The sequence below is a fragment of the Muscardinus avellanarius genome (genome assembly GCF_963383645.1).
Source record: "Muscardinus avellanarius genome assembly, chromosome: 2".
Taxonomy (NCBI): Eukaryota; Metazoa; Chordata; class Mammalia; order Rodentia; family Gliridae; genus Muscardinus; species Muscardinus avellanarius.
Genome location: NC_137787.1, coordinates 37,627,370 through 37,879,237, shown reverse-complemented (window position 1 = coordinate 37,879,237; position 251,868 = coordinate 37,627,370). Strand labels below are relative to the sequence as shown.

The window sequence follows — 251,868 nt, the reverse complement described above, 5'->3', positions numbered from 1 at the left end:
CAAAATAAAAAGTAAAAAGGAAGGGCTGAAGGTATAGATCATAAGTAGAATGTCCCTGGATTCAAACCCTAGTACAAAAAAAAAAAAAAAAAAGAAAAGAAAAAAGGAAAAAAGGGGGCCAACGTATTCATTAACCCTTGGAAAGAGACCATTTATCTCTACAAGCTGTTCTCCTACCACTCTCCCCTGTCAGGTGGGTGCTTTAGAAGTACTAGAAGGCTGTTGATAAACACTGCATGAAATCAAAGAGACTAGGGGCTTCCAGTAATACTTGTTTCAAAGTACTCTCTGTGTTCACTCTGGAGCTATTTTATCAAGTTCAAGAGCTCGTTGTGTACTTGGGAAGAGAGGGGATCTTCAACAAAAAGGTTCTAAACAATTTTCTTAAAAATAATTGCCCCTCAAATCCTCCATGTGGTGCAGTTCTCCATGGCTCTGTTTGTCCTTGTCTCCTCCTTTTGAGGAGCTCATCTCTCTGCTCAGAGGATGTAAGACTGCAGCTCATGTATATACCTCCTCTGCAAGACATTCCAGGGAAAACCAGAGTAAATGGGGGCAGGGAAGAGAGACACGGCACTCCAGCTGTCTTCTGCCCAATTTCTTCTAGGTCTCATTTGATTTCATGGCTGTTTATGATGTAAGCAGTTGTCAAGAGATTGTCAATTTTTAAGGTATAAAGACATATAGGAGGAATTTATAGATAGTCCCGTTGCCAGAGAATTTGACTCATTGACTTTGTTTTTCAAATAAGACCTCAGATCGGGGGTGGAGCAAGCCCACGGGACCACTGGGAAAGAAGCACTGGCCTGATGCTTTATTGTAAATAAATCATGGGCTCAGTTGCTTCCAAAGTTTAATAACTACCTTCGCTGCTATATAATGCCTGTGATCTTTTTACCAACTGAAACTTAACTCTCTTTTCTCAGTCCCTTTCTCTCCCTTGCAATAAACTGATAACAGTTACTGTAAGTATTAATAATGAAAGTTTTTCTTCTTTGAAAATGAGAATAAAATCCTTCCATTTGCAACAACACAGATGAGCCTGAAGAACATTGTGCTACTTGAGTGAAATAAGCCAGACACAAAAAAAGAGCAAATACATTGTGATCCCACTTATATGAGGAGCCTAACATAGGCAGATGCAGACAAGCAGATCAGAGAATGGAAAAATGATGCATCATTGGTCAGGGTTACAAATTTGATATGCAAAGAGCTAAGTCCTAGAGAGACACTTCACAGTATAGCTGCTTAGTTATCAATTCTATATGGTATGCCTAAACATTTGCTGAGAGGACAGATATTTTTAGGTGTCCTGATCACTGAATGAATCAATTAATGAATCAATTAATGAATAAATGCATGTAAATAAGTAAATGGCAGGAGGAAACTTAGAAGTAATGGATATATTATGGCTTTGACTGTGGGAATGGCTTCATACCTCCAAACATGTTGAGTTGTATACATTATATGTATACACAGCTTTTTGTATGTTAATAATACCTCCATAAGGTTTTTTGTTTGTTTGTTTGTTTAAGTTAACCGTGGCTCCTGAATGTGATTTTAGAGCAAGTTTTGTATGAGATCACTGCCATTTGAGCACCTATCAGAAGCAGAGGTGGGCATAGAAACTGTTTATAGAGAGAAAGTACAATGACTGAGCTATTAAAATCTGCATCAAGAGTCTCAATGAAATACCCCAAGTTTCTGATGTAACAATTCGGCTTTGTAGGCTAAATGGACTGAAATGTCAGAGCTTCCTTCTGAGATGGGATCCTTCTTTCTATCATGTGTTTGGCAACCTCTGCTTCTGTCCACTCTGTCTATGCCACTAGATTAAGAGCTGGGTTTTTCTCCTTCAGGTAACCTGTGCCGTTGCACTGGATACAGGCCTATAATTGATGCATGTAAGACTTTCTGTAAGGTAAGTAGAAAGGAGCATGTGGCTGAGTAAACTTCTCCCCAGTGAAACAAAGCAGTAGGGATTGTGAGGTGCGATTAGGAGAACATCCATTGTTATTAATTCAGGGTTACTTCTTATCTCAGGGTCTATAGTTATCTTTTATTTGACTTGGGTAGAAGGCTTATCTTCACTCACTGAGCTTCCCTTGGTAGTCACATCCTGAGCACCTAAGCATTTTGACATTGGCTGCAGGGCATTGCTTATAAAAGGCTACTCCCGACCCATTTGTCTGGGTCAAGTACGCTGCCTGGACCTCCTGTATCCCTCTGTGCATAAACATGTCCAGCATAACTTTGATCACAATGTGGTGCCATTTCCTGGATGCTGTTCTCTCTTTTAATGAGTCTGTGGGCTGCTTGACAGCAGAGGCTGTACATCTCCAGGGCCAGTCTCCATGCCCTGAATAGCCTATTAACCAGTGTTTAGTGAATGAATAAATGAACAAACAACCTTGAAATGGCAGATGAAAGATCATGTTTTGGAAATGAAACTATGAGACTAGTACGTTGCAGATAAAAACAGAGTAAGGATAGCAGTAATTGTTAAGACTTATTGTTAATATTTATAATACTAAATGATAATACTAGTAATATTAATAAGTAATACCATTATGATATGTGCCATGCTTGGTTTTCTTTAGTTTAACTTATTTAATAATTGCGGCTCTTCAAAATGTCTTATAAGCTCAGTTTTATCAGTTACTTTGGGTATATTCAAGTGCAAATGATCCTCTTTCATGACATCTAACAACATTGATTCTGTGTTGTAGCATTTCAACTGGTATTCATTCACTTTATTTCATATTTAGTAGCATCAGTTTTGCCTTCCTACTGCTTTGTTTTTTCACCCATCAGACTTCTGGCTGCTGTCAAGGTAAAGAAAATGGGGTTTGCTGTTTGGATGGAGGGATAAATGAACTTCCAGAACTTGAGGCAGAAGATGAGGTTAGTGAAATGCAAAGTTGTTAAAAAGTTTTCTCTGAACATAAGCAGCGGAGCTACTCTTAGGAAGAATAAATTGCTCCCCAATTTTATGATGTTGAGCTAGGTTAATATGTTCCCTCGTATTGTCACTCCACTTACATTAAAAAAAAAAAAATCAAAGCCAAGCATGGTGATCCACACTTGTAATCCCAGTACTTGGGAGGCCGAGACAGGAGGAAAACAGGTTCACAGCCAGCCTCAGCTACTTAGAGAGGCCCTCCGCAAATAAGTGAGACCCTGTTTCAAAAAAAAAAAAGAAGAAAAAATAGGGTTGGGGATGTACCTCAGAGTTCAAATGTCCCTGGGTTCAATCCCCTGTACCATACACACACAAAATCAGACTAAGAAAGAGCAGGGGAGATGGAGAGAGGATGGTTAACAGGTAGAGCAGTGTGGTGGGATAGCAGGAATAACTTGGAACTGTCCTATAGCACAGTATGCCAACTGTGGTTGGCAACAATTAATTAAATGTTTCAAAATAGGTAGTAGAGAGAACTTTTAATATTTTCCTCACAAAAAAAGATAAATGTCGCCGGGCGTGGTGGCGCACGCTTGTAATCCCCGTGCTTGGGAGGCGGAGACAGGAGGATCGCGCAGGTTCGAAGCCAGCTTCACTGGCTTAGGAGACCCTGTTTCCAAAAAATAAAATAGGTCTGGGAGTGTAGCCCTGAGGTAGAAGGGCTTCCAGGAACCCCAGCACCACCAAAAAAAAAATAAATGTCTCAGGAGATAGATGTGCCAATTAGCCTGATTTGATCATTACACATTGTATATATGTATTAAAAAACACACTGTACCATAAGAATATGTACAATTACTGTGTGTCAATTAAAAATAACAATACTCTTAAAAGATCTACCCTACCACTTTGTCCTTCATTTCAGATATCAGTACCATTTAATATAACTATCTAAGCTGGGCGTGGTGGCGCATGCTTGTAATCCCAGCATTTGGGAGGCTGAGACGGGAGGATCGCAGTTCGCGGACAGCCTCAGCTACTTAGTGAAGCCCTCCGCAATTTAGTGAGACCCTGTTTAAAATAAAGAATTAAAAAATAGGACAGGGGATGTAGCTTGGAGGTCAAATGCCCCAGGCCTGCAAAAAATAAAAATAAATAAATAATATAACTATCTAGAAGAGAGGAGATGTGTTGATCCCTAGTGCCCTTTGGTTTATAAAAATCATTTTCAAGTCTTTGGGCTAAAAGCCAAGTGTAGAGGTCAGGAAAGAGAATAGGCAGATAAAGTAGTGACAGAGAGGTGGCAATTGAGAAACAGTCCTTGTTCTTGGTTCCATCTGGTGCTGTAGCCTGACTCCACTGACATGTATACAATGCTGTCTCTGGGCTCCAAAGAGAATGTTCAGGGAATCAAGGGTTTCAGAGGCCTGCTGACCTCTGCACAATGGATAGATCTATGTTGGAGCCCTGACGGGGAGCTCAGAGGTGGTAGCAAACCAGCTAAATATCTGGCTGTTTGCTGTATATCTGACCATATGTCTTTTTTCTTCCAGCTTCATTCCACAAGGATTTAAAGTAGTTAGAATTGCTGGGTGTGGTGGTGCATACCTGTAATCCCAGTACTTGTGAGGCAAATCAGGAGGCTCACAGGTTCGAGGCTACCCTCAGCAACTTAGCAAGATCATGTTTCAAAATAAAAAATAAATAGGGTTGGGGGTATAGTTCAGAGGTAGAATACTCCTGAGTTCAAACCTCAGTACTGTAATCAATCAATCAATCAACCAATCAACCAATGTAGTTACTGTTGTTTGATCACAATATAATAATCACCCCTTAGTCACAATTTTGTTCTTTGTGGTTTCATTTATTTAGTCAATTGAAAATAGTAAATGGAAAACTCCAGAAAAAAGCAATATATAAGTTTCAAACTGAAGGCCATTCTGAGGAGTGTGATGAAATCTGTCCCATCCAAAATATGATCATTTCTTTGTCCAGTGTATTCTCACTGTATATGCTACCCACCTATTTGTCACTTAGTAGCCGTCTAAGTTACCAGATCAACTGATATAGTACTATAGTGCTTGTGTTTAAGTAACCCTTATTTTACTTAATAGTGGCCCCAAAGCACAAGAGCAGTTATGCTGGAAGTTTGGATATGCCAAAGGGTAACTTGTAAGTGAAAAGGAGAATATTATCTACATAATAGTGAAAGAGAACTGTATTCTGAGTATGTTAAGATTTACAGTAAGAACAAATAGCAAAAAAACATAGTATATATAGGGTTCAGTTCAATCCACAGTTTCAGGCACCCATTGGGGTCTTGGGAATAAGAATAAGTGAAGTGGGGACCACTATAACCTCTGGTACTTTTCTTTTAAAGACAAGTCCAAAACTCTTCTCAGAAGAGTTGTTTCTGCCTTTGGATCCAACCCAGGAGCTGATATTTCCTCCAGAGCTAATGGTAAGGAGAATAACAGTGACACTGAGGATTCCTAGAGGAATTAATGATACGATGTCAGGAAGGGCATTTGCTTCTGGATTCTTTCAGAAGATGACTGGCAGATAAGTAACATCCATCTGCCATCCTTATCTCAAAGTCTAAAGAGTGTGGACCAGAGAAGAGATGGAGAGGTGAGGGTGGAACCAGCATCAGGGGCCAGTTGGCCAAAGGAGTTGGTGGTGTTTATAAGATGTCACACAGCCATTAGGTGCATAAATGTAGGCATGTTTTTCCACTTCTAGTTTCACTGAAGTTTATTCATAGCTTGACAAAACTATCTTAATATATTTTTAAACATTAAAATAAATTCCTTTAAGAAATGACAGCACCAAAAGTATCTACATGGAGCAGTTTCTAGAAGGAAAAAATATGGTCATATTTCATCCTGAATTCTGACTCATAAAGCTCTACTTCCAGGTCACATTCTAATTTTTAGAAGATCTGTACTTCCTTTCTCTATCCCTACAATGATAAAGCAGAAACTGGTGGACATGCCATAAGGTATCTTGAATCTCTGTTACCCTTTCAATAGATAATGGCTGAGAAACCACTCCAAAAGACCAGAGTGTTTGGTGGTGAAAGAATGATGTGGATTTCCCCAGTGACCCTGAAGGAACTTCTGGAAGCTAAATTCAAGTATCCCCAGGCTCCTGTGGTCATGGGAAACACCTCTGTAGGTATGTGGACCCTCAGAGGCTTCTTATGAGGAAGTCAAAGAAAAAGGAGAAAATAGCCTCATAGATGTATATCAGGAAAAGCAGTCAGAAATAACATCTTTTAAAAAAGTTTTTATTGGTGCACTGTAGTCCTACATCTTAATGGAAGACATAACATTTTTAATCCCTTGGACTTGATTTCTTCAGCATTTCTCCAGAGACTTTATATCATTAAATAAATAAACCCTGTGGCCTTCACTGGGGCAGTTGCACAGAGCTGCAAGGAAGGGCCTTGCTCCCCAGCAAAGAAACAGAGCCAATGACCGCTGTCCTGCCTTGCCCTGAGAGCTGATCTGGGCTTCATTGTGAAGCTGCTCTTTATTTTCTCTCCCATTGGTGTCACAATGAGTAGAAAATGTTTTATTAAAACTGCAGCTACTGGCACTTCCTGTTTTAGCCAGTGGAGGCTCAGCTTGACAGCCCACCTCTCTGAGGAGCTCCCAAGAGTCTCCTCAGAGAGAATTTTGAGTATATCATATGGCCAACCTTTTAGGGCTAACAATTTCAAAGCATTCTCCAAGTGTAAAGAAAATCCATCAGCCTTTTTCTGTGTGTGGTTTGTCAATAAAAAGGAAACAAATAGAAACACAATTTTTTATACAAAGACACCAGTTTAATAGTAATTTCAAAATTAAAAGGGCAGCCAAGCATGGTGGTGCATGCTTGTAATCCCTGTGCTTGGGAGGCTGAGACAGGAGGATGGCGCAAGTTCGAACCCAGCCTCAGCTACTTAGTGAGGCTCTCAGCAACTTAGTAAGATGCTGTTTTCAAATAAAATATAAAATAGGTCTGGGGGTGTAGCCTGGAGGTAGAAAGCCCCTTGGTTCCATCCCAAGTACCACAAAAAATTAACAGGGCATTTAAACCCAGTTTATCCTAATCTTCTGTTTTTGTGTGTGTTAATCTTTTAGGTCCTGCAATGAAATTTAAAGGTGTCTTCCACCCAGTTATAATTTCTCCTGATAAGATTAAAGAACTAAGTGTTATTAGCCATGAACTTAATGGTAAGTTCTTAATTTCCTTGTTCTTTTAGTTAAAATTCATTTCTCAATTTAGTTACTTTGTCTAGCATACAATCAGAAAGAGAATTATTCCTAGTGATATTATATGCAGAGATTCTCTCCTTTTAAGAATGATGAAATTCTGTAAAGTGGGGGGGTCCAGGAAGAATTCTCTGAAGTTATACAAGACAGTAATTGTTGGAGTGTCTGAATAGTTGTATTTTTTTTAACCAAAGAACTTTGTCTGTAATATCAGAGAAACGCAACAACTATTCAGTGGAGGTACCGTACTGAATGCTAGTCAGGAGATAAAGATGAATGGGGCACAGTCTCTGCTCTCCAGAAGCACAGCAGTAGGAGAAGCAAGTTTGTGTATTAAGCAGCTAACTCTCTGGCCTTTTCATTCCTGTAAAGGAAGTCGATTTAATGACAATGATTAGCAATATAAATTTGGGTTTGGAGTATGGCCTCTGGAATCTAATTGTTTACTGTGGCTATTAGTCTTATTGTTTTGTTAAGATTCATGGAGATTATCGAAAGCAGTCATCATAGTACTCAGAGCGAGTGCTCAAAGAATTTAGTCTTCATCATCTCCACCATCAACTCCACCAGTGCTACCACCACCACCACCATCCCCTACCTCAATTACCATGACCATCATCACCTCCATCCTCATCACTAACTTCATCACCACTGCCACTACCGCCTCCACCACTCCATCACACCCATCATCCCCCACCACCTCTATCACCTGATCACCCCCATCACTATCATCACCACCTCCATCACTATCACCACCTTCACCACCATCACCATCACTACTTCATCACCACCACAATCATTACCATCTCCATCACCATCACCACCTTCATCACTGTCACCACCACTACCTCCATCACTACACTACCTTCATCAGTATCACTACCTCTATCACCATCACCATTTCCCCACCTCCATCACCATCATCCCTTCACCTCTATCATCTCCACCACCTCTACTACCATAACTACTACTATCTCCATTATCATCACCATCATTACCACTACCTCCATCAGTGTCACTACCTCTATCACCATCACCACCTCCAATACCATCACCACCACCACCATTATCAGCATCATCATCACCACCACCACCACCATCACCACCACCACCACACTCACCATCACTATCACTACCTCCATCATCATCACCATCACTATCATCACCTTCCTTCACCACCATCACCATCACCATTACCACCTTCACCATCAACTCCTCCATCACCACCACCAACTCCAATACCATCACCATCACTACCACTACCTCCATCACCACCACCATCACCATCACCACTACCTCCAACATCATTACCATCACCACCTTCACCATCACTACCACTACCTCCATCACCATCACCACTATCACCTCCATCATCATCGCCATCAGCACCTAATCACCCCCACTACACCAACACTACCACTATCACCACCACCTTCACCACCATTACTATCATCACCCCTACCTCTACCATCATCATCACAACCACATCACCTCTACCACTTCTACCACCACAACCACCACTATATCCATCACCATTACCACTTCCTCCCCCATTGCTACCATCATCACCACCTCTACCACCATTACTACTACCATCTTCATCACCACCTCCATCATCACCCTCACCACCCTATCACCACCTCTACCTCCATTAGTACCACCACCTCATTACTACCACCATGTCCTACAGCATGTATCCAGTATTCCATGTCTGTAGCTTTGGTTTTCAGGTCAGCAGTGACTATACTGCATTCTTTACACATGACCTTATTTCAGGGCTAACCCTGGGTGCTGGCCTCAGTCTGGCTCAGGTGAAGGATGTCCTGTCTGATGTGGTTCAGAAGCTCCCAGAAGAGAAGACACAGACATACCGTGCTCTCCTGAGGCAGCTGAGGACCCTGGCTGGGTCCCAGATCAGAAACATGGCAGTATGTATACCTTGAGTGTACATTCCTTGGGTGACTGTCCCTGAGAAATCGTTTTTCTTCTTTTGAAACAGACAAAGAGAATAGTTTTCCAAAGTTTTCTTTGCTTAATCCTTTATTTTAGCATTAGTGTTTTTATAATTACATAACTAAAGTGAAAATATCTCATTATTTCAAAGTCTTTAGGGGGCCACATTATGAGCAGGCATCTAGATTCAGATCTGAATCCTCTCCTGGCTGTGAGCAACTGTACCCTCAACGTGCTATCAAGAGGTAAGTGCAACTTCCTACCTAGGGAGCCTACCCTTTTTTCTCGATGGGGGTAGCAATGGGGATAGAGCTGGTAATGATGGTGGTAGTTGGGAAGGCAAGAAACCTTCTTTGAAAATGATTCTTCCCTATAATATTAATACTTCTTTCTGCCTTTCTGTGTAGTCTGGTCTTAAAACAAGATGCTTCCAATTTCATCCTGTTTCTTTCTGAAACCTTGTGGTAGATATTTTCACATACCAGTCACCCTACATTGAATGCGCTTGTGCTGATTAATATCCAGATGTGATACAGCTATTGGAAAGAACTGTAAGCTGTTAAGAACCTTTGGGCCCTGGATGGAAATATTCTCCAGGCAGCAGACAAATATGTGGCACATCATGCTTCGGGCTCGTTCTTAATTTGTCCGTGATGGGTGTCCGTATGTCTTTTCTGGTTGAAACATGGCTATACCTTATTCTATATTTATTTGCTTGATATTTATTTTCAAAACTAATTGGGTGATGTGTGCATGTATGTCTCCACCATCTTGTATTCCATTAAGATATATGAATACAATGCACCAATAAAATAAAATAAAACTAAGCCCAGGAATTTTATTTCTCTTATTCCAACTTGCCTAACAACTATTAAGAAGTTCTAATCTAGGTGTATTGTCTCTTAAAATATAAACCAGCTTCTTATTATCCTCATTGCTAAATATTTACTTCTTCTATCATCTAAACTACTAACTACATTTTAAGGAGGAAGATTTAGTTTTCAAATTAAGAAATATTCCTTTAAAAGTCATACCATGAAAAATAGGCTTTATGATGGGAATGAAAACATCAAAAACAACTCAGTTTTATCCCTAGATCATGTTTTGTTATAGCTTTAAACTATCCCTCCTCTTAATGTATTGATTAAAGAACTCAATTTCTTTAAGTGCTGGGGATAAAAGTGTAAATAAACAAGATAACACCTCACTGGTTTACACATTAATTAAAGAAAATTTGTAATTTATTACTGTAGCCAGTAGAGTTTCCGGTTATAAACAATGTTGACTACTTGATGAAATATCAAGAGGGATGTTATGTCTATTTCCTCCTGATAAAGCTCTATGTGAACTGTGCTGTTCGGGAAGAGAACTGCTAAGTTCCTGTTCAATCTGAAACTCTGGGCTGCTCTGCTCAATGGTTTTATCTATAAGCAAGTAAAGTATGCATAAAAAGGTGGGGCCTGGACTGGAAGAAACAATGCAGGATGCCATCAGAGGGCAAAAGGTTTGTAAACATAGGAAGAGCACTTTCCCCCCAACAACCAAGTTTCTTCAGATTTTTAGCAGAATAATTTCTTGCCTTCTGTAAGTTTGTTTAATACACCATATTCCAGGGAAAGTGTCACTTCTTTCCACAGAAGGAAAACGACAGATTCCTTTAAATGATCAGTTTCTCAGCAAGAGCCCAAGCGCGGATCTCAGTCCTCAAGAAATCTTGATCTCAGTGTACGTCCCCTTCTCCAGGAAGGTGAGAATGTCCTTCTTTTAATTTCCTGGTTTTACTAGTGAGCACACAAATAAAGCAGCAAAGGGTGTGTTAAGAAAGTATTGAGTGTGACGGGGAAGATGAAACCTCAGCTGCAGAGAGTAGCCTGCAGCCAGTGTCCTGAGGACTCGGGCCAACTTCTTTTGGCCTGTGTTGTACACTCCCCCATTCGTTCCCCTCCTCCTCCCCAAAATCTAGAGTTACTTTCTAGCAGTTTTTTTTTTTTTTTTTTACAAAATCTTTTGTTCCATGAGGTTTTTTCCCTAAATGAAACTCAATAAATATACCTCCACCTGTATCTTGATGTTTGAAAGAGGCTTAAAAATGCATTTGTAATAAAACTTAGTGGAAAACAGCAAGGCTTTTGGAGTTAAACTCAGGTTTGAGACCTAGTTCCAAGATCTGAATTACCCAAAGCTTAGATTACTCATCTACAAAATAGGAGAGCCCACACATGCCTCAGAGGGTGCATTGGTTTTCTAGAGCTGCCATAACAAAGAACCTGAGTTCTTAAACAACTGAGTAGCTTAAACAACAAAGATTTGTTTTCTAGAAATGTCGGAGGCTGAAGTCTGATATCAGGGTGTTGGCAGGGTTGGCTTCTTCTGAGGCTCCCCTGAGCTGGGCTTGCGGAAGGAAGGCTGCCTCCTCTTTCTGTCTTTACATGGTCTTCACTCTTTCAGGCTCTTCCTTTAAGGGCACCAACCATTTTGGATTAGGGCCTTCCCAATGACATTGTTTTTGTTTTGCTTTGTAAAGATTCTGTGCCCAAATATGACATAATCTGAAGTCCTGGGGATTAAGGTACCAACATAGGATATTAGGGGAACATAATTCAACCCCTACAGAGGATGCGGCATGGATCAGCAGCAACATATACACATTTCCTGGTGTGTTGCTGTCCTTCAGTGTGTTTCTGCACGTGCCATTTAACTTCTTCTTTCAGTGGGAATTTGTGTCAGCCTTCCGACAAGCTCAGCGGCAACAGAATGCACTAGCGATAGTCAATTCAGGAATGAGAGTCTTTTTTGGAGAAGGGGATGGCCTCATTAGGGAACTATCCATCTCATATGGAGGTGTCGGTCCAACCACCATTTGTGCCAAGAATTCCTGCCAGAAACTCATTGGAAGGTAAGGTAGCTGTTCTGTGGGAAGAAGTAATTATTAGAAGAAAAATGCTCGGTACATATCTATTTAATGACAAGGAATTCCAATAAGATTTTATGATTATTTTTATGTATTGGTTTTAGTTAATTCTGAGGCCGGCACTATATATTAACACACATACATGCATAATACATGTATATATAATGTGTGTATATATTATATACATATAAATTTATTACATATACATGTATATGTAATGTGTATGTGCATGTATATATGTATAGTGTATGTATGTGTGTGTGTGTGAGAGAGAGAGAGTATATGTGAAAGACAAAAGAGAGAATACTCATCTCCCAATAGTAAAATAATTTATTCCCACATAAAATATTCCTACATAAATAAAAAATTATTATTATTTATAGTTAAATCATTGCTGCGTGTATTTGCCTACTTCTTATATCTATAGGTAATACTTATTTACAGGGAAATGGATGGAAATGGAGGAAATTATGCTAATTGAGATTAGTCAGTCAAAAAAAATAAGAAGTTGTATGCTTTCCCTAATATGTGAAAGCTAGGGAGAAATGGGTGACAGGAGGAACTCTAGATGAAGAAGGAGACTCTGTAGATGAGCAAATAAGGCGACCTAACTGAGGGGATGGGAGGGGGGAAGAGGGAAAGTCTCTAAAGCACATTATGTTCTTGAACCAATATTTCTTGAGCATTTACTAGGTAAACTAGCAGGGAACAGTGAATAAAGGCATGGGCCTTAAACTTGCCTGCTCCGATCCTCAGTTCAGACTCTATTGACTATATGCTCTTAGTCAGCTTACTTAATATTAGGATACCTCAGTTTCCTTATCTGTCAAAGACAGATAATCATTCCTACCTCATAGGAAAGTTGAGAGGGCTAAACAAGAGAGTACATATGCAGCACTTAAAGCAGACTCTAGATACTCAGTAAATGTCATTGTGATAAAGGGTCCATTATTCCTGGTCCAAGGATTCTGTGCAGATGAAAATGTGGTGACACCCAGGCCAGACATCTGGAGAGTGGAAGACTAATTTGAGCCAGCCAACCTTAGGTTGCACGCTTAGTTCCTGCCTTAAACTGTAGCTATTTGGCTTGCATATTGGCTGAGCCTGTGAGATAATGATTCTGTCAGGCTAGGAGTCTCCCTCCTCCTTTGCCTCTCACAGGCCCTGGAATGAAGAGATGCTGGATGCAGCTTGCAGGCTGGTTCTGGATGAAGTGTGCCTCCCAGGCTCAGCCCCAGGTGGGAAGGTAGAGTTCAAGAGGACCCTCATGGTTAGCTTTCTCTTCAAGTTCTACCTGGAAGTGTCACAGATTTTGAAGAGAATGGTAAGTGGAACTAGTCATATATTAGCTTTCCCAGAACCAGGGACTGGGATGATATCCAAAGTGGGGGCAGAATGTGAAAGATGAAATACTTGGAAGGCTGAGCCAGGAGGATGGGAGGTTCATGGCCAGCCTCAGTACTTAGTGAGGCTCTCCTCAACTTAGTGAGACTTTGTTTCAAAATTAAGAATAAAATTAGGGCTGAGGGTATAGCTTGGAGGTAGAATGGTTCTGGGTTAAAACCCTAGTTCTAAAAAAAAAAAAAAAGTTGATCCAAATTAGAAACATGTAGTCTTGTTAGGCTTCCTTTGGGCTGACTGTGGATGGGTGTGAGTTTTGAAAAGAATTGTAAACAAAGAGCAGGTATTATGAAGGATTTTGTTTAACACCACTCTTATTTTGCTCTGGGCCTGTTGTTTTTCTAGAAAATATGCTAATTTTTTTTGCTTCATTTCCTCCTGCTCATTGAGGTTCACCTTTATATGTTCGGCTTTCCTCCCTGGGCTCAGCTTCATTTATGTCACCCATAAGAGGATGATGGCTGCCACTGCGAGTGGTTATTATAAAATGGGTCACTGTAGGGAAAAGGCTTCATGTGGTTCCTGGTACTTCAGAGGGACTGTAGTAGTCTTAATGACAGTAGTGAAAGCTCAAGTATTTTCTTGCCTGGCCTCCCTTATGACAATTAGAGTTACGAGATTGTTGACTCTAAAGGGTGTGAGCGAACAAACAATCTCTCAATAAATGTGCTAGGTCCAAAGGAAGCTTGAACCTTATTGGCCTCGTTGACATCATGCTACAACCAACCAACCAAACTAGATAGAAGCCAGGACTCTCCATGTGTACAAAAGAAGCATGATAACAGAGCCCTCTCTTATGATTGCCTTTGAAGTACCTTTTCATTATAGATGGAAAAACTAACAACCACATGGTTGTATCAAATTTTTGAAAAGGGAAGCTTGAAATCATATGGAACATAATGTCACTAGGTTATCAAAAGTGAAAAATTATAGGCAATTATAGACTCATGCAATTAATAGCAAACTAATAAAACTTCTTGAATCAAAATATATGATTTAAAACTTCTTTATAGTTTTACATCTCCCATTCAACTTCCTCTCTTTAAAAATTATAGCTTTTATTATATTTAAATTCTATTAAAATTATTTAAGTTATAAAAATAACCATCAGGTATATTGTTTAATGTTTTTTATAAAAGACTCAAGTGGCCCATTTTCCTCCATCCTAAAGAGTGTTCTCTCTGGGGACTGGAGCACATCCTCCTGTGTAGCAGTGGCAGGGATGCTGTCTCTGTGTCCCTTTTCTGCCACTTGGCCAGGTGGTACTAAGAGTTTCATGCAATGGTGTGATTCGGCTTTGACTTTTCCTGGTATAAGTATTCTCCTCTTTCCTGTTTGGTTTATTTAGCTTCTCTCTTCCTGTTGTGTTGGTGTGTAAGTTCTCAAATCATTTAGAAAAGCATGTGAGGGAATCATCAGAAACAGAGAGATGGCAGAAGTCATTTCATTAGCTCTTCATACCAGGTGAGTGTGTGTGGACCTGTCCTTCAGGTCAGGAAGTTGCTTATTCTCCCAGGGTTCTGAATAGGGTGAGAACTTAATAAATGTTAGACTTCACAGTAGAGATGTTTGCTAAGGATAATGCTAGCCTCCTTTCCAAAGTCATGTTGGCACATTTGAAGTCATTCAAATATCTACCTTGGCTCTCCTTTTCAGGATCCAGGTCACTATCCTTGTCTGGCAAACAAATATGAGAGTGCTCTAGGAGATCTTCATTCCAGACATCACTGGAGCACGTTAAAGTACCAGGTTGGTGGCCTTTTACTTTTTCTTTTTAAAATTCAGAGCCTGGGCTGCCATGCCTTCCCCTGAACTTTCCCACTGCCTCTCAGTGACTCTCAGGCTTAACAAGTCCAAGCACTCGACTGGAGCGCTCACAGCCTCCTTTAGTGTTGATTAAAATCCCCAAACTTGCCTGGGAGGCAGCTCAGCAGCAGAGTGCTTGCCTAGTGTATGTGGGACCCAGCACCACAAAAAGGAAAAATAATTTAGAAGCTTATCAAGAAGAATCATAATTAAATATAAATCTAGCAATAGTAATTTTAAAGAAAAATGTTTGTTTTGATCTTAAAGGCCATGTGTTTTGTACTGTGGCCCGTGCTACCAGCGTGCCTGAGCTGGCCAACTCACTACATGTTTTCTGCCATTGGGTTTGTGATTGTCTACACACAACCAAAGCCCTGTTCTGTGTTAGGGTGGTGAGCAGTTCTGGTTTCATCCCAGAGGATCAGAAGACACGGGCCCTGGAGGCTGATAAAAATACAGTGATACTTTTTGGTTTGGGGTTTTTGTGTGTGTGTGTGTGTGGTACTGGGGTTCCTGAAGACCCTTCTACCTATGGGCTACACTCCCAGACCTATTTTTATACATTTTTATTTAGAAACAGGGTCTCTTAAGCCAGCACAGCTGGCTTCGAACCTGCCCAATCCTCCTGTCTCCGCCTCCCAAGTACGGGGATTACAAGCGTGCACCACCACGCCAGGCACAGTGATACTTTTTAACAGGACCTACTGATTTTTGTTTGTTTGTTTGTTTGTTTGTTTGTTTGTTTGTTTTGGTGGTACTGGGGTTCCTGGAAGCCCTTCTACCTCCAGGCTACACTCCTAGACCTATTTTTACATTTTTATTTGGAAACAGGGTCTCCTAAACCAGCGTGCGCGGCTGGCTTCGAACCTGCGCGATCCTCCTGTCTCTGCCTCCCAAGTGCAGGGATTACAAGCGTGCGCGGATTACAAGCGTGCGCCACCACGCCCAGCAACTGATTTGTTTTGTTCAACCATAAAGATAGCTCTACTTGCCAGGCCTTCCTATCTATGTGCCTTTTCTGTGAGTTATATTTTAGAGCTGAATCAAACATGAGTTCTAAGAGAAATTTTCAAGCTGTCCTGATGCTGGTTTGACTATTAGAGGGAACAGAACTGCTCACAGCTCTCAGATGGAATTTTCTGCCATAACATCATAATATTATCACCTGAAGTCATCCTGTTGGCACACTAGGATTTGATGTGTTTTTCCTTGAAATTGTTATCAAGAAACTCAACTTTGAGAGATTTATTAAGTCAAGAATAGGAAGCTAATTTTAAAAACGTCAGTTCATTGAATCCATTATTGGATTTAGTTATAAAAGCTTACAGTGGGTCACGATGAATGCTGAGCTGCTACATACCCCTTAAGGTTTTAGGTCCAATATGTTCAGAAATTCAATGGGTCACGATGAATGCTGAGCTGCTACATACCCCTTAAGGTTTTAGGTCCAATATGTTCAGAAATTCAAATATGCCAAACTGCATTGGAACTGAACATTTTGAAAGTGAAAAACAGCTGCCATGTTTCCTGGTATTCTAAAAAATACAACATTCAGAATTACTGACTTATAAATACCCTCACATTCTCCTGGCAATGGAAAACATTTCAGAAAGGAAGAACAACAGACCAGTGGTCATTCAGCCCATCTAAAGAAAACGGAAACCCTTCACAGAGTGGATGATCTTGAAGGGAGTGGTTATTGTGGATTGCAAGACAATAATTTGGATGCAGTGCATCACCCACAAAGATGAGTTTTGTTTTTGTTTTTTCTATTTTTTTATACACACATGAATATCCATGTTGTTGGAGTGGCTTCAGCCTTCACTGAGTCTTCACTGGGTCACCTGCAATATTTGAGAAATCATGCCTGATAAAGCCTTTATAATTTTTTCCTTTTGATCACCACCTCAATTCCCTTAAGGAGAAAGAGAAGAAATTTGCTGAGAGTTCTTGGTCACAGGGACAGGGCAATGAGCTATAAAATTTAAAAATACATGAATATTAGCAAAAGATTCCAAATTTATATTATCAGAAAGAAAGATTTCAGTTTATTTACTTATACAAATAGAATTTCCATTGGAGATGTTTGGGACCTATATTCAAACAAAAGGTGAAAAAATACATCGTGGCTACACATTCCATTTTACCTATTGAATTATTGTATTAAGCTTATTACCCTGATGCTATTATGAATAGTGACTTTTTTCATTCTCCAAAGTGTTCTGGTTTGGGTGCAAAATATATAGCTACCCTCTTGTGGGAGATGTGCATAACATGAGTTTTCCTACTTTCTCTATAGAAATATCAAAATTATATGTTGGTTATTTATTAAACAGAATGCAGACCCAAAGCAGCTTCCTCAAGACCCAATTGGCCGACCCATCATGCATCTGTCTGGTATTAAACATGCCACAGGGGAAGCCATCTACTGTGATGACATGCCTGCAGTGGACCAGGAGCTTTTTTTGACTTTTGTGACTAGTTCCAGAGCTCATGCTAAGATTATGTAAGTATTTCGTCTAACCCAGTCACATTAGTGAAAAGTAGTAGTCTGAAGAGGGAAAACTATTTGTTAGTGACATCCAGCACAGACTAGAGAAGAAATAGGACTGAAATGTAGGATTTGCTGTAATTTTTCTCCCCAAGTAATTAACTTCATTGTCCCAAAAATTTCTTCCCCATTTTCTGGAAGAGATTGGAGGAGTTCTTTAACATACCTTACCTATCTCATTTCCTGTTTTCCAACTAACCTGTTCTCAGTGGTCTTTGGATGTGTGTCTACTATGAGGAGACCTGTTCTCTGTTACCTCCTAGGTCTATGGATCTATCAGGAGCTCTGAGCCTGCCAGGCGTGGTGGACATTTTGACTGCAGAACATCTTCATGGTGTAAACTCCTTTTCCACAGAAACATTTCTGGCAGTGGACAAGGTACTATTGCATTTATTTGCTTTCTGTTTGAAAAATGACTTCCTCAGTTAATGGTACTTCATATTTTCTTAAAGATTGCATTTAGCCAGGCGTGGTGGCGCACGCTTGTAATCCCCGCACTTGAGAGGCGGAGACAGGAGGATCATGCAAGTTCGAAGTCAGCTGCGCTGGCTTAAGAGACCCTGTTTCCAAATTTGAAAAGTATAAAATAGGTCTGGGAGTATAGCCCAGAGATAGAAGGGTTTCCAGGAACCCCAGTACCACAAAAAAGATTGTATTTAATTTAGAATATCATAAATGATTCCAATATTCTTTAAATGCTTATTACCAAACACTGTATTCTAATAGATACTGAATGGATTCAGATATATTCACTTTTCCATATAAGTAAAAAACTTCACTAGCTATAAAAGATAACTTGGTGTTTTATATTTTAGTAATAACATAATATATAACTAAGAAATACGAAAGATTAAATGATCAGAGAATTATGACAAGGTTTTTTTTTTGTTTGTTTGTTTGTTTTTTTGTTTTTGGTGGTACTGGGGTTCCTGGAAGCCCTTCTACCTCCGGGCTACACTCCAGACCTATTTTATGCTTTTTTTATATTGACAAGTTTTATTTGCAAATCCCTTCACTGAGAATCCATTGCTTGTTATTATTCCAGTACTAGTGTATCCAAAGTTCAAGTTCAAATGGTATCACCACCATGAAGCCTTTCCCAACCCTTCAATCCAGAGGTTCTCTCTTCCTCTCTGAATTCATTCTGAATTATTCATTCATTCTGCCTTTTATTCAGTGGTCGTTTTATAATTATCTATTATGTCTCATCACCATATCTGAACAAGACATATGTGCCCCCTTCCCTCATAAAGTCTAAGTGAGGAAATAAAGACCTTTAATGTACTTTCTTCTTTGTATCATGCTTATTTATGTGCACTTTTTATATATTTCCCCAAGCTAATATAATTTCTTGAGTGAGGGCCCATGTTCGACTCATCTGCATATTCCATATACTTCTTCCCACATAACAAGATTAAAAAAAGTAGAGAAACAATGATAATGGTGTTGCATTTGAAAGTTTCAGATGTTTAACCTTAGCCACTGTGTCTCAAGTTATCAGAAATACAGCAAGGACAGTGTTTAGCACATTTTCGCACAACTAGGACTTCTCAGCTTAATGTTTACCTCCAAAGAGCTTCGTAATTGGAAACAGTCCTGCCTCTGGCTCTCACTAGATTTAGTTGATAAAAATGAAAGCTTGATGTTTGGAAGTCTGAACTCAAGGTCAAAACTCCCCTGAGGCAGGACTGTGGAGCATTGGCAGACGCGCGATAAGAATCATGGCCTTTGCACAAATGTTAACTAAACAAGCCAGACTTCTGGCTGCTCTCTCAAATATGCTCTATAGAGTATGTGTGGCTCAAGGGCCATGTCTGTGTGCTGGTCACAGGGGCAAGGACAGGTCTGCAGGGAGGAAAGAACAGCCCCGTTGTGAATGGCTGCCCATGTTGGTTTAATTACTTTTCCAACATTCATTTATAGCACTTGATGACTTTTAAAAAATCTTTTCATTGCAAAAAGTGTAAACATACACAAAATTAGAGAAGACTAGTACAACGAACCCCAGAGATTTACTTCCCAGCTTCAACAATTATCAACATGTTTTGTTTCTTTCTTCCTGTTGCTCCCAACATCCATGCCCAATGGCACACTCTTTGTATGCATGCTAGATTTGATGTTTTAAGTACTTCTCTCTCTTTCCCTCTCTCTCTTCCTGCCCGTGTATGTGTGTGTGTGTGTGTGTGTGTGTGTGTGTGTGTGTGTGTGTGTGTGTTGCTAGAGATGGGACCCAAGGCCTTGCACATGCTAGACAAATGCTCAATCACTGAGAAATTACATTCCCAGGCCCTGTGTAATTTTTTCCCAAAGATAAAGTTTCTCTATTGTCATTGTGGAAAAGACACAAGAGTCTGAAGTAGATTTTTTTAATGTGAATCATGAAATAAGGTGGGAAAGAAAACTCAACCACGTCAGTGACTTCATCCTTTCTGGTGCCTGCCCTGGTCCCTGTGTGAGCTCCTTAGTCCACCTACCCACCTGCTGGTGAAATGTTGTTGACGGTAGCCCCAGGGGCAGGGATACTCTAGGCTTAGTCATGCCATAGTTCTCTTCAAGAGAAGCCTGTGCTACAACATAGTTTGGGGACAGAGACTTGCTCACCAGCAGTGTGGTGTTATCCCATGGTAAGTCCCCTTCCAAGTCACTCCTTCTCTCTCGGGTTGAAATGAGCAGTGACTTCTTGGCCCTCCCTGCCCATGAAGGCAGAAATTGACTTTCTCCAAGTGGCCCTGATTGTGGTAGAGCAACCACAGGGCAAGCCAGGGAGCTGGCTCTTGTACACTAGCTGGCCTCAGGAAGCCCCATTGGTTTGGCCACAAGCATGGGTCTATTGTCCTCAGGGAAGCAGCGGCCCTGCCCCACAGTCACCCCTGCTAATGATACAACATAAGACGAACCTCCTCTGTGCCTTGGTGTCAGCAAGCTCTATAGCCACTGTCACGTGAAGGGATCATCTCCTGTGTGTATCTGGCCTTGTGCTAGGAGGGAGGAAGACACTAAATGAACACCTGCCCTCCTGGATGACAAAGGTCTTTCTGTGTCGTAGGTATTATGTGTGGGTCAACTGGTCTGTGCCGTGATTGCAGATTCTGAGATTCAAGCAAAACGAGCTGCTAAGGAAGTGAAGATTGTCTACCAAGACCTGATGCCATTGATCCTGACAATTGAGGTGATGGTGCCTGTTCAAGGGGCCAGAAGAGCAGTTCTCAGTGGTGTATCAGTTAAAATGCTTTTGCTATAGGAAAATCTGATTCAAAGTGACTTCTGGAACACAGGGACACTATTGGGCCCAATTATATCAGTGTTAGTGTTTTCCCTAAGGACCTGGTTCTTCCTGCATCTCCGCTCTGTTGCCCACTGTATATGCTTTATTCCCCCGGCTTATAGAGGGAAGCCAGGAAGCCTTGGATTCCTTGTTCATGTTCAGTGAGAGGAGCATCCCTATTGTCCCAGCGTTCCAAGCACACATCCTGGGATCCAGCCTGATTAGGCCACTGAGGTCACACGTCCATCTCTGAGTCAATGGCTGGCAAGAAGATTAGAGGAGCTGTTGGTTACTACTGGGACTGAGGATGGGGTCAGACCTATTTGAAGCGCATAGGTTGTGCACAGGGGTGGGGAAGACCTAAAGGGAAATCTGATCTCTGTTTGGAAAGGGAAGGGTAGGAAGGATGGGCAGCCAGCAATGTCCAAGATAGAGGACCCACCCTGTATCTTGGATTCACCTTCTCTCAGGCTCTGGCAGGCACACAGTGAGGACTGATGAGAGAGTCTATGAAGCAAATACTGGCAACACTACACATTGATTCCTTAATGCATGTACTAAATCCATATAGACATAGATCATATGATGCCTATGGGTATTTTGGCAATGTAAACAAAGTGGAGAATGACATTTTCTAACCTCCCGTTTTAGAGAATGGACATTTACAGAGGTTGTAAGACTCATCCTCATAAAGGGGGCTGCAGCCTGGTCCTTAGCTCAACTCACTAGGGTCATGGGACAGTGTCTGGGTTCCAGATTGTGTGGAGAAATTTTACCCAGGCGATGAAGATGTGTCCCGGGGCGTGGCTGCAGCACAGGGCCACATCTCTCTCTCAGGCTGCCTCACTTCTCTGTTATCTTTCTAGGAAGCCATACAACATGACTCCTTCTTTGAAACAGAAAGGAAGCTGGAATATGGAAATGTTGATGAAGCATTTAAAGAAGTTGATCAAATTCTTGAAGGTAAAACTATCTGGGGGAAAAAAAATGATAGAAGGGGAACAATCCAGGAAACCTTCCAGACATGTCTAGGTTCCTTTGCCTTCTAGAAATCATCGGACAGCCTCAGTGGGTGTTGCTCTTGGGAATGGGCATCTCCTTCACAGTCCTGTTTCCCTGTGCCTCTGGTATGGGTTTATGAGGGGTTTATGAGGGATCTAGGGGCCCCGAAACTGAGGTTGTTTTTCCCACCACTTGTCCTGCTGGGCCTGGTATAGATAGACACCTTCATATCTTAGTGACTTTCTGGACTCTACAGGCCTCTTATTAAAATGTAAATATGCCTGGAGGAACCACTCCTAACCCATAGTAGGATAAAATTATATCTCATGGATTAGTTGAGAAAATTGGTTTCCAACCCACAAAGTTAAGAAAAGCCACCCAGGGTGAAGGAGGGCACTGTGAATGGAGGCCACAGGGCAGGCGGTGCAATGTAACTGGGTATTAAAACCAGAGTGCTAAGCCTTTGCTGACTTTACAGGTTTAGGGGAAAAAATAGATCTATCTAACATTACTTCAGTTCTGTATATTTTAAATTAAGTGACTATTGGTTTCTTGGTCTTACTAACTTCGGCCCGTAGGAAGGTAGTACATTATATTGAACTATATGGTAGATGAAAGCATTCGCCTCACAGTAGCCAGGGAGCAAAGAGAAAAACAGGAAGGGGCCTTGGTCCCAAGAGTCTCTTCAAAGACATATCCTTTATTACTGAATTTTCTTCTGATAGATTCAACTTCCTAAAAGTTATACCACTTTCCAATATGGTTCCCAGTGCCATAGGCTGGGGACCAAACCTTCAATGCATGGGCTTCTGCGGAACATTCAAAATATAATCTGTGGCTCTCAGAATGACTTTTCAGGGTTATTCCACCCTTTTTATCTTAAGTGATTGTGGTAGTCAAGTATATTATGTAAAAATGCATATTGAGGTATAAAATGATAAATATTAATGAATATAAATTATTAATGCTACCTGCTTCTAAGTTTATAGTTATATATCCTAAGGAGAGCTATTTAAAATCTTAAAAAATTTAATTGCTTCACTCAGGATTTGAAATTATATTGAAAGAATAGTTGTATTTTTGACCTTTTTTTTTTAAGGCTACTGATTTTACCTTGGCTCTCTTTTAAGACTACAATCCCCAGTCTAAATGTATACCATTTTCAATATGTTCCACATATAAATAAAATAAAAAATAAAAATAAATAAAAATAAATTTGGGTATGCTGTATGACACAATACCTGAATCAGTACCTCATTTTCTTCAAAGTTCAAGATACTTTAATGTTTTGTATAACTAATTTATTATTTTACATTGTGAAAATAAAAGATTTGAGAATCAGTTAAAAAAAAGACTATAATCCCCCAAATCTAAGAATTTCTAATTTCTTATAAAAATTATAGCATATAATATCCAAATTAGAGATGGGAAATATTTTTAAATGAAGAGACTTGTAAATGGATGAAATGTGCCTATAAGTTACATTCATACTTTATACTGTATATGAAAGTTATGGGTTGCTTGCCTTTTATTTTAACTATGACTTGAATTAAGTATTAGAAGTACATCTATTTCATTTGTCTTAGAACTGGTGATCTCCTTGCCATAGGATTTTGACTGTACAAACTCATGCATCTTTCCATAGGGCCCTGTAGATTTGCAATATTGGCAGACACAACAGGTTTTCCTACAGAACTCTCCCTCAAGTCTTCAGGGTCATCTTACCTCTGAGCTACACATCCGGTGCTATTTTACTTTTTATTTTAAAACAGTCTCACTAAGTTGCTGCAGGTAGACTGAGAGCTAAATGTTGTATTTGTTACCCTTCATTATATGGCATGCTGGAGCACCATCTGTGGGATTTCTGCTTACTACCTGTCCTTTCTGACTGTTTCCTTGACTTCCAAATATTTTCCTATGACAGGTGAAATACATATGGGAGGTCAAGAACATTTTTATATGGAAACCCAAAGCATGCTTGCTATTCCCAAAGGAGAAGATCAAGAAATGGATGTCTATGTGTCCACACAGTTTCCCAGATATATACAGGTAACATGAGCCTATTGTGAAAGAATGGTTTCTGTCATCAAAATGTATGAACAATTAGAAACAAACGCCATTACTTCAGGAACTAAAGAAATATTGATCACTAATATTGATTTATATATTAATAACTATATAATTCCCAAAATTTCTAAGAGTTTTATTAAATTAGGAACCTTTTATTTGTGGATATGTAACTATATATTTATAAAGTAATACTCAGGATCAAACCCAGGGTCATCCTACCTCTGAGCTACACACTCAGTCCTATTTTACTTTTTATTTTAAAACAGAGTCTCACTAAGTTGCTGAGGGGCTTGCTAAGCTGCTGAGACTGGCCCAGAACCTGCAGTCCTTCTGTGTCAGCCTCCCAAGTACTGGGATTACAGAAATGCACCATGCACCACCATGCTCAGCTGAATCCAAAAATTTAAAACCAAGTATGCAATCAGCAAGTCTTTTCTGCTTTGCTCTTTGCATTGTTAAGACAAGAAAAAAGAGGAATCCCTGCCCTCCAAAGCTTATAGTTCCTAACCCACAAGAAGCAGATAGGAAGAAACATTAGAAAAAGTATAGCCAGGTGCTAAATCAGATAAGTCAAAATTTATATGCCTGGAAGAATTAAGAGAAAGGAAAGTTAGTTTTCTGGAGGCTAGAATTACCCAGGAATCTCCACTAAAAAAAGAAATCTTAAATTTGGACTTATAGTCAAAGTGAGTTTTGTGTAGATGGTAGGAGGAGAGAGGCCATGCCCAGTCAATTCTACAGCAAGACCAAATGCCAGTCATTCATCTCCTCTCTCATCTCTTCTGCAGACATTTGTTGTCCATGTCCTGTGTCCCCGGAAACTTCCAACCAAGCAAAGAGGACTGGCACAATGGCTGTCTGAGCTGGAACAGAGGGTGCAGTGGGGAGGCTAGGTGTACACATCTGGGTGCAAGAAACAGAACAAAGCTGGGATCTTGCTTCCGTGGGTAGTAAGGAACCAGCTCTTTTACCAAGGAATAGGATGTAAGGATGTAGGGAATGAGGCCTTGTAGAAAGTGGAATACTAAGAAGGTTGGCGGAGCTCTATTCCAGTCCTGTTCTGCTCCTCTCTCCCATGTGACTTCAGGCTTGTAGGTCTCAGTCTCCCTCTGTATAAAAATCAGTTGTTATGGCTAAATGACCTTTAAATATCAGGATGGCACAAAAAACAGGACCAACTGGTCAGTTTTCACAGGAACCTGAACAGGAGGTGAAAAGTGGTCATTCTCCAGTGGATAATGCAAATAGAGGCAGAAGATCAAACCTGGAGAGGCCTTGGAGGCCATGATATCTTCCTGCTTTGGGGAACATATCCCTAGGGATTAGTTTGAAAAGGATATTTGAGTGTAGTTAATGGGGAAAATGGAAACTTTACTGGCACAAAAAATATTTCATTGATATTGAAAGGACTTAATGTTAGTAACAGTTTTGGCAATGTCATTATTGTCAAAGATCTCCAAAATCAGAGGGGGAGGCATGACAAGATCATTGGGATTTTTCTGTTATTTAACATGGCCATATGATTTGTGTATCATGCACACCATATGGAATCAAAATGTGTAGTGGCTGTCCCCATCCTGCTTTAGGAGACCATTTCTTTTTGCTAAGGCTGTGGGTTATGAGTGGTGGTCACAATAAAGTCCTTGCTGAAAAATGGGTCAGATTAACGAAAACTGTTATCATTCACAGGAAGCAGTTGCCTCAGTCTTGAAGGTCCCAGCTAACAAGGTCATGTGTCATGTAAGACGCGTTGGTGGAGCATTTGGGGGGAAGGTGCTCAAAACTAGCACCATGGCCGCCATCACTGCATTTGCTGCCAACAAGTAAGCAAAAAAGAAAGAATGTCTGCTGAATATACTAAAACTAAAATGAAGTCACACTGAAAAGTCTCAATATTGGGATTGATGAGGGATAATCGGGGCCGAGATTACCTAAAATTGGGCATAATATACAAGCACATAAACTGCAGCTTATTACAATTTGTCTTACATTGTCAATCTATGTGCTATAGAAACCACAATGAGAATCTATCACTGAGAAGACTGAAAGTCACAGAAAAAACATAATGCCTGTGAAGTAGACAGAAACAGGTCCTGAACGCATGTAGCACTCATCCTTAGCACGTGTTAAATACATATATGTTCTCTTGATTTAAATGGAGACTTCGCTTTTGTTAGTCTCATAATTTATTGATATTGTTGTTTAGCAATGAGGATCTCAAGAAATTATTGTAAGAAACTGTCTTTGGAGCAGGCACACCTACACAGCTTAATTTCTTTGCTAAGTAAGATAGGTCAGTTCCTCTATCCTAGGAAGCCAAATGACTTTCTTTCTAGATCTGTCTATGGGGAGTGCTTGGCAGTCAGACCCTACCTGAGTTCCTCCATTGGTAACCAGTGTGAAGTATGGCTTTGGTTGCCTATAGCAGAGGTTGTTATCACTGAGGAAAATCCCATTGTAATACCCGGGGGCCTCTGGAACCCAAGAGCCTCACTCCAACAAGTAGCAAATGCCAGGCCTTATGCCCTTAGCAAAGGGAGGGGAGGCCACTGTGTATGCTGGAGGTCAACAGAGGCTGAGCACTGGGAGTAGTTCTGTGTCTGTGACACATGTGAACTCCACTCTCAGGCTCTTACTAAGAGCTATATAACCCCAGTATACCTACTTGGAAAACATTTGCCTCTCTTGCTTTTTTTCTATTTCAGACATGGTCGAGCAGTCCGCTGCATTCTAGAACGAGGAGAAGACATGCTAATAACAGGAGGCCGCCATCCTTACCTTGGAAAGTACAAAGTAAGTAGAATGAGTAGTGGGAAGGATTTATGCTGCAAACAGAATGTGTCATAAATGCAAAGGATGGCATTTGGCTCTTCTCTGATGAAGGATAATGGAACAAATAGACAAATGGTGCTTCTGTTTAACTTCTATTCCTTGTGCTGACTTTAATTACTAACTAGTTCAATGAAGCTTTTCTGATTTGCCCAAAGATGCCAGTTTGAGAAAAAGTTCTAGTTGGCAGTATCCATTACAGATTGAATAATTGTAAAACCTTTGAGTATATATGTCCATGAAAGTAGATCTGATAGCTATACTTATTCTCACATATAAAAGAGACAAAACTGGGGGTATATACCATAGCAATAGTGTTATGTGAAATTACACTAATTTGAAAATTGGCTCCTCATTTTTTAAACATATAAGAGTGTTTTTGTAAAACTATGCCCCAGAAATTCCTATGAAATTTTCCATAATAGAAAATAATTGACTTCCGGGAAGATGGTGACCGAGAAAAGCGGGGCTTAAGAGCCCCGCTAACAACCAATCTCCATTACCACAAAATCAGCGCCTTTCATAGCCAGAAAACACCATCACCAGTGAAACAAAAAAATCACCAGGCTCCAGAGAGAAAGCGGACTGAGAACAGAGCCACAGAGGAGATAATTGGCCTCACGCCTGAGGACGCGGCAGACGCGGCAGCAGCACCATACTGCCGGCGGCACCGGCGAATTCACGGGACGGCTACAGCAAGCCGAGGTAAGCCGCTGCGGAACAGCCAGGCGGGATTTCTCCGCGCAGAGAGCATCTAAAGCTCCCAGTGGCCGAGCTCAGCACATGCTGCAGGGATTCAGAGAGGAAATCAAAACCAAGAAGAAAAACACCAGTCCCACAGCCGAGGGCATAGCAGCGGCGCCATATTGCCACCGGCAGCAGCAGCACCGAATTCAGCGAGGCCAGTACAGCTACATCTGTGTACTCAAGAACAGTGAGTCAAATTGCGGGCCACAGAGGAGAAATCCCAGTACTGTACTCCCTGGGTCTTGACCCAGTGGGGGAGGGGCGGTGGCAGAGATATCACACCATAGGAGAACGTGCAACCTGGCACCCCCCCACAGTCTAAAGCAGCCTCTATTGACTCTCTGGGTCGGAGACTCTGTGATAAAACCCAGTAAAGGAGTAGTGGGGTCTGAGATACTACTGACTCGAGATCCAGAACACCTTAAGTGAAGTCATAGTGACCCAAGGGAAGAACCCAGAGAAGGCACAAACATCCGAAATCATGGGAAAGAGGAATAATACTGGAGCAATAAATGCCCACAACCCCACAACATCAGAACCCGATAAAACAGAAAATCAGAGATTTATAGAAGATCAAATCAGGAAAATAACTGTAGAAATAATAGAGGTGCTTCAAAAAGAACTCAGAGAGAGCCAAAAAGAGATAAAGGATGCAATTAATGAAGTAAAGGCCTCAATTCAAAGCACAAACAACCGATTAGAACACATGGAGAACAGAATCTCGCTCTTAGAAGATGAGCAATCCAAAAATGAACTCATAGTTTCTAATCTAGAAAAAAATATCCGATAGCAGGAATCTGATATTGAAGAAATATGGGCCCATTTTAAGAGAGCTAACCTAAGAATAATTGGAATAGAGGAGGGAAAAGAAAGTGAAACCAAAGGGATCAACAAATGAAACTGTTATGTGAGATTATCATTTTTAATTTTAGATAAATTGCCATAATACTAGATGTCAACTACTAAGCCAAGCATGGGAGGGAGGGATAGGGAGAAAATGGGGTGGGGATTGGGTGGGGGCTGACTGGGAAAAGTGTGCATATATGTCTACAAAAGTATGTATCCTACTATGATGTATGAATACAGTGCACCAATAAAAATAAATAAATTTTAAAAAAACTAAAAAAAAAAGAAAATAATTGTTGTTTTGCTTTATCAGAGATAATTTACTTGTTAAAGTAGGCTAACAAACAACTAAAAACTCTCAGGATCTTAAACCTTTATAATGTTATTATTTGGTCAGTCAACAGCCCCACGTAATGGGGGGGTGTTTTACCCCACAAAATCATTCAGGGACCGGATCTTTTTAATCTAGTGACACAACCATACCTTATACTGTCTAATATGGTAGCTATTAGGTACATATGGCTATTTACTTTTTACTTTTTTTTATGGTACTGGGGTTTCTGGAAACCCTTCTACCTCCAGGCTACACTCCCAGACACCTATATTTTGTCTCTTAAGCCAGCGAGGCCGGCTTCGAACCTGCGTGATCCTCCTGTCTCCACCTCCCAAGCACGAGGATTACAAGCGTGTGCCACCATGCCCAGCTACATATGGCTATTTAAATTAACTAAATTAAATAAAACTAAAATGCAGTAGGGTAGGAGTAAAGGGAGAGAAATGGAATGAAAGTACATTAGAAGAGAGTGCTTGCTAGAGGGTAGTGGAAATAAGGTAGGTTGGATTAGGTGATACCAGGTGGAGTGGGGCTTAGAGTCTCCAAATGGGGAGTTTATATTTGATCACACGGAGTAGATTCTGAATTGACAAAGTGCCATAATATAATCAAACCTAAGTGCTTGGAGGAGGATAATATGAAAACAGAAAATATTGGCCTGGGAATCTGAGAAGGAGGAGGGATGAGGCAGATGAACCTCCAAGAGGCAGCTGATGCATTCAGGCATGAAGCAGTTGATTTGATATTAAGATGTAAAAGACACAAGTCCAAACAAAATCAGAGTTGGTGGAAAACTTGGCAAAGTACAGTGGAGAAGTTGGGTGTGGTGGGGCACACTTATAATCCCAGCATTTAGGAGGCTGAGACAGGAGAATCACGGTTTGTGAACAGCCTCAGCTATGTAGTGAGACTTTTTGCAACTCAGTGAGAACCTGTTTCAAAGCAAAGAATAAAAATAGGGCTGGAGTGTAGCTCAGAGGTAGAATGCCCCTGGATTCCATCCCGGATACCACAGACACACACACAAAAAAACACAATAGAGAATAAAACCACAAACATGAGTTGGAGATTCTAGAAAAGACAAGCTGGAAGGAGGAACCAACCAATATGGAAGAACAGTGAGCTTTTGGTGTAAGCACTGGGAGGAAGTAACAATAGAACATTAAAGCAGGAATGTCTTGCCCCGGGAGGGAACTTTGTTAAAAGAACTCGATTATAGTTATAGAAGCCATCACCATAGTGGTGATTCAAGCTATTAGAAGATAGGATAGTGTTTTCTGATGGAGAGTAGTGTAAGCACAGGAGATGATATTAATAATATTTTCATAATATTAATAATTTATAGGCAGAACACGTGCTATGTGTCAGTCATGTGCTTATAATTCTTCATGCACTTTTTATCTCCATCTGACAGAAAGCCAGAGAAGTTACATAGCTTTCCTTAGATTACAGACCGAGATATAGGTCCGAGAAATCCTCTCTAAACCTAATATCACGGAGCTTTTTCTGTGTGTGGAGGGTTCACCGGTGACAAAGTAAACTTTAGAGAGTTGGCCCCTGATCATTTCTTTTCACCCAGGCTGGATTCATGAATGATGGCAGAATCTTGGCCCTGGAAGTGGAGCATTATAACAATGGGGGCAGCTCCCTGGATGAGTCATTATGGGTAAGTGTTTGAAAGAGGAAGTTCATACTCTTCAGAGAATATTACATCAAATGACTTAATTCAGGAAATCTTCAATCCTTAAGTGATATTTAATTATGAGAGCACAGAGGCCATCACTGCAGGGGTAGCCACAGGTTCTTACCAGTACCCACGGCGTAAGCCTGAGATCTTGGCTACGTCTTCATCTGCATGTAATTGCCGCGCTTCCCACATTTGGAGCATTTCCCAGAGGCAAGCATGAGACCAGGTGTTCCCAACTTTGGCCCAATTGACATTTTGGACTGAATACCTCTTCGCTGTAGGGTCTGTTCGTGCATTATAGGAGACTTAGCGGCATCCTTGGTCTCTGTCCAGTAGATGCCACTAGCGGCCATAACAAACAAAAATATCTCCATACTTTGCCAAATGTCCTGGGGAGGAGGAAGAAGGGATTTCCCATAATTGAAAACCAACGAATTAGAACAAATGCCCAACCTATTCCCTACCCTTGTTTTTTCTGTTTTCTAGAATATTGTATTCTATAGACCCAGTGCTTAGGGCCTATTCATGTTTTCAAGGCTTTAGGAAATATTTAAAACCTAAAAATGCATTTAATAAAATAATGACTTTAAATGAGAATTCATTCAAATCCTTTAAAATTTTAACAGCAAATGGGCATGTGCGCATGCTTGATGTGCTATGACGAACGAGGCTGTTTCCAGCCTGGTTTTGCTCTGAGATCTCAGGATAGTGAAGCAGGTACAGAAGGATGAGGCCCTTGTCACATCGACTGTGTATTTTTCCAGGTGATAGAAATGGGACTTCTGAAATTGGACAATGCTTACAAGTTTCCCAACCTTCGCTGCCGGGGCCGGGCATGTAAAACCAACCTGCCCTCCAACACAGCTTTGCGTGGGTTTGGCTTTCCTCAGGCGGGGCTGATCACCGAATCCTGTATCACAGAAGTTGCAGCCAGATGTGGTTTGTCCCCTGAAAGGGTAATATTACATTAGTCTTACATGTAAGAGAGTCACATATCTGAGAGTTTTCAGGGATCGTTCAGGTTGAGGAGTTTGAGATCCAGAGGGGTAAATGATTTGTCTGAGTTCTCCCATATAACAAGTCAGTATGGAGTCAGGACACCAAAGTTTAATGATGCTTATCTAACCCAGACTCCTTGAAAATTCTGGAAACAGTGACTATTGAGGAGTGAGCATTAGATTCTCACCTGTTTTTTTTTTTATTTATTTTTTTTTTGTGTGGTACTTGGGGTGGAAGCCAGGAGCTTTTCTACCTCTGGGCTATCCTCCCAGACCTATTTTTTATACTTTATTTGGAAACAGGGTCTCACTAAGTTGCTGAGAGCCTCATAAGTAGCTGAGGCAGGCTTCGAACCTGTGTGATCCTCTTGTCTCAGCCTCCCAAATGCTGGGATTACAAGCGTGCGCCACCACACCCGGCTCAGATTCTCACCTGTTTAAGAGCACGGTGCTGGCTTCTGCTGGGTTCTAGTGAGGACCTTATGGCAGATGGCCTCCTGGCAGATTGATGTGAAAAGGAGGTGATCAAAGAGGGAGACTGGAAACCAAAGAGATTTGGAGTCAGGCTCACTCTTCTCTAACTCACGCTCACTGGAACTAACCAGGATCCCATCAGAATTCTTCAGAAGGCAGCGTCCCAGTGATTAAGCCCTCCCAGTCGGCCTCACCTCTGAGGAGCTCCACCAGTTCACTGAGTACTGAGCCTCCAACACCTGAACCCTGGGTTTATAATGAATCACATCCAAATCATAGCAGGTGTATAACCACCGCCACCAAGTTCCACCAAACTCTTCTTTCCATATTCTCTCAGATTCCTCTTCCCTCATTTCCCCAGCATCTCAAGCAGCTGTCATGAAGCCAGTCATTTCAATGGCTGACCTGGTTTCCTTTCAGGTCGTTAAGTCCCAGTCCCAGTTAGCAAAGATGCTTCCCTCCCTGGTGCCTCTTCTACCACCAGATCCTAGGGGGAGGTGGTGCGCTCTCTCCCTCTCCTCCCTGTGACTTCCTGGGCAAGTGATGTGAGGAGGAAGGAGGAAAAGGAGGACCTAGGAAAACAAACTGCCTCTCCTGTGATTTCTCCCAGCGAGCTGTGTCTTCTCTTGGGCAGATCATCAGCCTCCCTCTGGTGCCCCGGCCTCCACTTCATCCCCTACTTTCTCTCCAACCTTAGACTCCATGGCCATAGGCAGCAGCCATCATCTTTATGTTTCTTGTGCCTATGGGTGTTCTTTTCCCTCCCTTCCCAGCCATCCCACCACAGCCTCTCCTGGTTTTCTGTCATAGTTGGTGACAGAGGAAGGACAATCATATGAAGACCTCACTCCCCCAACCCCCAGAGAACAGCTCCTTAAAAATACTGCTTTCCTGGAAATGGCACAGCACTTTCATTTCTGGTCTTCCTCTTAAAATAATCTAGCTGAGCTTGGTAGCGCATGCTTGTAATCCCAGTACCTGGGAGGCTGAGATAGGAGAATTGCATTTGAGGACAGCCTCAGCAAGTAGTGAGACTCTCATCAACCTAGTAAGACCCTGTTTCAAAAAAATAATAATAAATAAAATAGGGTTGGGGGTATATTTCAGAGGTAGAATGTTCCTGGGCTCAATCTCCAGTACCACCACTACCAGTAGCATGTGTGCGCGCACGCGCACGCACACACACACACACACACACACACACACACACACACACACATCTGAGAATTTTTTAGAGGTGTGGGGTATCTGAAGCATATGTCTTCAGGGGCCTCTGTTAGCATGGGAAGGGATCTGGCCACAACTGTGAGAGTTTTTTCAACTGACACTGTGAGGTACTTGGCATCTTTTATTTTCATCTAGAGAAGGGTGGGGGGCAGATCTTGGTTGCCAGTTCTGGGAATGCAAGAAGAATTCCACTCAGTGCTTCAGACATCTTGGGATAGAATCTTATTTGTTCTTCCTCTTAGATATCCATTATTTTTAAACTTTCCTGTTTGTTTTGAAAGTGAATCTTATATCACAACAGCATCTGAATTATGTAGTCTGGATGCCTTTTGGCAGATACCTAAAATTCATCTGGAAATTCAAAGTGTACTGGACCATGTTGAAGTAGAGAGGCATATCAGGGAAGGACTCCTTCCTTTGAACTTACACAAGAACAGCATAGAGACCTGTAAGTAAGCACCACCATAGCTGATAGAGGAGAACGTGATGGAGGACAATGCTTTGTGAAAGGCTGCCAGAGGGATTAGGTAGAACTCAGCTTGCACCTCGTGACATGGGCAGAAATGAATGGATTAGGAGGACAGCGGACACATGAGACCTGGGTATCACATCACTTTTAATCTCCTTTTCTGTCATAGGTTCGAGTGATAAATATGTACAAGGAAGTTGATGAAACACCCTACAAACAAGAGATCAATGCCAAGAACCTCAACCAGTGTTGGAGAGAATGTATGGCCAAGTCTTCCTACTCCATGAGGAAAACGGCCGTGGAAAAATTTAATGCGGAGAATTACTGGAAGAAGAAAGGGCTGGCTGTGGTCCCCCTCAAGTTTCCTGTCGGTCTTGGCTCGGCATTTGCCTTTGGTCAGGTTAGTTCTCCAAACACACACAGGACTGCCGCCTGGAAGCAGCCCAGATGAAACAAACAGTGTTGGAGAAAATTTCCGTCATGTTGGATCAGCCATAGGATTGCCATGTCTGGTTGCTAAATTTAACTAAAGTTGTGTTTTGTTAAACTGGCTTTCCTCCAAAGGAGAAGGGACTCTTCAGCTACACTACACTCCCACAGGGGGTGGAAAACATTCTTGCTGGGGAACTAGGGAACCTGAGGTTTACTCCTGGCCCTGGCAGTAAGCAGCTGAGACGACTCTGAGCCCCCGATGGCTCATGAGTCAATTAAGAGGGTGGGATGATGACTTCAAGACTCCTCTCCCAGCTGCTGTGATGCTGTGTCTCTGGACAGGAAATAGAAAGGGAAGGCAGGGTTGGGTGTAGTGGCACACATTTGTAATCCCAGCATTTGGGAGGCTGAGACTGGAGGATCAGTTTGCGGACAGCCCAGCCAAGTACTTAGTAAGGCCCTTTGCAACTCAGTGAGACCCTGTTTCAAAATAAAGAATAAAAAATAGGGCTGTAGGTATAGCTCGGAGGTAAAATGCCCTTGGCTTTCATCTTCAGTACTGCAAAATAAATAAATAAAAATAAATAAATAAAGGCAGCAAGGTGTTTGGCTGCCCTACCCTCTTGGATTGGGGTAAACTAAACCTAGAAAATCATTTAAGTAACCATTTAGACACAATTTTATCAGTTTGTTCATCTTGTAGCTGTTTATAGTATAAAAGGGAAGACAGGAACTTGCTCTGAGAGTTTCTTTAACTGACTTAAGTAAATCACCTTGCTTGGTTGCTAAGTCCCACTTGTTATTTCCACCTCAATGTTCTTGAATGAAACTTACTCCTAACAGCTGATGAAAAGCTACTGTATTCTAATTCCTTGTGCAGCACTGTGGGGACTCTTGTTTTCTATTCCTGCATACACCTGTCTAGATAGATACACACAAGTAGATTCCCCAAAGCCCTCACAGAGTTCGGTTGCCCCTCCTCTTTGCAGAATTCACTCCTGCTGAGCCCCCAAGGCATTGTGTTCAGTGAGGACAGCATAGGTGGCTGGGGCTGCAACAGGAGAATTAGTGTGTATGTTGTATGTTGAGGAAGCAGGAAGGCAGGAATACTGGGTAAGAAGGTCCTTCCTCCATTCCTAGACCCATACATACGTCTAACTGACCTAGCTGAGCTCCAGTGCAACCCTAGGACTGTTTGCAAGCAGCTTTGAGTGTAGACAGATGGCAGCCCAGAGGAGTGTTCTCAGTGGTCATCATACAGTAGCCTTCTCATTTTTTGCCTATTTGTGATGACAAAAATTAACAGGGAGCCATTTAGCCACCTGCACATAATTTACTCAGATGAGGGAGATAGTCAAGAAGCTATGATTATGGTTGAGGAACAAAGGCAAAAACATGGCTATTATAAAGGAAGGGCCTGGTGTGGTGGTGCACACCTATAATCCCAGTACTTGGAAGGCTGAAACGAGGATGGCTGGTTGCAAGCCAGTCCCAGCAACTGTTTTATTTTTACTTATTTATTTTCTTTGTGGTACTGGGGTTCCTGGAAGCCCTTCTACCTCTGGGATACAGTCCCAGACCTATTTTATACTTTTTATTTGGAAACACGGTCTCTTAAGCCAGTGCAGCTGGCTTCAAACCTGTGCTCCTGTCTCTGCCTCCCAAGCAAGGGGATTACAAGCGTGCGACACCACGCCCAGCCAGCAACTGTTTTAAATTAAAAAAACAAAAGAGGGATGGGATGTAGCTTGGAGGTAGAATGCCTCTGGGTTCAAGTCCCAGTATTTTTTTTTTTTTTTTTTTTTTTTTTTGCCGTACTGGGGATGGAACACAGGGACATTCTATCTCCAAGTGTCACCCCCAGCCTTGTGTTTATTCTTTATTTTGAAACAGGGTCTCACTGAGTTGCATAGGAACTTACTAAGTAGTAGCTGAGGCTGTCCTTGAATCGCAATCCTCCTGTCTCAGCCTCCCAAATGCTGGGATTATAAGTGTGTGCCACCAGCCTGGTGGAAAAGTGCTTCTGAAAAGCAAATCTTGGTATACAATTCTGGGATCAGCTTATTAGCTGGCAGCTGGCAATGAAGTCGGTCAGGGCTATCTGTCCTTAAGCAAACTGGATAAGATCCCCAGGGAAGGCAATCTCCGTTTCTCCAGATCCTCTGGAGATCCTGAGTGTTAGGCTATGGGTAAGCATGGCAGGCTGATTCTGGCTAATGGCTGACATTACTTAATGTCTACCTTCCACCTTAGTCCAGATGTGTTCCATTTCCCTCATCAGAAATTTCTCAAAAAGCCAAGCATGGTGGCGCACGCTTGTAATCCCAGCATTCAGGAGGTTGAGACAGAGGACTGGTTTGAGGACAGTCTCAGTTACTTAGTGAGGCCCTTTGAGACTCAGTGAGACCCTGTTTCAAAATAAAGAATAAAAAAATAGGGCTGGGGGTGTAGCTCAGAGGTAGAATGCCCTTGGGTTTCATCCCTAGTACACACAAAAAGAAGAAATTTCTCAAAAAGTAGATTTAGAAAATTATTATTAGCCAAGTATGGTGGCACACATCTGTAACCCCAATATTTGGGAGGTTGAGCTAGGAGGATCACAGCTTCAAGGCCAGCCTCAGCAACTTGGCAAGACTCTGTTTAAAAATAAAAATAAAGAGCTGGGAGTGTAATTAAGAGATAGACTGGCCCTGATTTCAATCCCAGTACTATAACAAATTATTATTGAATATTTACTATGTTCTAAGTCCTTTAATATTTTATCTCATTCAGCCCCCAGGGCAACCCATAAGTTCTGTATCCTCATTTTAGTGATAAGAAACTTAAGGCTCAGAGAGATTAAATATCTGCCCAAAGTCCCGCAGCTGGTAGAAGCTGGGCCAAGACTAAAACTCAAGTCTGGGCAGCTCCTGAGCTGTCTGCCTAAATCAGCTTTTGATAGGAACTGAGATGGGATTCAGCTTAGCTGAGAAGAAACTAGCCAAGAGTCAAAAGTACAAATTCATTCTCAGAGGCTCCTGGGAAGCCTCTGCCAAGACCTGCTGTGCTTAAAAGCTTTGCTTAGGACCGAATCAAAGAGAATGAGATCAGTCACAAGTTGCTTCCTGAAAGGCATATCCTGAAATGATTCTATTCTGAACCAAATCAAATAAAGAAGGAAACTAGAAATATTTGAGTTTCTCCTCAGTGGTAGGCCCCTGGGTTTATACTTTCCCACTTAATTAGCCTGGTCGCACCGCTAGTTGATAATGCATGATACTCTTTTATAGAAGGGGAGATGGAAGCCCATATAGACTTGTTTTCTTGCCCAAGGACATCCAGCTAGTGAACAGCAAAGCAAACAAGATTGGACTCTGAGCTTGTGGCCGCAGGTCCCATGTCTTCATCATCCTAGCTGTCTCCCTGGGTAATAGCTAAGGGGTTAAATGTCTCTCACCTACAGTAGCCTTGCTTTCTGGACTGTGAACACTGCAGGGCACAGACAGTATCTAATTAACTCCTGCATTGCCAGGGCCTTGCTGGAGCATATGGCACAGAGGAGGAATTCACACATTGAATGGCTGAGGCATTTGGTGATCTGTAGTATTAGAGCCAACTTCTCACAAATACAAGCAGTTGTTTCTTGAAGATTTAAATTTCACTGACTAAGTCCTCTCTTTAGAATGAAAATCCATCTGTTCCAATCCCCCATTTGTGCCAATTTTATAGCTGGAGCTTCATGGAATTATCTTTTGTGGCGATAACAATGAACCATCCAGTGGTGCCACTTAACTGAACCAAATTTGACATATTTAATGGCCTGAAAAAATTGCAGCCCCACATGGAACAAATTACTCAGCGGCCTCCAGTAGAAATGCTGTCCTAGACCTGCAGGTACAGCACTGTCACCAGCAGGGCCACACAATGGAGGACACGTACTACACACTCTCATTGTAGCTCAGTTACACGTGCAATTCCAACTACAGGTCACACCCGTGCTTGGAAGTGCCAAGGAGGCCAAGTATAGTTGACAAACTTCAGAACAGATCAAATCACTGTGCTCTTGCAAATTCATCTATCAAACATTTCTTGAGCACTGGCTACATGCTAGACATTAGGTTGTATTGCAAGGGATACCCTGGGGTGTGTCCCTCTCTCTCAGGGACCCACAGGCTAGCAGCGTACAGTGAGTGTTATAGAGGAGCCCAGAAGGGACTGTTATACTGGCATCACCTGGCATCAGATGTACAACCCCCAGGACAATCTGGAGAGGATGCCACTCCTTATCATTATTATATTGAGAATGAATGGCCAGGAGTACAACACTGTGTTTCCAGGAGTCACATGCCAGTCAAGAGTTTAAAAAAAAAACAACTGCTCTGCTACATTTTACTAAGGTCCTTGGGCATGATTATTATGGCAGAGATTCTAAGATTTCCTATTGGACTGTGAATTTGTCTTTGTCCTCAGAGAAGGTGTGCTCTAATGTCACCATTTTGCCAACACATCCCTAGTTTACATCTGCTGACTTGGTAAATAGAGTCCATTTTCACTATCAAGTATCATATTTAGAATGATAGAGGTTTCTGATTGTAATTCACAGTGATAATGTGAACTTTTGGATACCAATAAAGAAGCATTTCTCCAAGCATGGTCCACAACCTATCAGTAGCTGCAAACATCCTTCTGGTGTGCAGAGACTTGATCTAGGAATACAGTCCTTGGCTTAGAGTTACCTGGGTATTGACATGCAATTCCTTCAACTTATGACCTTTACTTATGACCAAGATAGTTTAAAAGTTATCTAAGTAAGTAAAGCTTAATAAAAATTTGAGGTTCATTAAGTAGAAATTGGCTTGTTACCAGAATTTTCTGAAAACCTGCCTTTATAGACCCTAAATTATTGTGCCACTCTGTAGAGAAACTTAAATGTTTTGAAACCTAGCTGATAAAAAATTAGTGACCCCTGGCCAATCCCCACTGCATCCATGAAGATGGTGCTTCCAGGCTGAACATCTTCATAGGTCACTTCGCAGGCCTTCGTGGGCCACAGTGTAACCAGGAAGAAGCATTTTCTGTAGGACCACAGGCTGTTGATGTTGGTCTTACATGGGAGACTCTCAGTGAAGAACTCCTCCTTGTTTTCTGAAATCCCCTGGATGTTTACACACTCTAGCACAGGCAGTCTTAAAAGAAAGCACACTCTTGTTACTGGTAAAACATGTTTAGCTTACAGTCTGGGTGTTTCTCGTTAGAGAAGCCATTAATTTTGTTAGCAGTTTGGTTGCTTCTGAGTCTTTGCAGGGAATTACACCGTTATAGAATGCTTCCAAGTTCTTGTCCAACTCCAAGGCTTGGTAATTCTGTGCCAAGATGATTTAGGGTAGAGTTAGCTCATTTTACAGCAGAAAAAAAAAATGTGTGTCTGTTCATCTTATTTGAGGTTTCATTTTCACTTCTCTGTAATACACCAATATCTATGGGAATACATGTACACAGGCAATTATTCTCTCGCTCAATTTATGTATATTTAACTTTGCATTTTAAAATGGAGGCCCTCCATATACAAAGAACCTGGAATGTTCCTCTACCCTGAGGCAGAGAGAGGGAGAGACCCTGGAGATACAGTGTGCTCAAGGATCCTAATTAGGAACCAGTAACTTTCTAGTTACTAGTAATTTTTAGTCCTGACACAGACACAAAACCACTGGGACATGTGTCCCCCAACCCCCATGTGTCCCAGCCTTCCACGGGCTCTGATCTGGTTGAATTTGTTTTTGACAGGGGTTGGGGATGGATGAGAAAAGATCATTTATGAGGCAAATGTTTTAGCTGATACTGTATGTGATAACACCAGCCAACAAGACTCCTTCTGTTTTATCTCCTTTGCTCAGGCTGCTGCCCTGGTTCACATTTATCTAGACGGCTCTGCGCTGGTCACTCATGGTGGGATTGAAATGGGACAGGGGGTCCACACTAAAATGATTCAGGTAAGAATGCAAATCACTGGACTCTATTGGTGTGTCCTTGCAGGTGTGCTCATGAGAGACACTAAGAATGTATGTTTTCTGTTCCAAAATAAAACATAGGAGACTGGTTATGATTGCATAAACTATTAAGCAAAAAGAAACTTAGAAAACAAGCTAGTTTATTACCAAACCCCCCAAAAGAACATGACAAAGAGTCTTGGGTTGTTTTATTCTAAATAAGGCTGTGTGTTTATTTTCTGACTTCCTTTGGATATACTGACAACTGAATTGTCTTCCTTTGAATCTTTGCTGGACAATAAAAAATGGGGGGTGAATTAGTGAAGGAAATACTTCCACTGATGTTATATACATATGTGACTTTACCAGTGTCAATCTCAATATCAAATATGGGGAAGGAGAGAGAGAGGGAGGGAGCTGGGGGAAAACCCACCAAGCGCCGTGTGCATGCATGTCACTATCACGCTGAACTACATCGTGATGTGAGACTACAGTGCACCAATAAAAGTATATTTTTAAAAAGAAATGATCACAGGCCGGGCGTGGTGGCGCACGCTTGTAATCCCCATGCTTGGGAGGCAGAGACAGGAGGATCACGCTGATTCAGAGCCAGTCTTGCTGGCTTAAGAGACCCTGTTTCCAATATATATATATATATATATATATATATATATATATATATATATATATATTAGGTCTGGGAGTATAGCCCAGAGGTAGAAGGGCTACCAGGAACCCCAGTACCACCAAAAAAAAAAAAATGATCACATTTGAGGAGATGAAAATGCTAATTACCCTGATTTGGTTTTTTAAAAAGAAAGATATGTAAATTATGATGTATTCCATTACTTCTTGCCCTTTTTATATTGGGCACTGAACAATCAATATAAATCACATTTGGCATTTCTAGCCAAACCTTGCTAATTTTCTTTTGGCTCACTTATTTAAAGTAATTTTAAGCTATTGTTTCTATTTTGCTAATCATGGTAGTGATATTATAGGTAATAAAACATGTTGAAAAGGCCAAAAATTGAAAAAAAAGACCCTACACAATTTTGTCACTTAGCAATACTATTTTAGGGTTGTTGTCTTTTGACAAAAATCTAAGATAACATTTATATAATTTTATATCCTGTTTCATTCACCTATTCTTAACAAAGACCACTTCCTCCTATCACTAAGTATTCTTTAACAATCATGTCTGTATGTTAGATGTATGTGTAATTTATTTAACTATCCCAAATTGTTTACTACTTCAGTGAATATTTTGGTACATTAACCTATGATCCTATCAGTAATAGTGTTCTTAAAATAGTTTACCAGAAGCAGAATTACTGGGTAGGAGGTTATAAGCATTTTAAATCACTCAACACATATTATCAAATTGTTTTTCAGAAAACATCCATCTTTTTATATGCCTAGTTGATGCTAAATGTGATGGATTGTTGAAAAATTTTAGACATTTTGCTAGGTAAACAGAAATGTCTCATCGTTGCTTTAATTTACATCTTTCTGATTATAGAGATGTTGAATATATATTTTATTTCATGTTATCAACCACTTGAGAATTGTTCGGTCATACTTTTCTCTACTTTGGGGTGAGATCTCAGTGTTTCCCTTAATAGGTCACTAGAGACCTTTTGTTAAAGCCCATGCACCCTCCACGATGCTCTTCTGAGAGCTAAGCACTGCAGAAGGTCTCTGTGACTGTGCTCTTGGAAGAGAACAAACTAAAATGCTAGCAGTAAAGAGAAGAATTTTGAATCAACTAACATTGGCAACAAGATCTCCTCCAGCACTAAAGCTCAAAAATAAAGCAGCCTGCAAACTCTCGTGTTGGCACTAGCCCCAGCTCTGTCTTGTTTTCTGTGATACATAGGTGTACACTATTGCTTTTCTAAGACCATTTTCCTAGAGCATCTCCAGTAATGTGCAGTGAAGATAAACATCTAATATTGATAACATTGGCTTTGCTTAAATTTTGCAGAGTGTGGTGGTATGAGCAGCTGCAAAGGTCATGATTATAAAGATACAAATGAAATATTTCTTCTTTCCTTGGCCTGGGATCTCACCAGCTCTTCCTGATGCTATTACACCTGAGAAAGTCAAAGAATAAGAAAGTGTGTTCAGAACTTGGGGTCCAGACTAACTACAGGGTTTTTAGAAGAGAGGAACTTTTTGTGCCTAGAAGAATTTGTGGTTTTTTCTTCCATGTTGGAGCCTGTTCTGTGTACAAGGGCTTAACACACATGCTCTTCTACCTGGGCACATGCATGGATGTATAGCTAATCAAAATATTTGAAAAGAACTCTTTTCTAAAATCCAGGTGGCCAGCCGTGAATTAAAGATGCCAATGTCAAACATCCACCTGCGTGGAACAAGCACAGAAACTGTTCCCAACGCAAATGTGTCTGGAGGGTCCATGGTGGCAGACATCAATGGGTTGGCAGTAAAGGTAAAGGTTGCTGTGATGACATCAAAGTCATTAGCCCCTCAAGACCAAATGCATGAGTGGAGCTCAGAAGATGTTGGGAGTTCATCACTCACATATGTTCTTCCCTGAGTCTAGAGCTCCGTCACTGGTACACCACCCAGAAAGTCTCCTGTGCTGGAAATGCTACCTCTTTTTCTCCCTCAATCTTGACATTTCAGTGGACAGCAAGTCCTTTTAATTCTACCCCAAACCATCTCTCTGTTATTCCTCCTCCATGTTACATTGATGTTGCTTTGAGCCAGGCTCCCGCCTACTGCCAGGGCCACTGCAATCCCTCTGCCTCCCCATTCCTTCCAGATTGGGTGCCTTTCACTCTGGCTCCATGCCATCCAAGTGAACTTTCTCACAAGTAAAATCTGACCGTGTTTGAAAACAGTGGTCAGTGGTTTTCCAGCAGTTCTTTTGCTAAGACTGCCTTCTGAGAGTGACTCACAAGGCCTCTGTCTCGAAGACCTGACAGGCATGTATGCATGCATTTAAAGGAATCTGTTCACACCATCCTCTTACAGGGCAGGTCTCTTACTCCTGCTTACCTCTTAGATAAGCCTATGAAGCGGAGTGTCATGTTGCTTTAAATTGAAGTTTGCATAAAATTGTGATCATAATTTTAACTTAATAATTCCTAGGAGGCTTGTCAAACTCTTCTAAAACGCCTTGAACCCATCATCAGCAAGAATCCTCAAGGAACTTGGAAGGACTGGGTGAGAATCACTGGTTCTGTGTGTTTTATGTTAGAAAAAAAGGAGGGAAAAAGTGAGAGGGATATGTGTGAATTAAATATCTGCAGAAAGGGTGGTTCAAAATATCCTACCATGGCATAATGATAAATAAGAGGTCTTTCAGCTCTCAGAATGCAGAGGTCCTGGTTTTTTTTTTTGTTTTTTTTTTTTTGTTTTTTTTTTTTTTTTTACAGTGAAGGAACTCTTACCTCTGGAAAATTTTTCTGTCAGAGAAAAATATGCTTTTTGTTTCTGCCAAAACTTCTGTTTTACAGAACTAATTAATGTTTCATCTTACAGAACCTAGATATTTTCTGAATAATATATGTAAATCAATGTGTTCTCCTTCTTTGTTTCAGCATTCCTAAAATAGAGAAGCAATATTGTAATTATTCTATAAAAGTAAAAATCATATAGGCACCCATTTAGAAGTAGAAAACCAAACCACTGGCTACGTGCTCAGCCCGTAGTGGGCTCTCCCTGGGGGAACTATCTAGCCGTTTCCGTTGATGCGCTTACAGTCCAGCTGGGAGCAGAGTTGCACATTCTAAAGCCAACTTGTAGCTGGGTATAGTGGCTCATGCCTTTTTCAACTCTCAGCAACCTAGTGAGATATTGTTTCAAAGCAAAATAAATTTTAAAAGAGCTGGGAATGCACCTCTGAGGTAGAATATCTAGCCCATGGATTCAACCCCAAGTACCACAAAAAAAATAAAAAAATAAAAATAAGCTTGCAAACTTTTCAAATAGGATATAAAATACCAGATAGTATAGAACAGATATCCATAAACACTTGAAGCATGTGTCATGCCGATGTCTAAAATATCACTTTTGCAACATTAACAAAGAGATTTGGTGAGGTATTATTTTAAAGAGTTCCACTTAGAAATAATCCCAGGTATGTAGCTCAGTGGTAGAGCACATATTTCGCATGCTCAAGGTGTTGGGTTCAGTCCCCAGCATCTTCCACCAAGAGACATTATTGCTTCCAATAGAGTAAGGACTCATTCTGTAATTCAATCTATGGAAGTGTTTGATCTTTCTGGGCATATTTATTTCTGTACTCTGCTTTGTGCTTCTGAGCCCAGCAAGGCTGAAAGTGTCTGGCTGGAGAAAGTTTCAGAGAGATGCAGTGCAAAAGAGCAGCAGAATAAATACATTATTATTATTATTGATTATTATTATTATTTTACTTATGTCTTACCACCACCCATGGCAAAATGCTGCCTGCCAGCCCACTTTCTCCTATAATGGATACACTCTCCCTTCCTCTCTTAGGCTTGGGGATGTGGACTTAACCCTCATTTTTATGTACAGTAATCTACTGTGTGTACTTGCAGATTTAGGAGATCTTTTGTTATAAATGGTACAATTTAACAAAATTATTTTCCTCAACTGAAATGGTTAAGAATACATGCCATTAAAATTAGACATCCAACCAATTATTGTTTCCTAAAAATACCATGTTAATAGGCTGTCTTTCCAGATGACTGAATGACTTTCTTCACAAGTTTCTGAACCTTGTAGCACAGTCCTTAAATGTAGCATACCATGGAATTCATTTATCACAATCATATGCATTGAACAACCACAGGAAGTGAACCACTTGTAGAAATGGTAAATACTGAAAGGAATAAGTTAATCTTGGTCCTTCCTAGTTATTGCTGTGGACCGCTTTATTATCATTTTTGTGGGTCTGGGGATGGAACCAAGGGGCATTTGACCTCCAAACTACACCCCTGCCCTATTTTATATTTTTATTTTGAAACAGGGTCTCATTAAGTTGCAGAGGGCCTCACTAAGTAGCTGAGGCTGTCCATGAACCACGATCCTCCAGTGTCAGCCTCCCGAGTGCTGGGATTACAAGTGTGCACCACCACCCATGGCTTGGATCACTTTATTTAATGCATAGTAACATTAGAATCAGTCTTGAGGGCATCTTTCTTTAGGTATCCTATTGCATCATGTATTGCTCTTCCTTCATAGGCACAGGCTGCTTTTGACCAAAGCATCAGTCTCTCAGTCATCGGATACTTCAGGTAAACAGTCCTTTCAGTCATGTGTTATGGAAAATAACAGCAGTATCTTGAGGAAGAGTTTTGGTAGTTCTTTTAGTAATTTTGGCAATAATTGATTTGTACCTTCAGTTAACCTGCTGTTATAAAGAATATTTAGTTGCTAGTTGATCCCAGTGTACAGAAGGACTTTTGCTGGAAACAAGAGGCACACAATGAAATTCAACTGAACTATAATTCAGGTCTCATTGGGTGGTATGATAAGGCTCTCTGGGAAATTGTGCTTGAAACCCACAGCCATGGCTAACTTGTTGTTGAGAACAGAATCTGTTCCCTAAATAAAGAAACAATAAAACCATAACGTGATAGCCACAACTTGTTGTTGAGAACAGAATCTGTTCCCTAAATAAAGAAACAATAAAACCATAATGTGATAGCCACCAATTATGCCATTTGGGCCCGATAGATTGGCAAAAAAGAAATGTGACAGAACCTGTATGGTGTCAAGATGTGAAACAATGAGAATTAGCATACTCTGGGAAACAATCTATCAAATTAATGGAGAGTGAATGTCATGAGAAGAGGATGGTATAGAGAGTCTCAGTTGACTTTTGTCACCTTGTCAGTTGTCATGGAAGTCCTGGGGCACCAGATGGATATCAGTAGTGGGTGTTGGAAGAAATTTTAATGGTCAACTCCAGGCTGGGGAGTGGAGGAGAGGGTCAGAGAACTAGCCAGCTACTGACCTCTTCTTCCACTGGCATTCACTGGGTGTCCTTAAAGAAAGAAAAGCTGGGAACAGCACAGGCCATGGAGCCTGATAGTAGAGGCAAAGAATAACAGCCAAGGGGCCTGATCTCCTAAACAGAAAGTGAAATCCTGGAGCCAGAGAGATAGACAAAGCCGGCAGGGGCACATCTTTGAAACAGTGGTGTAAAATGCAGGTTGAAGTCCCCAAATCAGATCCACCATCCAATATTAGTTATATGGCAATAGGATAAATAATCATAGAGTTAGCAGTTAATCTACAAAATTATGTATTCACTGGTCAGGAATAATTGGATTTTTTCAATCACACAGTGAGAGTTAAATAAGAAAGAAATGAATATTTATTTATCCAGCACACTTATTGAACATGCATTATATGCTGGCATATCACTGTACAAGTATGCTCCTCTGATTTGCACAGCTCCTTATGGGTCTGTTTAATCATCATGGTATGTGATTACAGGACTTGATCACTTAGCAATGCTCCTTAAGAATTCTCTTTCCTTCAGGGGTTATGAGTCAGATATGAACTGGGAGAAAGGTGAAGGCCATCCCTTCGAATACTTTGTTTATGGAGCCGCCTGTTCGGAAGTTGAAATAGACTGCCTGACGGGGGAGCATAAGGTCAGTATCAGCCGGAAAGGGCTTCAAATTGTAATTGTAATGCACCTAGATTCCACTATGCCATCTACTGGAGGAGAGTTGGTTGTGTAGTAGTAACATCATGTATTTGGCCTAGGGGTGTCTTTTCTGTACTACCAGAAGAAAATAGATCGGCCTTGGTGGTGTGATTGCGTCTATGGAAAACAACTGGTGGCCCCTCTTTATAGTTTCTTCAGCCCTTCTAAATGGAATCAGGAACACACTTCATGGAAGAAATGCTAGCCAGGCATGGTGGCACACACCTGTAATCCCAGTACTTGGGAGACAGAGACAGAAGGATCATAGGTTTGAGACCAGCCTCAGATACTAAGTGAGGCCCGCTGCAACTTACTGAGACCTTGTTTCAAAATAAAGGCTAGAAAAATAGGGCTGGGCGTGTGGCTCAGGGATAGAATACCCTTGGCTTCAATACCAGTACCACAAAAATGGAAGGAAAGAAGGCAGGCAGGCAGGCAGGCAGGCTGCCTAAAGAGGGCTTCCTTGCTGATCTTGCATAACCCGTGATCCTGATCTCTTATGAGAAGCGCCATCATGTGATACTCTTGAAGGATTTTACAAGCATCCTTAATGGCTAATGAGCACAAAGAGCCAGCAGTGGCCAGTTTCAAAATTTTTTTACTAAGCTAGGTACTTCTTCTTAGATAATTCAAGAGCATTCTTGTACTTTTAAAGGATGCTGTGAGGAGACACACATATACATGTACACATACACACACATACACTCAAACAAGCTTCAAAGACTCAGTTTCTCTTTGGAGGTAGAAGAAGCCATTACTGGTCACTGTCAATAATAATAAATCATTATCAATATATAAAATGGTTGTTTAACTCTCACAAATGTCATCAGCCAAGCTACTAGTTATGATAATCTGTCCTGAAGCCTACCCAGAAGCTATTTTTAGTTCTTAATACTACATGCTTGGATTATGATCAGATTTGTTTTCATTTAATATGTCCCAACATTTGTTTTCTTAACTATAGTCAGCCTGATCTTTGAAATTATATATACAGCCTTGACCCTGCTTGTCTTGATCCTAACTCAGATTGGCTCTCTTCAGGGAACTTTGGATTGGGACAATACAATGATCGTCCTAAGCATGGCTTCCATGTTAGTGTTCTCATGCTGATTTCTAAATCCCTTTAGAAATTTTGAGTAAAATTTTTTAGAAATTTTACTCAAAGAGAAAATTGGCTAAAACTTAATTTTTTAGATTTTCTTACATATCATATTTATGTTGGTCTTATTAATATCTAAGAACAAGGTAATAATTAGTCTTTGTATGAACTTTTAAGATAGGTTCTTATATTTTATTTGAACAATCTTAAGAGATGTGCTAAATTGTCTAATTTAGACTATTTATAGCTAGATTTATAGCTCAGGAGAGGTATTACCTCTAGGCAAAAGGCTATCATATGACATTCTAGCAGAGCCTTCCCAGAAGGCCTGATTCTCAGCCATTTTCCTTATGTTGATAGAATTGCCCTTATTTCTGCAAAATTTTCATCCCTTTGAACCTGTATATATATAGTTAGTTGTTTATTGCTGTGTAACAAATTACTTCCAAACTTGGCAACTGAAAACAATAAATATGTATTATCTTATACTACTTCAGAGGGTCATGCATCTGGAAGTGGCTCCTCCAGGCGATTTGTCTCAGGATTTCTCATAAGGTGAGGTTGAGCTTTCAGAGGAGTCTGCAGTCATTTCAAGGCACAGTGGGGATGGGAAAATCTGCTTCTCAGTGCCATCACATTGTTATTGGTAGAAGGCCTCAGTTTCTCCCTGGCCACTGGCCAGGTACCTCTGTTCCTTGCATGGAACCATCTGAAGGCTGTCTGAGTCTCCTCAGGACGTAACAGCTGGCTTCCCTCAGAGCTACTGGTCCAAAAGAGAGAGTGTGAGTAATTGAGAGGGCAACTAAGACAGAAACCATAGCCATCATAACCTAATCTAAGAGCGGGGCACTATCACTCCTGCTGTATCCTATTGGTCACAAAAACTGGTCCCATAGAGTATATTGAGGAGGGGATGACATAGGATGTGAACACCAGTTGGTGGGTATCACCTTGTGGAGGTGGGCTACTCCAGCCTAGACCAGATTATAACACAATGGCAGATAGCAGTAACTTCACAGCTATGAAAGCAGAGCCTTTACTTCTATTAGACTGTAGAACATCTCTCCTCGTCTTCAGTTGGGGCCAGTTGTCTTCTGGAAGAGCAGTCTTACTAACTGATATCAAAGAGAATGTTCCATTTCATTGTGTCTTATAATAAGAGAAGTGAGTGCCTGATATTTTACTGCAGTTAGACATTCTGGATCATTATCTACTTTTCTTAAGAAAAATATTAGATGAAAGTCTCAGAACAAATAAGAAAACTCATAGTTCTTTTGTTCCATTAATAATATTAAGTAGAATACATTTGTCATGGCAGAAACCACCATGTCACATCAAAGAAGGCAGAGACTCCCTGGGGAGCGAGGGTGCTCCCGACACTGGCTGTGCCTCTCCTCTCCTCGTTTTTAGGTTTAGCAGAGAACAGGCTGGAATGTCAGATTCACTCTCTTCTCCACTCCAAAAATGAAAACCCTAGAAGAGCAGATGACAGTTCAAAACTATTTTTTGATGCTGTATCCTGAACTCTATGATCAGTGCACTTCACTGAGCCAGCTGGTCTCTGGATGTGGGTTGTGTGGTAGCCATAAGGTTTTGCAATAGGGATTGTGATTGCCATTAGACATTTTCTTTGGTTGTGTCAGGTTATGTTTGTTGTAGAGGGTTAAACTCTGTTGCATCACCCATATTGAATCATAATAAAGTAAATATTTTTCTCTCCTTTTGTTTCTAAGAAAAAAAAAAATAACAGTGCTTAAGCTGACCAAGAGTATTATATAACCTTAACATTTTACATTTAACATTGTCACATAATAAAACTTTTGTTGCTTTTTTTCTCCTGAATAACATGGTCCAAATAAAGGTTTTTATCTCAATTTTCTGCCAGCCTGAAAATTAAGTAGAATATATTTGTCATTATTTTTATATTTTTATACATTTAAATAAATAGCTGAAGCTGGATATGGTGGTACACACCTATAATCCCAATACTTGGGAGGCTGAGACCAGACTGGAGGATCTCAGGTTCAAGATCAGCCTCATCAACTTAGCAAGGCCCTTAGCAACTTAGCAAGATTCTGTTTTATTTTTATTTTATTTTATTTTATTTTATTTTATTTTATTTTATTTTATTTTTTGGTGGTACTGGGGTTCCTGAAAGCCCTTCTACCTTTGGGCTACACCCCCCAGACCTATTTTTTATACTTTTTATTTTGGAAACAGGATCTCTTAAGCCAGCGCGACTGGCTTTGAACCTGCGCCATCCTCCTGTCTCCGCCTCCCAAGCGTAGGGATTACAAGCGTGCACCACCACACCCGGCCAAGATTATGTTTTAAAATAAAGAATAAAGCCGGGCATAGTGGCGCACGCTTGTAATCCCCGCTTCGGAGGCGGGGACAGGAGGATCACGCTGGTTCAGAGCCAGCCTCACTGGCTTAAGAGACCCTGTTTCCAAATAAAAATATAAAATGGGTCTGGGAGTGTAGCCCGGAGATAGAAGGGTTTTCAGGAACCCCAGTACCACAAGAAAGAAAGAAAGAAAGAAAGAAAGAAAGAAAGAAAGAAAGAAAGAAAGAAAGAAAGAGAAAAAAGAAAGAAGGAAAAAAATAAAGAATAAAATAGGGCTGGGGGTGAGCTCAAATGTAGAATGCCCTGTGTTCATGCCCTAGTACCACAACAAATAAATAAATAAATAAATAAATAAATAAACAAACAGTTGAACTCTTTTTATTACTAGAATATCAGAACAGACATCGTCATGGATATTGGCTACAGTATAAATCCAGCCCTGGACATAGGCCAGGTATGTGTAACTAACTTGCCTTGCTTCCTGTTTGTAAAGGTCAAAGCTGCTGTGAAGTTTACAGGGAAAACATTTCATCCAGCTTATTAATCATCTTATTCTTCCACTCCTTTACTGAAAATTGTTCTAGTCATTCAACCACCTAACTCAATTTTCTTACCATTTAAAAAGAAAAAAGAAACAAGGTGTTTTAGGTATTTTAAAGAAAAGTTTATTCTATTATTGAGGAGATTTAGTTAAGTAATACCAAGCCTGGAGGTGACAGTGGGGCCCAAGTCCTTGGGATATAAGTAGTCTAGTTAGTCCTACAATGCTGAGCTTTGGGCATGTGATGGGCTCTAGCTTCAATGAGTTTAAAGTTGAGTTGAAATAATAAACTTCAAATAATTGCAGCACTAGCTATGGATAGGCAGCCTGTGGGCTGATTTCTACCCGTGAATATTTTTTAATTTTAATTAGAAATAATCGACAAGACCTAAAAGTCACAAATGTCTAGCTGCTCTTGAAAACAGAAAATTTGTCAACACTGGACCTACATCTTCATGAGGCAGAAGTTGGTTGGTTGAGTCTTTGAAGAGTCATATGAGAGTAGATGACAAAGGACCCACCTGGAGTCTTCACACACTTACTTGTTTCACCTGTCTTGAATCTGGGCAATTCTTCCCACTTCCTCCAAGTTAGAGCCTAATGTAACATCTCTCCAGCGATGACATCACGTCATTGGAGAATGGGAAGAATCTATGGAGTGGAGAGGTCAAACCAGGTTGTCAGGGAAAAAGCAAGAAAAGACCTTCCAGGTGGAAGGAGAGTGGAGGCAGCCAACCTGAAGAAAGACACGAAATTCAGCACACACTGTGTTCCCTTCTGTTGTAAGCCTGGCACGGAGGACAGTGGCCTCCATGTGGGAGGAGCTGGCCACAAGGATGGGGCTGGAAGATGAGAGGGGCCCTGGTTAGTGGAGGGTCTCTGAAGACAGACACTTAGCTTAATGGATGGAGGTGATATGACCTGGGGAAAGGCCCGGAAGGGCTACCAACATCATGCATGGTAGATCCCTGCCTATAGGGATAGAAATGGGAGATGAGAAGAGCTGATCAAAAAGGAAGAAAATGGCCAGGAGTGGTGGCACATGCTTGTAATCCCTGCGCTTGGGAGGCAGAGACAGGAGGATCGCGCAGGTTCGAAGCCAGCTGTGTGCGCTGGCTTAGGAGATCCTGTTTCCAAATAAAAATGTAAAAATAGGTCTGGGAGTGTAGCCCGGAGGTAGAAGGGCTTCCAGGAACCCCAGTACCACCAAAGAGAGAGAGAGAGAGAGAGAGAGAGAGAGAGAGAGAGAGAGAGAGAGAGAGAGAGAGAGAGATCCAGAAATGAGGAAAAAAGCCAAGGCGGGGTACTTTTTGCTCAATGCTATGAACTTGAGCATTTTTAAGTTGTAAAGAAAGCTAGTAAGCACATGGTTCAAACCCTTCATATTACAGGAAAGGAGACAGTCCAGAGGTGTGAGGCTGTGGGTTGAGCTGATGGGGTCTGGGAGCCCCGAGAGCCATTTACTAGTATGTGGACCTGTCAGCCAGAGAGGCTTTCATTGGCAGGAAAATGAGGATGTTGGGGCAGTGGGTTCCATGAGGACTCTCCTAGAGCTTTGATTTTAAAGACCGAATAGAGATTAGAGCCCGAGTCCTTCGGCTTTGAACTTAGTACTGCATGAGATGTATAGACACACTTTGAGGTAGACTTTCAGAGACCAGCTCCAAGGAACCCTGAAAATCCTCTTAAAGTGTAATTTAAAAATTCAAACACTCAGCATGAACTTGAAATGCTGCTTATTGTTGGCTGAATTTCTCATATGTGGATCTTTTATTTTTTGCTTCAGGTCGAAGGTGCCTTTATTCAAGGCATGGGACTTTATACAATAGAGGAACTGAATTATTCTCCTCAGGGCATTCTGTACACTCGTGGTCCAGACCAGTATAAAATTCCTGCCATCTGTGACATCCCTACAGAGCTGCACATTTCTTTTCTGCCTCCATCTGAAAACTCAAATACCCTATACTCCTCTAAAGTAAGATATGCTCTATGAACAAATGCATGTTTATATGATATTTTCAGGGCAAAGGGTGGGCTACATTCATCTCTGAGTTTAGTGTTTTTATCAGGATTGCAGAAGAAAGTTCCTATTAAACACTTTAATTATAAAGTAAGTTAATAACATGATAAGAAGTGTTCTATATATTTCATATGTTCTGTATGTTCTCTCTATATATTGGGGCCTACCATGAACTACCATTACTGTCAATTTGCATCCAGTTTTCCATTTTGCAATAATTGGCTCTTTTCTTTGGAATAGTTTCCTTAGGCTAGGATTCTAAGAGTGAGACTATTAGGATAAAAGATTAAATTACTTTTTAAATTAAAAATTACATTTAAAAATTTTTTATTGGTGCATTGTAGTCATACATCTTAATGGGATAAAAGACCTATGGTGACACAGATGCACACGTCATCCAATTAGCCCTTACACAATCCCTACCCCATTCCCTCCCCTCCCTCCTTCCCATGCTTGGCTTAGTGACTGACTTTGATATGTTTAAGTACATCATGTGCCTTAGAGATTCCCCCCTCCCATCCCTTCAATTAGGTCGCCTTATTTGCTCCTCTATAGAATCTCCTTCTTCATCTAGAGTTCCTCCTGTTACCCATTTCTCCCTAGCTTTCGCATATTAGGGAAAACATGCGATTTCTTTGTTTTTGTGACTGACTAATCTCACTTAGCATAATGTCCTCCAGTTCCATCCATTTCCCTGTAAATGATGTAATTGTGTTTTCCTTTATGGCTGAGTAAAATTTCACTGTGTACATATCCCACAGTTTTGTAATCCATTCGATGGACATCTTGGCTGGTTCCATAGTTTGGCAATGTTATATTGTGCAGCTATGAACATAGATACACATGCATTAGTTTGGTAGTTTGGTTTCCTTTCTTTTGGGTAGATACCCAGAAGTGGTATTTCTGGATCAAATAGTAAGTTCGTTCCCATTCTTCTGAGGATCCTCCATACTGTTTTCCAAAGTGGTTGCACTAATTTGCAATCCCACCAACAATGTTTTAGAGTTCCCACTTCTCTACATCCTTGCCAGCATTTATTGTTGTGTTTTAAATGATTGCCATTCTAGTTGGAGTTGGGTGAAATCTCAGGGTAGTTTTGATTTGCATCTCTCTGACTGCCAATGATGTTGAGCATTTTTTCATGCATTTATTGGCCATTTGAATTTCTTCTTTTGTGAAGTTTCTATTTAATTCAATTGCCCATTTTCTGATTGGGTTATTTCCTTCTTAGTGCTACGTATTTTGAGTTCTCTGTATATTCTAGATATTAGTCCTCTATCAAAGGAGTAGGTGGCAAAAATCTTCTCCTATTCTGTTGGCTCTCGATTAAGGTTCTTGACGGTTTCCTTTGCTGAACAGAAGCTCTTCAGTTTTATGCAATCTCACATATTGAAAGTGGGATTTGAGACTTCCGGGAAGATGGCGACCAAGAAAAGCGGGGCTTAAGAGTCCCGCTAACAACCAATCTCCATTACCACAAAAAGAGCGCCTTTCATAGCCAGAAAACACCATCACCAGAAAAACAAAAAAAACCACCAGGCTCCAGAGAGAAAGCGGACTGAGAACAGAGCTCAGGGCCACAGAGGAGACACACGCGCCCGAGGACGCGGCAGCAGCGCCATACTGCCGGCGGCAGCGGCGAACTCAACAGACGGCTACAGCAAGCCAGGTGAGCCGCTGCGGAACAGCCAGGCGGGATCTTTCGGCGCAGACAGCATTTAAAGCTCCCAGTGGCTGAGCTCAGCACACGCTGCAGGGATTCAGAGTGGAAAACGAAACCAGAGAAGAAAAAATACGCCAGCCTCATGGCCAAGGGCGTGGCAGAGGCGCCATATTGCCACCGGCGGCGGCAGCAGCAGTGAATTCACCGAGTCCAGTACAGCTACATCTGCGTACTCAAGAACAGTGAGTCAAATTGCGGGCCACAGAGGAGAAATCGCAGTATTGTGCCTCCTGGGACTTGACCCAGTGAGGGAGTGGTGGTGGCAGAGATATCACACCATAGGAGAACGTGCAACCTGGCACCCCCCATAGTTTAAAGCAGCCTCTATCGACTCCCTGGGTCGGAGACTCTGTGATACAACACAGTAAAGAAGTAGTGGGGTCTGAGATAATACAGACTCGAGATCCAGAGCACCTTAAGTGAAGCCATAGTGACCCAAGGGAAGAACCCAGAGAAGGCACAAATCTCCGAAATCATGGGAAAGAGGAATAACACTGGAGTAATGAATGTGCACAACCCCACAACATCAGAACCTGATAAAACAGAAAATCAGAGATTTCTAGAAGATCAAATCAGGAAAATAACTGTAGAAATAATAGAGGTGCTTCGAAAAGAACTCAGAGAGAGCCAAAAAGAGATAAAGGATGCAATTAATGAAGTAAAGGCCTCAATTCAAAGCACAAACAACCGATTAGACCACATGGAGAACAGAATCTCGCTCTTAGAAGATGAGCAATCCAAAAATGAATGCATAGTTTCTAATCTAGAAAAAAATTTCCAACAGCAGGAATCTGACATTGAAGAAATATGGGCCCATCTTAAGAGAGCTAACCTAAGAATAATTGGAATAGAGGAGGGAAAAGAAAGTGATACCAAAGGGATCAACAATCTCTTCAAGGAAGTAATAGCAGAAAATTTTCCAAATATAGAGCAAGAGGTTGATACACAGATCCAGGAAACTTATAGAACTCCCTTTAGACAGGATCGGAGAAGAGGATCCCCACGCCATATAATTGTCAAAATGACCAATGTGGGAGCCAAGCAGAGAATCTTAAAGGCAACAAAAACAAAGGGCCAAGTGACATTCAGAGGCAAACCAATTAGAATCACTCCAGACTTCCCAAACCAAGTCATGAGAGCCAGAAGGGCTTGGAGTAACATATTCCAAACTCTGAAAGAAAACAACTTCCAGCCAAAAATTTCCTATCCAGCAAAACTTTCTATCAAATTAGATGGAGAAATAAGAAGCTTCCATGACAAACAGAAACTGAAGGAATTTATGTCTACAAAACCAGCGCTAGAGAAAATACTCAAAGAGATTAACTACAAAGAAGAAATAGGTAACACTCACCAGAACCAGAGAAACAAGAATTTCCATCCAACAGACAACTAAGATTGGTTATCTGTGGAGATTCATTATTTATGTTAGTCTTTTACCTATCTCTAAGTTGTATTGTTTGCCTTTATTGTTGTTAATTTTTAGGATTTCTAGTTGGAATATTAATATACCTTCAGATACAGCAATTGGAAATATTTTATCCCATTCTATTAGTAACTTTTAACTCTGTTTACATTGTCTTTGGATATACAATATTTTTTTTTATTTATTTTTTAGGGAGTTTGTATATTCTTCTGTTGCCTGTGCCATTGAAATCATATCCAAGAAATCACTGCCAATTTCAATGTTGTGACGTTTTATGACCCGGATTTTCTCCTAAAAGTTTATAGTCTTAAGATTTATATTTAGGTCTTTTATCTATTTTGAGTTAATACTTGTATGTGGGATTAGGTAAAGGTCCAATTTTATTCTTTTCCATGTAATTATTATTTTTCAACAATATTTAGTTAAAAGATTATTATTTCCACCACCAAATGTTCGTGGAAACCTTGTCAAAAATAACTTGATAATATAGGGAAGAATTTAGCTCTAGGCTTGTATTTAACTCTAATGGTCTATATATCTGCCTTTAGAACAGTACTACACTGTTTCAATTATTGTAGCTTTATATGGTTTGAAATCAGAAAATATATATCTGCTAGCTTTGTTCTTTTTCAAGATCGTTTTGGGTATCTAGAATTCATACTCCATATTAGGATAGATTTTTTTCTGAAAAATAAATATATAAATATATGATAGTTTCACCTAAAAAAGAAACAGAAAAAAATATGCTCTAGTAAGAAAGAAAGCAAAAAGAAATATTGAAATGCTATCTTTAAATCATCAAACGCTTGGTATCAGACAAATGAAACTGTTATGTGAGATTATCATTTTTAATTTTGGATAAATTGCTATAATACTAGATGTCAACCACTAAGCCAAGCATGGGAAGGAGGGATGGGGAGAGAATGGGGTGGGGATCGGGTGGGGGCTGACTGGGCGATATGTGCATGTATGTCTACAAAAGTTTGTATCCCACTATGATGTATGAATACAGTGCACCAATAAAATAAAATTAAAAAAAAAAATCAAAAAAAAAAAAAAAAAAAAAAAAAAAAAAAAGAAAGTGGGATTTATTTCCATTTTTCTGCATATGGTTAACCAGTTTTGCCAACACCATTTGTTGAACAGGCTTTTTTCCAGTGTATGTTTTTGGCCCCTTTGTTAAATATCAATTGGCTGTAAGTGTATGGATTTGTTTCTGAGTCTTCTATTCTGCTCCACTGATTTATGTACCTGTTTTTGTGCCAGTACCGTGCTGTTTTTATTACAATGGCTTTGTAGTATAGTTTAAAGTCAGGTATTGTGATTCCTCCTGCATGGTTTTTGTTGCTGAGAACTACTTTGGCTATTCTGGGTTTTTTGTTATTCCAAATTAACTTAAGGACTGCTTTTACTATGTCTGTGAGGAATAATCTTTGTAATTTAATGGGGATTGTGTTGACTCTGTAGATCACTTTTGGAAGTATGGCCATTTTGATGATATTTATTCTGCCTATCCATGAACATAGAAGATCTTTCCATCCTCTAAGATCTTCTTCGATTTCTTTTTTCACTGTTTTATAATTTTCTTTGTAGAGGTCTTTTACCTCTTTGGTTAAGTTTATTCCTAAGTATTTTATTTTTTGTGGGAAATCCTGAGTGGAAGTGTTTTCTGAATTTCTTTTTCAGTGTATTTATGGTTGGTGTACAGAAAAGCTTCTCAGATTTAAGATTGATTTTGTATCCAGACACTTTGCTTAATTTGTTGATCAGTTCTATAAGCCTTTTGGTTGAGTGTGTTGGGTCTTCTAATTATAGTATCATGTCATCTGCATATAGTTAAAGTTTGAGTTCTTCTTTTCCTATTTGTACTCCTTGGATTTCCTTTTCTTCCCTTATTGCTCTGGCTAGAGTCTCAAGTACTGTATTGAAGAAAAGTGGTGATAATGGACCTCCTTGTCTTGTTTCTGTTTTTAGGGGAAATTCTCAAAGTTTTTCCTCATTTAATATAATGTTAGCTGTGGGCTTATTGTAGGTTGCCTTTATGATATTGAGGTATATTTCTTCTATTCTGACTCTCTGCAGTGCTTTTATCATAAATGGATGTTGGATTTTATCAAATGCTTTTTCAGAGTCTATTGAAATTATCATGTGATTTTTGTCTTTGGTTCTGTTTATATGACAAATTACATGGATTGATTTTCATATTTTTAACCAGCCTTGCATCCCTGGGATGAACCCTACCTGGTCATGGTGTATGATTCTCTTGATGTGGTTTTAAATGCGTGTTGTTAGTATTTTCTTTAGCAGTTTTGCAGTTAAGTTAATCAAAGATATAGGCCTGTAATTTCCTTCCTTGGACTGTCTTTATTTGGTTTTGGTATTAATGTGATGTTGGCTTCATAGAATGTATTTGGAAGAGTTCCTTTTTTCAATTTCACAAAATAGATTGAGGAGTATTGGGATTAGCTCTTCTATAAAGGTTTTATAAAATTCACTTGGGAAACCATATGATCCTTGGCTTTTCTTTGATGGTAGGCTCTTTATTGCTCTTTCAATCTCTTTGATTGCTATTGGTTGGTTTAAATTTTCTATATCTTCTTGACTCAGTTTAGTCAGGTTGTATTTATGTAGAAAGTTGTCAATTTCCTCCAGATTTTCCATTTTGTTGGAGTATAGTTTTTCAAAGTAATTTCTGATAATCTTCTGGATTTCTACACTGTCAGTAGTAATATCTTCTTTTTTATCTCTTTGTAATTTGGGTTGATTCACTCTTTTTTTAGCTAGGTTGGATAGTGGTTTATCTATCTTGTTGATTTTTTCAAGAAACCATCTTTTGTTTTTGTTGATTTTCTGCATTTTTTATTCTCTACTTTGTTAATTTCTGCTCTAATTTTAATAATTTCCTGTCTTCTACTGGCTTTGTGGTTAGATTGTTCCTGTTTTACAAGGGTTTTGAGGTGTGTCATTAGTTTTTTATTTGATGATTTTCTGTTTTTCTTATGTAAGCACTCAGTGCTATAAATTTTCCTCTTAATATTGTGTCCCAGAGGTTTTGATAAGTTGTATCTCTATTTTCTAAAAATTACATATATTATAAATGTTTTATAGATGTAAAATATAGATACATATATATGTGTGTATACATACACACACGTACACACACATATATATACACATACATGAGAAACAGAGAATAAAAACCTAACTGGCTTGTTTCTCTCAAGGGTCTGGGGGAGTCTGGTGTGTTCCTGGGGTGTTCTGTGTTCTTTGCCATCCATGATGCAGTGTGTGCAGCCCGGCAGGAGAGAGGCCTGTCTGGACTGCCAAAGCTGAGTAGTCCACTTACTCCAGAAAAGATCAGAATGGCCTGTGAGGACAAGTTCACAAAGATGGTATGTTCTGCTCAGTAGGGGGGGGGACTATAAATTTATGAGTTGGGTCCCCAAAGTTTGTGGTCCAGTTTCTTTAACCCACTACTGTGAGTTTCCATGAAAGAAAAGTAACTGGAATCCTGTGGGGATTTAAGCAATTGAAGAGCAGATGGGCGTTGAACTTTGCCCCTGGGGTTTAAGAAGATTCATCCCTTAGTTTTGCATTCCTCTCTTGTCTCCCTCCCTTCCCAGGATATCAGTGCCAGGAATAGGAGTTCAGGAGATGATCCCTGAACCTGGGACACCCAGGCCAAGAGTATGGGACACTCCGCCAGTCTATCTCTACTCTTTTCCATCTAGGCAGGCTCTGGGACAAGTATGGTTGTGGGAATCCCTCCCCTACAACATCCCTGTGAGCAAGCATCCCGGCTCTTCTTGGCTATAATCAGTGGCTGGAGTTTTAATTAGGGAGGGAAGTCATGCAATGCATTTATCCTCTTGACTATAAGCCCTTCCTATATTGAGGGAAAGCCCTCCTACCACTGGCTCTGTGTGGCCTATGGCTTTCCTAAGCCCCCACAAATTGCCTCTTCTATACTGGAGAAGCAGACTGACTCCTCTTTCCATTTCATCCCTCAAGTGTAGGATGATAGCTTGCAGGTCTCCATCACAAAATCCTCTCCTGGGTCCCTCCACCTTCCACATGCTGCTGTTCCCTGGCCTCTGGTTGTCTTGGTTGTCAAACTTCCTCCCTCCCACCACGGTTGGTACCTTAATTTACATTCTGCTATTTTACCCAAGTCACAAACATCCAAATGTATTCTTTTATTCTAGATTCCAAGAGATGAGCCTGGATCCTACGTTCCTTGGAATGTGCGCATATGAGTCAAATGCGACTTCTGGAGAAAATGGGATGACTGTTCCCACAGTGCTCTATCCACACTCTCTCCTCTAAGATGCTACATCTGCAAGACAGATCTGCAAAGCTCAGAAATCATTTCAACGAGTGTTGCTTTCATCTGAAACATATTTGAAATCTTCCAGTCAGGTTTTGATAGTTATGTTGAAGCAATTTATAAATCATATTTTAAATGGTATAAATAATAACTGTTTTCCTCTAGGGTGATATTCTTCATTACTCTGTTCCTTGGATCCATCCAGCTAAATGGAAGAGTTGCTTGTATCCACCAATAGAAATTACACTATCTAGTTAAAGGCAAATTTCTAAATAAATTTACTATTAGTGTGAACTGCAAATTGTTGTTTTTTTCCATTTGCCCCTATGCCATCACCCCCTTTTCTTATTGGAATGGATAGACAATATGTCTAAGGAGTTTATGGGATCAAATAAAAAACAGATAAATTGAACTTCATCAAAATTTAAAAAGTTTGTGTTTCAAAAGACACTATCAAGAAATTGAGAACCCACAAAACAAAAGAAAATATTTACAAATCACATAGCTGATAAAGGCCTAATATCCAGAATGTATATAGAACTCTTACAATTCAACAAAAAGAAGACAATAACCTAGTATGAATAGATATTTCTTTAGAGAAGATATATAAATGGCCAATATGCACATAAAAAGATGCTCAAATTCACTAGTTGCTAAGAAAATGCATATCAAAACCACAATGTGACACTATTTCACACATACTAGGATGGTAATAATCAAAATGATTGACAATAGTGAGGGTCATCAAGGATATGGAGAAGCTGAAACCCTCATCCACTGCTGGAGGGAATTAAAAAGGGATTAGATAGTGTAAAAAATAGGTCAGCAGTTCCTCAAAAAGTTAAACATAGGATTACCATATGAGTACTCATGAGTCTACACTGAAGAGACTGAAAACATATGTTCACACAATAACTCGTACATAAATGTTCATCACATTATTGTAGAAACAATCCAATTTCCATCCACTGATAAAATCTGATAAGCAAAATACGATACGTCCGTGTAAAGGATTTTTATTCAACTATACAAAGGAATGGAGTACTGACACATGAGATAATACACATGAACTTTGAAAACATTATCCATAGTAAAGAAAAAAAGATGCAAAATGCTATGTATTGTGTAATCCCATCTATATAAAATGTCCATGCCAGGCGTGGTGGTGCACGCTTGTAATCCCCGTGCTTGGAAGGCGGAGACAGGAGAATCACGCAGGTTCAAAGTCAGCCGCGCTGGCTTAAGAGACCTTGTTTCCAAAAATAAAAAAAGTATAAAATAGGTCTAGGAGTGTACCCTGGAGGTAGAAGGGTTTCCAGGAACCCCAGTACCACCAAAAATAAATAAATAAATAAATAAATAAATAAATAAATAAATAAACAAATAAATAAAATGTTCATGACAGCTGGGCATGGTGGCGCACACTTGTAATCCCAGCATTTGGGATTCTGAGACTGGATCCTCAGCTACTTAGTGAAGCTCTCTGCAACTCAATGAGATCCTGTTTCAAAATAAAGAATAAAAAATTGGGCAGGGTATGTAGCTTGGAGGTCAAATGCTCTGGGTTCCATCCCAAGACACGCAAAAAAATAAAAATAAAATAAAATAAAATAAAATGCCCATGGCAGGAAAGTTAAGAAACAAAACAAAATAAAACAAAACAGATTAGTGGTTGCCAGGTGTTTAGGGGTGAGAGAAGATGGAGGCTGTTAATTGGAATAAGATTTCTTTTCAGGGTGATAAAAATATTCTGGAATTAGTAGTGGTATTTGTAAAACATGTGAATCTACTAAAACCCACTGGACTGTACACTTTAAAAAGGTGAGTTTTATGGTACAGAAAATCTAACTTAACTTTTTAAAAATGCATCTGTGAGGAGAAGATTGGGAAAGGTTAGGAAGTTGTGAGACTCGTGAGAAATCTATCCCACTGGACTTCTGAGGCATGGGGGCCTCTAAGGGAGGCTAGCAGCAAGGCAGGATGCACTAATAACAGCTGGGGGAAGAATCTTCTCTGAGCTGCAGAGTGATTTCTCCTCTCACACCCTCAACCGCAGGCCCATGTCCCAGGGCCAAGCTGGTAGTGCAGTGGCTCTTCAGTGGCCTCATTCAAATGAGCAAGGTCACTCTTCTTAGGCTTCCATTGGTGTCTTAAGTGTCTCCCTCTAAAGAGCAGATTTTCTCACTCATACTACAACTATTTATGAAGCATCAACTCTGTGTCAGGCTCTGTTCTAGGCACTTGGGTCATGTCAGTAAAAGAACCAGACAATTATCCCTGTCCTTGAAAACATTATATTCTGGTCAGAGGAGACATAATAAATAATAGAAGATCCATAGTAAGTAAATCACTGTGATTGATGCTGATGAGCACTAGGGACAAAGTAGAAGTAGAGCAGGTTAAGGTGGGGGGCGGAGCAGGCTGCACTGGGATTGCTCAGAGGAAGCCTTGCTGAGGAAATGAAGGCGGTGAAGGTGGGAGCCAAGCAGGGACCCAGAGGAAGGGCCTTCCAAGGAGAGAGGGGACAAGAGCAAAGTCCCCAATGGGGAAGCGTGCCTGCCCTGCTTGTGCACAGCAGGTGTGCGACTGGCGCACATCGAGAAGGGACGGTCAAGGAGAACGTTGAGGTGTCATCATAAGGACATGGGCTGTTAACCGAGTGGATACAGAGCAGAGAAGTGGCATGAGCCACTTTTAAAGGGTCACCTGGATGGTGTGTTGACACAGACAGTAGGAGGAAGTTACATTCCTCTTCTGCTTCTTCCCCTCTCTTTGGCAGGTGCCTTCTTTCTGTCTCTGTATCAATCCCTCTCCCTCTGTAAATGTCAGAGTTTCCCAAGGGCCACAGGCCCTCATTTCTCTATGCCTCACACCCTCTTCCTATTGGGTGGCCTTTACTCTGTCTCTAGGGATGACTCTCTTGCTCAGGTTCTGACTCTCTCCAGCCAATTCATTTTTTAAAAAATTTTTAATTTTAATTTTTTTATTGGTGCATTGTAATCATATATCACATTGGAATACAAAACTTGAGAGGATATACAAGCACACATCATCCAATTAGCCCTCATCCAGTCCCCATCCCATTCCCTCCCCCTCCCTGGATCCCATGCTTGTTTGGTGATTAACTTTGATACATTTGTTTATGTACCTCCTGAGTTTTAAAGAGGCTCCATCCTTCCCTATTCCATACCCTCTCATTGGTCATCTTAGTTGCTTCACTATAGGACCCTTTCTATAGCTCGACCTCTTCCTGTTGCCCCTTTCCTCCTAGTTATTGCTGATTAGGGGAAGCATCTGGTTTGTATTTTCTACGATATTTCTCTGTGCATGCCACGTTGCAAATACCGATCCCACTCTTGACGGCCCCAGTTGTGGCCTGGCTACCCAGTGGACTGATCCAGACCTCACTGGCTCAAGCAGCGCCTTTGCCTCATGGGAGGCCCCGATTCTGGTCTTGCTGGCCCCGACACCAGCCTAACTCCTCAGCCGGCTCCAATCCCAGCCTCGGAGGCCCCAGTAGTGGCCTTGCCTCACGGCTGGCTCCTATGCCGGCCATTGGCCCCTGCACCGGCCTAACCCCTCGGCAGGCTCTGATCCCGGCCTCGGAGGCCCCAGCACCAGCCTTGCCTCACGGCAGGCTCCGATTCTGGCCGCTGGCCCTGGCATTGGCCTAACCCCTTGGCAGGCTCCGATCCCAGCCTCGGAGGCCCCAGTACTGGCCTTGCCTCACGGCAGGCTCCGATGCCGGCCATTGGCCCCGGCACCGGCCTAACCCCTTGGCAGGTTCTTATCCTGGCCTCAGAAGCCCCAGCACCGGCCTTGCCTCACAGCAGGCTCCGATGCTGGCCTTGCTGGCCCCAGCACCGTCAAGCCAATTCTTGCCTCCTATTGCCACTGAGATATCTCAGAGCCACCAGACTGAATGTGTCCCAAACTGATCTCCATCAGTACAGCCATCCATGGGTTGCTCAGCCAGAGACAGGGGAATGGTCACTCTGTTCTCCTGGTGGGCATGTCTATTCATCCTGCCAACACTATTCCTGAATCTGTCACTCGCCTTTTTCATTTCCATGGCCACTACATTATTCCAATCGGCATTTATGTTTCCCTTGACTATTGCTTTAGTCTCTTTCTGAATTTCTTGCATTCATTTTGCTGTTCCACCCCGATTCCATTCTCCACATGGAAATCAAAGTTTCATATGGATTTAAGGACAAATGTGTGTGATTATATTATGCCCTTGCCTGGAACCCTTCCGTGGCTTCTTTTCACTCTGCCAGGATGATGACTCAGTTCCCTAAGGAGTCACGTGTGTCCCACGTGGTCTAGCCTCTGCCTGTCTCTCCAGCTTTGTCTCAGGACCCCTTTCTTTCACCATCAGGATTTCCCAGTCTATTTATCCCTCTGGAGTCTTTGCCTTGGTCCTCTGGCCGGAGGGTGTTATCACTTCCACCCCTCTGTCTGACTGCTGACATGTAGTGGCTCTGTGTAGTTACATGCACAAGAGGATCTTGTTAAAATGCAAGTCATAAACTCTTGAAGCCCTAAATGAGTAAGGTCAAATGGAAGAGTAGCGTAAAGAATAAAGAATGGTCCTGGATAGAACGAACAAGCCAAAGGCATGAGCTGGTGCCCTGATCCCAGCCATCCACCGCCGTCACATCAACTCACACCTAGAGCCACAGGGCAGAGTAGTGTCCCTATGGGTTGGCTCCAGTGTGAGCACAAGCCAGACATGCATGGCTTGCACTAGCAGCCCTCTAAGACATGGTAAAGGATGATTCTCCCAAGGAGCAGAGCTTTGAGGAGCACACCTGGTTATCCACCTTGGTGGATAACAAAAGTGGCCAAGCTTGAAATACCCATGGAGTAACACATGGTTTGGCCAGCTGATCAGGGGCCTGGGAGGGGAAGATTGGGAGGCTGGGAACAAAAGCCACCTGCATAGGCATATGAGAGTGAGCCCAGTGTATGAGGACTTGTGTATTATAACACCCAGAAGAAAGCTCCTGTGGTAAAAGAGTTGCAAACAGCCAAGTAGACAAAGTGACATGGCCACCTGACAGCCTCTGTCCTCAGGAGTCCCAGTGCCGACGGCTCCTGCTTACCTTGCAGCTCCTGCTGCTGCGGGAAGCCCAGGCTGCCCCAACACAGAGCCAAGTAGGCCTGTATGACAGATAACTGTTTAACAAATTACGGTTGTAATAAAAGTAGGTGAATTTCCTGAGAGTTGTCCTGTGCCCAGCACTGTTCTCAACACTTTACACATATTAGTGGATTCCATCCTCACGCAACCCTGAAAGAGATACCACTATTTTGTCCATTTCACAGGTAAGGCTACTGAGGCCCTGACAGCCCAAGTAACCAGAAGAAAAAGCAAATGTTGGGATAGTACAAATAGTTCAATTTCATTTTTGAGAAACTAACAAAAATGATGCATGTATGCATCTATGTAGGTGTAAGTACATGGGGAAACCATGAATACACAGGAAACTGGTAATGGAAAAGCAAACACTGTCACCTTTTACATTTGTATGTAGGATTCTTACTTTTTGTTTTATATGCTTTTGTGCTGTTTGATCCTTAGAAAACAAGTATTCTTTTTGTAATATAAAGACAACCTGGCAAACTAATGCATTTAACACCAAGAAACTCGCCTGAATGCAGTGTGTTTGCATGATTCAGTTCCACTTCACTGACTACAGTCGGTTCTGGGAAGTTTGTTCCAGTGGGTTCCCCCGGGGCAAGCAGAAGTGTGTATTGTGTAAGAAGAGATCAAAGCTTCAGAGTGGCTTAAGGAAGGGTAAAGTGGGAGTAGCAGAGGAAGGTGGGGAAACAAGGTCGGGGCAGAGACAGACAGAACGCACTGCAGAAGCTGATCCAGAAAGCAGCCACTATCACCCGCTTCCAGCTCTTCACCCTCTTGCGGAGCCCTCAGCAAGACTAACACAGGGCAAGGTGGCAGGTGTTTGGACAGGACTTCAGGAAACTCAGCCGACTTTCTCGTGGCACCATGTCTCACTCTAAGGAGTCCGATGAACTTGTTTTCTTTGTGAATGGAAGAAAAGTAAGTTTTCTACATTCTTCTTATTAAACTATATAGAAAAAGAAACTTCGGTAGACACAATCTTTTATTAATGTTGCCAACGAAAGTATTGGGCTCAGGTGAGCAGCTAATTTGCTATGTGGCTATGACAAATCTATACCCATTCATATCCGTAGTTGTTGGGAGAGAGGGGAAGAAGGGAGAGAGGGAGCCAAGCAGGGAGGGAAAGATGGAGAGAAGAGGGAGAAAGAGGCAAAGACAGATAGGGACAGTGTCTGAAGAACCCTATGGAGTGTATTAGGACCTCCTGAGGAAAAGCACCCGATTATTGTAGTCTTCAGACTATGGCTGGCGATTGTGTTTGTATTCATCAACGTGTTAGGTACCTACTTCTCTTTATTAGGATACTGTCTCTCTCCCTCCCCACCCCAAACCCCCAGCTCTGCCTCAAGCTTCTGAGCCCCCTCCACCGCCGCTGCCATATGCAAGCATGCCCAGATTAGGAGTCTAAAGTCTTCAGACCACCTGCAAATAATTATAAAACTTTTGACCTGTAAGGATGAAAAGAAGTCATACCAGAAAGCCAGAAATCAACTTCACAGGTTACACTTTAGCCCTGCTCCTTTAGCCAGGAATTCTTAAATAACTGAAGTGAATAAGCCAAATAATTCTCCGATCCCACTTTGTTTTGACTTCTTGAGATTTAGCCAAGGTGTAAGCCAGGACTGGAATGTGCTCTCTGCTGTCCACTGGCCTTGACGTTAAGTACGATATGTGACCCAATGTCCCTATTTTCAGCACTATTGGCAAATAAGAAGAGGCAGTCAAAGTTTAACCCAAGCTGAATGAGACTACGTGCTGCCCCAGCCAAATACAGGAAAAGAAAGGAAGGCGCAGGGTGGTTACGTAACGTGCCCACAATCACTCAGCTAACAAAGAGTGGGGACCTACCTTTCATCTGTCTGCTCTCAGAGTTTGTGTCCTTCCTGCTCCAAATTCTCTCCTGTCCTGCGGAGACTGAGACGGCCATTCTTCCAGAACCCTCCACCGGAGGGAGGTGTTAGTGGGCTGGGTGAATGTTTTCCTGGGGTGTTGGAAGGATGCTATTTGTCTACTGCTGCCAAGGTCGTGTTTACTTGTCAAAGCTGAGGGAAGAATAGAGAACAAGAGTATGCTTTGCAGGTGGTGACAAGAATTAAAACCCTCCATTCAGCCCTCCACTCCTTGTACTTAACTGCATGAATGCAAGACTTTTAAAAGTGTATAACTCTTTGGTATGTTGTAACTTTTTGTTGTTTTCCTGAAACCAATGTTGCTTTAGAATGCAAATGCTTACTGGTTATCCTCTGAAACAAAACCAAACACTTCTGCCAAAACAAAGCCAAATAAAATACAGTGTTATGTTATCTTAAAATTGCAAAGAGTGTTGTTTGATCAAGTCAGATGAAGAACAAAAAACACATTCTAAATGAGTCTCACTATTCAGAAATAATAACAGGCCACAGAAAAACTGCCTCGATCTGGAAAATCCTTTCTCCTACACAGGTCATTGAGAGGAATGCGGACCCTGAAGTGAATTTATTGTTCTATCTGAGAAAAACCCGTATCCTTTTGTTTGGGAAGGCAAAACAATTAAAAGAATCATGGAAACTATGATTTCTCTGCACTTATAGAAATTTTGCTTTTTCTTATGCCTCATTTCAAACATCTTGATTGTGTACAACAATGGGGTAAAAACGAGATGCTTTTAGCTTTTGTTTTTGTATGGAGGGTTGAATCCAGGGGCATTCTACCTCTGAGCTACAATGCAGCCCTTTTTTCATTTTTTATTTTGAAATAGGGTCTCCCTAAGTTGCTGAGGGTCTCACTAAATTGCAGGAGCTGGCTTTGAACCTATGACCTTTCTGTCTCAGCTTCCCAAGTATACCAAACTTCAAGGGGCTTATTCTACAGACAGACCTGTATATGACAATGGTTACCAGTATAAACAAGGATAATTATCACCTGAGGGTATTGTTTAAAATGTGGATTTTTGCTGTGCATGGTGGTGCATGCTTGTAATCCCAGTACTTGGGAGGCTGAGATAGAAGTTTCTCAGGTTCTCTCAGACAGCCTCAGCTACTTTGGTAAGGCCCTCTGTGACTTAGTGAGATCCTGTTTCCAAATAAAACAATTTAGCTGAGCATGGTGACATACACTTGTAATCCCAGCATTTGGGAGGCTGAGACAAGAGGATCACAGTTTGCAGACAGCCTCAGCTACTTAGTGATGCCCTCTACAACTTAGCAACACCCTGTTTCAAAATTAAAAATATAGGGCAGGGGGTATATCTTGGAGGTTGAATGCCCCTGGGTTCCATCTCCAGACACCCCCCCCCCCAATTTTTAAAATAGGGCTGGGTGTGTAACTTGGAGATAGAATGCCCCTGGGTTCAATCTCCAGTTCCACTAAATTAAATAAATAAATAAATAAATAAATAAATAAATAAATAAATAAAATGTGGGTTTTTCCGGCCCTGCTTCCAAGGACCCTAAGTCACTTTGACAAATGTTAGTTCTTAGAGACTGCTGGGTTCTTGGTCAGCATGACATTCAGCAGAGGCTCTCACTCTGTCTCCAGGAGCCTTTCCTGAGCTGCCCTGCCATGGAACTGAGGGTCAACAGAAGCTCTGTGGAGTCGGAATCAGCCCAAGCTTCCCAAAGTTGAGCCCCAAGATGTGTCTGGTATGAAGGAGGCTTCGACTATAGTGGAAATTATTTATTCTCGATAATTTGCATGCCTTTTGCATGCCGTCATTTCCATCCAATTGTTTAAATTAAAAGAGATAGCACTAAACTGGGTTTGTTGGCATGCACCTGTAATCCCGGTACTTGGTAGGCTGAGTACTTGGGAGACAGGCAGATCATAGGTTCGAGGCCAGTCTCAGCAAATTAGCAAGACCCTCAATAACTTAGTGAGACCCTGTTTGATCAGGACTTCAAATTGGTAGGTGGTCTCCATTCTTGACCTGGATTTGGTTGAAGCATTCCCACAGGAGGCTGCCATCCACAGGTTATGAGGTTAATAGGGTGGTTTCTTATGAGACCTCATTCCTACTGATTTATACTTGAGCATCAATGGTTTGTAGGGCAAGCAAGATAGTTCAAAGGCAGTCCTGTCCTGAAGTCATTCTTCCCTGGGTACAGATTTACATATAAGGACTGAGGTAGGTCAAGTTTCTCTTTTTTCCTTGACAACAACCCTGGCAGTCCGACTCACAGGGACCAAGTATGGCTGTGGAGGAGGAGCCTGTGGTGCCTGCACAGTGATGATCTCAAGATGTGACCCCGTCTCCAAGAAGATCCGGTAGCCTTCCTCCCAGCTAGGCTGTGTGACTGACTCCATGTTGATTTCGCACAGGACTTTATGCCTGCACACTTTGGCTTAGGTCCTTTCCAAAAAAGGAAGCTGAGCCACCTCCTCAGTTTTTATGAGCTGGAACAAGATAAATAATTTTATATCTATTATATATATAGTTTACATACTTTTTATATATTTAATTTCATAAATTTTATAAACAATTTTATATAAAGAATGTTGACAGTTGGAGAAAAGAGGAACAAGGCTGTGCTTAATCCTCCTATCAATCTGATGGTAGATCTTACTATCCTCATTTTACAAGTGAGAAAAATAGGTTCTAAGAGAGTCTGTACATTCTCCAAGGCATAGAACTAGTGAATGTTAGAGTATGAGCCCCAAGACCACCAGACTGTAAAACACCAATACTTCTCATACAAGATTTCCCCCAAGAGAGGTTTAAAAGCCTGTTGCTCACCCCTCCTGAAGACACATGACCAAGTTCAGGGCCAGACTCAACTTCTCTCATTCTCCCCTTGAGAGGCCCAGTGGATCTCATATGCATTGAGCCCCCTGAGCATTTGGTGAAATCCAGAGGCCTCGATTATTCATTCAACCAGTATCTACTGAGCTACACCTGCCCTTAGCGCTGAATAGCAAAGGCACCTGTACTCCTGGAGCTCACAGCAGGTGAAGTTGGGGAAGGACTTGCCTTACGGTGGTCTCATTTAACTTTCCCCGTGCCTCCACATTTTTTGAAGAGTAAGGAGCCAATTATTTGCCCAGCCATCCATCCCAACTAACAAGCCGAAGTGGGCACAGGAATAAGTAGAAACCAGTTCAAATCCAACACATTTTTTAGCAAGATAGTTTGGAGGGGAAAAAATGGATTTCTTAATACCAAATAATAGAGGATTAACTTTTAGGCAGCCATATTTAAATTCAAAAACATTTATGTGATGACTCCGCTTTAATAAGCACTAAATTATGTTCCTGTCAAAATAATTACAATTATAATCATCTAAATGTATATTACCTGTTTTTCTTCCTCCCATCCTCATATCCCCACTACCACCACTGTCTCTGTGCCAATTCTTTGGGGCTTCACCGTGTAAACACTGCAGTCACTTCTCCGTCACTGCCTGCCTGGTGCCCATCTGCTCTCTCTATGGGGCCGCTGTTACCACCGTAGAAGGCATAGGAAGCACCAAAACCAGGGTTCATCCTGTTCAGGTAAGAGCATACTTTAACAAGCTTAGGACGACCATGGGTTGGGTGACTTCTGTGGTTATCTGGACCTTAGCTTACAGTTTCAAAGGACAAAGATGTCAGCAAAGAAGAAAATTACCCTTTCCTTACTCCCTCTGTCTTCCTGCAGCGTTCACTTGTTTATTTGAAGTATTATGGCTCCATAAAAGTGTGGAAGAGGTGGTGAAGAGAAAGTGGCTCCAGGCAGGGTCTCTTCAGACAACCACCACACCATCTTAGGGAGGAATCCTCCTCCCAGGAATGCTCCTGGCCCTACCACAAAGACACAGAAAGGGGAAATTCACATTTATCTTGGTTTCTGGAATCAACTGAGAAAAACAAGGACGCATATTCTATGGTTGGTCTGTGTAAACAGCTAGGTTGCTAATTCTAGCCAGAAAAAAATAATTTTGTGACCTCAATATTTTAATTTGGCATTTGTTGCTATGTAATAGTCTTTTATCAAGACTATATATGATGAATATCCCCAAATTTAAGTTAAAAACTCTTGGGGGGGGGCAGGGATCATGTCTTGTTCTAAAAATACCTTCTCAAAGCACAAGGAATTGGTGTTCCGTAAAGGTTTTTGGCAGACCCCTGAGTCATAGGCCAGAGTGGAGGAACAATGCCAGCCTGTGTGCTTGTCCTTCTGTTCTGAAGAAGGCCCTCACAATCTCAGAGGCACACGGCTGGGTGCGTTAGACTCAGAGCCAAGTTTTTAGAGTGTTTTAAAGCTTATCTATTAAAGACTTATTAGTGAAAATGTCCAAACATGAATAAAATTCCAGGTACCTGCCAAGGTTAAAACAGAAAGGAAGAAGCAGGAAAGGTGGCTTCATGTAAAAATAATTACAATTATACAGAGACATGTCTTTATGGAGACAGGCCTTGCTACAAATTTACAATTGAAATTCTTTTTTTGTGGGTAAGGGTGGAGGACTGTCCAAGTGGTATCAGAATGAGGAGAGGAAAATATAAAAATCTGGTGACCTCTTTTTCTGTGGTCTTGGCTAACTCCAAACTGTGCCCTACAAGCAATGCCCTAGGGTGAGCCTGAGGACTCCCTTTACAACCTCCTCAGTGGACTCTTCTCAGGAAGCTCCCTTGGCATTGTAAATGTGAACAACCACAGCACTTCCCATCACTAGCTGGTAGGCCCTGTGCCGACCCAGGCCTCTGTCTCATTTCTTTTCCTTCTTTTTTTTTTGTGCGCGTATGTGATATTGGGAATTGAACCTCCAAGCTATACCCCCAACCCTGTCTTTTTTTAATTATTTACTTTGAAACAGAGTCTCACTAAGTTGTCGAGGGTCTCACTAAGTAGCTGAGCTGGCCTGGAACCTGCAATCCACCTGTCTCAGCCTCCCAAGTCCTGAGATTTCAAGTGTGCGCCACCACACCCGGCCCTCTGTCTCATTTCCGAGAGCTTTACCCCTAAACTTTCACCCTCGAGCTGTGTTCTTTGCTTTCAGGAAAGGCTTGCTAAAGGCCACGGGACCCAGTGTGGATTCTGCACGCCAGGAATGGTGATGAGCATCTACACTCTCCTGAGGAACCACCCGGAGCCCTCCACAGAGCAGCTAGTGGAAACCCTGGGTGGTAAAGTCACAACTCGTTAATCATAAGATGGCTGTTATCCTTCACAAGAGTGGTAGTGATGCTGGAGCCACTTCATCCAAGGAAACTGGCCAAAACCCTTGGCAAAGATGCTATTTATTGGTCTTTATGATCTATACTTCTTTTTTAGTGTATTAGGCCCAATTTAATAATTAAATAAGCAGTCAAAATTATTGGGCTGCCTTAACCCAATTTTTATCTGCAGTATTTTTTGGCTATTTAGTTTTTCTTTTAATTTTTTTTAATGGTGCATTGTAGTCATACATTTTAATGGAGTACAAGAGGATAGAGGCATACATGCATTTGATCTGTACTTAAGTAGTGCTGACAAGTGTTATCCATCCCTATTTAGCAGGAGGAGAAACTAAGGCAGCCAACCAGAAAGTAAAATGAGCTCTCAATATGACTATTATATTCTTGGCACCATATCCATTGTTTCTAGTCACGTTAGTGTAATATATATTTGGGTAGCATATGCTTATTGAGACAGTCTCCGCGTGGGTGTCGATGCAATTGCAATGTTATTGAAATGGTGTTTGGAAATATTAGGACTTTCAAATCTTTTGATTATGTACTTAGAGCTAGCCAAAATAAGCAGTGACCTTGCAGTGGTTTGTTTTTATTTGTTGTCAGGGCTGTTGCTGCTGTGGTTGTTGCTGAAGTATAATTAATGCTTATGAAATCCTAGACTCTCAGGAATTAAAGGGGAGAGAACCACTTATGACTCACAAGCTTGCATTCAGTTGAAATGACTTGAGACTTTAGAAATTTTATTTCTCCTTCTCTGTCTTTTAAAATTTTATACATGCATTCTACCCTGTCAAAAGACTTTCTAATTTCTATTCTCTTATATGCAAATCTGATAAACATTGTCTTCTGTCTATATGTAAGTTGTGGAAATATTGAACAGGATAAGCCAAGTGGCAGTTTATGAGAAAATTAATCAACACATTGACATTGTACTATTGTTCAATGAAGTATCATGCATTTAGCATTCATCCAGCCTTATCCACAGGGGAGCATAGATGTGTCAGATGCCTTGTGAAATCCCTGTGCACTGGTCAAGAATTCTTATCCCAAAAGAGAGAAAAGAGCTTTTTTGAGTACCCAATCTCCTCTTAGTAACCACTCTTCCTAGACCCTGTCATCAATAATCCATTCCAGAATAGATCCAGAGAACTGATCAAGAAAAAAATCAACCTCATCTAATACCAATCTTTTTTAAAAACCAGAGTTAGTGGTTACCTGTCTCCACTGTTCTAGTACTGCCTTGGTATAGCATGATGTCTCAAAAATATTCTTAATCCTGGTTCCACAATCTCACCTACAAATTATTTCAAGGTCATGGGAAATCACTAACCTTGATTTATCTGGTCTCCTAGACAAATTTAAAGCAGCCAAGTGCTGCTGGACATGGTTGCACACACCTATAATCCTAGCACCTGGACATGGTTGCACACACCTGTAATCCTAGCACCTAGGAGGCTGAGACAGGAGGATAATAGGTTGAAAGCCAGCCTCAACAACTTAGTGAGGCCCTCAGTAACTTGGTGAGACACCGTTTCAAAATAAAAAATAAAATGGAGGTGGGGAAGTAACTTGAAGAAAAAATGCCCCTGTGTTCAGTCCCCAGGACCACGGTGGGAGATGGGGGCAGGCTAAGCGCTCTCAAAATCTGCACATATCTTGGGCTTCAAGTCTTTTATTTTTTTTAACTGTGCTTATCTGATGCTTTTATCTCATCAAGAATTTCTTTTTTATTTTGTTTTTTTAATTTTTGTTTCTCATCAAGAATTTCTTTGGTGAGAAATATGAAAGCAAAAATAGGAATGAGATAGTTCTACCTTTTCTCTGACATCTGTTAACATTACCTTCATTGAGCAGTATATTTACTTTCTCTTTGATGTATTTTGTTGACCATGATATTTTCCACAAAATCTACCTCCATCTGGTGCTTAGTTAACCTGACATTGCTCTGTGCCATACTTTTCCTTCATCTTCAGTATTGCCCCGTGGCTTGCATCATTCCTTCATCTCCTTTCTGCTAGATTTCCATCCAGGTGTACCTTTGTGATCACACGGCCCCTGCCTCCTCTGCTAGCTTTCTTTTCTTCATATTGCCAGCTTCTGTTATTGCATCTCACTGCTCTAGGTTTTGGTGGCACCTATTGGACATCAATAGCCTCACTGCACCAAAAATTGCAGACTTTTCTTTTTACCCCCTATAGTCTGTGCCTAAATATCCAGACACCACATCACAGCAGACTTTTTCTGAGTACTTTCTATGCATGACAGTATTCTACGCTAAGTCCTAAATAACAATTGTATAGACGAATAAACTAATGTAGAGAATGGTGAGGTTACTGCCCAGGATCATATCACTAGCAAGAGTAGAGCCAGAATTTAAACCCTGGTGATCTGGTTGTAGAATCCACATTTTTATCAACCTCATCTGCATCTATTTATTTTCCCCAAGACCCTCCTTTTTTTGTTACTTTCTCTAGAGAACTGTCAGGAGCGCCTTTATTATCACCACCTCCCTCCCAATATAACTTGTTTCTTCTTTGGTGTCATGTTCTGGAGTATCATATATGTATGCTTTACTCTTTCCGCTTACTTCTTTTTCTCAGTTTAGTCATATATCCTTCTATAAGCATTGATGACCACCTACTGTGTAAGCTACAGTACACTTGTGGTTTTTAACCTTAGTGAGAATTGGTCCTGAACAAAGATCCTAATTCAGGGTCAATTGATGTTTTCTTTTTTTGTTTTGTGTAGTGCTAGGCATTGAACCCAGAGGCATTCTACCTCTGAGCTATATTTTATTTTTTTATTCTGAAAGAGAGTCTCACTAAATTGCTAAAGCTGGCCTCAAATTGAGATCTTTTTATTTCAGCTTCCCAAGTACTGGGACTGCCAATGTGTACAACCACGCCTAGCTTAATTAATGCTTTTAAGAGTTCTGTGAACTCACAAATTTTGCGCAAAATATCACGTCCCTATTCACAGAACGAAAATGTCACCAGATCCTCAAAGACTCTATGGCCCCTTCCAATAAAGATGAGAGCCAGTGTTCTAAAAAGACACAGAAACGATGACAGTAGTGACATCCTGATTGGATCTAGGTGCCACCCCCCACATGCTTTCCCAATTCTTATAAGAGGCAGTCCCTGCTGGGTCAAGGTCAGTCCTTCTGATGTTATATGTTAACATAACACCATCTAGTAACTTGCCAAGAACTGCAAATTTTACCCTTTCTACAAGCCAATAAGTCAGCCTGTCAGTTTGATAGATGCTGACAGAAGACTCCTGGGTCAGAGACAAACAACTTTACTACTCACAGTATCAGTAATAAAGAGAGTAGTATCATTTGCACCAGCTCCCACAAGGCAATGTGAAGAGGACCAGCTGATGACCAGGTGTGTGTAAGAAGTAGACTTATATTTATTTCACCAGAAGTAAGCCTTCCCACTCATTGCTGTGCAGGGAGAAGTTGTCTTTATCTTTCAAGGATCTTCACTATGCAAACTTCCTTGAAAAAATAGTCTGGACCAAACGCAGTCAGTGTCTCTGCTCAGAAGACATTCCCATCCCTGGGATGGGACATGTGTCCTTTCTAAGGGTTTTCTCTGTCCTTTCACTGATCTTCTGTTCTGCACCCTTCCCAAGAGTGCACCCCAGGATGTATCCTAAGTAACTTCTGAGCCAGGTGTGGTAGCCCACACCTGTAATCCAGTACTTGCGAGGCTGAGATAGGAGGATAGCAGGTTCAAGGACAGTTTCAGCAAGTAGTGACACTCTCATTGACCTAGCAAGGCTCTGTTTCTAAATAAGAAATAAAGTTGCCTGGCGGTGTAGCTCAAAGGTAGAATGCCTCTAAGTTCAATCCCCAGTACCACACAAAAAGAAATACTCAGTGACTTCTGATAACACTAGCTCAATCTAGAAAAAATACTAAAATATTTATTATTGGGGAATAAGAGTGAAGGGAGACCTATATATAAATAAGGGAAACATCAAGCCGCAAGAAATGGCCTTCGGGTTGAAATGCCGTGTGTTTCTTTCTACCCAGGTAATTTATGTCGCTGTACTGGATACAGACCCATCGTGGAGAGTGGGAAAAGCTTCAGTCCTGTAAGTATGAGAGGGCTGGTATCTGCAGAGCAGGCAGTCCTGGGTTATAGCAAAGCATCGTTCCCTCCCCTCTCCTCCCCACCTCTCACAGCTATGGGATTGGATTTCATAGAAAGCTCAACATTGAGCCAAGCATGGTGGCGCATGCTTATAATCCTTGTACTCGGGAGGCTGAGACAGGAGGATCACAGGTTTGCAGACAACCTCAACTACTTAGTGAGGCTCTCTGCAACTTAGCAAGAACTTATTTCGAAATTAAAAAAAAAAAAAAAGAATAAGGCTGGGAGTGTAGCTTGGACGTAGAATGTCCCTGTGTTCCATCCCCAGTACCAGAAAAAAAGAAAGGAAGGAAGGAAGGAAGGAAGGAAGGAAGGAAGGAAGGAAGGCTCAACATTGTATATTAGGAAAAAAAGGTTTGCCATTTTACCTATCTCAGTAAAGATACTTTGTTTTCAAAAATGCCAACGGGTAGCACCCTAATAGCTTTTTTAAAGGTGAAATTTATTAAATAGCATATTCTAAGTGAAAACAGATCAGGCCATCCTCCTAACCTCTTGCTTTGTGGTAGGGGAAAACAGAGGAGTTTATTTCTCCTACTGTCATTCCAGCAGCACTTTTGTTGAGTCAGAGCTAAAAGGAAACCTTTTCATTAGATAAATGCTTATGTCCTCTCTGAATATAATTTCATCTTTGATTGATATTGATGATCGATGGGGAAGAGAGAGAAGCCATTTTCATCTTTTATATTGTGCGCCATCAAGCAACCTGTGCCGTCCACACAGCATGAGCTTCAGAGCCTCCTCTGCCCCCTCCCTCCATGATCCCCTCTCTGAGGAAGACCCACACGCTCTCCACCCCCACATGGGACACATCTGACACCAGGGGCGCGGGTTCCTCCACACAAAGCAATTCTCCAGCTCTTCAGACACCAACCGGGTTTCCTACCATTTAGCTCAATATGACACTGTCTACCTGCGGCCCACAAGTGACGAGTCAGTCTCACAATTGCTCCCCATTACACCTGCTAATTGCAAGTCTGCACCTCTAGTATCTCTCATCTACCAGTTGTAAATCGGGAGTTCTTATGCTCCCTCTTCAAGTTGGATAATTTGCTAGAATGACCCCTAGAATACAAGAGAACATTTTACTTTTGCTTACTGGTTTATTATAAAGAACTTATAACATATACAGATGAACAGCAGATGAAGAGGGGCTCAGGGTGAGGTCCTGCAGGGTCTTGAGTCTCCAAGGAGTTGAGGGACACTACTTTTCCTGGCACATGGATGCACTCAGCAGCCCAGAACTCCTAATCTCCTTGTTCAAGGGTTTATAGCCCAGTCTCCAGCTGCCTTCTCTCTCCAGATGTAGACAGGCAGGACTGAAAGTTCTAACTGCTAATCACTTGATATTTTTCTTGATCAACCAAGACTATGTAAGATGCCCACAGGAAGTCCCCTCATAAGCATAAACTCAAGAATGACCAAAAAGGGTGCTGTATGAATAACTAAAGACATTTATATCATTTATGGAATTCCAAGGTTTTTAGGAGCTCTATGCTAGGAACCAGGGACAAAGACAAAATACTTTTTATTTTACTATCTGCCCCCCCCCAAAAGCATTGTAGTAAATAGCTAGGAAAGGCTATGTGGAATCATCCTGTTAAATATGCATTTGTTCTTCCAAATGATTGCCTCATTAACTGCAAAAGGTGTATATCCAGAGATGCTTGAATTCATTTATTGTTTTTAAAAACATTAAAAGGGCCGGGTGTGGTGGCGCACACTTGTAATCCCTGCGCTTCGGAGGCAAAGACAGGAGGATCGTGCAGGTTCGAAGCCAGCCACGCTGGCTTAAGAGATCCTGTTTCCAAATTTTAAAAATATATAAAAAATAGGTCTGGGAGTGTAGCCCGGAGATAGAAGGGCCTCCAGGAACCCCAGTACCAAAAAAAAAGAAAAGAAAGAAAGAAAGAAAATTAAAAGGAAACCAGAAAGCCAAGCGTGCTGGCACATGCTTGTAATCGCAGCATTTGGGAGGCTGAGATTGGAGGATCACAGATCGCAGACAGCTTCAGCTACTTAGTGAGACCCTCTGCAACTCGGTGAGACCCTGTTTCAAAAAATCTAAAGACTAAAAAGTAGACCCGGGGGTGTAGCTCAGAGGTAGAATGACCTTGGGTTCTATCCCCAGACCTGTAAAAAAAAAAAAAAAAAAAAAAGAGGAAACCAGATGAAGTTGCACATGCCTGCAATTCCAATACTTGGGAGACTGAGGATCACAGGTTTAGGATCACAGGTTTGAGGCCAGCAAACAGTAACTTAGTGAGACCCTGTTTCAAAATAAAAAATAGAAAGGGCTGGGGAATACAGCTTGGGTTCAATCCCCAGTATCACCAAAAAAAAGTGGAAAAGTGAGAGTTAAGATGATGAGAAAAGGGGACGTGCAAAGAGTATGTCTAAAGGAAAGATGAGAGGATGGAGACCAGAGAGCTAAGGAAGCACAATCGACACGAGCAATCCAAGTAAAACATGCCTTACGATGCGGAGCAGTTATAAATGTTACTGTCTACGTAAGCTGGAGAGGATAAAGCACAATAAGGTTTTTTATCATTCATTTTTCAATTTAATGCATCCGCCTATTTGAAATTCTATGTTACAGACACTAGGTGCCTTTCATTGTCACCTGAATTTCACTTTCAGTTTCTTCATGGATTTGAAGATTATTTGAATTAAATTAGCTAGGTCATTGGCGCAGAGAAGTACAGAGAAAAGACCTGTGCCTGACTCCCAGGCTGAAACAGGTAGAGCGGTCAGAGATGGGCAGAAGGATGAAGCCTGCGTGAAGCCTGAGCTCTGAATCTTGATGGCAACTCAGAGGACATTGTTTTACCTGCAGAGGCTCCAGGGACTCCATGCCTTTCTCTCCTCCTTTGGGCAAACTGTTCCCTGCTCCCTTCTCTGGAAGGGTTTTCAAGGATTAAAAGCTTTAGTGCATGGGGAGTACTGAACACAATACCAGACTGTAGTGGACAATCTAGAAATTGTACTTACTATTAATAATTAGAGTAAGAATAAATTTGTGTTGCACAGCATAAAATAACTCCATTATCAACAGTATGATGTCAAATTCTGAATACACTGTTCTCTAAATTGTCGCTATATAATTTGGTAAATTATGAAACAAACCTCCTAGGGCTTTGTTTATTTATCTGTAAAATGGGATTATGATCACAGGAATTAAACTGTGACATGTCCACAAAGCAAAAACATTGCCAGACATAGTGGTACATGCTCGTAATCCCAGCATTTGGTAGGCTGAGACAGGAGGATCACGGTTCATGGACAGCCTCAGCTACTTAGTGAGGCCCTTTGCAACTCAGTGAGACCCTGTTTCAAAATAAAGAGTAAAAAATAGGGCTGGGGTGTAGCTTGGAGGTAGAATTCCGCTGGGTTCCATCCCCAGTACTGCAAAAAATAATAATAATAATTTAGAAAGCAAAAACATCATGCCAAGCACATATTGAGTGCTCAACAAAACTTAGAATATATGGTTACCACTGCCACCATCACTGTGTCTTAGTCCATGTTGCGCTGCTATAACAGAGTACTTCAGGCTGGGAGATTTATAATGAACAGAAACTTACTGGCTGACAGTTCTGGAAAAAGGATCACAAGGGTGGAAGGGCTTTTGCCATTATGAGAGAGGCAAAAGGGGTCTGAACTCATTCTTTGATAGGAGCCCACTCCTACTATCATCATTAGTCCCTTTGTGCTTCTTAAAGGTTCCAATACCATCACAATGGCAATTAAATTTCAACATGAATTTTGCAGGGACAAATATTGAAACATAGCATACCACCACCACCACCACCATCATATTGCCATCATCATCATCATCATCATCATCATCATCATCATCATCATCATCATCTCTGTGGTATTTTTACATCTCTACAATTCTCTAATTTTGCCATCCTTATTTTTTTTTTACAGAGTTCATCTTGCTGTAAAATGAATGGGGAAGTGAAATGTTGTTTGGATCAAGAAGAAAACAAACCTGAGAACAAATCCAATGTAAGCCTTCCTTTCTCTCTCCTCTTTTTCCTGAAGCTTTACATATTTGGTCTCAGCACATCCTATTGATCTGACTAACAGAGGTTGGGGAAGGAGGCTTGGGGAATTCTAAAAGCCATGTCTGTATCTCAGTCCTATATATTTCCTTCCATTGGCCCTCATTCACCACCAAGCCAAGTCCTCCTGGGTGAAAAAGATCCCCTGAACTGGGCCTACAGAAAAGAGTAATTTAATGTTCAAAGATGACTCCAGTAATGTAATGTTCCCTTTACAAAGATAGGTGAGATGCTTATTATATACAGAGATATTTTTCACAATGTTATTTGTAATAACAAAAACTCATAGATAGATAACCTAAATGTCCAGTAGGGGGTCCCTTAAATACATCATGGCAGCCTGGCATGGTGATGCATACCTATAATCCCAGTGCTTGGGAGGCTGAGACAAGAGGCCAGACTCAGCAATTTAGAAAGGCTCTCAGCAACTTACAGAAACCCAGGGTATCTCGGAGGTAGAATGTCCTTGGATTCTTTCCCTAGCAACACACACACACACACACACACACACACACACACACCCCATAGCATGACTCTATAATCTATGACTGGAACTTAAACCATCTCTCTTTTAAACTTGAAAATAGAAGTGATTTGTTTGAAGTAAAAAAAAAGTTTAAACACTGAGCACTCTGACACCAAATTTCTAGGAAAAATATTACTTATATATACAGTTAATGCATACATATACAGAACAAGAAAAAAGAATGGAAAGAAATACACTTAACAGTAATGGTGGTTATCTCTGAACAGTCGGTTAAGTAATTATATTTTCTTCTGTAGACTTTTCAGTAATTCTACATGATTTTTCTATATGAGCCTGCATTAATTTTGTAATTGCACATATGCAAAAAAAGTTTAAACAAAAAGAAATTCCAATGGATGGTGTAGGAATTGTAGCTAAACCACATTTCCTGTTAAAAGTCCATGTTTGCCTGATTCCTAATTTTCTGTGGAAGGGAGAGGAGGAACCTCTAAAGACTGGTACAGGCCACTGACCTAGTGGTCACCAAATTTCACTGCCTGAAGTGACAGGAAAAGTCAAGCCCAGCCCTGACATTTGCAGGCCCCGAGCAAGAATACAAGTGGGAGATGCGGTTTTCTTCTCACCTCACCCCGGCCCTGTATCATGCTGCTGGCATCACAGCCTGGACATCAGCTCACATGTCCAGGCTCCATCCACTCCCCAGCCAGCTGCCCATTGGCAGTGACTCAGGCATCTGTCGTCTCTGGGAGAAGGTACTGGAGCAGAGGCAACATGAGCTCAGAAAGCGACTTCATGAGCTCAGAAAGCGGCTTGGGGCCTTGAGGGCAAGGAATATTAAAGTTGCAGATGCCACAGCCAATAGCTGGAAGAGGTAATGCAGGCTGTAAGTGGGGTATTCCTTAACCTTGCTGTCTCCCTGCCCCAGGAGAGGGGCATGAGAGGGTCCCGGAGCAGGGACCCAGTGATCTGGGCCTACGGACAAGGGAAAGGGCTCCTGGAAGCCACAGTTCATGCCACTGACACCAACAGAAATATAAATAAGAATGTACTCATGTACTCCAGGGTGGCAGAGTACATTTCTTATTTCTTATTACTCAGATGCAGAAAAAAATAACGTTACATAAAATCTAATGGAGTGTTTAATCGAATCCTTCAAACTATTATTACTACACAACTAATCTTTAGCTGTGGTTTCCCTATCCCTCGAGTGCTCCCCAGAACAGTACGTTCCTGGCTGGCAGCCCCCCTGGAGCTGCCCTGGCTGACAGCCAGACCAGGAGTCAGTGGTCCCGGGCTCATCCCCATTACACTATGTCTCAGGGTGAGCTGAGAGCTGCTGTCCTGGAACTTCCACATGTGGGGTAGCGCAGGGCAAATCTGTCCCCATCCATGAGACAGCCCTTTGCTTACACGCAGCCACGCTCATCCCCTCCATGCTCTCTGCCTCCGCATCACCCTCCTGCCTCTTCCCAGCTACTGCACCTCACATCCTGCCCCTTCCTGAGATGCCAGGTAACATCTTCACAAATGACTCCACGTCCATTTCTGCTTTGTTCTCTCTGACCTCTCCCCACAGTCTCAATCTTGAGATTATCTGACCCATCACTCCGCTAAAGCCTTCTCTGCTGACTTCCACGTTTATGCCAATGGTTCCATCACTCTTTTTGCTGCCTCAGAGCCAAGGCCTGGGGGTTCTCACAGCCACGGGGCCTCAAGCTCCTCTATCCCTTCTTCCCACACATGCCATCTTCATCCACACTTAGATGATTGTAACACAGTCTCAATAGAATCACAAGTGGGAGATAGAGTCACAAGTGGGAGATAACAAAAAATCATAGATAGATAACCTAAATGTCCAGTAGGGGCCTCAAGCTCCTCTATCCCTTCTCCCTACACATGCCATCTTCATCCACACTTAGATGATTGTAACAGTCTCAACAGAGTCACCTCCCTTCCAACACCTCCCATACGGCCCAACTTGGGCAGGGCTCCCAATTTGGGAATTGCTTGCAAAGCTTTTTATTATTTATTTATTTATTTATTTATTTATTTATTTATTTATTTTTGGTGGTACTGGGGTTCCTGGAAGCCCTTCTACCTCCGAGCTACACTCCCAGACCTATTTTATATTTTTGAAACAGGGTCTCTTACGCTAGCGCGGCTGGCTTCGAACCTGTGCAATCCTCCTGTCTCTGCCTCCAAAGCGCGGGGATTACAAGCGTGCGCCACCACGCCCAGCCGTTGCAAAGCTTTTTAAAAATGCATGAGATTTCCCATCATTTTACCAGAGTCGACCCTCCCATGGTATGGCCTAGGAAGAGTTCTCAACGCTTACAAACCTCCTCAGCAGATAGTTTCAGCTGGTCTGGAATTGGGAGCCCCTGCAAATCACAATCCAAGTGGTCTTCCAGAAATACAGGCTTAGAAACACTTGGGGCTCCTGCTGGCCTCAGAATATGGTCTTGGATATGAAACCTGTTGGCACACTTCCTGCGGTCCCATCTGACCCTCCCACCCCACCTCCCACTTACTAACCTCTCCCCTGGACCCCAGAGGATCCACTGCCTCTTTTCTTTTGCTTTTTTGGTACTAGGGATTGAATGAACCCAGGGGCATTCTACCTCCGAGCTTCATCCCCAGCCCTTTTATGTTTTATTTTGAAATGGGATCTTGCAAAGTTCCTCAGGGTCTTGCTAAATCTCTCTCTTGTTAACCTCCAACCAGCCTCCCAAGTACTGGGATTACAGGCATGCACCGCCATGCCCAACTTCATCCCCTTGACTCTCTGTACCCTGCAAATGGCTTCCCACCTGAATCTGTGCCAGCTCCTCTCCCCTTCTCCCATCCTGTGCCATCTACAGACACCTAGTTCCTGCTGCCTGGCTGAGCAGTTAGCTGCCTCCAGCACTTAACAGCTGCCGGTTCCCTTCTTCCCCGCCCAGCCCTCTCCAGCCATAATAGAATGGAAGGCTGGCCCGTCTCACTGCCTTGTGTCCCAGTCCCCAGTCCAGGCCTTTCAACCCCAAGGCACTTGATGTGTGGCTGCCAAGGACTATGACGCACACCAAACCTTAGCTTTGTTTTTGCCACAAAGACTAAAACGTTACTTTTTTTTTTCTCCATTAAGGTTTGCACCAAATTGTATGAAAAAGAAGAATTTCAACCCTTAGACCCAACCCAGGAACTGATATTTCCACCTGAACTAATGGTGTGTTCTTGTTCTTCTGGTTGGTTTGTTATTATGACTCTTGTTGGGGAATAGACAGTTCTGCATCTCATCCCCTGTGTGTCTCTGCCACCATTTATCCCCGGGTAATTTTGTATTAATGCCATCTCCAGGGACCTGTGAATGCTTTTTCTCTCCTGACTTTGCTCCTGGGTAGACCCAGTTTGCTCCTGATCCTCTGTGTAGGATAATTCCATCCCCTGTGCATCCCGGGCAGGATATCACATAATCTATTCTGGTTCACAGCATCTTTATTAAGACTCAAGGAAAATTCAGGATACAAACTACAAGTAGGTAAGGTAACAAGCTCCCTGTTTTGTTTTAGCTTAAAGCTCAGCACAGGTTTATCACGTGTGTGTTACTGGAAATAGAACCCAGGAGCATTCTACCTCTGAGCTACACCCCCAGTCTTATTTATTATTTTGAAACAGGATCTTGCTAAATTGCTGAGGCGGTCCTCTAACCTAAGATCTTCCTAGCTCATTCTCCCAAGTATTGGAATTACAGGTGTGCCCTACTGCACTTGGCTTTTTGACATTTTTTAAAAATTGTTCTTCTAGTCCTCCCTTGGACTCACCTATATTGGTTTCATAAACTCCTATTAGGAGATTCCCACATGCCCAGAACTGAGCTGGGCACTTGGGATACAAAAAGACAAACTACCTGCCCGGAGGCAGTGCACAGTCCCTCCGTATTTGAGGCGGAGGCCCTTGTGCTCCCACAGCGCTCTGTCCTTCCCCCATGGGGCATTTGCATGCCAGCTCCGCATTGCCTGTTTGCTGGGTAGCATGTGGACTGGCGTCCACCAATGAGGGAAGGGCTGTTTTCTGTTCCCCGTCATGTCACCGTTGACTCGCACAGTGATTCTACAGGATAGTTTGGTCTTAGAGCAACTTATACAGTTACAGGATATTTTGGTCTCAGAGCAACTTACATCCTTAAATATTATTAATAACCCTTAAGAGATCTTATTTACATGGGTTCTATCTATTGACATTTGTAGTCTTTAAAATGGAAAACATTTTAAATACCCATTCATTCATGCATGTAACAAGTAAATCCATCAGCATAAATAACATTGCTCATGAATAATAACTATATTTTTCCAAAGAAAATTCAGTAAGAAGAGTGACGTTGTTTTCCATCTCTGTAAATCTCTTTAATGCTGACTTCTAGAAGGCAACTGGTTTTGCATATCCACTTCTGCATTCAGCCAGCTATGATACCACACACCATGCAGCCTTTGTCAAACTCCACAGTAAACTCATGAGAGAATGAGAAGGAAAGAGGCAGGTAAATCTTATCTTATAAAATAGTTTTGACCTTAAAACCCCTGAGAGGCAGCCAGGCATGGTGGTGCACGCTTGTAATCCCTGCGCTTGGGAAGCTGAGACAGGAGGATCGCGCAGGTTCCGAAGCCAGCCACAGCTGGCTTAAGAGATCCTGTTTCTAAATAAAATAGAAAAAAAAAATAGGTCTGGGAGTGGGAGTGTAGCCCGGAGGTAGAAGGCCCCTGGGTTCCATCCCCAGTACCACCAAAAAAAAAAAAAAAAAAAAAAACCAACCCTGAGAGGCTTTCAGGAGCCCCAGGAATCCTTGGACGAGGAGTGCCAGTCTTCCCTAGTGAGAACATACACATTATTCCACTAATCAGAGTTTGTCCATCTCTGGGGACCCTCATCTCTCTGTCATCCTTTCCAAAAAATGTATACCTTAATGCAACAATTACAAGATCTTCATGGTAAGGAATTTTTCTTTAGCCAATCTGCTTTTAATTACTTATTTCTAGCTGCTGTCACTGTGATTTTTGTGCAATGTTTAAATTATTCAGAGTGAAATGATCTATGAAAACATGGAAATTCCAGACCCCAAAGATCTGCCCTTTAGATGCTCCCTGAAGAACAAAATCGTTTTTCATAGAGTATTTTTGCAAGGGTCTCATCGAAGTTCATTTCAAACAAATTAAACAATTCAGTTTCTGTTAGGGAAATGGTTCCCTTGTTTATTATTAACTGGCACTCATTTAAAGCATGTTCCTTCCAGATGCATGGAATGGTTTCAGTTCCAGAGAGCTCTGGGAAAGGAGCCCAGTGTCCCCGGGTTCATGGCCCGGTTCCCTTTAACCATCTCTGTCACCTTGACCAGGTTGACCCCCTCTTTGGGCCTCATTGCTTGCTTTCTTCTGTAAAACTAGACCCGTGGTTCCCAGACTGACTCAAGTGAAGAAGTTGGAAGTTAAAGGCTTTTCTTTGAATGCCATCTTCTTTGCTGAACACTCTGAAAGAGGGGCAAATGCCATTAGGCTTGCTATTCTCAGAATAAGAACAATTTTAAACATAAAGAATATGAACATATTTAAATGGTTCCTGTATCAAACAAAAAATGAGAACGCATAAGTCCATTGACAAAGGAAAGAGAAAAGGCTGCTAGATGAAGCATGGTCAGTATTTGCAAATTAGCCTTATAAATATTTATGGCACATTTATTTCTTTTATCGTCACAGCCACTGGTTTTAGAAAAATTGATGGGAGGAAAACATAAAGAAATCCTGCCCATGTTCCACTCCTGCTAATTGAGAAAAGTCCAATTTTTCGAATGTAGCTGTGAAATTCTTCAGTTTTGCTAAGGAAATAATGGTAGTCTGTGAGAAGAAAGTCCCTTCTGGTTTAAATAAGTTTGACATTCTATGTTTTTACTAAATTTCTGCTGTTCCACCAAAACAACAAACAAACAAAAAACCAGCCTTACCCCATACTTGAATGACCTCTGAAAACCAAAAAGACTTTTCTATATTATCTAGTCAAATCCCTAATTTTCATTTAAAGCAAGAGAGAAGCCTCCAGAGAGGCTCCAGGGTTTTCCCAGTTACCTGGCTGCTTAATGTTTAGGCTGGGATTCCAACCTGGGCCTTGGGACTCGGGGTGTATTCAGCATGTTTCTATTCTGCTCGCTTGCCTGGAGATATACAGCACACAGCCTCAGCCCACAATAGCTAAGTCTTTGTTGATGTTCTGCATCATTCGTAACTTAGTCAGTAATTATTTCTTCAGCTGGGAATTCTGCTTTACAAATATTATCCCTGGTACATAGGATTCTTATTTGTTTATAAGTTAAGATTTAATTAAAATCCACTTAGTTTTTTTTAAGCTATAAGAGATGGGAAAATAAGTATACAAAGCATTGGGTTTAATTACAAATTGATGAGGCCTCCATAATATCTGTCTTTGTTTTGTTATCCATGGTGGGTACTGTTCAACTGTTCAGTCTTGTTCCCTCTGTGGGCTGTAATGAAGTCTATATGTTTTCTCATTGACATCAGCATTGTCTGAATTTAAATACTACAGAGGATGGTGGAGGATCCACTAAAGAAAGTTTTGACTTTCCATGGGGAGAGGACTACCTGGATTGCCCCGGGAACCCTGAAAGACCTCCTGGAACTGAAAATGAAGCACCCCAATGCGCCTCTTGTGGTGGGGAATACATCTCTTGGTGGGTAGCAAAGAGAATGCAGCTCCCCCCCTCCTGTACTGAAAATCCACAAATTTGTGGAAGGAAGTGAAAGTTATAGTGTCTACTTGCAAATCAAAATACATACCTGGTGATTCAGCTCTGCCCCTTTGCCCAGCTAATGTTCAACTTGTTGTATAACTAATTTCTCTGGCTCCTAAAAGTAAATTAGTCTCTCATTCCAACTCTAGAATATGATTAGATTTTTCTAGGGTAAAAGTTTCCATTTCCCCCCTCCAAGTATCTGTCAGTAGCAAAAGATGTTTTTCTTACTGAGTTCTAGAAGGTGAAATCCATAGTTGGTGTACTGCTTGAGCCAGACTCAGCTCAAATGTGGAGAAATGTGGACAAGGAAAACAAACCTCCTTTGTTATAATTTTATTACATTTTATTTATTAGGCCTTTAGTAATCACTTCTAAGTCGCACAGTTATTAGCAAAAAGAAATTTAATTGGCCTTTTCCCCAATAATGATAATTCTTTTTCTTTTTAGGGCCTGATATGAAGTTCAAAGAAAATTTCTATCCAATTATCATCTCTCCTGCAAGGATCGTGGAATTATTCACAGTGACTAACACAAACGTAGGTAAGTTCCCACTTATTATAACAAGGTCTTTATGGTGCTGCCGAAGGCCAGTTCAGTCCAATCGGGGCGTGAGTCCACTCGCGATTGAGAATGTCAGCAAAGATGGGGAAGGATAGAGTGAAATACTGCAGCCTCTTATCTGCAGTGATTCTTTCCCTTTTAGGGACTAAATTTCTTTAAATCCCTAATGACGGCGCTCTTGGGAAGAATCTGATATGGACAAGAGCCTTTTGAGCTAATGACACTTTATTACAAGAACCCCGAAAAATTTATACCCTTCACCAGTAAAGTTAATAATAAGAGAAAAGGAAGTGAATGCAATCACTGTGAAACAATAGTGAACGACATGTAAACAAAGGTAAAAAAAAACTAGTCCGGCTTTCAGCTGGCTTTTGGCTTTCAAGAGATTAACTCCAGATCTTCTCCCAGGTCTTGCAGACAAGCAGTTCCAAAGGGCAATCTTCCAGACGAAACGGGCACGCCCAAGGCTTAGAGGCTTTTTGGGGAATCTTCTTTAACTTTCTTGGAACTTTCCATCTTTTGGGCTCAGTCCGTATAGCAAGTGTGGGGGGATGTGGCTATTCAGGTGGATGTGATAAAAAGTTCTTCCAGGTGTTGCCACCTTGCCCTCTAAAATCTGAAATCTTAAGCAAACTCACAACACAGTTTGGCAGACAAACACCAGAAATACCATGTAGTATTTAGATTTAGTTGTCAGATATACTTCCTTAGCTGTGAAACACTTTTCCCCAAACGATAGGCTTATTAGAAACCTATTCATCTTATAAATAATCCATATTCCTGTCCCAGACCCTTTGCAATATCCTTTCCTGGGCCACGTGGCGCCCCTCCCATTTCGGGCAGGGCTCATACTGGGTGTAAAGGTCAAGAATCTTCCTAGCCTTCAGCTCCATTGTATTGGGCAGTATTAGTTGCTCATAAACTGGGTTGCTTTGATGTTACACCCAACGTTTGTCTTCCCGTATCTGGGCAGGATCACAAAGAGAGGCAAATGGAGGCATCGGGTCGCCTCCCCCTCTAGGTTAGTTATTGATTAGGTTGAGGGTCAGAGATTGAGAGGAAATCTGCGTTTGTCATTACTGACATGCTACCATTGCATCTAATGTTTAACTAAGTTCTTTTCTGAACAAAGCCAAAGGCATTTAGAGGTTTGGACAAGTTACTAGAAATTTTATTCTCCACGGACTCAGTTTCTCTCACAGTCCTGATCTTACACCACCGGAGCAATTCATGTGGGGAGTTAAAAGAATACTAGAAGAATAATAGTTATGAAAGAATATCTAAAAGTGGAGAGTACTTTTGGCCAGCGACCACACCTTCTCTCGGGGCTGTTTCTCACTTTGAGATTCTGCCTATGGACTGCATGAATAATAATAATGCAGATGCCGAGAGGGCGTGGCTTTTGCTGGTATCTGCGTGGTGCTGACAGTTCAACTGAAGAAAGTGAAGGCTGATGGGCACTCACCAAAGCACAAGGCCATGTGGCTGGAGAAAATCAGATTCTGTACCATGATGCTGAACTGGTCTTTTGAAAAGAGTATCTCCTAAATTCAGAAACTCCTGGTAAAGATTACACATCCTTTCTTGAAACTCAGCTTTCTACACAAAGCTCAGACTCAACAAATGTTTGTTGATTCATCCAGAAACTCATTCAGGTAGCTCCAACACTTCTATTTCTCTAGGTGTGCTCAGCCTATTTCTTTTCTCCAGTGGCTTAGAACAGCCACCATATTCTCTGTTAAGCAGCCCCAGCATTTTCACAGGCTGAGCCACTCACCAGGCCGCCCCTCAGCTCCCCATCTCCAGTTCAACAGATCCTGTTTCAGTGGCCGCTCCAAGGCTACCCAACAAGGAAAGGCATAATTCCCCACCCCATTTAAAACTCATTTCTTTAGATCAACATTATTCTCTGAAAAATACAGATGGAATTAAACCTTTCTAAACATTTATTTGTTAATGAGTTTTATAGTTACTAAGATTTAAGGAAGGAAACACAAAAATAAGTTCCTACCTAAAATGCTGCATACGTTGATTTTAAAGTCAGATACAAAGTTGCAAGCACTAAGTGAAATACCTGCATTTTTCATGTTCTTCTCAATACTTGTTCCTATATTTTTTATTAACAAATCTGTTTGACTTTGATAATAAGAAAGAAAAGAGCATTTGCTAAATGTTGCTTTGTATTTTGTAGAAATGACTAGTATACTAGTGCCTGCTGCTAGGGAAATTTTTACTTGAAATGTCCTTTTGTGTCACTTCAAAGTCCTTTGAGTAACTGGAAAATTGTGGTTACACACGTGTGCACACACATGCACACACACACGCACACAGAATCTGTTAGTGTTGCTAATTTCACCTGTGGTTTCAACATTGCTGAGTCATCTTCATGGTTCAGACTCTATCTGAGAACTTAACTCATTCTCTCAGTCTTTGCTTATTTTGTCTTTAATCTTGGACCATTTTGTAGAAAACATCCTTTGAAGTCTAAATAAATATCTGTTTTGAAATCTCAAAGGTCAGAGATCTCTATTTGGTTAATAACAAATCACAACCTCGTTAAGACAGGCCAAAAAGTTTATGACCCAGGTACACACTGCAATATTAAAAGCCATGGACAGCTGGACAAATGAACGGCTATCTTTTTTTCTAGATGAACCTTTAGACTTCCAAGCTAGAAGACCTGTTCTAACTTAACCTGTTAACTTAGAACCTCATTGAAGAAAATGTTGCCCTTAAGTGAATTCACCAGTCACATCTACTTATACCAATGAAAATCAAGCCTTCCTTAATCACGTGGTCCCAGCTCCAAGTATAGCATACAAACCTTATTTAAATCAACAATGCGTCTTCAGGTTCTTTACAGGAGAGCCCTTTCTGTCCAGCTTCCCAAAATTAAAGCGTGGGCTCCCTCTGCTGAGTAAGTTGATGTATGTCGATGAAACCATCTAAAACATTTGCCTGTTGCCTGTCTGTTAAGTTCTCAGAAACATAAACAGTTATGAAATAGAATTTTTCTCTTTTTTTTTAAGAACTCATGACTATGATGCAGAGTGAAGTAGAAAGGTAAAGAAATGTACAGAGGTAAAGAAATGTAGAGATTCATTAGCCAAGCCTCTTCAGTTTCCTGATGAGAGCTCCCAAGATGACCACCGGCATGACCTTGCTTTATAATCACCGTGATGAATTGCCGGGAGGTGTTTACAAGCTCCTGTCCTCGTACCTAACCTATTACCTGGCTCTAGTTCTTCATAGTGTTTATACTAATTGATATTACAATATTTATTCATTTGCTAGAAATGACTCTTTTCCCCTGCCAAACATTGCCTTCCTGATAGACCTTGGCCTTTAGAATAGTGCATACAGAAGGTGCTCAAAACATTTGTTTAATGGGTGGAGGGAGAGGGGCAGGTCAACATTTACTCATATTGGCAAGTAGGGTTAGGTTCAGTGCCAGTCACATGGAACCAGATACAAAGTGAGTAGGAAATACACAAAGTAGATAACTAAGGAAGAGGTAGTGAAAGATGCGTGGAATTGAGGCTCAACCTTCAGCTAGGGAAGGTTTGAAGTTAGATGAGAAAACACGCCTGAGGCTAAACCACGGGGATACAGTGGTGTAAAGAAAAAGGCCTGGACCTGACCCTCATGAAGCTTATAATGTGCTAGTGAAGATAGATGTCATACAAGTAAAATAAAAATTTGCAATTGTGATCCATGCTGTATGCGAGAGGTCCACGATGCTAGAGGAGCAGGTAGCAGTATGATTCACCCTCTGGGAATCAGGGAAGGCTTCTTCTGGCTGAGATCCAAGGGTCAGTGGGAATAATAGGGTAGCGGAGGTGGGGGCAGTATGTGCAAAGGGCCAGAGGCAGAAATCAGGGCCTGTTGCTGGGGCAGAGAGTGAGGAGAGAAGGTGGGAGCCGGGCCACACAGCACCTGGTGAAGGAGCCTCCACTCCTGCTCCAGAGAACAGAGAACAGAGAACAGTTCTAATGGCCGTGGTTGCTTCTCAGGGATCTTTGGTTATTTGCACTCTCGTTTCCCCACTTTTCTGTACTTGCAAGGTGGTCTACAATAAGTAGGTGTCAGCTTAGTAACCAGAGAAGTAGAGCCTTTATGAGAGGGAGGAGGCATCATCTGCCGACCACGGCCTGCTTTCCTCCCTTGCCTTCCTCTTTCCAGGATTAAAGAATGTTAATGAAGCTGTCTTGCTTTCAGGGCTGACCCTGGGTGCTGGCCTCAGCCTGGCGCAGGTGAAGGACATCCTGGCTGATGTGATCCCGCAGCTCCCCAAGGAGAAGACACAGATATACCGTGCCCTTTCAAAGCATCTGAGAACCCTGGCTGGACAACAGATCAGGAACATGGCAGTAGGTTCCCTGCACCCCCATCTGGGCGTGGGAACCTGAGGAAGGAGAAGTTGCCTCAGTCACTGTTTGTGACTATACATTTCCTCCGCATCTGTGTTCTTCATAGATCTAATTTCAGACCTTTGTTGCATAAGCCCTTCAAGCAGCCAGGTTTGTTGGGGGTAAGGGGCGATGCCTTCCTTGTCCACCACCCATGCCTTGAATCTTGTCTGCAGTGAACTCCTGAGGATCCGTCCTGTTCAGAAAGGTCTATAGTTACATGCTGACAAATATGAATGAGAAGCACACAATTTACTCAATGCTTTAGTGCAATTCTATATCAGGACAACTTTTGTTTTAATATATAAGCTGGGAATAGTGGCACATACCTATAATCCCAGTACTTGGGAAATGAAGACAAAAGGATTGAAGGTTCAAGGCCAGCCTTGGCAACTTAGTGAGACCCTCAGCCACTTAGAAAGACTCTGTTTCAAAAATAAAAATAAAAATAAAATAAAAAGGGACCGGGTGTGGTGGTGCACTCCTGTAATCCCAGTACTTGGGAGACTGAGACAGGGGAAGGATCATAGGTTCAAGGACAGCCTTACAATTCAGTGAGACGATGAGCAACTTAGCAAGACCCTGTTTCAAAATAGAAAGGGCTGGGATGTAGCTCAGAGGCAGAATGTCCCTGAGTTCAATCCTCAGTACCCAAAAATTACTTTTATATATATGTATATATGAATGTGTACATAGAGAGAGCTATAAAATATTAATAATAAACATGATATACATGTAAATAGCCATGAATTGTAATCATATCTGGCAGCATTATCCTTGTTAACCTCAATCCCTCTGCATGAAAATGCAGGATTGTCTCTGAGGTCCAGCCCAAATCCTCTTCTTTGATTACTGTGGCTTTACGTCTCTGCTGGCCTTTTTTGGATCCTGTGATGTCCACATTTCAGGACACTCAAGTGGAATGACTGTACAGTCTTTATAAGAGGTCCTCTAGCCACTAAAGATAGTCATTCTACCCGCTCTTCTTTGTCGGAGGTAAATTCTTCACTGATGGAACTATCAGCCATTACCATCCCCAGAATGCCACTTCCCCAAACCAAAGACTGTTAGAGGCCATCTGTCTTTTGACCCATTTCACACCAAAATCATTACACTGCGGGCTCATGCTCCTTGGATCTGCACTGCAGCTGTGAGAAAGATTTCAACAGACCCAACTAGGAGGATATCGACTTTCCCATCCTGCAGACCTCCCTGTCGCACGAATGCTGCCTGGTCCCCGCTATCAAACACTCTCTGCCTCACCCTACACAACCCTCACTCTTTTTTATCCCCATACAAACTCTAATACCCCCTTCAAGCTGCTAGCACCTGAGATTACTCTGCTTAACCATTTTTTGTCTGTTATCATTCAAGCTACATGTGTATAGTTTCGGAATAAATTCTTCATTAAGAATAATAATTTTAGTCTCTTCCATAGCTGGACATGGTGATGCACACTTGTAATCCCAGCATTCGGGAGGCTGAGACTGGAGGATTGTGGTTCGTGGACAGCCTCAGCTACTTAGCGAGGCCATTCGCAACTCAGTGAGACCCTATTTCAAAAATAAAAAGACTGGAAAGTAGGGCTGGGGATGTAGCTCGGAAGTACAATGGCCTTGGGTTCCATCCCTAGTACCGCAAAAAAAAAAAAAATGATAATGATTTTAGTCTCTTCCAAATCATAATTTAGAAGTGGGTGGCTGTAGCCAAGCATTGTGGTGTAAATGTGTAATCCCCATTCTTGGGAGGCTGGGACAGGAGGATTGTAGGTTGGAGACTAGCCTCAGCAACTTAGTGAGGCTCTCTACAATCTAGAAAGAACTTGTTTAAAAATAAAACACAAAAAGGGGTAAGGGTATAGCTTGGAGGTAGAATGCTCCTGGGTTTAGTCCCCAGTACCCTAGAACTGCTCCCCTACACACACACACACACACACACACACACACACACACACACACGGATGACTGTTAGTCAGCTTTGCATTACTATGGCAAAATTCCTGAAACTTAAAAGGAAGAAAGGTTTAGTTGAACTCATGGTTTCAGTCCATTGTCAGCAGCCTGTTATTTCAGATCTGTGGTAGCATAGTACACATGGCAGAGGAGGACAGTTCACTTTATAATGGCCAGAAAGAAAAAGAGCAATAGGAAGGGGCCAGGGTCTGAATATTCCCTTCAAGGACACATTCCCAGTGGCTTAACTTCTTTCAACTAGACCCAACCTCCTAAAGGATATACCATCTCCCAGCAGTGCCCAGACTGGGGACTGAGATACATAGGTCTTTGGGTGACATTTCACACTCAAACTACAGCATTAGCAATGAAGTGATTTTCACTATTTGTCTTCATGGTTTCTGTTTTATAGATAGTAAATAGTGATCTTGTAAAACATTTCAGGGTTTGCAAGAAAATCTCTCATCTATTCTGGCACTTTTTATTCTAATTGCTGAGTTCGGTTGTAAAGAAATGTCATTTTCTCTTTAATTCAGCACTCACAGTAGAAGCCCTGAGGTTGCTTATTCATCTTTCTTTTAGTCCTTAGGTGGCCATATTATGAGCAGACTGCCAACCTCTGACCTCAACCCCATCTTGGGGGTAGGCAAGTGCATCCTCAATGTTGCTTCAAAAGGTAAGCTACCCAGTTCCATCGTAAGCACCCATGTCAGCCTTATAAACATATGGAACATAAGATTGTTAGATAATGTGAGCTCCTCTTTTACACCAATGGATGCAGTGCTAGCTTTTCATTTTGCGGTAGAAAGACCTGAAAGCACACATGGCCCAGGACAGTTGGATGAAATGGCGCTTCAGGCAATCAGGAAGCTCCAGAAAAAACACTCCAACCTGTCTTCTTGTGTATTCGTTATTTAAAGTAGAACCCTGAGGCTGGATGTGGCTCAGTGGCAGAGCGCTCGCCTAGCATGGACACGCCCCTGGATTTGACCCCCAGTACTGTACAACACTACTAATCCACTGTTAATGTAAAATCATGCAATTGGTTTGGGTTATGTAAGAGAGTATAAGCTTTATTTTGTGGCAATTTTCTTTTAATAGCTTTATGACTTGCATTTTGTCTTACCCTCATGTTACTACTGTTTGTTTGTTTTTACTTTCTCTCCCACACCACTCAAAACACACTACTGGCACCAGATGTGGGGCCAAGCAATTCTCCAGCTGACATTAACTGAATTTAACCCTGTTCTGACTCTGTCTACCTGGAGAGAGCATCGGATCCCACATGTGGAGGGCTCGGTCCATGAGACTGCCCATCGCAGATGCCAATACAAGTCCAGGCTCTGGAACATGGGGTGGGGGTGGGGCATATGAACAGAGTTTCCCAGGACCTGTCCCTTGAGTCCCATCAATTTGCTAGAATTGCTCACAATCAGGCAAACACTTGTGTTTATTAATTTATCATAAAGAATATTACAATGGATACTGATGAACACCAAGTGGAAGAGATAGATAGGGCATCCATGTCCTCTCCCAGCCTGCCATCCTCCAGGGACCACACACATTCAGCTATCGGGAAGCTCATCCAAGCTTAGTCCTTTAGTTTTTATGGAAGCTTTGTTATGTAGGCATGATTGAGGACATCATTTGGTCTTAGCTGAAAGTAGGAGTCCTCTAATCACATGTTAGTTTCCCTGGCAATCAGCCCCCAGCCCGAGATTGTCCAGGTACCCACCAAATGTCACTAGTTAGTGTGAAAGAGGCTTCTATCAATCAGGAAATTACCAGGAATTTAGGACCTGGGTCAGATGCTCCTAACACTCGTGAAATTACAAAGGTCTTATCAACAAAAAGGTCTGCATCAACAACCAGAATATAAGACCAAAGTACTAAGCGGGCGTGGTGGCGCACTCTTGTAATCCCCGCGCTTGGGAGGCTGAGACAGAAGGATCACGCAGGTTAAAGCCAGCCTCAGCTGGCTTAAGAGACCCTGTTTCCAAATAAAATATAAAATAGGTCTGGGCGCATAGCCCGGAGGTAGAAGGCCCCTGGGTTCCATCCTAGTACCACCAAAAAAAAAAAAAAAAGACCAAGTATGAGAGCAAGAGATTCTATTTGTAGTCCTGACTATACAAGAGTTTTAGGAGCTTCGTGTCAGGAACGAGGGGCAGAGACCAGTATATGTATTTCTTATTATTTTGCAATATCACAGGCACCTTTTGTGAGAAAATTTATAACTATAGTGAAATCCACAAAAGAAGATTTATGAGGATCACAAGACACCTTTTATGGTATCAAGGGTCAACTGACTAGAAGACATCTAGTTTTATACCGATCTTGTCAAGTAAACTTATTTGAAAGAAAATTTCCAGCAGAACCAGCCCAGGGAAGTAGCCCCTGTTTGGTGAAAACAAAAAGACAAAACAAAGAATTATTTCTGGTTTACAAACTATGCAAGAAAAATCAGTCTGTTTTCACTTGACTTTTGACAGAAAAGTGTATTAGACAATTTGACCTACCACCTGATTCATCAAGCTGACTTCTGGATGTCTTTGACCTCTTACCACAAATCAAACCCACCTTCAAAGTATAAGGATTTATTACCACCAAAGAAGGCTCTGAACGACTGTGCTGCACCCCCTCAAAGAGTTCCCAACTGTCAGGAGAGGACAGTACTATTGAGATAAATGTGTCACCTCTCCTAAGGTGGCTATTTCAAGGACAGTAACATTCATTTGTGTGTGTTTTAAGAGTGTGTGTGTAGGGGGGGGGGGGTTACTGGGGATTGAACCCAGGGGCATTCTATCTCCAAGCTGCACCTATAGCCCTATTTTTATTATTTATTTTGAAACAGGGTCTCACTAATGGCCTCATTAAGTAGCCGAAGCTGGCCACAAATCTGTGATCCTCCTGTCTCAACCTCCCAAGTACTGGGATTACAAGTGTGTGCCACCATGCCAGGCAGGATTGGGGGTTGCTAATCATATGCATTCAAGATTGTTTCATGTGCCAGGTATGCATGCTTGTAATCCCAGTACTTGGGAGGCTGAGACAGCAGGATCACAGGTTCAAGGCCAGCCTCAGAAACTTAATGAAACCCTGTTTCAAAATAAAGACATAAAAAAATAGGGTTGGGGGTATAACTCAGAGGTAGAATGATCCTGGGTTCAATACCTAGTACCAAAAGAGAGAGAGAGAGAGAGAGAGAGAGAGAGAGAGAGAGAGAGAGAGAGAGAGAAAGAAAGTTTTATGTATTGACACTGTTGCTATCATTTGTATTTTCTTTCTTGATGTCACTGTTCTCATGAGCAATATGCTGACTGCAAGCCCTCTCGAGATGCTCCACCTCTTCCAACTCACCCAGCACTCTCTCCCACAGCACACCCATCCATCTGCCATCACCGCATTTACCCACTGCTTCCACCCACTCGGCCTTGTAAGTCGTACATTGAAACCTTGGCAGAATGTTTCCCACACACTGGAGGCGCTCTGCTCTGTTGGCCCAGGTGGAAGTCTGTCTTTCCAAGGCAGAGTCTCCAGATACATCTGTATACAACCAGATCAGGGCCTAGGCACAATATGATGTGCGGCCATTTTTAATTTAAGTTTTAGTATGCATTTTTAGGATAGGAGTATGACTGGATTTAATAAAAGATAAAGTAGTTTCGATAATATAGACCTTTGAATAAAGTACCCCTTTTCCTGTCACAGAAGGAATACAGCAAATTCCTTTAAATGATCATTTTCTTTCTGGAGCAACAAATGCGAGCCTGAAGCCGGAACAAGTCCTAGTTTCTGTTTTCATTCCTGTCTCTAGAAAGGTATGATAATGAAGTCTATAATATCTGTTTTTATCTGTTTGGTTGCTTTATTTTTACTTCCAATTAAACTCAGCATAATAAAATATAGAATGTGTAGCAAATATTTTATACATTAATAGAAGTCTTCTCTCCCCCACGGGTTACAGATTGAAGTTTTAGCTAAAATTCAGAGATATGGAAGAATAAAATTAAAGATTTGTCATTGCTAACTTGTCATCATCAGCAGAACCCAGATGTGGCATCTCTGCTGGCTAGTTGTTAGGATGCTAGGGCTTCAGGAAAGTTTTGCCAAGTGAGAAGAGAGGCGATGCTAGGAGAATGGAGCCTAGTGAGTTTCCATGAAGGTATCTGTCACCATGGTGGAGCGATTGTGAAGTAAAGCAGCATCTCCTGTATCATACTGCCCACGCAGTGTTCTTACCACCCCTAAAGTTGAAAATGCCAGTGTCATGAAAGGCAAAAAAAAAAAAAAAATAGTGGAGGACTCTTCTAGAATAAAGGAGTTAACGAAGCTATGAAGATGATACCTTTGTGGCCTTTATAGAGGAGAGCATAAAGTTCCTACTGTCTATTTAGAGAAATCTAAGTATGAACTGTATGTTAAGTAGTGATATCATTACTGTCGGGAATCCAGCCCGACAGCTGGCGGGGCTTGCCGAGATGATGAGTACTGACGACTCGAACACAAACCCACGAGCCAGGAGTCAAGTCAAGCAAGATCTCATTTATTTCTCTCCAAGCAGTTCTTTATATAGCACCAAGCCACGAGGGGAATTTCCATGAGAAATAGCCTAGCCTATCCAGGATAAAGATCACTAGCACGTAGTTTACAGCCAATCCCAGGCCAGTACATGAGCCATTCATGTGTGCAGGAAGCTCCTTTAAAGGTAGAAAGGGGGCCGGGCGTGGTGGCGCTTGTAATCCCCGCACTTGGGAGGCAGAGACAGGAGGATCGCGCAGGTTCGAAGCCAGCCACGCGCGCTGGTTTAGGAGACCCTGTTTCCAAATAAAAATGTAAAAATAGGTCTGGGAGTGTAGCCCGGAGGTAGAAGGGCTTCCAGGAACCCCAGTACCACCAAAAAAATAAATAAATAAAAAATAAAGGTAGAAAGGGAAAAAATGCTCAGTCTCCCCACCCATAATGAATGGGGAAACCACGCCTTCCTAGCTTCCTCCAGGCACCATCTTTGCCCCTTTTTTGCTGAATCACTTTACTTAAAGTTTTGCCTTAGGCCATAGGCCGCATCTCCTTAGGCGCTGTATAGACACACCCCATCATCATTACTATTATCATTAATACTATTACTATTTATCATTACTCATTGGTAAGGCTCATTATCATGTCAAGTGGAATTGACCAATGGATATATAGGAGAAAACCCTTTTATTTTAGGAGTTATGCATGGAAATGTTTAGAGATGAATTGTTGTGACGTCCTGACTAACAGATGTTTCAGCTGAGTGTGTGTGTGTGTGTGTGTGTGTGTGTGTGTGTGTGTGCGTGCACATGTAGCTAGATTGAGAGTGAGCATATATAATATTATGTTAACCACTGGTGATTCTGCAAATCCAAGGGAAGGGTGTATAGGTATTTATTGTACTGCTCTTGAGACTTCAGTACATTTGAAATTTTTAAAAATAAAAGCATATTCTTGTTTTCCAGAGGGAGTTTGTGTCAGCTTTCAGACAGGCCCCATGTCAGCAAAATGCCCTTGCGATTGTGAATGCTGGGATGAGTGTCCTTTTCAAAGATGACACAGACACCATCACGGACTTGAGCATCATATATGGAGGAGTTGGCCCTACCACAGTCAGCGCAAGCAAATCCTGCCAGAAGCTTATTGGAAGGTGATGTGTCAACTTATATGGTGTACCAAAGAAAGTCTGTTGCTTCTTGAGTAAGAATAGTAGACATGGTTATCAAAGGAGATCTGTGTCTCTCCTCTATAGCATCATAACATTTTAAATAAAAGAGTGTGTACAACGGCCCAAGTGTGTATTATGGTATTCCTATATGGGTGAGAAGGTAGATTTTAAGTAATCTTCATTTACACTTTTAGTTAATTTTCTTGTAAATATTACACACCTGTTTCTTCCTTACTGTATTAAGTTGGTTGAGGTTTTCCTTCCTCTTTTATTTTATTTATTTAATTTTATATCTAGATGTTGGGATGAAGAAACGTTGAAAGAAGCTTGCAGGCTGGTTCTAGATGAGATCACCCTTCCGGGGTCCGCCCCTGGAGGAATGGTGGAATACCGGAGAACTCTCATGATCAGTTTCCTCTTCAAATTCTACCTGGATGTTTTGCAGCAGCTGAAAAAGAGGGTAAAGACGAGTTTGTCTTCAGGATGCCCTGGAGAAAACCGTTTGTTCCAGGTGCTTCCGGCCTCTCTCAGGCAGAGAAGCTTAACAGCATAGTGTTTTGACCTACCCTCTGTTTCTATGTTATGCTTGTGAGGTCCTTTAAAGAAGGAAATCCAAAGAGTTCCTGTGATTCACATAAACTGCCCCAAAGCAATGAAAACAAAGACTGAACACTGTTTAGCAATGTAGATTTTTAAAATATTTTTCATTGATCAACTAGATTTTCACAGTTAATACTTTCCATTTAAAAATAACAAGTATATCTTCGTGTTTAGGATCCCTGTGGATATCCTGACATCTCCAAGAAATTTCAAGCAACCAGTGTCCTGGGAGACTTCCCTCTAACCCTACCCCGAGGGGTACAGTCATTTGAGGTCAGTACATTGTCTGAATGAACAAAATATCCAGGTAGGGCTGCAATTGGCTTTCCTCTTGAAATTTAGTTTGCTACTGTTAGCTCAGCTTTTAGGAAAGAATCAGCTCTAGAAAGCTGTACACAAGGAATAATCACAACGTGCTATGGTGTAACAGTTCCCACTGATGATAGTAAACAAAAATATTAATTTTTAGGAATAAAATTCATGGGAAATGTTCAAGGCCTACATAAAGAGGACTTTTCAACTAGTAATGAGGCCAGGCATGGTGGTGCATACCTGAATCTCAGTACCTGGGAAGCTGAAACAGGAGGATCACCAGTTCAAGACCAGCCTCAGCACTTAGCGAAACTTGCAGCAAAATAGTGAGACCCTGTTTCAAAACAAAAATAAAAAAGGGCTGGAGGGGATAGCTCAGAGGTAAGAGGTCCCTGGATTCAATCCCCAGCACAATAAATAAATGGATAATAAATACACAAGTGGTGAACTTTAGAAAATTAACTGAATAAAGAGAAATATGTAGCCCTTACCTAGGAAGATATAAAATTTAATTTTTTGCTCTTTTTTTTTTTACCTTTACTGGTGCACTATAGTCTCACATCATAATCTCACTATAGTCTCACAGTTGTGGTGACATCCAGGCACACAGACTTGGCAGGCTCTCCTCCCTCCTCATCTCCCCTCCCCCATCCAGGGTATTGGATTGACATTGGTGTTCTCACTTATGTATATTGTGTCGATGGAAGCAATTCCTTCACTGATCCCTTCTCTCTCCCCTCCGTTCCCCTAGACTGCCTCCACTGAAGTTTCCCCTCCATTATCTGAAATCCCGATTACTTCTGAGCTTCTGTGACTGGCTAATCTCACTAACCATAATGTTCTCCAAGTCCATTCATTTTCCTGCAAATTACATAATTTTGTTCTTCTTTATTGCTGAATAGAATTCCATTGCATATATATCTCATAATTTTGGAACCTAGGTTATTATGGAACCTAGGTTGGTTTCATAACTTGGCTGTTGTGAATTGTGAACACAGAGATGCATATAATTACTGTAATTCTATGATTCCAGTCCCTTTGGAAAGATATCCAGAAGTGGTGGTACAACTGGATCATATAATAGATCTATTTCCAATTTTCTAAGGAATCATCACACTGATCTCCATAACATCTGAACTAATTTGCAATCCCACTAACAATGTAGAAGACTTCCTATTTCCCCACATCCTCACCAGCATTTACCGTTGTTTGACTTCTTGATGATTGCCATTCTATTACTGTTAGACTGAATCTCAGTGTAGGTTTGATTTGCCTAAGTAATTTATACACTAAAAACATTCCCAATCAAAATCCCAACAGAATCTCTTGGAAACTTGATTTTAAGTTTTTTTAGAAATATAAAAGTAGGTATTTATGAAAGATGATAATAGTAATGAGGGGGAACTAATTTTATATAATACTGTAGTATGTATCTCTAGTAGTTAAACATTATAATAAGTACAGGAAAAGACTAAAAGACAAAGGGCCAATAGGACTGCATAGAATCCAGAAATTGACCAGAAAATGGGCCCTCTTAAAAATAAAAATGCATTTCAAATAAGCAATAAAATGGAGTATTCAAGAAAAGAGTAGTAAGCCATTTTAAAAGAAAAGAAACATGAAACTATACTTCTATTTCTCACCTTACAATAAAAATAAATTCCAAATTGGTTAAAGTTTTAAACATTAAAAACTAAAGGCATAAAATTACTAGGTAAAAAGATGTATACCTTTTTTTTTTTTTTTTTTTTGCTGTACTGGAGATTGAGCTTAGGGTCATTCTACCTCCAAGCTACACCCCTTTCCCTATTTTTTATTTTTATTTTGAAACAGGGTCTCACTAAGTAGCTGTGGCTGGCCGCAAACCTGAGATCCTTCTTGTCTCAGCCTCCCAAGTACTGGGATTACAAGCGTGCACCACCACAACCAGCTCAAGTGTGATTTTTTTTAAGTCCATAGCCTTAGAAATCTTCTCTAAGTATAACATGAAACCCAGAAACACACAGAGGAAAAGGCTGACAAATTTGACTATATAAGATAAAAAGTACAAAAACTAAAAAAGAAATATTTTCGACAAAAAGTTTTATAAGTCAATAAGAAATAAAATAAAAATAAAGTGTACCTATTGGCAGATCACTGAGGAGATAAATACAAAAACATAAAACCATATAGAGACATGCTATCTACCCAAAAGAATGGAAACCCAACCATCAAACTAATGCATGCATATCCATGTTCATAGCCACACAATGCACCATTGCCAAACTATGGAAACAGCCAAGACGTCCATCAATAGATAAGTGGATTACAAAGCTATAGGTTATGTACACAAGGAAATTTTAGTCAGCCATAAAGAACAAAATTACATTATTGTGGGGAAATAGATGGAACTGGAGAACATTATACCAAGTGAAATTAGTCAGTCACAAAAAGTAAAGAATCAGATGCTCTCCCTTAATGTGTGAAGCGAGGGAGAAAAAGGGTTACAGGAGGAACTCTAGATGAAGAAGGAGAAACCATAGATGAGCAAATAAAACAACCTAACTGAGGGGGATCATGTACATTCCCTAATGTACATGATGTACTTTCACAAACATATCAAAGTCATCACTAAGCCAGACATGGGGAGGGAGGGAGAGAGAATGGGTGGGAATTGGGAAAGGGCTAAATGAGTGATGTTGCATGTCTGCCTCTACCATCTTATACTTCATTAAGATGTATGATTACAATGCACCAATAAAAAAAGAAATATTGATAAAAATACATTAAAAGAATTTATAAAATGCATTTTAAAACAGAAACAAGACATAATTTTCATATATAATACTGAAAACAATTTAAAATCTTGATAGTACCCAGGACTGATTAAATTTGAATTTTTTTCTACAAGCACACCACTCTCATATAATAAAATTACTGAGTATTCCTGAGGATGGCTGGGTTACCAGGACTCAACGACAGGGGGCAGCAGAGACCTCTGCGTCTTCACGGTTCAGGGGCCAGTTAGAGTTGACACTTTGCCTGACATGGTTACTGGGGTGACAGTGCAGCAAGAAGGGAGACTATTCTCGGTTCTTGTCATCCTTTGGTGATAATGAGCGATCAGGTGACAGCTGGCTAGATGCACCCTAAAGCCTTCCCGCTAGACCAGGCCATGCATGGGCCACATGTGCCAGTGCCAGGAGTCTGGGGAACCCCCAACAGAGCAAGCCGGTAACTGCTCCTGGCTCACTGCTGAGTGAAACAAGAAGCTGGCCTTTAAAGAGTGGGCGGTGGTATCTAGATTTTTCACTGAGTCCTTTCCAGGGTGAAAAGGAGAACAATGAAACCAGCAAGGACACTGCCACTGCAGGAGGTTTCCATTTGCATTTTCAAGCAAACACCAACAACTATAGGCATGTTACCTGCAAGGCTTGGGGGCTGGAAATGAGGGGAGGTCAGGAAGGAGAAACTCAGAAGATAAGTGCAAAAGAGTAGGCTGCTCACTGCCTTGGGCCTCAATGGCCCCCTCTGCCATCTGTCCCATTGGGCCCTCTCCCATCTCCCATGCAGCAGGCCCATTTCCTCCTGTGGTCTGATCTGCCCTTCCTGGCTGTTAATCTCAGACCCTCCCAAGTTCCCTTCCATGGAACTCAGAGTCCAGTTCCCAGCAACAAAGAAGCTGCTGATTCAGACCCCCGTCCTCAGCTCCCACTGAAGAAGCCGGCCCTGTACCCAGCTCAGCCACCTGTGCTAATGGACCCACTGCACTCATCCAGCAGTGAAGATGAGGTTTCAGGGAGTGTGTCAGCCAGCCTCCCATCACTGTGACAAAATACTTGAGAAAACTGGCTTTATTGGGGCCCAAGGTTTTAGCCCATGAGTGGCTGGCCCCATTGTTTTTGAGCCCGTGCCAAGGCAGTTAATCCTGGTAGACAGTACATGGTGGAGCAAAGCTGCTCGCCTCTTGGTGGCCAGGAAGTAAAAAGAGAAAGAGAGAGAAAAGAGCCGGGATTCTCAAAATCCCCTCCAAGGCACACCCTAGTGACCTAACTCCAGGCCCGGCCTCCTAAAGGTTCTGCACCTCCCAGTAGCACCACAGGCTGGTCCTTCAACACATGGGTCCATGGGGGAGGCTTCTGATCCAGACTATAGGAGGGAGCATGTTAAAATTTTTTCTATATAGTAGTCAAGGTCTATCCTGTCAGCTGCAGAGCCACCTTCAGAAGTCCTGGGGGAGGTGTATCCTTCACTGGATATAGGGCCAGGGAAAGCACGGACCAAAAAATCAATATAGAATGCATGAATGCACATATATGCATGCACGTTTCCCCTCCTCTTCTTCTTTCTCCTCCTCCTCTTCCTTCTGCTCTAGACAATGAACCCAGAGGCATCTTCCTCTGAGCTACACCTCCAGCCCTATTTTATTTTTTTATTTTGAAGCAGGGTTTCACTAGATTGCTGAGGCTGGCTGTCTTCAAACCTGTGTTCCTCCTGTCTCAGACTCCCAAGTACTGGGATTACAGGCGGGTGCCACCATGTACAGCTGCACCTTCTTATTATAGAAGTAAAGCCTGTCTGTTAATGAACATTTGACAAATATAAAAGAATATAAGGAAGAAAATCAACGTATCCTGGAAACCTTACACACACACACACACACACACACACACACACACACACACACACACACAGCCACTGTCAAGGTATTTAAAAATATTAAAAACTTGATTTGGCCAGGCATGATAGCACACTCTTATAATCCCAGCCCAGCATTTGGGAGGCTGAGATCAGAGGATTGCGGTTCGCAGACAGCCTCAGCTACTTAGCGAGGCCTTTTGCAACTCAGTGAGACCTTGTTTCAAAATAAAAAATAGGGCACAGGGGATAGCTAGGAGGTAGAATGTCCCTGGGTTCCATCCTCAGTACCCCCGCCAAAAGACTGGGTAGTATATTAGAGGGAATAAAACTCTTTGAGGTTGTCTTTTCTAAGGAAAGAAAATAATTTGATTCTCTAGTGAAAAAAACTCTGCATGTTACCATGTAACTTCACGGGCCTCGGCCCTAATAAGCAGTACATATGTTAAGCAAAGAACATTTTTCTAGGGAGTAGTATAACCATGGAATAGGTTTACTAAATTGTGTTCCAGTGTGACATGGAAAGCATGGGCAATTGTTATTTTCTCCTTTTTCTAAGTTTTGGATAGCATTTAATATACTATGATAATTTTAATAATTTTTCTTACCTCTTAAGAGTTATTAATGTATAAATATATGAATAAATAAAGCACATAGTTTTATAAAATGAGGATCATACTGTATTATAATACTATATTTCTCTTTTAAAACTTAATAGTGTATCATGAACTTTTTCCCATGTCACTAAATATTTTTCAAAACAAGATTCTTAATGGATATGTAATATTTTGGGGGGGTGGTACTGGGGATGGAACCCTTCTACTTCTGGGCTACACTCCCAGACCTATTTTATATTTTTTTTATTTGTAAACAGGGTCTCTTAAGCCAGCAAGGCTGGCTCCAAACCTGCGCGATCCTCCTGTCTCTGCCTCCCAAGCGCGGGGATTACAAGCGTGCGCCACCACACCCAGCATGGATATGTGATTTTTTATTTAAATAGATGTGCTATAATTTATTTAGCTAGTCCTCATTGTTGGGAACACATAATATTCTAGTCTATAAATCTGTTCACATTTCAATTATACCCTTAAAACTGATTTCTAGAAATAGAATTTATGCTTTTTAGGCTCTTAAATTTGTAACCTGTAGAAAATTGTTTCAATTTTTACTGTTAGTTTCCCATATCATCATACCCTTACCAACACTGGGGATTGCATATTCTAATCTTTGACAGTTTTTTTCAAAAATTTTTATCTTGTTATTTTGATTAGTGTTGTATTAATTATTGAAAAAAGTACATATTTTTCTCAGATGTTCATTGGCTATTTATAGCTCTGTTATGTTTTTATGCTGATGAAATTTCATAAAGATAAGCTGGAAGGACAAAAATATAACAAAAGGGTGGTTGGATGCCTGAGGGAAATGTGAGAAAAGGATTTTTCAGCTGACCACTGCGGCTGGAAGGTTATGGTCATATGTACTTTTGATGTACGATCACATGCAGATGACCCTTATCACCCCAGGCTAACCCACAGCTGAGTACCTAAAACAAACCATCAGGGGTTAGAAGATAGAAGAGTGTTTCAAATATTCAAATTTGGAAAACAGTGGTGAGGACTTCCGGGAAGATGGCGACCGAGAAAAGCGGGGCTTAAGAGCCCCGCTAACAACCAATCTCCATTACCACAAAATCAGCGCCTTTCATAGCCAGAAAACACCATCACCAGAAACAAAAAAAAATCACCAGGCTCCAGAGAGAAAGTGGACTGAGAACAGAGCTCAGAGCCACAGAGGAGATAACCGGCCTCACGCCCGAGAACGCGGCAGCAGCTCCATACTGCCGGCGGCAGCGGCAAATTCACCGGACAGCTACAGCAAGCGGAGGTGAGCTGCTACAGAAGAGCCAGGCGGGATTTCTTGCTGCAGGTAAAATCTAAAGCTCCCAGTGGCTGAGCTCAGCACACACTGCAGGGATTCAGAGTGGAAATCAAAACCAAGAAGAAATAAGCCAGCCTCACGGCCGAGGGCGTGGCAGCGGCGCCATATCGCCACCGGCGGCAGCAGCAGAGAATTCACCGAATCCAGTACAGCTACATCTGCGTACTCAAGAACAATGAGTCAAATTGCGGGCCACAGAGGAGAAATCCTAGTACTGTACTCCCTGGGACTTGACCCAGTGGGGGAGGGGCGGTGGCAGAGATATCACACCATAGGAGAACGTGCAACCTGGCACCCCCCACAGTCTAAAGCAGCCTCTATCGACTCTCTGGGTCGGAGACTCTGTGATAAAACCCAGTAAAGGAGTAGTGGGGTCAGAGATACTACTGACTCGAGATCCAGAACACCTTAAGTGAAGTCATAGTGACCCAAGGGAAGAACCCAGAGAAGGCACAAACTTCCGAAATCATGGGAAAGAGGAATAATACTGGAGCAATAAATGCCCACAACACCACAACATCAGAACCCGATAAAACAGAAAACCAGAGATTTCTAGAAGATCAAATCAGGAAAATAACTGTAGAAATAATAGAGGTGCTTCTAAAAGAACTCAGAGAGAGCCAAAAAGAGATAAAGGATGCAATTAATGAAGTAAAGGCCTCAATTCAAAGCACAAACAACCGATTAGACCACATGGAGAACAGAATCTCGCTCTTAGAAGATGATCATTCCAAAAATGAACGCATAGTTTCTAATCTAGGAAAAAATATCCGACAGCAGGAATCTGATATTGAAGAAATATGGGCCCATCTTAAGAGAGCTAACCTAAGAATAATTGGAATAGAGGAGGGAAAAGAAAGTGATACCAAAGGGATCAACAATCTCTTCAAGGAAGTAATAGCAGAAAATTTTCCAAACATAGAGCAAGAGGTTGATACACAGGTCCAGGAAACTTATAGAACTCCCTTTAGACAGGATCGGAGAAGAGGATCCCCACGCCACATAATTGTCAAAATGACCAATGTGGAAGCCAAGCAGAGAATCTTAAAGGCAACAAAAACAAAGGGCCAAGTGACATTCAGAGGCAAGCCAATTAGAATCACTCCAGACTTCCCAAACCAAGTCATGAGAGCCAGAAGGGCTTGGAGTAACATATTCCAAACTCTGAAAGAAAACAACTTCCAGCCAAAAATTTCCTACCCAGCAAAACTTTCTATCAAATTAGATGGAGAAATAAGAAGCTTCCATGACAAACAGAAACTGAAGGAATTTTTGTCTTCAAAACCAGCACTAGAGAAAATACTCAAAGAGATTAACTACAAAGAAGAAATAGGTAGCACACACCAGAACCAGAGAAACAAGAGTTTCCATCCAACAGTCAACTAAGATTGGTTATCTGTGGAGATTCATTACTTATGTTAGTCTTTTACCTATCTCTAAATGGTATTGTTTGCCTTTATTGTTGTTAATTTTTTAGGATTTCTAGTTGGAATATTAATATACCTTCAGATATAGCATTTGGAAATATTTTATCCCATTCTATTAGTAACTGTTAACTCTGTTTACATTGTCTTTGGATATACAATATTTTTTTTTATTTTTTAGGGAGTTTGTATACTCTTCTGTTGCCTGTGCCATTGAAATCATATCCAAGAAATCACTGCCAATTTCAGTGTTGTGAGGTTTTATGACCCAGATTTTCTCCTAAAAGTTTATAGTCTTAAAATTTATATTTAGGTCTTTTATCTATTTTGAGTTAATATTTGTATATGGGATTAGGTAAGGGTCCAACTTTATTCTTTTCCATGTAATTATTATGTTTCAACAATATTTAGTTAAAAGATTATTATTTCTACCACCAAATGTTAGTGGAAACCTTGTCAAAAATAACTTGACAATATAGGGAAGAATTTATCTCTAGGCTTGTATGTAACTCCAATGGTTTATATATCTGCCTTTAGAACAGTACTACACTGTTTCAATTATTGTAGCTTTATATGGTTTTAAATCAGAAAGTATATATCTTCTAGCTTTGTTCTTTTTCAAGATCGTTTTGGGTATCTAGAGTCCATATTCCATATTAGGATAGAGTTTTTTTCTGAAAAATAAATATATAAATATATGATAGTTTCACCTAAAAAAAAATAGAAAAAAATATTCTCTGGTAAGAAAGAAAGTAAAAAGAAATATTGAAATGTTATCTTTAAGTCATCAAAAGCTTGGTATCAGACAAATGAAACTGTTATGTGAGATTATCATTTTTAATTTTGGATAAATTGCTATAATACTAGATGTCAACCACTAAGCCAAGCATGGGAGGGAGGGATGGGAAGAGAATGGGGTGGGGATCGGGTGGGGGCTGACTGGGCTATGTGTGCATGTATGTCTACAAAAGTTTGTATCCCACTATGATGTATGAATACAGTGCACCAATAAAAAAAAAAATGTGGTATGTAAAAAAAAAAAAAAAAATTCAAATTTGTTTCCCAAACTGAAGAGCCTGACTTGCCCATTGGTATCAACTGCTCTAACATGGCTAGGTTGCCTCTTGGTCCAAGTAGGTTTATCAGATGGCAGAAAAGAACCTGCTATTTGGAAAATTGCCTAGTCTTCATCTCCAGGATCACCGAGAGCTGGCTCCAAGGGACAGGAGTACACATTGGGTAACTTTGGTTACACACAATCATAAGAGCTGACATCACTTAAATATCTTTGCTTATGTGTTGTGAAATTTGCCTTTATGGAGGGAGATAAAACTTTATCCTCATTCCACTTCCAAATTCATAGTCCCAAATTAGAGTTTTGTTTGTTTGTTTTGCGGTACTGGGGATGGAACCCCAGGGGTATTTTACCTCCAAGCTATACTCCTAGCCCTATCTTTTTTATTTTTTATTTTGAAACAGGATCTCACTGAGTTGCAAAGGGCCTCACTAAGTAGCTGAGGCTGTCCACAAACCGTAGTCCTCCTGTCTCTGCCTTCCAAATGCTGGGATTACAAGGATGTACCACCAAACCCAGCTCCCAAATTAGTTTAAAAAAAACAAAAGAAAAAAAAGAAAGAAGAAAAATAATTCTCTAAATTTACGAGTTGAGAATTATGTTTGAGCTGAAAAGCATGGATCTAATCCTACTCCTTCATTTTACAGGTTCAAAAACTGAAGCCCAAAGAATTAGTTCAAAGCAAACAAACAGAAGTTCCCGCCCAGAGTTACTCACTATAGTTGGGAGACCTGACGCGTGTCTCCCAGTTCTCACCTAAGGCTCATTTGGTCAGCACTGCCTCCCTGCCTGAAGGGAAACCTGCCTTGGCTGGCTGCAGAGCTCCCTGTGTCTAAGCAACCTACCCAGAGTACATGGACAAGCTCAAAATGGAAAGTTTTACAAGTGGGCTCTCACTCAGATCTGCTGTATAACATAGATTTTTCTCAGAAAAGCAGTTTCCCAAGCCGGGCATGGTGGTGCACGCTTGTAATCCCAGCATTCAAGAAACTGAGATCAGAGGATCACAGTTCATGGACAGCCTCAGCTACTTAGTGAGGCCCTCTGCAACTCAGTGAGACCCTGTTTCAAAATAAAAATACAAAATAGGGCTGGTGGTGTTGCTCGGAGGTTGAATGCCCCTGATTTCCATCCCCATACCCACAAGGAAAAGAAAAGAAAAGAAAAAAGAAAAGAAAAGAAAAAAAGAAAAGTAGTTTTCCCAAATGCTAGCTGTCTCAAGGTCAATCCTTCACCCATGGCCGAGTCCCCACCTTGCCTCATCTTCCCCACAGGCATATACATGTAGATAGATACTCAGTGGAGAGAAGAAACTCCGGTTCTAGCTGAAAGCAGGCCAGTTTGGAAAGGTTTGTCTCGCCTAGAGTAGGGAGAGATGTTCCCGTTTCTTCATGGATGCTCTGACTCATAGACAATCCTGCTTCATCAATTGCTTTGTACTTTGCTTTGCTTTTTAAACACAGCGTGTGGATCCCCAGCAGACCCCGCAAGACCCAGTCGGACGCCCCATCATGCATCACTCAGGCATTAAACACGCCACAGGGGAGGCCGAGTTTTGTGATGACATGCCCCTTTTGACAGACGAACTCTTCCTGGCTGTGGTAACCAGCACCAGGCCCCACGCTAGGATCATGTAAGTAGGAAGGGCTGCGGTGGAAGGCCAGTAGCGCCTAGCAGGCACTTAGGGCAGCTGGCCAGCTATTGCATTTGACTCGACTCAGTACCCCGTAATATGTCACTAAAAAGCAATCACAGCTTATACCTTGGTAAAATAAAAAGAAAACTGGAGGTCTGGGATGCATAAAATAGTAAGTTTCTGTCAAGTGAGGGATCTGGTATTTGAAGGAGTGGGTGTTGTTATCTGAGAATGTAAAGGGGTTGAGAATAATGTCCTCCGCTCATGAGAACCCAAACAGCCATGCTTCTCTCTCCCTGTTCTGAATGTCTGTTGTCAGAAGAGCCTGGACTCCTAAAAGTGGCACAGGCTGAGCACTTGTTTATGCCAACTCAAGGGTACACCTTCCCTGGAATGGGGAGAATTAAAAAAATGTTCAAAAGAGGATTCCTTTATTAGCTTATTCATTCCTTCCTTCATTCATTCATTCATGTTTCTTCTGCATCTGGTAAAATCAGTGTCCTGTCCCCACAGTGTCAGCATGGGATCGACACACTTCACATGTGGACTTGCCTGGTCCACGTGAAATACAGTTCTTGGGATTTGCTTGTTCATACAGACAGGGCACATTGTCCTGAGACACATCAGGCTTTTGTTTCCTCCCCAGTTCCATTGATGCCTCTGAGGCCCTGGCATTGCCCGGTGTAGTTGATGTGGTAACAGCTCAGGATGTTCCTGGCGACAATGGCAGTGAAGAGGAAAGACTGTACGCACAGGAGGAGGTAGTATGACGATGGTGCCCAAGCTTCTCAGAGCATGCTAACAACCGTGGTGGCTGCTGTTTCCTGGTACTGATTATTTTCCAGGTGACTTTGCACATATGGCCACAGTCCTGCCAGCCACCTTAGATGACTTTTGTACTGAGCCTTGTTCTTGGATGGATTTAAGGCTGCTAAGAACCTGTTGAGTTAGCACAGTGAACGCTTGTAATCCTAGTACTTGGTAGGCTGAGATAGGAGGATCATAGGTTCAAGGCTAGCCTTAGCTATTTAGTGAGGGCTTCTGCAACTTAGTGAGTCCCTGTTTCAAAACAAAGAATATAAAATAGGGCTGGGGGTATAACTTGGAGGTAGAATGCCTCAGGGTTTCATTCCCAGTACCAAAAAAAAAAAAAAAAAGGTTAAGACATTGATACTAAGATAGTTTTAGTAAGTCATCTGAGACCATATAACCAGTAGTGGCCCATGCCCTGTGCTATGTATGAGTCACCCCACATATCTCCCAGGCGTGTCCCTTTCCCTCCCCGGGGTGACAAGGGCCTGGTTGGTGCCCATTTCCATTCCCTTCTGGCATGTTCTTTGGTCTGTTTCCTCCACAGGTGATTTGTGTGGGTCAGATTGTCTGTGCTGTGGCTGCCGATTCATATACCCATGCCAAGCAGGCCACAGAGAAGGTGAAGATAGTGTACCAAGACATAAAGCCTGTGATTGTGAGCATCCAGGTAACCTCAGCTTCTACTCAGTCTTTTGGCCATCAGGCAGGAAGTCCAGAAACCTCCATAGGATATCATTACCATGATACTTGCAAAAATCCTTAATTTAAAAAATTTTTTCATGCACTATGGAGATTACACAGACTAGAAAGTATATTTTCTCTGAAAATGTTCAGTCTCCCTTCCTCTTACCACCAGATACTTCTAGCTGGAAATACATGTGTCCTCTTGGCCCACAATAGATTCCAATTGTGCCTAACATCCCTACTTATACCTAAAATACTTCTGGTTTTCCCAAAGAAAAAGTCTCAAATTCTGAACTTGAAATTTGTTTTTGTTTTGTTTTGTTTTATTTTGTGGTACTGAGGATAGAACCCAGGGGCTTTCTACCTCCGGGCTATACTCCCAGACCTATTTATATTTTATTTGGAAACAGGGTCTCACTAAGTTGCTGAGAGCCTCACTAAGTAGCTGAGGCTGGCTTTGAACCTGCGCAATCCTCTTGTCTCCGCCTCCCAAGCGCGAGGATTACAAGCGTGCGCCACCACGCCCGGCTTGAACTTGAAATTTGGATCCTAGAAAATCCAAAGTTTTGCCTTTTAGATAGATTTTAACATTTGAAATTTTGAAATTTGTTTCTCTTAGCTGCTGCCCCATGCTCTTCGTTGCCCTTAAGTTTTTTCTTGCCCCACGTGGACCTGGCTCAACACTTAGTGAATGTAGAGAGGCTCCTTTTTTTTTTTTTTTTGGTCTGGGCTTTTATTCATTTCTTATCAAGTTCCAAAGTAAAGCTGCAGTGATTTGTTTGTTTGTTTGTTGTTTACCTTTTTAATTGCCAAGATATACTTGGTTTTTATTTATTATTATTATTTATACTTTTCTTGGTGCATTATATTCTCCTATCATAATGCAGTTCATAGTGATGGTGCCATCCGTGCACACAGCACTTGGTGGGCTTTCTCCCGGCTCCCTCCCCACTTCCCCTTCCCTACGCAGGACACTGAGATTGACATTGGTATTCCCACGCCTGTCTATAATGTCGATGGAAGTGATTCCTTCCTTGATTCTCTCACTCCCCCACCTTCCCCTAGACCACCTCCCTGGCTCCATTGGAGTTTCTCCTCCATTGTCTCACGTCCCTCTGGTATGCTGGTTACTCCTTAGCTTCTGCATATGAGAGAAAACATATGACCCTTCACTTTCTATGACTGGTTAATCTCACTACTAACATGATGTTCTCCAGGTCCGTCTGTTTCCCTGCAAATGACATAATTTTGTTCTTGATTGCTGAGTGGGATTCTATTGTGCATGTATCCCACAATTTTGTGATCCATTTCTGTTGATGGACACCTTAGTTGGTTCCATAACTTGGCTAATGTGAATTATGCTGCTATGAACATGCATATGAATATATTACTCCAATATTCTGATTTTAGTCCTTTTGGAAAGATACCCAGGAGTGGTATAGCTGGATCATATGGTGGATCCATTCACAATTTTCTGCGGTATCTCCACGCTAATCTCCATAGCACCTGAACTAATTTGAAATCCCACAAATAGTATAGAAGAGCTCCATTTTCCCCGTATCCTCGCCAACATTTATTGTTGTTTGACTTCATGATGATTGCCATTTTTATTGAGGTCAGATGGAATCTCAGTGTAGTTTGATTTACATCTCCCTGATTGCTATGATGTTGGACATTTTTTATGCTTTTATTGGTCATTTGTGTCTCTTGTGAAGTATCTATTTAGTTCTTTTTTTTTTCTTTTTTTTTTTTTTTTTTGGTGGTACTGCGGATGGAACCCTTCTCCAGGCTACACTCCCAGACCTATTTTATACTTATTTTGGAAGCAGGGTCCCTTAGGCCAGTGAGGCTGGATTCCAACCTGCACGATCCTCCTGTTTCTGCCTCCCAAGTGTGCACCACCATGCCCGGCTGAAGTGTCTATTTAGTTCTTGTGTTATCTCTTTAATGTTAAGTCTCTTAAGTTCTTTGTATATTATAGATATTAGTCCTTTATCAGAGGAATAGCTGGTAAAGATCTTCTCCCACTCTATAGGCTCTCTCTTTAGACTCTTGATAGTTTCCTTTTATAAGCAGAAGCTTTATAGTTTAATGCCATCCCGTTTATTAGTTCTTGTTTTAATTTATGATCTTTGGGGGGGGGTCTCACTGAGAAAGTTTCTACCTATGCCTTTATGTAGAAGTGTTGGACCTATGCCCTCTTTTAATAATTTCAAAGTCTCTGGTCTAATTTTCAGATCTTTGATCCATCTTGAGTTTACTCTTGTGCAGAATGAGAGATAGGGATTTAATTTCATTTTTCTACAAATGGATAATTAGTTTTCCAACACCATTTGAAGAAAGGCCTGTCTTTTTTCCAGCATATGTGTTTAGCACCTTTGTCAAAAATCAATTGACTATAAGTATATGGATTGGTTTCTGCATCTTCCATTCTGTTCCATTGGTCTATGTGTCTGTTTTTGTTCCTAAACCATGTTATTTTTATTACTAGAGTTCTGTAGTATAATTTGAAGTCAGAAATTATGATGCCTCCTGCATGGTTCTTATTGCTGAAAATTGCTTTGGTTATTCTGTGTTTTTTGTTTCTCTATATAAAATTTAGAATCAGACTTATTTTTCTAGGTTAGTCCTCTTAGATAAGCAGGATAAATATTATCAAAATGGCCATTCTGCCAAAAGTAATCTACAGAGTCAATGCCATCCCTATAAAAATACCAATGTCATTCTTTGCAGTGATTTATTTTGTGCATTTTGTAATAGCTCCACTAAAGAGGAAAATAGCACTATTGCCTCCTGGAGGGACAGTAATGGGAATCATTGGCCCAAAAGGCAGCGCAGTGAACAAACACCCTTTGCTCCTTTGCCTAAGGATAGAAACCGAAGATTGTCCACAAATAAATGCTGTGGAAATGTATCTCACTTGAGGTCAGATTCAAAGTGAAAATAAGGAATTACCAGAATTAACCTCAGTCTATTACCTCCCTACACAAAGACAAAGCAAAATGTGAAGGATTACAAGTTAAAAGGTCAAAAATGAAATAAAAAAGGAGAGAAGAAATCATGGTGACTATGAATAATATACTAAATTCCATAAGAGAAAAGGTTAATAAATTCACCTATATAAGGTAGCACACTTCAGAAAGAGAAAAATAAATTAGAATATAAATATCAACTGGAAAAATATTTGCAGCCATACTATACAATAATTTTATAATTATTACAAATTTCCTAGCTTTATGATTTCCTAGAAATGAAAAAGGAAGGGAATAGAAAAATGAGCAAAGAATGCAAGCAGACAGATCCCGGAACACAGCTATGATGACCCGTATACATAAGAAATGACACTTGGTGTGACTAATAACAGGAGAAAGTTAAGTGAAAAACTACAGTGAAATGCCATTTTAAACCTATCAGATTAGCAAAAATGTAAGCCTGACAACTCATTCAGTTGGCAAGCTGTGGGAAAACAGGTACTTTCTTATCTTATTGACAGTCATATAAACTAGAGCAACAACCTCTAGGAAGAAAAGTCTAGCAGTATCTATCAAAGTACCAAATAACCACTTAAGTACCAAAGTACCACTTAACCAGCAACCCTACTCTGGGAATTCATCCTGCAGCTTAGCTTGTACATTTACAAAATAATTTGTTTTCAAAGTTATTTTTTGACCATTGTTTGTAATAGTAAAATTCTGGGAACAACTCAAGTATTCATCTGTCTATATATAAAATATATATATATATATATATATATATATATTGGGTCTGGGATGGAACTCAGGTGCATCCTACCTCTGAGCTACACACCTGTCCTATTTTTTATTCTTTATTTTAGAACAGGGTCTCCTAAGTTGCAAAGGCCCTCACTAAGTAGCTGAGGCTATCCGCAAATCATGATTCTCTGGTTTCAGCCTCCTGAATGCTGGGATTACAAGTGTGTGCCACCGCGCCCAGTGTGTGTGTGTGTGTGTGTGTGTGTGTGTGTATTTTTTTTTTCAGTTCTGGGGGTGGAACCCAGGGGCATTCAACCTCCGAGCTATACCTCCTGCCCTATTTTTTATTCTTTATTTTGAAACAAGGTCTCACTGAGTTGCAGAGGGCCTCACTAAGTAGCTGAGGCTGTCTGAAAACTGCGATCCTCTGGTCTCAGCCTCCCGAATGCAGAGATTACAAGCGTGCACCACCACGCCCAGCTATATGTATGTTTTTTTAAGGACATTCTAACACATGCATATTTTAGGACATTATACACCGGTAGAGAAGGTTCTCCAAGTCATCCTAAGTAAAAGGCAAAAATTTAGAAAAATGTACAAAGTGGGGAGTGTAGTAATATAGATTTGTATTTGCTTGCATTTGCATAGAGAAAATGTGGAAGAATATATTAGAAACTAATGATGCTGGCCGCTTCTGTAGGGAGGTGGAAACCACGTAGAGAGACTGGTAGGAGCAGTGTTATTTAAGTTTGAAAAAGAAGTTTTAAATGAAACTTTCAAAAGCTCCTTAAATAATTTATAAAGTTCAGCTAGGGATATAGCTCAGTGGTAGAGAGCTCACCTAACTTGCTTGAGGCTCTGGGTTTCAATCCCCAGCACCACGAAAACAATCATAAGGTTTAGAACATAAACAGTCTAAAGTTTGAGAACAGCTCGATTAAGGTAAGGAACAAAGGTTATGTTTCTGCTCAAGTTTGGTTATTGAAACCATTCTTCTGAAACACATTCATCAAATTCCTATCTAGGAAGGGGAAATGGGCAGAGAATTCTATAGTTTGCCTACAGGGTTTAGACTAATCTAATATTAAGCTTCCATTAAAGTTTTGTTGTTGTAAGAATTAAAGAAACTCGAGGGGCCTCCATTTCAGCAAAGGGTGAAGTTCATAAGTTAGATATGCATAAGATGGACTCTGTTGTTCAGTGATCATATTTCTGAAGTGTGCCAACTCAAATGTAGAGTTGCACTTTCAGAAGTGTAGCTGTACCCTCTGAGGCCCTAGGAAGTCACGTTTGAAATCTGAGTTGTCCTAGGGAATTCTGGGAGTGATAATTAATATCACATGTGAGGGTCGTGGAGGTGACCAAAGCCAGAAATCTTTTTTTTTTTTTGTGTGTGTGTGTGTGTGTGTGTGTGTTACTGGGGATTAAACTCATAGCAATCTACCTCCAAGCCATACCCCCAGCCCTTTTTATGTTTTGTTTTGAAACAGGGTCTAACTTGGTTGCTGAGAGTCTCACTATACTGCTGAAACTGTCCTTGAACCTGTGATCCTCCTTTCTCAGCCTCCCAAGTACTGAGATTCCAGGCATGTGCCATCTAATTTTTCTGAGTTCTTCATATGTCGTGGATATTTACCCTCTGTCAGATCAATAGTTTGCACATACTTTCTCCCATTCTGTAGAAAGTCTCTTCACTCTGTTGTTTTCTCGCCCATGCAAAAGCTCTTGTTTGATGTAATCTCATTTCACTTTTGTTTTCAGTGTTTTTTTTTCTTTTTTTTAATTGGTGCACTGTATTCATACATCATAGTGGGATACAAACTTTTGTAGACATACATGCACACATCGCCCAGTCAGCCCCCACCCGATCCCCACCCCGTTCTCTCCCCATCCCTCCTTCCCATGCTTGGCTTAGTGGTTGACATCTAGTATTATAGCAATTTATCCAAAATTAAAAATGATAATCTCACATAACAGTTTCATTTGTCTGATACCAAGCTTTTGATGACTTAAAGATAACATTTCAATATTTCTTTTTGCTTTCTTTCTTACCAGAGAATATTTTTTTCTATTTTTTAGGTGAAACTATCATATATTTATATATTTATTTTTCAGGAAAAAAATCTATCCTAATATGGAATATGGACTCTAGATACCCAAAATGATCTCGAAAAAGAACAAAGCTAAAAGATATATATTTTCTGATTTCAAACCATATAAAGCTACAATAATTGAAACAGTATAGTACTGTTCTAAAGGCAGATATATAAACCATTGGAGTTAAATAAAAGCCTAGAGCTAAATTCTTCCCTATATTGTCAAGTTATTTTTGACAAGGTTTCCACGAACATTTGGTGGTGAAAATGATAATCTTTTAACTAAATATTGTTGAAAAATAATACTTACATGGAAAAGAATAAAATTGGACCCTTACCTAATCCCATATACAAATATTAACTCAAAATAGATAAAAGACCTAAATATAAATCTTAAGACTATAAACTTTTAGAAGAAAATCTGGGTCATAAAACCTCACAACATTGAAATTGGCAGTGATTTCTTGGATATGATTTCAATGGCACAGGCAACAGAAGAGTATATAAACTCCCTAAAAAATAAAAAAAATATTGTATATCCAAAGCCAATGTAAACAGAGTTAACAGTTACTAATAGAATGGGATAAAATATTTCCAAATGCTATATCTGAAGGTATATTAATATTCCAACTAGACATCCTAAAAATTAACAACAATAAAGGCAAACAATACAATTTAGAGATAGGTAAAAGACTAACATAAATAATGAATCTCCACAGATAACCAATCTTAGTTGTCTGTTGGATGGAAAATCTTGTTTCTCTGGTTCTGGTGTTTGTTACCTATTTCTTCTTTGTAGTTAATCTCTTTGAGTATTTTCTCTAGCGCTGGTTTTGAAGACATAAATTCCTTCAGTTTCTGTTTGTCATGAAAGCTTCTTATTTCTCCATCTAATTTGATAGAAAGTTTTGCTGGGTAGGAAATTTTTGGCTGGAAGTTGTTTTCTTTCAGAGTTTGGAATATGTTACTCCAAGCCCTTCTGGCTCTCATGACTTGGTTTGGGAAGTCTGGAGTGATTCTAATTGGTTTGCCTCTGAATGTCACTTGGCCCTTTATTTTTGTTGCCTTTAAGATTCTCTGCTTGGCTTCCACATTGGCCATTTTGACAATTATGTGGCGTGGGGATCCTCTTCTCCGATCCTGTCTAAAGGGAGTTCTATAAGTTTCCTGGACCTGTGTATCGACCTCTTACTCTATGTTTGGAAAATTTTCTGCTATTACTTCCTTGAAGAGATTGTTGATCCCTTTGGTTTCACTTTCTTTTCCCTCCTCCATTCCAATTATTCTTAGGTTAGCTCTCTTAAAATGGGCCCATATTTCTTCAATATCAGATTCCTGCTGTCGGATATTTTTTCCTAGATTAGAAACTATGCGTTCATTTTTGGATTGCTCATCTTCTAAGAGCGAGATTCTGTTCTCCATGTGGTCTAATCGGTTGTTCATGCTTTGAATTGAGGCCTTTACTTCATTAATTGCATCCTTTATCTCTTTTTGGCTCTCTCTGAGTTCTTTTCAAAGCACCTCTATTATTTCTACAGTTATTTTCCTGATTTGATCTTCTAGAAATCTCTGGTTTTCTGTTTTATCGGGTTCTGATGTTGTGGAGTTGTGGGCATTCATTGCTCCAGTGTTATTCCTCTTTCCCATGATTTCGGAAGTTTGTGCCTTCTCTGGGTTCTTCCCTTGGGTCACTATGATTTCACTTAAGGTGCTCTGGATCTCGAGTCTGTGGTATCTCAGACCCCACTACTCCTTTACTGGGTTGTATTACAGAGTCTCCGACCCAGGGAGTCGATAGAGGCTGCTTTAGGCTATGGGGGGTGCCAGGTTGCACGTTCTCCTATGGTGTGATATCTCTGCCACTGCCACTCCCCCTCTGGGTCAAGTCCCAGGGAGTACAGTACTGGGATTTCTCCTCTGTGGTCTGCAATTTGACTCACTGTTCTTGAGTACACAGATGTAGCTGTACTGGACTCAGTGAATTCACTGCTGCTGCCGCCGGTGGCAATATGGCGCCGCTGCAACACCCTCGGCCGTGAGGCTGGCGTATTTTTTCTTCTCTGATTTTGAGTTCCACTCTGAGTCCCTGCAGCGTATGCTGAGCTCAGCCACTGGGAGCTTTAGATGCTCCCTGTGCTGAAAGATCCCGCCTGGCAGTTCCGCAGCGGCTCACCTCGGCTTGCTGTGGCCGTCCAGTGAATTCGCCGCTGCCGCTGGCAGTATGCCAGAAATCTTGAATTCAGCAACATTAGTAGTAACTTTTATTTGTTACCTTCCACAGGATGCTATACAACACAAATCATTTATTGGACCTGAAAAGAAACTAGAACAAGGAAACATTGAGGACGCATTTCAACGTGTCGATCAAGTCATTGAAGGTGAGTTCCTAGCTTTTTATCAGGGCAGCTATTAATATATTGGTGCTGCTTTAACTGATGATGTTGTTTCATAGAAGTTGGATGAAACTGATGGATCTTAATTCTTCTCATGGAAATTTATTTTTCTCATGGAAATTAATGAAGAGAGGGACATTCCAGAACATCAGACTCAGACAGGAGGGGGAATTTTATGAAGGAATTTGATTCCTTAGCCAAAGAATTTATATTGGTTCCCTGGACTATAGAAAAAAACATTTGGGTATTTGAGTAGAAAGATGATAGGATTAAAGCTGCCCTGATATGCACCTGCAAATTCAGTTTGGGTTAAAATGGGAAGAGGGAGTCAGATGTGGTGACACACACTTGTAATTCCAGTACTTGGGAGGCTGAGACAGGAGGATCGGAGGTTTGCCTCCTCAATTTAGTGAAATTCTCTGCAACTTAGTGAGACCCTGTTTCAAAATAAAAGAACAAAAGTGAACTGGGGGTATAGCTCAGAGGTTGAATGCCCCTGGGTTGAAGTGTCCACAAGTGATGGATCAAAGGTTACCCCAAGGAGAGTTAAGGGTACAGTACAGTAAGGAGGAGAATGTAGGTGTGATAGATATTTAGATACTGACCAAATGTGATGAGCAAAAGAGAATCCAGGAGGATGCTGATATTAGAAATGTGTTGACGAGGGGAAAGGTAATATCATTAATGGCATGGGGACATTCTGTCATGTCTGAAGGCAGGCAGAAGATGAGAGATCCGGGGAGCCAGCAGGCACTCATGGGCACTGTCCACAGGCAGTTAGGAAGAAATCTCCAGTGCTTTGAGAAATTCTGGGGCTAGAGGTGCTGGAGATGTGGGTGTGGGAGAAGCCATGAAAGTGAATGAAGTTACCAAAAAGAGAATAATATAAAAAAAAACCATCTTAAAAGTATATATGGTGGTGCACGCTTGTAATCCCAGCATTCAGGAGGTGGAGACTGGAGGATCGCGGTTTGTGGACAGCCTCAGCTACTTAGTGAGGCCCTTTGCAACTCAGTGAAACCCTGTTTCAAAAAATAAAAAGAATTAAAAATAGGACCGGGAGTGTAGCTCAGAGGTAGAATGCCTCTGGGTTCCATTCCCAGTACCACACACACACAAAAAAAGACTTGAACTTTAAGACCAAACTCTGATGTCAAGAAGAAGAAAAGAGGAATTATTATGGTTAAAAGAAAAACTTGAGATGAATTAAATTTAACAGGTTTAGTTGAGCAAAGAATGACTCCTCAATTGGGCAGCCCTCAGAACCAGAAGAGGCTCAGAGAGCTCTGCTCTGCAATGTGGGCAGAGATCTACAGAGAGAAAACAGAAACAAGGTCCAGAAACAGCCTGAAGAGCTACAGCCCAGGCTGGCCTTATTCAGACATGGCCTGGCCAGCTGGCAGCCTGTGATTGGCTAAAGTTCAGTTACTGTGATTGGCTGAGACTTGGCTGTTATTAAAAATAATAATAAACACTCCTAAGTTAGGGTTTTAGTTTGTTTATGAACTAAGTTGGATTGCAGTTTTTCTACTAGGAACTCATGTTATAGAGGCATCCTTGGGCCAGATTCAGTTTAATTTAGTGCTGTGATTGATTAATGAAAATTATAGCCACCAAATACATGGGAGGAGAAGGGATAAGGAGAGAGACAGAAACAGAGAATGAGAAAAATAGCCTGAAGACAGAATCTGTAGTGATGCACTCAGCTGGAGTTATTATTGAAGTCTTCTGGACACTCAAGGGGTATGAATTGAAGGGCTGCATATATACACATATATATGGCATATATACATATACATACATATGTGCAAATATATGTGTATGTGTATTTGATACTGGGGATTGAATCCAGAGGCATTCTACCTCTGAGCTACAATACCAGCCCTTTTACATTTTTATTTTGAAACAGGTTCTCGCTAGGTTGTCAAGGGTCTTGCTAAGTTTCTGAAGCTATCCTCAAACCTGTGATCCTCCTATCTCATCCTCTCAAGTACTGATATTACAGTTGTGCTATTACGAATACTGGGATCACATACCCGACTTGCCATATAGATCTTTGATACCAGATCATTTTTGTTTGTTTGTTTGTTTGTTTGTTTGTCGTGGTACTGGGGTTCCTGGAAACCCTTCTACCTCGGGGCTACACTCCCAGACACCTATTTTTTATATTTTTATTTGGAAACAAGGTCTCTTAAAGCCAGTGAGACTGGCTTCAAACCTGCGTGATCCTCCCGTCTCTGCCTCCTAAGTGCGGGGATTACAAGCGTGCGCCACCACGCCCGGCATCCAGATCATTTTTAAATGTATATTTATGGATTGATCACTAATGCTTCCCCAAGTCTTTTCAGTTGCCCCAGCACTTTTCCACACCACCTCCACCTTCTTGACTGCAGACACAGTTTATTTTCAATACCCGTGATTAATATAGGTTTCTGGAGCTTTTACTTCCTGTTTAAGTGAATTTGGGGGGAAAATAGAGATTTTTACCCTCTATTCCTTCCTTCCTCCTTCCCCCTCACTTACACCCATTGATTCTTCATATCTGATGTCCCTGTGGGGCTGTTTGGTTTGTGGCCCTGGATGAACCCAGGGCCCACACTTGCCAGGCAAGCTCTCTACCTCTGAACTACCTCCAGCCCCACTGTGGGTTTTAATGAAGTTCTTTCAACTCAGTGGATGCTGAGTTGTGGTTTGAATTTTAATCTTTCTAGCAAATAGATGGAAAATGATATGGCTGAGTGTCACTGTTGAGGTAGGAGTTTCCATTTATTATGTAAAGTCGGCTCTGCCCCCAGGCGATGGCATTACAGAAATGGATTTACCCGTGGGGGAAGAACATCTCATTATTTATTCTTACAAGAGTTATGCATCAAATCAGTAACTAGTTTCTAGTTTTGAGATCACTCCTACATGGAGGGGAAGAGAAAGGAAGTCAAGTGTGTGGGAGATTTTGAAATTGTATAAAATTGCTCAATTATAATAAATACACAAAAATAATGTATATAAATGTGATTGTATGTATTAATGTAATGTATATAAAATATGTATGTATCATAGCTGCATAGGGCAACTGGACCAAATTATAATGATTCTTTGAAATCAAGAAAGGAAGCCAAATCTTATCCCCAAAATAATATTAATATTTAGTAAAATATACCAAATTCTGGCCTGAGTAGACCTAAGTCAAGCACCTTATCTTCTTGCTCTGTCCAAAAGGGGAAGTGCACTTTGGTGGACAGGAGCATTTTTATATGGAAACGCAAAGTGTACGTGTGGTACCAAAGGCAGAGGACAAAGAAATGGACATATACGTGTCAAGCCAGGATGCGGCATTCACACAGGTGGGCTCCTCTCTGATCACCATGGCTTATGCCACAGTTGTGGAACTGCTAAGTGAGGCATTGTCATTCTGATTTGTAGCTTGAAACCAAGGTAATGAGGTGAAGCTTAACATTAAGGTTGAACATCAAGACAGAAGCAAAATCCTAGCCCTAATCCTTAACCAGTTTCCTATAGTCTTCTACAAAATTCCCACTCTTTCATCTCAGATAATGACTGTCTCTTACTTCATTAGAAAAAAAAAAATCAAGGCCATCAGGAATGAACGGCCCGAGTCCCCTTGTCCCCTCCCCACCCCATCACATGCACAGTGTCTAGGATGAGAGGTCCTCCATCCTCTCCAGGGCCAATCTTTACACCTGCACCTTTGGTCACACTCACCCCCACAATTCTATCTTCCATGTTCTATGCCTTTAACTTGGCAATTCTTCAATACTTGATTCTGATTGGTCCGTAAACTCAGGTCTGCCTCATTCTTAATAGAACCCTCCCTGGCTACCCCCGGTAGCTATTGTTCTCTCTCTCCAAGTTTTTCAGACAGTTGCCCGCGCTCCCTGCTCCCTTACTCCCCATGGGCCCCTCCAGTTGCCACTTCAGCCAAAGTTCCCAGTCGTCTGCTGCTCTTCTGTCCTCTCTGGATGTCCCTGCTGCCTTCCACACTGACCCATCCAGTCATCCACACTCTCAAAGCACCTGACTTGCAGATGCTGATAAGTTTCTACTTATGCTTAATGATTGAGCTCTTTCCACTGACCTATCCAGTCGTCCACACTCTCAAAACACCTGACTTGCCAGATGCTGATGAGTTTCTACTTATGCTTAATGATTGAGCTCTTTCAAAATAAAAATCTAAGTAGTAAAACAAAAAGAAATAACATACACTACACATACATGTAGGTCTATACAACACATATGTTGGTGAACATTAACTCCTATATGGATCACTTTCAAATAGTCCCACTTGGCTGGCTGATATCATTGGTTTTATATTTGGTTTTGGAGTGTTTTTTTTTTTTTTTGTGTGTGTGTGTGTGTGTGTAGTACTGGGGGTAGAACCCAGGGGCTTTTCTACCTCCGGGCTATCCTCCCAGACATATTTTATAATTTATTTGGAAACAGGGTCTCACTAAGTTGCTGAGAGCCTCACTCAGTAGCTGAGGCTGGCTTTGAACCTGTGCGATCCTCCTGTCTCAGCCTCCCAAGTGCTGGGATTACAAGCGTGCGCCACCACACCCGGCCCTGGAGTGTTTTTTTGTTTTTTGTTTTTCCTTCTGATGTAGCATCAAACCCAGGATTTTTCATTGCTTTTCTCTTTAATCTCATTGAAGCCAGGTGTGGTGGCTCACACTTGTAATCCCAGCATTTGGGAGGCTGAAACAGGAGGATAGCGATTCGAGGACAGCCTCAGCTACTACTTAGTGAGGCCCTTTGTAACTAGTGAGACCCTGTTTCAAAAAATAAAGAATAAAAAATAGGTCTGGGAGTGGAGCTCAGAGGTAGAATGCCCCTGGGTTTTATGCCCAGTACCATACACACACACACACACACACACACACACACACACACACACACATACACATCTCACTGAATGCTTTCCCTAATATGTGAAAGCTAAGGGGAAGTGGGTTATAGGAGGAATTCTCGATGAAAAAGGAGAGCCTATAGAGGAGCAAATAAGGCAACCTAACTGAGGGGATGGGAGGGGGAAGAAGGAAACTCTCTAAAGCACATGATGTACTTAAACATATCCATGTCAATCACTAAGCCAAGCATGGGAAGGAGGGATGGGAGGGAATGAGGTGAGGATCGGGTAAGGGCTAATTGGATGATGTGTGCCTGTATGTCTGCATGTTTTTTAATCCCATTATGATGTATGACTACAACGCACCAATAAAATTTTCTTTAAATCTCACTGAATCCAAAACAATTATCAAGGCTATTTTTTCTTTCATGACATAGATATTTTTGGGGAGATTTGGTCAGCAAGATATCCCTTAGTTTATTCCTGATGTTTGTCCCCTCCTAATTAGACTCAGGATACCAATTGGGGGCATAAGCATTCAGGACTGCCTTTGAGCTCACCACACGGGAGGCGCGTGACGTTGCTGGCCCCACACTATTTCTGGTGTCTGGTCACTGGTGATGGTACAGCAGGCTTGTCCTGTGTAAAGATGCCTTTCCTACTTGGTCATGTAAGCTGCCTGTGGACCGCTTGTTTGCGACTGAGTGAACATTTGTTCCCCAGTAGTTTTAGTGTCACTGATAATTCTTGCCTGGTAATTTCTTCGGACTCCATTATACATTCTACCTTTATTACTGAGCACTCTTCTGAAAAGAGCATTAAACAGGTTTTTTTGCATCACTATGGACTTACATGTGTTTTTTTTTTTTTAAAAAAAAAAAACACATTAATATGTCCACAGACATTCCAGCCATTATGGTTTTTGGTGGTCAAATTGCCCAATTTGAGTCAATAGAAGCACCTTGAAGCTGGATTCTTCAGTATTTTGATATAGATCCATCTGCTTTTCAGAATTTTCTTACTTTTTGGATCAACATATGTTTCAGGCTTATGTTGACCTTTTCTTGCCCCAAACCTGGAATTGGCCTTCACTTCAATAAGCCCTGGTTGCACTGAATGGAGAATAGTATTTAGAAGCCAAATCAGGTGCTAAGTGTGTTCAGTGCTCCTGGGGTAGCATTGCTCTTGGGCTCTTTCAATGTACAGAGATTAAAAAGATAGGATCATACTGGTAGCAAATAATTCCAGTCCAATTACTGGACGAGGTTTTTTCTCCCTTTCCAGCATTCCATATTTACAGCTCTCTTCGGCCATAGTGAGATCCCTGGCTCCCTAAGCTCTACTGTCCATACATTTATTCATTTGTTCAATCCTATAATACATACAAAGTAGTTTCAGAATCGCTACATTAAATATTACTAGCAGCAAAATTACCAAGTCATGATTATGCTTGTAATCCCCGCACTTGGGAGGCTGAGACAGGAGGATCGCACAGGTTTGAAGCCAGCCTCAGCTACTGAGTGAGGCTCTCAGCAACTTAGTGAGACCCTGTTTCCAAATAAAGTATAAAATAGGTCTGGAAGAATAGCCCAGAGGTAGAAAAGCCCCCGGGTTCCACCCCCAGTACCACCAAAAAAAAAAAAAAAACAAGTCACATGTAAGCTTTTTTTTTTATCCTTACAAACTTTTCCAGTAATAGTGTTTAGCCTGAGCACTGAGTTCAAAGCTTACGTGGATTTGTTTTGTGGCAATATCATTTCACAAATAGCTGTGTTCATTTGTTTCGGTTTATATTCTATTTCAGAAGATTTTTTCCATTGAAACTAAATGTTTGATGATATATAAAAATTTCCATAAATATTAATGGCTGGATATAATGCTTCAGTTATTGGTATTTCACTATCAAAGTATTTCCACTTACCTTCTGACTTCATGAGAATTTCTCTATGGGTCCCAGAACTTTTACATATTTGACTAATAATTTGTTCTTCTTGGTGCCCTGGCACACCAGAGAGTGTGATGTAGCCTCTCTTGCCCAGCTCTCTGACACAGACTATCTAGGTATGACCCCTGTAATAGGAGCCGCAAGCCTGGACTCAGGGTGTTTATCCTCATCTCTATTCCCCTTAGCTCCAGCCATGGTATTTTTGGCGTTCCCGGGACTCACATCATCCCCAGGCAGAAATGACTCAGCTAATATGGCTCTCTGGGCAGCATTCTTAATCCCTGATGCACATTGCAATTGCCTAGGAGTACTTTGAATGCTTGCTGATGCTTGCTCTCCTTTCCAGGATCAATTAGATCAAAATCCTTGGGCACAGGCCCCAATCACATTTGTTTGTTTTTAATTCCTGTTTTAGGGGGAAGCTACTTAGCAGATTTGCAAACTCTGGGCACAAGACTCTCAGCATGCCACCCATTTTCCATAACTATTGATAACAATCTATGAAAACTCTTTTTTTTTCTTGGAAATATATAATAATCAATTATGCATTCAGAAACTCTTAGAAATAATTTAAAATTTTATATAACTTTAATTATGGAGAATAAAATAGAAATTACATTTGTGATGTATTTATATTAATTTCCATTTACTTCTCCAAGAGTTGGTGAGTCTTCAGCCAGTGATAGCTAAAGACTGCTCTATCTTCTTTCTTGATTCCAACTCAGTGATGTTTCTGTTTCTAGTATCTTCCCTACTCCTACCCAGCTCCATAGACATCATTTCTTTTATTTTAGGCCCTTCTCAAACTACACCGATTATTCTCAGTGTCCACACACAGAATCTACTTACCATCACGTTTCCACAGAGGTGCCCCCTGTCGCTCACTGCCACAGAGGCCTCCGCTACACCATGGCCTTAATTCCAGCCACCTTGCAGCCCTACAGTTCACAGCATGTGTGAACTGTTGGTGGTACTCTGTGTGGTGGCTAGGAGACAGGAGGAATTTTTCCTGATTGATGCCTGAATTTCAAAACATGCATCCTCTACTGAGCAGAAGCATCGATTATATGAAGAGTGGAGGTGCCGTTCTGTAGATGTCCTCTCCTTCCTTACCATCACCACACATGCCTCAGTTGCTCAGCTCCCCTCCAGCCCACCGCTTCACCCCCTGGCCTGGGTCAGTGGCAGGCCCACATTTATCTTCACACTGCATGGATTGCTGATCAGCTCTGCTTGGCTGACTCAGGATCATCTTTATTATTTCTCTGTGGGTGGAATGTAGCTCCCTCTGAGTTCTTTTCTGCCAGCTCATTTATATAAGGTTTTAATGCTAATCTCTAAGGGAAAATAGTCTGGGGGACCCTTTTCAGGACTCTAAGGGCTGCAGAGCAGAGAATGAGGAGCCCGGTGTGAGCACTTCGTAATGTGATCTATCACTAATAAATTTTGAGAAGCAATAGCAGTTTGTTCTTTAACTAGGATTTTGTGGGCTTCTATAGCATTTTCTAAAATCACTCCCCCCAAATAGATAAAGAAATATATTTTATAATTGGTCGGTACATTTTTATTCTGGGCAGTGGGAAAATGATAGGAAATTTCTTTTTCTCTGAATGAAACTCTTACTCATGTGTGTTTTATATAACTTTCTGGGTGCCTGTAACCTACCCTGACTCACAGGAAATGGTGGCTTATGCCTTGGGAATTCCAAAGAACAGGATCAACTGCCATGTGAAAAGGGTTGGTGGAGCCTTCGGAGGAAAATCGAGCAAGCCTGGGCTCCTGGCGGCGGTGGCGGCTGTGGCTGCAAACAAGTGAGTGTATCTGTGAGCCCCACTCACAGGGGCTCGGGGCTCCCTGTACTCCAGTTCTCAGGCTCCGTTATAATAAATCCAAGAGGTTTCTCAAAGTTTCTCAAAGGATAAAGGCCAAGGGACTGCCAGCCCCATCCAGGCTTGATTAACGAGCCGCAGAAGTATGGCGGAGTTGGACACACTTGCCTCTGTGCTTTTCAGCTGAGTCCGCAATGCTGTGGATTCTGACCTAATACTTGTTCTGTATTTCTTGCTACAGTCCTTCCTATCTCTCTACAGCAAAGGAGATAAGAGTAAGTAAAACAGATAACTGGATTTATCAATAGTACTTATTGAGACATGGGCAAAACTTCATAGAAAAGAACCTTAAGACCTTGCCCTTGGGTGGCTTACTATTTCTTAAGGAAGATGATACCTGATAGCACATTAAAAATTGAATGCATTTAGAAGACCTGTCAAGAAACTGCTGACAGTCACGCTTCCTGGAAAAGTTAGGTGACAACATAGGAGCAGAAGGGTCCCTTTTCATTGAGCAATCTTTTGAACTTTTTGAATTGTGCAACATGTGCCTGCATTGCCTGTTCAGAAATAAATTATTTATAACCATGATCGCTGTACACAGCTAGCCAAGAATGATGATAGAGTACTGGGAGCAGCAGATTACAAATTCTGCCTCTCTAAGGCAGACCAGACCTGTTCTCAGGTAACTAAGCATCTAGGGCAGCACCCAGGGGTCGTGAGCACACATGCACACAACATTCCAAAAAAGAACACAATGCAAAAGCAGAAGACATATTTTAAATTTTAATAGACTTAGTTGAATGTAGGTAGAGCCTCATAAATGAAATAATCTTAAGTGAAATAGAAAGGAAAGGTTGGGTCAGTATGCCAAAGAGACTATATATGGGAGTCATGGTCAAAGTGATGTCTTCTTAGAGGTGTTTCTGCTGCCTTGTGGGGTAGAGTGAAGGTAGAAATGGCCAGAGATGACTCTGGAATTCCAGCAACTGTGGTTAGCTGACTGTAAAGAAAACGAGGCTCAAATGCGTGTGGCTATTTAAAAAGAAGAATTGAACCCTAGAACTGCTGCGGGAGAAGAAATGAATGGCAGGAGCTGAACATGAATTGGTACTTGAAAGGAGAATGGGAGAAACTAAAATTGAAAAGTGAACTTCCAACTCAGCTAGTCATTGATACCACTAATATAAATTAAGAGTCTGGCCACTAAAGTTAATAATAAAGGAATCACAAGCTGGTGCATGGCACAGTCCTGTAATTCCAGTACTTGGGAAGCTGAGACAGGAGGATCAGCAGGTTTGAGGCCAGTGCTCAGTAACTTAGCAAGTCCTTGTTTCAAAATTCAAAATATAAAAGGCTGGGAGCATAGCTCAGAAGTAGAGTGTTCCTGGGTTCAATCACCAGTAACACACACACACACACACTCACACTCACACACACACACACATAAAGGAATCACAGAAACATCAAACTTTAGAGGATTTTTAAATTCCCAAATTACTTTGAGGGAGAAATCCAATGAATCCAATGAATAGCTGTTGACTACTCTTAAAAAAAAAAAAAAAAAAAAAAAAAAACAAGAGAGTTAGGCCCAAAAAAATTCCAAAAAAGAAAAATTTTCTGTCATGACTCTTAAGAAAGATCAATGGAAAAGAAACTTCTTAAGCATACAGACAGCTCCTTGGCTGCCTCATCTATCAGAAAGAAGTAAGAGACTCTCCCTTCCTCCTCTTCCCTGGGAGAAGCTCTGGCCTGACTCTTATATGGTCAACGGGGGAGGGTGGTTCCTGGAACATTCTACAAACCTGAGCTCAAAATCTCAGCTCACTTTAAGTCATGATTCTACTTCTTTCTCCCTAGGACTGGCTGCCCAATCCGGTTTATTCTAGAGCGCGAGGATGACATGTTGATAACCGGAGGCCGCCACCCACTCCTGGGGACATATAAGGTCAGTGGATGGAAAGTGACTGCACACGACACAGAAGTCGGTGATCTGCCGACCTGTAGCTTCATGTACCCACAGAGCCCCGAGCTCAGCCACACACTGCGATGGCTGAGCCCTTTTCCAAACCTTGGCGCTGCATGATAAGACAGCTGAGTCACTGCACCTGAAACGAGAGAATCCTAACGTAGGGATGGGAGAATGGCCGAGAGCAGAAATGTGAGTGGAAATGTGCTATGTGCAGGTCTCCCCATTTCTGAGGACCTCTGGAACACAGGTGTGTTAGGACTGGAGGTGACACTTGTCCAAGCTTAATCCATCCTGTGCACTTGTTAAGCTTGTTATAGAAATGCTTACACCTGGCTGGAGGATAGTATTCGGGCAACTTGAGCCTCATGGAAGATAGCCTTGTATCAGGAAGGGAGCAGAAAACACTGAAATACAAGGAATAATAGGTCCAAGAAATAAGCAGTAAAACAGCAGTAAAATAGGTATCATGAGGCTCCAACTCTAAACCCCAGGGATTTCAGCCCATAAAGATCTTCAGTTCTCACACGGAATTGTGTCATGTCTAACTTGAATCGAGAGTAGTTGTTTATTCCACCATGGATGAGAAGCAGAGCTCTGCTCAGATGTCACCTCCTTGAGGGGCCTCTCCAACTAAGCCCGATCCCTGCAGAGCTAGTCCCTCTGCACACACACTGCCGAGCACTTTTCTGTGCCCAGTGCAGTCCTGCTCACTCCCTCCTGGGCATCCAGAGAACCTGGCACAGGTCTCTAGCCTTCAACATCTCATTTTGAATCAAATGGCCAGTAACACGCCTGTCTCCCTGCCAGACCACTCTCCGGTTCCTGTCTTTACGTTTCTATTTTCCTATCATCTAGAATATAAATATATGCTGAAACTCAGCATGTGACACCCAACACTTCAAATAGGTGTGTGTGTCACTGCAGCACATTTCACAATAGCTGAATTATAGAACCAGCCTCGGTGTTCGTTAACAGACGAATAGATTACTGAAGTGTGGTATATACACACAATGACATTTCATTTAGCCATAAAAAAGAATAACATTATACCATTTGCAGGAAAATGGATGGAACCAGAGAATATTGTGCTGAGATCAGCCAGTCCCAGAAAAGTGAAGGGTCTTTCTCATAGATGCAGAAACCAAAGAGAAAATAGAAAACAAAAGAAACTTTAGATAAACGAGGAGAAAGACCAGGAGAGTCGTGGAAGGGGACTCGGAAGGGGGAGAAAGTAGGCTTGACAAAAGAAACAGTTCAAATAGTGTTATGTTCATATATTAAGTTAGCAGTGCTAATTGCAATAATGTGTATGGGGAGGGGAGGAAGCGGGGTGGGATTCAGAGGGAAACGCAGCAAGTGCCGTGTGCGTGTATCCGAGCCACAGTATGCTGTGTAATTGTAATGCATCAACAAAAGTATATTTTGATAAAAGGAATTGGAGGTCAGGCAGGAAAAGGATTCAATAAGCCTGCTTTCCTTTGCATGATCATTTACTCAACAGATAAATACCCCGTTCAAACGCCTTTCAATCGAACCTACCAGAGAGTGGCAATGGTGTCGGCCAGAACAGTGTGGGATGGAGAGCTCTGTCATTAACAATAATGAAAGAAATTCAGAATGTGTAGTCTCTTCTGAAGAAGGGAAGAGCTGCTGCAAGGGCGAGCCCTTCTCCAGAGACCAGAAGTATCCCCAGGAGGGAAGGCGCACATGTGGGTGCCTAGGAAAAGCACATCACTGGCCAACCTAGGACAGGATCCCCTCCCTTCCAGTCCCCTCATTGTGATCTGTAAGCTGGGGCTCAACAGATGTTGGACACACACACACACACACACACACACACACACACACACACACCAGAGCTCCAGGACACTGTCCCTGGCTGCTGTGCCCTCTTCAAGCTTCCTGAGGCCTCAGACAGCCCAGCCCTAGCCCAGCCCACCAGGGTACTACTGCCCCTTCTCAAAAGAGCTGTGGAGGGAGGGAGTAGAGCCATTTAATGCTCTGAAGAAAAACATAGCCAGAAAAGTGGGGACAAGAGGAAGGCAGATTCCCAGGCCCATGAGAGGGGCTGGCTTCGAACAGCTGCCCCCTGGTGCTGCTCCCGCCAGCCAGCTGGAAGGGACGCTGTGGGCCAGCTGTCAGCTGTTTTATCATGACAGACAGAGAGACAGAGACAGAGACAAAGAGGCAGACAGAGAGAATCATGCACTACTGCTACAAGCGACACACTGATACCTTCTCATCTTTCTCTTTGTCTGCCTCTCTTCTCCTCACCCCTTTCTTCCTCTCCTTTCCTCCCGTCCCCTACTCTTCTGTTTATTCTTTTAAATATTCTATACTGACGGATCTCATTACTTACTAATAAGCCCACTGAGCAGTCTGGAGAGCACTGTACAAGATGACATTTCTGCCAAGGTGGCCAAAGAGCGCCTGAGTCAGAGCCTCAGAAATGCTGTGAATGCAGGCTCCGAGCCTCCCCAGGCCTCCCGCGTCTAGAATTCTGGGGTCTGTTGGGGATGCGGGTTCATCTCCAGAAGGTTGAAGGAAACCTGCCCTGGAAGAGTTCCTTCTAATTCCAAACACTGGGTTGTTTTGTTTGTTTGTTTGTTTGTTTTGGTGTTATTGGGGTTCCTGGAAGCCCTTCTATCTCTGGGCTACATGCCCAGACCTATTTTATATATATTTTTATTTGGAAACAGGGTCTCTTACGCCAACGAGGCTGGCTTCAAACCAGTGTGATCCTCCTGTCTCCGCCTCCCAAGCCCGGCATCACTGTTTTTTTTTTTTGTTTTTTTTTTTTTAAAGCTCTGCTGTCTATAAGGCATTGTGCTGAGAGTTATGGAAAACACAAAGAAATCTCACACATGGCACCTGTCTACTGGAGAGACAGCGCATGCACATGAGGGAATCAAAAATGCTTTTAAGAGCCAGGGAGGGGCCAGGCATGGGACTCCTAAGTCAGGGAATACTTGGCAACCAAAAGATCCAGTTACCCACTGGCCAGGAAGGGCGAAGTTCTGAGGCATCACCATGCTTTTCCACTAGGAACCATGGCAGCAACAACTGTAACAATAGTAAACAGCTAACACTGATTTAGTTGCTTTCAACATGTGGCTTCATGTGAAATCTCTCTTGATGCTGAAGGCAGTCCCATGGGCCAGGCACTGATAATCACAGTGTGGTGTCTGGGCCGGCAGCATCAGCATCACCTGGGGAGTAGTTAGAAATGCCAATTCTGAGGCCCAGACTTGCTGAATCTGAAGCCTGGGGTGGGGCCCAGTCATTGTTGTTTCACCAGGCCATCTAGGTGACTGATGCCTATGGCGCCACTGGGTTAGGCGACAGTTTTGTCCCTGCACAAGAGCTTATCAAGGCAAACAGAGGTATGATGGGCTCAGCTACTAATGGGAGACCCAGAGTTTGACTGCAGACCAGCTCACTCCTTCCAGGACTGCATGGTTCAAATGCCCAGGACTCAGAACATACATCTCACAAACTCAGAATCAGATGTTGTTTACCACTTGCAGATTGGCTTTATGAACAATGGGAAAATAGAGGCAGCAGACATTGAATATCACATCAACGGTGGCTGCACGCCAGATGACTCCGAGCTGGTATGTGACTTGCAAAAACCACTGGGGTTCCAGTTCATTGTGAAGATAGCTCTTGTTTAAGCCCGGTTTCTTAGAGTTTAAGTTCAGTTTCTTAGAGTGTTGGCTTAGAAGGTCGGCCATATCACCCTGCCCATTCCCACTCGGCATGGAGTGTGAATTGTGAAAGAGGCTGAGTCAAGTAGCCTCCGGGTCTCCTCTGCCCTCTGTGGGCAGCCAGAGAGCTGCGGCCCACCCCCAGCTCTGTGCCCCCAGTCAAGAGCGCCCGGCTCACTTCCCAGCTCTAAACAGGCAGGGTGTGTCTCTTTGATGAAGACCTTGGGTTGTCCCCCAAGAAAACTTCCACAGTGCATATCCCAATCCTCTCTTCCTCTCCTCTTGCCCAAGATCTTGCCCCTAGGCAAGCCCAGGCTGGTCAGGGAAGGTTGCCCTTGGCTTCTGGAAGGAGGAGAGCTTTGGGCCTGTCCCAGACAAATCTCTCTTCTGCTTATGCCAAGGAAACCCTCTAACCTACACACTTCACAGCATCTCCTCTCCTGTGCAGAGTCTGGACTTGTTAAGCCCTTGTCCAGGCTCAGCTACCTAGGTGTTTCCTGTTCCAAAATCACATGGAGTCCCTCCCATGGCCCTTTACTCAATCTAATCCCTGGACAATGGCTATGAGGACATCACTGGCCTGTTTTACTAATCTCATTCAGTGCTTTTGCCTATTCTAGAAGCATCAGAACTTGTCCTTTCTCTCCTCTCTCCTCTCAGCAGATGGAAGCCCCACCCACCCATTGCCTTTGATCCCAAGGGTAGAAATCCTCAGCCTGCTCCACTTACAGAGAGAATTTGCATGACCCATTCATCAATGAATTTATGAGACAAAGTTATTATTTTAATTCTTAAATGTATTCCTTTTTTTTTTTTTTTTGTAGTACTGGAATGGAACCCAAAGGCATTCTACCTCCGAGCTACACCCCAGCCCTATTTTTTATTCTTTATTTTGAAATAGCATCTCAGTGAGTTGCAAAGGGCCTCACTAAGTAGCTGAGGCTGGTCATGGACCCAGATCCTCCTGCCTCAGCCTCCCAGATGCTGGGATTACAGTGTGCCACCATGCCCGGTTTAAATGTATTCGGATTTAATACAAATATTGCAATAGTGCCTTGGATGAGAGGCACTGTCCTGAGATCCAGCAAACAGATATTCATCCCAGCTCCTCAGAAAGCTGGGAACACTTGCACCCACCTGGCAGAGCTGTTCCTTTCTTTCTTTTTCCCACTTGGAGTCAGATTCAGTAATTCCAGAGAGTTGCTCTGTACCATCAATACTGGAATATACTTGTTCCTTGGTATCCATAAGGGACTGATTTCCCTGTGGTTACCAAAATCCACAGATGGTCTAGTTTCTTATATAAAATGGTATAGCACAAGATGTGGTGGCATACACCTGTAATCCCAGTATTTGGGAGGCTGAGACCAGAGGACTGTGATTTCAAGGACATCCTCAGCAACTTAGTGAGACTTCAGTAACTTAGCAAGACTCTATTTCAAAATAAAAGCAAAAGGGGCTAGGGGTATAGCTCAGAGGTAGAATGCCCCTGGGCTCAATCCTCAGTACCAAAAAAATTAAATAAATAAAAAAGTAAACAGTAAAATAAAATGACATGATTTGCTTCCTACCTACACGTATCCATATACTTCAAATTATCTCTATATTATTAATAATACTTAAGACAATATAAATGGTATATAAGTAGTTACACTATATTGTATACTATATATTTTTATAAGAAAAAAAGTCCATACATGTTCCTAGAGACATAGTTTTTTTTCTGAGTATTTTTCATCTGAGGTTGGTTGAATTCTCAAGATGTAGAACCCAAGGATAAGGAGGGCCAGATGTACTTTGTTGGGTCATTATTGGAAACTTGGGGCTTTGCTAAGAGTTCATGTTTCAAGGATGAAGAAAATAATGGAACACACCCCAGGAAGTATTAAAGAAGCTGAATTCTCCAGCCTAAGAGGGGAAACTCGATGATTCACACTAATATTTTTGGGTGTCAGAACATTTTTTAAAAACTAATGTTATTTTATTTCTACCAAACAAAGAACATAAGTTATAAAAATACCTTTTTTTCTTCTTTTGGTGTCAGGGATTGGACTCAGGACCTTCTCCATTGTAACCACACACTGCTTCTGAATTCCATTTAAATATATATATATAGTGTCATTACATATATAATATATAATATATTATATATATATATGTGTGTGTGTGTGTGTGTGTGTGTGTGTGTGTGTGTGTGTGTGTGTGTGTGTAAAGTTCACTTAATTTACAATTAAGCCCATGGTCACTCAAGTGGGTGGCCTGGGGACTTGTGAGATTCCTCTCTATGGGAGTACTGAGGATGGAGTAGAGAAACACATCTCTGAAAAGCTGGCCTTTCTCCTGCCTGGACAAGGAATTTGATTAGTGCTTACTTAAGAGGATACTAACCCAAATTTCATTATGTTAACCTACTTTTCACCTCGGAACACTTTCCAGGTAATAGAATATGCTTTGCTCAAGCTGGAAAATGCTTATAAAATCCCCAATTTGCGTGTCCGAGGCCGAGCCTGCAGAACCAATTTGCCATCCAATACAGCCTTCCGGGGGTTTGGTTTTCCCCAGGGAGCATTCGTAACAGAGACCTGGATGACAGCTGTGGCAGCCAAATGCCACTTGCCACCAGAGAAGGTAAGAGAAACTGATCATCAAACAAGGCCTCTTAGCCAGGCGTGGTGGTGCACGCTTGTAATCCCAGCGCTTGGGAGGCTGAGACAGGAGAATTGCACTGGTTCAAAGCCAGCCTTAGCTACTGAGTGAGGCTCTCAGCATCTTAGTGAGACCCTGTTTCCAAATAAAATATAAAATAGGTCTGAGAGTGTAGCCCGGAGGTAGAAAAGGCCCTGGTTTTCACCCCCAGTACAACCAAAACAAACAAAAAAGGCCCCCTTTTTTGGTGGTGGAATATGCCTGTAATCCCAGTACTTGGAAGGCTAAGACAGAAGGATTGTGGGCTCATGGCCAGCCTCAGCAATTTAGCAAGACCCTGTATCAAAATGAAAGAAAAAAAAATAGAGCTAGGTGTAGCTTGGAGGTAGAATGCTTGTGGGTTCAATCCCAGTAGTCAGTCTCTCTCTAGTCAGTCTCTCTCTCTCTCTCTCTCTCTCTCTCTCTCTCTCTCTCTCTCTCTCTCTCTTCTCTCTCTCTCTCTCTCTCTCTCTCTCTCTCTCTCACACACACACACACACACACACACAGTCTATTTCTTTCTTTATTTCTTTCTTTCTTTCTCTCTCTCTCTCTCTCTCTCTCTCTCTCTCTCTCTCACACACACACACACACACACACAGAGTCTCTTTCTTTCTTTCCTTCTTTCTTTTTTTCTTTCTTTCTTTTTGTGTTTGTGGTACTGGGTATTGAACCCAGAGACATTCTACCTCTAAGTTACATCCCCAGCCCTATATTTTATTTTTTTTCTTTGAAACAGGCTCTCACTAAGTTGTGGAGCCTCTTGTTGCTAAGGCTTGCAATCCTGCAATCCTCCTGTCTCAACCTCCCAAGTACTAGGATTATAGGCGTGCACCACCTTGCCCAACTGCAGTCTTTCAGTTCTCAAAATCGCATTGTCTTTTAAATGCTTAATTTGTTTTCAACATATTCTTGCATGCTGATTTCATGGTATTCTACATATAATATCTATTAGGAACTCACTCTCTATGAATTTGATTGTGAAGTTTGGCATTTTCATCCACCAGGTTAGAGAGTTAAACATGTTCAAAACAATTGATAGGACAATTCACAAGCAAGAATTTGATCCAAAGAACTTGATAAGATGCTGGGAGAAATGTATGGAAGATTCTTCATACTATAGCAGGAAAAAAGCTACAGAGGAATTTAACCAACAGAGTTATTGGAAGAAGAGAGGAATTGCCATTATCCCCATGAAATTCTCAGTCGGATATCCAAAGACATGTTATTATCAGGTAATTTTCAGGACTGTTCGTAAGTCTAAATTTTTCAAGGGCTTATAATAAATATTGATACTAATTTTTAGAAATAACTTAGCAACTCCAGAAGTTTCAGTACAAGTTTGGAAAATTTTTTTCTTTTCCCCTAGACCTAAAGTGCTATTGGTTCATGAATAACTGATAACAAAGATCTGCAAGGAAAATACCACAGTTGTGATTTATAGATGATTTGAGAACTACTTAAAATTCAATCTCATTCAACATCTGTTGTCATAAGCATTTCTTCTGGAAGGCACCTCTGACCTGAAATACCAGCCCTGCATCACCTACTTTTGATTCTTTTTTAAAATTTTCATTGATACAATGTAATTATACATGATAGTGAGATTCATAAAGACACATCCATGTATGCACCTAACTTGGTTTGCTCTTCACAGAGCTCCCTTTCTCACCTCTTCTCCCCCACATTCCCCTCTACTACTCCCCTGGTCTCTCTCCTAATTTTCACGAGGTCCCTTTTCTTCACCGTTTTCTCTCTAGCTTCCTTATATGAGAGAAAACATAGGCCCCTCGATTTTCTAAGACCGTCTGATTTTACTTAGCATGATGTTCTCTAGTTCCATCCATCGTCCTACAAATTACATAATTTTGTTCTTTATGGCTGAGTAGAACTCCAATTGTGTGTATCTACCACATCTTCCTTATCCATTCATTTGTTGGTGGGCACCTAGGTTGGTTCCATAACTTGGCCATTGTGGATTGTGTTGCTATAAACATGGGCACATGGGTATGCATGGATCGCTACAGTCTTCTGACTTAGGTTCTTTTAGAAATATACCAAGGAGTGGTATAGTTGGGTCATATGGCCATTCCATCCCTACTCTTTGGAGGAACCTCCAAACTAATCCCCATACTCACTTTGATTTTTAACTCTCACAGTCACACTATTGCAAAATTATTAATTTCCCTTATGACTCCGCACTCCACAGTATAAGATCAGATCTCGTCCTAGTCCTCTGTTTATTCTTCTGCCTACCATACAGCATACATGTCTAGATAGGAGGATTAATAGATAAATGGTGAGATAGTGGGTTGGATGGATCATAGATGAGTGAATGCATTGTTATGTGAATGAGAAAGTGAAAGCATTTTTGTGAGTATTGAGTCTTCCTTTGTAATTTCTCTACAAATTCTAGGAAAATAGCCTGGGGCTATATGGTCCTTCCTTCAAAGTCACCAGGGAATCCTTGAATAATACAGAGAAAACACTGACACTTCTGCCAGTCATTATTAGCACTACCCATGAATTTCCCAAAGAACATATTTTACCTTGGGAGTGTAGAAATAGCCAAAGCTAACAATGAATCTCTTTAAATCAGTGTCGTTAAAATCAGACAAATGAGCCAAGCATGGTGGCCAGTGCTTGTAATCTCAGTACTCAGGAGGCTGAGACAGGAGGATCACAGGTTTGAGAACAGCCTCAGCAAGTAATAAGACTCTCATCAAGCTAGTGGGATCCTGTTTCAAAATAAAAATAAAAATAGGGCTGGGGATATAGGTCAGAGGTAGAATGCTCCTAGGTTCAATCCCCAGTACCATACACACACACAAACACACACACACACACACACAAACACACACACACACACACACACAAAAGATAAAATCAGTAGATAGATCTCTAGAAGTTATTGTTAATGGGATTTTAGAAAAGATTTTAACAAGAATTGAGTTTTGAAGGATTGCATTAGAAGAAATAACAGATGAAAATATCTAAATTCCTACACTGAATATCCATGGCCTTTTGTCTGGGAGGTGAGATTCTATTGGTTACTCCTCAGGCTTCTAGCAAGGGTGGGCCTGGGAGAGGGAGCAGTGCCAAGGCTAAGTTGCCTGCAACTGTGTCATCTGTCTACTTCAGAGCAATTCCACAGCTCTGTTTACATTTTGCCAATGGATAATTTGGAAACATGACTTTGTAAATAGGATTCTTTCAGATGTTTAATCAACCACACCAAAAACTGTACTTGAAAGCAACCATGGAAAACAATGACTAAATGACTAATCTTTTAAAATTAAAAAAATATTTAGCCGGGCATGGTGGTGCACCTTGTAATCCCCGGCTTGGGAGGCTGAGACAGGAGGATCGCGCAGGTTTGAAGCCAGCCTCCACTGGCTTAAGAGACCCTGTTTCCAAATAAAACATATAAAATAGGTCTGGAAGTGTAGCCCGGAGGTAAAAGGCCCTGGGTTCCATCCCCAGTACCACCAAAAACATACATATATGTATATGTATATGTATATGTATATGTATATGCATATGTATATGTATATGTATATATATTTGTCCTGCATATAGAAGCCAGGGGCATTCTATCTGCAGGGTGCCTCCAGTTACACACCCAGAACCTCTTATTTTTCTTACTTTTTATTTATTTTGAAACAGGATCTTACTAAGTTGCTGGGGCTATGATCCTCCTGTCTCAGCCTCCAAAGTACTGGGATTATAGGCATGCACAACCACACCTGACATTTTTTTTTATTTTTTTACATGCCTGAAATTGTTAAACTATGATCTGCCCTGTCTCCCCATATATTCCTATCAACTCCTCTCAAAATTGATCTGACCGGGATTCTACTTATTCAAACATTCTCTGATCTCTTCCTGGAGGAAGATAACCTGAGATCACACATTGTATGCACCTCATGCAATCTGTATATATTGAGGGATTTCTAGAAATGGTGCCTAAAACTCTGTTTTCATCATTTTGGAATCTTGGGTATCACTGGAAGACCCCCCCCCATAGGACAAGAGAACTCTAAGCATGATGTACACCCAGCTACCAGATGGCTGCTTAGTATATTTACATTAAAAAAGATGGCATGCATGTGCATGTGTGCGTGCATGTGTGTATGTGTGTATGTGTCTGTGTGTTTTGATGGGGATTGAACCCAGGAGCATTCTACCTCCAAGCTATACCTCCATCCTTATATTATTTTTTATTTGAAAATGGTTTTACTAAGTTGCTGAGACTATAGCCACGTTGCTGAGTCTGACCTCGAGCCCTCCTCCTGTCTCAGCCAAGTACTGGGATTACACCTGACATTAAAATACATTTTTAGAGCCAGGCATGGTGGCTCACGCTTGTAATCCTAGCACTTTGGAGGCTGAGACAGGAGGTTCACACGGGTTCGAAGCCAGCCTCAACTACTGAGTGAGGCTCTCAGCAACTTAGTGAGACCCTGTTTCCAAATAAAATATAAAGTAAGTCTATGAGTATATTCCAGATAAATAAATAAATAAATAAAGTGAACACTTGAATGGTTTGTCTACTCATGAACTTGTGAAACCATCACCACAACATAATTTTTATACTTTTATCGGTGTATAACCTAATTTTAGGACATTTAATCTCCTCTCTATCCCAAAAAACATTCATGCCCACTATCAGTGCTAGAAATTTACCTGATAGTCATTTTCAAAAAAATTATTTGCAGAAATATACATGCAAAGATATTAAATGTTGGAAGATATTCACACAAGAGTATAAACAAACAAAAAAACTTGCACAAAGTATTCCTTATTTGAAAACTTCTTAAATTATGGTGTGTGTGTGTGTGTGCTTGCGTGTGTATGTATGCTGGGATATTGTTCTGATATTAAACAAATGAAGTAGATCTACTTAAGCTGATATAGAAAAACTGCCAAGACAGATTACTAGTAAGGAAAACAAATCAGAATGGTGCTCATTTACTTTACTTTTACCTAAAAAGAGCAAGATGGTGTTTATTTTATTATACTTTAAGAAAATCATGTCACAATGTGATAGCATATTTATAAAAAGTTCTGAAAGAAATTACAAGGAACTGATAATTGGTTTTCTTTAAAAACAGAAACTGGGTTGACGAGTAGGCAGGGGAGCATTCACTCTTTACCTGGTACCTTTCTGAAATCTTTGAGTTTTAACTAGGCATCTGTACATGTTTTATTAGCCCTTCTATAAAATCCTTGAAGCCAGATGTAAGATCATGAAAAATAAAAACCCTTGAAGTCAGATATAAGATCATGATCAATATACCATTTATCACACAAAATCTTCAACAGAGTCTGGGGAACATACTGTGGTCAAGCCTGGTAATAAATCTACAGTGAAGTGTATGATCATTCACACTAAAATGAGAATTTTTAAAAGACTCTGAATCTTACCTCGCTAGATAAGATTAGGTCATATTTCTCCATCAAATCGATTTTCAGGGGTTTTAGAATTCAGAATTGCAGGTAAAGACTCATATTAGCATTTATGGTTTTCTTCATATAATAACACCGTGTGTGAGCAAGGAGCTTGTGAACAAATGCGCTTTTGTATTTTTATTCTTTGCTGTATTTTACTCTGTGATTCTCTGCACACTTTTTACTCCCCCAAAGCAATTGAGGATAACATACTCAGAGAAGCAAAGAAACAAGTCTTCACTGAATAGAATTTCAATCCCCAAATGACAACTAAGGTCCAAGAAAGTCGATAATAAAGCAAATATAAAGGAGCTCTAGGCTCTGGTGGTTAACAGTTTGGGTCAATTTGTTAATACCTTGCAGAGTGAGCAGCTCTCCTTGTTGAATGCAACTTTCAAAAAAGAGAACAAATGCCAAGCAGGCATGCAAAGTATAAGTAGTAGGTGCTGCTGAAAATGACAAGAGGACCATGTGACACCACACATTTTGAATATATATTTCACTTCTCTTTACTTTGCAGTTTTTACAGAATGGTACCTTTCTGTCCCTGGGTGGCAGTCCCTATTAATGAAGCCAGTACCAATGAAACTGTAGCTTTATCTCAGTGACTTTGGATACATCATTTGTGACTGTTGCACTGTTTAAGGTTCAAGTACAGATGACAGGGAGAACAGATTTCTAATTCTATTTTCAGGCTGCTGCTCTGGTTCATATCTACACAGATGGATCTGTACTGGTTGCTCACGGTGGAGTTGAGCTGGGACAAGGTATTAACACCAAAATGATACAGGTGAGAGAGGTTGTTTCAATTTTGCCATCAACCAAAATTAGACTTTATAAAATATTCCCAGACTCTGTATTACATCAGCTTTGGGCTTTGTGATGCAGCGACTACATGCCCACAACCGCTACTAGGAGTTCATTCTGGGCTACCTGGAAATGAACCCAGTGAGACAAAGAAAGAGGTCTTTATCTTCCTTCTCTAGTTGGAGGAGCTTCACTAATACTGTTTCCCAAGGGATCAGTGGCTTCCAACCCTTGACTGCATAGCTGTAAGTTCTCATGAGCTCCACAGCTTGGGTGCTGGGCAGCCAGCATTCCCAGACAACTCCAGTATATAATTAGCACATCAAATTCAGACTTCCTGGTGCCAGACAACGTGTTCATTCTCCCATCAATGGGTCCACTTTCTCAGGCTTATTCTATAAAAAGCAAATACAGGGAAATGGACCCTGGCTACATGTCCAGCAGGCCTCTCTAAACATGATGAAAGGATCCCCCCTTGCCCCAGTGAAGCCTGCTTTAAACCCCACCATGTACAACTGGAGGATTTTTCCTGACCACTCCCTGGCATTTGACAGGTTTAGGGTAGAGCAAAAGTATTTACCGTATTAAAGAGTTTTAAAATTCTTGACAAGTTTCCATTTGTATCTGTCTACCCAAACCATAGACTACAAAATCCCTTGTTGCTTCTTCAGACAGGAGAAAACAACTCTCTAGTCCCAGTGTTACCCTGGAGTGGTACATTCTGTTTTTTCCTGGGCAGGTGGCCAGCCGTGAATTAAAGATCCCGATGTCTTATATACACCTTGGTGAGATGAACACCGCAACGGTGCCCAATACCATCGCCACTGCGGCCTCCACTGGTGCAGATGTTAATGGAAGAGCTGTGCAGGTGATGATTTCACTGACTCCCAGCCTCCTTCTGCATCCCAAAGCCCTTTTCCAGAGGTGCCTTCTTCTCTAGTCTGCTGGAGTCTGGAAAGTTTATCCTGATGTGTTTTCACATGAGACCCCAAGAGAAGAGAGCAAAGCACCATCTCTGACCACCCAAAATAGTGGACACCAGAGTGTTGCTTAGCAGCATAGATTCTGTTCTTCCTTCATATATTTTAAAGACACCCTAATAATAACTTCACAAAGGCAGGCAACATTGCCTCTTTTCCTGAAACAGTATGTGAAATATAAAATGTAATAGAACCAGTTCTTCCCAGCCTGGCATGGCCACCCACAGAAAGCAGGGCTCAGGAAGAATTCTCAGATGAGATATGTATCTTCAGCTTTATATTAAAGAGCAAGGAGGTTATCTCTGTGAAGGCTTCAAATGTACGTTGGTACCACTCCTATGCCCTTGCCATTTCACACCCTGTGTCCAGGCAAGAGCCCCTACGCAGAAGACATGAGATGTGAGAACACAGAGGTAGGCAGACTGCCCTCTTTGTAGTACAGGGAGCAGAAGTCTTGCTGATCCAGGGCTCCTGGTATCTAGAAAAGGGCAGGTGAGATGTCCTCCTTTGAAAAGTAACAGAATGCCCTGGTCTGATCAGCTGAACTTAACATCAATGCCAAGAGTGACATACTCAACTCTGCTAACCCTAAAGCCACTTGGGCTCTAGGCTCTTCTTCCAAACAGCTGTAATGAGTGATTCTAGAATAAAGGAACTGAGGCTGGGCGTGGTGGGACACGCTTGTAATCCCCGCGCTTGGGAGGCAGAGACAGGAGGATCGCGCAGGTTCGAAGCCAGCCGTGTGCGCTGACTTAGGAGACCCTGTTTCCAAATAAAAATATAAAAATAGGTTTGGGAGTGTAGCCCGGAGGTAGAAGGGCTTCCAGGAACCCCAGTACCACCAAAAATAAAAAAAGAAGAAGAAGAAGAAGAATAAAGGAACTGAGATAACAGTGAGATAACCACGCTGTGTTTACCCAGTCTTAGTTAATATTTAAAACAACTTTTCATGATGGATATTAAGGTGATGCTATAATTCAAACCAAGATACTATGAAGAACAAAAGGAGCTATGATATTAATGTAAAGACAACAGCTGTAAATGGGGTTGGCCTGGACAAAACAGGTATGTGAGCACCTCTTGCAGGTATTTTCAAGTCACCGATGAGGTCCCCAATGCATGGAGAGTAAATGCCACTCAAATTCTAGCTTAACTGGATGTCGTGGCACATGCCTTTAATTCCAGAACCTGGGAGGATGAGACAGGAGGACTAGAAGTTCAAGGCCAGCCTCAGCAACTTAGTGAGACCCTCCACAACTTAGCAAAACCCTGTTTTAAAATAAAAAGAGCTGATGGTATAATTCAGAGATAGAATGCCTCTGTGTTCAGTCCCCAGAGACAAAAAAAAATCACTCAAATGCTGAGAAGCAGAACTATTTAATTCCAGGCCTGTCCATCCCCAAAACCCACATTTCTCTGCTCTCCATGCTGCCTTTCCCTGTGGCTGATCTGGGAACGGCTCTTGCTTTTGCTTTCCTCGGCAGTGGTGTTCATAGGTTAACTAAATATTTAGCAAATCTTAAGTAAAATGTTGATACATGAAACAAACAAAAAAAAGCAAAACCATTTTGGCTGAACTGGAAAAACAGGGTTTGTATTCTGTCTGGCCTCTTCTCTGACTTCTTAGGGTGATACCCAAAGGCCCATCTCAGCAGCACATCTACAGGAGATGCCAGGGCCTGACCCTTGTCCAGATGTGTAGGAAAACCACATGAGAGTCGGCACGGGAGTCAGGGGTCACAGTGGTCAGCATGGGTGAGAAACAGTCCTATTTGGAAGTCTTCACCTTTCCATGCTTAGCTGCTCTTCTTTCCTACCTGTAGAATGCCTGCCAGACCCTCATGGAACGCCTGAAACCCATCATCAGCCAGAGCCCCAATGGCACCTGGGAAGATTGGGTGAGTACCGGTGTGGCTGAAGCCTACAGAGCCCCGGGGTGCTTGGCGGAAGCACGAGTTACACTGCGCTGCATTCCACAGGTTTCCTTCTGCCCAGAGCAGTGCAGGGCAGCGCTTCCTGGGCATCAAGGGGCAGACAGGACACCTGGCATCTTGTTTAAATGCAGATTTTGATTCATCGGGTTCTGAGTAAGCCTCAGAGTCTACATGTCCATCAAGCTGCTAGGTAATGCCTATGCTACTGAACTACACTTTAATTTAGCAAGGGAGTGAAGATCAAATATACATCAATAATACACCTTGCAACCAGATCTTATTGGACAGAAATCTCTGATTCACCTGGAGAAGTATCTCAGGAGTGTTAAATGCAATTTTTATTTAAGTACAAATTTATATATAGCTGTTTTCTAGCTAAGGAAGGCAGAGCCTACGCCATGTAGTTCACTTTTAGAAATCTTCAGGAAAGCCGGGCGTGGTGGCACACGCTTGTAATCCCCGCACTTGGGAGGCAGAGACAGGAGGATCACACAGGTTCGAAGCCAGCTGTGCTGCCTTAAGAGACCCTGTTTCCAAATTAAAAAATATAAAATAGGTCTGGGAGTGTAGCCCGAATATAAGAGGGCTTCCAGGAACCCCAGTACCACACACACACAAAAAGAAATCTTCAGGAAAATATAAGCAATATGTTTGAGCAGAGCTCTTGTAGGAGAAGCTGTTATGTTGGATCAGTTTTTGAAAAGCATGTTCAGTGGAGGCTACAAATGCTTGCTACTTGCTGCCCCGCATTTCAAGCGTTGCTGCGGAAACCTGGGTAGTTGTTCTCTGGGTAGTGCTTCCTGTTCTTCTTTCAAATTAAGGTTTCATATTGGAACCTGAGGCAGCAGGTTAGTAGTTGAGGCAGCAGAGGTTCTTTCTGCAGGGCCTCATGAGTGCTTAATAAATGCTGTTGGAAAGTGACTTTGACATTTCCTGAGGAAACCCTCAGAGAACAGCGATGAAGAAGACAGGCTTGAGTGACCTGATCATTCATCCTGAGTGACTGGTCAAGTTACCTCTTATTGTTTTACTTGGTTCCTTTGAAATATATGTATGTACACACACACACACACACACACACACACACACACACCATGGCTATAGCTATTGGAACAGGAGTTCCTTTTTCAGATTTTCCTTGGGGACCTTGATTCTAACTTCCTCCACAAACATTTCCCACCATTGCATTTCCATTCTTTCTTTAATTGGCTCCACCAAAACAGTGACTTAGTTTCCTTAGGGAAGTCAGACAAGCCAACCATACCTCCTGAGCATGAGTCAGAACCCTCTTGGGTAGCATTTTTTATTCATTCAACAAAATAATATTTTCAATAATAGGGAAGAGTAAGGCAGCTCAAAAATGCCTATTTTCCTATGTTTCACGTCTCCTGTTCCGTTATATATTTCTCCTTTGACACTATTCCCCTTTTGCAGGTCAATGAAGCTTTTGCTCAAAGCATTAGTCTCTCGGCCACTGGATATTTCAGGTAAGAGATACTGGTGCTATCCTAATGTTATTTCCTTTTAGAATAGAAAAGAATCATTGGAAATGGATGCTCAGTTGGTCACATTTTAATATTAAATCTAATATGATAGCCAGGCATGGTGGTGAACACTTGTAATCCTAGTACTAGAGAGGCTGATAAACAGGAGGTTTGAGGTCCTATGATGGATGATTCCAGGACAATCTCAGCAAGTAGTGAGACTTCTATTGACCTAGCAAGACCCTGTTTCAAAATTAAAAATAAAATAGGCTGGGGGTATTGCTCAGGTAGAATGCCTCTGGATTCAATCCCTGGTGCTACAAAAAAAATCTTTGATTATTTATTATTTTATTTCATTTTTATTGAAAGGTTTTTTATTAGGAAAAGAAATACAATGTTATCATGCCATGAAAAGTAGATAATTTTAAGAGGAATCCCTAATTTCTTACATGTAGAGCCTCATTACACAATACCTAACCATAGGCTGACAAGTTTCATGTTAATGGTCCGGAGCACAGTGTGGACAGCTAAAGACAGAGGGATTTCTGCAAATCTTTTAGTGCCATCCAGCATGGTTTCAGCATTTATGCCCTTCAGCCCTAATATTTAATAAGATGCCGCATTTGATACTTCCTAACATTTCTTGCTCTCCAAAAATCCTGCCTTATATCCTGCCCCTTATGGCCCTCTTCTCTAGGCTTGATTATGGAAGCTGTGAGTCAAGCCTGAGATGCCCAAAACAGCTCCATGCAAATAGCATGGGCAATTGAGCCAAGTCCCACACCAGTCAGGGGGGTTTGTTCAAACAGACAACAGAGACGCTTCACTGGAAAAAAAAAAAAACTAACCCTGTCACAGAACTGTACACTTAAAAGTGGTTAAAATTGTAATTTTTAGGTATATACATAATCCATTTTTAAAGTTGGCTTAAATTATTTAGGTTCTTTCCTGCAAGTTGTGATTGTAAATACTTTGACCTCAAATAGAAAAAGACTGCTACAGAGACAATGATATCTGAGAGTTGGATGGAGAGCGTTGACCACAGGAGCGTTGTGTCTGTTGTGAAAGACAGAGCAGTAGCAGCAGTCAAGTCCTTCACTGAAGAACACTCTCTCCACGCATCTGGATAACACTGCACTGAAATTCCCACCAAACCCCCCTGATAACACAGCTCTGTGGCAGGATTGTGGACCTTTTAGCTCTGTGGATGTGAATGTAGCTTGTAAAGCAGTGCACAGTTTATGTCATAAATGTGTGTGAATCGGGGTTCATACAGTGTCACAGCAGTGAGTGAAGGTGGGGAGGGGGATGTCACCATCTATGTGCTGGATCTGATAAACTGTCCTCTGAACCCATCGCAAACTCACTTCCTAAAAGGAACACACTCAAATGCCACAGCAGCTTGCCACCAAAACCAAGATAGTTTCAAAAAGAAAATGATCTTGAATTTTCTTTCTTTTTCCAACTGCAACCATTTAAAATGCTTTTGGATATTTTTTAATGTAAATATATCATGGAATAGACTCTTAAAGGACTTTACACTTTCTTAAAGTTGAGGTAGTGCCTACTTTGTTGAAATCTCACAAAGCGCGTGGGTCATATTCCTCGTGTGGGGTCCTGCCCCTTCTCTCTCCTGCTCTAGGTAACTGGTAAGACCCTGGAAAGGATTGCATTTTGAATTTGCAGCATCGTTGAACTCTGGAGTCAATCTGATTTCTCTTGTTTCCATATTCTTAGAGAATGCCTCATTTCCATTCCCATGAGCTGACCTCAGACTGTTTCTTATCTTGTCAGGGGCTATGAAGTTCACATGGACTGGGAAAAGGGAGAAGGTGATATTTATCCTTACTTTGTTTTCGGAGCTGCCTGTTCTGAGGTTGAAATTGACTGTCTGACAGGAGCTCACAAGGTAAGTACCAAACACCATGTCACCACCATGGTAAATTTCAAATAAAAATGCTGAGCACCCCCTCCTTTTTTGCCTATCACATAGCAATTACTTTTTTGTGTGTGTGGTACTGGAGGTGGAAACTAGGGGCATTCTACCTCCAAAGCTGTACCCCCATCCCTAGTTTTTATTCTTTATTTTGAAACAAGGTCTCACTGAGTTGCAAAGGGCCTTACTAAGTAGCTGAAGCTGTTCTCAAACTGCAATCCTCTTGTCTCAGTCTCCCAAGCGCTGGGATTACAAGGGTGAGCCACCACACCTGGTTTCACATAGCAATATTTAATAAATTTGTGGGGGGGATACTGGGGGTTGAACCCAGAGGCATTCTACCTTCGAACCACACTCCCAATTTTATTTCTTATTTGGAAACAGGGTCTCACTAGATTGCTAAGAGTCTCACGACTTGCTTAGGCTGTCCTTGACCCTGCGATCCTCCTGTCTCACTCAGCCTCCCAAGTACTGGGATTACAGCCCGTATGCTACCACACCCAGCCAATAAATGTTAATTGTGGCGCCAACAAGTATAGAGAAATAAATGCCCTCATCCAATGTTGGCCCTGATTTATTCGAGTGACATAACTTTTCTTGAAAGATCTCTACTTTGTATAAACAATTAAGAGTGGAATACCACTATGGTCATGGAAAACTTGCAGATAACGTGACCTAGTAGATAAGTCCTACAGGCAGAAGAGGTGACATATGGGAGTTTTTACACAGAGGAAACTGTCTGGGGAACATGAATGGTACTGCTCAGAAGGGCAAAACAAGGAATTCTGGGAGAGGAAGCTGGAAGCTAGCCAGAGATCAGGACCATGGGCCAACCCACTGACCCACTTGGTCTGTATCTTTCAGGAGTCAGGAGGCATTGAAGGGTTTTGGCAGAGGAAAATCGTGGTTGGACCTGTGATTAGACAGGGCAGTCTGTTGGCTGTGTAGAGCAGGAATTTGAGGAAAAGTCAGAACCAACAGGGGACAGCAGAGAACCAGAAGGCTGGGCCCCCTTGGGAGGCTACTGCAATAATCTAAGACGGGATGAGGGCCTGAGCCAGGAACAGTAATTGGGATGAAAAGGAGGAAATAAATTGAAGACATATTTCAGATGGATGATGAATGGTGCTTGGTGATGGAATGCTAAAAGGTGAAAAGGGCAAAGCTTATTCCTACCTTGGCAGGTGTGTCCTTGTTTCACACAATTTTATTTCTTTCGGTGGCTAGCCCAGGACCTGCCACATAACAGGTGCTCAATAAATGGACATTAGATTAGTAAATTTTAAGCTTTATCTGCATCATCATTATATTATTATAGTATTTCCTATTGCAAGCTTGCTTTTGCATATCACTAGCATTTGTATACCTTGTTGTTATTAGTGAAATCCTTTCTAGTTGAATTTATTAATTAATTTCTATTCCAACTCGGTGAGCTAGGTCTTCTCATTGATATTCCCATTTTATAGATGGGAATGCTGAGGCTCTTATTGATTGTCCCATTTTATAGGTTTGTATACTGAGGCTCAGAGAGATTTAGTGCCCTGATCAAAGTTACAGTCACTACATGATGTTGCAAAGACTCAAAATCAGCTTCTAACTCTACATGTCATACTCTTTTCTATATACCACATTAGTGGTAGGTTTTGAAAATGAAAAATAAACAATCCCAAAATGTCAAATCATGTTTTAATTTATCCACAATATACTAATGTACAATAAGAATGTAACCAAAGGGCAGGCTATAATGGTTCTCCATATGTGGCAGAATATCCTTATCATTCTGTGCTTGCTTGAGATGAAGCCACAACATTTTATTCTCATTTCTTCTGGCAGCAGACTCAGAGACTTAGAAACCTGCAAGAAAGCACTGAAACTGTGCCTCACAATAAAAGCATGAAAGTCTGGACTTGAGGGAAAGGAGCCTGCTTGCCAGTCGCGCGCGCGCGCGCGTGTGTGTGTGTGTGTGTGTGTGTGTGTGTGTGTGTGTTTTCCTGGCGATTGAACCCAGAGGCATTCTACCTCTCAGCTACACACCCAGCCTTATTTCATTTTTATTTTGAAACAGGGCCTCACTAGGTTGATGAGAATCTCACTATTTGCTGAGGCTGTCCTTGCACCTGTGATCCTCCTGTCTCAATCTCCCAAGTACTGAGAACACAAGCATATTCCACCATGCCCCTCTGCCAGTCAGTGTCTTAATGGAAATATGGACCTGACCCCAAGTCCTACCAGTTCACATCATTATAGCATCCGTGTTCTGAGCACAGGTACTTTAAGGTGCTATGTACTCGCAGAGTGACCCTGGTGTCGTGACGTGTACTCTCTAAGGCTACGTCCCCTCACCTGTGGAGTAGGAGTTCGTGGATACGGGGGACCAAGGACCTGGGTCCATCAGACTCCAGGATGGAACACAGACAGAAGCAGTCAGGAATTCAACTCTTTCCATGAAATGGAAACTGAAATCTGCCCTCACCACAGTGGGAGAACAGAACTCTGTTCACCGTGAAAATTAAGGGCTGAGGTAGAGCTTCCTGACCATTCCTGAGTCCTGGGGAAACTGTCATTGCTTCCTGGAAAGTGGGAAATGGTCCAACTGGGAGCACTGTCCCTATGAGCAAAGAGCCCAGAGCTGCTAACAAAAGACCTGGTGCTAAACCAAGAAACTGGGTGACATCAATCCCAAGGCCAGAGCTGAATGGTGGGGAAGAGAAATAAAAGAACACTAGGATGAGCTTGTGGGCTAAAAATAAGAGGTTTATTGCACAGTGAAGAAGAAAGAAGAAAAAAAAAACCACACTGGAGAGGGAGGCGGTGGAGTGCTCCAAAGAGAGATACTGCCGCCCCCAGATCAGATCAGGAGAGCCGGCAGCCAGAGCTGGCTGGGCCAGTCACAGCAGGGTATATTTTTATCAATAACTGGGTGAGGGAATCCATGGAGTTTCTCAATCTCCCTTTAATTCCCAGTGTCTGTCACAGTGTTTCCTTTTGGCTTATTTTTGTTGGTATGCCAACAGCCTGCCTGAAGCAGTACAGGAATCATCTACCCATGACTGGCTCAAATGCTGTGAAATACAAATGGGATAATTTATCACCATGGGATCAATACAACAAATTGAAATGGCTTAAGTATGTTTAAGATCTTTAAAGACGTAATCTCAGTACTTGGGAGGCTAAGACGGAAGGATCACAGGTTGGCAGCCAACCTCAGCTATTTAGTGAGACCCTGTTTCAAAATAAAGAATAAAAAATAGGACTGTGAGTGTAGCTCGGAGGTAGAATGCCCCTGGGTTCCATCCCTAGTTCTGCCAAAAGAATCACTTTTTTCTTTTTTCATATGAAAAATGTTGATGACTATGAATTAAGAATAAGTACATCTAAAAAGAACAAATAAAACATCTTGATAATAAAAAAATAGCCATTGAACACAGAAAACCTGAGACCAGATCTAGTCAAAAAGAAAATTGATGAATTGAGAAATCATATTGCAGAATTCACCAAGAATATAGCTTATAAAAAGAAAAAGAAATAGAAGACATGAAGGACAAACTGAAATGCCTTAACATCATCATAAGAGGAGTTAGAATATAAAGTATAAAATACAGGAAATGGTAAGAGATCAGTAGCTGAGAATTTTCTAGAATAGAAACTGATACAATAAAATTCTCAGCTACCTATTTCTTACCACTTCCTGTAATTTATACTTTATACTCTAACTCCTATTAGAACTATGTTAAGGAATTTCAGTTTGTTCTTCATGTGTTCTGTTTCTTTTTTTTCTTTGCATTTTTCTGAGCCATATTCTTGGCTCAATATGATTTTTTGGTTTACTAATTCTCTTTTTTAGTAGATCTGGTCTCAAGTTTTCTGAGTTCAGTTCAAACCTCATATTAAGTATTGAGAGGGATAGTTAAAAAGAAATTCACATCTAGACACATTATAGTAATAGATAAAAAGATGACGAAAATATTTAAAAGCCATAAGAGTAAAAAGAAAGATTGTAAGACATTGATTTCAAATTTCTTTTCAGCAGTTCAAACTAAAAAAAAAAAAAGAAATATCTTCAAAAGACAAGGAGAGATAATTGTCAACCTAGATATCTATAGCTTTTTCCAATAGAAGCTTAAAGAGTTTGTCAATCACCAATCCTCATGGAAAGAAATCAAAAGGAAGGAATGAGATTAAAGAAACAAAGCTCTGGAAGGGAAAAAATGTATTTAAACCAATGTGGTTATTTGTGTGAATCTGATGTACTACTATCTATTATGTGAGCATATATCTTATACAAATAAAGTAATAAGTGGTGCCTATTCATTAATCCTGCCACATATTTTCACTTTAAAAGCTTTATCTTCTAAAACTCTTCCACAATATGATTACTTTAAAATAGCATACTGGGTATTTTGACATATTTACTGCCAATATTTTTCTATATAATTACATATACATTCTCATCAATTTTATAATTTTATAGCATAGTTTTTTCACTTGATAGGCTATTATATTCATTTGCCACAATATTATATTATCTTTATAACTTATTTTAAATGACATATGATAAAAATTTGCAACATCAATCCTATAAGAAGATGAACTAGTATGAAGTATTTGTAAACTTTTTAAAGTCTAGATTTTACATCAATATTCTCTAATCATTCCTTAGCCAATAACCTCTGATTTTTATTTATTCCAAGAAACATGTTTAACAGGCAATATTTGGTATTTTTTATATTCTTTATCAAGAGTAAAACTTTGCTGTGCCCTTTTATTAACACCTTCTAACCCTCAATAAAAGACAATATTTTTAATGTTTATTAACTGAAATATGCATTATAACCATCTTTTTTATTCTTTATAGAATATTAGGACTGACATCGTTATGGATGCTTCTTTCAGTATCAATCCTGCTGTGGATATAGGACAGGTACACAGTTTGTCCTAAGTTATTCATGAGTTAATATCTGAACTTTTTATACACTAATCCTATAATAATTTATCTGTTCTATATACAGGTTGAAGGAAGAAAATCTCTTCTGCCTTCTGAGTATCACTAAATAATTTATTCTATTAGCTAAAATTATTTCTTAGTCATTATTTTTTTAACATTTAATGATGTGGGAGGAGAATTCTTGATACCACTTATTCATTCAACAAATGTCTATGAATTGCATGATGTAGGCCTTGCGAGACCCAATGAATCAAATGGGGCCTAGGAATCTGTTTTCATCAAATTTTCCCAAGAGTAATGGATAATGGAACCACTGACTAATACCTGAAAAGAAGTTAGGAGTTCACTGCAGTCAGGGGAAGAGGAAAAGGAAGAGGAGGAAGAGAAGAAGAAGGAGGAGGAGGAAGAGAAGGAGGAGGAGAAGACAAGGTTTTAGCACGTAGATGCAATGTTGATAGTAGTCACAGGGACCACAAATGCACACTTACAAGAAAAAAGTGTGAATGCTACTTGTTTTTGTTGATTCCAAGTTGCCTGTGAGAAATCCCAGTAGAAATGTCTAGAAGAAAGTGGGTTATCCAAATACAAACCTCAGGGCTTAAATTAGATCATATTTAAGAGTGATACACATAGAAGCTATAGTTGAAACCACATGAGAATCAGGATCATGACAGGAGGGCGAGAGGGAGAGAGAGAATATGAGCTTGAGGGGTTTAGCTCCACAGGGAAGAATCACACAATTGTGCTCATTGGCATTTTAATGTAACAAAACATTTTATACGTATACTTCTATTGGTGCAATATAATTGTACATCATAATGAGATTCAAAGTTATACAAACATACATGCTCACATCACTTGATGTATTCCTTCCTTATACCCACCCCATACATGTTAGTTAGATTGGTAGCGAAACCTTTATGGGTGTAACCTTATTTGAACGGTTCTAAAATTTTAGTGCATTACAAATACTAACAAAGAAAATGTTTACGTTTCTTTCAATATAGCATTTATAGTTTCTACCATAGATTTTTCTTTAATTTTTGTAGGGATAAATTCTTTTTAAACAGCTAATGAATTGAACATACAATCAGATGACATTAGAATTTAGCCCTTGGAATGAAGGGACAAAGGAAATAATTACTGGAACATGAGCACACTGCTAAGAAAGTTTCTGGGACATTCTTTCCTGAGAAAGAAGAGATCCCAGACTGTGGTCACCACCCTCAGACTTTGAAAGGACACTCTGGATATTAGAAAAGTGGTTGAAGCATTGTCCTCCTATTGGTCAAATGACTTGAGGGTGAAAAGACCTGTCTCAGAGATTGGACTACAGGAGAACAAGGCATCTGTTTCTAAAATCACTGCTGTGCAAATCATTTACAGAACCATTGAAAACAAGGGTTTTTTTTTACAATCAAATCCAAACATTTTTTAAAAATCTACCAAGCAATTTCAGAAGTCATTGGTTAAATCTACAAGTAGAATATTTAAAGCCATAGAGACCTGGATTCCATAGGGAATCAGTCACATAAAAGAATGACATCTTTAGATGGCATTTGGAAATTCTTAGCATATCATGAAAAACTAAGGTGTGTTTCTTTCTGTGTCTCAGATTGAAGGAGCATTTACTCAGGGTCTTGGACTTTATACCCTAGAGGAGCTGAAGTACTCTCCTGACGGAGTCCTACACACCCGCGATCCAAAGCAGTACAAAATCCCTTCCGTTACTGACATCCCTGAGGAACTCCACGTGTCCCTGCTGACAACGACACAGAATCCAAAAGCCATCTACTCCTCCAAGGTAAGTATCGACAGTCAGTCTTCATTTAACTTGCCATCTGTAAATTATTTTAACAAATTAATGGATGGATTAATTAACCAAAGTTATATATCTATCATGATTTTTTTAATCACATTGAGTAATTCATCAAGAATACAGCCCAGAGAGTTGTAGAAATAACAACAACGTGAGCAAGAACGTGACCGCGATTGCATTAAGATGGTGCCAGCGTGTGAAGGGTGCTCTGCAGCTGCTCACTGCAATAATTAAGCCTCAGAGGGATTGCTGGCACCCATTTCAGAGTTTAGAAGCCCTTAGGGGTCTTTGGATAAAACATAGAACCTGTATTGACCTGAATTCCTTTGCATAATTTTTGGGGGGGCTCTTTCTGCCCATCAGTAGCAGATTAGATGGCCATGCTGTCTTCAAGCCTGGATCGGAGGGCTGCCAAGGCGTAAATGAAACAGAAACATAAACGTGATTCATATCATTGCCTCAATGAAGGCATCCCCCTGTTCCCAAGAGGAGCCAGGAGCAGCAGAGGCCAGGGAGGGGGCTGCCAGTGCCGCCTGCGTCTCACTTGCTCTCGTTTTATGGCCAGTGAGCCCACCCATAAGAACCAGCATGTGGTCATGGCCACCCTTGGCCAAGTTCATTGATGCTATGCACATCTTCACCCAGTCCACTATATGATCAACCTTTCAGTGGGTGGATGGTTTGAGTTGTCCCTTTATCTGGCTTTCCAGGACCCTGCTCCATTCCTTCTTATCTAAGGCTAACTATAATCCTATTTCTCACGAAACTTTGTAGGAAAAACTTGTGTACAATTTTTTTCCTGTTAAAAGCAGCTGTGAGTTTTAAGTTGTCACTTAAATGTCGGAGGCTCACTTCATTTTAATAAGTGTAGAAAACGTTTTAAAGTCCCTGAAGAACCTACTTTTCCACCTGATTTTTCTTTTTCTTAAGTTTTAATCATTGGCCAGTTTTGAAGATCTGGATCCCAAATATGATTCTAAATGTGTTGGTAAAACAAGCTGGATTTAATATCTTTTTGATAACAATTCTATTAAATAATAACACACTTTTGATCTACAGGATTAGTCATTGCTCAATAAGGCAATGAAATGGCACAGTTTTGACCAATGCGCAGAGCTGAGATGTTGAAATTAAGAGTAATAATAAGGCCAAGGTTAGGCTCTCTAGGCCGTTGTCAATTTCAGACTGTTGCCTCTACACAGAATTCCATGTAAACCTGCTCACTTCTTACTCTGTGATCTGCCCTCGGCTCTCACCATGCCGCTAAAGCAACTGCCCCCAAAGTCCCCAGTGACCTCAGTGCTGGTCGATACAGTGGCCCTCCTGACCTCACTAAGTAGCTGAGGCTGGCCACAAACTCAGATCCTTCTATCTCAGCCTCTCAAGTACTGGGATTGAACCACCATGCCCAGCTTGTTTCTTTTTTTTTTTTTTAATTCAAAGTTAAGAAGTTGGACATGGGCCCAACAAGGAGTGTCAGCCCAAAAGCAAAACATTTCTTTAGCTTCCTCATCCTTTAATAGCTGGGTTGGCACTGCAGATCCCAGCTTCACCAGCCACACCTGCCTGGTCCCCCCAACACCAGCAAGAGCATGCCAGGCCTCACTCGGCCATTCTCACCATTTGTCAGGCGTTGCCAGCTTTAAATTAGCACTTGGGCCTCCAGAACAGAGCTTTCTGGGGCCCAGCCAGTACCCTATACAAACAGAAACCCTGTCCTTGAACTGGTCCTTGAAAAAGAAATGAGGCCAGGCCGGCGCCAATTGGAAGGAGCAGGAGGCGGCCACTCAGGGGCACATTTGTTCAGCCCACATTCACTGCTCCCTGAATGCAAGGTCAGGTCTTGGGCAGAGCCGCCCCACAGAGGTGATGAGGTCCGAGCTCCTGCTCTGTCCTGCCCCGCAGCCTCCAGCTGCAGCAACGGGGAGAGGAGGACCCTCCGAGTGCTCTTCTAAATTAGCCTGGGTCAGTGGCCAGTGGCTCGCCATGGGCCCGACGTCCTAGGGTCAGTTTATTAAAAGTTCTCTTTTTATCTTGTCTCTGCCACCCCCAGGGCCTAGGCGAGTCTGGAATGTTTCTGGGATCTTCTGTGTTCTTTGCAATAACCGACGCGGTGGCCGCAGCTCGCAGGGAGAGGGGCTTGGCCCCAATTTTGGCGATGGACAGCCCAGCCACGCCAGAGAGGATTCGGATGGCCTGTGCGGACCAGTTTACAGACCTGGTATGGGATCCTCCTCTCTCTCTGCGAATCTCTGCAACCCTTCAGGGCTTGTCTGTGCATTTGACATGTCTATTTAAAAGTAAATCCACAGTCCCAAAGAGGATAATGTTTTCATTTGGAAAACAGACATTACCCATTTTGAATATTTAAATAGGTAGCTCTAGGATTTTTATATTTGTCAAAGGGAATGTGGCTGTTTTATTTTGTTTGTGGTACTAGGAAATTGAACCTAGGGGCATTCTGCCTTCAAACTGCATCCCCAGCTCTTTTATTTATTTATTTATTTATTTATTTATTTATTTATTTTGTGGTACTGGGGTTCCTGGAAGCCCTTCTACCTCTGGGCTACACTCCCAGACCTATTTTTACATTTTTATTTGGAAACAGGGTCTCCTAAGCCAGCACGCGCAGCTGGCTTCGAACCTGCGTGATCCTCCTGTCTCTGCCTCCCAAGCAAGGGGATTACAAGCATGGGCCCCCACGCCCGGCTTTTTTTTATTATTTTGAAACAAGGTCTTACTAGGTTGCCGGAATCTCGCTACCTTGCTGAGGCTGTCCTCAAACCTGCGATCATCCTATCTCAGCCTCCCAAGTACTGGGATTACAGGTGTGCACCGCCACATCTGGCTGGGAATACGGGTTCTGAAGGGTTAAGAAGTGTTCTTTCCCATCGGGGCACTGAAAGGGTGGCCAGTGATCTTTTGGCTGATCAGCAACCTCCAGCCATATCACTGCCTCTGTTTACCCCATCTGCGCCACACAATATTATCTTTTCCTACAGGTGGTTGGCTTAAAAAAGGCTGGGAGACCCCGGCACTGGCTCCAGGCCTGTGCTGCCCAGTGCCGTAGCCACGTGTCACAGGTGCCACTGAGACCTGGAAATGGGCCTAGTCCACAGTCAGAGGTGCCTTAAGTGCAAAATACACACTGTGTTTTGAAGAAGTGTTGCTGAAAACAAAGAATGTAAAATACTTGATTTGTGATTTTACACTGATAAGCAGGTGAAATGATAATATTTTGATATGCTGCTGGGAAGTCAACTCATTATTAAAATTTATTTAACATGTGTATTAGCTTTTCATCACTATGAAGAAGTGCCTGAAATAGACTAACTTGATAAAGAATAGAGATTTATTTGGCTCATAGTTTTGGAGGCTAAAAGTCCAAACAGCATAGTGGCAGCTCTGGCAAGGGTCCCCTGACAAATGGCAGAAAGCATGCAAGGAAAAGGGGACATCCAGAAATGGGAAGCCAGAGAGAAAACGCAGGCTTTATTTATTTATTTATTTATTTATTTATTTATTTATTTATTTTGGTCTGGATACTGAGGATTGAGCCCAGGGCACTGAACTACACACCCAGCCCTTTTTATTTTCATTTTGAGATAACATCTCACTAAGTTTTCCAGACTGGCCTTAAGTTTGCAATCCTCCTTCCTCAGCCTCCTAAGTAATAGGATTACAGGTGTGCACCACTGTGCCTGCACCTGGCTGGGGCTTTTCTGACAACTCCAGAAGAAGGCAGTGTTCCCTACAGAAGGCAGCTCTCCCAATGACTTGGGACTTTAAACTGAACCCCACCTCTTAAGCGTCCCACACCATCTCCCAGCTCCACACCGGGGAACACGCTTCCAACACATGAAACTGTGGGGCTCGAACAACATCTAAACCATAGCAACATACTTTTTCATTTATGATTGTTTGTTGTTGCTGTGGTCCAGGAGATTGAACCCAGAGGCATTCTACCTCCAAGCCACACCCCTAGCCCTTTTTCTTTTTCTTTTTTTTTTTTTGTTGTTGTTGTTCTTTTGTTTGTTTTTGTTTTGAAATAGAACCTCACTAGGTTTCTGAGAGTTTTGCTAAGTTTCTAAGGCTGACCTCAAATCTGAATTCTCCCATCTCAGCCTCCCAAGTACTGGGATTCTACGTGTGCACAACCGCACCTGGCTCATACTTTACTTTCTTAATGTGGCTACCAGAAAAGTTAGAACTTATGCATGGCTTCCATCTGCGACTTACATTACGTATCCGCTAGACTCTCGGTGCTGTGGGGGCAATCCATTCTGTATCTTGACCTGAAGGGGAAAAGACAAGACTTAAAGGCATTGGCACTTGGAAGGACTGTGAGCTATGAGAAGCCAGGGAGGTCATCAGTCCTCACGCTGCTTAAAAAATAAACGCTCCCAAACTCCAGAATTAAAAAGTATATCCAAAGAGAGTGGAAAGGAGAGGAGGGAAGAGGAAAGCCTTTTAAACTCTATTCATCCCTCAAGCCTCCCTCCCTGCACCCTTACAATGACCCCAGTCCAACGAGCACCCCACATCTGTTCTGCTATTATCATATTTGTTCCCCCCATTTATCAGCTCAAGTAGGTTCTTGGCAGCTGCTATGTAGGCAACAGGCATCCAGTCTCCTGGAGACAGAAGTAGATGCAAGTGGTTCCTGTGGAAACACCCGCAGGGGCTGCCTGCTGGGGCAGCACAAAGAACTAAGAGGCCTTGACATCCACTTGGTTGCCTGACTCGATGCACAGGCTTTGCCATTAGAAGGCTGGGTTCAAATCCCAGCACTACCACTTAGAGCTGTGTGACCCTGGGCAAGCTTTGACCTACTCTTTTATATCTTTAAAACAGAGAAAATCGCCTGCCTAGTTATCCTTATGAGTATTAAATGCCAGTTGTATCATAGTAAGTATTAAATGCCAGTACTGTTACACAGTGTGTACTGGCATATATTAACAGCTGACTAAATGTTAGTGATGACTATTAGGATGACAATTATTATTATACCTGAACAAGGCCTTGGGTTTCCAGCCTATGTTTTCTGATTTCCTTAGCCTGCAATACCATGATAGTGAATGGATCAAAGAACAAGTTTTGACCAAGTCCTGGTGGCAGGAAAAGACAGCTGTCTGGGGCTTGACAGGGATGCTATAAACTCTGACCCATTATCCCAACTTAGTTTCAGCTAAAATTTCTCTGAGCTACCAGACCTGTGTATTCCTGACTTGATTAAATAATGATGCGTTCTAATAATAATGCATGTGAATACATTTAGTTCCATTCTATACTAAGGCTGCATAAGGTATGTGGCAGCCAATCTATAACCTTATTTATGGGTGTGTGTGTGTGTGTGTCTGAAACTATTAAATGCATTCCTTTTCGGGAGCCAAGGCAAAAGAGAAAGTAAAACACAGGCTGAGATGAAAAATTATTCACTTATTTATTCAACAAATTTTCATGGACAGGCACTTAAGAAAAAGTTAGAAAAAAGAAAAGAAAAAGCTGAGTGTGCTGGCTCACACCCATAATCACAGCATCTGCGAGGCTGAGACAGGAGGATCACAGGTTTGAAGCCAGCCTCAGCAACTTAGTGACTCCTCCACAACTTAACAAGACCCTGTTTCAAAATATAAAATAAAATAGGGCTAGTGGCATAGCTCCGAGGTAGAATTCCTGAGTTCAATGCCCAGTACCACAAAATAAAAAAAAGAAAGAATGGTAAAAAATAAATAAACAAATAAATAAATAAATAAATAGAACAAAGACCCCACCTCATGGAGCTTATAGCTTGGTTAATTACATGTGGTCTTAAAGTAAAAGCAACAGCACTAGGAAGCATTATACCAGCACTATATCCAGACACAACAGGAACGCAGTCCTACCGAAAGTGTGTGGGAGGTGCATGCAGGCAGCAGTCAAGATCTAGACGAGGGGACGTACGGAGCGGGGATGGCGGGTAGAGGAGAAAGCGAATGCACAGCATTCAGTGTATCTCAAAACACAGACGATAGGGTTTGGCTGAAGAGTAGTCTACAAAGGATTAAACTGGAAATTAAGCTGGAAAACTTGCCAGAACACAGATGTCTTAAATATAAGTTAAAGTCTTCATGGTTTTTTCTGCAGAACGAGCAGGCCTTTGAAGGTAATTTGGCCACACTAATGACTTAATTGGGGTGATGACTCTGGCAGGTTGTTATAATTAAAATTAGTTTGGGAAAGATCAGTGGAGAAGCTGACTTGACAGCCAAGAGGCAACACCTTGAGCAAGACCATGCACGCCGGTGGCCATGGAGGCGTAAAGGAATCCAAGCAATAGCACCTGCTACCTGGTTAGATGGGGTGAGCCGAGGTGAAGGCATCTAAGTTACACTCAGGTTATGCCCAGGCTGTGTGGGAAGATGGTGGTGCTGGAGTAGAAACCAGTTAGTGAAGAGACAGAGGTGCTTCAAAGGGAAGGAGGTGAATTCCCTTTTAGGTTAACAGTCTCATCATCAGCCAAGGGATTTATCCAACATGCACTTCATTCCAGATTGTAAAGAGGTCTGCATTGCACACATTATTAATAATGAGTGCAAATTAGTCATTAGAGTCATGAAACTGGATAAAAGTCATTCAAGTGTCCCATTGCAGAGAGGGGGAAGAGAAAAATGTAGAAGTGGAGGAAAAGAAGGGAAAGAGAAGAAAGAAAAATGAAAGAAGAAAGAGGAAGGGGCCAGCCAGGGGCTGGCTACAAGGGAACACCCAACTGGAAGGCAGGTCTAAGAGAGGCACAGGAGGCCTGGGGGGCAGGCTCTGTGCACACCCAGCACCTTCAGAGCCAACCGCCTGCATGGAGAGGGATACCTCTGGACAGCAAAATTTTAAAAGCCTTGAAAAATCCACTCCTGGGCCTCTACACACCTACTTAAACAAAACTGAACTACCAGCCTGACAACCATACCATCATAGCCCCAATGTGGATGGACGAAGGCCCTCCATGCACTAAGAGGGCTGGTGCCAGGCCCCCAAATCCAGCAGCGCCCAGCGGTTGGCTGGCGTGTGGCAGTAATGGGAGGGGCCTTGGTGGACTGTTACAGGAAGGGGTGGGTGGGCCACAGGGCATGAGTCCTGAAGGACTCAAATTATTTACCTGGCGTGGCAGGAATTCCGCTGTGAGAGAACCTGGAGAACCACACTAGCTCAGCGTTGTGAAGCACCTGGCTGTTCAGGCCCAGCTCCTCCCGTGCACACACTGGCCCTCCATCCGGCCCACACGTGCTTCCGAGCTCAGATGGGAATGCTTTGCTTTCTCAACGTCAGGGAAGTGTGGCTTCCCCTGCTGCCACGCTCCACCCCAAACAAAGCTCCGGGAGACACCCCTGGGCTGAGGGGGAAGCAGGTGCAGTGTCCGCACCTGGTGGCCCTGCTGCAAGTGATGGTCCTTCATCAAGCTTCTGTATATATAAAGAAAAGATTTAAAGAAAAAGAATCTCTTTTAAACTAATTATGCTATGAAGATATCATCTTGTGCCTTTAGTTTACCATGAACAGACAAGTCCTGAAAAGATTTGGGAAATTCTAATTTGTGCGATAAGTATCAAATTACTTCTTAGATTAATTGTGAGTATCAGTGAGTTCCGATTATTCGTTTGTAAATTTTCTCTTAGATGAAATATCGTTAAAGAAAAAATTGATAGTTTAAAATATATTTGGGGTTTTTATCACATATTTAATCCTTTTTCAGTTTCCATATCCCAGTGGGTGCTTATTTTCAAAGATTACATATATCTTTGGAATATTTGAAACTGAAATGATGACCTTTTTAACCTAACAGAACTTTATGCTAATTTAGCTATTTTTAGCTTTCCTTAACAGCAAAATCTTATGAAAACTAAAAACTCAATTTTAAGTTTTCAGGAAAAAAAAAACCTCACATGGAAAATAATCTCTGGGTTTTCTAAGCTAATCTTTTGTTTTATATGCCAGTTTTCAAACAGGTTCTATGATTTTCAAACAATCGCTATGTATAAATAGGATGCACCTAACGAATCTTCTCTACACTCCATGCTGTCTGTTTCAGTTTTGGTAGAAATTTCCTTCCCATGTAAACTCAAGAATGTTTGCGTCTGAGTTACTAATGCTCAGTTTACTAATGCTGATAAAAAAAAACTTATAGAAAATGTTACTAATGTATAAAAATTTAAAATAGAAGATTAAACATATAAAACATTTTCAAATCAGTATAGTTTTCATGATTTAAACATGTTGATTCTCTGTTTCATGTTCTATTGAAAAAATCTACCTCTTTCATTTCTTTTCTGCTACAGTAATTATTGTGAACAGTTAGTCTCTGTTTTAGTTTATCAAAGAATTAGAAATACTTTTACTTGTCTAAAAATAATTCATTGGAAAAGAGAGAAAATAAGTTATACAAGTTAAATAAGTTTTAAAGAAGAGCTAGCTTAAATGGTTTTCTTAAAAAGAAACTATATTGCTGCTAATTATGTGGATAGTTTTAAATTTCTCTATATCTTTTGATTCTTTTCTAATTTTTTTTTTTTTTTAGGTTCCGCAAATTGATTCTAAATGCTGTAAACCTTGGTCCATTCCTGTTGCCTAATGTTTGGGCTCAAGAACAGAATTTGATTTTCTGATGGATTTAAATGCTTGTTATACTAGTATAAACAACTTTACCTGAAATATGTAGAAAATTAGAGGCAATTCTTAAATTTCCATATTTCATATTTACAAAATACTTTGTAATTCCTTGTTTTACATATAAGCAATGATGTTTCTGGAACATCAACAAAATACGATATTGAATTCAATATAATCAACATAGCATTAATCAATTTGTGCAGTACTTCTATGCTGACTTTATAGAGAAAATGAATGTGTAGACCATATGTTCCTATTCTAAAGAAAACAAAAGATTTTTGTGGTTCTTTATTTGCAGTTTGTGAAGTGTCTTACTTAAAATAGTATGCCTAAAAATTATTTTTCTTCAGCTTTTATCACTAGTTGGTATGGAAATACTAACTCCAATAAAGAAATGTTTAATCTAATTCTATTTATTGACTTTTCCCCTCTATGTCTGTGTTCAAAATAAAGGTCAATTGTATCTAATTATCCAAAATAAATTTGTATTAAGGTGAAAATAACTGCAGTTGATATGCCTATAGATTAGATTCAAAAGACATAAACATTCAATATTTTCATTATTCAAAACATATTCTAAAGTTGTCCAGTCTAGAATATTATAACACAAATGTTCTAATACTGGAACCGGGTGTGGTGGCGCACGCTTGTAATCCTTGCACTTGGGAGGCTGAGACAGGAGGATCGTGTAGGTTCTAAGCCAGCCTCAGCTGGTTTAAGAGACCCTGTTTACAAATAAAATATAAAATAGGTCTGGGAGTGTAGCCTGGAGGTAGAAGGCCTCTGGGATCCATCCCCAGTACCACACACACACAAAAAAAAAAAAACCCTAAACTAAACAAATGTTCTAATACTGAACAACACAGAACACCAGACTTCTTTTTGTCCAATTTTTATATATACAAACATGTGGGGGGGGGGGTTTTCCTGGAAACCCTTCTACCTCCAGGCTACACTCCCAGACCTATTTTTATACTTTTTTTTTTTTTTTGAAACAGGGTCTCTTAAGCCAATGCGGCTGGCTTTGAACCTCTGCGATCCTCCTGTCTCCGCCTCCCAAGTGAGGGGATTACAAGCGTGTGACACCATGCCCAGCTCTATATACAAACTTTTTAAGGGCCACGATTTTCAATAAGTCGATTTTGCATATGGCATCACGGTAAGTTGACTCAACCAGTAAGGCGTTTTTGGATTCCCATGTGTTCTCTCTTGCCTTTCCCTCTGGGGTGTCCCTCTCTCCCTTTTCCACCTATTGCTTTAAAGTGTAGGAGTAGCTTGTGTGAGGGTCGAGTGAAGAGAATAAAAAGGGGGCATGCTGAACAAGGATAGGAAATTAGGATGACAATTTGTGTACTGTAGAGATTCTCAGCTGGTCAGCTGGGCGTGGTGGCGCATGCTTGTAATCCCAGCGCTTGGGAGGCTGAGACAGGAGGATCGCACAGGTTCGAAGCCAGCCTCAGCTACTTAGGCTCTCGGCAACTTAGTGAGGCCCTGTTTCCAAATAAAATATAATATAGGTGTGGGAGTATAGCCCGGAGGTAGAAAAGCCCCTGGGTTCCACCCCCAGTACCACCCCCCCAAAAAAAAATGATTCTCAACAGTTGTTGTTTTTTTTAACTACAGTAGTAAAAATAACAACACAATAATAGCCAATACGTGTGTGTCACTCTCCAGTTCACAAAAAGTGTGTGCCCAACCTCCACGCCCTCCGGCCTCACGGAGGCCCTGCAGCTTTGCGAGAGTGAGCCGCATCTTCGTGATTTTTATCAGATCATTAAGGGAATTCTCTGGTTTCTTGAAGGCAGGAGATGTCTCTTATAGTCCATGAACATGCACACAACAAGCACATAAGCAAAAGCTGAGACTGTCTGTGATGAGCACGAGGACCCCTGAACCAGTGGGGTTCAGAGCAGAGACCTGTAACATACTCTAACTCATGTGGTAACCCTCCCAGAAGAAGGTCCAGGAGGAGCAGAGATTGTCGTCTCAGTCACACTTAGGTTTATTATCAAAGAACAGAAAAGGCATAGCAGAACATTCTAAAATCCTTAGCATAAATGATAGTATTATGGAATGGTTCAGCCTTTTTTTTTTTTTTTTTTTTTTTTGGTAGTACTGGGTTTCCTGGAAACCCTGCCGCCTCTGGGTTACACTCCCAGACCTATTTTATATTTTATTTGGAAACAGGGTCTCTTAAACCAGCAAGGCTGGCTTCAATCCTGCTCAATCCTCCTGTCTCTGCCTCCCAAGCTCAGGGATTACAAGCGTGTGCCACCACGCCCCACTGTGGTTCAGTCATTCTTTTAAAAAATCTCTGTCTTAGCCGGGCATGGTGGCACATGCTTGTAATCCCAGCATTCGGGAAGCTGAGACTGGAGGATGGAGGTTCTCAGCCAGCCTCAGCTACTTAGTGAGGCCCTTTGCAACTTAATGGGACCCTATTTCAAAAATAAAGAATAAAAAAAAATTGGGCTGGGGTCTAGATTGGAGGTAGAATGCCCCTGAGTTCCATCCCACCAGTTCCACACACACACAAAAAAAACCCAACTTTGTCTTTAATTTATTATGAAGTCATAAGTAAAGAACGCATTATTGCTTTGGACATTGGAGACACATGGTGAGCCAGATATACACAGACCCAGCCCCAACAGGCTGATACACAAGCAGTCACACAAATGTCATGGCTCTGTTAACTTTGCTAAGCTTTGTTAACTGCTGAAAACAAAAACAAATGGGTCAGTGAATATAATGTTCCCATGGTTATTAATAATAATCTATGGAGGATTCTTTTTCCCCTCTAAAAATTAAATGTGCATTCATGAGCCATTATAAATCACTTAAAGCAGGTATGATGGCTCATACCTATAATCCCAGTACTTGGGAGGCTGAGACAGGAGGATCGCAGGTTTGCAGCCAGCCTCAGCTACTTAATGAGGCCCTGTTTCAAAATTTAAAAAAGAAAAAAAAATTTAAGAGTTAAGGGTGTATTTAGGTCAGAGGTAGAATGCCCCTGGGTAAAATCCCCAATACGAAAAAAAAAAAAAAAAAAAAAACCCTCATGTTTTATCTATTAGTTTAGCTTTAACCCCAAGCCATGGAGGAAACCATTCTTAGACTTCAAGGGAGACACACAGAGGCTCTACCTTACTTAATTCACTTATGGGAAAAAAGGAAGCAGGGCAGTGCCTGGAGCTGTGTGGGTGTCTGTGAGCCAGGCGGAGCCCTGGTTGGTCCAGGCAGCAGTGACTATAAATCACTCCTTCACTCTGTGCCGCTGGCTTGAGCTTCCCTAGAGCACGTGGGAGACCAACCTACTGCTCTAACGTAGCTGCTTGAAACAAAGTCTCTCTCCTGGAACACTTTTTGGCTATTTTGGCACGATGACGTCCCTTGCCGATTCTGATGAGCTGATTTTTTTTGTGAATGGAAGAAAGGTAAGTTATGACATGATTGGTATGGATTTTCACCCACTCGGGATAAAAGCCAAGCTTCCCACGCACGCTCAGTGTGATGCTGTTTCTTATATCTTTAACGTCTCTCATCTGTCTTTTTCACGTCATAGATAGTGGTATCAAATTGATCATGGGGCAGGAGTTCAAGTTTTGGTGCCAAATTGTTAAAGCTAGAGGCTTCCGCTTGCTTTTCTTTTCCATCTGCTCTCCCTTGCATTTGGCACCTCCACTTCACCGGGAGGCACGGTGACTCACAGTCGAGGCGAGGACGCAGCCCCCCTAATTTTAGAAATCTCTGGCTAACCTTTACTATGACTGCCTGTGATCCTGAGTTATCATGGATCAGTTTGGGAATCTATGTAACTTTTCTCTATGTGGGTCCTTTCCAGGTAAGTTCAGGGTGAGCAATTGTTGTATATGTTGGAAAATTCAGATATCAAAATAGTGTCACTATTTTTTCAAAATTCTGGTTCCAAACTAGAGAATATTATGCTAAGTGAGATCAGCCAGTCCAGAGAGTCAAGGATTGAGTTTTTTTCTTTTCTTTTATGTAAAAACTAGAGAGAAAATAGAAAACAAAAAGGACTTCACATAAATGAAAAGGGACCAGTAAGATAGTAGAAGGGGATGGGGAGGGAGGAAGAGAAGGATGGAGGAGACAAGAAGGCTTGAGATGGAAGCAGTTCAACTAATGTGATGTTCACACAAGAAGGTATCACTACCAACCTCACTACCATGTAGGGGACAGTCGGAGGAGGAGTGGAGAGGATGCGGAGGAAAATACATCAAGTGATGTGTGTATGTATGTTTGTATCATTTTGAACCTCACCATGATGAATAGTTACAATGCACATGTAAAAGTATTTTAAGATTTTCTGAGCCAGGTGTGGTGGTACACACTTGTAATCCCACTTGGAGGGCCAAGACAGGAGGATCACAGGTTCAAGGTCAGCCTCAGGAACTTAGCAAGGCTCTCTGCAACTTTGTGAGACCCTGTTCCAAAAGAAAACAAATAAAAATAGGGCTAGGTGTGTAGCTTGGAGATAGAATGCCCTTGAGTTCAATCCCCAGTAATGCAAAAAGAAGATGAAAGAGAAGGAGAAGGAGAAGAAAGAAGAGGAGGAGGAGGAGGAGGAGGAGGAGGAGGAGGAGGATTATTCTAGTTCCAAGTGTTACTAGAAGAATTCTTTGTTGTCTTTTATCTGTAAGGCTGCCCACATCAAAAACACATTCTCAGAGCAATAGGTAGAATTTCTGTAACACATTGATGATATCTTTCTAAAATCGCTTCTCTTGTTCCACAATGCAGGTGATAGAGAAGAATGCTGATCCTGAAGTAAATCTACTGTTTTACGTGAGGACAGTTTGTATCCTTTGTTTTCCTATAATCAGTCTGACTTGGGTGGTGAAATGTGAACGTGCTAAGAATTATCAAGAAAGTCACCTGTATTTGCTATGCATAAGTGACTTTGTGTCCCATTCGTAATCTAGTTGGAGTCCAGAGAATGCATCTATCAATTCCTGCTTTATTTGGTCCTTTTTTTTTTAACCCAAGCAAAACCAAAAGAACCACCAGTAAATCACGAGGATGCTCACTCTGGAAATAACCCGATGACACTGGAGCCCAGTGGTCACCCTGGTGCCCATTCCATGTTCAGAAGTATTAATGCAAACGTGTCTAGCCAAACTCTTGTTCAGCCCAATGTTCAGCCCAATGTCACTGATAATAGTGTCCCACAGACATTTTTCTGATTCGTCCCATTTCCTTGTATAATCCTAATCAGAGAAAACAAAGTTTATTAACATGTTTCAAAATTCCAAAATATATAGCGACTGCACTTCCAGTCCCCACCTCTGGTTTTGGCTTACCATTCCAAGACCTTCAGGAGATCATTGCTGAAAAGAGTTATCCAAGAAAAATCTGTTGAGTTTGGGTGCAACTATCAAGGGCTGCTCTAAAGGAGTGGTTTTGGCAGTGGTAACACAAATCTATATATGATCTAACATTGCATTAGACTAAACACGTATGCATTCGAGAGCTTGCGTAAGAGGTGAGTTCTGTATGAGTTCTGTACTCTAGCTATCAGAACTGGAGCAACGCCAAGGTCCTGGTTTTGATGTTGTATCCCGGCTGTATTGATGTTGCCAATTGAGGGAAGCTGGGTGACACGCACACAGGACTGTCTATAATATTTTTCAACTTTCTGTGAGACTATGATTATTTAAAACAACAAGTTAGCCGGGCGTGGTGGCACACGTTTATAATCCCCACGCTTGGGAGGCGGAGACAGGAGGACCACGCAGGTTTGAAGCCAGCCTCGCTGGCTTAAGAGACCTTTAAAAATTAAGAGACCTTTAATATTTTCAAAAAAATATTAAAAAGTAGGTCTGGGAGTATAGCCCGGAGGTAGAAGGGTTCCATTCCCAGTACCACCAAAAAAAAAGAAAAAGAAAAAGTTAAAAAAGATATACTCATCAAGCACCTACAAAGTGCAAGGTACTGTGTTAGGCTCCAAGGATCCAGTGATAAATGGGACAAAATTATTCCTTTGCTTTCTCTGTCCTTTGGCTTTCCAACATATACTTACTTGGGGGGAGAGGGAACTGGAGATTGAACCCAGGGGCATTTTACCTCTGAGATATACCCCAGCCCTTTTTATTTTTTATTTTGAAACATGACCTTACTAAGTTGCTGGGGTTGTCTTCAAACCTGCAACCTGTGACCCTCCTGTCCCTGCCTCCCAGGTATGGGGATTACAGGCCAGCACCACAGCCCACCTGCCTCCCAACACTGCATCTAAAAACAGAACTTCACTAGCCCTGTTTTTATGTCTACAAATTTACCTGTCTGCACATGATACCTTGTTTTCTCTCTAGGCTCTCTCTCTCTCTCTCTCTCTCTCTCTCTCTCTCTCTCTCTCTCTCTCTCTCTCTCTCTCTCTCTCTCTCCCCTTGTAATCTGGTTTTCTACCCCATCATTTTACCACTCTGACCAGCACTGCTTCCTAAACCCCTATTAAACCCCTATTCCACTCATTTCAGATGGGTCAATCCACCTCCCTGGTCCTGCCATCTCCCATTTACTTACCAAACAAATCTTGCCTTTTGTATGATTGTGCCCCACTCTGGGATGACACCTAAACCGGTGCTTAAGTGATAAAATCATAAATATAAACACAGGTACCGGGCTTTGGGAGGGGCCGCAGGAGTCCCTCAGAAGTGCGGTAGGGAGTTCTGACTCCAGGAAAACCTGTGATTCTCCACAAGAGCACATCCCTCGCCTGAGCCATTCAGTAGGACCATGCCCCATTCAATACAGCTCCCCCAACCCCGGTCTGGAGCTGAGGACCCTAATCAAAAGCTGGGGTCTGGTGGTGTCACTGGAGTCTTACTTACCTAGAACTGCTTATTTTTATTAGGTACCAGCAAAATCTGAACAGCAAGGGGTGTTACTTCAGACTCTCTCACCGTTCATCAGCAAATCCTATCACTCCCCTCTTACACCCTTTCTCAGTCCCCTACACACTTCACCATGCTTTCTCTAGACATCCTGACGTGAAGGAAGCCATCTCTATTAGGAGCAAGCGGAAAATTTATAGACCCCCAAGTACACACAATGAGACCAAGCCTTAGGCAAAAATCACCCCCAGCCTCCCATTTGCCCCTCTATTCATTCCTTTCTGGTACCTAACATAAATTAGCAGCTCTGGGTAAATAAGACTTGATCCCCAGTTTATTGCTGATGTAAGCCCTGGCTTAGGTGTCATTCCCAGAATCAAATGATCAGACTTTGCTTGGTGGCAACCCTCTCCCTCCCACATCCAGACCTCCATCCCTATCACTTCCTCCTCAACACCTCCCAGCCTGCTTTTAAGCCATCTGACCAACAGAACCAGATAACACCATAAAGACTGAATACCAGCAGCTACCAGGGTGAGGAGTGTCCAGCACTAAGCGCTGCTTCATCTCTATGAAGTCCTGGCTCTGGGATGAAACTGAGGACTTGGGAGGTCTCAGAGCACCCCAAACAATTGTCCTTCAAATACCGAAGCCTTGATATTGCTGGCAATTCTCAAAACAATTCTTACTTCATTCAGCTAACAATATTTATCAAGTACCAGGTGTTCAGAAACAAGTGCAACAGAGGTGACCTCTGCCCTCGGTCTACTGAAGGAGACAGGGTGACACGCACACAGAGGGAGTATGTCCAGCGCTGTGGGCACAGGGAAGGCGCTGGACTTGGGGAGGGAAGGAAGAAACCAGGGTCCGGTGGAAGTTCTAAGAGCAAACCAAAGCCTCGGGGTCAAAGGTGTTCCAATCAGCAGCAAGAAAACACAGTGCTTCTGCTGGGCATGGCGGCACACACTTGTAATCCCAGTACTAGGGATGCTGAGACAGGAAGATCACAGGTTCAAGGCTAGCCTCAGCAACTTAGCAAGACTCTCAGCAACCTAGTGAGACCCTGTTTCAATCCAAAAAATAAAAAAATAGAAAGGGCTGGAGGTATAGCTTGAAGGTAAAATGTACCTGGGTTCAATCCCCACCATTACAAAGAGAGAGAGAGAGAGAGAGAGAGAGAGAGAGAGAGAGAGGAGAAAGAATATATATATATAGTTTTTATATATTGTTTATATATATATTGTTTTATATATATATATACATATACATATATATATTGTTTCTGAGGAGCTGAAAGAAGTTTATCCTAATGGATGAAAAAAATTGGAGGTGAGGATGGGAGGGTGTGACAGAAACTGAAGGCGACCTAAGCAATGAGACCCTTGAAGCAGAGAACCAGGTATGACTCTGAGGTCACATTCTTTGCACACATCTAAAAGACAAAAAAAAAAAAATACCCTCAAATGTATTGTTTTTATTTGCCCTGAGTAAGGATGCTGTATTTAGCATGTAAATATACAGTGCACCCAGTTAAATTTTAATTTGAATGCATAAGACATACTAAAATATTAGCCATCGTCCATCTGAAACTCAAATTTAACTGAGTGCCTTGCATTTTATCCGGCAGCCCTACCAAATTATGAGAGTCGGGTACGTCTAGGGAATATGGAAAGGGCTGAGTCGGGGCTTCTAGTGAGGGTGGAGGGAGGGTCCATCTAGCTAGTGCGTGTCCAGAGGACAGAGCTGCTCCTGGCTCCAGTTTTTGCGCTATGCACTCAGGGCAACTTTAAATGCACATCACAGAACTGTTTAAATTCTGACAGTGTGAAAAGTGACCCTCATCTGTGAGCCAGACAGCAGTTGGCCTTTTATTTGAAAAATTCAGGACCCCTAAAGTAGAAACAGAGGACTCCTTACCTTTTATGCCCTATTCAAAGGAGCCCTATAACTGAGGTAGGGGCCACGTTGCTTTTGAGCCCCGAGCCTGCTGTGGAAAACCTGACTTGCCAGGGCCTCCATGAGCCCCGAGATGGCTTCGCTGGCCAGACAGAGGGCGTGTGAGAACGCCAGCTCCTGACCCCAGCAGCCAGGAGTCCAGGCCCTGCATTATCTCTCCTGGGCAGCAGTTTCCAGGATGAAAGTGAGTCTTATCCTCTGCCCAAGCCAATTATGAGTTCCACCCCTGAAATCCTTCTTAAACTTCTCCCAAGCAAATTCCAGTAGATTCCTGTATGCAATTCCAGAAGAACCTAAAGCAGGGGATTTGCATCTATTATTTTTTCTCCTTTTGTGAAAATATGCTGATGTCTTAACAGGAAAAAGGTATACAATGTCTGTTGACATTCCTGGCTCAAGAGTTATGGTTATTATATTATCTAATCCCATAAGAAGGTCAAAGTATTACATTGCTGAGTCAGAGAAAGTTAAGCTTCTCGGAGGATTTTTCTGTTCCCCACACAAACCCCTCCCACCACCTCCAAGGCAATAATACCAATGAGTTCCAAATCCCTTCATAGATCCATGTTTTGGTGAAAGCTGATGGCTTTTTCACAACTTGTTTGGATACAAAGCCCACCCAACTGGCCTGAAGCTCAAACAGTCTCTGTGTATTCTAACAGTGTGACATCCGTACGGCTCACTGCAGGAATATTTGTGTGTTTGATTACAAGATGTCACCCTGGCCCAACTGGGAATGGTGCATTATTACCTTTCTAAAAATCTTATATTCAGAAATGCATCTGGACTGGAGATTTTGGGAAAAGGCTGTGTGGGTGTCCAAGGATTTCTCAGCAGAACAGTCTCTAAGCAAGAAACTATGGCCAACCTGGTACAAGACTCAAGAAAATGTGTTGCTTGGTATCAGAAGTCAAGGGAGAGAAATCGAAACACCAAAGCCTGGACCCCCTTTTCCTTGACTCTCTTCCATCAGCTCGTCTCACAGGCACTAAATATGGCTGTGGAGGAGGAGGCTGTGGGGCCTGCACAGTGATGCTGTCGAGATACAACCCCAAGACCAAGAAGATCCAGTATCCTTTGTGCACAGCCTGGAAGGGCGTGGAGCTCCCGCCCCCCACCCACCTCCCCGCAGGTGTCCCACATGCTCACGCTGCCTCCGGGCCTTTCCCACAGATGTTCTTCCCAGAAGAACATATTGGCCTATGTGCCAAATTCTCAGGGCTGGGCTCCCTACCTGCTTTTGAACAGGAAATTCCAGGGCAAGTGTCAGGAAAGAATAGCTGATTGCAAAGCAGTGATAGTCTTGGCGAGAGATCGAGGTTTTTGACCTCGGCTAAGAAGAGTTGTCTGCCTAGAGGTGCTGCTTCATGCTGTGTGACTGAACCAGCATCACTGACCTAGAATACAGACCTGCTCAGAGGGCAGGGTCAGCAGACAGTTGGGGCTGGGAGGCCAGCTCCCCTCGGCAGAGGAGTGACCAGAAGGCAAAAATTGTGGACAAACTCCAAAGAAACTTGACCAAAAAAAAAAAAAAAACAAAAACAAAAAAACTGTGGACCAATGCTGTAGAGGGGTGTGGGGTTTGGAGTTGTGTTTTATCGCATGGAGATGGAACCCAGGGGCGTTCAACCTCTGAGCTACACCCCCTGCCTTATTTTTTATTCTTTATTTTTTGAAACAGGGTCTCACTAAGTTGCCAAGGGCCTAAGTAGCTGAGGTTGTCCGTGAACCGTGATCCTACAGTCTCAGCCTCTCGAATGCTGGGATTACAAGTGTGTGCCACCACGCCCGGCTCTTGACTCTATTTCTAAGTGCAAAAGAATTTAAGGACTTGAGGCCCTAGAAAGGAGGTGGATGATAAGACAGCTGATGATGAAAGTCCACGTGGAGACAAGAGCTGATGGTATCCTGAGCACGGGGGTGGGGGGTGTGGAGGAAGGGTTCTTCACCCTGAGCCTTGAAGGGAGCTGTGGCTGATGCAGAGACAGAGGAGCAGCCCCGGGCTGGGAGGAGCCCGCACCTTGACTTTCTGGATGCAGCCTGAGGGTCAGAATAAGGAGAACTATGAGCGCTGGAGTGTCACAGAGAGAAAAGAGAGAGGGAGAGAAGACCAAGAGGAAGCAAACCAGCAGAGCATGGTGGCACATGCCTGGAATCCCAATACTTGGGAGGCTGAGACGGGAGGGTCACAGGCTAGCCTCAGCAACTCAGCAAAACCCTGTTTCCAAGTAAAATATCAAACTAGAGAAATTGGAGAGCATAGAAAACAAAAATGTGCCTGGTGTCCAGTGCGCCTGGAGTCCACCCTAGCCCTCCACACCAGGCATTCTCCTGGGTCCCTCGCTAGGCAGCGCAGTGGCTTCCAAGCAGCTGTGATGGCTCATGGGGATGAGAAACCAAGAGAAACACTCCATCTTTGGTTCAGAGGAGCAGTGTACCTCGGCCGGGGTAGGGATGGTATTCCTGGGAAAGGGCCAGTTTTCCACACTGGAAAAGGCAGTGGGACTTCGTCTGCCTATGTGGGAATAAACAAGCTAGATTTTATGAAGTCGGGGTCCCATCCTCAGCCAAGGAGATGAGACGCTGGTGCTCACTGAGTCTGTTGCCCCGTTAAACAGACGCTACCACGGAGATGGTGGAGACACAGCCACGAAACGGTGTCTTTCAAATGTGGCCACACATTGACATCATCCGAGGAGCTTCAAAAGTGACTAACTGATCCCAGCCCGCAGACTCTGCTGTAACTGGGCGGAGATACAAGAATATCTGCATTTTTTAAGACGCTTCCCGAGACTGAGAATCACTAGGCTAAATGACCCCGTGGTGTTTTAATCCTCTGGCTTCCCTTCCCAGAGTGAGAAAAAAAATAAAATAAAAATGAAGAATGCAGGGCTGTTAGAGGCTTTACATCTTTATTACTATTCATTGTTATCATTTCAATGTTGTTTTTCCCTACCTTTCTGCACCAGCTATATGTAAATTCTTTCTTGGGTGCATCTAAAGTTAGGGACTTTCTAGCTGGTCAGCTCTGTGTTCTCAGGAGAGAGAGCCTTATGACTCTACTGGTCTGAAATAACCCTCCAAACTATGTTCCCGGCTCCTTATGATTCCAGTGTGTTCTCTTTACATAGTTCTGTTGCAGCCATTACCCTGTGACAGCGTGCCTGGTGCCCATCTGCTCCCTGCATGGGGCCGCAGTCACCACGGTTGAAGGCGTAGGAAGCATCAAAACCAGGATTCACCCCGTGCAGGTGAGAGCCCGACGTGACGAGGACCCCATGTCTGATGGACTCCTGTGTGGTCACCACCTTTGAAACGCTTTGGGATTTAAAAATCTTGTTTTGGGTCGAGTGTCCCCGTTCACAACTGCAATTCTAGTACTTGGGAAGCTGAGACAGAAGGATCCCAGGTTTGCAGCCAGCCTCAGCCACCTAGGGAGAACATAGAGACACCTTGCTCCAAAATAAAATAAAAAAGGGCTGGAAGTGTAGCCCAGAGGTGAAATGCCTCTGGGTTCAATCCCCAGTACACACACACACACACACACACACACACACACACACACAATCTTATTTTGTATGATTCCGTACTTTGTACTTCCTGGCTAGGAATATTTTTCTGAGATTATTTTCAAGATTCTTTCATTGATTTTAATTTATTTTGGCCCAAGAGAACTTCTCAGCCCCATTCTTGCCCTAAACCAAAAGAAGAAACAGCCAATCTAACAAGAGAAGAGAACAAGATAGAAAGTCAGAGGTTTATAGAAGATGCTAACTCACCCCCCACATTTCCAAAATCCTGAACTCCTGTGGAGAGGCCAGTTGTGTGTAGTAATACTCTGCAAGAGCTTTCCAGTGTCTGACAAACAGCGGGACACTATGCTGCGGCAACAAAATGCCTCTGCGGTAACAAGGTGCTAACTAAAGCAAAGAAATGGCAATGATATTTTTATGCACTACAATAGGAACTTCAGTTGGGATGAGTTTTAAATGCACTGTGTAGGGGGGGAACCACTATGAATAGTCTTCTAAGATCCCTCCTTTGGCGCTTGGCACCTGGAGGCTCCGCTGACAGCCCTTGCGGTTGATGGACACTTGTTAACCGTGTATGTTTTTCAGCCATAACTTAATAACTTTGTGATCTGTTGAGGATCTTGTGTAATGCTTGGCTCATGCTCTGAATTACACAAGCACTTCCTGGTGCATTTGTTGGATTTCTTTCTCGCAACTCTTGAGAGTACAGAAGCTGGGATTGTTCAGCCATGCCCTGGAGCAGACTTGTACTGGTTTATAAGAGTCCATTGTTAGATGTGCCGAAATCTCATAAGCCAGTCGTAAAACACTCCCATTATCAAAATTAAGCTATACAAACTTAAGCAATTAACTATTTTATAAAATAGCTGGGCATGGTGCTAGCTTGTAATCCCAATACTTGGGAGGCTGAGACAGGACGATCACAGGTTTGCGGCCAGCCTCAGATACTTAGTGAGGCTCTCTGCAACTCAGTGAGACCCTGTTTCAAAATAAAGGATAAAAAATAGGGTTGGGGGTGTATCTCAGAGGTAGCATGACCCTGGGTTCAATTCCCAGTACTGCAAAATTAATTAATTAATTAATGAAATAACATCAGCCATGGCAGTGAAAGTAGTTATACTATGAGAATTGGCAGAAGATACAACCCAGGGCTTGCCCGCACCTGCAGTCATTACATACTCACCAGTACCTGTGTGGCCAGGTGTCTATATACCATGTCTGAAGTAACCACCATCTAGTGACACAGCCACACTGTCCTCCTGCATCAGAAAACTGTCTATTCTTTCACTTCAGCCACAGACAAAGTATGTGGTTCTCATTTTAACAGCCAAGCCGCTTGAAAAAATGTTGATTGGAAAACATGTGAGTCACTGTCAAGCCAGCCCGTTGAGCAGCCTGTGAGAGCACACAGGACCCATAGGCAGGTCTCCCATCTGCACCTCCAGAGCATGGTGGGGGGGGTTTTGGAATAGAGCAAAGTAAACGGTTGTTCCCCGCTCTTTTTTCATTGTTTTGTGTGTTTCATTGCTGTATTTGATTGTAAGAAGTGGAACATGTGTTAATTAAATATGCAAATAGCACAATGCTAATAAACAGCACTTTACTATTTTCAAAACATTAATATAAATTATAGCCGGGCGTAGTGGTGCATGCTTTTAATCCCAGCATTCGGGAGGCTGAGACAGGAGGATCACAGTTCATGAGACAGCCTCAGCTTCTTAGTGAGGCCCTTTGCAACTCAGTGAGACCCTGTTTCAAAATAAAGAATAAAATATATAAAAAATAGGGTTGGGGTGTAACTCAGAGGTAGAATGCCCTTGAGTTCCATTCCTAGTACTGAAAAAAAAAAATCAATAAATCAAACAATAAATAAATAAATAAATAAATAAATTCTATTATTTAACTCATCAAAAACTCTCTAATATAAATGGAAAAGAAAGAGAGGGAAATGATTGGCCAGAGTCTGTGCTAAATGATTTGCATACATTCATTCACTTGTAACTATTACATAGATACCATTATTATCTTAATTTTAAAGATGGAGAAAAGTCAAATAAATCACTCAAAGACACGTAATAAATGAGCTGCAGAAAGGACCAAAACTCAATGGCAACCACTCCAAACCCTTGTACTTGTTTCTCTGAACCATGCTTCCTACGTCTCAGGTAAAGAAATGAAGATCTAGGTGGTAAAAGGTCTTACCTAATACCTGCCACTAGACCTTTCTTGAGGGCAAAAGTGAAATGCATCTAATTTCAAGAAATATTTTTTCCAGGGGATAGCTTTTGCCCTATACTTGTTTCTAGAAAGATGAATCTATAGGCTTGGCTGCTGGCCGGGGCGCAAGGCAGGAAACAAGGGGTTTAAGCATCAGTGGTGTTTCCTTGTCTTCCAGGAAAGACTCGCCAAGTGTCACGGCACGCAGTGCGGGTTCTGCAGCCCAGGGATGGTGATGTCCATCTACACACTGCTCAGGAATCACCCGGAGCCAACGCCCGAGCAGATAACGGAGGCCCTCGGGGGTGAGCCTTCCCGGCCCTGAGTGGGCAGGGCCCAGGGTGGAAAGTGCAGGAGGCAGCCATGGAAAGACGTTGTGGCACAGCTGTGCCCAGGCTCCTGGCCTCCTTGGTACCTGTCTTGTCCCAAGTCCTTTCCTGAAAGGGCCGACTTTGTCTTGCCAGCAGAGATGCTAGGAATAGGAGCAACATTGGTTTTTATCACAAACCTTTCCTCTTAGCAAAGCCCTCTGTCAGTCTGCAGAGGCACTTAAATGGTCTGTTCTTAACGCTATTAGCACAATCTTTTCTACATGTGGAAATCTGGGGGAATTGGGGAAAAAAAGCTTTTAAACTTTGTTTTTTTTTTAACTAATCCGTCCAAATCATTCATGAGCATTACTTATTAAAATTAATCTTTCCAAAAAGAAAAGACTTCAACATACTCTACATCTTTGTGCCCCTGTTGGCTCATTCTAATAAGATCAAGGAGATCATAAACAATTCTCAAAAACACACTTAGTGGATAATTCAGTCTCCTATGATAAAATAGCTATCAAAACCTGAAAAACTCATGTTAACTAGTGGAGTTTTCTGGAACAAACCCACCTAGTTTCAAGGTGGGTTTAAAAGTAAAACCCACCATTCTTAAAAGTAAGCCATTCAATTCCAACCTCTGAATGTTTCAGGAAAACTCCTTGTCTTTTCCAATGAACAGACCTGGACAGAAACTCAGTTTTATGAGGAAAAGACGCATCTAAGACTAAGTAAAAATTCAACTTTAAATGTTATTGGAGTTAGTATATAGTTGTTCCCTGATATTTTCCTGTATCACTCAACAACTCCTCCACTCAAATTTTTTCAGTTTCTGGTGAAATACTATTGAAATTTGGCCTGTGGATTCAATGATAATTTTAACAAAACCTGAATAAATGAACAATTGATAATCCTTGCTCCATGGAGTAATGAGTAGTGAGGTGTCAAGAGCTTTGAAAGGGCAGGTATCTTGTGATCCGCCCTTTTCACTGGTGGCAGACAGTCTTAGAGAATATTTTCTCGCAGATTTAATGCCTGTAATTCATAAAACCACCAGGAAAGAAATGGTGTCATCAGTATTGGCTAACTGGGTGAGATAGATAACCTGATTCTAAGTGCAGATAATTTGAAGAGTATATTTGAGTTTACAACCATTTATTTGTGTCCTTTCTGGAATTATAAATGTTAACCACACTGATAACTATCACATTCACATTTTAAGAAAAACAATAATATAAAATAAAATTCAAAACTATAATTGTAGGTGTATAACTTCTAAAATGGGCAACCAGCATAAATCATGGTTTGATTTAATTTAGTGTTTCCCCTTCAAGTCTAAGGTAATACAATTTTTAAACTTTTCCCCTTTAGATTCAGAAGAAATACTGTCATAGGTGCAATTATCTTTTCTTTGATGGGCTGTTAGTAGAACTTATAGACTTAGCACTAATTACATGGCCAAGAACAAGAACAAAACAAAAAGCCCTGATAGTGGTTCACTCTGACCCTTAATGCTTAATTACAGTTTGTCAGAGAGAAGGTATTCTATCTTATGCCATCTAGTTATGTTCTAGAGATTCCAGCTCCTTCCTTCAACTCTAAAGAGGAATTCTAACTTCATTTCCTTTTGTAATTTTGTCTTAGCAAAAAGAAGGATAGATAATGGAGTGTGCAGCCATTCTTGTGTATGCCATTTCTTTCTAAACTATTTTCACTCTAATAAAAAGAAAGGAGGGCCCCACAACCCAGGCTTCCTCGTGACTCACCAGCATTGCACTTCCAGACAGCACTTTTCTCCTAGGCGTTTAAACTTGTCCAGTCCACACATACACAATTTCCTCTGAAATTATTAAACCATAATTTAGCCGGGTGTGGTGGTGCATTTGGGAGGCTGAGATAGAAAGATCATGGTTCAAAGACAGGCTCAGCTACTTAGTGAGGCCCTTTGCAACTCAGTGAGACCCTGTTTCAAAGTAAAGAATAAAAAATAGGGCTGGGGGTGTAGCTCGGAAGTAGAATGCCCCTGGGTTCCATCCTAAGTAACACAAAAAAATAATAAATCATAATTGAATATAGTGATTTTAAATATGATTTTTAGCATAAAAATAGCACATCCTATTATAAATATGCCCCCCAAATTAAAAGAAAACTTCATTCATAATTCTGCTACCAACAAACAACCACTGTCAATTGCTTGTGTGTTCCTTCCATCCTTTTTATGCATAGGTTTTTTTGCTTGTTTTAAATACTTCAGATATCATATATACAATTTTTATTGTATGTACGGTTTTAACATTTCCCTCATATTATTAAGACCTTTTTATAAATATCATTCATACTGGTTGAAATTTTTTAATATACTTCTTTTAAAAGGTAGTGGTTTCCCTTCATATTTTCCTCCATACTTTAGAACCTTTGATCAACACAGTACCAAGTGTTTGCTGAACACTGACTGTGTGGTTCTGGGAGGTTCAAGAATATCCAAGTCAGTCCTTCCCCAGGAGCATACATGTATGACCCCAGCAGCACAGATGTAATTGTCTGCAGCAGGATCCAGACAGGAAGTGGAGCAGCTCTGCCTGGGGTACCAGAGCAGACCACAGGAGAACAGGGACCGGGACCTTTAAGAATGGTGCCTGTGTTAGTCAGCATTCTATTACTGTCACAAATTATCTGAGATAATTGACTTATCAAGACAAAAGGTTTATTTTGGGCTCCCAGTTTTGGTGGTTCCAGTTCAAGATCAATAGGCCCATTGCATTGGACCTGTGGTAAGGCAGCACAGTATAGCCGGACAGAACAAAACTGCTCACCTGACTTCTGGGAAGATGGCGACCGAGAAAAGCGGGGCTTAAGAGCCCCGCTAACAACCAATCTCCATTAACACAAAATCAGCGCCTTTCATAGCCAGAAAACACCATCACCAGAGAAACAAAAAAATCACCAGGCTCCAGAGAGAAAGCAGAATGAGAACAGAGCTCAGAGCCACAGAGGAGATACACCGGCCTCACGCCCGAGGACGCAGCAGCAGCGCTTTACTGCCGGCAGCAGCGGCAAGTTCACCGGACGGTTACAGCAAGCCGAGGTGAGCCACTGCGGAACAGCCGGGAGGGATTTCTCGGCGCAGGGAGCATCTAAAGCTCCCAGTGGCCGAGCTCAGCACACGCTTCAGGGATTCAGAGTGGAACTCAAAACTAAGAAGAAATACGCCAGCCTCACGGCCGAGGGCGTAGCAGCGGCACCATATTGCCACCAGCGGCAGCAGCAGCGAATTCACCGAGTCCAGTACAGCTACATCTGTGTACTCAAGAACAGTGAGTCAAATTGCGGGCCACAGAGGAGAAATCCCAGTACTGTACTCCCTGGGACTTGAACCAGTGGGGGAGGGGCGGTGGCAGAGATATCACATCATAGGAGAACGTGCAACCTGGCAACCCCATAGTTTAAAGCAGCCTCTATTGACTCTCTGGGTCGGAGACTCTGATACAACCCAGTAAAGAAGTAGTGGGAACTGAGATACTACTGACTCGAGATCCAGAACACCTTAAGTGAAGTCATAGTGACCCAAGGGAAGAACCCAGAGAAGGCACAAACTTCCGAAATCATGGGAAAGAGGAATAATACTGGAGCAAGGAATGTCCACAACCCCACAACATCAGAACCCGATAAAACAGAAAATCAGAGATTTCTAGAAGATCAAATCAGGAAAATAACTGTAGAAATAATAGAGGTGCTTCTAAAAGAACTCAGAGAGAGCCAAAAAGAGATAAAGGATGCAATTAATGAAGTAAAGGCCTCAATTCAAAGCACAAACAACTGATTAGACCACATGGGGAACAGAATCTCGCTCTTAGAAGATGATCATTCCAAAAATGAACTCATAGTTTCTAATCTAGGAAAAAAATATCCGACAGCAGGAATCTGACATTGAAGAAATATGGGCCCATTTTAAGAGAGCTAACCTAAGAATAATTGGAATAGAGGAGGGAAAAGAAAGTGAAACCAAAGGGATCAACAATCTCTTCAAGGAAGTAATAGCAGAAAATTTTCCAAACATAGAGCAAGAGGTTGATACACAGGTCCAGGAAACTTATAGAACTCCCTTTAGACAGGATCAGAGAAGAGGATCCCCACGCCACATAATTGTCAAAATGACCAATGTGGAAGCCAAGCAGAGAATCTTAAAGGCAACAAAAACAAAGGGCCAAGTGACATTCAGAGGCAAGCCAATTAGAATCACTCCAGACTTCCCAAACCAAGTCATGAGAGCCAGAAGGGCTTGGAGTAACATATTCCAAACTCTGAAAGAAAACAACTTTCAGCCAAAAATTTCCTACCCAGCAAAACTTTCTATCAAATTAGATGGAGAAATAAGAAGCTTCCATGACAAACAGAAACTGAAGGAATTTATGTCTTCAAAACCAGCACTAGAGAAAATACTCAAAGAGATTAACTACAAAGAAGAAACAGGTAACACACATCAGAACTAGAGAAACATGACTTTCCATCCAACAGACAACTAAGATTGGTTATCTGTGGAGATTCATATTTATGTTAGTCTTTTACCTATCTCTAAATGGTATTGTTTGCCTTTATTGTTGTTAATTTTTAGGATGTCTAGTTGGAATATTAATATACCTTCAGATATAGCATTTGGAAATATTTTATCCCATTCTATTAGTAACTGTTAACTCTGTTTACATTGTCTTTGGATATACAATATTTTATTTTTTTAGGGAGTTTGTATACCCTTTTGTTGCCTGTGCCATTGAAATCATATCCAAGAAATCACTGCCAATTTCAATGTTGTTAGGTTTAATGACCCAGATTTTCTTCTAAAAGTTTAGAGTATTAAGATTTATATTTAGGTCTTTTATCTATTTTGAGTTAATATTTGTATATGGGATTAGGTAAGGGTCCAATTTTATTCTTTTCCATGTAATTATTATTTTTTAACAATATTTAGTTAAAATTATTATTTCCACCACCAAATGTTCATGGAAACCTTGTCAAAAATAACTTGACAATATAGGGAAGAATTTAGCTCTAGGCTTTTATTTAACTCCAATGTTTTATATATCTGCCTTTAGAATAGTACTACACTGTTTCAATTATTGTAGCTTTATATGGTTTGAAATCAGAAAATATATATCTTCTAGCTTTGTTCTTTTTCAAGATTGTTTTGGGTATCTAGAGTCCATATTCCATATTAGGATAGATTTTTTTTCTGAAAAATAAATATATAAATATATGATAGTTTCACCTAAAAAAATAGAAAAAAATATTCTCTGGTAAGAAAGAAAGTAAAAAGAAATATTGAAATGTTATCTTTAAGTCATCAAAAGCTTGGTATCAGACAAATGAAACTGTTATGTGAGATTATCATTTTTAATTTTGGATAAATTGCTATAATACTAGATGTCAACCACTAAGCCAAGCATGGGAGGGAGGGATGGGGAGAGAATGGGGTGGGGATCAGGTGGGGGCTGACTGGGCGATGTGTGCATGTATGTCTACAAAAGTTTGTATCCAGCCGGGCGTGGTGGCGCACGCTTGTAATCCCCGCGCTTGGGAGGCAGAGACAGGAGGATCGCGCAGGTTCGAAGCCAGCCGCGCGCGCTGGCTTATGAGACCCTGTTTCCAAATAAAAAAGTATAAAAAATAGGTCTGGGAGTGTAGTCCGGAAGTAGAAGGGCTTCCAGGAACCCCAGTACCACCAAAAAAAAAAAAAAAGTTTGTATCCCACTATGATGTATGAATACAGTGCACCAATAAAAAATTTTAAAAAAGGAAAAAAAAAACTGCTCTACTTGTGGCTATAGAAAAAAGAAAGAGACCAGAGTCCCACAGTCGCCTTCGATTCCTAAGGGCCTCCCACTAGGCCTGCCTCCTGAAGGTTCTGCCACCTACCAACAGGGCCACCTAGACCCCAAGCCTTCCACACATGGACTTCTGGGGGGCACTAGCCAAGTCATAGCAGTCCCGTTTCTCTTTCTCTAAGAAACAGAATGAGAAAGACTTGATGAAATGGACACAGAGATGATATGGGGGTGGCAGGTACACAGTATAGGAGAACAGGAAATAAGGCAGAAGGGAAAAAAGATCTTGGTGGTATTTCAGGAAGGAAATATAATCACAAGATCTATTTTTGAAGAACATCTCCAAGGGAAATTTTTTTTCAAAGAATCTTGCTGGTTTTAGGGAACAAATAAAGGATATAATTACTAGTATAATTAGTATTATACTATAATTATACTATGTATTAATTATATATTAAGGTTATCTTCCTCACTACTAACCCAATTACTACTGTAGCTATTCCATAAAATACAGATTTGCAGTACATTTCTATATTATTCTCTAAAACATTATCCTCCTCTATTAATCAGGTAATTTGTGCCGGTGTACTGGATACCGTCCAATTGTAGAAAGTGTGAAAACTTTCTGTGTGGTAAGTTAAAAAAAAAAAGAATATGTAAGAATATGTATTATGTTGACTTAATATGTGAATTAACTTTCACATAAAAGTATCTGTTGCATTCAATAAACTCTAAAATAAGCCCAAATCACTTTTTCTAACCATTGAAAATTGTTAAATGCCTATTATTTGCATTTTTAAATAAGCCCTTAGCATCTTTCTTGTTTATATCACTAAATTTCTCACTTTCATGAGAAATATAGAATTTAATCCATGACTTCAATAGATTAATAAGCTATTAAAGGTAGTAAAGTATAGAAACAATGAGAGCACAACTAAAAAGCAAGATATTAAAAGCTCAATATATCCAAATTACATGCATAAAATTTTTGAGAAAACATGAACTAAAGAAATTAACGAGTGGGAAGAGATAAGACAGGGGTAGTTTATTAGAGAAGGAGTTTCAAGCTGGGTCCTAAAGGAAATTATAGAAATGGGTGTCAAAAGAGAGGTCAGTAGAAAATTCCAAGTTAAAATATACATGGAGCCGGGCGTGGTGGCGCACGCTTGTAATCCCAGCATTTGGGAGGCTGAGACAGGAGGATCGCCGTTTGCGGACAGCCTCATCTGGCTGACTGCATCCCTCACCTCCCGTGTCTTCCCCTGAGACTGGAATGACCCTGATTATACATCTCTATGGTGAGCATGTTTGTACACTTGCTCCTTGTTATTTTCTCTAATTGTTCAGTAAAGGGATAGCTTGATACATAACCTGCCAGGTACTCAGATGGCTGTTCAAAGAAAAAACCAATGAATTTAACTGAAACTGCATTACTTCCAAAGGACTCAAATGTTTGTCAGCTGAAAGGGTCAGGGAAATGCTGCATGGATCAAGAGGAGAGGTCTTTTGTGAATAGACAGGAAAAAGTAAGTATCTGGCTTTTCTACTTCGATTGGGATCAGCTGAGAAATACCCACATAAGTACAAATGTGTTTGAGGGTTCAAATTCTTGTTAAGTAATGTAAAGAAAAGGTCAGGTCATAAAAACTCCAAAAATAAAGATGCCTATGATTCCCAAAAGGCTGGTCACACAGCCTATTTCCCTTTGGAAGCATTATGGCTTTTTGTGCCTCCCCCCACCCCAAACACCAAGTGGAACTGAACATGGTACCTTCATGCTCATGCCAGAAAAATATCCGCCAATGATCCCTGGGACCCAACACACATGTCTAAAACCCCAATGCCTGATGCCAAAGGAGGAAAACCAGAGTCTGGTAAATGTGCTGGGATCATCACCTCCGTGGTCCTGCAAGGGTGGCAGGAATTCACTGAGGGACACCTTGTGGTTCTGGCACCTCATTCTCTATCAGGGATGTCAGAGGAGGCAGCTCTGGCTCTGAAGTCTCACACTTAAAGACACCTATACCTCTCCCTAAAGTGGAATTTGTGTTTCATTTTGTTTTGTTGAGATGTGTACCAAACTGTATAATGAAGATGAATTCCAGCCCTTGGATCCATCCCAGGAGCCTATATTCCCACCTGAACTGATAGTAAGTTACTTTGCTGTGGTTGTTTTATAGCGTCATGTGGCATATGCCTTTTTCTATTAAATTAATCTGAGCTTTAGACATTAAAAGTGAGAAGTGTGAAGTCAGGTGTGGTGGCGCACACTTGTAATCCCAGTACTTGGGAGGCTGAGACAGGAGGATCCAGGTTTGCAGCCAACCTTGGCTACTTAGTGAAGCTCTCTGCAATTTAGTGAGACCTTGTTTCAAAATAAAGGATAAAAATAGGGCTGGGGGTGTATCTCAGAGGTAGAATGCACCTGGGTTCAATCCTCAGCACCATACACACACAAAAAAAGAAGTTAAAAGTGTGTCCACCACCATAATGGAGCAATGACCTGTTTTCAGAGACTTGTTCAGCTCTACTATTGATAGTTGAAGCAGACAGCTTGGAAGAATGGTGCTGCTGGGACCTCAGAGGCCCCTTAGTTGAATCCCATCCACTGAAGACGCTGAGGTCAGCGTACAGGTGACTCGGCCAAGGCCACAGCTACACTGGGAGATAGCGTAAGGGCAACTTGCAAAACCAGTAAAAGAAGAATTAAATGATTCTTAGGATGATGGAACACAATTATTCTTACAGTTGATTTATATTATTTCAACTTTCTTAGGAGAAAGACAGGGAAAATAATATAAAGTAGTATAGTATGCCCACCTCCTGGAGAAGAGAAGAGAAATGATTCCTGTGGCTTCCCAGAAGGTTTCAGTACCCACATACCCCACAGAGGATGAAAACTTGGACCCATGACTATGATTTTAGTATTTAAGAATAATGTGAGCCGGGCATGGTGGCACACGGTTGTAAACCCCGCACTTGGGAGGCGGAGACAGGAGGACCGCGCAGGTTCGAAGCCAGCTGCACTGGCTTAAAAGATCCTGTTTCCAAATTTAAAAAAGTATAAAAATAGGTCTGGGAGTGTAGCCCGGAGGTAGAAGGGTTTCCAGGAACCCCAGTACCACCAAAAAATTTTTTAAAAAATTTTAAGTATAAAATAGGTCTGGGAGTATAGCCCAGATGTAGAAGGGCTTCCAGGAACCCCAGTACTACTACTACTACTACTACTACTACTACTACTACTACTACTACTAATGTGTATAAATATAGATATATTTACATACATGTCAATATAAATATAGGCTATTATTTTTAAAAACCATTTATACTATGCCTGCAGACTAAATTAATAGATTTTTAAGGACAATTATGCCTATAAGCAATGCTTGTCCAGCAAAAAATCAAATCCCCAAAGAGGAGTCTCCTCTGAGTCACTACAGGGCAGAACTTGGATGGGAGCCTGGGCTGTCCCTCCAGGCCAGGACCTCCCTCTTCCACGCTGTGTGCTCCTCACACACTCGCCCCACAAACGCAAATGGAGTTTACACTACTCTGTATCCAGTCATTGGTAGACACTGTCAGGATGTTTATTCAGTGGTGCCCGCACAGATCTAACCAATCTGATCGTTTCTAACAGACCACTCTTTCCTGATCCCTAGAAATAGAAATTAGATCTCCAAAGAAAGCTAAAATGCAGACTATAGGGACACCCAGGGCAGTGGAGACACTTCAAGAGCCTCACTGGAAAGTGTATGGCTTTGCTTCTCCTCAGAGAATGGCAGAAGACCCACATAAGAGGAGGCTGGTGTTTCGAGGGGAGAGGACTATCTGGTACGCCCCTGTGACCCTGAACGACCTTCTGGAGCTGAAAGCCAATTTTCCAAAAGCCCCAATCATCATGGGGAATACTGCCGTGGGTACGTGGTTGGTGAGCCTGCTCTTTAGAGCGGCAAACCCAAACATCAGTGTCTCTTCTTAAAATCCTTTTAAATGTAATTTGTTTGTGGGGGGAGGAGTACAGGGCATTGAACCCAGGACCATTCTACCTCTGAGCCACACTCCAGCCCTATTTTCAGAAACACGGTCTCTGAAGCTCACTAAGTTGCTGAGACTGGCTGCAAACCTGCAATCCCCCTGTCTCAGCCTTCCAGGTACTGGGATCGCAGGTGTGAGCCACTGTGCTCAGCTTGCGATTTGTTTTCATTAATGCTATACTTGTGGTCCTTTAAAATGCTTTGTTAGTTTATTTTTCAAACAAGAATTGTAAGTCACAGTTTCCACTCAACTTCTCAGTAAGTGACAAGTACTAGCATTCATTGTCTCCTTTTTCTCATTACTTTAAATGCTTTTTCCTGTAAGGACCAAGCATTAAATTTACCGATGAATTCCATCCAGTTTTCATATCTCCACTTGGGCTTCCAGAACTACATTTTGTGACCACCGTGGACGATGGTAAGCACCTTCTTTTTCAGGTAAGATGTAACCATTGGCCACTGGGAGGCTGCTAGTAGTCAGCGATAGGCACTGGACGACTTTGAGCACTTCCCAGAATCTCTGACCTCATCGAATTCATTTAAAGATATTTGCTGAGCACCTACTATGTGTCCTCGGTGAGCATTTTCAAACTGCCCTGCTCAGCTAATGTCATTGAAGCATCATGGTGAGAAAAGGCCACATAGTTTGGCCAGGTTTGGAGGGATTGAATGAATAAAATATATAAGACATTTCCTGGCCAGTAGAAAAGGTTCTTGCCACCTATTACTCCTTGATTCACAAATTTTCTCAAGGCTCATCACACACACACACACACACACACACACACACACACACACACCATGGCCACAAAATTTAAAATGTAACTGGGAACAACAATTTTGCTTATTTTTTACACACTTTGACAATTTACCAAGCACATTCACGTATCTGCTCCCTTGATCCTCATGACAACCCTGCGAGAGAGATGGAGCAGGTGGCCTTGGTGTCTCTATTATCCTACAGAAGGTATGAAGCAGAAGAGCCTAGGTAACTTCCCCAGCTCTACACTGCCAACATAGGGCCAATCAGGCTTGATCCTAAGTCTTCCTACTCCACACGATACACCAAGGAAGGCTATTTGAAAGATATATATCCAACATCCACTTGCCCAAACTAAGCATTTGCATTAAAAAACAAGAGAAGTTAAAAAAAAAAAACATAAAACAGGGTTCTTACCAATGAGTAAGCAGAAATCGTATGGATCGTTGCTTGCTATGCCCTCTGACCTGCCAGTATTTAGTCAGTCTTCCCACTCAATTTTTTACCTGTTGGAAAATCTCTGTTGATGGAGTCTCAGGAAGAGATGGAGCCAGGGAGGCCGGCCAGGTACAGGAGAGGGTTGGGGGCAGGTGCGGGAGGTATTTGGTTAGGGTGCAGTGCAGGTGTAGGGACAGGAGGTAGAGCCTGGCCACCCACGTCAGCATTTCTCAATGTTTTCTTCATTTTTGCCCCTCTGTGAATCAATAGGCACTGTGTCCTTAGTTATCCCTCCATGGAATCTTAGGAAATTGAACCCAGGTCAATTTCTAAATACATATCATACATAAAGTGTATAATGTTTATGTACGATTTGTGCATTGGTGCTTTATACATAAACAGAGTGAGAGTTTTTCACTCCCTTTGGAACAATATTGCCCCCATTGAGAACTAGTTAAATGCATCACTACTTCTAATAGATTTTGTTTGCGGTACACTTGCAAACAAAATTGACCTAAGATACAGGCAGGCATCTATTCCTACCACCTTTTTCATAAGAGAGCAATTGGAAGAGAGTGCTGGGGGAAAAAAAAAAGGGAAAGGAGGCAGCTTGATCTTTTGCAGGTCCAGTCCAACTTAGATTTACTGATCTTTAAAATACATATGTTTCTTAGAAGACTATGGCTAACGTTTCCATACTTGATCAATTTATTCAGGAAAAGTAAATGACATACTAAATTTCAGGTATCTGTGGTTGACAGGTGCAATCTATGACATACATGTCTGTACATGACTGAGAAGAGGGATTGGTACTTAATATGTGAGAGTTAAGCAAATTGCCAGAAATGTCTTTAATTATATTTGGTGGTTGGCATTGTAAGTAAACATGGAAAGAAAAGGTATATTTAAAAGATTGTTTCCACAAAACCTTATCTTGTTAAAATTCACTTTAAGCTTATAGAGCTCTCTCTTGTTTTCAGAGGTGACGATAGGTGCGGGATACAGCCTGGCCGAGTTGAATGATGTTTTACAGTTTGTTGTTTCGGAGCAACCAAAAGAGAAGACTAAGACCTACTCTGCCCTCCTGAAACATCTGAGGACGCTTGCAGGAGCCCAGATTAGGAATATGGCTGTATGTTCTTTATTGTTAAATAAAATAAGCCACAGTTATGGACAGTCATGCAACTATGATCATTTCAACAAACATTACTCGGAAGAAGATATTTTATTTATTTTTATTTATTTATTTATCTATTTTTATTGGTGCACTGTATTCATACATCATAGTAGGATACATACTTTTGTAGACATACATGCACACTTTTCCCAGTCAGCCCCCACCCAATCCCCACCCCATTCTCTCCCTATCCCTCCCTCCCATGCTTGGCTTAGTAGTTGACATCTAGATTTATGGCAATTTATCTAAAATTAAAAATGATAATCTCACATAACAGTTTCATTTGTCTGATACCAAGCTTTTGATGACTTAAAGATAACATTTCAATATTTCTTTTTGCTTTCTTTCTTACCAGAGAATATTATTTTATCTATTTTTAGGTGAAACTATCATATATTTATATATTTATTTTTCAGAAAAAAATCTATCCTAATATGAAATATGGACTCTAGGTACCCAAAACGATCTTGAAAAAGAACAAAGCTAGAAGATATATATATTTTCTGATTTCAAACCATATAAAGCTACAATAATTGAAACAGTGTAGTACTATTCTAAAGGCAGATATATAAACCATTGGAGTTAAATAAAAGCCTAGAGCTAAATTCTTCCCTATATTGTCAAGTTATTTTTGACAAGGTTTCCACGAATATTTGGTGGTGGAAATATTAATCTTTTAACTAAATATTGTTAAAAAATAATAATTACATGGAAAAGAATAAAATTGGACCCTTACCTAATCCCATATACAAATATTAACTCAAAATAGATAATAGACCTAAATATAAATCTTAATACTCTAAACTTTTAGAAGAAAATCTGGGTCATTAAACCTAACAACATTGAAATTGGCAGTGATTTCTTGGTTATGATTTCAATGACACAGGCAACAGAGGAGTATACAAACTCCCTAAAAAATAAAAAAATATTGTATATCCAAAGACAATGTAAACAGAGTTAACAGTTACTAATAGAATGGGATAGAATATTTCCAAATGCTATATCTGAAGGTATATTAATATTCCAACTAGAAATCCTAGAAATTAACAACAATAAAGGCAAACAATACCCTTTAGAGATAGGTAAAAGACTAACATAAATAATGAATCTCCACAGATAACCAATCTTAGTTGTCTGTTGGATGGAAAGTCATGTTTCTCTAGTTCTGATGTGTGTTACCTGTTTCTTCTTTGTAGTTAATCTCTTTGAGTATTTTCTCTAGTGCTGGTTTTGAAGACATAAATTCCTTCAGTTTCTGTTTGTCATGGAAGCTTCTTATTTCTCCATCTAATTTGATAGAAAGTTTTGCTGGGTAGGAAATTTTTGGCTGGAAGTTGTTTTCTTTCAGAGTTTGGAATATGTTACTCCAAGCCCTTCTGGCTCTCATGACTTGGTTTGGGAAGTCTGGAGTGATTCTATTGGTTTGCCTCTGAATGTCACTTGGCCCTTTGTTTTTGTTGCCTTTAAGATTCTCTGCTTGGCTTCCACATTGGTCATTTTGACAATTATGTGGCGTGGGGATCCTCTTCTCCGATCCTGTCTAAAGGGAGTTCTATAAGTTTCCTGGACCTGTGTATCAACCTCTTGCTCTATGTTTGGAAAATTTTCTGCTATTACTTCCTTGAAGAGATTGTTGATCCCTTTGGTTTCACTTTCTTTTCCCTCCTCTATTCCAATTATTCTTAGGTTAGCTCTCTTAAAATGGGCCCATATTTCTTCAATATCAGATTCCTGCTGTCGGATATTTCTTTCTAGATTAGAAACTATGCGTTCATTTTTGGATTGCTCATCTTCTAAGAGCGAGATTCTGTTCCCCATGTGGTCTAATCGGTTGTTTGTGCTTTGAATTGAGGCCTTTACTTCATTAATTGCATCCTTTATCTCTTTTTGGCTCTCTCTGAGTTCTTTTCGAAGCACCTCTATTATTTCTACAGTTATTTTCCTGATTTGATCTTCTAGAAATCTCTGATTTTCAGTTTTATCGGGTTCTGATGTTGTGGGGTTGTGGGCATTTATTGCTCCAGTATTATTCCTCTTTCCCATGATTTCGGATGTTTGTGCCTTCTCTGGGTTCTTCCCTTGGGTCACTATGACTTCACTTAAGGTGTTCTGGATCTCGAGTCAGTAGTATCTCAGTTCCCACTACTCCTTTACTGGGTTTTATCACAGAGTCTCCGACCCAGAGAGTCGATAGAGGCTGCTTTAGACTGTGGGGGGGTGCCAGGTTGCACGTTCTCCTATGGTGTGATATCTCTGCCACTGCCCCTCCCCCACTGGGTCAAGTCCCAAGGAGTACAGTACTGGGATTTCTCCTCTGTGGCCTGCAATTTGACTCACTGTTCTTGAATACGCAGATGTAGCCATACTGGCCTCACTGAATTCGCTGCTGCTGCCACCGGTGGCAATATGGCGCCGCTGCTATGCCCTCGGCTGTGGGGCTGGTGTTTTTCTTCTCTGGTTTTGAGTTCCACTCTGAATCCCTGCAGCGTGTGCTGAGCTCGGCCACTGGGAGCTTTAGATGCTCTCTGCGCGGAGAAATCCCGCCTGGCTGTTTCGCAACGGCTCACCTCGGCTTGCTGTAGCCGTCCTGTGAATTTGCCGGTGCCGCCGGCAGTATGGCGCTGCTGCCGCGTCTGCCGCGTCCTTGGGCGTGAGGTCGGTTATCTCCTCTGTGGCTCTGTTCTCAGTCCGCTTTCTCTCTGGAGCCTGGTGATTTTTTGTTTCACTGGTGATGGTGTTTTCTGGCTATGAAAGGCGCTGATTTTGTAGTAATGGAGATTTGTTGTTAGCGGGGCTCTTAAGCCCCGCTTTTCTCGGTCACCATCTTCCCGGAAGTGGAAGAGGATATTTTAAAAGTCTACCATCTGAGAGCAAGAGTGAGCGTGCGGTCCCACACACACACGAGCATGTGCATGCATGTTTGTGTGTGTGTTCAAGTGAGGGACACATGATATAATAACATGTCAGAAGACTGCCATATTCTAGTCCCAGTTTCCTGTGAGTGGTATGATTCCGGAGAAGCCATTTGATCTCTTTAAACCACTGTCTCAGTTTTGGAGATTAAAGTTGAACCAAATGGACTATCCATAAGGTCTTATCCAGCTCTAACAGTCTATGAAAGATGTCATATCCAAGGCAAAGCAAGAGCTTGCATTCCCAAAATACTCCTTTAGAGCCAGTTCTCCTTTGAACCCAGGTCAATTTGTAAATATGTGTTCTACATGTGCATTTTGGGGTTCCCTCACCTGTCTATCAGAGTTTTCTCATTAGTTATGACTTTAGAGTAATTGGTTCAAACCACTCTCCACTCCACTTGTGACGGATGGTTCCGTGGCATTCAGCAGGTGCAGGGAGCCATATGTTTCTCCTGATTACCGCTGGCCCTTCTCCTGATCCTCAAAACTTTAACATGTTTTCACTTTCTACATATGATTGCTCCTTTTCTGAATGATGCTGCTCCTCTAAACATCGCTCCTCTAAACCTGTTCCTGTAAGTTCCCCAAAGATCCCTTGGTCAAGTTTATGTAAAACAGTTTTCACTGAAGGTTTAAGGCAACAGAGGAGCATTCCACTTCACAACAGCGTGAAGCACATTCTGTGCTCCCAGTCCTTCAGAGCTGCATTGGGCTGCAGTCTCTGCATCCTCCTTACATTGCTGGACACTCTCTCCCATTTGATCCTGCCCTCCCTCTCTTCTCCCATCAGCACCAGCCCCCAAATTCCCATCCATTTCCCTTTTTTGTGTATCTTCATGTGTAAAGGAGCCTGTCAAGAAAATGCTTCCAAATAAGTGCATATCAAAATAAGTTCTCAAAAAAAAATATTTCTCCTTATTGCACATGGAAGAGAAATATATTCTCAGGCTACAAGTTTGGGTGGAGTTGAGAGTGGGAATATTACACAATATGTTGTCTGAATCTTTGCCAGATCTTTCTGTGAAGCAAAGAAGAGAATTAAAAACTTCTACAGTATATCTATATACATCATTTCTTACTTTTTAAATATCTACGTCCAGCTTTTTAATATGCCATTCCTTTTTATTTAGACTTTAGGAGGACATGTGGTGAGCCGGCCTTATTTTTCTGACTTAAATCCCATTTTAGCAGCAGGAAATGCTACCATCAATCTGATATCTAAAGGTAAGAAATCAAGTTCTAGGTTATTCTGTTTTTCACTTATCACTTATGTCTGCTATGGAGCTCCTTCTGTCAATTATGAACTAGAGACCTAGGAATATCTAACTTAGCTTCATAGGACTAGGTTTATATTACTTCAAACCTATAGATAAAATTGTGTTCAATGACCTTGCTCTCCAGATGTTCTGTATCTTGTAGATCAGACATCTTACTGCACCTGACAGTTTTTCTTAAATATTTGTACCATTTCTAGCAGTCCAAATTACAGTATCAAAGCAGTTGAAGAAAAAAAATTAATGAGTGCTCTCTGTAGCCTTAAAGATTTATGAAAGAGATTCATAAAGATAGCAATTTTTCTTTTAGGACTTTTCATTTTAACCTAAATCAAGTATGTGGGCATATTATGTATTATGTCTCTTTTCATTCAAAGATTACTTTGAACTTTTTGGAGGGAAATTATTTAAACTTAAGGAAATTAAGGAAAATAAAATGCAAGCAAGTATGGTGGCACATGCTTATAATCCCAGTATTTGAGAGTCTGAGACAAGAGGATTGCAGTATTGTGGCCAGCCTCAGCTACTTAGTGAGGCCCTCCACAACTTAGTAAGACCTTGTTTCAAAAATAAAAGAATAAAAAAATAAGGCTAGGGGTATAGCTAAGAGATCGAATGCCCCTAAGTTCAATCCCCAGTACCACAAAAAAATGCATATTATTCATAGGATTACTGGTATATTTTATCTTTGATTAAAATCAGATTTTTTTAAATGTGAATCAAGAGAGTGTGGTAAACCTTTAAAAAAAAAATGCATGTAGCCAGGCATGGTGGCACACACTTGTAATCCCAACATTTGTGAGGCTGAGACAGGAGGATCACGGTTCGAAGACAGCCTCAGCTACTTAGTGCAGCCCTTTGCAACTTAATGAGACCCTGTTTCAAGCTAAATTAAAAAAAAAAAAAAAATAGGGCTGGTGGTGTAGCTCAGAGGTAGAAAAGCCCCTGGGTTCCATTCCCAGTACCACACACAAAAAAAAGTAGACCCTCTGTCCTGTCTCCCAGCCTACAAGCCGCCTCTTTTCACCGGATACTATACCAGCCACTTGCCATGTGTTCTCTGACTTGACAAGTTTATCCTAATCAAGGCCCTTTTCTCTAATAGAAGGAGAACGCCAGATTCCTTTAAATGGCCCTTTCCTTGAGCGATCACCTGAAGCCAACCTGAAATCAGAAGAAGTTGTGTTGTCCGTTTCTATCCCATACTCTACCAAGGTGAGAGCTCCTGACCTGCCCAGCCCCAGGGGAGCTTGGGCTGCACCGGCTTCCAGAGGAAGGAATGCTTCCCCACCCCCCCGTTCAGAACCAAGGGCCTCAGGGAGACTTTGAGGGCTGCTCACAGGAAGAGCAAGTTCCCAGGTGACTGGTTTTCTGTCATAATCAAGGCAACATTATGACTTTCATGGGTCCTAGTACTTTTGCCTTCATGGCTCCCTTCCTCTATAAAGAATTGAATATCTAACATGATTGTGTTCTATAAAGATGAATATAAGTACTTTGGAAGAAGACTGCAGGTCCAAGGCCAGTGACTATAACTTAGCGAGGCCATTTCAAAATAAAAATAAATAAATAAATAAATAAATAAAAGGATAGGAGTATAGCTCAGTGGTAGAACACCTCTAGGTTCAATCTCCAGTACCACAAAAGAAAAAAAAGAAAGAAAGAAAATAATAATCCTGGCTACCTTCAGTGTTCTATAGTCACTGATATTATATTTATTTATTTATTTTGATTTTAAAAGCAATTTAAAGTAAACCATTTCCATGGCCCCTGAAAGTATCATCGGCCTCATCTCTATGCCTAAAGGGTACATTAGCACTGCAAAAGGAGAATATTTGATGTAATGGAATTTTTGGTTTCAGATGAATATGTATCTTAGCTGTGATTGGTTACATCTGTAGTCAACTCAGCTATGGGAAAATTCTAACAAAGTTTGTTCTAACAAATAGGAATGATCAGTTACAAGGTCAATGCAGTAATTCAGGTGGGAGATGGTAACAAGCTTGGTAGCAGCATGGTGAAAAAAAAGTTTCAAACAATATAGTAAAGAAAATACAATCCATGTGCTCAAGTGCTTTTTTGGGGGGCATTGTATTGGGGACTGAACCCAGAGACATTTGACCTCCAAGCAATACCCCCAGCCTTTTCTTTCTTCCTTCCTTCCTTCCTTCCTTCCTTCCTTCCTTTCTCTCTTTTTATAGAAAAAGGGTCTCGCAAAGTTGCTGAGGCTGGCCTCAAACCTGCTATTCTCCTGTCTCAACCTCCCAAGTACTGGGAATTCAGGTGTGCACCACCATGCCCAGCTTACCAGAGCTTTCCATGTCAAAAATGGCTTATCCTGAACAGGCCCAGGTGGTTAGATTTGACCTCACCCTTGCTCCCACTAAGATGTTGGCCAAGCAAAGAAGCTTCCCCAGGGCACTCGTACTGTTCACTAGTAATGAGATTCAACCTAGAATGGCAGGTGTAGACGTGGAAAGAACTTTGGAGACCATTGTCCCAGTGACTTTCAGCTCTTAACAGGAGGACTGCTTTATTCAAATTAGACGTACATTAAAACACAAACTAAAATAGACATGAGAGAAGCCACGCAGTCCCATCTACAGGCACCCCATCTCCTGCTCTTCCCCCATCCCATTCAGCAGCCCCAAAGCCCTACCAGATTCCACTCATCCTATCACTTTAAAGAAAATTAAGAAACAAAGAGCAAAGTCCCTTGCCAGGAGATTGGGAGTCAAAGGCACAGAGCTCTAAGGGTAAGCATAGACCTGAAGCCAGGCTTCTGGGGTTGAACCCCAGCCCTGCCACGTCACCCAAACAACACGTGACCTTGTGCACGTTACTTAACCTCTGTTTGCTCATCAGTAGACGGAAAACGAGTAGCATTGCTTAGGGTTAACTATCACCACATGTGGGGCACCTAGGGCATACTCCCCTGCAAACTGTTGCCACTAACAATTGCCTACATGCTAACACAAATCACTCTCAAGGCCCTTCCATTAAATCATCATCAGAGGTTCCGCTGTGCAGCAGGCAGAAGAGATGACCTCTGATGTTCTGAGTGGTTCTCTGTCCCCAGTGGCACTTTGTGTCCGGGCTCAGGTTGGCCCAGCGTCAAGAGAACGCCTTTGCCATTGTCAATGCCGGGATGAGTGTGAAGTTTGAAGAAGGCACAAACACGATCAAGGACCTTCAGATGTTCTACGGGAGCCTCGGCCCCACCGTGGTCTCTGCCAGCCAAACCTGCAGGCGGCTGATCGGGAGGTACGTTGTAGCGCACCAGTTACGTGGTCTAGCCATAGACTCATCTAGAAAACATAAGCACCGCAGGGCTGTAAAAAAGTCCAAGCCACAGAGAAGCCAGCCCTTCAAGAGTAAATGGTTCTTTTTATTGTTTTTTTGTTTGTTTGTTTGTTTGTTTTTTGGGGGTTTTTTTTGGTGGTACTGGGGTTCCTGGAAGCCCTTCTACCTCTGGGCTACACTCCCAGACCTATTTTTTTTACATTTTTATTTGGAAACATGGTCTCTTAAACCAGCTGAGGCTGGCTTCTAACCTGCGCGATCCTCCTGTCTCCGCCTCCCAAACCCGGGGATTACAAGCGTGCGCCACCACACCCGGCTTATTGCAAGTTCCTTAACAAGAATAATGCACAAAGCCTGGCGTGGTAGCGCAGGTTTGTAATCCCAGTACTTGGGAGGCTGACCCTGGAGTATCTCGGCTTGGCGACCAGCCTCAGCCACTTAGTGAGGCCTTCTATGACTTAGTTTCAAAATAAAGAAAGTGTAGATCAGAGGTAAAATGCCCCTGGGTTCAATCCCCAATACTGCAAAAAAAAAAAAAAAAAAAAAAAAAAAAAAAAAAAAAGTGCACAAATCATATGGTTTGAATAGTTACCAGCTTTAAGCAATTAACTGGTAAAATTAGTAAATGTCTCCAATGCCGGGTCTGAAGACTTCTGAAGCTGTTCTTACACCATATGAGGAAGATGAAATAATTCAAAAGAGCTAAATGCCTTTTTCCTCCATCACTCTCATTACTTCTGGCATTTGGACGTGAGTCTTTAAAATTCTTCCAACAAGTGTTTTGACATTTCATTTACTCGTTACGCTCATTGTCAATAATTAGAACTTAATGCAAGTGTTTTATTTTCTCAGATACTAAAGTAGATCCATGCTTCTAAAACAATTGTGTGGAGATTTTTACTTGTCAGAGTTTTCCAACTATCTTCAGTAATTAGATAATTTAATATATTTATTAAGTGTACTGTATGTACCAGGCAGCTGCCTAGCTGCTGCAGATACTGGAAGGAAGCTTTGATTTTTGTAGTGTTGTTGTTGTTGTATTTTGTGTTTGTGTACATTTTTAGTTTTGTTTTTTACTCAAGCTACTTAAGGTAAATCAATATTCTCAACAAATGAAGTTAAAAAGAATAGTAAAGGAGACGTCAGTAAGGAAATGTGAGAAGCACCGCCTTCAAAGATATTTTGTTTAGCCTTCAAAGATGGCTGGCTACAGGTTGCCCTCCATCTTTCTTTGCCTTTTCAGTTTAATTTCTGTCTTAGTATACTTTCTGTTGCTTTAACAAAATACCCGAGCCTGGGTAATTTATAAAGGAAAGAGGCTCATCGCAGCTCTGGAGGCTGGAAATCCAATAGCATGGCACTGGCTGGCAAGGGCTTCTTGCTGCTTCAACTCCTGCTAAAAAAGGAAAGGTCAAACAGGCATTTGCAAAAGACAGAGGCCACAAGGGGCGGGCTTGTTTTATAACAACCCGCTGTCACAGCAACTAATCCAGCCTCCAGAACTGCATTGATCCCTCCTCAAGACTGAGCCCCCTCCTCACAGCCTCGCCTCCCAGCAAGCACTGCCTTAGCCTCTTCCGTGAAAGGTTTGCGTTCTCTCTGAGTAGGCGATGGGATGACCAGATGCTGAGCGAGGCGTGCCAACTGGTCCTGGGTGAGCTTCACATTCCGCCAGACGCTGAGAGGGGCATGGTGGAATTCCGGCGAACCCTCATCATCAGCCTGCTCTTCAAATTCTACCTCAAAGTGCGGCGAGGGCTGAATAAATTGGTAACTACTTCTCTGGGTCTCCAGATGTCTTAACCTTCTGAGCCTTAATGAGCACAAAAGCATCCCCTGCCTGGTCTAGATAATACAGTAACCGTTCTGCCCACAGCCAGGTGCCTCCCTCTCCCTCTCCCCTCTCTACCCCAGGCTCAGAAAGGGATAGCCCTGGTACTCCACTGGCTCTACCATCCGTGTGGCAAATGCTAAGGTGCGATGCAAGGTTGACCAACAAACCATGAAAAGTCTTCAGCAAGAAAATATAGTATCTCTTCTTTGTTCAAAGACATCTTCCTTATTAAAATAATACTTCAATATTCAGAAAATGTGACTTTAGCAAAAAGGAGGAAAAAATAATTTGTAATCCCATCACCCATATTCAAACATAATTAATATTTTAACGTGCATCCTTCTAAACCCTTGCTTTTGAATACATATGTGTGTATATTTATTTGTTTGTTTGACTTTAATGGCTCTTTTTGTATATGTATAACTGTTTACTGTAGCTTGCCTATTTCACTTAGTAACATAAATACCTTTCAGCATTATTATTTTTAATGGCATCATGATATAATGACTACATGCCATACTTATGGGTAAATGTATTAGGATTTGATCGATTTATTATTTTTAAACATTTAAATGTTTCCAATGTTCTGTTAGCTATTTTTTCTTAGTTTAAAATAACCTCCAAGCCGGGAGTGGTGGCACACACTTGTAATCCCAGCAGTTGGGAGGCTGAGACTGGAGAATTGCGGTTCAAGGACAGCTTTAGCTACTTAGTGAGGCCCTTTGTAACTCAGTGAGACCCAGCTTTAAAATAAAGAACAAAAATAGGGCTGGGGATGTAGCTCAAAGGTAGAATGACCCTGGGTTCCAACCCCAGTTCCATAAAATAAAATAAAATAACCTCCAGCATCCGGGCGTGGTGGCACATACTTGTAATCCCAGCATTTGGGAGGCGGAGACCAGATGATCGTGGTTCGCAGATACCTTCAACTACTTAGCAAGGCCCTTCACAACTCAGTGAGACCCTGTTTCAAAAATAAAGAGACTAAAATTTAGGGCTGGGGGTGTAGCTCAGAAGTACAGTGTCCCTGGGTTCCATCCCCAGTACCTCAAAAATTAAAAATTAAAAATAACCTCCACAGCAACATTTCTTATAAAATAGCCCATGAGTATCCCCTGTATAATCCACAAACTGACCCAAATATAGCAGACAAATGACTATACCTATTTCTTTTATGACTGAGAGCTTTGCTCAGTTACTTCTGCAAGCCCTTTTTATTATTTTTCTAACATTATTATATCATTATTATTATATATATTATATATTATATATTATATTATATAATAATATATTATTAATATATTATTAATATATATTATATATTACTATAATATAATATGTGCACAATATAAATATACACAAGTATAGAATGTATAATCTAATAGATATATTTTTATTTTTATTTTATATACTATAAATTATTGTTTTATTATATATTACATATTATATTACATATGCTATCATTATAGAAGATTTCAAAATACAGAGAAGCAAACTTTTTTTAAAACAATAATCCTACCATAACCACTATTAACACTTCAGAATATATACTTTTATATTTTTATTTTTTACAAAATTAGAATCATACTGTCCATAAATTTTGTGGCTTTTTTCACCTAACTATATTTTTTCAGTTTCAATAAATACTTTTACAAAGGCATTATTCATGATTGTAGAATATTAAATATGAATGTACCATAACTTGTTTAGCCATTTCCACTTGTTACTATTTAATCTAATGTTGTTTTCTTCACTATCACAAGTAATTTTCAATTTAATGTCCTTATAAAACAATTTCTGCTTATTCTTTTAATTACTTCATTGAGATTTGTGCCCAGAAATTAGCCTGGATTTGAAAGCACAGCCTCCATTTGGAAGTGTAGCTATTTCCACTCATTCAAAAGGAGACCTTGCAGAAAAGGGAAGTCTTCATTTCCTACAAATAGCATTGACTTTTCTGTGTACATAAGTGGAGATCGTAGTTATTAAAACAACAGCTACCAACTTAGGGAACTGGAAGCTCAGGGCTTTCTCCCAACAGAACTGCAGTCTAAGATCTTGGGAATAGATTGGATAGCTCTATTTTTACATGTTTTTCCAAGCCAGTGGCTCAAATTATAAAATTAAATGTGATATAATCTTCTTTTCAGGATCCCCAGAAGTTTCCCAACATCCCAGAGGAGTTTATGAGCGCTCTAGAAGAATTCCCCATAGAAACACCTCAAGGAATTCAGATGTTTCAAGTTAGTGGGCAGGTTTTTGTCTATCTGTGCATTCAAGTGTCTATATTTATGACTGGTAAAGGCATACCTTTTATGGGTAAAGCCTTACCCATTGCCACCCACGCACAGCTTGTTTGGTTTGGTTACTCTGTTCTTGCTCAAAACTGCACAAGGAAATCAACTCCAAATCTTCCTTATTCACTATTTTCAATTTTGTTGCCTAAAATGTTCTCTTTTTCTTAACCGATGTCTGTCCTTCTTTTATAACCTGACTTAATATATACTGCCTCTTGGAAGCCCTCCTTGCTCTATGACAAGCACCCTGATTCTCCCCAGAATTTGTATATTTTCACTGAATTATATCAGTTGTATAAGTTTTTCTTTATTGATCTCTGAAGTAGACCACATTGCTTTAATGCATGTTTGTGTTCTGATTCCTCGATGAAATTGTAGAATCCTTGAGGACAGGAATGATGGCTTCTTCGGGGGTGGGGTAGAAACAGAATATATTCCTTATTCAGCCTTTAATGAATATTTGTTAACTTTGACTCACAAATATGGAAATCCAATTACCTATGGTTTTTCTTGACTCGTGAGTAAGCCAGAAATATCAGACCTAATTTTCAGGGCATGAGAACTTCCAGTGTAAAATAACTTGCTTTGTTCGTTAACAGTGTGTGGATCCCAACCAACCCCCACAAGATCCAGTTGGACACCCAGTCATGCACCAGTCAGCCCTCAAACACGCCACAGGGGAAGCTGTATTTGGTGATGACATGCCCCCCCTCGACCAAGAACTCTTCCTTGCCGTAGTCACCAGCACAAAGGCTCATGCACACATCATGTAAGGAAACGAAAGATGCTCCTGGATGTTACGAAAATGCATTCACGATTTCATATTCAAATAGAGAGCTTATTATAGCGGTCAATTCAAAGTTTTCATTTCTTCTTCTGGATGGGAATAAGTCATTTTGAAATACACTTTTATTTGTGCATTGTAACCTCACATCATAATGGAATCAGTCATTTTTTAAGTATACTTTTATAATAATCTATGGCCAAGAGTTAGGGCAACTGCTAAATACTAATGTTTGTCAACATAGACTATTACTCCATGATTTAATTATTGTGTCCACTGTATTTTTTCCTATTTGAAAAATCATTTATATCATACAGTGAATGTACCTCTGCAACTTTAATATCTACCTTCCTATTTTCCCTCCTAGATCAATTGATACTTCAGAAGCCCTTGCAGTTCCAGGTGTGGTCGATGTGATAACAGCAGAGGATGTTCCAGGAGAAAATAACCATCAGGGAGAGATTTTCTATGCACAAGATAAGGTGTGTGATTTGTGGATGGCTCATTATTCAAATATTTTGCTGGAAAGGTCAAAATGGCTACTGGTTATGACTATAGCATCCATGAATGTATGTTCACCTCACAAAGACTGGATACCAATGACTTTGGGAACCTCCACTTTCTCTTAAACAAGAGATTCCTTTGAGATTCTGATATAAAGCCCTAAGTTCCATCAGGAAAGCCTTCTAAATAGTTGTATAAATCATAGAAGCACCATAGAGCATAGGACACAAAAAAGGAAAGCAGACATTTGGTTTGACTAGATCACTGTGTGCACTATGGGAACAGTGAGGGATGTAGCCGGAGACACAGAAGCAGATCATGAAAGTCAGATAATTAGGTTGTGCACCCAATTTTTGTTTCCCCTAAATCTCACTCAAGCCACTATTTTCAATTTATTCTTGTAAGTAGAAAATAGCCTTTCTTTTGGCCACAAAAACCTAGTAAGTAAATGTAAGAATGTGGAAACAGCAATTCCTTTCTGATGATTGCATGTTTTAGTTAATTAACAACGTGTGGCTTTTGCAGGTAATTTGTGTGGGTCAGATTGTGTGCACCGTGGCTGCCGATACCTATGCTCATGCAAAAGAGGGAGCTAAAAAAGTGAAGATTGCTTATGAAGACATAGAACCAAGAATTATCACCATAGAGGTAATCTGACCACTTTGCATCTCCTAGAATGGTTAGGGTGGTAAACTTTGGGCCAAATTCAACCTTGGAGTCATGAGGTAGTATACACTGGGCTTCATCTTTGCTTTGTTCAGATTACCTATAGTTTTAGAGTAAAGGCTCTAGTTATCTGCACCTCGAGGCAAATTGGGACTTTTCCTGCCTACATCCCTTCTTCCCACCAGTGTTTCTGTGGGCACTGTGGAGATATAGCATTCTGTGCCCTCTTCTCCTGTGGCCTATTAACAACACCTGGTCTAAGAATACAGACAAAGCAACACCCAAGAAATTCCCTTATGACCTCACATACAAACATAGTCAGTGGAAAAGTCTAGAGCACGGTGGAACTCATAAAAGTTGTAACATTTACTGTATTGCAATGATTGGGTCCTGTCTCCCTGCCCACTCACCTCTTAAGCACAATGTCCAGGTATGCCTGGATTTATATTCTGACTCTGACATTCAATAGCCTCTTAATAGCAAGGAAAGCTTAGGCAAGGGACTTAAAATCTTTATATCTCAGTTTCCTAATCTATAAAATGGATACCTTAGCCGGGCGTGGTGGTGCACATTTGTTATCCCAGCATTTGGGAGGCTGAGACCAGAGGATCATGGTTCGCAGACAGCCTCAGCTACTTAGTGAGGCACTCTATAAGTTAGTAAGACCCTGTTTCAAAATAAAGAATAAAAATAGGGCAGGGGGTGTAGCTCAGAGGTCGAATGCCCCTGGTTCCATCCCTAGACCCTCAAAAAAAAAAAAAAAGATACCTTAAAGTATCTACACCAAAAGATAATTGTGAAGTTTAAATGAGAGAACTCAAAATACTTAGCATGGCCTCTGGGATAGAAAATGCATTCAATAAATGCTATCATTTTTGTTTTGTTTTGTTCTTATTAATGAGAATATAGATATGTCATAAATTTGTTAGTCTGCTGACATGCTAAGCCCATAGCCAGAACCCAGTAAATGTGTGCTGGGTGATGGAAGGATGGACAGATAGGTGGATGCCTAAGCGGGATGCAGCCTTGAACATCCTCTTGGACTCTCCCATTCTTCCCAACACTTGCCCGGTTCAACTCTTTCCCAGTTATCCTTTAAATGCCTACGTCTGCTCCTTTCTTTTCTTTCTCATTTCTACTCCACCCTTCAGCCTGGTCCTCATCACTATTGTCAGAATAACCACTTAAAGAGGCTCTTGTCTTCTGCTTCCATGCATCTACCCACCACATTAACTTTTCCAAGCCAGTAAAATTCATCAATTCACCTTTCGTATTCAGCAAAGTCCCCTTAAAGTCCAAAAATCCTTAGTATAGCATAAAGGTCTTTCATAGGCCAGTCTCAATTGTCTTCCAAACTATCTTCCACTGTTTCTTGGTAGAAAACTGGACCTGCGGCCAATCTGGTCCTGCCCTCATATGGGTCCCTCACTTGCTTTCAACCTCAAACTATTCTGTTATGATGTGTACTTGACTTTGAATGATTCTGCATCTAATTCAGGTAGCCAGTGCAAGGCCATTCCTGAGCATCCTGGGCCTCACCGGCCTCCTCCTCCTGGAGCTCTTTACTCTAGTGTGTACCCACTTCATCCCAGAGTTGGCACCTCACTACCAAATGTCCTCAGAGAGTCACTCAGCATTACATAGGTAGGCTGTGTTTATAAGTCCTCGTGTCCTCGGCTCTTCTCCAGAGCCGTGAACAAATACCTGTCCTCCATCTGAATCCAGCTTCTACTCACTCTTCACCCCTTTTGGGTTCCAAATATCTTAGAATTCTGATACAGGTGAATGCTCTATTGGATTGCAAAAAAATAAAAAAGGTTGTTATGTTTTGATTTGTTTTCCCACTGCAGCAAGCCCTAGAGCACAATTCTTTTCTTTCTTCGGAGAAAAAAATCGAGCAAGGAAATGTAGAGTCTGCATTTAAATATGTTGACCAAATCATTGAAGGTAAGTACAGTAGTCTTGAGCCAGAAAAGGGAAACTTCTGATGTTAGAGGGTCTAATTTCAGTCATTTGGTTTGAGAAAAAGTGAAACTCTAAGACAGAACTTTTCTATCCTAATGTGATTGTTTATAGTTTGATGAACTTTTACATATGTATAAATCTATGTAAATACTACCCACATCAAGATATAGAACATTTCCAGCCCCCCCCAGAAATCTTCCCTATATCCTGTCTTAGTAAATCTCCGAAGTATTAACTCTAACTGTAATAAGCTATAGATTATTTTTACCTGTTTTGAACATCATATAAATGGAACTTACAGTATAATATTTGTGTGCCTTCTTCTTTTATTTAACATTATGTCTTAAAGAGTCTTCCATGTTGTTGCACATAGATCAGTAGTTCTTTTTTTAGTTTGGTAGTATTCTACTGTGCAAAATTCCAAAATTTGTTTATCTATTTCGCTATTGATGAATCTTTGAGTTGTTATCAGTATGGGGCAACTATGAATAAAGTTTCTATAAACACTAGTATGCTTGTCTTTTAATGAACATAAGCACTTATTTATAATAGAATATACCCAGGAATGAATTGCTGAATAACAGTATATTTATATCTTTAGCTTCTGTCATTAACGCCAAATACTATAAATATTTTTATTTATAAAATAATAATAAACTAGTGTAGTAAAACTTACACCAGTTATACTCCTATTAGCACTTAAGAGAGTTCCACTGTTATTGCCAGCCTTTGTAGTTCTCTCTAATCTGATAGGTATGTAGTGGTATCTTATAGTGTTAATTGAATTTACTTAGGTGCCTAATGATGTCAAACACTTTTCTTATGTGTTTGGGCCATTGTTATATTCTCTTTGATGAATTGTCTGAATCTTTTGTCTGTTTTTTTAATTTCTTAAATTAAAAAATTAAAACTATAATTAATGACAATTATCACATTACTATCTATAATAACTATTAATATCATTAGTAGTATAATAATCAATTCAGTTACTAATTTACAATTGGTGCTGGTTATTTCAAATATCTTCTTCAAGCCTGTCAATTCTCACTTTCTTTAGGGTGCTTTTTTATAAACAAAATTGCCTAATTTTAACAAAATCCAATTTATCCATCTTTTCTCTATAGTTGGTGCTTTTGTGTGCATTAAAGAATTTTTTATTGGTACACTATAATCTTACATCACTGTGGATCATGTTGGCAATAACATATATTCACACAGTACTTGGTGTTCCTCCTCCCCCTTCCCTCCCTCCCAATACTCAAGGTTAACTATGTTATATTCACATGTATGCACATATTCGAATGTAGCTTTTCCATTAATCAACCTCAGCCTTCTTCCTCTCCTACCCTTCCTTTCTGGCTTTGCTGAGGTTTCCCCTCCATTATCTGGAGTCCCTCTGGTATCCATAATACTTCCTAGCTTGAGCATATTAGAGAAAACATATGTCCCTTCTCTTTCTGTGTTTGGCTGATCTCATTTAACAAAATGTTCTCCAGGTCTTTCCATCTTCTTGAGAATTACATGATTTTGTTCTTCTATATTGCTGAGTAGAATTCCATTGTGTGTATTTCTCATAATTTTATAATCCATTCATCTGTTGATGGAAACCTAGGCTTGTTCCATATTTTGGCTATTCCACATTGTGCTGCCATGAACATGGGTATGAGTATGTTACTGTAGATCTCTGATTTCAACCCCTTTGGAAACCTAAGGAGCGGTATAGCTGATCATATGGTGGATCTATTCACAGTTTTCTAAGGAATCTCCACAATGATCTCCATAGCAGCTGAACTAGTTTTCACTCCTACCAACAGTGTAAAAGAGTTCCTATTTCCCCATTCTTGCCATTATTTGGTTTTATTTGACTTCTTTATGATTGCCACTCTGATTGGGTTTAGATGGAATGTCAGTGTAGTTTGATTTACATCTCCCTGATTGCTAATATGTTGAACATTTTTTTCATGTATCTATTGGCCATTTGTATCTCTTCTTTTGTGAAGTCTCTATTCAATTCAGTTCCATTTCTTAACTGGGTTATTTGTTTTGCTAGTGTAGAGTCTTTTGAGCTCTTTGTATCAGAGGGGTAGCTGGTAAAGATCTTCTCCCATTCTGTAGGCTTTTCCTTTAGATTCTTGATGATTTTCTTTAATGAGCAAAAACTTTTTAGTTTGATGCCATCCACTTGTTAATTCTTGTTTTAATTTCCTGTGCTGTGGAGGTCTTGTTGAGGAAGTCACTACGTGTGCCCATATGTTAGAGTGTTGAACCTATGCCCTCATCTAATAGCTTCACAGTCTCTGGACTGATTTCCAGGTCTTTGATTTACCTCGAGTTGATTTCTGTGCATGGTGAGTGGTAAGGATTTAGTTCCATCTTTCTACAAATGGATAGCCAGTTCTCCCAGCACCATTTGTTGAAAGGCTGTCTTTTCTCCAGCGTGTGAATTTGGCCCCTTTGTCAAAGATCAATTGACTATAAGTGTAGCTTATGCTTCTGTATCTTCTATTCTGTTCCATTGGTCTGTGTGCCTGTTTTTTGTGCCAAACCATGTTGTTTTAACTATCGCTCTGTAGTATAATTTGAGGTCAGGAATTGTGATGCCTCCTGCATGGTTCTTATTGCTGAGAATTTCTTTGGCTATTCTGGGTCTTTTGTTTCTTCATATGAAATTCATGACTGATTTTTCTAAATCTACGAAGAATGTCAGTATTTTGATAGCAATTGCATTGAATCTGTATATCACTTTTGACAGAATGGCCATTTTGATGATATTTTCTGCAAGGAAGATCCTTCCATCTTCCGAGGTCTTCTTCAATTTTTTTCTTTAATGTTTTATAATTTTCATTGTAGAGGTCTTTTATACCTTTGGTTAGGTTTATTCCTAGGTATTTTATTAGTTTTGAGATTATTATGAATGGAATTATTTTCTTTATTTCTTTATTCGTGGATTCATTGTTGGCATATAAAAAAACAACTGATTTCTTTAGGTTGATTTTGTATCCTGCCACTTTGCTGAATTGGTTTAATCAGCTCCAGCAGTCTTTTGGCTGAGTTTTTTGGGTCTTCTAGATAGAGGATTATGTTGTCTGCAAACAAGGATAATTTGATATTCTTCTCAAAACTTATTGCTGTAGCAAGAGTTTTGAGGAATATATTGAAAAGGAGTGGTGATAGTGAGCATTCTTGTCTTCTTCCTGATTTTAGAGGGAATTTCTGCAGTTTTTCCCCATTCAATATGATGTTGGCTTTGGGTTTATTGTATATTGTCTTAATGATGTTGAGATACATTCCTTCTTTCCAGTGTTCTGCAGTGTTTTTAATATGAATGGGTGTTGGATTTTGTCAAATGCTTTCTTAGCATTTACTTATATGATCAGGTGATTTTTGTTCTCAGTTCTATTTCTGTGGTGAATATCATGTATTGATTTGCATATATTTAACCAGCCTTGCTTTCCTGGGATGAAACCAAGTTGGTTGTGGTATGCATTCTCTTGATATGTTTTTGAATGTGTATAGCTTGTATTTTGTTTAGAATTTTTGCATCTATGTTCATCAAGGATATAGGTCTATAATTTTCTTTTCTTGGGATACCTTTATTTGCATTTGGGATTCATGTGATACTAGCCTCATAGAAGGAGTTTGGAAGAATTCCATCTCTTTTGATTTCCTAGAACAAGCTGTGAAGTATTGTGATTAGCTCTTCTCTGAAAGTGTTGTAAAATTCTGCTGAAAACCCATCTGGGCCTGGGCTTTTCTTTGATGGTAGAATTTTTATTGCTGTTTCTATTCTTTTGCTTGCTATTAGTTGGTTTAGACTTGCTATGTCCTCTTGGTTCAATTTAGGTAGGTTATATGTGCTTAGAAATATATCAATTTCTTCCATATTTTCCAGTCTATTAGAGTATATATTTTCAAAATAGTTTCTGATAATCTTTTTAATTTCCCCACTGTCTGTGGTGATATCTCCTTTTTCATTTATGATTTTAATGATTTGGGTTGATCCTTTATTTCTTTTGGTTAGGTTGGCCAGGGGTTTGTCAATCTTATTAATCATTTTCAAAGAACCAGCTTTTTGTTTTGTTGATTCTTTGTATTATTTTTTTATTCTGTATTTCATTTATTTCTGCTCTGATTTTAGTTATTACCTGCCTTCTACTGGCTTTGGGATTAGACTGTTGTTATTTCTCTAGGTCCTTAATATGTGTAATTAGATTGTTTGATGACTGTCTGTTCTTTTTTTGGTGGTGGTGGTACTGGGGTTCCTGGAAACCCTTCTACCTCCAGGATACACTCCCAGACCTATTTTATATTTTTATTTGGAAACAGGGTCTCTTAAGCCAGCAAGGCTGGCTTTGAACCTGCATGATCCTCCTATCTCCGCCTCCCAAGCGTGGTGACTACAAGCATATGCCACACGCCCAGCTGCCTGTTTTTCTTATATGTGCACTCAATGCTATAAGCTATCCTCTTAACACCACCTTCAAAGTGCCCCATAGATTTTGGCATAGTGTGTCTCTATTTTCATTTAATTCCAGGAATTTTTTCTATTTCTCCCCTTATTTCTGATCTTGTCCACTCCTCATTCAATAGTGTATCATTCAGTCTCCATGTGTTTATATAGTTTCTTTTGGTCTTCCTGTTGTTGATTTCTACTTTCATTCTGTTGTGATCTGAAAAGGTACAAGGAATTATTTTACATCTTTGAATTTATGTGTGCTTGCTTTGTGGCCCAGGATATGATCTATATTTCATGGGCAGCTGAGAACAATGTGTATTCTGCTGTTCTTGGTTGAAATATTCTGTATATGTCTATGAGCTCCATTTGGTTTATAGTTTTCTTTAGTTTTAAAGAGTCTTTACTCATCTTTTGCCTTGAAGTTCACTCTAGTGGCCTGAGTGGTATGTTGAAGTCTCCCAATATTATTGTATTTGGGTCTACTTGAGATCTAATGTCCTGAAGGGTTTGTTTTACAAATGTGGGTGCACCCACCTATGGGGCATAAACATTTACTATAATTATATCTTCTTGCTGAATTGTTCCCTTTAATAATATGAAGTACCCTGCTTTGCCTTTTCTGATTTGTTTTAACTTAATGTCTGTTTTATTGGATATCAGTGTTTCTATCCCCGCTCATTTTCAGTCTCCACTGGCATCCTTTCACGTTTAGCCTATGAATATCTTTGGCTGTAAGGTGATTTTCTTGCAAGCAGCATATATTTTTATTATGTTTTTATCCACATTGTCAATCTATGTCTTTTAATTGGTGAATTAAGTTCTTTAATGTTCAGTGTTATTACTGAAATTTGATTTTTGTTTCCTGTCACTTTGTGTTCTACATTCTGTTTGATATAATGTTATTTCTTCTTTTCGTAGTTGCCCTTCTGATTGAATTCATCTCTTCTCTGGTTCTGAAATTTGCTTCATTTTTCTTCTTTTTTATTTATTTCCTTAAGTATTTTTTTTTCTAGTGCTGGCTTAGTATTCATGAATTTTTTGAGATTCTGCTTATTTTGAAACACTTGTATTTCTTCATCAATTTTTAATAATAACTTTGCTGGATATAGCAATTTTGTTTGGAAGTTATTTTCTTCCAGGATCTGGATTATATTATACCAGTCTCTCCTGGCATTTGTGACTTGAGTTATAAAGTATGAAGTGATTTTTTATTGTTTTGCCCCTATATTTTACCTGTCTTTTTGTTCTCACTGCTTTTAAATTCTTTCCTTAGCCTATATTTTGGTTGTTTTTATTATTATACAGCATAAAGAGATCCTTCTTTGATTTTGCCTTAAGAGTGTTCTGTATGTCTCCTGTACGTGTATATCCAAGTCTCTTTTCATGTTTGGAAAATTCTCTAAAGTTATTTCTCTTTTTTTTTGGGGGGGGGGTGTCTGAGGATGAAATCCAGAGGCATTCTACTTTCAGGTTATACCTCCAACCCAATTTTATTTCTTACTTAGAAACAGAGTCTCACTAAGTTGAAAAGGGCCTCTATTAGTTGCCCAGGCTGGCTTTAAAACTGTGATCCTCCTGTCTTAGCCTCCCAAGTACTGGATTGCAAGCTTGCGCCACCACACCTGACTCTAAAGTTATTTCTCTGAAGAGATTACAGATATCCTTGGCCTGTGCCTCTATCCCTTATTCATTGCCTTTTATCCATAAGTTAGGATGTTTTATATTGTCCCATGGTTGTTGGATGCTTAGTTTCTGTTGTTGTAATATCTTCTGTAGACTGTTGACTGTGCTTTCAGTTTTGAATGAACTATCTTCTAACAGTGATAATCTGTTTTCCATTTCATCTAATCTCTTATAATTTCTTTTTATTGCTGTCTTCATTTCATTTATTGACTCTTTTATTTTATTCCAGAGATCTTTCTAATTCTTTCTTAACACCTCAATTTCCTCTTTCATTTTCTGTACACTTGCTGTGAAGCCTTTCATCATATTGAAGATCAGGATTCAGAATTCTCCTTCTTGTATTTCTTGTAGGTCAGTATTCTTGATTTCCTTTATTTTCTCACTATTCCTCATTCTCATATATTCAGAATCCTTGGGTTTCTGTTTCTGTTGTCTTGGCATCTTCTTTCTTTTAGTGTATGAGTCATTGTTGATAGGTGCTATTCCAGATTGCTACTGGGGGAGATGGTTCCAGCTGCCACTCACACTTTGATATTAACCCTAAAGACTGTGTCTACTTTCACTTCACTGTTGTTCTACCTGTAGATCATCAATACTGAGTTGCTCTGTGGTACTTTCTGCTTGCTGTTATGGTGGCGTTGATGGGTTTCAGGTATTAAGGTCAGGTATTCTGTCTGTCACTACCTTTATACAGAGTTAGCTCAGCAGTGTGGGCAGAATAGTTTGTGATCTATATTGTTTTTAAACCTTGATGTGTGGTCAGTTGAATGCTTCCTTCTATTGGCTACAGTTAGTTTATTGTCTTGTTGTCCTTTCCTGTGGATCACCTCTTTGGTCCAATCTTAGCCGGGGATTTAGAAGTGACAGCAGGTTCATTCATGGGGAAGTAGTGTTGTTTTCAATGGTGAAGGTTAGGTGAAGGGGAAGGAAGTGGGGTGATGGGTACAGGAATAGGGTAGATGATATGATTAAGTTGAGTAAGAATTTAAGTATAATAAAATAGTGTCTGATTGAGATGAGAGATAATGATATAATAGGATCATAGAGTATTTGGGTATGGAGATATGAAATAGCTTGAACATAAAACAAGGAGATGAAGGAGAAAGAAAAACTTTTAAGATAAGAGAGTAAATAGGATAAAGGGAGGAAGCTTGTAAAAGGAACAGGGGAGGGAGAAAACAAACATGCATAAAATAACAAAACAAGCAACAAAAGCTGGGTTTGGGGGCGCATACTTGTAATCCCAGCATTTGGGAGGCTGAGACCAGAGGATCGGGTTCACAGACAGCCTCAGCTACTTAATGAGGACCTCTGCAACTTAGTGAGACCCAGTTTCAAAATAAAAAATAAAAAATAGGGCAGGAAATGTAGTTTGGAGGTCGAATGCCCCTGGGTTCCACTCCCAGACCCGCAAAAAAAAAAAAAAAAAAGCAACAAAACCTAACAATAATAAATCAAAGACAAAACCAACAACAACAACAAAAAAAAAAAACCTAGCAACATATAGGGCCTATTTAATGTCTATTCACTGTAGTAGATTCTGGGTCATTTTTGTTGTTGTTGTTTTTGGGGGGGGTTTTGGTTTTTTGGGCTTTTGGGGTGTTTGTTTGTTTGTTTGTTTGTTGGTGGTAGTGGAGTTCCTGGAAACCCTTCTACCTCCAGGCTACACTCCAAGACCTATTTTATATTTTTATTTGGAAATAGGGTCTCTTAAGCCAGTGAGGCTGGCTTCGAACCTGCGTGATCCACCTGTCTCCACCTCCCAAGTGCAGGGATTACAAGTGTATACCACCACACCCGGCATGGGTCATGTTCTAATATCTCTCATTTATGAATGTTCACACCCCTCTCTCACCTCTCACTGCTATGTGCTCAGGTGACAGGGTGGTGGGTGCCATTGTAAATTAGTTCCGTGTAAGTGCAGGGTTCTGTGTTTTTCAGCCCAGAGCTCTGTGCTTTTTGGCCCTGGACCTACACCTCCCTACCTACACTGGCGGAAGGTGTCCAGTGTAATCTTGGAGTGACTCCCTGTGACCCTGTGCAGGTACTGTGTCCTGGACACTATGGGATTTCCTGTGTCTCTATAGATTATAACTCAACCACCCCAGGGGTGGACCACCAAATCTTAGCCTGCCAGGGACCCTGGACTGCTCTGGGTGGTCACCTGTTGAGAAACACAGTTAACTTACTGTCTGTTTCAAAACAAAAAATAAAAATGGCCAGGGGTATAGTCAGAGGTAGAATGCCCTGATAGGACCAAAACTGGTATTTTAACCTGGGCAACCAGGCTCCAGGCTTCATGCTCTAACCACTACAGCACACTGCTTCATGGGCATGCTCTGTGACTGACTCTTAGTCATTCCTACTAAAATTCCCTTGATCACTCAAATTTCTCACTTGGGACAAAATTCTGAACTACAATTAATGCAAAATCCTAAAAGCCCAAGATTTTAAATAGTCTCAGCTTCCCACCTGGCAAGATGTGTATAATAATAGCATGACTTATAGGATTGGTATAAGGAATAAATGAATTAATTGTGTGTGAAGTGCTAAGTCATAGAAAAATACCTAGTATACCATAAACATATTAATTGTTAAATAAATTTGTGTTTAAAATATGCTACACTAGCATAATGACCACTCACCATGAGGCTTATAAGTTTAAATGATTAGCTTAGGCCTAATAGAAAGAATATACAGGCTTTTTCCCTACAGAGCTGGGTGTGTAGCTCAGAGGTAAAATGCCCCTGGATTCCATCCCTAGTGCCACAAAAAAAATAATAAAATTAAAAATAAACTTAAGTGTAGATTCAATTTAGAGTATGCATTCTATAAGTGGGTGTTTTTTAGGGAGAGGCCTTTCCCATCACTCACATTCTGTTGTACCAAGAGACATTTTAAATAATCCTTTGACTTGTGGCGAAGCAACTCACTTGTTTTAAAAGCACAAGGGGGACTTCCGGGAAGATGGCGACAGAGAAAAGCGGCACTTACAAGTCCTGTAACAATTGATCTCTATTACCACAAAACCAGCACCTTTCAGAGCCAGAAAACACCATCAGCAAAGAAATAAAAACTGTAAATACAAGGGACAGAGAAAAAGAGGGCTGGAAAAACGAGACACCAGAAAGAAACCAGCTCACAGTGCCGCAGCTGCCGCAGCGCGGAGCAGCCGGAACCGTGGCACGGAGCGGCTGGAGCCGCAGCGCGCATGGGCTACATCTTCCCTTGCAGCACCAGGCTCCAGAGAGGAGGGAGACTCAGAACAGAGCTCAAATCCAGAGAGGAGGTATGCCGGCCTCACAGCCTAGGACGCAGCACCAGCACCTTACTGCCAGCGGCAGTGGTGAGTTCAACAGATGGCATCAGACCAACGCACTCAACCAGCCACCAGGAGCCAGAGAGGAGAGGTGGACAGCAAGCCGAGGTGAGCAGCTGCTGAACAGCCGGGTGGCAGTTAGCAGTTTTTTCAGCGCAAGGTGCATCTAAAGCTCCCAAGGGCTGGATATAGCACACCCCGCAGGGACTCAGAGGAGCTCAAAACCAGAGAAGAACTACACCAACCTCACAGCCGAGGACACAGCAGCAGTGCTTTACTGCCAGCGGCAGCGGCAAGTTCACCGGACGGCTCAAGACCAACGCACTCAACCAGCCACCAGGCTCCAGAGAGGTGGGGTGGACAGCAAGCTGAAGTGAGCAGTTGCTGAACAGCTGGGCGGCAGTCAGCAGTTTTTTCAGCGCAGGGAACATCTAAAGCTCCCAAGGGCTGGGCACAGCACACCTGGCAGGGACTCAGAGCAGAGCTCAAAACCAGAGAAGAAATACGCCAGCCTCATGGCTGAGGGTGTGGCAGTGGTACCATATTGCCAGCGGCGGCAGCTGCAAATTCATTGAGTCCACTACATCTCCATCAGCGCACTCAACAACCGTGAGTCAAATTGCGGCCCCTAGGGGAGAAATCCCAGTACTGCACTCCCAGGGACTTGCGCAGATAATCTCCCTGGGTTGGAGATTTTAGCAGTCCACCCCAGTGGGGGAGTGGCAGTGGCGGAGATATCACACCATAGTCACAACTCCCCGCTGGAGAACGCCCAACCTGGCACCCTCCATGGTCTAAGCAGCCTCGATTGACTCCCTGGGTCTGAGACTTTGCGATACAACCCAGTAAAGGAGTAGTGGTGACTGAGATACCACAAACTCGAGATCCAGAGCACCTTAAGCGAACTCGTAGTGACCCAGGGAAGAACCCAGAGAAGGCACAAACTTCCAAAATCATGGGAAAGAGGAATAAAAATGGAGCAGTGAATGCCCACAACCCCACAACATCAGAACCTGATAACACAGAAATACAGAGATCTCTAGAAGATAAAGTCAGGAAAATAACTTTAGAAATAATAGAGGACTTTCAAAAAGAATTCAGAGAGAGACAAAAAGAGATAAAGGATGCAATCATTGAAATAAAGGCCTCAATTCAAAGTATAAACAACAGATTAGACCACATGGAGAACAGAATCTCGCTTCTTGAAGATGATCACTCCAAAAATGAATGCATAGTTTCTAATTTAGAAAAAAAAATCCAACAGCAGGAATCTGACACTGAAGAAATATGAGCCCATTTTAAGAGAGCTAACCTAAGAATAATTGGAATAGAGGAGGGAAAAGAAGGTGAAACCAAAGGGATCAATAATCTCTTCAAGGAAGTAATAGCAGAAAATTTTCCAGACATAGAGCAAGAGGTCGATACACAGGTCCAGGAAACTTACAGAATTCCCTTTAGACAGGATCAGAGAAGAGGATCCCCACGCCACATAATTGTCAAAATAACTAATGTGGAAGCCAAGCAGAGAATCTTAAAAGCAACAAAAACAAAAGGCCACGTGACATTCAGAGCCAAAACAATTAGAATCACTACAGACTTCCCAAACCAAGTCATGAAAGCCAGAAGTACGTGGAGTAACATATTCCAAACTCTGAAAGAAAACAACTTCCAGCCAAAAATTTTCTACCCAGCAAAACTATCTATCAAATTAGATGGGGAAATAAGAAGCTTCCATGACAAACAGAAACTGAAGGAATTTATGTCTTCAAAACCAGCGCTAGAGAAAATACTCAAGGAGATTAACTGCAAAGAGGAAATGGGTAATACACGCCAGAACCAAAGAAACAAGAATTCCCATCCAGCAGACAACTAAGCAAAGAAGAATAAACAGTATCTCAAACACAAATAAGATCTTAACATGTTGGGAATTAAAAATTATCTCTCTATAATCACACTGAATGTAAATGATCTCAACTCCCCAATAAAAAGACATAAAGTGGCAAAATGGATTAAAAGCCAGAATCCATTCATCTGCTGCTTACAAGAAACACACCTTACAAGTAAAGATAGGAATAAACTCAAGGTAAAGGGCTGGAGCAAGGTAATCCATGCTAATGGTACTCAAAGACAAGCAGGAGTAGCAACTATGATATCAGACAAGTTGGACTTCAAACCCAAACTTATTATAAGAAATAAAGAAGGTCACATTTTATTGGTAAAAGGAATAATCCAGCAAGAGGAAATAACAATAATCAACATCTATGCCCCAAACATAGGGGCAGCTACTTTCATAAATCAAACTCTTTGTGACATGAAGTCACACATAAATCCCAACACAATAATACTGGGAGACTTCAACACACCTCTCACAATACTAGACCGATCTTCCAGACAAAGGGTCAGTAAAGATGCCTCAGAACTAAAGAACACCATTAGCCAAATGGACCTGTTGGACACATATAGAACATTTCACCCAACTACAGCAGAGTTTACATTTTTCTCAGCTGCTCACAGAACCTTCTCCAAAATAGACCACATCCTGGGACACAAAATGAGCACTAGCAAATTTAAAAATGTTACATACTTCCCGGTGTCATTTCAGACTATAATGGAATGAAACTAGAAATAAACTATAAGAAGACCCAGAGAAACAAAATAAACATGTGGAGACTGAACACCACACTTCTAAATGAAGAATGGGTCATAGAAGATATAAGAGGTGAAATCAAGAAATTTCTAGAAACAAATGAAAATAATGATACAACATATTAAAACCTCTGGGACACTTTGAAAGCAGTATTAAGAGAAAAATTTATAGTATTAAGAGAAAAATTTATAGAAGATGGAAGGACCTTCCATGTTCATGGATTGGCAGAATAAATATCATTAAATGGCCATCCTCCCAAAAGTGATCTACAGATTTAACGCAATGCCCATTAAACTACCAAGATCATTCCTCACAGACATAGAAAAATCAGTCCTTAAATTTATCTGGAATAACAAAAAGCCCAGAATAGCCAAGGTAGTTCTCAGCAACAAAAACCACGCAGGAGGAATCACAATACCTGACTTTATACTACAAAGCCATTGTAATAAAAACAGCATGGTACTGGCAAAAGAACAGATATATAGACCAATGGAGCAGAATAGAAGACACAGAAACAAGTCCACACACTTTCAACCAATTGATTTTTGACAAAGGGGCCAAAAACATACACTGGAAAAAAGATAGCCTGTTCAACAAATGGTGTTGGCAAAACTGGTTAACCATATGCAGAAAACTGGAAATTAATCCCACTTTTTCACCCTGTACAAAAGTCAACTCATGATGGATCAAAGACCTTGAAATTAAACCAGAGACCTTGAAGCTCCTTGAAGAGGGCATAGGTCCAACACTGCAACACATAGGCACAGATAAACATTTCCTCAACAAGACCCCAAAGGCACAACAAATTAAAAGGAGAATCAATACATGGGATTGCATGAAACTGAAGAGCTGTTCAGCAAAGGAAATTATCAAGAACCTCAATCGAGGGCCAACAGAATGGAGTGAATGTAACGCAGAAGTGCTCCACTTCACAGCAGAGAGCTGCGTTGAAAGTCAAATGTCCACAAAGGAACTCCTCTATATAAGGGGGCCTTGCTAAATGCTAACATAAGACTTTCTTTTTTTTTAATTTTTTATTGGTGCATTATATTCATACAACTTATTGGGGTAAAAAACTTGTGTGTACAAACATGTACTCATCGCTGATTTAACCCCTACCCAAATCCCACCCCATTCCCTCCCCGTCCCTCCCTCCCTTGCTTGGCTTAGTGATTGACTTCGATATGTTTAAGTACATTGTGAGCTTTAGAGATTTTTCTCTTCCCCCTCCTTTCTCTTCCTTTAGGTTATCTTGTTTGCTCCTCTTTTCTCCCTAAGATCAAAGCTCTCACATAAACCAATGAGAGCAGATTCTGTTAAAGGCAGAGAACAATCTCAGCTCTGCCGCTGTGTGTGTGTGTGTGTGTGTGTGTGTGTGTGTGTGTGTGTGTGTGTTATAGGGGATAGAACATAGGGGATTCTACCTCTGAGCTACACCCTCAGCCCTTATTTGGTTTGGTTTGGTTTGGTTTGGTTTAGTTTTGAAACAGGATCTCACTAGGTTGCTGACCCTCAGCCCTATTTTATTTTTTATTTTGAAGCAAGGTCTCACTGTTGCTAACACTGGCCTCAAACCAGCTATTCTCCTGTCTCAAACTCCCATGTAGTGGAATTGCAGGTCTGTACCACCATGACCGGCTAGAGCTCTGCCTTATTTATTTAGTTATTTATTTATTTCATTGTACTAGGAATTGAACCCAGGGACATTCTACTTTTGAGCTTCATTCCTAGCCCTTCTCATTTTTTTTTATTTTGAAACTGGGTCTTACTAAGTTGCTGAGAGTCTCACTAACTTGCTGAGGCTGGCCTTGAACCTGTGATCCTCGTGTCTCAGCTTCCCAAATACTAGGATTACAATCATATACCACCACACTCTACTTCAAGTTCTGCCATTTTAAACCTTAACGTCACTAACTAGCAACATATCCCCTCTATGTTTTATTAACTATCAACATAACCTAATGGAGGTATGCATCATTATTTTTCCCCACTTTATAGCTGAGGACACTCAGTTTGATAACTTGGCAAAATTCACTAAGCAAGGAATGGCCAAACCTGGATATGTGGCCAGAGTACTCTGTGCTCCCAAGTTCCACACATAACTACACAGAGAAGAAAACAGAGGCCAAGAGGGTGACATTAATTACGCAGGGTGTGTTAGCTGGTTAAATTCAGACAGGATTCAGAAAAGTGCCAAATAATACAGATTTCTGCTCTCCATTGGTGAAAGCAACTCAGTGTTTGTTTGTCTGTTTGCTTGCTTGCTTGCTTGCTTGCTTGATTGATTGATTGATTGATTGTTGAACTGGGGGTAGAACCCAGGGATATTCTGAGCTATACCACCAGCCTTTTTTTTTTAAACAGGGTTTCACTAGGTTGCAGAGGGCCTCTCTAAATTGCTGAAGCTGACCACAAACCTGCAATCCTCCTATCTCAGATTCTCAATTTCTGGAATCACAGCCATGCACCCCACTACAACTCACTCTTTATGAACCAAACACCAGCCACAGCTCCCACACAGGGACCTGTAACTAAACATACCCTATGTTTACCTTCTACAGGTGAAGTCCATGTGGAAGGACAGGAACATTTTTACATGGAAACACAAACTATCCTGGCTATCCCACAAGAAGAAGATAAAGAAATGGTGTTACACCTTGCAACGCAGTTTCCAACCCATGTGCAGGTAAAGGGGTATTTTTGGAAATAAGACTCTTGTCCCTTGAACTCCATGTACCTTTAATACTAGCTAAAGTTCAGCATGAATAAAATGAGATAAAAACTTTTCAAAGTGATCAGGAAATTGTGCTATCTTCCAAAACCTTGGGCAAAACTCACCTGTCTCTTTTAATAACTGATAGTGTAGAAGCCAGACACAGTGGCGCATGCTTGTAATCCCAGCATTTGGGAGGCTAAAACAGGAGGATTATGGTTCGAGGACAGCCTTGGTTACTTAGTAAGGCCCTCTGCAACTCAGTGAGACTCTGTTTCAAAATAAATATTTTTTAAAAATAGGGCTGGGGGCGTAGCTGGGAAGTAGAATGCCCCTGGGTTACATCCCCAGTACTGAAAAAATAAAAAAACTGATAGTGTAAAGCTTAATCTAGATGAGATCAAAGCTTAAGTGTTACTTTTTTTTTTTTTTTTTTGGTGGTACTGGGGTTCCTGGAAGCCCTTCTACCTCCGGGCTACACTCCCAGACCTATTTTAACATTTTTATTTGGAAACAGCGCGCGCGGCTGGCTTAGGAAACAGGGTCTCCTAAGCCAGCGCGCGCGGCTGGCTTCGAACCTGCGCGATCCTCCTGTCTCTGCCTCCCAAGCGCGGGGATTACAAGTGTGCGCCACCAAGCCCGGCTAAATGTTACATTTTAATCTCCCTCTGTGTAGCATTTGCATTGCTATTCTATATGGGTATCCTCATAGATTGGCGGTGCAAACATAAAATGATTGAACTTCCAAGACATTTTTGACCTGACTCAGTAAATAGCAGGTGAATTCCAGTCCTGTGCCACTGGCTGAGGTATAAGGCATTGCTGCACCCAGAGAAGTGAAGAGAATCTCCCAATATTCCCCTTTTCCAAAATACGAAGCCGTTGTTCCTCTAACAGTGCCAGACATGAAGAAATACTTTAAAAACCACCCTGGGGGAGAAGTAACAGCAGTAAGAGGGAAAGCGGAGGCCCCTCGTGGAACACAGGTGAGCTAGCGTCTAGAGGTCCTGAAGCGGTGGCTCCATGGGAGGAGGAAGCCACCAGCTGCTACTCCAAGGTCACTGACTGTGCAGGGATGGGGCTGTGGCCTCCTCAGTTGCAAGTTCTGAGGTGGGTGGGGAGGAGTGAGGAGATATAGGCTTTGCCCCTAAGCAGCTGTGTGATCTCTTGCATGTAGCTGGCCATCGATATCCTTTCCTGTTATTGAGAGAGTTGATACAGATCATCTCTGAGCTCCCTTTTGGCAAGGTGTCTATGGCTCAGAGCTACAAGCATAACATGTATGTGCCAACCACTGCCACCTGCCACCAACATCTAGGTTACATTTATGACCAATGACAAGCATTTCCTGGAGGTAACTAGGGCACTGGGTGACCACACCCTGTCATAGCCCAGGACCCAGAGCAGAATCAGAAGCAGCTCCAGAGAAGAATTTGAACAGACATTTCTGCAAAGAAGTCTGGCCAGGTGTGGTGGCATACATCTTTAATCCCAGTATTTTGGAGGCTGAGACAGGAGGATCACAGGATCACAGCCTCAGTAACTTAGTAAGACACTGTTTTGAAGTAAAATAGTGCTGGGGGTGTATCCCAGAGGTAGAAGGCCCCTAGGTTCAATCCCCAGTACCACAAAAAAGAATTTTTAAGTTTTAATAAGCACATGATAAAATATTCTTTATCATCCATCACCAGAGAAATGCAAATCAAATCTACAATGAGATGCCACTTCACATAGTAGTGTCTATTATCTAAAAGATAGAAAATAATAAGTATTGGCAATGCTGCAAAGAAGTTAGAATCTCTATAAATTGCTGATGGGCATGAGGAATGGCATAGCCACTTTGGAAAACATTTTGGCTTCAGGATGTTAAAGATAAATTGACCACATGACCCAGCAATTCCATAAATTCCAAGAGAACTGAAAACATATCCACATAAACAGTATACACAGATAAGAGCCAAAAACAAAAATGACCCAATGTCCATCAACTGATGAACAGATAATATCCTATATATCCATACATGGAATATTATTTAGTCATAAAAAGCAGTGAAATACTCACACGTGCTACAACATAGACAATCCTTGAAAACCTTATGCTAAGTGAGAGAAGCCAGTCATAAAAGACCGTATATAGCCAAGCATGGTGGCACAAGCCTATAAACCCAGTACTTGGGAGGCTGGGCTAGGAGGATTGCAGGCTTGTGATCAGCCTTGGCAACCTAGCGATACCCTGTTTCAAAACAAAAATTTAAAAATAAAAGGGTTAGGGGTGTAGCTTAGAGGCAGAATGCCTCTAGATTAAATCCCCTAAACTACAAAAAAAAAAAAACAATGTAGTTATACAATTTGATGTATATGAAATGTCCAGAACACTCAAGTCTGTAGAGACAGAAAATAGATTTGTGTTTGCCTAGAGCTGGGAGCTTGGTGGAAGATGAAGAATGGCTGTGTAATGGACACAAGGTTTCTTTGGAGATGCTGAGAGTGTTTTAAAATTAGCTTATGATGGTTGCACAACTGTGTGGTATTTGTCAAATTGCTGAATTTTTCCTTACTGAGCAGCGAGGAAGTATGTGGGTGAGGAGGTAAACTAAGATTGTGTTTACGTGGTTCTGGGACTTTCCTCTTACAGGAGTATGTGTCTGCAGCACTCAGCGTCCCCAGGAGCCGAATCGCCTGCCACATGAAAAGAGCGGGAGGAGCATTCGGGGGGAAAGTGACCAAGCCCGCCCTGCTGGGCGCCATCAGTGCTGTGGCCGCCCACAAGTAAGAGCCGCGTTAGGTGCCACCTCGCAACGAGCATGGACGCTCCAGACTTCCCCCCAAACCCTCAGCCCACTCCGCGGAAGTTGGCTGCGTGGATAGAAAGTCAAAACCTGAACCACAAGTGATGTACCTTGTTGTGAAATAAGCCAGGGCTCTGCTGTTCACTGTGCATCTGCCTCGGCCAGATAGATCGTCCAGACCCCGAGTAGCTGTGATCTGTGAACCTCCTCACTCCCAGAGTTCACTGAGCACAGGACAAACTAGACCTATCCCAGGCTACCACTACAGAAAGGAAAACTCTGAGCGCCTCAGCTCATTGGTACTTTCCAATAGTAGAAAAAGATGCCCTTTAAGTAACAGATTTGCAGGGTCTAGAGACATTCCACCAGAAACCAGAGTCCTTGATGGATATTTTATGAAAGAGAACTCTGAATTCAAGGGAGGCTAAGCTTGGCAGAGCACCTGATCTCAACTTTTCAGCCTGGACATTCCCCTTATGGTAATATTTCAGTGTCCTCTTTCCTATCTCAAGGTGAAATGTATAATAATAAAATCTATTTTTGCACAAAATGTCAAAATGGCATACAACTCTTTAATGTAATATACAATAAATAAAAGGGAAAAATTTTATAGCCAAATAACATATCATTGCAAAGTGTAAATGTTTGGACATGACTAAGTCGGAATCATCCATTTTTTTTTATTTTAATGCCCCTACAACTTCCAAAATGTTGTTTAAAGTGTGTTACTACCCCTACTAAAACCCTCTAAACTGTGGGGCATGGTGGTGCACACCAATAATCCCAGCTACTTATGAGGCTGACGCAGGAGGATTACAAAGTCGATTTAACATTTTAAAAGACTGGATTGTACTTTAGTGATATAACAGTTGCCTTGCATGAGTGAGCTCCTGGGTTTCATACCCAGAAACACACACACACACATGAATACTCAGCTAGATTACCTCAAGCCCCTTCCCCCAGCTCTGTTTCTATGACTTTCTGAAGCACCCAGCATATTAACAGAGTTGTTCCCATAGGACCGGCCGCCCAATCCGATTTGTCCTGGAGCGTGACAATGACATGCTGATAACTGCGGGCCGCCACCCACTCCTGGGGAAATACAAGGTGAGCAAGAGCAGCGAGTCCTGCAAACTGCCCGAGATGCCGTGCTGTGTTCACCAGGCCACAGTGATCTTCACTGCTAACAGATTCCACGCCACTGGAGAGGGATGCTTGCATGCAACCTAAAATGAGTCAGAACCTTCGGATGGAATCTCATCCAACTTGGCCGCCAGCCTTAGTGTTCCCCTGGTGACCACTGCATCCAGGCACATGCCCGAGCGAGGCGTGGGTGGACGGCCATGAGCAGATGAGCTTGTGCCGTATAGTTTTGATGTGAGGAAGGACTGTTGAGAAAACTGCCTCACTTGTTATCACTTTGCAGATTGGCTTCATGAATAATGGTGTGATCAAAGCCGCTGATGTTGAATATTACGTCAATGGTGGATGCACTCCTGATGAGTCTGACATGGTAAGTAGGAAACTCACCTTTTCCGTAGCTTGCCAATGGAGCTGTATATGTCATGCTTATTTACATGTCTTATATATTAGATAAATTCTGTTAAGGATTGTTTATTGTTTTATTGGGGTTTTTTGTGTGTGCAGTACTGGGGATGGAACCCAGGGGCATTCTACCTCCAAGCTACACCCCCAGCCCTATTTTTTATTCTTTAATTTGATACAGGGTCTCACTGAGTTGCAAAGGGCCTCACTAAGTAATAGCTAAGGCTGGCCCCGAACTGTGATCCTCTGATCTCAGCCTCCAAAATGCTGGGATTACAAGCATGTGTCACCACAACCAGCTCCTGTGAATGGTTTAAGTTATGTTAGAAACAAATTTTAGGAGCCGGGCATGGTGGCACACGCTTGTAATCCCAGCATTTGGGAGGCTGAGACAGGAGGATTGCAGTTCATGGACAGCCTCAGCTACTTAGTGAGGCCCTTTGCAACTCAGTGAGACCCTGCTTCAAAATAAAGAATAAAAAATAGGGCTGGAAGTGTAGCTCAGATGTACAATGCCCCTGGGTTCCATCTCTAGTACTGCAAAAAAAAAAAAAAAAAAAATAGGGCTGGAGGTATAGCTCAGAGGTAGAATGCCCCTGGATTCCATCCCCAGCACTGGGGGGAAAAAAAATGATTACAAGTGAGGGCCACCTACTTACCAAGTTATTTTTTATTTAATAAATTTTTGTACTTGGGAGGCTAAGACAGGAGAATCCCAGGTTCGTGGCCAGACTCAGCTACCTAGTGAGGCCCTCTACATCTTTGTGAGACCCTGTTTCAAAATAAAGACTAAAAAAAAAAATAAAAATAGGGCTGGGGTTGTAGCTCAGAGGTAGAATGCCCCTGGGTTCAATCCCCAGTAACACACACACACACACACACACACACACACACACACACACACACACTAACTTGGCAAGGCACTTTACTTCTGCAGATGAATGTACAACCAAAAAAAGTCTGGTAAGCAAGCACACCAAGAGGGCAGTCTGTTCGCTCAGCTTTTATCCCTAACATGATCCAGCCTCTTGCCCTGATTGGTGAGGCCTTGGTTCATAACTCTGCACCATTGGCTATTCTCTAAGACAGAAAGAAATTCTGAAATAAAGTTTTGACAAGGAAACAAAGTTTAAAGTACAATTCTGCAGCAACTGACTTACTTGTAGGACAGGCAGAAGTTTTGAAACAAAGCTTAAGGCTCTGAAAGAATCTGGGCAATCAAAGCTCATAGGAGCTAAAATGGCCACCACTGGGGAAGGGTCTCCAAGTGGAGCATACAGACAAAGGCACGCAAGTTACTAAACGATACCCAGGGAAAAGTTATACATGAATGCTTAAGCTCAGTTACAAAATGGAAAGGAGTACAATTCTATGTAATTTGTTACTTCGATAGGAATAATGATCCTTAGTCCTTATAGTTAAAAATAAAATACAGATAAGTGGTTTTGAATATTGGACAAGTGTTAAGTTTTGTTTTGCTTTGATTTGCTTTAATTCAGGTGATGGAATTCATTTTGCTGAAATCTGAAAATGCATATTACATTCCTAACTTCCGGTGCCGGGGTAGACCTTGCAAAACAAATTTGCCATCCAACACTGCATTTCGAGGATTCGGCTTCCCTCAGGCCGCAGTGGTCCCCGAGGTGTACATAAGTGCTGTGGCAGCTCACTGTAACTTACTTCCTGAAGAGGTAAACAGTCAGAACTCACTAATAGACATCATTAGTTCAAATATATCTTTGGGATGGGGATGGGTGCTTTTTTGGTACTGGGCATTGAACCCAGGGATATTCTATCTCCAAGCTATACCACCAGCCCTTTTTATTTTTTATTTTGAAGCAGGGTCTTTCTAAGTTGCTGAGGCTGGCCTTAAGCCTACAACGCTCCGGTCTCATACTCCCAAGTACTGGAATTACAGGTGTGCACCACCACACTTGACTTCAAATATATCTTGAGCACCCACACATAGCATTATGTCAGCCTCTATGTGGCTTCAAATAAATAAAATACATTTTCCAGGTATCAGTTAGCATTGGCTACTATAGTAAGTCAACCACAAAAACCTAGTGGCTTAAAACTATGCTACTGCTTCTTGTGATTCTGTGGGTCAGCAGGGTAGCTCTGCTGCTCAGAGCCAGCTCAACAGGGGCATCATGGTCTAGGATGGTTGTACTAACATGTCTAATGGTTAACCAGTGGGTGTGTCTGCAGTCCATCCTCCAATGGGCTAGCCCAGGTTCATTTTCACGGGGAGTCATTGAATTCTCAAGAGCATCAAGAGTATGGCTTTCCCTAATGCACAAGTACTTCTCAAGACTCTTAGCACAGTCTCTTAGCACAAAGCAAGTCCCAGGGCCAATCCCTGAGTCAGTGTCAAACTAGGCTAGGGCAGAAAGGGTGTAGAATGATTATAGCCATTTATGCAAACATCTTATCACAGATGAGACTTTGCAGGGCTAATATGAGAATACGAAGGAATAAGCAGCTTGTATAAGAATAAAAGAACTTTGAATTAAGAGAAGTCTGCCTTACCACTAACAAACTTGTGACCGTGCTAACTGCAGCACCTGCTATTTCTCAGGGTTCTCATGAAGTTGAGACGAGCACACTGATCACCCGGAGCGTGCAGAGCATTCCATCGTAGTTTCTGTCGTTCTTGTTATTGTTGTCATTTTATACCACTGCACTTGCATTTGCATAGTGATAGCCATTTAAATCCCATCTCTTTTTTGAGATAGATTTTCTCTTCATCAGACATACAATAAAACATATTTCACATATGGAACAAAGCATCCATCTTTACAATCGGTTTTATTTTCTTGTCTTTCAGGTGAAAGAAATCAACATGTATAAGAGAATTAACAAAACTGCCTATAAGCAGACATTCAATCCAGAGCCCTTGCGAAGATGCTGGAAAGCATGTCTGGAGAAATCTTCATTCTATGCTAGGAAACAGGCTGCAGAGGAATTTAACAAAAAGAATTACTGGAAGAAGAGAGGGCTTGCTGTCGTCCCCATGAAGTTTACCATTGGGATCCCCATCGCCTACTACAATCAGGTGAGGTGGGGAGCCATGTCTCCTCCTCCAAAGCCCTTTTCCAGATGATTGGCCTCCTGAAAATGGCAGTCTTGTGCAACGATGGGTCAACCTCATGCAACGAGGGGTCAACCTCTCTGGGGACAGAGAAGAAACTGGAGCCGTTTCCTGTAACAGGACAGAGTAGATTCGAGCAAGGATTCAGGGCCCAGGATATCAGGGCAGACCTTGCAGAGCGAGGGATGTGGGGCCTCAGAAAGGAGTCAACAGTGAAGTTCAGCCGGGGGAAGCCTGCCTTGGGTAGCAGGGCCCCAGAAGAGTATCTACAGGTGTCAGGGTAGAGGACAAAATTTCAACTCTGTGAGAGAACTGGGGGAAACAAGAAGATCCTTTCATGCTTTTCTAGTTTCTTAGCAAAAACAGTAGAGTCATTTGAAGGCTAAGTGTTTAAAAACATAAAAACAGACAGCCTCAGTTCACATCAAACTTAGAATTTCCATATCGAGGTTGAATGAGCACTGGGTCTCCTTTTTCATGTCACTGTAACCAGTTTTTCATGAGGCTTAATTTCTGATTCTTTTATTTTTGTTTCTACCCCTATCAATCTCTGAAATGCCTGTATAACCAAACTTGTGCAGAGGAATAAGAAGACAAGCTCCCTTCCTGGTATACCTATGCTATCTCTCACCAAAATTATCTCCTCTGCACACCTGTCCCCAGAGTCCTCAAACAGAAGGCAGGAAATAAATTGGAAGAGAGCCAGGGGAAGGCTAGGAGCACTTCACCATCCAGGGCAGTTATCCACCTTTCCCCAGGTAGTATTTATCAAGCCAGAATCCCACAGATGCCCTTTAAGAAGAAAATTCTTGTGGATTCTTAATGGTAGCTGAAATTATTTATTTAACCATGTATAACTATAAGCAAAACAATAAGCTTCTTATAGTTTGTGTGCATTTATAAAACACAAATTTGCAGCTAAGTAAAAATAATGCTATAAATAGAAGCCATATTTAAATAATAATATTAATATGGTAGATGATGATGCTTTTCCAAAACTAAATCCCTACCCACAAAATGAAGATGGTTCTGGATATGACTGTACAAATCATGTTGAAGCCTTCTAGCCTCAATGTCCAAAGATGGTGTGATGACTTACCATGCCACCTCTTATCTCTACTATGCTCCATCGGTTACAGTAGTCCTACCTGGGGCTCATACAATCATCATCACATTTAACATTCTATATGAAGGCACAAGACAGTATAGTCCTTTGTACATGGTCATCTATTACTCTCGAAGAGTGTCAGGGAGGTGGAAACACAAAGCTCACACATTTCTGTGAAGGACCTAGCAATTCTGAGGATACTCTATCACATCCAGAAAACTGGAAGAGACAAGTTGGTTTATATTTGAAAGCTTTGTGGCAAGGGCCTAGGCATCAGTACAGAGGAAGGTCCCAACCAGGTAGATGAAGGGTCCTGGGCCATGTGCATAAATGTAGTAGGGATTGTTCTAAAGAAAAACTCCAGAGACTTTCAGAACTGTCCTATATAGTCTAGCCTCCTCCCTGCCATGGTCTTGTCCCTGGAGCCACATGTACATTCTGTGGATTCTTTAGTTTGAACAACCAGCCCCAGAGATGGACAATGTCAGTTAGATTGGGGGTGGGGGGGGTAGCTTGCATGCTCTTGCAGAACACTAGGCTCAAGTTAGGAGTTGTAGGCTCCAGTCTTGCCTTGACAACATACCTGGCAGCTGGGTCTGGTCAAGTCATTTCCTCTCTAGGCTTTAGTCCCCCATGTGTAAAGAATTTGGACTAGATTAGTGGATCCCAATCCTAGTGAACCATCAAAACCACCAAGGAGCTTGAAAAATGGGTATGTGGGCTTCACCTCGAACCTGCCATTGACTTGGATTTTCTAGACTAGGGCCCATACTCTCCCCTCACTATGATTCTGAAAGACAATAAGACAATATTTAGAAACTCTTCAAGCATCTTGAGGTTCTCCAAGTTCCTCTGGTATCCAGGAGAAGTCACGCCTGGAAATTTACTAATGGGGGTTCCATTTGCTTCAAATTAATGTCCATGTCCAGGGAGGGAATAGTAATAGACTGCTATACAGACGGGGCTTTGATAAGGCATCCACACAGGCCTCCAGTGGGCCGGAGACTGGGCTCGAGCACATGCATGGGTCTACACTGATGTTGTCAAGTGTGGGGTTTCTTGCAAAGGATTGTCTATAACCACCATTAATAGCTTTCTTCTCCAGAAAAAGAATAATAATAAATGAGATGTTGATTCAATGAAACAAGAGTATTCAACCAGCAACCTCATCTAAACTCAGCAACTTTATTTATATCAGTCTCCAAACTGGTATTACAATTACCTCCCGCAGGCGGCTGCTCTAGTCCACATCTATCTAGATGGCTCCGTCTTGCTGACTCATGGTGGCTGTGAACTGGGACAGGGCCTGCACACCAAGATGATTCAGGTGAGATAAGTGTCCGTGTTCTCCATTACAGAAGAGCATCGTGCCTCGTAGATAGCTTACCAGTTATTTCCTTGTTGAGCAGGAGAAATGCCATCACACTAAATGCACAGGTCAATAGTAAGACTCATCCCAATTTGAGGGATGCAAAAATGCAGGGGAGGCAGGGCATGGAAGTGGGTGCTGGAATGAAGAAAATATGTTATATTATTCCTCCTGCATATGAAAGAGCCAGGTCCTTAAGTCTTCTGGGGAAAAAAAATGTGGCTCCAGTTGAAAAGATAAAATATTAGAACCCTTTTATGGCAACTACTCAAAACGACAATGTGTTCATTTATATCCTGTTAGAAATGAATGTGTTTAATAGGATAAAATTATAGAATTATGCTCTTACAGTTTGCAATCTACCTAGGAACTTCATTCACATGACCGGCCATCCTGTATGCTAATTCAAAGAAGTGTGTTTCTAATACTGTTAAAAGGACAAGAGATGTTTGCAATAGAATATTTGTGTGTGTGTGTGTGTGTGTGTGTGTGTGTGTGTATGTGTTTTACTGGGGATTGAATCCAGGAGCATTCTAACACCATGCTACACTCTCAGTCCTCTTTTTGTCTTTATTTTGAAATAGGGTCTCCCTAAGTTGCTGAGGCTGGCCTCAAAATCTGCAATCTTCCTGTCTCAGCCTCCTAAGTACTGGGTGGGTGCCACCATGCTCACCCTATTTTCTCTTTTTTAATGTAAAAATAAGAATTTGTTAGTATGATATTTGAATAGAAATATCAGGAGCCACCGGGAGTGGTGGCACACGCTTGTAATCCCTGTGCTTGGGAGGTGGAGACAGGAGGATCGTGCAGGTTTGAAGCCAGTTGCGCTGGCTTAAGAGACTCTGTTTCCAAATGAAAAAAAAAAGTATAAAATAGGTCTGGGAGTGTAGCCCAGTACCACCAAAAGTATATATATATATATATCAGGAGCCGAATATGATAGCTTGGCTAAATTCCACTTTCCTGGGAGGTTGAGGTGGGAGAATTGCAAGTTCCAGGCAGCCTAAGCAGCTTAGTGAGACCCTATCTCAAAATCTAAAAAATGAAAAAGGTCTGGGCTGTAGCTAAGTGGTACAGCACTTGCTTAGCATTGTGAGGCCCTGGGTTGAGTCCCCAGTGCCAAAAATGGTGTGTGTGTGTGTGTGTGTGTGTGTGTGTGTGTGTGTGTGTGTGTAACATGGCCTCTGTCTATGAGAAATAGATGATTCTTTCTTTAATAGAGTTCTTGGATTCAGGAAGTCACAAAATTCTACAGGGCCTCCTTTGAGCATACCTTGCTCCTTTCCAGCCAAACCCTATGCCTATAAACTGTCCCATGAGGGAAACATTATTTGTTAAGCTGCAAATGCACCCCACAGGGAGAAATGAGGGTGGGACGGTGAGACCAGGCCCCGGGCTCCCGGCCTGTGTCCTGTGAACCCAATGTCCCAGAGCGACCCACACTGCCACAGGGCTTCCATGAAACTGGTCTAAAAGGAAGTACTCAAAGGCTGGTTGTTCAGCCATATGTCTCTAAGGACAGTCTCTTTTACAATAGCATTTAAAACCCAGCTTAACTATTCATCACTACAGCAGGATAGCCAGGCTTTATACTCAGTTCCAAAGAGAACATGGAGGTTCTCATTTAGAAGGGGGCTTACAGTCAATGCAATCAGTAACCTTTTCCTCCTGCACCTGGCAGGTGGCCAGTCGAGAGCTGAACATCCCCCAGTCGTACATACACCTGTCTGAAACCAGCACGATCACCGTGCCCAATGCCGTCTTCACAGCGGGATCCATGGGGACAGACATCAATGGAAAGGCCGTGCAGGTGACTCTCAAGTCTCTGTCACCCGAGGACAGTGCTGGGTGGGAGCACCTCATCCCACCCCTTCTATTGTGAAAGATGAAAGTGAGGCCGAGAGGCCAAGTTCTGGGTCCCTCTGTGGATCGCTGGCCGAGATCAAGTATTCCAAAGCTCCTTCTGGTGCTTCTCTGTAATGGAATGGCATGTTCTGTTGCGTGTGAAAACCTAGCCTTTAGGCAGCTCCTTCTGCCTTGGATAAAAGAATCTCTCCCTTCCTTCTTCCAGCACCAAACCAGTGCAGGGAAGTCCTACTTTGGTTCCTCGAAGAGGTTAGGCCTGGCAATAATCTGACCAAAATTCCATTTCCTTTTCTGCAAAATTGGGGATACCAAGTCCAGCTACCTCGTGGAGTTGTTGGGTGGATTACAGAGATCGCACAATACAGCCATCACCATCAGCTACCTTCCCACCCAGCCTCTAGAAAAGCACTGACTGGTTATCATGCAGTCACAGAGACCTCCACAAAATGACAGACGAAAGAGAGACCTTGCAGCCTGCCAAATGTGCCTCTGTATCATGTGAACCAAGGCTTCCCCAAGCGTGTTCCATGGACAGTGTTTCCATGAAATGCTTGGAGAAAACAAATGTTCTACCATCACAAACTTTGGGAAATGTTTCATCCTACATGCTACTCAGAGGGGCTTAGAGTTCATATTAGTGTGTTAAACGCTCTGGCAAATCCTATACAAACATACCTAACTTTGTTTCACTGTTTTTCTCAAGTATATGTCACCATAAAAACATTTTAATTAATGCAACCCCTCTTAGCAGCCTATGGAACCAAGAAAATGCTCTGGAAAATTCTAATTTTGATAAGACATATAAATGACTGCTTTCTTATCCCATAGGAGGATTTCTTAAACTTGTGCAAATTTTTCCAAAGGAAAAAGAATCATGGATCCTGTAGCACTGTCCTAAAGTTATTTTTATTATAGTGTTGCATAAATATATATACTAACACAAAGCTATCTAGAGTTTACTCAGAGTTATAGCTTTTTTTCACCTTCATACTATTTTCATTGTGAGCACAGGTGGCAAAAGGACTCACAATATAGGACTGGACATATAGTAGAGAGAAAATTGATCCATCAGCTGTCACAAAGTAGGGATATTGAACTCAAATGTCTCTGTGCCTAGCAGTTTATACTTTTTCCACATTTGAAACAGCAATTTAGCTTTAGAAAAATAACATCATCTCTCAAGTAATATTGTTATTTTGAATTTTATTGGTTACAGATAGGCACATGCGATTTGTCACTTCGATTTTGTTTTATAGTTATGAAAGAGCTGTAACTCTAAGGAAACACTAGCTAGCTTTGTGTTTGTATATATATTTATGCAACACTATAATAAAAATAACTTTAGGACAGTGCTACAGGATCCATGATTCTTTTTCCTTTGGAAAAATTTACACAAGTTTAAGAAATCCTCCTATGGGATAAGAAAGCAGGTTCACAAAAATGGAAAGCCTCTATTAAAATTGATTTTGAATAGTCAACATTTTTCTATTTCCTGTGCCTTTTATTTCTGAAGCCATTTCAAACATTTATTTTTAGAATGCCTGCCAGATTCTTATGGCCCGGCTTCAGCCTGTCATCAGGAAAAACCCTAAAGGAAAATGGGAGGAGTGGGTGAGTGTTCTTTTATTATCACACCAGGAAGAGACAACGACTTCCAGATGGGTAAGAGCCCTAGATGGTGGGCTGGCGGGCATGCCCACTCAAGAATGCCCACTCTAGCACTTACTTACACTTTTCCAAAACAGTAAAAGAGATATCCGTGTTCATTGAGACATGTTTATTTCAGCCTAATGTCTCACAGAGCCTGATAGCAAGCCTGAGTTCCAAAGTGAAACCCAAGAACTGCTGCCCGGTGCTGTCACTACAGGCTGCAGGACGAGGGCCTCAGTGCCTCAGTTTCTCCAACTGTGCAGTGGAAACCATCGTTCTGAGATCAAAAGATGATTCTACTTTTAATAGTGATTTTGTGTGTGTGGTACTAGGGATAGAACCCATGGGCATTCTACCTCCAAGCTACATCCCCAGCCCTGTTTTTTTTTTTAATTATTTCTTTTTTTTCTTTTTTTTTTATTGGTGCACTGTATTCATACATCATAGTAGGATACATACTTTTGTAGACATACATGCACACTTTTCCCAGTCAGCCCCCACCCGATCCCCACCCCATTCTCTCCCTATCCCTCCCTCCCATGCTTGGCTTAGTAGTTGACATCTAGATTTATGGCAATTTATCTAAAATTAAAAATGGTAATATCACATAACAGTTTCATTTGTCTGATACCAAGCTTTTGATGACTTAAAGATGACATTTCAATATTTCTTTTTGCTTTCTTTCTTACCAGAGAATATTTTTTTCTATTTTTTAGGTGAAACTATCATATATTTATATATTTATTTTTCAGAAAAAAATCTATCCTAATATGGAATATGGACTCTAGGTACCCAAAACGATCTTGAAAAAGAACAAAGCTAGAAGATATATATATTTTCTGATTTCAAACCATATAAAGCTACAATAATTGAAACAGTGTAGTACTATTCTAAAGGCAGATATATAAAACATTGGAGTTAAATAAAAGCCTAGAGCTAAATTCTTCTCTATATTGTCAAGTTATTTTTGACAAGGTTTCCACGAACATTTGGTGGTAGAAATAATAATCTTTTAACTAAATATTGTTAAAAAATAATAATTACATGGAAAAGAATAAAATTGGACCCTTACCTAATCCCATATACAAATATTAACTCAAAATAGATAAAAGACCTAAATAATCTTAAGACTATAAACTTTTAGGAGAAAATCTGGGTCATTAAACCTCACAACATTGAAATTGGCAGTGATTTCTTGGTTATGATTTCAATGGCACAGGCAACAGAAGTGTATACAAACTCCCTAAAAAATAAAAAAAAATATTGTATATCCAAAGACAATGTAAACAGAGTTACCAGTTACTAATAGAATGGGATAAAATATTTCCAATTGCTATATCTGAAGGTATATCAATATTCCAACTAGAAATCCTAAAAATTAACAACAATAAAGGCAAACAATACCATTTAGAGATAGGTAAAAGACTAACATAAATAATGAATCTCCACAGATAACCCATCTTAGTTGTCTGTTGGATGGAAAATCTTGTTTCTCTAGTTCTGGTGTGTGTTACCTATTTCTTCTTTGTAGTTAATCTCTTTGAGTATTTTCTCTAGCGCTGGTTTTGAAGACATAAATTCCTTCAGTTTCTGTTTGTCATGGAAGCTTCTTATTTCTCCATCTAATTTGATAGAAAGTTTTGCTGGGTAGGAAATTTTTGGCTGGAAGTTGTTTTCTTTCAGAATTGGGAATATGTTACTCCAAGCCCTTCTGGCTCTCATAACTTGGTTTGGGAAGTCTGGAGTGATTCTAATCAGTTTGCCTCTGAATGTCACTTGGCCCTTTGCTTTTGTTGCCTTTAAGATTCTCTGCTTGGCTTCCACATGGGTCATTTTGACAATTATGTGGTGTGGGGATCCTCTTCTCCGATCCTGTCTAAAGGGAGTTCTATAAGTTTCCTGGACCTGTGTATCGACCTCTTGCTCTATGTTTGGAAAATTTTCTGCTATTACTTCCTTGAAGAGATTGTTGATCCCTTTGGTTTCACTTTCTTTTCCCTCCTCTATTCCAATTATTCTTAGGTTAGCTCTCTTAAAATGGGCCCATGTTTCTTCAATGTCAGATTCCTGCTGTCGGATATTTTTTTCTAGATTAGAAACTATGCGTTCATTTTTGGATTGCTCATCTTCTAAGAGTGAGATTCTGTTCTCCATGTGTTCTAATCGGTTGTTTGTGCTTTGAATTGAGGCCTTTACTTCATTAATTGCATCCTTTATCTCTTTTTGGCTCTCTCTGAGTTCTTTTCGAAGCACCTCTATTATTTCTACAGTTATTTTCCTGATTTGATCTTCTAGAAATCTCTGATTTTCAGTTTTATCAGGTTCTGATATTGTAGGGTTGTGTGCATTCATTGCTCCAGTATTATTCCTCTTTCCCATGATTTCGGATGTTTGTGCCTTCTCTGGATTCTTCCCTTGGGTCACTATGACTTCACTTAAGGTGTTCTGGATCTCGAGTCAGTAGTATCTCAGTTCCCACTACTCCTTTACTGGGTTGTATCACAGAGTCTCCGACCCAGAGAGTCGATAGAGGCTGCTTTAGACTGTGGGGGGTGCCAGGTTGCACGTTCTCCTATGGTGTGATATCTCTGCCACCGCCCCTCCCCCACTGGGTCAAGTCCCAGGGAGTACAGTACTGGGATTTCTCCTCTGTGGCCCGCAATTTGACTCACTGTTCTTGAGTACGCAGATGTAGCTGTACTGGCCTCGCTTAATTCGGTGCTGCTGCCGCCGGTGGCAATATGGCGCCGCTGCTACGCCCTCGGCTATGGGGCTGGCGTTTTTCTTCTTGGTTTTGATTTCGACTCTGAATCCCTGCAGCATGTGCTGAGCTCAGCCACTGGGAGCTTTAGACGCTCTCTGCGTGGAGAAATCCCGCCTGGCTGTCCCGCAGTGGCTCACCTCGGCTTGCTGTAGCCGTCCCGTGAATTCACCGGTGCCGCCGGCAGTATGGTGCTGCTGCCGCGTCTGCCACGTCCTCGGGCGCAAGGCCTGTGTAACTCCTCTGTGGCTCTGTTCTCAGTCCGCTTTCTCTCTGGAGCCTGGTGATTTTTTGTTTCACTGGTGATGGTGTTTTCTGGCTATGAAAGGCGCTGATTTTGTGGTAATGGAGATTTGTTGTTAGTGGGGCTCTTAAGCCCCGCTTTTCTCGGTCGCCATCTTCCCGGAAGTCTTCCCCAGCCCTGTTTTTTATTCTTTATTTTGAACCAGGGTCTCACTGAGTTGCAAAGGGCCTCACCAAGTAGCTGAGGCTGTCCGCGAACTGTGATCCTCCTGCCTCAGCCTCCTAAATCCTGGGATTACAAGCGTGCGCCACCACGCCCAGTGTAATAGTGATTGTTATAATTATCATGTTGTTATCATTGCTCACCCTACCCAGTTAACTCCATAAAATAATCTTCTAGTGAGAAAGTTGAACAAATCAGTTGGAAACTAAGCAGGGTGGGAAGACATATGCAGACCTGCATGTATTCTATGTGCACACCTAAGTACATTTTTCTTTTCTTTTTCTTTTTTTTTTCAGTACTGGGAGTTAAACCCAATGGCTTTCTACCCCCAAGCTACATTCCTGGTCCTCTTTTTTATTCTTTACTTTGAAACAGGGTCTCACTGAGTCAAGGAGGGTCTCACTAAGTAGCTGAGGCTATCCATGAACCTGTGATCCTTCTGTCTCAGCCTCCCAAGTGCTGGGATTACAAGCCTGTACCGCCATGCCCGGCCCCTAAGTACACTTAAAAGACAAAAAGAAATATGTGAAAAGTAGTGAAATGTTTACACCATGCAGCCCCAAACGTGCAGATGAGGGTCTCAGGGTACACAGAGCACAGCCGGTGGCTACGTTTCAGCACCTCCTGAGCACACCCTGACCTGCAGCCTGCACACAGGCCTGTCTTCCTCCAGATAGAGGAGGTGCAGAGCTCGATGCAGACAGGAGATACACCCAGCAAGGGAGACATTTCTATTACCTTCCTCTCACTCATCTTTGTTTGTAATTGATCATCTCTTTCAGATTGCAAAAGCCTTTGCAGAATCCATCAATCTCTCAGCAACCGGCTATTTCAAGTAAAGGAAGCTTTTATTTTGGCTTATCCTTGGGTGGAGTGAGGAGTACCAGTGTTAATCCTATAGTCATGGGGTCTTTATGAGTGCAGGAGGACTGGGGACAGGACAAACCAGAGCCCCCTTGAGGCAGCAGCTATCTACCAGCCAGGAGGGACCGGGGCTACCTCCCCACACCTTGATCCATGCCCTAATGGCCCACCAGAGGGCAAAGTCACCAGTCAACCTCCTCTGGTAGCCCTGAGGACAGCACCCGGCAGGCAGGACGGGGATCAGGCCTCCAGCAGCAGGGCGGGCACAGCCTGCCGCCCTCTGCCCTGCCATCCAGGACCCGCGCAGCCAGCTGACCAGATCACTGAGGAAAGCGCCTATATTTTCACCCCTGATTTCTCTTCTCAGGGGCTACCAGACACACATGGACTGGGAGAAGGAAGAAGGGGATGCTTTTCCATATTTTGTTTATGGAGCAGGCTGTTCTGAGGTTGAAGTCGACTGTCTGACTGGGGCTCATAAGGTAGAGAACAACTGTCTGTGCCATTTCCACAGGGTCGACACAAGCACAGATGTGTTTCTTATGCTGTAAATAATAACCAATTTGTTTCTCCCAGTGGAAGAAACAGGGACAGATAAGAGTTATAGTAAAAAAAAAACTATTTTAAATAAATTATGTTACTTAATACATGTTTTCTCTTGCCCCAGCTCCTTAGGACCGATATCTTCATGGACGCTGCTTTCAGCATAAACCCAGCTCTGGATATTGGACAGGTATGTGATTCTAGAACCATCCCCACAGGGATTTTTGGCCAATCTCATTTAGCATGTATTCACTGTGAATACTATTCACCAGGATTGTCCAAGCTTCTTCATTCCTCATGCAAGTATTTTGCAACATATATATTATACACATAGATGCACGTATACATATACACACAAATGAAATACTGAAAGAAGCCAGGCGTGGTGCCACATGCCTGTAATCTCAGTACTTGAGAGGCTGAGACAGGAGGGTCAAAGCTTCAAGGTTGGCCTCAGCAAGTTAATGAAGTCCTTATCAACTTAATGAAACCCTGTTTTAAAATAAAAGTAAAACAGGGCTAGGGATGTGGCTCAGAGATAGAATGCCCCTGTTTCAATCCCCATCATAGCTTTGCTAGGCGGGGACTTAGAATCTGCACTCAAAATGGATCTTTTTTTTGTGTGTGTGTGGTACTAGGGGTGGAACCCAGGGCCTTTTCTACCTCCAGGCTATATTCCCAGACCTGTTTTATACTTTATTTGAAAACAGGGTCTCACTAAGTTGCTGAGAGCCTCACTCAGTAGCTGAGGCTGGCTTCGAACCTGTGCAATCCTCCCATCTCAGCCTCCCAAGGGCAGGGATTACAAGCGTGCGCCACCACACCAGGCTCAAAATGGATCTTAAATCTAAGTTTGAGAACCACAGCTAGCTCCCGGCTTGGGGCTCCTTTCCCTTTTCTGTTACCCTCCTTTCATTCCTCTATTATTTATGCAAAGGCAAAGGGGAGATGCTGTGATTAGGGAACTCCTATGTTTGCCAATTGGAAGAGGAAAGGAAACCAGAAATGTTGGCCTGAATCCATTGGGCTTTGGTCTTTTCCTTCAGGGACAACATTGTCATCTCCTAATTTACCATTTAAATTTGCTTATCTTATTCCAAAATTTGAAGTTTCAATAAACACAAACTGCAGCTCTCCTTAGATTTTTATAATCTCCAGGCAGACGCTCCCTTTAAAGGACCCTTTCCTCTAGCACATAATAACTTGTAACTAAAACTCAACATGACTGTAATAAATATAGTTATTTCTTCCAATGCACCCTAACATTGACCTATTCACCACAGTAACTTATAAAGTAAAAAAAAAAAAAAAAATACAAGTACTAAAATAAACTATAATGTCCTGGCTTTATCTATTCTAGTTCATGGTCCCTTAATGTCAGCTTCTTTTCCATATAACTCACAGACATTTATTGAGAATATGCCAGACACTGTATAAAAAACAGAACCCAAGTAGCTGGACTTGGTGGCACATGTCTATAATCTTAGTACTTGGGAGGCTAAGACAGGAGTATTGAAGTCTCAAGACCAGCCTCAGAAACTTAGCAAGATCCTCGGCAACTTAGTGAAAACCCGTTCCAAAATAAAAAATAGGGCCGGGCGTGGTGACACACGCTTGTAATCCCCGCACTTGGGAGGCAGAGACAGGAGGATCGCGCTGGTTCGAAGCCAGCCCCGCTGGCTTAAGAGACCCTGTTTCCAAAAATAAAAAAGTATAAAATAGGTCTGGGAGTGTAGCCCAGAGGTAGAAGGGCTTTCAGGCACCCCAGTACCACCAAAAAATAAAATAAAAATAAATAATACTGTAGATGTTGAACTCAGAGGTAGAACACTACACCCCTGGATTTGATCCCTAGTATGGAAAGAAAGAAAGAAAGAAAGAAAGAAAGAAAGAAAGAAAGAAAGAAAGAAAGAAAGAAAGAAAGAAAGAAAGGAAGGAAGGAAGGAAGAAAGAAAGAGGAAGGAAGAAAGAGAGGAGGGAAGGAAGGAAGGAAGGAAGGAAGGAAGGAAGGAAGGAAGGAAGGAGAGTAGACCAGACCTCAGTATGCTTGAAAGTGAGGGAGACAGATGCACAAGAAAAACGCCCTCCAAGCGCCTCCAGGGTGGGTCATGTATTCAAGGTGCAGCAAGTCAGGAAGCAGTTCCCAAAGCCGGCCAAGGGCTGAAGGGAGCATCATCTAAAAATCTCCAGAGAAGTGGCCGTTCTTCATCTGGAACAAGAGGGTGAATAGGAGTTCACCACAAGGAGAAGTTGAGGTGGGCAGAGTGGAAAGAACCAGGAGAAACTACCATTACAAAGACTTGAAGGCAGGGGAGAGCCTGGCAGGTGCAGGAAGTTACCAGACACGTGGCCAGCATCAGGCGCACGGGGCACCTCAGGATGAGGTCAGGCTGGGGGCGGGCAACATCCCTGCGGGAGCCTTTGTCAAACCCACTGCAGTGTAGCCAGGAATGGCTCTGTCTGATTCAGAGCTCCCTTTTGTTGGCACTGGAATGTTTATTCAACCAGGATCATATCTCCCTCCCACCTGTGACATTTTTGGCTGTAGGTGGAGGGAGCGTTTATCCAAGGCATGGGATTTTACACCATAGAAGAACTGAAATACTCCCCAGAAGGTGTGCTTTATTCTCGGGGTCCAGATGACTACAAAATCCCCACTGTCACTGAGATACCAGAAGAGTTCTATGTCACGTTGGTGCATTCCCGAAATCCCATAGCCATCTACTCATCCAAGGTAAGAACGCCATACTGATTGGCTGGGCCCACCGTGATGAAATCCCCAGACCAGTGGCTTAAACAACACAGATGTGCTTCCTCACACTCCTGGAAGCTGCAGTTTTGAGACTGGGATGTTGGCAGGGTTGGTTTCTTCTGAATCCTGTCTCCTTGGCTGGTGGATGTCTGTCCTCTCCTCCCTGCTTCTTTGCATAATCTTCCCACTTCGCCTGGTCTTAGCAATTGCATACCAGTCTCTTCGTGTAAGGACACCATCGGCCTAGAGCGTGCCCAAGTGACTGCATTTTAACTTCATTACCCCTTTACAGACCGTATCTGTAGAGACAGTCACATTCTAACTACTGGGGGTTAGGACTTCAACATATAAAATTCTTGTTCCTCCTCGTCCAAGAAAGCATAAACCAGTCCCCTGAACTGTCTTGAATGTGCTTGTGCCTTTGAATTGCAAATACCAAAAGAAAGTTTTGAAAAGAAAAACAAGCTCTCTGCAGAGCGATGCTCACTGATTCCAGAAGCAGAGTAGAGTTTCCACTCTTGAAACATGAATCAAATCAAGGTCAAACAAGCAGGGTCAAGGAGAAGCTAAACATCTTGGTCCTGGGTGCCACCGAGAAGCAAACTAACCTTGTAGGGAAATCCATCGGCCCAGAGCTCTCCTTTCTGCACAGTCCCACCTACCCTGCACACTGTTCTCACTCATGCTGGCTCTCCCATACCCTCCCCCTGACTGAGAGGATAACAGCCACAGATCCTTTACGCATTAGCTCCATGCTGCAGGAGCCCCTGGCTTTTAGCTGGCCAATAAAGACCTGTGGCTGCCAAGATTCTTGAATGCAACTGCAAAAAATACAACCGACCAGTTTAAGTTGTATTCTAAGCTACATCTGGCCAGATGGGTGGCCACATTAACTCCAGGTTTGCAGGAGATTTCTTTTGTTTTCTAGGTGTAGGTCAGGTTAAAAGACAGACTTCCCATCTGAATGGCCTCTGTCTCTCCTGTATCAGACTCTGGCCTGAGGCAGCCCGACACAGGCCATGCTCCTGCTTCTGAAGAGCCTGCTTCCTTGGTGCCCCTCTGCTCCAAATAGGACCAGACATCCCTGCCCCAAGGACTTCTCACCCAGCAGCCCCACTTCTCCCTCCATATTTGCCTCAGAGCAACCTGGCTGTTGGCAGCCCAAACCTGGGAATATTTTGGCTGCTTTGGGCCTTTGTCCCGTCCCTCCTGAACACAGACCACAGACCTAGAGGAAAGAAAGAAGAAATATCAGTACAAAAAGGCATTGACGAATCATCCAAAATGGAACTCCACCACCCCTTGACTCAAACACATCCCGCACGGGCCAAGGAAAGTGGTGGCTTTGGCCACCACTTCACAGTCCCCAGGCTCAGCTACAAAGATGGGTCCATTTTGCTTGGATTTTGAGTTAAACACGAATAGCCAGGAGCTGGAGTTTGAGTGTCTTAGAGGGCACCAAGGGCTTTGGCCTTCAGAACCAAAAGAATTTGTAGCTTCAGGACAAAAAGGTCTTTGGGACAATAGGAATTTTTAGCTATGCAATATCCTAGGTCATTCTCACCAGCTACTCTCAGGAGGACCACGCCCAAATCACTATGGGGGCTCAATTCTGACAGTTCAGATGCATTTCACTCTAGGGTGATCAAAAACTGAGTGTGCGCATGTGTGGATATGGTCGTGCAGATATACATACATACACACATACAACTTAGTCCTAAAAGAACCATGCATTTCTGATGCCTTTTGCACTTCTCTCAGGGACTAGGTGAGGCTGGAATGTTCATGGGGTCCTCCGTGTTATTGGCCATCTATGACGCGGTGGCTGCTGCCCGCAGAGAGAGGGGGCTGAGTAAGACCTTCACCATGAGTAGCCCAGCAACTCCTGAATGGATTCGGATGACTTGTGTGGATCAGTTCACTAGCATGGTAAGGGAGGACCCTGCGGTAATCACCCCTCACGTGGACTTTCGGGTTCTTGGTTTGATAACTATGACAAAATTACAGTGCAGGTCAATCTTTTCCAATGAAAATTCTCAGTTTTCCTTCACATACCACATCCTATATGCTTCAAAGCAACTTCAAAATTAATGAACCTCTTGGAATTAATTTAGTTAACTAATTCGTTGTTTCAGACCCAAAAGAACAGCACACTGAGTCAGTAACAATAGCAAATGGACATGGTTGGCACATCTTTAAACACTTTATCAAAATGCAGTTGATGTGGCATTTTTATTACCTTGATAACCAAATTACATTTACTAGATATCTGATCTAGCCAATTCTTTGTTAAGCAAACTAATAAAAATGATTAAAATGAAAAATACCAGGTCCCTGAGCATACCTGGATAGACTTTCCAGTCACTAATAGAATACAGTTCCATTTGCCAGCTACTAAAAATTATATCTAAACTATCATCAGAAAATAGCCCTCAGTTGGGCGTGGTGGTGCACGCTTGTAATTCCAGCATTTGGGGACTAAGACAGGAGGATCGCAGTTAGCGGACAGCCTCAGCTATTTAGTAAGGCCCTTGGCAACTCAGTGAGACCCTGTTTCAAAATAAAGAATAAAAAATAGGGCAGGGGATGTAGCTCAGAGGTAGAATGCCCCTGGGTTCCATCCTCAGTAATGCAAAAAAAAAGAAAAGAAAAGAAAAAAGAAAGAAAGAAAAGAAAAAAAAAAAGAAAGTATTCCTCTATTGAACTGCAGCCACAAAGTCTTTGGTATAAAATAAGATTGCATGTTATGCCTTGGACATCATAGGGTTTCTGAGTAAGAGGTATCTTATACCAAATATGAGAAGTCTATGAGAATAAGAAGGCTTATGACTTAAGGATTGAAACAAATATGAAAATTCCATAATTGTGAGAAGAATAAGATGGACATTGGTTTTTCTTTTTTAATAAATCAACACAATTTATTTTTGATACAACATTTTTCATATAATAACATTTTTTAACATCTATCTTTTGATCCTTTTAGATTCCTAAAGATGACCCTTCAACATTTACACCCTGGAACATCCGTGTGTCTTAATCTTGTGTTTTCTACAAAATGAAAGACTATATGGTTAACCTTAAAAGTCTCAAAAGAGAGTAAAATAAAAATTGAATCCCAATTGTCAAATATAATTTTAGCATTTTTAATTATCCTCTATGATTTAGATTACTGCATGATTATGTTTTAGGATCTAAATTTTTACCAAAAGGTATAATGAAACTCAGAAATTCTAACTGTAATTTTCATTATCCTGAATATCTGTATCATCATCATTTTAAAACACAGTAGAGTTTTCATTAACCTGGAACAACTTAAGAGAGAGAATATTCATGTTTGTTCTTCAGAAATCAACTCAAGGTTTAGTAAAACAATCTACCCGCAAAATTCTCAGGATTGGATTGCCCCAAAGCCAATAGTGTGCTGATTATAACCACCTTACATGGGAAAATCCCTGGTTTATCATGGTTGCCAATATCCATGGTGTAAATACTCATGTACTGGAAAATTCCAAGCTACCAGTGGAGAAATATAAATTCTACTTGGAGTTGCTCATAGTTAGCTCTTGCGAGTGTCTAAGAGCTATCTCCTGCACTACAAGTCCACCGCCACCCTCATACACCTGCCACTCCATGTGATCCATTTGGAGGGCGCTTTAGAAAGTAAGCCTCTGCTGTGGTTTGTTCCCCAGTGTTTCATGTGCTGGAAGCTTGGTCCCCAGTGCGGGGACGTTAATGTGGTAAAAATTTTAAGAGGTTGGCCCAATAGGAGGTGATTGGGTCAAGACAACCAGTGTAAAGGGATTAATGCTGATCCCAAGGAGTGGATTGGGTCTCACAGGAGTGGACTAGTTCCCATGAAAGCAGCTTCTTATAAAACAGCAAACCTGTCCTCTCCTCATCTTTTTCTTTCATAATGTGCTTTTACTGGGAAATTATAGTCTCACATCATAATGTAAATCATGTTGACAGTGACACACATCCACACAGCACTAGGTGCCCCCTCCACCTCCCCATTTCCCCCTTTCCCAATACACAGTACTGAGATTGCTCTTGGTATATTCACTTGTATGCACATAGTCGATGGTAGTATTTCCATTATTATTCAGTCTTCCTCTCCCCCTTCCCTTAGCCCTCCTCTCTGGCTCCACTGAGGTTTCTCCTCCATTATCTGGAGTCCCTCTGAATCCCAATGACTCCCTAGCTTGCGCATATTAGAGAAAACATATGACCCTTCACTCTGTGTTTGGCTAATCTCACTCAACACGATGTTCTCCAGGTCCTTCGATTTTCCTGCAAATGACATAATTTTGTTCTTCTCTATTGCTAAGTATAATTTCATTGTATTTCCCATAATTTAGTAATCCATTCACCTGTTGATGGACATCTAAGTTGGTTTCATAATTTGGCTTGTTTTGAGTTGTGCTGCTATAAACATGGGTATGCATATTTACCGTAGTTCTCTGGTTTCAACTTCTTTGGAAAGATGCTGAGGAGTGGTCTAGCCAGATCATATGGTGTATCCATTCCCAGTTTTCTAAGAAATTTCCACACTGATCTCCATAACAGTTGAACTAGTTTGCAATCCCACCAACAGAGTAGAAGAGTTTCTATTTCCCAGCTAGGCTTGGTGGCACAAACTTGTAATCCCAGCATTTGGGAGGCTGAGACAGGAGGATCACGGTTCACAGAGAGCCTCAGCTACTTAGTGAGGCCCTTTGCAAATCAGTGAGACCCTGTTGCAAAATAAAGAATAAAATATAGGGCTAGGGGTATATCTTAGAGGTAGAATGCCCCTGGGTTCCATCTCCAGTACCGCAAAAAATAAATAAATAAAATAAAGAATTTCTATTTCCCCACATCCTTGCCAACATTTATTGTTTGACTTCTTGATGATTGCCATTCTGATTGGGGTTAGATGGAATCTCAGTGTAGTTTTGATTTGTATCTCCCTGATTGCCAATGATGTTGGACATTTTTTATATATCTACTGGCTATTTGTATCTGTTCTTTCTCTTCTTTTGTGAAGTGTCTAATTTTTTTTCAGAGAAAAGGAGACTTTATTTAGGAAAGTGAGAGATTTGAGGGAGAATTCAGGCCATCTCAGAATGAGGGGAGCATCCAAGCCAGTCTTTGCAACTTTTTTGGTTCTTTCTAGACACCACCACAAGGAGGCAGGTGGGGTCGCACCATGGAGGTCTGGACTCCTGTCACTCCTCAGGTTCCTCACACCTATAGGTGGTATCTGGGTAAAGTTCTTTATGTCTTCTAGATATTAGTCCTCTGTCAGAGGGATAGCTGGTAAAGATCTTCTCCCATTCCATGGGCTTTCTCTTTAGACTCTCATTTCCTTTGATGTACAGAAATTTTTTAGTTTTATGCTATCCTACTTATTAATTGTTGTTTTAATTTCCTGAGCTTTTGGAGTCTTGCTGAGGACATTTCTACCTGTGACTATATGTTTGAGTTTTGAGCCTGTGCCCTCCTCTAGTAGCTTCACAGTCTCTGGTCTGACTTCCAGGTCTTTGATCTATCTCAAGTTGACTCCTGTGTAAGGTGAGAGGTAAGAATTAAGTTCTATTTTTCTACAAATGGATAACCAGTTTTTCCAACACTACTTATTAAAAAGGCCATCTTTTCTCCAATGCATGTGTTTGGCACCTTTGACAAATACTTATATTTGGCTATAAGTGTGTGGATTTGTTTCCGTATCTTCTATTCTGTTCCATTGATCTATGTGTCTGTTTTTGTGCCAGTATCATGCTGTTTTTATTACCATAGCTCTGTAGTATAATATGAATTGTGGTGCCTCCGGCATGGTTCTTTTCTCCTCTCTTGTTTCCTCTCTGGCCATGTGATCCCTTGTACAAACTCCCAGTGTGGGTGTCATCTTCCATGCTGTCATGCAGTGGAGACTGTCACCGGGTTCAATCCCCAGTATCACACACACACAGAATTGGGCAGGAATTAAATTTATATGTGACAGAGAGTTTAAATCCCATGGTCATTATCTAAATGATTATACAAAAGTCATCTATAAATCCATTTGTCTCTGATTCTTTGTTCAACATAAGGGTTATCGAGGATTTAAACCTCTTCCATTCTCTTCCATAGTAAACTATTTATACTGTTTATATAGTGTGTTATCTCTTTGATCCATCTATATTTTTATCCTCTTTTTTAATCACTTTTAACATTTTTTGTTAATAGTATGTATCTAGGTTTGGAGTTTTAGTACACATTTAATTGGACTAAATGTGTTAATCTTTTTTGTGTGTGTATGTGGTACTAGGGATGGAACCCAGGGGCATCATACCTTTGAGCTACACCCCCAGCCCTATTTTTTCATTCCTTTATTTTTAAAACAGGGTCTCACTGAGTTGCAAAGTGCCTCATTAAGTAGCTGAGACTGTCCTCGAGCTGCAATCCTCCTATCCTCCTTTTGTGACTTCTACTTAGGTCTTAACTCTGAGCAGAGACATATTTACTCCACTTTTGTTACTTATTTGTTTATTCATTCATTCATTCATTCATTCAATCAATCAATCATTTATAAGCAGGGTTTGGCTAAGTCGCTGAGGCTATCCTGAACCTGCAATCCTCCCTTACCAGTCTCCCAAGTACTAGCAATACAGGTATAA

At 41.4% G+C, this 251,868-nt stretch overlaps 3 protein-coding genes across 3 annotated transcripts in view; all 3 read left to right on the top strand.

The window, feature by feature from the left end:
- The window catches only part of LOC308258346 (aldehyde oxidase), a gene marked incomplete at its 3' end in the record, with an annotated part of 78,032 nt that extends 17,818 nt beyond the window's left edge, over positions 1–60,214 (top strand). The window contains exons 6-35 of the mRNA XM_080688872.1: positions 1,860–1,921; positions 2,815–2,904; positions 5,283–5,363; positions 5,935–6,079; positions 7,030–7,122; positions 8,938–9,089; positions 9,266–9,359; positions 10,752–10,861; positions 11,826–12,010; positions 13,187–13,349; positions 15,083–15,175; positions 17,569–17,738; positions 18,047–18,161; positions 20,830–20,952; positions 21,915–22,011; positions 23,975–24,099; positions 25,810–25,943; positions 26,826–26,913; positions 30,456–30,542; positions 31,328–31,519; positions 33,901–34,131; positions 40,037–40,132; positions 42,456–42,584; positions 43,250–43,324; positions 45,329–45,381; positions 46,635–46,749; positions 50,640–50,705; positions 52,579–52,767; positions 59,183–59,350; positions 60,164–60,214. Of these exons, the coding sequence (XP_080544998.1) occupies positions 1,860–1,921; positions 2,815–2,904; positions 5,283–5,363; positions 5,935–6,079; positions 7,030–7,122; positions 8,938–9,089; positions 9,266–9,359; positions 10,752–10,861; positions 11,826–12,010; positions 13,187–13,349; positions 15,083–15,175; positions 17,569–17,738; positions 18,047–18,161; positions 20,830–20,952; positions 21,915–22,011; positions 23,975–24,099; positions 25,810–25,943; positions 26,826–26,913; positions 30,456–30,542; positions 31,328–31,519; positions 33,901–34,131; positions 40,037–40,132; positions 42,456–42,584; positions 43,250–43,324; positions 45,329–45,381; positions 46,635–46,749; positions 50,640–50,705; positions 52,579–52,767; positions 59,183–59,350; positions 60,164–60,214 (3,572 nt within the window). The remainder of the gene's footprint in view (positions 1–1,859; positions 1,922–2,814; positions 2,905–5,282; positions 5,364–5,934; positions 6,080–7,029; positions 7,123–8,937; positions 9,090–9,265; positions 9,360–10,751; positions 10,862–11,825; positions 12,011–13,186; positions 13,350–15,082; positions 15,176–17,568; positions 17,739–18,046; positions 18,162–20,829; positions 20,953–21,914; positions 22,012–23,974; positions 24,100–25,809; positions 25,944–26,825; positions 26,914–30,455; positions 30,543–31,327; positions 31,520–33,900; positions 34,132–40,036; positions 40,133–42,455; positions 42,585–43,249; positions 43,325–45,328; positions 45,382–46,634; positions 46,750–50,639; positions 50,706–52,578; positions 52,768–59,182; positions 59,351–60,163) is intronic.
- Positions 60,215–66,298: 6,084 nt separating this feature from the next.
- LOC308279788 (aldehyde oxidase 3-like) lies at positions 66,299–167,074 on the top strand (the record flags this gene model as incomplete). The annotated part of the gene is made up of 35 exons (XM_080719957.1): positions 66,299–66,352; positions 67,877–67,934; positions 69,580–69,676; positions 70,792–70,900; positions 72,388–72,514; positions 76,605–76,666; positions 80,659–80,739; positions 84,410–84,490; positions 87,853–87,997; positions 88,508–88,600; positions 92,840–92,991; positions 95,565–95,658; positions 98,694–98,803; positions 100,466–100,650; positions 100,966–101,128; positions 101,443–101,541; positions 112,098–112,267; positions 112,917–113,031; positions 113,628–113,750; positions 121,858–121,954; positions 125,186–125,310; positions 130,453–130,586; positions 132,465–132,552; positions 136,104–136,190; positions 138,720–138,911; positions 139,976–140,203; positions 145,114–145,209; positions 145,966–146,094; positions 148,030–148,104; positions 149,575–149,627; positions 151,419–151,533; positions 156,416–156,481; positions 158,121–158,309; positions 160,378–160,545; positions 166,873–167,074. The coding sequence occupies 35 exons, from the start codon at positions 66,299–66,301 to the stop codon at positions 166,924–166,926; spliced, it is 4,014 nt and encodes a 1,337-aa protein (XP_080576083.1). The 3' UTR covers positions 166,927–167,074.
- A 3,270-nt stretch (positions 167,075–170,344) lies between these two features.
- LOC308279790 (aldehyde oxidase 4-like) lies at positions 170,345–248,267 on the top strand (the record flags this gene model as incomplete). Its single annotated transcript, XM_080719959.1, has 35 exons — positions 170,345–170,398; positions 171,726–171,783; positions 176,745–176,841; positions 178,914–179,022; positions 181,700–181,826; positions 188,225–188,286; positions 189,097–189,180; positions 189,724–189,804; positions 191,427–191,571; positions 192,014–192,106; positions 193,867–194,018; positions 198,109–198,202; positions 199,358–199,467; positions 201,332–201,516; positions 203,163–203,325; positions 205,540–205,632; positions 206,286–206,455; positions 206,838–206,952; positions 207,500–207,622; positions 209,491–209,587; positions 224,272–224,396; positions 227,059–227,192; positions 228,232–228,319; positions 228,639–228,725; positions 230,257–230,448; positions 231,588–231,815; positions 234,191–234,286; positions 236,010–236,138; positions 237,731–237,805; positions 241,854–241,906; positions 242,303–242,417; positions 242,603–242,668; positions 245,027–245,212; positions 246,992–247,159; positions 248,214–248,267. The coding sequence occupies 35 exons, from the start codon at positions 170,345–170,347 to the stop codon at positions 248,265–248,267; spliced, it is 4,008 nt and encodes a 1,335-aa protein (XP_080576085.1).
- Between the last annotated feature and the right edge of the window lie 3,601 nt (positions 248,268–251,868).